Source organism: Zalophus californianus, chromosome 13 (genome assembly GCF_009762305.2).
Source record: "Zalophus californianus isolate mZalCal1 chromosome 13, mZalCal1.pri.v2, whole genome shotgun sequence".
NCBI classification, from domain to species: domain Eukaryota; kingdom Metazoa; phylum Chordata; class Mammalia; order Carnivora; family Otariidae; genus Zalophus; species Zalophus californianus.
In genome coordinates this window covers 90,385,962-90,674,319 of record NC_045607.1, presented here as the reverse complement: position 1 = coordinate 90,674,319, position 288,358 = coordinate 90,385,962, and the positions used below count along the sequence as shown (strand labels likewise).

Genomic DNA, 288,358 nt, shown 5'->3' with positions numbered 1-288,358 from the left:
GTTTAAGCTAGCCTGAACATTAAGACTTTGTCACATCTGGAAATATGTGTAATCTCATTTGAGGGCGTTACCACATTTTAAGGAAAAAAATTTAAGAAGTATAATTTTTACCAGAGGATAAAATAGAAATATTTTTAGATACCTGACTCATTTGTAAAAATCTTCACATAACTGTGAGCCTGTTTCCTTTAAAAATAAGACAAAGCTCACAAACCTGACACAGCTATTATGTGCGAAATAACATCCCAGCCCCCTGGGAAGTGAGAGTCCAGATTTTTGCTGGTTTATTTTATTCCTCCAGCCGACTTGCCACAAGCCTTTACCATGTTTCCAAAGTAAGGAAATCAGCCATCTTGAATTCAGATCTTGTCTCCAAAAAATATGACGTGGACATCCTTTGACTAGACATTAGTAAAACTCGACAAGATATGTTCTTTCATTGGAGGTTGGCGGCATTTTGCTTGTGCTTTCCTTTCTCTAAACTGTGGTTCGAACAAGCTAATGAAAACCTGTGGAGGGGAGAGTGTGCAGATCTACAGGTGGAATCTGTAATTCTTTTGCTCGGGGTCAAGGACCTAGCGAAAGGATAAACATTCATGAGCCTTTCCCCAGGCGGAGAGCCCCATGTGGGAAAATGCTGACAATGTCCCAGAGTCTGGGGTTCTCAGGCGGGCACAGCCTCATCCTGCACTGCAGTTTGCTAAGTGGTTTCAGATCCACTATGAAGGTCCTGTCACTGTGTGGCTGCTTGGCTCCTAAAGAGTGACTCTGAGGTGTCAAACTCTGTGTGGGACCTCTCAGAGAGGAGGCTCTGTGCGGGATTTCCCAGTGTTCCTCTCTGTGGGTGTTCTCTCAGTGTGGGGTCCTTGGATGTGAGGTCTCTCTGTGTGGATCTGTGAGATAGGTATTTCTGTGGGTCTCAGGGTGTGAGTCTCTATGGGAGGTCTTTGTGTAGGGTCTTGCTGTGGGTTCTCTTTGTGGGATCTCTGTATGGGGTCTGTGTGTGGGGTCATGGTGTAGGTCTCCGTGGGAGGTCTCTGTATGGGGTCTCTGTCAGAGGTCTCCATGTGGGTCTCTGTCAGAGCTCTCTGTGTGGGGTCTCTGTGTGGGTCTGTCAGAGGTCTCTGTGTGGGTCTGTCAGAGGTCTCTGTGTGAGGTCTCTGTGTGGGTCTGTCGGGGGTCTCTGTGTGGGGTCTCTGTGTGGGTCTGTCGGGGGTCTCCGCGCGGGTCTGTCGGGGGTCTCCGCGCGGGTCTGTCGGGGGTCTCCGCGCGGGTCTGTCGGGGTCTCTGCACCGTCTGGCAGGAGAGGGGCCGAGGGCCTTGCTCCTTCCTGTTTCTGGCTGTTCCACCAGCATCCTGTCCGTGGCTCCTCTCCCGGCAGGAGCGTGGGGTGCACGTCTGCTTCCCCACCTCCCGACCCCCCTGCTGCTGCCCCCGGGAGGACCTAGCAGCCGCCAGGCTCAGGGACCCGGCCTTGGGCCGCCCGCCCCGAGCTCCTGAGGGCCCCGCGCGCCCCCTGTCCTGGTCCCTCCTCCCCTGGGTCCTGTGCGCGGGGCCAGCGCTGGGCCCACCCTGGGGGCCTCGGGGCAGGACGGGGCTCCAGAGAGAAGCTGCGGCGGAGCAGGCCTGCGCCCGCTGCGCCCCGCCGCCCGGGTGCCCCCGCGCGCGTGGGGTCCTGAGGGCCTGCGGCAGGGCCGTGCCTGCTGCCGTCGGGTCGGGGTTCCTCCCGGAGCAGGACTCCCGCCCACGGGAGCGATGTGTGTGGGCCCCCGGAGGAGGCCGTCGGGCCGGGAACAGGGCCGGCAGGGGCCCCTCCGGGCCTGCGCCCGCCTCCTGGACAGGTCCGCTCCGGCCGGTGGGGGACGAGCCCCAGCCGATGAGCTCCTCCCCCTCCGGGCTCTGGGGAGATCGAGACCGGGATCCGGGCAGGACTGGCCCCCAGGGCCAGGGCCGTGGCCTTGAGCGCCCGCCAGTCCCCTGGGAGCTGTCCGCGGGCCGCACAGGTGAGTAAAGGTCACAGACTCCGAGTCTATTCCGAGGCCCCCGGTCCTGTGCAATCTTATCAAATGACGCAAAAATGAAGCTTCTCTGCCCGAAGGCCTTGCTGCCCCGGCCGCCCGACCCTCCGTGTGGGAGCCGCAGGGGGCTTCTTTCCACCTGGGCCCGGCCGCCGGACTGGGGGGGCACCCTGCGGGGACAGCCGCAGGGCCTCCTAACTTCTCTCCACCGGGCCTGGAGGTGGCAGTGGGACCCCGCGGGTCCTCGGTCGTCACACCAGGGAGGGGCACGCCATGTCGCTCTGCCTCCTGCCTGGAGTCCCCCCCCCCAGGTGCAGTGTCCCTCTGCCTCCCAGCCACACCCCTGCTCCATCCCCCAGAAGGGGAAGGGGTGGCTGGTGAGCAGCCCCGTCACTGGTCTGGGGTAGGGCAGACTGGGGCGCAGGGGCCTCTGTGCTCCCCACCTGCACACCCCCAGGGCCGTGAGCATGCTCCGCCCTTGCTGCTCCAGAGCATGGGGGGGGGGGTGACACTGAGCTAAGAGGGGCTCCCAGCCGATGTCAACCCAGCTTCATCGGGGAGGGAAGGGCTCCTGGGTGGCCGTCCCCTACTCCCCCAGGAGATGGGCAGCAGGATTTCCCCCTCCTCTGCACTCAGGGCCAACCTTGCACCTCCAAGCTCCACGCCCCGCTCTGACATAGGACTCTGTCTTCCACACGTCCTGGAGCCCGAGGGGGATTTCTGCCTCTGCAGACCCTCCCTACAGCCACCCAAGTTCAAGGTAGAGAGAAAGCAGGAGAGGACGGGCGGAGCCAGATGCTGGTCTTGGTCTCGTTCATCTTGTCATGGAAACCGAAGGCGTGTGAGGGAGGGGGTGGGGTGTACCCCACGGTCCCCCTCCCTCCAAGGCCCCATCCCTCTGGAAGCCAAAGCAGGCACTCGGGGAGAGCAGACCTTGATCCTTCCCTTCCCCCGAGCGGGGCACAGACAGGGGCCAGCATCTCTCATGAGACAAAAACATTTATTTTGGGGAAACAATAAAAACTGTGGTCCAGAGAAGCCATTAGCCCATAGAGGATGTGCTAACATGAGAATAAAAAGTTCTTCTCTGCACCGTTTGCGTTTTTTCTTGGAGAAAAGCTGTCCTACCAGGAAAGGCATGAGAAGCACACACTGACTGGCCAGATGAGACATATCTTTGAAGGAGGCAGTGCCTTGGGCAGTGGGGGTGCAGAGGGCGGCCCGAAGCTCCTGGCACCACGGACCCGTGCTGGCAGGGTCTGCCTGGGCACCCCGGCACCCTGGCTGGGAAGGCCCACCTATTGTCCCTGCTTCTGATCCACTCGGTCTTGTTGGCATAGCTGTGGCCCTTGGGGGTGCCTTGCTGATTGGCAGCTGTCTTTCTCATCACTCTCCTCTGCTCTTGATAGGAGAGGACTCTGTGGTAGCAGACATTGGGACCTGCTGAAGCCTGGAGATCCCTTTGGCACCAGCTGAACTCCGGGGCCCTAACCCCATGGTGAGGCACCATTTTCTCCTGTAGGATCTGTCCCACAGCTGTCATGAGCACCTGAGCCTTGGCAGTTGCACTGTCCACAGTTGATCTGCCTATGACTGGTCTCCGACGCCGGGATGATGAAGACTTGCCTTTTTGAAGGGACTCTTGCAGTCCTTTGCCTTTACTGGGAAAAAACCACTGTATGAAGTGCCTCATCCTTCTTCTGAAGTAGCTTTCTGGAGGAACCGTCTCCTTTTTCAGCAAGAGTTGACAGGCCTTGCTTCCTGAGGACTCCACTGCGTCCTTGTGCTGGGCAGTGTGGCTCATCTCCCTGTTGTGGCGGATCTTTAGTGCTGACAACTCTTTTTCAGGCTCTCTCCGGCTGGGCCTCCTGTAGTACTCTCTCTCAGCAGTGGGCACAGATGACTTGCTCCGGCTCTTATACTGGTCCCGCAGTCCCAGGGGCTCTGACTCCCTCTGGATTTTCTGTCCGCTTGATCTGAGGCCATACAGCACCTGGGAAGTTGGACCAGGTGCTTCACTGGGCCCACTCTGGAAGCCAGACAGAGAACCCTGAGAAGCCAAGATGTCTGCGGCGAGGAATACATCGGACTGACAGTCTTGAAGAAGGCTGTCGGTGGCACAGTCTTGAAGGAGGACACCAGTTTCACAGTCTTGAAGGAGCACGCTGGCGGCATTGTCTTGAGGCTGATTCTCTGACTTCATCAACTTCCGGAGCTCAAACTCTCTGAACTGTGCATCAAAGAATAGCTCTTCTGGGTCTTGGGTGAACAACTCTGTAGGTGGCGAGGGGCTGTCACTTTTCTCTGAAGACCCTGATCTTCTCAGATCCGCACGGATGGTTTGGTTGTTGGCCCACACACTGGGTTCCAAGGTGACTCCCCAAGCAGGGGCCTCCTCGACCTCCCCCGCCTCCCTGGACTCTTTGGCACTCAAATACTGGGACTCTAAGTTGAGCTCTAGCACTTTTATGCTATAGCAGGAGTCTTGTGAGGCCTGACCCCCACTCTCCCTTGGCTCACTCGTGGCCGTTGCTGGACTTGGACTTGACTCCAGGCTGCTATTCATAAGAGTCCCTGAGGCAGGTTCCCTGTGCCAGATTCTGCCCACAAAGCGGTATGGGAGGGTCTGAGAAGGTGACCTGGCCTCCTGTCCAGCCAGAGGGGCCTCCGAGGGCCCACGGCCATCACGTGGTGGGGTCCCTTGCAGGGCCTGCTGGGTTTCCTCACATGTAGGCTGGGGAGCAGGGAGAGGACGCCCCAAGCTGGGATAAGACTCTTCTACCGCCTCCTCTCCTTGATGGGGCCGAGGAGGTTTTCCCAAGAACTCGGTTTTGGGGCATGCCTTAGATACACAGGTGGCTAAGCGGGTAGTAGAGGACCGGGGAAAGAAGCTCTTTTTCAACTTAAAGAGATTTATAGGCTTGAGGACCTTGAGGGGTAGGCTCCACCTGTGCTTCACCCGAAACCTTGTAATATGTGCTTCCAGCATCCGTTGAGTGTACGGACTGAGGATGGAAAAATTGTGGGAGGTGGTCCTGTAGGGTTCCCAACCCTCGGAAAATGCTGGCTTTCCAGTTTTCCTGTGAGTGCTTGGCTTTCTGAGAAGGTCCAAGGCATGGTGGGCAGCGAGCCTGGAACGATGAACATCCGCAGGGATCTGACCTTCTCTGATCTGTCCCAACTTCCTGCCCAAATGGGCTCTTAGGACCTTCTCTGGGTGCTTCTTGTCTGCACTGCTTGTTGCAGGTTTCAAGTCTGTGTCTGACTCCTCAGAATTTATTCCTGGAGCCTTACCTGGAGAGCTCGCCGAGCCCCTGTGTAGATCTTTCCGGATCCTCCCTGCAGTAGAGCTTGAATCCTTGTCCAGGCTTTTCCTGGGCATGGTCCTTGCTGGGTACCTGGACCCAGTCCTCGGTGTAGCCTGGCAGCTTCCGTCTGTAGAGTCAGACTCAGACGCGGGCCTGTGCCGGCTGATTGCCTGTGGCACCTTCTGGAACTCTCTGTGAGGCTGTAACCGCTTCACAGATAGCTGGATCCTGCGGGACAGGCCACTTTGGTGCTTCATGAACTTCTTCCAAAGGTGCCACTCCAGTTGCTTCCGGAGCTCAGGGTTGATCAAGTCCCTGGGAAGGACAGAGACTGACCCATGGCCCTGGGGGTCCTGGCCATCCTGTGGAAGGTCGGGAGAACCTTGGCTAAAGACTTCCTGAGATCTTTTCACCACAGCAGGTAAGGTCCTGCCCCTTTCTAGTTGCTTCTTCAAAAAGTGACATTCCAGGTTTTGAATTGCATTTGAGGTGAAAGATGGTGTCTTCTGGGATTCAGGGCAAGATACCTCATAGGTCCCCATCTCAGGTGGAAGAGAAGATGGTCCGATTGGGACAGAGGGTGCAAAGTGGGCCTGGGGCTGGGGCTGATCCAGAGGCAGGCGCTGGGGCTGAGCCCGAGGGAGGGGCTGGGGCTGGGACTGATCCAGAAGCAGCTGCTGGGGCTGAGCCAGAGGCAGGTGCTGGGGCTGAGCCTGAGGGAGGGGCTGGGGCTGGGACTGATCCAGAAGCAGGTGCTGGGGCTGAGCCTGAGGGAGGGACTGGGGCTGGGGCTGATCCAGGGGCTGGGGCTTGGGCTGGGGCTGAGCCAGAGGCAGAGGTAGAGGCAGGTGCTGGGGCTGAGCCAGAGGCAGGGGCAGGTGCTGGGGCTGAGCCAGAGGCAGGGGCAGGTGCTGGGGCTGAGCCAGAGGCAGGTGCTGGGGCTGAGCCAGAGGCAGGGGCAGGGGCTGGAGCTGAGCCAGAGGCAGGGGCTGGGACTGGGACAAGCCCAGGGTGAAGGGTTGGGGCTGGGCCAAAGTGTCAGATAATGACTGGGTCAGTGAAAGATGTGGAGCTATGTTGTCCTGAATTTGGAGTGGCAAGGCATGAGAGAGTTCATTGAATTGGACAGACGGGAACTCCAGTGGGGAATCAGTCACGCCGACAGTGGCCACCAGGGACTCACTGTGCAGAAAGGGGAGACCCCAGAAGAGCTGGTTGCATTTCTGCTGTAAATTGTCCCCCGAAGTCTTGGGATGTGGGGGCTTCTCAGGACTGAGCGGCTGTTTTGGTTTGCCTCTCAAGCTCCAGAAGTGTTGGTCACCCATGGTGTCCTGCTTGTCACCTGGCGACTTGAACATTCTCCCAAAAGAGGTCAGGTGGCGGTCTGATTCTTCCTTCTCTTCCTTCTCCTTCTGGGTCTTCAGATCTGTTTTCTTGGCGATTAGTATCTCCAGAAGCTTCTGGATGTCAAGGTTGATGAAAGGGGGGATTCCAGTCTCTCCCTGTCTGTGTGCGGGGTCTCCCCAGAACAAGGCCTCTGGTAGGCGGTGGGCCAGAGGCTCTTGATGGGACTCCAAGCGTGTGGAGGTGGAGAGGGTCCAGGTTTTGGGAGCCGCCTGCCACCAGGACAGGGCTGAGATGGGACAGCTTGAGCGGCCCAGGCCCGAGATGGCTGGGACAGAAGAAGCTAACCAAGGGGTGTGTGGAGACGAGCTCTGTGGGACGGGGTGCAGTGGGGGTGCCGTTGAGTCACACTGAGGGAGAGTCAGAGGAGAGGCTGGCTGCTCCAGGGCCAAGGAGGCTGTCAGAGGCGGAGGGCAGGCTTCTGAAGGAGGGAGCCATGGTGGGGAAGGGGGAAGAGCAAGTGGCTGGTGTGAAAAGCCATCTGGGGGAAGGAAAGGCTCCGATGGCCAGGAAGTACTCAGGGAGGAGTGTGCATGAACAGAAACTGAGGAGGTCCGGGGTAGAGGGTGTCCCGTCAGAGGAGCGGGGGAAGGTGTTGGGGCCACGGTGGGAGCATCTTCCATAGGCTCCCTGCATGGCTGATGGGCTCCAGCAGGCACTCCTCTGCGCACCTGCCCAGGGGCCGCTCGATGTAAGAGCTGAAAGCGCCCCTGGTCAGAGACCCTCGCCAGGTGGCTGTGGAAGACAGGAGGTGTGAGCCGAAGCCAGGAGCAGGTGGGCCAGGAGGGTGGGCCCCACGGCCCTCCACGTCCCCACACCCACTTCACAATTCTCCTGCTGTCCCTCGTCCCAGGGCTTTAGCCACACTGTCCCCGTGGCTCCTCCCAGACCCCCAGAACAGCCCCAGGGTGCCTGCAGCCCTGGGCTCACACCATAGACTCTGGGAGGAGCACCCAGGAGAGAAGGGGGAAGGTTCTTTACCTTTGCAGAAGGGAAAACAGGTCCTGAACCTCTTCCAGTTCTTGCAGGCAATCTCTGCAAGCTGGAAACAGGAGACCGGGTCATAGAGCTGAAGGCGGGGGCCCAGGGGTCTTACAGGAGGCCGAGTACAATGTCCCTTTAGGGGAGACCTTTGAGGGATTGGACTCGGGAGCCCCAAACATCAGTGTCCAAGGCTGCGTGCCTGCACAGTGATAGCAAAGCCCATGATGGGGATTGCTTTGTCCTTTACAAAGTGCTTCCCCATTCATGACCTTGTTGGGGGAGAAAGGACCGGGTCGCCTCACAGAGAAATCTGAGCAAAGTTGGGCAATTTGTCCACAGTTGGAGCTGGAGGTCCCGCCTCCCAGTCCAGGCCCTGGGGCCCGTGCTGGGCGACACCCATTTCCAACCCCTCAGGGCTTTGTTCTGGCCCAGAATCTCGAAGCATCCGGGTTCCACTCTCCCTCCCAGGAGCCCCTCCCCCCCAGGAGCCCCTCCCCGTTCCTAGGAGCCCCTCCCCCTCCCAGGGCTCTGTTTCCTGAGTGATGGGCTCAGGCCCTGGTGTCCTGGAGATGGTGGGGCTGGGCCCTCAGAGCAGAGGGGGATGGTGTAACTGGGGTGCGCAGGGCTGAGTGGCAGATGCTCACCTTTCAGAGTCTGGTTTTTCTTCTTACTTCTGTTGTTCCTTCTCCATGGCTCTGCTTGATACTGAGATGAGAGAACACGGGGAGGCTGGGACCCCCACCCCCCGCAGCAGATGTTCGCTGCTCATGAACAATGTGACTTCCTACATTTAACTAAGGGGGGCTGTGGTTTTCTATCGTTTTACTCATTTCCTTTTCAAAATGGATAAAAATGTTTTCAGTTTTCCTTCTTTGAAGAATGTACAGGAGGATTTTCTGAGAAATTTGTCACTGTTCCTCTGCTCAAGAAACACACGTATTCCCAGACCTGTGGGTGCATCTGAGCTCCTTCACGTAGGACCCTGCTTCCCGAGGCCAGAGCCCCACTCCAGCCGCTACTCGGGGCCTCCTGGGCTCAGCACTGCCCTCGATCAGCGCCGACAGAGGAACATTCACCTGAGACACCTGCCCCAGGAAGGTGGCTGGTGAACCGGTGCCCAGGGGCCTGACCTCTGCTAGAGATGCAGCTCCTAGCCGCCGGTCCTTGGCCACTGGTCACTGTGTCTGGGACATTGTCCTGGAGCCCTCCACCACACCTGGACTCCTGGCCTGAGATCTTTGGGTAGAAATCCTTGTGCCCCTCTAACCCCTGCCTAGTCTGGTTTATGCCTGGATGAATGGTGTTCTATTCTTTCCTGAGAATACATGTTCTATTCTTTCCCATCTCTCCATTAATTCAGAAAAATGGAAATAGTAATAGAAAAGGAGATAGAATCATACTCTGCTGGGTCTGGGTCAAGGGTTCCTTACCTTCCTGATGTTTCTGTGTTTCTTGCGTGGTGGTAAGGACGGATTAGTCTGGAAGTAGGATAGTAATAGGAAGAAGAGCCCCAGTCCACACAGGAAGGCGAGGATGATGTTAAGTGCCCAGGAAGAGGCACTGGAGCTCAGCCAACCACCAGTAATGCATTTCTGAGGGAAGAGGTAATTCTGCATCTCTTTCCTCTGAAATTCATTAGTACCAGATTGCACTGCTGCCCTCAGGCAACTGAGCACTGCACGTGTACTTGCGGACACAAAACCCAGGCCCACATCACAGAGCTGTGGTCTGGTCACAAAGGGCTCTTGAGGGCAGGTAGGGGACACAAGTAGCTGGACCACAGCCCCTTCCCACCACCCAGCCCTGTAGCTCCATCATCCCTCCACCCTCCCAGGCCTGACACTCCTACCTTCTCACCCTGCTAGAGATAGACCTTTGTCAACTTGCTATACATCCTGCTTGGAACTCAGATAATACCTGGTTCCCTTGAGATCTCTACTTGCGCTCCATCAGTTTCATAGCTTTAAAAAATCTGGAGTTGTCCTTGGAATTTTGGTTAATTCCCAGGAACTTTTGCCCTCTGTCTGCAGCTTCAATCTCCCCACATAATATGTTTTTGCCTTGTATCACCCTAGTACAAAAGAAACTCAAATTTCTTTTGTGCTTTTTTAGCCATGGATATTTTGAAAACATCTTACGATGTTTTATTTCAGTTCATCTCCACTATCTTCAGCTAGAGGGACTGAGAAAATTAATGATTATTCAACATTTACTAAGCTAAATAAGTATAAAACAAATTGAAATAGTTAAACCTCCAAAGTATGTTTTTCCTATGTTTCTAGTATTTTTGCTTCTGAGATCTGTGGAGAGTAAATTGTAGAAACACTTTCAGAACATTCTGTATAGACACACATATACATGTTCACCCACATTCTTTAACAAATCCAGCATTTTTAAATCTAAGAATCAAGTTTTTGTTTTGTTTTGTTTTGTTTCATTTCAAAGGTTTCCTTTAGTAATTCTTATAAGTTTGTACATCTGGGAATATCTTTATTTTGCCTTCATTTTTGAAGGACAGACTTGCTGGGTATGGAATTCTGGGTTGACAATTTTTTTTAAAAGATTTATTTATTCATTTTAGAGAGAGAGAGCATGAGCAGGGGGAAGAGATGAGGGAGAGAGAGAAGCAGACCCCCCACTGAGCAGTGAGCCTGACACGGGGCTCAATCCCAGGACCCTGAGATCATGACTTGAGCCAAAATCAAGAGTTGGATGCTCAGCTGAGTGAGCCACCCAAGCACCTGAACAACTTTTTCTCTTTCAGCTTTTTGACTATTGTCATTTCAGGGCCTTTGCCCCACTGGTTCTGACTGGAAGTCGGTGGTTAATCTAATGTGGTCCTCTGGTGTATGAAGAGAAGTTTTTGTCTTGCAATTTCAAAATTTCTCCTTTGTTTTTCCATGGTTTGACTGTGATGTATCTAAAAGCAGATCTGCTTGTTTTTATTTTACTGCAGGTAAATACTGAATCTATAGACTAAGATTTTTCCATCAAATTTGGTAAGGTTTCAGCCATTATTTCTACAAATATTGTGTCTTTCTCCCCATTTCTCCTTTCTTTCTGAGAAGACTCCCTTAAGTAGATAAGAACTTCCAAATGATCCCACATTTCTCCCAGGCTTGCAGCGAACTGCTACCCAAGACCCCAAATTTCTCAATATTCACGTTGGTATCTAGAAAGTGGTTTCAGTTCTGAGAATGTCTTTGATACGGAGTGTTTTGCTGACATCATGGAAAGCTGCCTATGTAATGATGTCATGCCCGTGCACATGTGTTCTGACTGTGGTGGGGCTGTGAGTTAGAGCCATCGCTTTGGGAAATGCTTTATGATGACATGGTCCAGGCTGAAGAGAGAGGGCCTTTTGACAGAGTGATTCAACAACTAGAGCTAGAGAAACCCCGCCATTTTGTAATAGCAGAAAATGGGGACCAACCCAGTCCAATCGAGTGGAAGGTATGTGCTCAGCCATATGCTGGAGGATCGTGCTCAAGTTAAAATAAATGAACTACAGCAAAACATTGTAAAAGTAAATTATGTAGACACGCTACTGAGCAAGAAATAAAAGCGACTTGCAGAAAAATTGTACAGGATGACTCCCTTTGTTTTAGTTTCAACACAATACAAAATAAAATATGATTTAGCAATGCATTTACTTTGGTAAAAATATAAAGAAAACACTGAGAATAATGAACAGGATTGATGAACGGAGGGATGTACAGACGCTTCCAAAGATGTGGATGATCCTGCATTTCTTAGACAGGTTGGGATGTCTATGGCTGTTTTTCATTATTCCTTACATCTTTTATATAATTTATAAATGTCAACTTGTAACTTTTAAACACTAAGACACATGGTAATGTAAACAACTCCATTGGAAATAAAATCGAACATAGCAAAAATAAAATAGCCAACAGCCTCATCAGGAAGGGAGGAGAAAAACTGATTGTAAGGATGCTCTGTGCTCTAGAGCAGTCTTTGTTCTCAACACCTTAAAGATCCCCGTGTGACTTTCACTTTTGAGGCCGTGCATTGCTGGGGTCTCCCCACTGCCCTGTTTATGACAAGCTGGATTCAACTCAGATCACTTTCTGACAGTTTCCAAACCTAGAATAACAAAATACTGATCTGTGATTCTTAGTGGATGGCACTTGCTTCTTCTTGGCTGCAGATTTTCAGCAGTAAATGAAGGTATTGGGCTCTGGCTCTTATCCTGGCTACATTCTGACTGTGCCAGGCAGCAGGACCTGGGTCTGACTGGCCCACAATCCAGGCTCTTGGGGCAAAGTGACCGTGACTCGACAGAAAACAGATTCAGACCAGACCTCACACTTGTGGATGAGTTTATAGTAAAGCAAGGAAGAAGAGGTGCAAATGTATTTGAATTTAGGCCAGTGACTTTCAGGCTAACAAGCCCTGAGCTCGCCAAGTGACGGATAGAAAGGAACTTTTCTTAAATAAAACATGGGGAAAAGTAAACATTTGAGATATATAGCTGCTTTTGAAGAAACTTAGATAGGACTTTCATGTTTGGAGCATTTTGCTTGTTTAGTTATAAACACTGATCTAAATATTTATGTGTAATATGTATTTTTTATAAGAAAAAAACACAATGTTTCTATGTATTTACACTGGGCAGACATTTGAAATGCACTATTTTGGAGCTGGTGCAACATCCTGCTTCTTACATGCCTCGTAACGCCAATGACGGTCACGGAGGTGGAGTCCACCCTTGTTTTCCTCTTCCTTGTGCTTCATCTGATACATTATAAAATCTGTGCCGACAGAACACATGGTATACCATTTTACCTTTTCTGTGATGAACGCCAGGGTTTCATAAATGCTTTACCCGGGAGTGCTCACTCAATAGCCCAGGTTGTAACACTGAGCCCTTTTGTGCCTCTGTGTCATCTATTCAAATCCGGGAAGGTCAGTTGAGGACCTGCTCAAACTCCGGGTCAGAGAGACACAAGTCTCAGATTATAGAACATTCCCTGAAATAGACAAGAACTTCCAAATGACTCTGCATTTCTCCCAGGCTTTCAGTGAAATGTTGCCCAGGAAACTAACCTTCTTAATATTCATGTTAGTATCTAAGAGGGAAGTTTAGGTTCCAATATAAATATTTTTTGTAAATAAAGCCAGTGAGATGAGATCTGAAGGATGTTTGTTGTCCTTTTCACCACACAGAGGATGGTTTTGCTGCATATAATCTATATCCTTTTAGCTTGCTATGATTAATTAAGTTGCATTCACTTTGCCTTACTACCCAAGACTTCCATTGACAGATCAAACTGCACACATTGGAGGATATGGTAATGCGTTTTGAATCATCAGATTGGCTAAACTAAGAAATGATGCTGGAGAAGGGGCAGGATCACAGGTGCGCTCATATATGCTGGTGAGGTGTGAGTCATTGTCATCTACTCCAGCATATTTCAGGAGGAGCTATTAAATTTTAAAAATAGGCTTAGGTATATGTTTTTGGAGCACTGAAAAAGTATGGAGCACAGAAAAGGAAACCATCAACATGATGAAAAAAACCTACCAAATGGATCCCAGGAAGGACAACCAAATGACTATCAGGATCAAAATAGGATATGTGACGAAAGGTTCAACAATTTGGGCTATTTTAGTTTTTAATTGACAAAGTAAAGAAGTGACTGTCCCTCACTATATATGATATTGGGAGATTTTTTTTAAAGATTTTATTTTATTTATTTATTTGAGACAGAGAGAGATAGAGAGAGGGAGCACCAGCAGGGAGAAGAGGGAAAAGCAGACCCCTGTGAGCAGGGAGCCCGACATGGGCCTCGATCTCAGGACCCTGGGATCATGACCTGAGCTGAAGGCAGATGCTAAACTGACTGAGCCACCCAGGGGCCCCGAGATTTTTTTTAAAAGATTTTATTTATTCATTTGAGAGAGACAGAGAGAGCACAAGCAGGGGGAGAGGCAGAGGGAGAGGGAGAAGCAGACTCCTTGCTGAGCTGGGAGCTCGATGCAGGGCTGGATCCCAGGACCTGAAGATCATGACCTGAGCCGAAGGCAGATGCTTAACCACCTGAGCGGCATCCCCTCCCCTATTAGGAGATTTTTCTGAAATGGTACTAATCAGCTTCTTGGATCCTCAGAAGACCAAGCAAGTTGAAGTGGATCTGAAGGAGGTTTTACCAGTATATTGGAACATGCTGAATATCAAGTTGGTAAGACCCATTCTATTACACCAAGGCACTTACAGATTCTGATTCAGACATTTAAGAGAAAAGGAATGATGCCTGGATCTTCCTTGACAGTGAGATATTTACTTATATTTGTTTGACGCAGGAGCAGGAAGTCACCCAGGCTCCTCTCTCAGTTGATGCTTCCAGTATGATGTTTATGCTCCATTCCAGCAAGTTTCCTTTAAAATGCAGTTCCGTGGGCAGACTTGACTCAAACTAACTCACCTGGCTCCCGTGACCCCAGCTGCAGTTACCTGGCCAACTGGCTGGCTACATGTGTTTCCACCTGTGCAGTTGACTACATGAAAGTATGTGAATTTTCTGTGGTCATGCTTCATATGATCATAATGATAGTTTGTCCTTTTCTGGAGAACATAGAAGAGCGTGAATTTTCACAGGTCGGATGCGGAAATTGATAAATCAGTGCTGTTGCTACATTCTCTCTACCCCTTTTTAAAAACGGCCAATGTGAACCAGAAAGGGACTGAAACTAATTCCTAATCCAATTTCACTTAAAAAATTATTTTGAGCAAACGTGTGTTTCTGTGAAACTCCTAGAGGTTCTTGCAACTTTATTCGACAGCAGACACCCATGGATCATCCCCAGGGGTCCCACCGAAGCTTAAGTGCGGACTGTCCCTTCAAGTGGTACATAACATCAGAAATGGAAAATAGTATTTAAACTCTTCAAAGAAAGCTCTTTTGGATTATTGCTTTAATAAAAATGAACAATTTACTTAACAATTCTGAGCCCTGCCCCTCTCCCTAAATAGACCAGGGGAGGTAAGCCGTAGTCAGTGGCTCTGGCCCCTTAGCCGTGTCCGTAAGTGGACAGCACCCCACAGATACCATCACGACCACAGCCAGATTGACATTCAGGCCTGAAGCCAAGAAATCCTGAAGCACCAGACGTTGCCTTTGCAATGCATTCTCTGATGCCAGGTTGATCGCTCCTGCCCGTTTTCATATTCATGCTCTATGTAAATGCATTCATTATATACCCGTGCCATAAATATTCAGAATAAATCCAATGAGTGGGTAAGAGAAGATGTCCTTGAAAATACTTTCCAAGGGAACGTTTTTTAAAGGGGACAGTTTTGTTTTGTTTTTCCCAGTGTTTGGCATGTTTTAGAGGATGGGTTGTTCTCTACTTTCTTCATGATCATTTTGAAAACTCAGATGTCATGATGACTCACTGGCATTTCATTTTGTTTAATTGTGCAGCCTTTCTTATTCTTTTTTTAAAGAAGGTTTATTTATTTATTTAGGAGAGAGAGATAGAGAGCACGAGCGGGGAGAAGAGCAGAGGGAGAGAGAGAGAGAGAGAGAATCTCCAGCAGTCTCCCTGCTAAGCACTGGTTAGCCCTGCTAACCCTGAGATCATAACGTGAGCTGAAATCAAGACTCGGGCACTTAACCAACTGAGCCATCAGGTGCTCCATTGCTCTTTTATACATCAGCCAGCCATGAGTGTCCACATTTATTTCTTTGTTATGCAACTCTACTCTGCTCAATCTGACCCACTCATTACCCTGATAAGAGTGGTAGTCAGAACTCCCAATCCATCCCAGGAACAGCTGATCCCAGAGTCACGTGCCCTGTACCTGGCGTGAATTTCAACGTGATTCACCTTGCTTCTGAGCTTCCTAACCAGGCTTGTCTCTGTGAGATAATACTGTGCTAGCTTGGGGATGAGAGTCATTCTTAATAATCACAATTTTGGTTGATACTGCTATTCTTTATGCTCAGGCTTATGCTAAGTGTGTGATGGATGGTCTATCAACAATTCCCCAAAGGAAAGAAAACCACGGATGAGCTCTTTAGCTGGTAGCTCTCTGTGGGAAGATCAAACCCAGACCAGCTTGCTCAGCGTTTGGAGAAACCTAACATCCTGGCTCCATTAGCTCCAGGAGAAACAAATCACATTCTCGTATTTTGTTAATGTCTGGTTATACGTTCCTTCTTAGTTGCAATAGTGTATGTTTTTTATTTGATTAATTTTATTCTTATTATCACTTTTCCTATTTCATGTAGTTACTGGATTTTCATTTTGTTCTGTTTTTTTTTTCTTCTAGGTTTTAGTTTATAGCTTAGTCCTTTTCTGTACTTTCTTTAAAGGTGCATTATTATGAATTTACTAGAGAATTTTGTTAGAAATTTTATAATTAATAACCAAGGCACATACCAATAATTTCTGAGTAAATATGATGCCCATCTTCCATGCTTTATTCATCTTTTCTTAATTACAAATATTAAGTACTTTCTGTATTAAGGTTATAAGATACGTGTGTGTGTATTGAGAGAGAAAAAGAGAGATAGAGACAGAGACAGACACAGAAAGAGAGAAATTTATTTTAAAGAATTTGTTCACTGTGAAAGCTGGTAAGTTTGAATTCTGCAGGTTGGTGGCAGACCAGCAACCCAGGGAAGACCTGATGTGGCAGCTTGAGTCTAAACCCTGTCTGGAGGCAGAATTCCTTCTTACTTGGGAGACCTCAGTCTTTTCTCTTAAGGCCTTCAACTGATTAGATGAGGCCCATACACATTAGGGAGAATAATCTGCTTTTCTCAAAATTTAAGTGAAAATCACATATAAGAAAATACCTTCACAGCAACATCCAGACAAGTATTTAATCAGCTATCTGGGTACTCTGGCCTACGCAACTTGTCACATATAATTAACCATCACAATTAACCCTTGCCAATTTAGGACCCATACACATCTCTTTAATAACAAGGTTATACTTCTGTCTAACATGATACAATTATCCTACATACAACTTAAAATGCACTAATACATTCCCTAGCGGAGGATACAAAGTCCTTGGAGATGTTCCCTCTTCTCCCCGATCACCTGTAACTTCAATACTGTGGTGCAAACTCTATACATCTTATGTTCTATGATAAAGGACTAAGAGAAGGAAGAAAACAAACATACAGACAGACACACTCAAAAATATTCATAACAAAATAAGGAAGAAATATTCATAAGAATTAGAGTCCTGGAATGCCTGGGTGGCTGAATCGGTTAAGTATCTGATTCTTGGTTTTGGCCCAGGTCATGATCTCAGGGTCGTGGGATCGAGTCCCCACTGGGCTCCGTGCTCATCATGGAGTCTGCTGGAGATTCTCTCTCTGCCTCTGCCACTGCCCCCCCACTTGCACTCTGAATAAATAAATAAACAAATAAAATCTTAAGAAAAGAAGAATTAGAGTCCTTAGTTCTGTAACTGGTCCCATGGTCATAGCTGGTATTATAACTGATATAACTATATACTGGTATAACTATATACTTCTGCTGCTCATTCTATATTACATTTGCTGTGAGCAAGCACCTCAGCTGGCTGTGGTTCTTTATTTGGTGGAGTGACCCAACCCTTCATTCCTGAATTTTCTGGACGATCAGTAGTCCTGCCTGGATTGGGTTGTTGTAGGTTTTCACTGACTTTAATCACAGGGCTTGGTGGTACTAAGAGACGCTTATGGAATCTCCTGTACTGCAGACATACCCTGCCTTCCCTCCACGGTGGATTCACAGTCTCATTCTTCTGTGGAGTCAGGATCATTAAACACCTTAACTCTCATCTTTATGTGTTTACTCAAAGGCATGAAGAGCCCAAGGTGGCCGGGGAGCAGTCTTAACTTCCAGTTTAATGGAATCATGGCCGTGTCTCCTGATGGTAGCATCCCTCCCTTTGAACTAGGGTCTCGAGATCTGCAGGGCATGAGGTCACAGAAACAAGGAGCAAAGATTTCTTAGTGACATCACTAGGGTAATACAGGTGCCCCTCTCATTTCTAGCCCTAGCTTCCTTGATCGATGAATCCTGACTGTGGGAGAAACAGCATCATATTTGGATGCATTGATTTAGAGCATACTCAGCCTCCTGGAGAACACTGCCCCAGGACAAGTTTTGCCTGCAAGTTTTTGCCCCCCAGCCAGCGCTGTAACTGAGACTTCAAAAGGGCATTTCGTTGTTCTAGCAAGCTAGTTGCTTTAGAATGGTGGAGAACATGGTAAGACCGTGAATTCCACCATCACGGACCCAAGGCTGCACTTCATCTGCTATGAAATACATTCCTTGATCAGGCGCAACACTGTGTGAGATACCATGTCAATGGGTAAGGTGTTCCCTAAGTCCGAGGAGAGTAGATTTAGCAGAAGTACTGTTTGCAGGGAAGGCAAATACATATCCAGAGCAAGTGTCTATTACAGTAAGAACAAAACAAACACTTCCTCTTCCATGATGAAAGTGGTCCAATGTAATCAATCTGCCACCAGGTAGCTGGCTGGTCACCCTGGGGAATGGTGCCATATTGGACTCTGCTGCTGTCACTCAGCGGTGGTTCATAGTCTGGTTGGACCCGCTAAGTGGAAATACGTGTCGCTGAGCCCATGCATAATCTCTTCCACCATGGCCACTTTGTTCATGAGCCCTTTGAGCAATGACAGGGGTGGCTGGGGAGAGGAAATAGTATCCACAGAACAAGTCATCCTATGTACACGATTATTAAAATGCTCTTGTGCCGAGGTCACCCTTTGCTGAGCAGTCACATGAGATAAAAATATCTTCACATTTTTTTAGCCATTCAGAGAATTTCATCCATAGACCTTTTCCCCAATTTTCCTTGTCACTAATTTTCCAATCATGCTCAAGTCCTTAACCATCCAGCCAAACCATTGACTGCAGCCCCTGAATTGGTATAAAATTGCATGTCTTGCCACTTTTCCTTTCAAGCAAAGTGAATAACTAGGTGCACTGCTCCAAGTTCTGCCCACTGGGAATATTTTCCTTTGTGGAAGTCCCAGAGAGAGGCGTAGTAAGGCAGTTGTCCACTTTCAGGTGGTACCTGTATATATGCCAGAACCATCTATGATCCAGGTATGACTTTTCTCTTCTTCTGTCAGTTGATTATAGGTAACTCTCCATGAGGAGGCCGTAGCTGCATAATGGGAGAGAAGACAGCGTGTCAGGAGTTGGGGCCATGCACACTTGGACAACTTCTTTGTGTAACTTACATGCCCAGGACTGCCTGGCCCCAACCATGTATATATTGGTACCACTGGATGATGGGATGCTCCTTTAAATGTTCTACTTTGTGGCGTGGTGGGTCAGGTGACACCCACCTGATAGGTGGGTATCATGATGGGTCATGTTCAGGTCACATGTTAACTGGGTGGCCCAAGGTTAAGTAACTTTCCTACTGCCCTCTAATAGGTCATGAGCTGTTTCTCAAAAGGAGCAATTATCCAAAGAGGATGGTGGGGCTCAGTCCCCAAATCCTAAGGTCTTGCACTGCAAATCACCTATAAGAACCTGCTCCAAAGCAACCGAAAAGCTCCAAATAGCAACCCTATCTGCCACCGCCACTTCAAGCACCACTGAAACTACTGGATCACATGGACTGAGTGGCCAAGCAGCTCATACAGCAGCTTGGACCTGTTACAGAGCCTTCTGTTGTTCTGTGTCTCACTCAAAACTAGTAGCTTTTTGGGTCACTCAATAAATGGACTGGAGTAACACATGTAAATGAGGACTATTTTGCCTCCAAATGTCAAAGAGAGTCACTAGGCATCATGCTTCTTTCATGGTTGTAGGAGAGATCAGATGTAACAAGTTACCCAAGTTGGAAGGGACATCTCATCGTGCGCCACACTGTGGGACCCGAGAAATTTCACTGAAGTCAAAGACCTCTGAAATTTGTCTGATCTGTTTCCTACCCTCTAATGTACTAATGTCTTACCAATAACTCTACAGTGGTTGCTACTTTTTGCTCACTGTGTCCAATCATCAGTGTCACAGGCCAGCATGATCTCTTATGTGGAAGGGAAAGGCAGTCAAGATCCCTGTGAACTAAATCATAACACAGGGCTGGAGAGTTGATACACCCCTGAGGTAGGACAAGAGAGGGTATTTATTGTTGGCTTGGCCAGCTGAAAGGAAACTGCTTCTGATAATTTTTACTAACAGGTTGGAGGAGAAAGCATTTTTCAGGTCAATAGCTGTAGACTCGATTGCAGGGGATGTGTTAATTTGTCCAAGCAATGAAACTACGTCTGGTGCAGGAGCATAGAGTCACCATCTGGTTAAAGTTATGAGAATCCATAGTCATTATACAGGATCCATCTGTTTTCTGCACAGACTTAACAGGCGGGCTGAAGGAGGGAGGGATTGGCCTCAAGTTCTTGATGGTGGGGCTAATCCCTGCAATCCCTTTAGGAACGTGCCTTAACTATGGTTTTCTACTTCCCTACAGTAAAGGCCGTACTAGGGGCTTCCACTTGGCTTTCTCACCATAACAGTACTTACTCAATAGGCCACGGAATCAATGCAGGGATTCTGGTGGTTGCTGAGAATGTCTTTCCAATTATGCATTCCAGACCTGGGAAAATAACCACAGAATAAATTTAGGGACCCACTGGGCTGACTCTGAGATCAGCCTGAGAGAAATTCTATTGACTCTATGATTTCCATAAGCTTCTACTCTGAGTGGTAGACAACAGTGATGTTTTGGGTCTCCTGAAATTCATGTCAATTCAGAGCCAGGGTCCATAGTCTCTGAAAAATCTGATAGTTTTCTTTTTTTGCAATGCATAGTAACCCTGTAGAGGGCCAGAGTTTCCTTTGGGGAAGTCTGGGTGAAGGATTAACAGTAAAATTTTTGGCAGCGTAGCAGAGTCACCCCTCCTGGCCTTCCATCCATTCCAAGGGTTTTGGGTCTGTAAACTGGCTCAAGTCTGGGAATTGACTGAGAAGCCATGATTCTCTGTTTTCAGGACTCAAGTTAAGGTTTTTTCACTTGACCTAGTATTCTTATGCTCATACAGATCAAGTTTTGGACTTCCCATTTCTTTCATTTCTAGGAACACAGTGATCAAGTGGCCAATGCCATGCACCTCTGTGTCTCTATGTGGATTTCTGGGTTGACTTTGCTATCCACTACGGCTACCAAGTCCACATGGCTTTGGCTGTGGAGTGCCACCACCTGGCCCATGCCACCCCAGATCCAGTTAATTCTATTGTGTTTAGGTTTCCCAGTTATAACCACGGTTCCCACTGTAGGGTCTGGCCTACAGTGAAGAGAAATCACAGAACCCTTCAAGGATTTGGGGCTCCACTCACTAATAATTTATTTCTCACAGTCCTGATGAAAGGTCCGGGTTCTGGTCCTTCCCAGGGTGGGTCAGAATGTCTTCATTGACAACTACACTCTCACTTCCCCAGCCTGCCACAGCAGACTAAACCTTTATGTCCCCTAAAATCCATATGCTGAAATTCCAATCCTCGGTGTGATTGTCTTGGGAGGAGGTCCTTGCGGAGATGAATGAATCAGGAAGGGGGGACCCTCATGAACGGGATTAAGGCCCTTAGGAAAGAAACTCCAGAGATGTCTCTTCCTCCTTTTGCCATATGAGGTCACAGGGGGAGATTGGCAGTGTGCAACCTGGGAGCCAGCCCTCGCCAGAAGCCGAGCATGCTGGCAACCTGATCTCAGACTTCCAGACTCCAGCACTGTGAGAAATAAATGTCTGTTGTTGTTATGCACCCCCATCCATGGTGCTTTGTACAGCAGCCCAAGCGGGCTAAGAAACTCCCTAAGCTTTGAATCCCTGCCTTAGTAGGACACCAAGGCTGGTCGGGTGCTGTACCTTTATTTAGTGGAAGCCATCTTTTGGGTTATGTTTCTGCCAACCAAACTGTTCGAACCCATTCCAACCCAAAGCTGCAACATTAGATGCAGACTCTCTGCTTAGCAGGTCCGTCTCAACAAACGTGTCTTGCTCCACTTCTTCTTCCTTCTGTCCTCAACCCCCAGCCCTGAGGAGATAGAAATCAAGGCCTTATGGGATTGCCTCCTTCAGGGTCTAACTTTTGGAATAAACATTGGCTTTCTGTAATGTTACTTTTTAACGGGACTTAACGCAGGAGGTGATCCACAGATTCAGCCTGGTTCAGAGAAGTCTAGGCTATTTGCTAGTGAGATCGGTACTTGTTATACATCGCTAATTAGAATATGCCAAAAGACTTGACTAGGTTGGGTGATATTCAAATACAGCTTTGAGTTTGGACTAAATATTAATATTTATTCCCCTTTATCTCAAATATTGGTGTCAGACTTTAAATTCAGCTATGCTCGAAGATCTTCCCTTAAATCAGTAACCCAAAATGGATGTTGGTTTCACTTTAAAATCCAATAATCCATCTCCTCCACACCTCTGGCTTCACTTCACACCTATGAGCAGAACAATTGTGACAAACTCAGCCTCCACTTGGAAGCAGTGATTACTCGCCAGCCATGTTAGGAATCATCAAACACACCTCAATCCCACCACATTTGAAATTGAACCAGGATCTCACTCCCGGCATTACTGTTCCTGGATAGGCCAGCCCGAATCCCAACAGAATCCCTGACGTCTTTGTCTCTCGAGATCCAGTCACTCTGGTCTTCTCCTAAGGGTGGTTCAAATTCAGCCATTCTCCCCTGACGTCAGCCAAATCCAAGTTGCTTGTCCTCCTTGAGTTCTGCAGGAGACTCCTCAGTGACCCACCTGCACCCATGTTCGACTGATGTCATCTATTCTCCACATATAGTGAGAATAGTCTTTTCAAAACGTTTATCAAATTTGCCCATCCTCTTCTTAATACATTCTAATGGCTATCCGTTGTTCATGGTCTAAAGAGAAAGACCCTTAATGAAACCACAGTAAGTCTTCAGGGTAAGATATCAAACTCCACTTCTGGCAACATTCCCTAACATATATAAGTGTGTGTGTTTCTCTCTGTATATACACACACACCCACAAACATACATATAACAATGTATATATAAAACTATAATGTACATTATACATAATGTATATAATTATATACATAATGTAAAATTACATATAATTATATGTATAATGTATATTATAATTCTATAAATATATATATGATTGTAATTTTATAATTTATGTATAATATATGTTTAATGTATAAATATATTTAATATATTATGCATAATAACCACATATATCTATACCACAAAGAAGTATTAAACATTATTAATTATTAACCTAATAATGCATAGTCTAAAGCATTATTAAAATCCATTATTTGCTTCCTGGTCAAACTATGCATCCTAAAAACTTGAGATATATTCTGGTTCTTCTGCTGTAAACGATCACTCTGAGAGATGTGCTTCCCCCAGTTTTGGGGACTGAGACTAACTGTTTAGTAAACTGGGATTTATGACAATGTTATGTCCCTTCAGAGAGGAGTTATCTGCTCTTTTCCGTGATAACTGTGAAGATTATATTTTTATTAAAGTTCAGATAACATATAACTTACTCTTTTAAAGTCTACAATTTACTGGAATTTAGTTCAGTCACAATTTTGTGCAACTATTACCTTTGTGTAGATGCTAAACATTTTTACTGCCCTGCCCCAAAGGAGATCCCAAACCATTAGGCAGTTACTCCCTTTTCCTTCTCGCCCTTCCCCCTGGCAACCACGAATCTGCTTTCTGTCTCTGTGGATTCGTCTATTTTAAATATTTCATAGAAATGAAAACACATAATATGTGACCTTTTGTGTCCGCCGTCTTGTACTGACCATGACATGTTTGAGGCTCATCCACATTGTAGCATGTACTTTATTACTTTTTATGGCGAAATAGTAGTCCGTTGTGTGGATAGACCACATTTTGTTTATCCGTATCCTGAATATACTGTCTGTGGGATTTCTTGTGTTCACCTCACTCCCCTTAGGTACCAGTCTCTCCCGGGCTGGAGGGCATTTGCAAATTACTGCTTCCTAATTAAAAAAAAAAAAAAAATCAGTTACTTAAAGTAAGTTAGTCACCTTCCTCTGTACAGAGATTAATAGAACCACAGGTCCGCAAACACCCTCCTCACAGAATTTCCCACCCTCATCCAATAACGTCTCTGTTACCTTCTCCACAAAACACTCCTCTTAATATGTCCGGTGTGTGTCCGTAAGGATGCTGCAGCCTGGTAAGATGTGTGGTGGCTTGAACATGTGCTTTTCCTCTACGTGAACAGTTCCACGCTGGAAATCTCGTTCTCTATCTTCTTTCTTCCCCTGTGCACTCTCCACCTGCCTACGTTGCTATATGTACTTCTTTCAGCTTTGGGGTTTTTCCTCGTCAGAATGTTCCATAGCGTGCACCAGCTATAATTTCCCCATCAGTTCACCTAATAATATAAAGTAAGTTGTTTCTAATTCCCTGTCACAACACACCAAGCCCTCTTCTGTGTCTTCTTATGGATGAATTTAAGAATATCTCTCAGATATATGACCAGGCATGAGATAGCCGGTCACACGACACACTCTTTATGTCATTGAATGCTCCCCAGAGTCCTTTCCAGAATGCTCTGTGATTTACACTCCCACAGAAGGGCTCGAAAGTTTGTTTCCTCTTATCTTGGCCACCGCATATTATTACCCACCTTATGAGTCACTTTGATGGAGGTGAAGTGTATCTCATTGTTTCAACATACGTTTATCTGGCTTACTAGTGAATTGAGCATCTCTTCACCAAATGGATTTTTAGTGTCCTTCTCTGGAAATTGCCCATCCGTATCTCTTGTGGATTTTTAAAAATAGAAACCCCTTAGCTCTGTTGTTGCTGTCATCCTGGTAGCTCATTTGTAAGAATTTTTGGATATGCGGCGCCTGGGTGGCTCAGTCGGTTAAGCATCTGCCTTTGGCTCAGGTCATGATCTCAGGGTCCTGGGATCGAGTCCCACATCAGGTTCCTTGCTCAGCGGGGAGTCTGCTTCTCCCTTCCCTCTGCCCCTCCCCCTGCTTGTGCTCTCTCTCTCTCTCTCACTGTGTGATAAATAAATAAAATCTTTTTAAAAAAAGAATTTTTGGATATGCTGGACTTTGATATATTGTCTTTTAGATATGTTTCCAAAATATGCAGTATGCCGTGTGAGTGTGGTACCCTATATGTTGAAGTCTCTGTGGGTGTTTATTATTGATTAGAAATGCTTAATTGTCTTTAATGTTTTTGCTGGGTTTATATTTTCCTTATCCCTAGGTTAGCTTTATATTCTCTTCTTTCTTCTTTTGATCTTTGATCTGTTTGGAGTCCAACTCTGTATCCAACAGCTGAATTAATAAATAAACATGGGAGAAGGAGCAAATCACCCTTACAGAAAAATTTCAATTAATGAATGCAGACAGAATGAGGGAAACAGAAAATCATCATTAGAACATCACAGTGATATTGCTGCAGGCAATATCCATGGATGAATGCCAAATATTTATTAGTTACTATGATGGTTTTAACATATGTCCACAAATTATTTGATATTCCTCTTTCCAGGAGGTGAAGCTTAATTTCCCTTCTGTTGAGCGTGGGCTAGAATTAATGACTCATTTCTAATAAATAGTGAATAGAAAGGGAAAAATTGTAACTCTACAGTGAAGAAACCAGGCAGGCACCAAAGTGATGAAGGTTAATGTCACCAGTAATAAGTCATATGACTAATCTAATGTAATGACGCAGGCACATCACCTCTGTGGTATCCTTCCAAAAATCTACTCCTCCCCAGATCTTCCCAGAAATCCCACCTCATCATGGGAAAACACTAGACAAACCCAAACCAAAGGGCATTTTATGAAATACCTGACCTGGGCTCTTTGAAAGCATCAGGACCAACAAGGACACATTGATAAACTATCTCATCAGAGAAAACCCAAGGAAACGTAGTGACTAAATACAATGTGGGATCTTGGGACACCAGGGGAAAAAAAAAACTAGTTAAATTCCGATCAAGTCTGCAGCTTGGTTGATAATAATGTATCAATGTTAATTTCTTAGTATTGGTAAATGTACAATGATTATGTTAGATAACATTATGGGGAAACTGAGTGAAGGCTACGTGGGAACTCTGTGCTCTTTGCAACATTTCTGCCAAGCCAAATAAAAAGTAAAATTCATTCCCAAAATAAAAATTTTAAAAAAAGCACAAACACCTTACAAATAGTATAAAAAAACTGGAAGGAATAATTTTTCATAGCAATGTGGTGTGGAATGTATTTTTATCACTGACAAATTTGACTACATAATAATCTTTCAATAAAAATAGCAAGGCAGGAGCGCCTGGGTGGCTCAGTGGTTAAGCGTCTGCCTTCGGCTCAGGGTCATGATCCCAGGGTCCTGGGATCGAGCCCCGCATCGGGCTCCCTGCTCCGTGGGAAGCCTGCGTCTCCCTCTCCCACTCCCCCTGTTTGTGTTCCCTCTCTCGCTGTCTCTCTCTCTGTCAAATAAATAAAATCTTTAAAAAAACCCAGCCTGGCCAAAAATACACTGTAAAACTAACAGTTAAAGAACAAGCTGGGGGTCCTACAATGACACACATAGAAAGGGATCCTGGATGCACAGCATCCATAGGTAGAGAGGTACTTTCGGTGATCATGAAATAATTTTACTTCAAAGTCTGTTTTAGGTGTATCTCTGCTTTATGCTGCTCCTGGGTGCTGGGTGGGGTGTTCTTGGGTGCTGGGTGGGTGGGGTGCAAGTCTCTGAAATGTAAGGACATTCTTCAGGTGACATCTGGTCACAGCACCTGTTTACTGCTTCCTCGTTAATCCATTCCTTATAAATCCACATGAAATTCTTCTCTTCTTCTGCGCTCGGGCGGCCTCTGCCCCCATTCTTTAACGCATTATTGTTAGTTTCCTCAGTCCATCCAAAGCATTGCTAAACAAGCAAACAAACAAAAACAACTTTTTCCCCTACAACATGGCTTGATCAGCTTATTTCCCTGGTCTGAGCACTGCAGCGCTCCCTGCTGCAGATGAGGTTGTCCTCAATGCCTGTCCCCCGGGGTCCAGCCTGGTTTGCAAAGTCACCTATGGGGCCCACAGTGGGGAGGAAGTGGGCCACACTTATCTCAAACTTGTATGCAATTTTTAAAAACTCTTTTTTTTTTTTTTTAAATTCCTGAAGAAGGGTTTGAAAGGATTTTCTAAGGGGACCAGGTCCAAAGGAAATTAAGACTCCCCTGGCTGAGTCCACTCATTACTCCCATTAAAACTTGCGGGGGGATGGGTTAGCCTGGTGATGGGTATTAAGGAGGGCACGTACTGCATGGAGCACTGGGTGTTACATGCAAACAATGAATCATGGAACACTGCATCAAAAACTAATGATGTATTGTATGGTGATTAACATAACAAAATAAAATTTAAAAAAATAAAAGAAATAAAAATAAAATTCACTTTCTTCATCTAAAAAAAAAAACTTGCCTGTTAGGTATTACTTCAGACAGTTACAAGTGTGGGTGCCTGAGGGCAGGGAGGGCACCAGCAGAAGCCGGAGGGCTGCAGCATGAACCTGGGCTTGAGAAACTAGACGCGGACGGGAGGGTGTCTTGGGAATCCGGTGTCAGAGGGTAGATGAGGTCAGAACAGTTAGCAAAGAACTGGAACATGACAGTCCTTTTTTTTTTTAATTGTATTATGTTGTTAGTCACGTTACAATACATCACTAGTTTTTGATGTGTTCCATGATTCATTGTTTGCATATAACACCCAGTGCTCCATGCGATATGTGCCCTCCTTAATACCCATCACCGGGCTCACCCATCCCCCCACGCCCCTCCCCTCTAGAACCCTCAGTTTGTTTCTCAGAGTCCATCGTCTCTCATGGTTCGTCTCTCCCTCCGATTTCCCCCCCATCATGTTTCCCTTCCTTCTCCTAACGTCCTCCCTGCTGTTCCTTATGTTCCACAAATAAGTGAAACCATATGATAATTGACTTTCTCTGCTTGACTTATTTCACTGAGCATCATCTCCTCCAGTCCCATCCATGTGGATGTCAAAGTTGGGTATTCGTCCTTTCTGATGGCTGAGTAATATTCCAGTTTGGCTATCGTGGACATTGTTGCTCTGAACATTGGGGTGCATGTGGCCCTTCTTTTATACCACGCCCAATATCATAGACCTTCCCCGTGCGCTGGGAGTGTTATACAAGGAGAGTCGCTAAAATAGGGGCAGGGCAGAAAGTTCAGTGAAAAGCAGGCAATCCTGGGTCACCTCTATTTATGCATAACAAAGGCCACCGTGGTGACTGTGGGCAGAACACATTCTACCGCCCCTTCCTCTAACCCTTCTTGCTTCTCTACATTTCCCCTCAGTCAACGATTTTCAGATTGAATCCAATAGCCACTGGATCCCTAAGGTTTTCCTCGGGGTAGGGTGGGCATGGAGGTGATAGAGTGAAGGCTTGAGCAGAACCCCAACATTTCACCAGGGATTCAATTACAGAAACCCCCCGTTCATCTCTTGCTGTACTGAGCTTTGCTAAGAGTTGCACCCTAAAAGCAGAGATGGAATCCCCTTCCCAGGCTAGCCCCATCACTGTTCTCCCATTATACAGATGTGTGCTGACCCCAGGGGTGAAAAATAACACATCCCGCTGTAGAGAATGTTTTCTGATTCTTCTCTGGAATGGATTTCATTTAGGAATGAGACAAGAGTGCAAACCTGGAAGCAGGAGGTGAATGAAATGAAATGATTCTAGGGGTCTTCCCAACTTTATGAGTCTGCAGCTTAGTGGTGGCTTCGTGCTGAGTTGCTTTTCTTCCTGCACAAGTGAGTTGTTAAATCCCAGGAATGGAATTCTTTGGAATGGAAGGTAATGACCTCATTCTCCCAAGGAGCCGGTGCGATTATGTTATTCATTTATAACAGAGCAAGCGTCCTTTGTTAAAGTTCATGGTCCTTTTTGGTTACTGTCACCTCCTGGTTGATTTCCCCAGTTAACACGTATCCATGAAGAGTGAGCTTTAGTTAACCGCACACTTCATGGTGTGCAGCTCCATGGGTTTTGACAAAGGTGGACAGTCACATATCCACTAGCAAAGCCATGACACCCGATGGTTCCTTTATCGCAAAACTCCCATCATGCTTTGCTTCTGTCATGGAACGCTCCGGGCACCTGCCACCCTGGACAGTAACTGATCTGTGCTCCATCCCTATTGCTTTCCCCTTTTCAGAATGGAAATCAGAATGGAAATCTTTCCCTTTTACAGATGGAATCGAAGACTGGAGAGCCTTTTGGGTCTGGCTTTTTCACACCGTGAAATGCATTTCAGATTCGTTCACGTTGTTGCCTGAATCAGGAGTTCCTTCTGTTAGTGAGTCGTGTTCCACTGTATGGATGTACCACAGTTTGTGAATTCACTCTCCCGCTGAAGGACTTCTGGACTGCTTTCACTTTTTCATGACTACGAAAGAAGTTGGATTTATAACCCTGGACACTGGTAACCTTTATTAACTCACAAAATGAAACCAGCAAAGGAGTTTATTTATCCCCTATGCACCCCAATTTCCCAACTGGCCTTCCTGGTCACCAGCAGTCTTTGAAGGAAGGAAGATAAAGGGAAATGTGACTTGACCCTCCTTGCTTTCTTACCCCTGAAGGAAAGAGCAAATGGTTCTGGAAAGCCTGAGAGAGAGAGAGAGAGAGAGAGAGAGAGAGAGAGAGAGAGGAGATGGCAAAATCATTCCTTGCTCATGCGATGAAAGCCATAGCAAAATGTGAAGGTTGAATTCTCCTTAATGAAGGGAAGAAAAGTTGCTCAGAGCATAGAGACACATAGAAAATTCAGTCTTTGAGGTGATTGAATCAGCTGGACTTTGCTGTACTTCTCCCTTCTGGAACACCTGCCCTAAAAAAAAAAATATATATATATATATATATATATATATATATATATATATATATATATATTTCTCAACTCCTCAAATTGTCACAAGCTGTCGCACAAGTTAGCTCTGGTTAGATTTTCTTGAGTCGAGTGTAGATACAGGGTAATGAGAAATACAATGTTAAAGAAATAACATAGGTAAAGAAGCAATAATGTAAGACAACAGAGGATAATTGCATATAGGACCTTGAACTGGGAAAGTAATCTAAGTTCTTAACTCATTTATTCTGGTGTAATTTAATAAAGGGATGAGAAGTCTTCAGAATCTTATAGTGAACTGAGATGCTGCAAATTAAATATAAATTGGAAATGTTAGCACATTTATCTGCAGGATATTCCGCATTAAATGAGTAAATTCTGAGAGTGGATGTTTGATTTTGAAAATTAAAAAGACTGCTTCCTACCTAAACTGGACACTTGGCCTTCAGAAATACTCTTCCACATCCTGGGTGTGGCATCCACTCGCTGAAATCTTTGTGACCCAAATGAAATTTTCCCCAAATCTCCTCCTCCAGTGCTCCCGGCTGAGGCTACTGGCCCAGCCTCCCGGTTCCCTGCATTTAATCCCCAGGGCCGCCTTTGCCCTCTCTCCTCTGGGGGTCCTGCCTTACTGTCTCTTACACACATCCCGCCACACATCGGTTCTTATCACACTTGGCCAGGAGATGTGTGAGCCACGGTTCTATCGTGTCTCCATTTAGTTGGAAAACCTCCTCTGACTCCCTATTACCTAGACGATGGAGCCGAGTGTCTCTGACATGCAAGGCCTTCCCCATTGCAATCCCAGACACTCCCTGAAAGCCACGCGCCCCGCACTCCAGGCAAATCCTGCCACCAACACTCATCGGAAGTTGTCGAGAGTCACTACAAGCCCCTCTCTTTTCTGCCCCCCTTTCTGTGAGCAGGCAGACCGTCTGCCCAGAATGGCTTTTCCCGTCTGCCCATGTTCAACCCCTCTATAGCCGTCAAACCCTCTATATGCTTCGTGATAAAGGTCATTGCCTTAGACTTCAGGAAGGAAGGCTGAACAACGTGAATGAAAGCACATGCGCTCCCTGGGAGCCCTGCCCGCAGAGATTCAGACAGTGGACCTCTGTCTCCCTCAGTGACTCTGTGGGATCCTGCCTGCCCTGTGGGACCACGCTGCTGTTTGCAGGGCACTGGGTTAGAAACAAGGGGACACGGTGCACAGGTAGTTAATGAAACCTTACTCACATATAGAGATTGACCCCTTGGCCATACCGGCGACACAGTAACGGGCTCATTTAAATTGCGGTATAATGCCAGATTCCTTCCTGACGATCTCACGCAAGAGCACGTTCTGCATTTCAGGCTCAGCTGCCTTGGTCTCCTCTCCCTTCCTGTCCTCATTCTCCGTGAGGAGCGCTTACCACTTTCTGCACACATGCTTCATCGCCGCGCTAGATTGGAAGGCTCGTTAAGAACAGGAAGAGCATCTGCAGATCTACTTGTCTGAAATAAAGCATGGGCTGAGCGGTGTTCTGAGACAAAGTGTCCCAGCAGCTGGTGAGCTGCCATCCTCCCCTCCTCCCATCCTGATCAGACGACTGGGCCACCGTGGACTGGCCGCCTGTCTGGCATGCAGCCACCAGAGGTGACCCTTCCTCAACTGTCAGAGGATCTTCTGACACAAATGCATGGGCGTTTTCCGCAGCAATGACCCAGTCTCTGATTCTCTGACACCAACTGGGTGTTGAACAACTCAGATCAATTCTTGACGTGAACTAACCCTGACTTAGGGCAGATCCCACAGTCCCACGAGACCGTCTCCCACTTCAGAAACCAGTCGTTAAACCACAGGCCATTCATACTTTGGCCGGACCAGCTATAGATGGGGGATTCCATGACCTCCATGACCTCAAGTTTGATAATTTGCTGGAATGGCTCACAGAACTCAGGAAAGTGCTTTACTTACTATTGTCAATTTGTTATAAAGGCTACAACTCCAGAACAGCCAGACGGGCGAGAGGCACAGGGTGAGCCATGTAGAGAGAGACATGGTGCTCCCATGCTCTCTTGGGGTGCACCACCCTCCCAGCACCGCCATGTCTTCACTAACCTGGAAGCTCTCTGAGCCCCTTCAATTAGGAATTTTTAGGATGGTTTCATTACACAGGCACGATTGATTAGTTCATTGATCATAGGTGATTAACTGAACCTCTAGCCCCTCTCCCCTCCCTGGAAGTCAGGGAGGGGGGCTGAAAGTTCTAGTCCTCTAACCACATGGGTGGTCCCCCTGGCCGTCAGCCCCCATCCTGGAGCCACCAGCTATGTCATTGGAAAGCAAAAACTACTCCCATTACTCTGAAGATTCCAAGGGTCTTTGGAGCTGTGTGCCAGGAAACAAGGACAAAGGCCAAATATATATGTTCCCCATGTTATCATAGTTCCTCTGCTCCAACCCTGCCATGGTGCCCCATCCACTCGGAGTAAAAGCCGGAGTTGCCCAGTGACCTACAAGGTCCAGCATGACCCAGCTTGCCAGATCTCATGTCCCGCCATCTTCCCCAATATCACTCTTCAGCCCCCACCAGCTGCTGCTGCTCACACATAGCTGACATGGCCCTGCCTTAGGGCCTTTGCACCTGCTCTCCTCTCTGCCTGGAGCAAGCTTCCTAGGTGTGTGAGCGGCTGCCTCCCTCACCACCGCGGCATCTCCGCTCAAGCATCCCTTTGTTGAGGGCACTTCCTTGGCAGGAAATCGCAGCTTTCTCCCCGGCACCCCCTCCCTCCTCCTCTATGTTCCCCCCTACTGCTCGCCATTTCTGACACTCCGAGTCCCCTTGTTATTTATCGCCTGTCTCCCCTCTGCCCCCAGCACTGGAAGTGCTGAGAAGACCCCTCTCCTGGGCTCTGGGTCTCCCACGTGGTTCTTCCCCCCGAGGTTGGCCAGCCAGAGCACCCCTGCTGTTGGCTGGGTGAAAGTCTGCGCTGCAGAGGAGGCAGGGAGGGAAGGAGCGAGGCTGCCGGGGTGCAGCCCACCGTTGACTAGCTCCCCAAGTGCAAGCTGGCTGGTATCCAGAGATGTGGGGTGGGTCTGAGGGAGGAACCCCAGGTCTTCTGAGTCCCAGTCCCGTTCAGCGGACATGGCTTTAAAAGGCTTTCCTGAGTCAGTGTTCATATCCTGACCTAAATATGTTTTATTTATGGCAGGAAGAGACTTCACCATCACCCACCACGTGCAGGTGTCATGTCCGCAGGCATTTCTGAGCCACGAACAACAGACAGTCAGGTGCTGCTGGTGTTACACGAAGAATATAAAGGTGTAAGGGAATTATTCTGTATTGTTCGCACCGTGGGGAGACACAGCCCACCTTGCTGTTTGAAATCTCCTGTGTGTTTGCTGTGGCTGAACCACGACTCTGGCTCATTAGTGCCCTACTGCTGGTTCGATTTGTTCTGAACAGGGAACCATCCCAGCAGCTCACAGGCAGGGCTCCCACCTGCTGCCATTTTAAATAATGAACACTCATATGGTTTTGTCTTCCCGTTTGATAAAGCTTTTATAGTCTTTCTTACAGTAAATATAAAGACTCCTAATTTTTTTATACCTCAAAGCATAAAAATATGTCATTATGGAATAGACAGCAAGATATTGGTATTATTGATCCAAATTTCTGTTATTTGTGATATTTGCTTTTCAGTTGAGTCAAGTCGAATTAGTTTACTAACCAATGTCTATGGTACATGAAACATATAAACTATTTTTGGCCCGTATCATTTTTGCTAGCACTTTAATGGAGATGGTTGGAGTTGTGAGCATCTCATATTTTGCTCTTAACATCCTGCTTTCTCCCCCCTTAGATAATCTGATTTCTGGTTGTCCAGCACTTTAGAGAATGTCTGTCATCTTCCAGATCTATCTACAAGTGGCTACTAATCACGTTCTCTACCAACTAGGATTCTAACAGCCCCTGGTTAGTGGTCGTTGGAGCACTTAATCTAGGAGTGATCAATATTTGGTGTATCAATGAACAAACCAAAAGGGGACTGCTTCACCCAAAAGTGACTTCTGACTTATCCAAGATGTATTATTTTCTTTATACTTCAGTGTATGTATGACTTGGGATCTGTTCTTCGTTTAATCTGTCTATACACTTATAATTCATTAATCAGATGTTAAATTTTCTGACCCATTATTAGCCATGCACTGAACATTCATTCTCTGTAAAGTAAGAATACAAACATAATAAGCCAGATAAATTAAGGAGTTATTATTTTCCCATAAAACCATTCCTCTCTTTTGCTATGCAAATAAAGACAATTCTGCTTTGGGGCCTGGGTGGCTCAGTCGGCTGGGTGTTGGGCTCTTGGTTTCAGCTCAGGTCCTGATCTCAGGGTCGTGGGATTGAGCTCCACATCAGACTCCACGCTCAGTGTGGAGTTTGCTTGAGATTCTCTCTCCCTCCCCCTCTACTCCTCCCCCACTTGCTCTCTCTCAAATAAATAAATAAGATCTTAAAAAAAAAAAAAAAGCAATTCTGCTCCTCACACCTCATCGGAACATAATAACTTATTTTTGAAACCTCTCAAACCGAAAAGCTGAGAGGAAGCCTATGTGGGTGGACTGGCGAAATGATGTCTCTGTGCCTGGGAAGGTGTTGTCATTTGAGAAAAATATCAGAGGTCAAGAAAGTGAAACAAAACAAAATGGCACGTGGGCACTTAAAAAAAAAAAAGGAGGACATTGGTATAATCTGTGCTTTTGAAGAATTGGTTGCTACAAACTATGGAGAAATATAGATCGCTTACTTATCTATTTATTTTAATAAGAAAACAGACTCAGGGTTTTGTCCCAGAAGTGAAGCCTCAGGAAGTGATCCGGAATGAAGCTTCTGCCCTCCAGCACATCCCCATAGGCATGGCATCGTCCCCCATACAACAAAGGCATGCACCACAGATATTGTAGTTTGAATGGCATTGGAGGGCCATGGAAGCCATGAGGGCCGGGTGAAGTGCCATTCCCAACAGGGCATACCCATTCTGGGCACCCTGAGAGCCAACTGTCTCCCCACCCCTCCCCAGGGGTGTCTGCCAGCTCCGGGCACTGGCTGAGGAACAGGGGTTGGCCAAGGCCAACGACCACCTCTGGGGACAAGAGAAACCAGCAAAGCTCTGGTAGTCATGCAGAGTCAGACAATGGGAGTCTTCCCTGGCATTAGACACAGGGAGGTTTTCCTCAGAAGACATTTGCTGAATTTTGAGTGGAAGGTAACAGTGTGACGCCAAAGCCTATGAAAAACGGAGTAAGATCTCCTGTAGCCTCAGGGTCTTCAGGAAACAAAGACCTGCAGCAGTAGGTGCCTGAGATGAGACCTCTACAGGGAGCAGTGAGTTGACACTGAGGGTCTACCCTTGCTCCTGGCCTGAGGGTCTCTACTGCATTTGGTGGGAGGCCTCTGCTGGGGGCATTTGCGTGAGATTAGCGTGGCAGATTTAGAGACTTGGGGGGCCTGAAGCACACAGTGGTTTCTTCACTCAAGACATCTGCGAGATTTTGAAGCTGTTGTTTGGCTCAAGAGGAAGCTGAAAAAAAGAAAGGGATCTTCTACAACTCACTAGATCCACAACAGATTCTCAGTTGAGAGGACTAGAGGTGAACTGAAGGTAGACTGAATCTCAGTAAAACTTACCCAAACCGCCACCCAGTTCTGATCAAGTGTAACTCTGACTGGTGTAAGGCTAAATGCCCATCTGAAAAAAAAAAAAAGGAAATCTAAAATTTTCCCTGGTGCATAAGGGAAGGAGAACTGTGTCCTCCTAACGTCTCTATGTCATTTTGTTTAGGAAATTTGAGGTTGTAAGTGCTCTATCTGTCTCTATGAGATGTAGATAAATCTGTGTAAAAGCTAAATCAGACTCGTTGCATCCCAGGAATGCCTTTCTTGGAGATCTTGAAGATATCTCTTTGAAATACAAACACCAAGGAGTATGACACTCCAACTTTCCATCTTAGGGGGTTCAAGTTTAGACCCTTAGCTCCAAGTGGTAACTTCCTGCTTATGAAAAAGACACTACAAGTTCTAATTTTCTTTCTGATAGATAAAGACAATTTACAAGAATGCAATGGGTTGAGTGTCACTAGCTGTGGAAAAGGGTGGGATTCTACTCTGTCTTTGCAACCTCTTAGTGAATTATCTAATGGTTGGGCAATGCTGTCTAATTTAATGCTTATTCAATAAGAAAACTGTTTTCTTGCCTTTTTAAAAAAAAAAAAAACAAACCAAAAACCTTTGTGGAGATGTTTTCTGGGTTGGCAACAGGCTTTATTTTTAAGGGTTTTCCCAAAACTAGATGTGGGGAATCGGCCCCCACACGTCATCTGATGGAGAAGAATCCCCTCAATAGTGGGAGACATCACTGGGTCCTCTGAGGATGTACCTGGGACACTCTCAGAGTGCAGCCATGCCGAGAGGCACGACGATAGAGCTGGTAACCAACGGACAATAGAAACAGAATCACAGATGACCTAGCTATTAACAGCGGCAGACAAGGGCTTTAAAATAACTGATCGATGTATTCAAGAAACAGACGAAGAAGACCAAAAATGGAGGGTTTTATCAGAGGATTGGAATGTATGAAAGTCAAATAAGCATTCTAGAACTGAAACAATACAGTATCTTAAATTATGATATCAGTGGATGAACGTAAGAGCAGATTGGACAGGATTGTTGCACCCGAAGAAATATCAATAGAAAATATCCAAAATACATAGGAAAGAAAATAAGCATGGGGGAAAATAAAATCCTAAGAGACATGTAGAACATGCTCAAAATTTCTAAAGGATGTGCGATTGGAGTCTCAATAGGGGAGAAGAAACAGAATAAAGCAGCGGCAAAACTCATAGCCTTTAAAGAAATACTGGCCAAGAACTTTCCAGAACTGATGAAAAATATTAACCCAGAATTTTTGGTGAGCCAAAACAAAACAAAACAACACCAGATCTTGGTCCTTTTTAGTAAAACTGTTAAAAATCAACGACAAAGTGAGGCACCAGGCTGCCTCAGTCTGAAGACCAGGGTTGTGAGTTCAAGCCCTAGGTCAGATGTAGAGTTTACTTAAATAAATAAACTTTAAAAAACAATGACAAAGAAAAATCTTTAAGGCACCTAGACAAGAGTCAGAACATTGAAATATTCCTTTCATTTCTAATTACTTCATCAAACCATTTAAAATATAAATACAAATGGAACCACCACACTAAAGAACTCTCGATACTTTATTTGAAGGTCATAAATATATACTTTTAAAAGACTGTTCCTGATAAGTGGGATTTGTTATTAAATCTGTGAGTTTATTTTACTCCTATGAATATGCCACTGCAAGCAGGACCTACCAAAATGGTTCCTTTGAATGAGAAGACAAAATCATAAAGCAAAGACGTTGTCAGATGGAAAATCATAAATATCAACCTCCGAGTGGGAACACTCAGCAGAGAAATAAATCTGAGGGAAAAGCAGGAAGTGGAGGAAGAAGCCGGGACTCCAGACGAATCAGAGTTGGAACAAAGAACAGTTATGTTTCTAAATACACTCACAAGAAAACGTGTGCCGTGGGTTAAGGAAAAATGTGTCATGCTTGCCTGTCATCTGGACTTATGCAGATACAAGTATCCCGAAGTTCATTGACTAATCTCTTTCCTACATTACCCAGATGAAACAACACCACGATGTTTCACCTCCCTTTTAGTCCTTTTGTAATTCAGCATCAATATTAAAAAGAAAAAAAGCTCCACTGCATTACAGTTGTTTCAGAAAAAAACGGATTTGCTATGACTCAACTAAAAATCACTTTTTTGAGTCCTGTATATTCTGGCTAAGTCAGTCTGATATACATTTTTAAAAATCAATAGGGTCTACCAATTTAGCTAAAGCAGTATGAGAACTTGAGTCTTTGTGGTCAAATTCGACCTTCCTGATAAACACTGACCAAAAGGAATGAATACCCCGAGCTATTTCTCTTCTATCACAGGAGATAAGAAACCTTGCAACTTTCCTGGGTCTTGCCTACTTTTCCTGATAACTCTGTAATTTCTTTCTGAAAGAAGTTCATTTTCAGTACACTTACGATGGAGAAAAAAGCTCATTTTCTCTGATGCTAGCCAATGGGAGAGATGGCTATGTGGGAAATGGCGAGAATGACACGACGTGCGAATTGAGTGAAGGATTTGGATTCTGCCCAGCTGAGCCCACAGTTTGGAGACTGTGAAAGAGAAACGCTGAATTTAAAAGCAATACATAGAATCAAAAATACCTATAATGGATGTAAATAATATATCTTACTATAGGTGACCTTTGAAAAGTAATCGTAATAATCATTTCATTTGACTACAAAGATGTTATTTTTATGTCCATGGTAACCTGGTGCGGCAGAAAGAACATAGAATCAAATGGGAATTCAAAACCCAGTGCACTTCTTCCTGGGTGTGTTGTCTTTGGGAAGATGTTCAAGTCTTCCGAGTATTCATTTCTTGATAAGTAAAATTAAATGAGTAATATTTACATCAGACATTTGCTCTGAAGATGAGAGAGAGAACACAAGAAAGCTTTTAGCACAGCACCTGACACAAATGTCAGTCTCTGGTTCCCCCATCCTGCCTCAGTCATGCAGATAGATACACATAGAGAATCAAATCACCCATTGGAGAAAGGGATCATTAAGTAAATGGCCATATTTATGTTGCTAATTCACTAAGGGATCTTAGCGTTGTAGAGGTAAAACTCTCTCTGGGCATGTGTTTTATTCCTAAATCTTGTCATCTTGTCAGAAGACCCACTTGGATTTACGGCACAGGTAAAAAGAAAAATAACTAGAAAATATTAAAGGCAAGGTTGAGCTTTCACATTCAAATTTAGGCTTTCCTCCCCGCCCCCCCCCAAAAAAGGCCAAGTCATTAATGGCTACCATGCATTGACTATTTAATGTGTTCCAGTAACTGTGAGTTTAAATATATACTCATTAGCTCACTTAGTCTCCATGCAATTCTGAGAAATGGGTATTGTTCACTTCACTTTATAAGTGAAGAAACTGAAGCCAAGTGTGAGTAGATAAGTGTGTCAAAGTCAGATACCTGGGGTACCTGGGTGGCACAATCGGTTCGTTCGGCTGAGCGTCTGACCCTTGGTTTCCGCTCAGGTCATGATCTCAGGGTGGTGGGATCAAGCCCCACGTTGGGGTCTGTACTCATCACGGAGTCTGCTTGGGATTCTCTCTCTCCCTCTACCTCTGCCCCTCCTTCCACTCTCATGTGCATGTGCGTGCACACTCTCTCTCTCAAAAGAAACAAATAAAATCTTTAAAAAAAAAATCAAGTACCTACTCAATGGTAGAACTAGCATTTAACCCCAACCGTTTGAATTACAAAGCTTACATCCTTTATTTGTTATAGTGCATCTCTGGCAGTCTACACAAATATACCAGTATTTGTTCAGTGGTTTCATAGTGAAAATGTATAGTCAAGGGGACATTTGAAAGAAAGCAAGAAAAGAAAGAAAGAAAGAAGAAAGAAAGAAAGAAAGGGAGGGAGGGAGGGAGGGAGGAAGGAAGGGGGGTTGGTGTGTGCTCTCTAGGGCTTAGAATTTTTTTTGTTTTTGGTTTAATCATCTCCAATTTATAGACAATTCTTAGAGTCTCAAAAATATAGCGCAAGTACTTCTACTAAATCCAACACCAAATCAATATTATACTTAACTGAGCAATCAGTCTCCCGCACGGCAGGTCAAACAAATGCTGGAGTCTTGTCATTACTGCCAAGTAAGTGACACCTGTTCCACTCCCAGGGGAGGAGGCCCCTTGCTGGAGGGCCCTAAACACGAGAGCGGCAGTCCCAGGATGTCAGCCCCCGGCTGGGTTTGCACCCAACTGGGGCTGCCAGAAAAGGCACGACTCCCACAGGCACTGGATGGAACGATGCTTTACTCCCATAGGAAGAGCCAGGGCAAGGCCGGCTTCAGGAGTGTGAGCACGGTCTCCACGGGCAGCGGGTCGAAAGCCTCAACCCAAGCATGGCTATGGTCTGCATGCACCCCTCTCGGCTGCAGGCGAAGCGCCTCGTTTCCTCCCCAGTGGGAATAGGTAGAGCAGTGGGCTTGGCCAGGTGCCACAGGACACATACACACACTTAAGCAGAACAAAGAATTGCATGTCAAGCCTGGAACTAGAGAAGATATTCCCAAACAAGGTGATAACACAGCACAGGCTAGGAGGGCTCCTATTTCCGTGCAAGGAAGTGTTCCAAATCTGAGGCCACTCTCTTCATCAAGAGTTGGTAGACAGCACGTCATCTTTTCCAACAATTACTATTTCATGAAATTAGACTTCTGTTTTGCTGTTTTTAGGTCTGTAAAGGTTTTTTTTTTTTTTTCATCTGAAGAGAATATGTAGGGTAACATTTATCGAGCCAAATAATCATTTATGAACAGTTTGGAATATTTGTCATAAAAACATGATGCCAGTCACATCTAAAACTAACCAATTCATGGTGAGTTGTGCCGGTAGAAGAATTCAAGAAAAACTAGAATTGATACTAACGGTTGTAGTAAAAATACTATCAAGTCACGTAGTTCAATAATATTTTATTTATTTACTTTTTAAAGATTTTTATTTATTTGAGAGAGAGAGAGTACAGCGGGAGAGGGAGAAGCAGACTCCCCACAGAGCAGGGAGCCCCATGTGGGGCTTGCCCAGGGCCCTGAGATCATGACCTGGGCTGAAGGCGGATGCTTAACCCACTGAGCCACCCAGGCACCCCAGTTTGATAATACATACATTTTTGGATAATATTTTAAATAGCAATAATAAACATGCAAATTTTTATAATTGGTAGAAATCATTGACCTGAAATAGTATTGACAAGAGATCAAACTGCAAGTGGTGAAATAGTTTACTGGGTAAAAATTGACAAATCTTAAACTTTGAAGACTTCGGATAATTGTTAACTGATTGATCAAAGTAATGACCATATGTCAAAAAAGGCACCATGACAAAAACTAGACTTCGTGAAATAGTATATGATACTGTACAGGGCAGGACTGATGAATTAATAATAATTAATTTTATAAAATTAAGACAGAAAAGAACTGAAATTAGTGGACTGTAAATAATGATGTAAAAACTTCAAAGTATTTTACCTGTGCTGCAAAGCCTTTGATCAAAGAATTAGTAGGCTATAGACAATAGTTTTAATGGAAAAGAATCAATCGAGATCATGACAATTGCACATTTTATTTACAGCGTCCTCAGGGTGGAAATGACAAGGTCAAAGCCTGAATCGGATGAAACTGGCAGGACAAGACAAAAAACTAGACATCTTGTAACAGCGGGTTTCCTACCCCTGGCCTTACATTTCAGAGGCTTTCATGATTCACGGGTAAAGTAAACACACTTCAAAGAGACCAGAGCCCTTGACTTTCTGGGAGGAGGTGGAGATCGTGTTTGTTCCTACCAAACCCAACACACTTTACAATTTCTTCTCTCTTTAGATGAGTTTCCAATTTTGGCATCTTTTTAAGGATTTTTTTTTCCACGTTCAACTTGTGACCGCGAATTTTGGCTTCCATTCCCAACTCCTGTTTTGCAAAAACGTTTGCAGAAACCTAGACTTATAATGTGGCATTTTGTAACGGCAGTGGTGAGTCAGACTCGGCTGAATATCTAGCTCTATAACTGACTTACTATGCGGCTTGAACAAATTACTTATATTTCTCAAACCTCCATTTCTAAATCTCTAATAAGGAGATAACAACTCTCAATTTATGTATTCATGGTGAGGATAAAATGAGACAGTCCTTACAAAGTGCTTTACATGTAATTAATATTCAATAAAGTGAGCATTTGTCTGCCTTCCCGTAAGGTGAATCGTGAATCAGATTTTGTTTATTAATTCTTTCTTTAAACATACCTTCGTTCATCTTTGCACTCCAAATGGTTTACTGTACATTTTCAAGTTTCACTCTTTTGACTCACGCATCCCACTGTTAAATTCACGGGCTAACCCTTTGGATTGTGAAAACTCTCATTATTTCAATGGGTGTTTGATGTGGAGACATGTATGTGTCTTAATGGTAAGGCCAACAGATCAGAAGATGACTTCCATTGAAAAGAGAGTTTATTATACTCACAGGTCCGCACAGGAGGGGGCCTGCACCACGGGAGGCCACGTGAGAATCAGGAGAGTGAGGTGGAGAGGCAGAGGGGGTGAGGGGCAAATGTAGACAAGGACCTTTATTGTGGTTTCTGTGGGACAGAACAAGCGAGGCAGGGTAGGCAGGCTTCGGATTGGCTAGTTTGAACGATGTCAGTATGCTGTAGGGCAGAGAGGCTGTCCCGAGCTGCCTGGTACCTGGCCTGGGGCAGGGGCTAGAGGGCTGGAATCTGAGAGCCCACCACCCGAGGGAAATGGCTGGGTGTGGAGCTAACCAGCTGCTCAAGATGAGTAACTGGTGGGCCTCGAGTTGGAGCCTCAAAGCTGGGTCAAGACAAGTTAGAGAAAACTGTATCCCAGCATGTGGATGAGGAAGAAAAGACCCTCCTGCCGTGGGGAGTATAGCTCATCCCCTTGGAGGCTGGTTCTTAAGTCAGGGAACTCAGGAAACCCGACGTAGCTGGAGGCCTGGGGCCATCTCATCTTCGTTCCTTAGCTGGGGGAGCGGGCCACCATCGATAGCCACAGAGTCATATAATAAACTGTCAGACTCTTGGCTCACACCGTGTGCCAGAGAGTGGGCCAGCAAGTTGGAGAAGGTAAGATTTAATTGCAGAGGAAAATTTTTTAATTTCCTCCTGGGTCTTGGCATAAACCGGAACATGTAGAAGAGTGTGGGAGGCGGGAAATGGATTCGCGCACGTCTCTGGGAAAGTGTTTTCTGGTGAGGAAAGACCTGTGTGGGTGTGATGACTGTCTTTCCTGGGTGGGTGGCTGCTGGGTTTTGTCTGAGGACTGCCTCAAAGACAGCCGACATCAGCCAAACATCGCGTTACTAAGCAAACTCCTCATCAAGTCGAAGAGGCCATTTGCGGTGGCACATTCCAAAGCAGCTTGCAATAAACAGCACAGTTCCGTTGGAAATTCCAAGCCAGACCTAGGAAATTCAGTGTAAAGAGGAAGGAAACGAAGTCCAAACACTCAAGATGCATTTTTAGCTTTTTCATCCGGGACCTACTTATGCCTGAGGTACAGCAGGCTGACAAAAAGCCTTAACTTTGATTTCTTCTAAAATTATGAGGAAAAAAATGAATATAATAATAATGAATATATGAAACAATTGGGGCTGAATTATATTTGTCTTTATACTAATACAGTCTTATGATGTAATTTTTAATACTTTATAATGGAGGAAATAGTCCACAATACAAATATGCTCATTCTGTTGGTGAGAATAATGGCCCCAGAGTTGCCCACATCCTAATCTCTGGAACCTGCCTCTATGTTACCCCACGTGGACCAAAAAGACCTTGAACACTAAGGATTTTGAGACGGTCCTGGGGTACCCGATGTGATCTCCAGGGTCCTCCTAGGACAGAGCAGACGTGAGAGAGAGAGGGAGGAGGTGTGACCACAGAAGCAGGGGTTGGAGTGATGTGCTTCGAAGGTGGAGGATGTGGCCATGAGCCAAGCGATGTGGGCGACCTCCAGAAGCTGGAAAAGGAAGACAGTAATCTCTCCCCCGGAGCCTCCGGAAGGAAAGCAACCCCGCTGACTCCTGACTTCACTTCAGAAGACTCGCTTCGGATATCTGACCTTCAAAGCTGTATGACCACAAATTTCGGTTGCTTTAAAGCATGAAGTTTATGGATTTGTTAACAGCTGCTGTGAGAAACTAATACACCCGCGAAAGTCACAAACCAGTCCCGTCACCTTAGGCAAATCTCTGACATGCTCGGGCTTTAAGTGCTTCCTCTGTCCTGTAAGGGGATTGAAGCAGGTCTCATTTGCATGCTCAGATGATCTCAAAGCCAAGACAGGGAGCACAAACTGGTGACTCTAGACCCACGTTAGGAGAAGGAAGGGTGCCTGCAGCATACTGGTGTGGGCCTAGCCAAACAAAACACACTCACAGAAATGTGTGGCAAAGAGTTGCACAGAGTCCCTCTCAAAGCCCTTAGAGAATTTTTTTTTTTTTAGATTTTATTTATTTATTTGAGAGAGAGAGAGAGAGCACGAGCAGGGGATCAGGGGTGGGGAGTGGGGTGGGGCAGAGGGAGAGGGAGAAGCAGACTCCCCACTGAGCAGCAAGCCCCATGAGAGCCTTGGTGGCAGGCTCGATCCCAGGACCCCAAGATCATGACCTGAGCCAAAGGCAGATGCTTAACCCACTGAACCACCCAGGTGCCCCATCCTTGCCTACTTCTAAAGGAGACAGTTCAAACTTTTGAAACTGAAAATAAACTTGGAAAAATGTCACATCATATTAACTAGTAACATATACCAGCTCAAAATTTTACAGGTTCATTGTTATCTAGATATAGAAAATGGGTTCTGAGAGCTGGCAGAGTATTTGGCATAAAACGTGGCTTCCTGAAGAGCTTGCTTTGAAAAGAGAAGCACCTCTTTAGATTAAAGGTCCTGAATGATCACAAAATCAGACCTTCCCCCAGAGCACATGAAGCCCATCTAGACTGAGTTCCTAAATAGCAAGTGTGTGGTTACTTGTTTCTACACATGCTTGGAATCAACACATTTATCCCCCTTGAGGGAGGAAAAAGGATTCACTCAGCCCAATTTCCTCTATAATCTCCCTTCCTTCCTGGAATTAAGATTGCATCTAAGTTTTTATGTCTTGATAGGACCGAAATGACTTTGTCAGGATCAACAAGCTGGACCTCCTGCTAGACGAGCAGTCGGCACTGCAGACAGATGTCACTGCTGTGTTTCTCGTTTGAGTGCAGGACATTCTGATGAGTAATTCCAATGTCTCTTCATGCCAGTAAACCAATAAAATGCCTCATTGTTGCCTAAAAAAGACAATCCCCAAAGTCAAAATAATTCTGAAATTGTGTTCTTCACAGTTGTGGAAAAAAATTAATAAATTTTTGTTTTAAGGATTTCCCCCTCTTTCTTTAGGGAAAAAAAAAAAAAACATAATTGGATCCCAGAGCTAGAAGAGAGCAGATACAAGGGGCTTACTAAGTATTTGCAAAATGTTTTCTCACTAATTAAATTGTGTTATATGCCTAACGTTACATCCGTAGTCTCCTAACCTATTTGCAGTTAAATTTTAATAAGAGGAAGAATAGATCATTTTAAGCCAATGTGATTTCTTGGATGCCTACAAAAAGCCAATTACTCGTATGCATTCACAGCCAAAATTAAAGAGATATAAAGATAAGAAGATATTTTGTTCAGAGCAATAACATAATTAACTCAGAAAGTATCTTCTTAAATTTTAAAATTTCAATTACAAGTTTGTTTTTCATTGATTTGGAAGACTTTTTTTAAAGTTTTTATTTTAAATCCAGTTAGTTAACACACGGTGTTCTATTAGTTTCGGGGATACAGTCTAATGATTCAAGACTTGGAAATTTTTTCTTGTTAAGCCTCTCAGAACTGGGACTTTTTTTTTTTTTTAGAATCAGAAAAGAATGGAAAAAGGTATTATTAGTGTTTAATATCAAAATATCTTCAGGAAAAATGTAGTTCTGCCTCTAGCAAATTTATTTCCATGTTATTTAAAACTGAGTAACTGATGAGTGGAAAACCTAAAGAATCTAACATATAAAATTGGACTTTCACTTAAATATCATTACTGAACACAGACCCTAGGGGATCAGATGGCAGAAAATGAATAATAAACATATAACAAGTATTACTGTAGACCATAAATATGTTGATATTATAAATCTTACAATAGCGGGCATACATTGCTGCAATAATTGATAGATGCAGACTTCTCATCAGTGATCAAGCCAAAGAGCCATACTTAAACAGATATTAACCAAGTGTTCTGTCAACCAAAACACAAGGAATCCAGGGCTGAGCAAAAAATTAGAGTTCCTGTCCCCATGTGATTATCAACTACTGGGTAAGACGGCTTAGGAAAGCACGTTTTTTAAAAAAACCACAAAATACACAAACTGGTTATTTTAAATCACAAAACGATTTGAAGGTAAGAAACAGCATTTGAGAGAAAATTAGAGAATCACATTTACATAAGAAAAGGCAATATTTGAGCTCAGTGCTGAAAGCCAGTTGGAGCCAGTCAAGCCAGGCTGAGGAAGCCCATTGTAGGTAGAAGGAATAAAAACTGCGTGCAAAGAGCCAGGCTTGTTCTAGAAACTGGACAAGCCCCACTGTGAGTGTGGCAGAGTCAGTCCGGGGATGACAAGCAGCATAGGTGAGCGGAAACTAGGTAATGGAAGTTTATGAGCACAGGTCAGCATACTCATGTACAAACACTTCCCAAGGCGGGGGAAAGAACCACCTCAAAGTACCAGAAGGGGGGCACCTGGGTGGCTCAGTCCATTGAGCATCTGACTCTTGGTCTCGACTCAGGTCATGATCTCAGGGTTGTGAGATGGAGTCCTGCGTAGGGCTCCATGCTCAGTGCAGAGTCTGCTTGGAATTCTCTCTCCCTCTCCCTCCGCCCCTCTCCCTGTTCACACACACACTCTCTCTCTCCCTCTCTCACAAATTAAAAAAAAAAAAAATTCCCTGGGATTCACACAGGACCAAAAAAAAAATGCCTGGTCTTTCCAGCAAGAATGGGAAACCCTCAATACATGAGAACTCAGAACAGTACTCAGTCCTGAAAAGTGGGGAACACATTAACATAAACTACACGTTGGTTGGACCCCACCTAAAAAAGCTTAAAAGCAAGACCCAAAAGGACAAAATTATTTTCAAGTAATTTAACTATATCCCAAAACCAAATTCAAGAACGTTTATAGAAATACTAAAATATTCAGCACCAAAAGAGTAAAAATTACAATGACTGGCATCCATTAGACATTACTAGGCATGCCAAGAAGCAGGTCAATCAAACCACAGTAAGAAGGAAAAATAACCATGCATTAAAACTGATCCAGAAATGGAGAGATTAAAGCATTGGTAAACAAGGAAATTAAAACAGATATTATAACTATATTCCATATTTTCAAGAAATTACAGGAAGGATTGAACATGTGACATAGAGGCAAGGAAGGTATAAAAAAGATGCAAATCAAATTTCTAGAGATTAAAATTAAAATAGATCAGATAAAAGGTACACTGGATAAGATTAACTGCAGATTAGATATTGCAGAAAAAAATTACTGAACTTGAACAAAGAGCAAGAGATATTATCCCAAACAAACTCACAAGTTAAAATGTTAGAAACTTAGAAAAGAAATGAACACCAAGAGAATGAGAAGACAGGCCAGAGATAGGGAGAAAATATTTGTAAAGCACAAATCTTATAAAAATTCATATAAACATATACAAAGAACTCTTAAGGCTCAACACTAAAAAAAATTGAACAACCTGATTTAAAAATGGGCAAAAAACTTAGTAGACACACCAGCAAAGAAGATATAAACATGCCAGGTAAGCATATGCAAAGATGCTCAATATCATACACCTTTAAGGAATTATAAATTCAAACAACAATGAAATACCACAATGGTGACAACACCAAATGTTGGTGAGTATATGGAGCCACAGGAACTCTAATTACTGCTGAAGGGAATGCAAAATGGTATAGCCACTTGGGAGACAGTTTGGCAGTTTCTTAAAACACTAAATATATACCTAACATGCAATCTGTCAATCAAACTTCATGGTATACACTCAAATGAGTTGAAAACTTATATACATATAAAAGCCTACACATGAATGTCTGTAGAACTTTTATGCATAATTTCTAAAAATTGAAAGCAACCAACATGTCCTTCCTAAGTGGATGGACAAATGAACTGTGCTAATACCCACGTAATGGAATATTATTTAGTGATAAAAAGAAATGATCTCTCCAGCCATGAGAAGACATGGAAGAATGTTAAATGCGTATTCCTAAGTGAAAGAAAACAATCTAAAAGGGCCACATAGTGTGTGATTCCAACTCTAGGACACTTTGGAAGGCAAAACTATAGAGACAGTAAAAAGATCAGTGGTTGTCAAGGTTTGGGAGGAGAGAGGGGTGAGCAGGTGGAGCACAGAGGATTTTGGAGCAGAAACTAATTCTGTATGATATTATGATGGTGGATGCATGTTGTATTAGCCAGAGGTCTCCAAAGAAAAAGAACTTGCATGGTGTGTGTGTGTGTGTGTGTGTGTGTGTGTGTGTGTGATGGGGGAATTGACTCATACAATAATAGACGCTGAGAAATCCCACAATCTCCTGTCTGCAAACTGGAAACCCAAGAAAGCTGGTGTAACTTGGGCCGCACTCCAATGGCCCGGGATCCAGGAGAACCAGTGATGTACCTCCTAGTCTGAGGATCAGGAGAAGATGAGATGAGATGTCCCAGCTTAACAGTGAAAAGCAAGGGCAAACTCTTCCTTCCTCTGCCTCTTATTCTATTCAGGCCCTCAACAGATTAGGTGAGGCCCACCTGCTTTGAGAAGAGCAATCTACTTCTTGAGTCCACCAATTTCAATACGAATTTCATCTGGAACACCCTCACAGATACACCCAGAAATAATTTTTAATCTGGTCACTATGTGGCCAATCAGGTTGACACATAAAAATTAGCCATCACAAATAACAAACCCTGTGTCAATATGATACTTATATGAATCTCCTTAAACCATACTTAACCTCCAATAAAGACAATAAGAAGGTCATAATTCTACCTGATTCTAACATGATACAACAATCTTACATCCAACAGAAAATGCACTAACCCCATCCTCAGAAGGGGAGGTAGAGTCCTTGAGTAATATAGTTTAATGTAAAATCAATGATTCTTATGTACTGGGATATAAAATCAATACATCTTAATGTTATGTGATAAGAAGAGAGTAAAAACCATACACACACACACATTCATAACAAAAAAGGAGCAAATACTCCAGACAATTATAGTCCTCACTTCTGTAACTGGTCACATGATTGAGGCTGGTATTTGTACATTCTTCCCCTACCCATTCTGTATTCCCTTTATCTTGAGCAGGTACCTCAGCTGGTCATGGCTCTTCATCTGGTAGGGTGACCCACGTCTTCATTCCTGAATGGTCTGGGTCTTTGGCAGTCCTGCCTGGATTGGGTTGTTGTAAGTGTTCTATTGAACCTAATCCCAGAGCATTAGGCCTTAACAAGAGCTGCTTAAGGAACATCCTGTATTGCAGATACACTGTTCCTCACCTTCACTGTGGAATTGGTAGTTTGCAAGTAGTCCCCTTGGTAGTCAGGATCAATACAATTCATCTCTCTTCTTTGCCTGTTGATTCAAAGGCATGAGGAGGCCATAGTGGCTGAATGGCAGGCTTAATTCACATTTAAATGGAGTTGTTGTGTCTCCTGGTAGAAGCATTCATACTTTTAGAACTAAGACCAGCAGAGCATAAGGTCATGGGAACCAGAAGCAAAAATATTCTAAAGGCTCCCTAGGGTTAATAATGGTACTACTCCCATTTTGACCCCTTGATTCCTGCACCTATGAACCTTGGCTATGGAAGAAACAACACCACATATCAGATGGTGATTCAAATCACATTTGGCTCCCTGGAGAACCTTGTCCCAGGATAAGCTTTGCCTGCAAGTTATTGCCTCCCAGGCAACACTGTAACTGAGTTTTCAAATTTCATTGTTTTATTAAGCCAGTTGCTTCAGGATGGTGGGGAACATGGTAAGATCATGAATCCCACAGCTGTGGGCGCATGGCCACACTCCATCTGCTATGATATGAGTTTCTTGATCAGGAGCAATGCTGTGTGGAGTACCATGCCAATGGATAAGGCATTCTGTAGGTCCAGAGATAATAGTTTTGGCAGAAGTATTGCATGCAGGGAAGACAAATCTGTATCCTGAGCAAGTGTCCATTTCAGTAAGCACAAAATGTTGCCCCCTCCACAATGGAAGTTATCCAATGTTATCAATCTGCTACCAACTAGCTGGCTTATCACCCTGGGGAATGGGCCATATTGGAGACAGTGCTGGACTCCGCTGTTGGCCAATTAGGCACTCGGCGGTGAGCATAGCCAGGCTGGCCTTGGTGAATGGAAGTTCATGTTGCTGAGATCATGCATAACCTCCATTGTGCCACCATAAGCACTCTGTTGATAAGCTCATTGGGCAATGACAAGGGTGGCTGGGGAAAGAGGCTGACTTGTATCCATAGAACAAGTCATCCTTTGTACTTGAATATTAAAATCTTCCTCTGCTGAGGTTATCTATCCTTTGGTGAGAATTCACATGGAACACAAATATCTTCGCATTTTTGACCGATTCAGAGAAGTCTACCGATATGCCTCTTCCCCATATTTCCTTATGATCAATTTTCCAATCATGTGCCTTTCAGGTCCCTGACCATCCAGCCAAACCATTGGCCACAGCTCATGATTTGGTATAGAATCACACGTCTGGCCATTCCTCCTTCCAAGAATTTATCCTTCAACCCGGATGCCTGAAGTTCTGTCCACTGGGAGGATTTCTCTTCACCACAGTCCTGTAAGGATGTCTCACAGAAGGTCTACCGTGCTGTGGCAGTCCACTTTTGGCAAGGGCCTGTATAGTAAGCGGAACCATCTGTAAACCAGGACTGGGTCTTCTCTTCCTTTTTTACCTAATCATAGGGAACTCCTCGAGAGGCCCTATGTGTACACACAGAAAGCAGTGTAGCAGGAGTGGGGACCGTGGGTATTTGGGTCACATCTTTATGTCACTTATTTGTGCCTCCAGGACTGCTCTGTATGGATCATATATATACCACTCCCATTAGATAATGGGGCACTGCAGTGCAAGCCCAGCTTTATGGCTTTGTGGGTAAGGTAGCACTCAGTTCATGATGGACAGTTGAGGTCACCTGGTAACTTGGTGGTCATGGTTAAGTGTTTAGTCTCTTGGCCCAGTAGCAGGCAAAGAGCTCTTTCTCAAAAGGACAGTAGTTATCTAGAGATGATAGAGGGCCTTGCTCTAAAATCCGTAAAGCCTGTTCTTTGATTCACCTAAAAGGGCCCTCAAAAGACCCCAAACAGAAGCCCTATCTGCCACTGGCCCTTCAAGCACCATATGGCCCAAATGGAGCATCATATGGCCCGAGTGGCCGAGCAGCTTGTACGGCAGAGCCTTCTCCTGTTCTGGGTCTCACTCAAAACTAGCAGCTTTTTGGGCCGCTCAGAAAAACGGCTGGAGTCACATACTCAAATGAGGAACACGTAGCCTCTAAAATCCAAAGAGGGCCACCAGGCATCAAGCCTCTTTCATGGTTGCAGGAGGGGTCAGATATAAAACTTGTCCTTCATCTTAGAAGGGGTTTCTCATCATGCCCCACAACACTGGACCTCTAGACATGTCGCCGAAGTAAAAGGCCCCTGCATTTTGTCCATTTTATTTCTCCCCTCCGACACACAAATGTCTCACACAAATCTAGAGTAGTGAGTTACTACTTCTTCCTCACTGGGTTCAGTCAATGTAATGTCATCAACATAACGGACTAGTGTGATATCCTGTGGAAGGGAAAGGCTCTCAAGGCCCCTGCGAGCTCAGTTAGGCTGGAGAGTTGATACGCCCCTGAGGTAGGACCGTGAAGAGGCATCGCTGGCTTTGCCAGCTGAGAAAGCCGCATCTGGTGTGGGTCTGACGGACAGGCATGGAGGCAAAGACACTTGCCAGACACCAACCACACTACGTGCCAGAGGATGTGGGAAATTGCTCAAGCGATGAAGCCACATCTGCCACAGCAGCTGCCTTTGGAGTCGCTGGCTGGTTCGGCAGACAATAATCCACTGCCATTCTCCAAGCCACATAGAATGTGGTGGGAACCACCAACCCCTGCATCTTTCAAGTCCTTGATGAGTGCGCTGACCCCCGCGGTCCCTCCGGGGAGGTGGCGGTCCTCTCCCTTTTCTATTTTCCTAGGTAGATGCAATGGCTCTGATGACTCCTATTTGGCCTCTCCTGCAGCCGTAGCCATGACTCCACAAGTCAGGGAACAAAGGTAAGGATTCTGCCAGCTGCTAAGTTATGTCTATTCCAAATACTCATTCTAGAAGTGAGGAAATAACCACAGGACTTGTCTGGGGACCCACGAGGCCCACTGTGAGATGGAATTGATCACCTGACCTCCATAAGCCTTAATTCTGACTTTTGGGCCACTGTGATGTTTTGGGGTCTCTCGAAATAGTATCACTTCGGAGCCAGTGTCCAGTAGTCCTTTAAAGTTCTGCTCATATGCTTTTCCTCAAGTCGTGGTTACTCCGGTGAAAGGCCAGGGGTCTCTCTGGGGAAGACTGGGACAAAGATTAACAATGGAAACTTTCATTCGTGCGTTGGAGATCCAGCCTTCCCTTCATCCAAGAGCTTCGGGCTCATGTCTGGGAATTGATTGAGGAGCTGTGACTTTCTGTTTTATGATCTAATTTAGACTTTTGTTCACTTGATCTAAAACTTCTTTGCTTATGCAGATCACATAAGAATTTAGTAGGCTTTATATCCAATTCGCTTCTAGAAACACCATGATCAATTGGCCAGTGCTATAGGTCTGCCTGGGTGGGACTCTTCTGACTGCTGCTTTGACTCTGTAGCCACACTTTGCTTTTGGTGGTTGAATGCTGCCCCTTGGTGCCTTCTATCCCAGGACCCAATTACTCCATTGCATTTAGATGTGCTAATCCAGGGACGGCAGTTCCCACTATGAGGGCAGCCTCCAGAGAAAGAAATCACGGAGCTCTTCAAGGATACTGGAGCTCCCCTCACAAAGGTATTTCTCATAGTATTGGTGGACAGTATGTCTCCTGGATGCCCCCTGGTCGGGTGAGTAGGTTTTACACGAAAAATACACTCTAACATCCAATCTCTCTAAGACTTGAATTTCTCCCTTTACATTAAACCAAAGCATGTCTGGCACTTCCAGTGTACTCATGGTGGGCCACCTGTGGTCCATGTTTCAGTCAATCAACCAACCAGTTAGAGCCCTTTCTAATTCCCTGAGCTGCAGCATTAAATGCAGAAGCTCTGTTTATGGGTCTGCCCATAAGTGCAGATCCAACCTTAATAATGAGTTCCTTCTTCCAATATCTCACACCCTTAGTGTCCATTCCCACACATGTTGTTCCAGATTTTGTCTGTATACACCGTGAGACTGAGTTAGTTCTTTTGGAGTGTGGCACAGCTCCTTATGAGTCACATATTGTAGAGGCCACCTTTGCTGGGCCTGAGGAGGATAAGACTGCTGGTAAAAGAGCCTCACCACAATTTAGAGGCTTTTGCACAGCAACATTTTTTTTTAAAGATTTTTATTTATTTATTTGAGAGAGAGAGAATGAGAGATAGAGAGCACGAGAGGGAAGACGGTCAGAGGGAGAAGCAGACTCCCTGCTGAGCAGGGAGCCCTAGAGGCTTAATGCCCCCAGCTTCACCACAATCTTCCCACTAGTCCCCATCCCAACCTATAAGATCCTAGTGTTTCCCAGTCGATGCCCTCACTTTAACAGTGGACACCCTTCAAGGCTGGGAGTTCAACTTGCATTGTAACTCAACCAGTTGCATCATGAGGTTCTGTGCTTGATTGTCAGCCCTGTAGTAACAGGAGGCAATGGTCTCCTTTAGGACACACATAGACACTCTTTGGTCACTTATATGGCACTTGCACTGGGAATTCAAATCCCTAAGCTCATTCTTTTCTTTCAGCATCTTGTCCAATGATATTAGGAGCAATCAAACAAAACCATATACATTAGTTTTCCAAAAATGTTCAGAAGTATTATATACAGAGTCATTTAGCTCTTTATAATATTAAGAATACCCAGTGCAGATATTTTGCATATCTCCATAAACATTTCACACCATGGACTATCACTGCTCTCTTTACTACTAGAAATAGACACATTAACGTCTTAAAATCTAACCAGATTAGAGAACCAATTCCAGAAACTCTAGAAACAATTCAGAAAACTTATCCTTTTAACTCCATTTCTCTAGAACCCCTGTCAATACCAAAATCTGTGTTAATCAAGTTTCTCTAGAGAAATAAAACCAATAGTGTGTATATATGATTAAATTCACATATATATGAAAGGAAATTTTTTATGAGGGATTGACTCACATGATTCTGGAGGCTGTGAAGTTCCACAGTCTGTCATCTGTAAGCTGGAGACTCAGGAAATCTGGTGATGTAATTTAGTCCAAGTCCAAAACCCTCAGAACCAGGGGAGTTGCTGGTACAAGTCCCAGTCCAAGGGCAGGAGAAAATGAAATGAGATGTCCCAGCCTGAGCAATGAGACAGGAAAAAAAGGGCAAATTTCTCCTCCATCCATCTCTTGCTCTAGTCAAGCCCTCAATAGAGATGGACATTATAGAATGATAAAAGGGTCAATTCTACCAAAAAGACATAACAGTCCTAACTGTTTATGCACCAAACAACAGAGCTAAGAAGTAAAAACTGATATAACTGAAAGGAGAAATATATGAAGCAACAGTTACCGTTGGAGACCTCAACGTCCTTCTTTCAACATTTGATAGAAAAACTAGACAGAAAATCAGCAAGGATATAGAATGACTCAACAACACCATGAATCAATAGGATTTGATTGATTCTATAGACTACTCCACCTGTCAAGAGCAGAAAACACATTTTTGTCAGAACATAAACCAATATAGACCATATCCTAGGCAATAAAATGAACCTCGACAAATTTAAAAGAATTTAAACCATGTAAAATGTGTTCTTCAACCAAAATGGAATCAAACTGAAAATACAAAATAAAGATAACAGGAAAATTTCCACTTAGAAACTAAACAATACACTTCTAAGGAGAATTTCAAGGGAAATTATAAAATACATTAAACTGTATAAAAATATAACATATCAAACTTCGTGGAACAGAGGAAAAGCCTTTGTTGAGAAGGAAATTTATTTTTATAAAATTCATATAATTAGAAAAGAAGAAAAGTCTGAAACAAAAAAATCTAAGATATCATATCAAGAAACTAAAAGAATGGTTGCAAAATAAAACCAAAGCAAGTGGAAGGAAGGGAATAGTAAGAGCAGAAATGAATAAAATAGAAAAAAGTAGAGAAAATCAATGGAAATAGGCAGGTTCTTTGAAATGATCAGTAAAATTGACAATTTTCTAGTACTGACAAAAAAAAGAGAGAGAGAGAGAGAGAGAGAGAGAAAGAGAGATCTCAAATTACCCATATCTGGAATACGGAGCATCACTACAGACCCTGAAGACATGACAACAGTAATAAGAAAATACTGTGAACAATTCCACCCACATACATTTGATAATTTAGAGAAAATAGATCAATTCCACAATAAATCCGCCACATAAACCAGAAATTACGAATATGGGAAATCATCCAAAATGGGACACATCATTTTAAGAGCCTGAATCCTATTAAGGATATTGAATTCATAATTTAAAAAACTTCCAAAAGCAGAATCTCCAGGCCCAGATGTTTTCACTGGAAATTCTACCAAATGTTTGTAGAAGAATTAGCACCAATCTACAAAATCCTTTCCAGAAAGTTGGAAAGGGAATAATTCCCAATTCATCTTATAAAGTTAGTATTACCTTCAGGATTTTGATGGATTCCTGTCTCACACTGAGATCTTTCATCCATTTTGAGTTTATCTTTGTGTATGGTGTTAGAGAATGATCGAGTTTCATTCTTCTGTATATAGCTGTCCAATTTTCCCAGCACCATTTATTGAAAAGACTGTCTTTTTCTCCATTGCATATTTTTTCCTGCTTTGTCGAAGATTATTTAACCATAGAGTTGAGGGTCCATATCTGGGCTCTCTATTCTGTTCCATTGGTCTGTATGTCTGTTTTTGTGCCAGCACCATGCATGCTAACATAGGCAGCAACTTCTTTCAAGATACATCTCCAAAGGCAAGTGAAACAAAAGCAAAAATGAACTTTTGGGACTTCATCAAGATAAAAAGCTTCTGCACAGCAAAGGAAACAGTCAACAAAACAAAGAGGCAACCCGCAGCATGGGAGAAGATATTTGAAATGACACTAAAGACAAAGGGCTGATATCCAAGATCTATAAAGAACTTCTCAAACTCAACACCCAAAAAACAAATAATCAAAGACACATGAAAAAAATGTTCATCATCTTTAGCCATCAGGGAAATTCAAATCAAAACCACATTGAGATACCACCGTACACCAGTCAGAATGGCAAAAATTGACAATTCAAGAAACAACAAATGTTGGAGAGGTTGTGGAGAAAGGGGAACCCTCTTACACTGTTGGTGGGAATGCAAGTTGGTACAGCCACTTTGGAAAACAGTGTGGAAGTTCCTCAAAAAACTAAAAATAGAGCTACTCTATGACCCAGCAATTTCATTACTGGGTATTTACCCCAAAGACACAGATGTAGTGAAAAGAAGGGCCATATGCACCCCAATGTTCACAACAGCAATGTCCGCGATAGCCAAACTGTGGAAAGAGCGAGATGCCCTTCAACAGATGAATGAAGAAGATGTGGTCCATATATACAATGGAATATTACTCAGCCATCAGAAAGGATGAATACCCAACTTTTACATCAACATGGATGGGACTGGAGGAGATGATGCTCAGTGAAATAAGTCCAGCAGAGAAAGTCAATTATCACATAGTTTCACTTATTTGTGGAACATAAGGACTAACATGGAGGACATTAGGAGAAGGAAGAGAAAAATGAAGGGGGGGAGTCGGAGGGGGAGACGAACCATGAGAGACTACGGACTCTGAGAAACAAACTGAGGGTTCTAGAGGGGAGGGGGTGGGGGGATGGGTTAGCCTGGTGATGGGTATTAAGGAGGGCACGTACTGCATGGAGCACTGGGTGTTATACGAAAACAATGGATCGTGGATCACCGCATCAAAAACTAATGATGTATTGTATGGTGACTAACATAACATAATAAAATTAAATTCAATAAAAAAATAAAGCTAGTATTACCTTGATATGAAAACCAGACTCTTCACTCTAGAGAACACACTGATGGTCAGCAGAGGAGAGAGGATGGGGGGCGGTGGTGGAGGAAGCAGGGAAAGCGGATGAAGGAGGGCACTTGTGATGAGCACCAGTTGTATGGAAGTGTGTGAATCACTATATCGTACAGCTGAAAATAATATAACACTGCATGTTAACTAACTGGAATTTAAATAAAATCTTTTAAAAAAACTCAGACTGTACAAAAAAGGAAAACTGCAGATCAATAGCCCTCATAAACATAGATGTACAAATCCTTAACAAAACATTAGCAAATAGAATTTGACAATATATCAAAAGAATTATACACCATGTCCAAGAGGCGTTTACGCCAGTGTTTGCACTCCTAGGCATCTGTCCAAGTGAAATGAAAACTTAAGTCCATGCACATATCTGTACATGATTGTTTATATCAGCTTTATTTGTAATAGCTATAAACTGGAATCAACCAAATTTCCTAGAATAAGTGAATGCTTAAGCAAACCATAGTATATCGATACTGTGGACTATTATTCCACAACCAAATGGATCAACTATTGCTATGTGTAGTTACTCCAGTGGATCTCAAAGACATTATGCTGAATGAGAAAAACTAACCTTTGAGTTGGCTTTTGAAGGGCACATAGTGTATGAGTACATTTATATAGCATTCTTGAAATGACAAAATGTTGAAAAAGGAGAGAGGTAGGTGGTTGCCAGGTTGTAGGCATGGTGGAAGGGGGTAGGCTGGGGAGGAGGTGTGTGTGACCATGAAAGGGAGGCAGGCGGGAGATCTTTGTGCTGATGGGTCAGGGATGTATCCAGATTGTGGTGGTGGTTACACATGTCATAAAATAACACACATGTATTGTACCAATGTATCCTGGTTCTGATAGTGTTCTATTGTTACGTAAGATGTAACCAGTCGGGAAAACTGGATGAAGATTACATGGAGTCTCCTTGCCCTATTTTTGCAACTTTCTGGCAATCTCTAATTATTTCAAAACAAAACATTTTAAAAAGTAATGTGCTAAAATAAGAAAAAGTCTATATAGAAGTGTGGGTTTTTTTTTTTTTTTGAGAATGATCACTTGTTCAAGACATTTCAACTTTAAGGCAGTCATTTTATCATTGGTAACATAATAAGAGAAGCACAATTTTTATAAGGAGACTATATTTCAGGGAGAATGTAATGTAACTTTTGACACACTCTATTAGAAATATTACTCTGCCGAATAATATTAGCTCACTTTTGAGATAGGTTAACCATGAACAGATAAATCTGGTAATCAATGAATAATGTTAGGACAGAAAGGCAGTCTCTTAAGATACACGATATCATGCTATATGGAATTTTTCATTAATTTAAGCAATTTTGTAGCGCTCTGATGTCAAGATAACTGACAAGTCCAATGCTCCTGAGATTTAATGAAGAATATAGAAAGTTTACATAGTAAACTGTGGCAAATGGATTCAGTGATGGAAACAGTTGCAGAGCTGGTGGAGAAGAGAGCCTTCATGGTGAGACATTTTCTGAGAGATTCTGAAAAGATTTGGTGACATTTCCAATTTCACCCAGGACTGGGGACTGGACCAAGTCCAAGACTATTCGGCCCCTGACCCATGATCTTCCCTGAGAACCACCTTCTGTTCCTTTCCGCACGGTCCCCTGTGTCTTCATACACTGGCTTCATGCTGTGTGGTTGCTGCCAGGTTTGGGGCTATGGACAGCGTCCCCCACACACGTGCCTGACGGCAGACTGGCTCTGTGCTCTCTCTCAAGAATCATCCTTCAATGAGTCCCATTACAGCTAACGAGCTTCTCTGCAGCCTAAAATACTTTAGTCAGAAGAAAGAAAAACATTTTAGAAAGTGTCTAATTGGAGCTATCCCAATCACATATTTTTCATCATCAGCCTTTGTATTCCAAGCTTTTGTAAGCCCGGTTATTCTGAGACACATTTTTACGGAGAAAGGAAAAGGTTGTTTTTTTCCTACTTTAATTGTACCCCTTCGGTCCTCATAGTTGATATTACTGAGTGTATAAGACCAAAAGCATTCACATGTTCATATTTACATTTGGGAAGATTTACTTTAAAAATGCCATTTTAGGGACGCCTGGGTGGCTCAGTCAGTTAAGCATCTGCCTTCGGCTCAGGGTCCTGGGATCGAGCCCCGCATCGGGCTCCCTGCTCCGCGGGGAGTCTGCTTCTCCCTCTCCCACTCCCCCTGCTTGTGTTCCCTCTCTCGCTGTCTCTCTCTCTCTCTCTCTCTCTGTCAAATAAAGAAATAAAATCTTTTTTAAAAATGCTGTTTTAATGCACTCTCACTAAGAAAGTCATGAGAATACCTTCTGTAATAGGGCAAGAAATGTGACTGTTATTTCTCTGTAACATCAAATGTGATGCTGGGCAAGTGGTGGGCACTCGGTTAGTGTGGGCCTGAGACCACACCGGGGCACCAGGTCTGGGAAGAACCCCCGGGGCAGCCGGCCTCCGAGGCTGCGCCCGTCATCTGTGTCATCAGCGGCTTGGCCCAGAGCCCATTCAGCTCACACAAGCTATGATTCTGTCCCACTACTTAGTGGGGGGATAAAAATGACTTAGAAAGTAGCTTAAGAAGAAAACTCTGCCTGACCTAATACGGGGGAGGATTAGTCTTCCCTATTTTGAGTACTATCCCTAAAACACCTACCAGTGGTCGTCTGGCTATTAATGTGCTTTTCATGAGCACGAGCTCCATCCAGAGCTGCTGGCTCAGGGAGAGACACGGTGCGCTGCTTCCGTATGCTTTTTCTCTGCCAACTCTCAGAGAAGAAAACCCTGTAACGAGTCTGCTTTTGCAGCATGACCCGAATAACCAGAATGTGTGGTATTCGCAGGTTCTCAAGGTGTGATCTTAATTCCAGTTCTGCCGGGAAAGAACCATGTGAGCCCGTTGGAGTCTGTTTCATCCGCACTAAAAAGCAAATTGAGAGCACATGGCCGGAAGCTCTCGGAGGTCCCTACTTGCTTCTGTGAACCGTTTGGGAATCAGGAACGAACATGTGAACGGCAGGGTCAGCTGTTATATTCTGGAGTCATGACTTCATGCTGATAATGGATGAAGGGGACAGATTCTATCTTCTTGGTGTTTCTGACCGCCGGCTAGGAGGCCTAAGCCTTGGACTCAGCGGATGCGATCCTCCAACCCAAGACACAATCAGGAATACGTGGGGCAAAGATAAAGGAACATCTGGATTTTGTCGTGGTGATGGCAGCTCTTCTCCAGTAGCTACTGGAGCGTGCAGGGACAGCGGCCTCTCTGGCGGAATGGGGGCCGGGGCGGGGGGGCGCGGCGTGTGCAGGGCTAGCTAAGCTGGACCTGTCCGTGCCCCGGGTTGCATCCCGGCTGATTCCCCAGCATACTGTTTTGTAGGACCTGGTTATGACTTGAACTAGCAACCGCTTTCGCTTTCACTTATGAACCATGTGACGACCTGCTCACAAACACTTTTCTTCTTGCTACTCAGTTGGGGACCCTGGATTTAGACATTGTCAGACCCACAAGAAGGCTGCTTCCATCAGCAGGCACAACAGTGGTCCCACTGTCTGGAGGCTGAGACGGCTTCCTGGTATCCCAGTCTCTGCAAATCACTGGGTAAGTTGGTGGGGAAAGGGTCATGGAATGGGCAGAAGGAATCCTATCCCAATTACCAAGGGATCCTGTGTCTTGGCCTCCTTACATTCTATATCTTATTAAAACTAATGAAGCAGCAGCAATACCACCCTGGCCGGGCCAGGAAGGTCTCAATGTCCTCAGAAATGAAGGTCTGGGTTGGGTCACCGGGTAAAGAAGGCAATGAGCTAAGTGCCGCTTGAGGGCAAAGTGAGCATGGGACAGGGCGTGGCTCACAGCATCACGTCACGATGCCAGGACTGTTGCAGAAGCACATGCTGACTCATATTTCCTTCCTTGCTCCAGAACTAACTTCCCTTCCCCCTCCCCTTGCTTTGTGAAACCCATTTATAAGGACTACTTTGGGGATGGCTAAACTCACTGTTACTCTGTGGGTTTCAGAGGATGGAGATGTGTCTGTGACCATCTTGGAGGAGAGAACTGGGTGGTGCCCAGTGATGCTGGGACTGGGGCAGGAAGCAGAGATGCTGCAGTCTTTACTGCTTGAAAGATAACTGTACCGTGTTAATCATGAACATTTACAATTTCTGGAATTCCAAGTGTGTATAAGAATGTGTACGAATTTTGGGAAGCCATGCTTGTAATTGTTTTGACTGGCCAGTCCGCACCTGCCTCCCCCAATGTGATCTCCTATTGAGAAGCAAAGTGCTGCCTGCTATTATGAACAATGCTTCATTCCCCCTCCAGGTGTGCGTGTATGTGTGTGGGGGGGTGGCCCACACTCTGTGCCAGGCAGGGCTTTTTTTGTTTTGTTTTGTTTTTCCTCTCACCCTCTTTACTTTTTATCGTTATTTTGTGATAAGAGCACTGGGTGTTATCCACAACTAATGAATCGTTGAACACTACACCAAAAAGTAATGATGTACTATATGTTGGCTAACTGAACATAATAAATAAATAAATAAATAAATAAATAGAATTAGGGGAAAAAAGAACACTCGACATAAGATCTATCCCCTTAGCAAATTTTTAAATGCACAGCATTTTCAATTGTAGGCAGGAGGCCGTATAGCAGATCTCTAGTCTCCATTCATCCTGCATCACTGAACCTTGTACCCTTGACTAAATCCTCCCCCTTTTCCCTCCCCCAGCCTCTGGCATCCACCATTCCACCCTCTGCTTCCATCAGTCTGACCATTTTAGATTCCTCATGTAAGTGAGATCATGCAGTATTTGTCCCCCTGGGTGTGGCTTATTTCACTTAGCAGGATGTCCTTCAGGTTCACCCATGTTGTTGCAAATGGCAGAAGTTTTCCTTCTTGTGAATGCGGAATAACATGCCGTGATATACATACCCCGCATCTTGATCCATCCCTTCTGTGGATGGGCCTTTATGTTGCTTTCGTGTCTTCCCTATTGTGAATAGTGCTACAATCAACGTGGCGGTGCAGATATCTTTACGAGACTCTGATGTCTGATCCTCGGCTGTGCACTCAGAATTAGGGAAGACTCCTCAAATAATTAAAAACAGCTACGGTTGGTGCTAACTGGGCAAAGGTAAAGGGAGAGGCAGGTTCCCACTATAAGGCAAATATGATCCTTCTAACCCCTGTACCCACTCCAGCCCTGACTCAGGGGGTGCTTAGTTTCTACTAATCTCCCAAGCAAAGCCCTCCGGCCCCCCACTGATTCTGTGAGCTCACTGTATCCTTTAATAAATCCTCCTTTCATTAAGAAACATTGTCAAACTATGTTGTCCACAGCTAAGACCCCTTACTGCCACAAGGAATCGCGGCATTTATAGTCCGGGGTTTACTGCGGTTGGGATTTGGTGCCGGCCTTGCAGTTTCATTACTAAGGAAATCACGGTGTATGCCCTTACAGATCTGTAACTTAAAATAGAAGTTGAGTCAGATGATAATGGGAACAAAGAGGAGTTCTGTGGCTCTGGGGTTTTGATAAACCCCTCAAGAACCTGAAGGACAACAAAGTGCTTCGAAGAATTTCAATAATGTCCCAAGGACATTTTCATACACGGCCTTCCCTATCCTCAATTGGGAAATTTGTAATGCCGTTGTATTATTGATTTTCAGGAACCTTCTGAGCCTGAAATTCCATTTCCAGGGAATTCCAGCCTCTCTATGGAGCAAAAGTACCTCTCATCAAAAGCTGTGTGGGTGGGATCCTGAGATCCTGCTCCAGCAGGTGCCTTTGTGGGATTTGATCTCTTCCGTCTGTCCTTCATCGCTGGAGTAGGCTATAGCACGAAACTTCCAATGTTGAGTATGACTCTGGAACGCCCATGAGTTGAGTCAGGTGAGGATTTGGGGCAAAGATGAGTCTTTACACGCTTTCCAGCAGAGGGACCACCTCCTCAGGCATGAAATAGGCAGTTGTGCCAGAAGGCATGCATCTCCGTATCTTTAGAAATTCTAGAGAAACATAGCTTTAGAAGGAGCCGTGAGACAGAAGCAAGGGCTTGCTCTGTAGACTATGTTCTGAGCTAGAAAGATCCATGTGTACATCCAGGTGTAAATTCAGACTCCATTCCAAAGTGGCTGATGATTCAGACATTGAGGGAGTTTTGAGTGTTGGATCAAACCCTCAGGGAAACAAGGGTTCCACATTCTCCTAAGGAGGATGAGAAGAAAAAAGCATGCGGGTGCTTTCCAAATTTTAAAATTTTAACAGACTACACTTAAGTGAGAGAAGGAACTCCGAGTCTGTTCCAAGGGAGATGGGGGCTATTTCGAGGAGTCAAGAGGGTCACAATTGAGGGCTGAGGGTGGGGACGTTGACAAAAATGGTGGGTTGTAGGAAGCACCTGCTGTGGTCAGACGCCCTGAGTCCTTTACTCCTTGAATCCTCACGGCATCCCTATGAGTTCGATACATTATTACTCCCATTTTACAGATGAGGAGCTGACACACAGAGAGGTTAAATGACTCCTCCAAAGTTGCACACCTGCTGTGAAAAGTTAATGGTCAGAGTAAACATTTTAGTGCTATTTGACTTTTTTAACCTATGTGCCTGTATTATTTTTGTGACTAGGCCTAAAAGTTGCAAGAGTATGCTTGCAAAAGTTGATGCAAAATTCGATCCAAAGATATCATGCAATATTTTAAATTGGTGTTTATAGGATTGGGCACAAGCTTTTAGAAGTGACCTTCTTGTTAGCCAGAACTCCTTGAATTAAATTCTATTCAGGAATCTCAGCCTATTGTCTTAATGCATCTTTAAATAGAATTGCCAGAATGGCTGAGCTCACCTGTACTTGAAACATTATTTGTCTAATTGCTTCTACTTAATTAAGCAGTACATATCACAACAGATTTCAAATTGATTTTAAATTAAGTAAGATCTAGTAAAACAAGGACTAACATAAACTGGATTAACTTGGGTGTTGTTTTTGTTTTGTTTTGTTTCCTTTGAGGAATTTCTTATCTTTTTTTTTTTTCCAAAGGAAACCAGGAAACTATAAACATGTTAAATGAAGTTCTATCCGTATCGAAAGATCTGGACTTCAGATGAACAAGGCTTTATAAAGAATCTCTCTTTTTTGAGATATTTGTAATAATTCAGGTCATTCCTTCTGGTCAATTGTATCACCTAGATAAACAAATTTCCAATCTTTAGTGCGTATTTAGTACCTATGGAATGTTATGCAATGTAGTCCAATTTGTGGGATGAAACACGAATTTAAATAATTGAATATGGTTTATAATGCATCTTTATTTCTCCTACACAGATATGCATACATTTTAAGAGTTGAGCCTTATTGACTTTATATGGGCAAATCTTTTTGGAAGAGAAGTACTGAGTCTGATGAATAGAATAAAGTTTTAGAAATGGATTTTGGCTAACAAATACACTTACATATATACATATATTATGAAAATAATTTTATTCTATTCTCTAAAACATTATGTACATGCCTTTTCCCTGGAAATACGTCCTATGTGAGTCAGGGTTCTTCAAATATACACTAAGAGATAATGTTCAGTGTGTTACAAACATAATTTAGTTACTATCTTTTGAGTTTACCTTCCAGTGCCTCATTTCAATTTTTACAGATGATAAGATAGAAATCACACCTGTGAAGCGTACGTGCGAGGGGTGTTCAGCCTGGAAGAGGTTGACATTATTGCCAATGGCTATTTTAGTCTCTTAAATTCAAACAGGTAATTGATTGATGCTCCCAAACCATCTATGTATGACTCTTCAAGTTTAGATCAAGTCTCCCAGGACCTAAGGTTTAATCCCAACACGTGGGAGGGGGTGTCCTGTAGAGCTAAAGAGTACACTGAAATGTGATCTTCACTTGATGATATGGAGATGAGCTGGAGACTCGAAATATCAGCTGCTAAACATCCCTCTCAACAGATTCCCACGTGGTATTTAAAAATCATCAGCAACTAATCATATTATCAGTTTTAGGTCTCAAACCCTTTTTGTAAGATAGCTTCCATTTAAAATAATCATGCTAATTCAATTCTACTCATGTTGGAGTGAATCGCATGGAAAGCAGCTCAAATTGTCAGATACATGCCACAAAGTTAAACAGCCAGACACAATAATTGGGAGAATTCATTTTCCAAAACTTCTTCCTCTCTGTGGCTCTCACATTTCTTCTTTCTGGTGTCTAATCTCTTTTCTTGGCAAGCCCTCCAAGGAAGACAAAGCTTATTTTGTGAATCCCTGTAATCCGAACGTTCATCCCTTCTTTCGTTCTTCCCATTACTTCTGATGACAAAGCCACCACTGTGCCCGAGCTGATGGCAATACTGGGTATTTGTACTGTGCTCTGTCTTTTGTATTCCCTCTTTGAAGTGGCGTTCAGTTGAGCTGGTAGCTTCATGAAGGAGGATGTGCTCTTCTGCCTGCGTGTGTTGGTGGGGGGGGGGTGACTGTAATTGTTTTTATTCAAAAATAAACGCTCAAAACTTCAGCCCAAATTAACATTGTATACAGTTTCCGTGTAATTAATAATGGCACTTGAAAATCTTGCCAGAACAGTCCGTGGTCTGGAAAGAAAATGTTGTTAAGGGTCTCTTGCACCTGTGATTCTCCTAACCTTCACTGAAATCAGTAAAACACTGATGTTCACTCTGGAGTTTTATACTTTTAAACATTATTGACTTTCTGGTAAGAAGTCAGATGTTAAGACCTTAGAGCACGCACTCTGGTGAGAGACAAACTATGAAATACTATTGGTTTAACTTTGTAATACAAATCTAGGCCCTTTGATTTATTTCACCAGTTTTATTGAGATATAATTCACATATCACACAGTGCACAATCCAGTAGTTTCTAGTATATTCACAAAGAAGGTAATCATCCCCACAGTTAATTTCAGGACACTTTCATCACCCCAAAAAGGAATCCCATACCCTTGGGTGATGACCCCACATCTCCCCAAGCCCCCGAGCCTAAGTCACCACTAATTCACTTTGTTCAGGTCTCCAAAGCCTTCATGAGTCAACACTTTCATATAAATCTCCACCTCTCTCTGCCACTACTATTTGAATTTAAGAACTTTTTTTTGAGCGGTTTTGGGTTTATAGAAACACTGAGCAGAACGTATAGAGTTCCCATTCACTCCCCTCACCCTCACGACGCCCCCATCTCCTTTCCCCTATTACTAACATGTTGTATTAGTGGTACATTTGTTGCAGTTGATGGGCCAATACTGAAACATTGTTAATTAAAATTTACATTAAGGTTCACTCTTTGTGTTGTACATTCTAGCGCTTTTGACAAATGTATAATGTCGCGTGTCCAGCATCATAGTCCCCTACAGAGTTTCACTGCCCTAAAAATTCCTGCAATCCACCGATTCGTCATTCCCTCCCTTGTCCTTAGCTCCTGGCAACCACTGATCTTTTTACTATCCTCGTAGTTTTGCTTTTTTTTCCACAATGCCATATGGTTAGAATGATATAGTATGTAGCCTTTTCAGACACACTTCTTATACTTACCAGTATACTTTTAGGGTTCCTCTATGTCTTTGGTTTTGTTTTGCTTGATAGCTCTTTTATTTTTTATTGAGGAATACTATTCTGTTGTCTGGGTATATCACCTTGGTCTATCCATTCATCTACGGAAGGTAGATACAAAGGAGTGTGATTGCTGGGTCATATAATTGGAGTATGTTTAATCCTGTAAGAAACTGTCAACCTGTCTTCCAAAGTGACTGTACCATTTTGCATGCCCACCAGTCTGTGGTTTTGTAGCAGTTTCTTAATTTAGTGAAATCCAAATTATCAGTTTTTCCATTCAAGAAGTGTGCTTTTAGCGTTGTGTCTAAAAATCATTGCCCAACCCTGGGTGACCTAGATTTTTCTCCTCTGTTAAATAGCGTCGTGTTTTACATTTAGGTCTGCGATCCTTTTCAAGTTAATTTTTGGGAAAGGCAGCGTTGCCTCTGCTCTTTTGTCAAAGATCAGTTGACTGTATTTGTGTGGTTCTATTTCTAGGCTCTCTGTTCAGCTCCATTGATCTGTTTGTCTATTCTTTTGCCAATACCGCATGGTCTTAATTACTGTAATTCTATAGTAAGTGTTGATGTTGGGGGGTGGCATTCCTCCAACTTTGTTCTTCTCCTTCAATATTGCGTTGGCTATTCTGTTTTTTTATGAAATTTGGAATACGTTGGTCAATATCCAGAAAATAACTTGCTGGGGTTTTGATTTGGGCTCATTGGATCAAGAGATCAAGTTAGGGAGAACTGACATCTTAACAATTTTTGATCTTCCTATAAAAGGGAGATGAAATATCTCTCCATTTATTTAAATATCCTTTTTATCAGAGGTGTGTGGCTTTTAATCACGTATCTCTCATACCTATTTTGTTAGATTTATACCTAAGTATTTCATTCTTTTGGGGCTAATGTAAATGATATTGTGTTTTTAATTTAAAACCCAAGTGTACATTGTTGGTATATTGGAAAGCAATCAACTTTTATGTATGAAAATATACCCTGCGATCTTGCCATAATTATTTTTTGGTTACCAGAATTTTTTGTTGATTCTATAAGACTTTCTGCATAGACAATCATGTCGTCTGGGAAAGAAGGCAGTTTATTTCTTCTTTTCCAATCTGTATACTTTTTACGTCTTTGTCAAATGCTCTTTCTGCAGCTACTGCTATGATCATGCAGTTTTTCTTCCTTAGCCTGTTGAAATGGTGAATTTCACTAATCAATTTTCTAACATTGAACTAGTCTTGCACACCTGGAATAAATCCCTCTTGGTCCTGGTATATAATTCTTCTCATCTATTATTGGATTTGGTTTGCTAATATTTTATGGAGGATTTTGGTATCTGTACCCATGAAAGATATTTGTCTGAATGTTTCCTTTTTTAATAATATTTTCTATGTTTTTGATATTGGATAATGCTGACCTCATAGAATACATTTAGAAGTACTCACTGTGGTTCTATTTTTTGAAAAACTGGTATTTAGAATTAAATTTTTAGATGTGATATAAAAAGCTGTTCTTTGATTTGTTTTCACATGAGGCAGAAGCAGTGTTTTGGTTGTTTTTTTAATTAAAACTGTGTAGTTTGAAAATATTTTTTAGTCTTATTGGAGGTCAACCCAATTCCATATTAACTTTTATTCATTTCAGTAATAATGATTCCCAATGTAATACTTAGAGAGGCATGACTCATTCACATTTTTAAAAAAGATTTTATTTGTTTGAGAGAGAGAGAGCTGGGGGGGAGAAGCAGAGGAAGAGGGAGAAGCAGACTCCATACTGAGCATGGAACCTGACATGAGGCTCAATCCCAGGACCCTGAGACCATGACCTGAGCCAAAACCAAGAGTCAGACTCTTAACCGACTGAGCCACCCAGGTACCTGACCCATTCACATTTTCCAATATGAGCAAGGACTTTCCTTGGGACGAACCCCTTGTGACCACAGACTTTGCCACTGGATCTTAATCAACAACATAATTTATATTTATTAATAATCTATTGTTAACTGACTGGGTTATACCGTAGATACTGAAAGTATGATCAATAAGTTGGCTTCGGAAAGAAGAACAGTTTGAAAATAATGAAAAAAATCTATATTCTGGTCTTCGATATTCATACGATGCCGTGGACAAGTTTGAAGGTGTAACCTCTAAAATCTCACCCTCTTACGCTGACACACAACTCGTTTTATGGAGCTTAGCCTCACGTCCAGTAATGCAGGATTTCTTTGTAGGAAACCTGACACTGAAATTAAAACAGTTCTTTTTTATCATTATCCTTCTTTGGTTCTGAGAAGTCTATTATGACACAGAAGCAGCTTTTTCATTTACTCTTGATTTTTTTTTTTGGTTGTTTTGTGTGTTTTATGAGTGTGAAATAATGGAATAAGGACAAGCTGCAAACTTTTGAAATGGTGGATGTTACCTTCATCGTCGGCAAGTGTGGGTGGGAGGAAGCAGGAAGCCGCGTGGCCATGGGGTGCTGGGAGGATGGTGCCCCAGGAGGATGGGGTCCCAGGAGGATGGTGTCCCGGGAAGTTGCCGTGGGGTTGGTGGTGGCTCCTCTCACAGGCTCATCTTCTTTGGGGCCATCCAAAGCGAGTTGCTCAAAGACAAAGACTTTTGCGGTTCACCTAGCCTTACAGGATATGAGGTTCCCAGGTAAAAAGGCACACACTTTCTGTTATCCCTTTCCTTGTCTTGGAAGAAAGAATACTTAATTGAGAGTCCTTCCAGAGTTCTGGATTCTTAAATCTACTCAGCACCAACCGAGGGGCGTGTCTCTGAGCAACAGAAAAGCCATGCAAACTAAGATTTAATACAGGACACCTACAAAGCTAGGGAATTTATATTGGCTTACTTCAACTTCATACGAGCCATGTAAAAGAGGTATGTCTTTAAAACATTTCCTTTATTTATTTAGAGAGAGCAAGATCGTGAGAGCGAGTGTGTGTGCATGAGTGGGGGGAGGGGCAGAGGGAGAGGGAGAGAGGGAATCTCAAGTGGACTCCCCACTGAGCATGGAGCCTGATGCAAGACTCAATCTCAGGACCCTGAGGTCATGACCTGAGCCAAAAACCAAGATTTGGACATTTAACCCACCGAACCACAGCATTTGTTGTTTTCAACAACCTGCAGAGACAGGATGGATTTCTACCCAAAGTTGGGTATGGTTGCCAAAAATGATGACACCACACACACGCGCGCACACACACACACGCGCACACACACGCACGCACACACACACGCGCGCACACACACACGCACACACACATGCATACACACACGCGCACACACACACACACATGCCAAGAAGGTATGAAAAGCTTTATACTTATATATGAGACTTTCTGGGGAAAGCAAGGAAGGCTTCCCAAGCTGGTCCACACATGGCTCGGAGGTTTTATGAGGGTTAGGGCTTGGGGTTGGGGTTGAGATGAAGATCTTGGTGTGTGACCTGAATGTCCCACCTGTGCCAAAGGAGGGGACACTGGCATTTCTTATCAGCTTGTCCATATAGGGGCATGAAGGGAAGAGGAGTGAGGCTTGAAAGTCTCAAACATCAAACAGTGGGGTCAGACTCTTTGTTACACCCTTGATTCTTTTTGTTTTTAAGATTTTATTTATTTATTTGAGAGAGAGAGAGAGTGAATGAGAGAGAGAGGGTGAGAGAGCGAGCATGAGTCGGGGAGGGGCAGAGGGAGAGGAAGAAGCAGACTCCCTGTTAAGCAGGGAGCCCAACCTGGGACTCGATCCCAGGACCCAGGGATCATGACCTGAGCCGAAGGCAGATGCTTAACCGACTGAGCCCCCCAGGCGCCCCTAGACCCTTGATTCTTAACAATTCCTAGGTATGCAAGAAAAATGCAGAGATATAAAAGAACGTTTGTGATAATAAAAACCAATGAGATAACCCAAATGGCATGAATGAGAACATGGGTAATAAAATTGCAGATATCCTCACAATGGATACCTATACACGGCTGTGAAAATAAATGTACTACAGTTCTGCAGGACAAAGCAGAGAGATCCTAATAAAATCTTGTTGAGTAAAAAGAGTCAGATGATGTTCATTATAAAATCCTTTTTAGAAAGTTCAAGAACAAACAGAATCAGAGAATGAGTGTTGAGGAACATCATTGAAAAGATGTGCCTGCTGATTGACCTGTGAGCTGGACCCAGGCAATCGGGAACTCCTCACCCCCTCTCTGCCCTCAGAATGTGGGTTCTGCTTGCCTTTCCCGTCCCCAGATGCTGCTCCAAGGACATGGCCTTGACATAGCGATGTGGGGTGGAGACCATCTGGATGGTATACACAACTAAATCCAGTTAAGGCCTCTTTGTAAACATTTCAGATTTGGTGGGCAGGTGAGGGATCCATTCATCCCACTGCTGCTCAAGACAAGCCTCTTATGTGAGTTCCCTTTGCTTATTAAAACCACCACCTACCAACCTGGAGTGACTTGCCTCTTTCTTTGGTCTTCCTGGCCTCTGTGTACAGGAACCAGTTTCAGATTACACCAGCTCCCGGGAGAATTAGGAACCAACAATAAGTTATTTATTTTTATTATTTTTATTTTTATTTAAGTAGGTGCCATGCCCAGCGTGGAGCCCAGTGTGGGGCTCGAACTCATGACCCTGAGATCAAGACCTGCGTTGAGATGAAGAGTCATAGGCTTAACCGACTGAGCCACCTGGGCGCCCCAAGACAGGTGCTCATGTTGATAAAAGGGGGACATTATGAGAGAAAAATACATTGGCAACTATTTTACTTTTTGGGTTCTGGTTAACTTCACAAGTGTGTTATTTATATTATTTTTATATGAGTATTTTAATTCTCATTAAAATATTATTTAACAAATCCATTAAAATAGATAAAATTAGGTTAAAGTCAGGCCAACACATGAACCAATGATCACTGGGATTAGAGGTGGACACAAAGTATCCATTCAAACAAGGGAAAATCCAAATTGTTCCCGGTCCTTAAGATTCTTTTAATAAAAAGGAAGCTAAGTTTCCGAGAGCTTCACTTAACGATTGTGAGCAGCACAGGCAGAACTGGACTGGAGTCTGTAGGGCTCAGACCGGCTCTACATGACTCCTCCCTGCCCCAGGGGCCCTGGTGGCACCTGTGACCTCCTCTGCAAAGCCCTTTCCAATGTTGCGCCATATGTATGCATTTTACAATGTTTACTTTTATTTTAGGGAATACTGTGCACAGTTTACACCTCCTAGTTGCAGTCCGTTTACCTGTCATGATCCTGGTACTGTGACACACGATAGGTTCTCCAGGATCCCCTGGCAGCCGTCAGAATCCCCCAAACCCCTCCTGGAGGACAGGGGCACCACTCAGATTCAACAGCAAAGGAACATCCTTACAGAGGGCCAATCCACAATAGAGTATTGACGGCATGCTTTTTATTTACAATTTTCGTCTAATTCCTTATAAAGGACAGAGAAGAATGAATTAGCCAGGAATCTACAAAGATGGGGACAGGGGGGTCAGACACCTCCTGAGAATTAAATTGCCTTTCAGTGTCTAGAATTTGTGGATTTTTATTTGGTCCAATATAAACAACACCATGAGAATAGCTTTTGTTTTTGTAATTACACTGCGGCAGCCTGCCCCCCTTGGTGGGGGGCTTCCTTTGATTGAATGGATACGTTCGTAATTACCTCTACATCCTAAAATGGAATACAAGCTTAAAGTAAATCACATTTCCTTTTTGTCTGCTTCTGTTAATACGTCAGTAAGAAAGAATAAAATAAATAATAATATTTGATTATGGAGCCATTGTGTGCTCAGATTTTTTGTATAGGCGTCCGAAAAGTCATAATGAGACTTAAAATGCCCTTATTCGCTTATTTCAACAGATGTCAATTTACATTTTGGAATACACTTACTATACTCAGAATATGGCAGATATAATCACAAACACCAAGAATACTTTTGGAATTTTCCCAGAATAATTTATGGAAACATTAAATCGTGCTTTTGCTGCCCACATTTCCCCCTCTTCTCTCGTTTTATTCTGGTAACTCAGCTTTGTCAACCCTTGCCTGGGGCTCCCCACTGGGCTCCACACAAGGGAAGCCCGAGGTCAGTCTTCAGGAGCAATATTGGCTTGTCTGAGGGCAAAGGAGAGAGAGGAGCAATCGGGGTAGGGGACACCAGGGCCCAAGGAGGTGACAAGATCTCAAAAGGAATGTGGTGTGTATACCAGCACAGAGGCTCCAGGGATGGGGCTCACTGGAACTCGGCACGGGGTCAGCTGGAGCCTTGCTGGGACTCTGGAGCCTGGAGGGACGAGAGCGATGGCGGTTTCATCCTCTCCCGCACTGGAGTCTGGGGTCTCACCTAAGTGCATTTATAGAAAATTAAAAAAATAAAATAAGATGCTTTAACATTTCCTGCACACTGAGTTTTGGAAGTTGAGGCCAACCCCCGTCAGCCAGCCTGTGATACTCTTAACTACTCACGTGCGTATAGCCTCATTGCTTCCCTGCACTTGGATTTGCTCCCCTCCACCAGCTTCCTGCGTGTCACACCCTCGGAGCTGGGATCACCAGCACATTGTGTAGCGTTTCCAACGTCTCCTTATTCAATATTCCAAGTTTCAGTTGCGTTTTCTATCCTTCCAGCTCAATTGCTTCAGCATCCCTGCCTCAAGCCTCTCTATGTCCCTGGGAAGCCAGACTCTACACTTCATGCCTGGTTTCCAGCGATTCTTGCCTTGATTTTCCTGCTAGTTTAGGTGAGGCTCCACCACGCGACGGGCACTATGCTCTCTTCCCGGCACGTACCCTCCACAGTTTAGATCCTTTCTGCCTCCCTGTATTTGCTTCCCCCCTGGACCGCACCCCACCTATGGAAACCTTCCTATGAACAAAACAGTCGGAGCAAATCTAGCCACTGGGCTCACCAGACTCTCCTGAAGTTTTTGGTCCTTCACCAGACACATTTAACTGTGCTGTGGGATCCTACCACACTTTCCAGCGGGATCCTTGCTCCGTGTCTGTGACAGCTTCCCGCCAACGAGTCTCCATTTCCCCCCTAGCTAGTGGCTTTACCTTCTACTTCATTAAGAAAATAGAAGCATTTGGAAGAATTCTCTCTCCTCTCCGAGAGTCTTCCACTTACTGGCATCTACGTGCATCTTCTGCCATCCCTTTAAAGGATAAAGTTCCCTCCTCCCTCTTGCTCCTGCCCTGGGTCCCTTGCCCCCTTACAGCTTCGTGACGTCCCGTCTTCAACAAGTTGTGCTCTTTCCGGCATCACCGCAGTGCTCTCTAAACTGGATTATTCCCAACACAACATAGACATGTTCCGCAGTCTTTTTAAAACGTGGGTTGTAAAACCATCTATTTCCACTCTCTACTCTCCAAATTCTCTTTCTCTTCCTCTGGAAATTTTTTTTTTTTTTTACAAAGTCATCATCCATGTTTGCTGTGTCCACTTTCTCAACCCCTCTTAATTCTTCCCCTTACCCAGCGTCCTGGCGCTCCTGCAAAGTGACACGGCCACTGATGGCCTCCATATTACCAAGCACAAGGGACACATTGCTCCCTCATCTTACTCAGCCTGTGCACAGGGACGCACCCAGTTCAACACCCTTGCCTTCTGAAAACATTTGCCTACCGTGCTCGGAAGCAAATGAACACCAGCGAAATGAGGACAAGCTATTTATTCAGAGCTCGCTCTAGCAAGGGAGTCAGCCACCATCGCTTGGGTCTGGCGCAGACTCAAAGGCAGACGGGCGTGTGGGAGAACTTTCTGGTGGAGAGAAAGGAAGGTTCAGGTATGCCCCGAGCAGAAGCAGTGGTGTGGAGGGAAGCTGGAGGTGGCTAACTAGCAGGTGCCCATCCCGGGGGATTGGTGTTAGGGGAGCACAGCTGGCTTTCTCTGGTTGGTCCTAAGTTGGAAGTGGGACAACAAGGTAGGAGAGCTGCCAGTTATTAGTTAACTCTTGGCTATTTTGGCTTCACTGTTATGGAAGTTATTATTGGTCTTCCTGTATTATTTACAGAGTTACAAGTCTGACTTAGAGCAGGCTGCCTTACCGGGCCAGTTATAGAGAAGGGGTTGGCTTCCTTGGCAGGTCACTGAGGTTTTGAGTCAGAGTTTTATTTTTATATATGGTCTGGCCATGGTCCGTTTGGATATTCGGTCTCTCGGTGTCTTCCAGAGTCCTGTATTCTCCTGACTGCCTTCCCCAGCTGCCCTTCTCAACGGCCTTCCTGGCCCCTGCCCTTCTGCAGATAGCGAACTATCTTGTGGTAATCCAAACGTTTAATTGAGTTTAAGAGGTTGGCTTCCTGTAAACCTGTGTTCTCTGAGAGCGCCCAATTTTATTTCTGCAGCCTCTTCCTGGAGCTCCAGATCCAGATGTGCACCTGCCTACTCCACCTGCCCAAACTGCCTCATTTCACCTGGGAAACACCCAAGGTGATGGAGTCAGCTGTCAGACTCAGACTCTGAGCTGCCTCTTTTGGTTTTTAATCCTCAAGGTTCTCCCTGACCTTTGGAATTTTCATTATTTATGAAGATTAGTGATTTTGGAAGCAATTTGAGAAGATGAAAGAGAATGCCAAATATTCCACGTGTGCTTTTGAAAGGTGAGAGCCTCGGTGTATCCTCGGGGTCGCCCAGTTGCACCTCCTGCTCAGGCCCTGGTGGCTCCTGGGTGCTCCTGGGTGACATTTCTCGGGTAGCTGCAGGCGTGGGAAGAGGCTGGGAGGGGAGCCAAGTTTGCCTTGAAATCAGGGAAATCATTATTTTGCTGTGTATCTTTAAACAGGTGCACATTTGGAAATGCTCCTTTTAATCAAAATCACAAAGTGATACCATTTTTGAGTGAATCTCATTTAAATATAGCTTCAGACTCCTCTAAAAATTTTTTTTAGTGAAAATACGTTTTTTGAGTCATATCACATCTAAGTAATGACTGTCACTGAAGGTTACACTTTTAGGGGCACGGAAAAGAACCAGGTTCTTCATTCGTTGACACGCTGCTTCCCCACCTGGCTATCCTTTCTCCCTACTTCGATTTTGACTCCCCCCAATTTTAATCGATCACTAAAAGCCCAGCTAAAATTTCACACCCCTTGAAAGCCTTTCCAGATCCTCTAAGTCATGTGTTTCTCCCTCATTACGCCCTATTTCAGCTGGTTTGTACCTCTACAATATTTATGAACTCTATCTCCTATGTTCTGTGTAGGTATATGTCACCTCCGTTGCACTACGACCTTCTCGAGGATAGGTGGTTTGCCTTATTCATCTTTGGACCAAGTTCAACACTTGTTCCGGTTCAAAAATACTAAGTAGAATACATCCTTTGACTTGAATAACACTGAATCTTTGTTGATTTAAAATTCGTTTTCACAGGTCTACAGGTCCTAAGTGGTGTAGGGACACAATATTGTTTAGAAGTAAAAAATTAGTGAAGACATTTATGAAATCAGTCCCTTTCAGCTTTCCTTCACTCATAGTTGCAAATACCTCCAGGCCAGGTGTTTGATTCCTTCTTTTCGATAGTATCCACCAATCAGAGCAATTCTAATGAAATTGCTTGCAAGGGAAATAGCCCCTTTAAAGAAGGATGTTGGGACTTGGTGGAGAGCGGCTGTGGGGAGGGGGGAGAAGAAGTAGAGGTGTCCGAGCAGCCTCCCCAGGAGAGGGGGAAGACCAGAGGGAAGGAAGAGTGGTTCTCTTCTGGGAAAACAGTAGGAACACCCAGGGCTGGGAGGTGGTGCTGAGTGAGGATATGCCAGCATTCAGGAAGGATGGAGCTGTAGGTTCTAACTTTCTAGAACATATCTCAGCTTCAGATGAGAGCCTGTTATCAGACCCATGCACAGAGGGCTAGGCATTAACTATCCTATGAGAAACAGTAGTCCAAAATTACAATGGCATAGAACAAATGTGGGCCCAAGTGTTTTTAACAGAGAAGCATAACATATATACTAGATATTGTCAAATCTTATGAACCCAGATAACAGCAGGGGAAAGATTGCAGAGCTACTGTTTGAAAGCAACCAGTTTTCCTGTGTGTATATATCCGTGCAGGTGACCCTTACTTCATGCACCCATAGTTTATGGACTGGCTCATGCAGTATGATTCACACTTGCTCTTTGTTAAAGTATAATTTTCAAAAATTAAACCCATGACTCTCATGCAAATATAAAATGAGTATATGTCATAGATTTAATTAGCTCATTAATAAGAGAACCAGCTTGATGGTAATGCTGGTTGGAGAGAACAGGATGGAGTGGAAGCCTTTACAGTAGCTGGAAGAGAGAATTCTTACATAAGATCATTAAAATTTTAGGTAAAAAAAACACTTAATCAAAACCAAACCAAACCAAAACAAAACAAAACCACCTAATCTTCTGTAGGGAAAACCAGCTGAAATTCTAAATTTTGGGGGTTATCTTTTCTCTCAGACAGGAATCATTTGTACCCACTCGACCAAATTCATTTGTATCACTGTCTGACAAGAATCGTTTTTCTACAAGTTAGCATCAACCCTTTCGGAGTTATAACACACCATTATCAATATTAAATAGCAAGTCAAACAAAGAAACAAAAGTACATGCCTGGAGAGTCAAATAATCCTCAGGCAGACCTGATAATCAAGCTCCAGTTTGACCCCAAGAAACAGCAAGTTAAAATCTTTTAGCTTTTTTCCAGGTTTTTGGGTAATTTTTCTTAACACCAATTTACAAGGGTTTTTCTCTTTCTTATCTGACCAATAAATATCTAGGAGACTACATATTACTGGGGAGGGTATTCCCAGATGCATTATCCAGCTGCCCCGTTGTAACAGTGAATCTTGAAACTGTTCACATGATGAAAAAAGAAAAAAAACAACCCAGACTATGTGGAGTATAAATCTGAGTGAGAGCAGAAACTGCTCTTTGCAAGCATAGTATTGGTGAAATGTTACAAGTTCCAGGTAGCTGCATCATTGAGGAGAATGAAGCACCTGCAGATGCATTTTACTCACACTTGGCCAATACAAGGGAGTGCAGTGTTTTCTGTTTTCTGACAATCCTGAGGCGGTTATTAACACCATACCCGAAATCCATAGGCATGTTGCACTTTCTCGAGGGCCTGTTTTGTGTGCTGAGCTGACATCATGCTTAGGACATGAATTTAATGGTTTTACCTTGACCATGTTTAAAGGGAAGTATGGAAATAGTTTCTTAAATAATGTCTGTATATAGGACTCACATTGCAGAAAGCAGATAACATTCCTGGACACTGCAACTCTCCTGAGTATCATAAAAGGCAGAAGCAAGACAATGATACCAAGGAGGGTGCTCGGGATAGAAGACCCCGGTGACTGATGTGATGATTTGATCAACTCCAAAGTTTACCCTTATCTCATCACTAAAACACATTTTCTCCTTTATTGCTAATGTCAGAGAAGAAAATCTTCTCCTCTACCCTCTTAGGCTTTGTCCCAAAGGGTGTGCAAATTAAACTAACAAGATACAGATTAATTGGAGAAAAGACATACAATTTTTATTAATCTTTTATTATGTATGAGAGTCCACAGAAAGGGAGTGAAACCAGTTAGACACAGGGGCTTATATTCCATTTTCAACAAAAGAAAGGGGGTTTGGGCTTGGAAGGATGATACATTGCAGGAAAGTGACTAGGAAATGGATGAGGGAAACTAATGGGAGGTAAGAGTTATTTTGGTAAGGTTTGTTTATGTGGGCGCATCTCAGTGCCGATTTTATTTCTTCTGCCTGCTACGGGAGCAGATACACTTTCACAAGGGAAGGTAGTACTCTGATTTTAGGCAGAAAAGGGGAGGAAAGTTTCTTGCCGCATCTGTCGATTTTCAACTGCCTTTAGCTCAAAACAATCTTGACGTTAACAAGGCATATTTTGGGCTGGCATAGCCTGATCTCCTTCACTAATATTTCAGCTCCTTCAAGTACGTGGGGGAGGCCTTTCTGCCCTATGACAGGGAGGATCAATTTTGCTCCGTTGTCTGGAATCCTCTTTGAGTGTTTATTAGTGGAGTTAAATTATCTTCTTTAATTCCACCACTGGATTGCAAAAAGGACAGGTTCCTGGATGCTGCCCTGGTCTATCTCAACAGGTTTAATTCCAATGAGCTTCTTTTTATTTTATTGCTAGAATTCTGCAAGCTTTGTGCTTTAGTATGCTGGTTTGTTTTTCTGAGTGTAAGACACGCTTTCCACAGCAACTTTTCCATCAGCACACTGGGCTGGGGTGTTCAGGTGGTGCGGGAGAGGCTGAGCGTTCTTTACACCATTTTTGGGCTCTAGGTCTTTTTCATACTTTTAGTAGGTAGGTGTGTGTGTAGCGGTGGAGTAACATATGACATAAAGAATAAGTGGGGCGGGCGCCTGGGTGGCTCAGTCCTTAAGCTTCTGCCTTCGGCTCAGGTCATGATCCCAGGGTCCTGGGATCGAGCCCCGCATCGGGCTCCCTGCTCGGCAGGAAGCCTGCTTCTCCCTCTCCCACTCCCCCTGCCTGTGTTCCCACTCTCGCTGTGTCTCTCTCTGTCAAATCAATAAATAAAATCTTAAAAAAAGAGAGAAAAGAATAAGTGGGGTATGTTATCTGATCCCTTGAGTCTTAGGAGTTTTGTTTTTTTTGTTTTTTTGTTCTTTTCATACCAAAGAGGACAACTTGGAATGTTTCACTGAAAAAGTACCATTTAACCAAGTGCCTTTGGGAATTCCAACAGTAAAAATCATAATGCTCACTAGCTAATATTTTTACATTGTCTCTTTTTTTTGTAGGAATGTGTTCCTTTTTGAACCTCTTTAGTAAGGTATAATCGATATGAACTAACCTGCATATTTTGAAGTGTCTACTTTGACAAGTTTTGAGATATATATACACCCATGGCACCATCCATCTTCACGATCTAGAAAATGAAGGTATATCCATCTCCCCCAAAGATAGTTCTTGCTCCTTTATAAACTTTTCTGGTCACCTCTCTTTACCATCCTCATCAACTGACCACCGCTGACCTACTTTCTGCCACTGTAGATTGGTTTGTGTTGCATAGAGAATTTTACATAGAGTCACAAAGAATATATTATTTTTTGCCTGATTTCTTTTATGCTGCATGATTATTTTGTGATTCATCTATCTTCCTACAGTTATCTATAACACATTTATTTTTATTGTTGAGTATTCTACTGTATGGATATACCACAATTTGTGTACTGAGAGATATTTCACCTATTGATAGATATTTGTGTTGTTTCTGTTTGGGGCTATTACAAATAAAATGTTTGCTATCATCTGTCTTTTTAATTTTATCCATTCTAATCGGTATGTAGAATAATTCCATTATGAATTTTGTTTACATTTCCCTAATGGCTATGATGCAGAGCATCTTTTCCTGTGCTAATCTGCATTCTATACAACTTTGGTGAAGTGTCTATTCAAATTTTGACCACCTTTTAAAAAGTTGGGTTGTTTGTTATTTTTTTATTGAGGTATAACTGATATACTATGATATTATATTAGCTTCAGATGTATAATAGAATGATTCAATATTTGTATATATTGCAGAGTGATCATCATAGTAAGTCTAGTTAACATCTGTACCACACAGAGTTAACACAGTTTTTTTATGTGATAAGAACTTTTAAGATTTCCTTTTTTTTTTTTTTTAGATTTATTCATTTATTTTTCAGAAGACCTTTATCATGTTGTGGTACATCCCTTCTATACCCACTCTGTTGAGAGTGTTTATCATGAATGGATGTTGAACTCTGTCAAATGTTTTGTCTACATCTTTTGGATGATTGTATGATTTTTATCCATCATTTTGTTAATGTGGCATATCAGTGGATTGATTTGCAGATGCTGAACCCTCCTTGAATCCCTGGAATAAATTCCACTTGTCATGGCATCTGATCCTTTTAATGTATTGTTCAGTTTGGTTTGTTAATATTTTGTTGAGAATTTTTATGTCTATATTCATCAGAGATATTGACCTCTAATTTTTTTTTTGACATTCTTGTCTGGTTTTGGTATCAGGGAACTTTATTTTTTCTAAAATGAATTGAGAAGTGTTCTCTCCTTTTCTATTTTTTGAAGAGATTGATGATTGGTATTATTGTTCTTTGAATGTTTGGTGTAATTCACCAGTGAAGCTGTCTGGTCCTGGACTTTCTTTTTGTTGTTGTTGTTGGGATGTTTTTGTATACTAATTTAATCTCCTTACCAGAAATTGGTCTGTTCAGATTTTATTATTGAGTTTCAAGAGTTATTTATATATACACGTTTTTTTAAATCAAATCTGTTACTTGCAAATATTTTTGACCAGTTCATGATTTCTACTTTCTTAACTGAATGTTTCTTTCAAAGAGCAGACATTTTCATCTTGATAAAATCTAATTTATTGACTTTTCTTATATATTGTGATTTTGGCGTCATAGCTGAGAAATATTTGCCTAATCCAAGGTCACAAATATTTCCTCCTATATTTTCTTCTAGAAATTGTATTGTTTTAGGTTTTATATTTAGGTCTATGATCCATTTTGAGCTAATTTTTGTATAAAGTATGAAGTATAAATGAAAGTTTGTTTCTAAAAAAATGGATCAAATAAGGATCAAATTGCTCTAACACTATTTCTTGAAAATTCTACCCTTTCTCTGCTGAATTGCCTTTATGCCTCATAATGAGCCTCCAAATCATTACTCTTATGTCATAAGATTTTTCCAAGCTCCGCCAGATCCCCATCTAGAAAAATCCACCTTACTCTTATGTCATAAGATTTTCCCAAGCTCCGCCAGATCCCCATCTTGAAAAATCCACCTGAAACCATTTGAGTTCACACTCCAAACCCTATAAATACACTCCCACAACTCCTGCATTTGACTACGGCTAAGATTCTGTCAAGATGGTCTTCTTGCTTGCTGCTGGAGGTTTAATTAACTCAGGTGTGCTTCACTGAAAAACTACCAACTGACAAATTTCCAATCCCATCTGATAATTTCCCTATTCCACACTGAAGTAATTATTAAGGAATGTGTTTGTATGGGAGATGTTATGTTTAATTAGAGTTCTTTATGTCAGGTGTGACTTCTGCAAGGAATGTTTCTAGCACAACTTAAAATTTTCTGTTGTGAAAAGGTCCGATAGTGGCTTCTGAAAAGCACATTAGTCAAATTTTCACTTATAATTCTTTCATTTTTAAATTAGAATTGCTCACACTTTAATATTTAATATGCAATTCATAGGAATGTTTTTTTACTTTTACTTGTTTATTCATACAAAAAGTATGTCTAGAAACATCCATCTGTAACACTGCCACAAGAAACTATAGGACTATAGCACCAAAACCACTAACATTTCATCTTGGCATACCCTGGCCAACAGAAGGTAGATTCTAGATTAGAGACTATGGTAGGATAGGTTAAATCCTTGGGCTAGAAATGGGTGACCCAAAATGCACTAGGTTATTAAATATGTTCTTAGGAGATTCTTATAGTTATTTCTATTACTAATATTATGCATTTATCGAACTATCATTATGTTACTGGCCCTGGCCGTTTTCCATGAAGAGTTTTAATAAAATACATTGGATTTTATTTTCACAGTGGAAGTGTGCAGACTGAGGTTTATAGCACTCTGGCGAGGGCCAGAGCACCAGGGTGTCGTGTCCTGGCCTGTTGGACTCTGTACCATTCTTATCCCCAGAGCCCTGGGAACCTCAAGTCTACTGAAACTGACTTGGTCCTCTCTCCCCAGTGCCAACCAGCTGGTTTCTTTATTTCTTTTTTTCTCGTACACCATCTAGGTCATGGCCTGGAGGACTTGTATGCAGGGTTATTTGCCATACGTGTCAGGAAATCCCTTCATGTGTGTTTTTCAGTCTTCGGCCATGGTGCTGGCAGTGGTCTGGGTTCACTCCTTCACTGTCATTCCTTAGCTTTGCATCGGGGAATCCTGGCAGCTGATGTGCCGTCAGGCATAACAGTCTAGACTTGCTCCTCCTTTGTACACTTCATAATCTGAAAATTAAGTGCATACATTTCACAGGTAGGTTAGGAATAGAATTTTCTTCTCTGCACTTTTTATTTGCAAACTAGGTTTTCAAACCCTGAGTTGTGATGTGGACTTTATCTTGTTTCTGTCTGCCATCTGCATGTAGGGGGCGACTTTGGTCCCCAGACTTCACTCCTGTTATCCACTCACCAAGTGGCTTCAACCATGTGTTGGCTCTGAGGAATAAAATCCTACTTTCCAACTGCATGCTTCCTTCCAGCTATTCACTGGCACATTACAGACTTTGGAAGCCCAACTTTTCTTCTTACTGCTTGGAGATTAAGTCTACAATTCCTTCGTTCTTCCAGAACCATAGTTATCCACATGAGAATTAAACAATTGCTTCTTTAAGCCACTTTGAACCACATTGGGTAGGAAATGTTCTCCTGAAGATTGGAAGATCTAGTTGGTGGGTGGATTTGATTTCCCTGAATCTTCCATAATAGTCTCTGCTTCATTGTGCTGAGAAATAAGTTTTCCATGAGGCTGTCTGGAGTTCTGAAACACAAATGCTGACATGTATAAACATTTTTCAAAGCTCTGTTTTTCTTGAAGTAACTTTATTGTCTTATGTTTAATTCCAGTGAGTAAAATGATATCACTTATTTAATATCCTAACGTATTTTCAGCTTTAAAATTATGGGCATGCCTATGGAAAGGAACATTTCTTCAGAGATGAGAACGGCAAGTATTTAGGAGGGCAGCTGTCATTTCAGGAATTTACCTGGGACAAAAGTTTGGTTAACCTTTTCTGTAAAGGGTCAGATGGAAAATATTTTAGGCTCTAGGGGACATATTGTATCTGTTGCAACTACTGAACTCTGCAATTGTGGAGTGAGAGCAGTTCCAGACTGCACCCAATGACTGGGTGTGACTGTGTCTCAGTAAAACATTAGTTTTTGAAGATTTTATTTATTTATTTAGAGATAGAGCATGTTGCAAGCAGGAGGAGGAGCCGAGGAAGGAGAGGGAAAGAATCTCAAGCAGACTCCCCACTGAACAGGGAGCCCGATACGGGACTCGATCCCAGGACCCCAGGATCATGACCCGAGCTGAAGACAGACAGACGACGCTTCACCGACCCAGGCGCTCCTCAGTTAAACATTATTGAAACAGCTCAGGCCAGAGTTCGCTGACCTTTGCCTAGACACAACTGTGAAGTATCATGTTCATTTTTGATGCCCTCCGTGACCTCTTTTCTTCTAATCATCCCCCATCTCCGCCGTACACCCTGATGTAGAGTTGCCAGATTCGTGTGTAGTATACATATGTCCCCCAAACTATGTGTTTCTCTGAAATTCATGTTTATGTAGGTGTGCTGTATTTTATCCAGAAACCCTATTGCAGTGATCTTTTCTTTGCACATGTTACCCTTTCTTGGGGCTTGAAGTCCTTCCCCAGATCAAAGCCGAGGATCCGAGGAGGGACAATTTAAGGCAACGTTGCCTGTCTTACAATTAATGGCTTTTGTTACATGTTTGAAACAATAACGAGGAAAAGGAAACAAGGTTTTCGTCTTTTGCTAAATATTGGCGAGTCTATACTTAAACAAGAGAGATTTGGTAGGGGTCAGAAGTTCATTTCCATTCCCTGAAAACCTGCCCTGCTCTCAGGTACTGATTATTTCTATATAAGGTTAATCCTGATGGAGTCTACATGGAGGATGATATTTCAAAAGGAGAGGTCACAAAGGACATCTATAGAATTTTTTTTCAAGATTTTATTTATTTGACAGAGAGAGACACAGTGAGAGAGGGAGGACATCTATAGAATGTTTTAAACTTCAGTTGGCAGCATCACGGTACCCTACAGATGAGGGATGAGAGAACCTACGCAGCAGAGGGAAGTGCCTTAGTGCATTTTGCCCATTATTGCCCTCTCGTCTTTAACACCCCTATTATTTTTGTTAATTCAGTATAAAAAATTCAAAGAGACACTCTACTTGTCTACTCTGCCTTTGCTTGATTAGTAACTAAGCCCTTGTTGGAGAGAACATGTAGGAGAATGTAGAAGACAGTTTGCTGATTTCACAAGATTAAAGGATTTCATAACTCATCTTAGAGGACTTTTTGCTTTGTATTTGAGTTCAAATTTCATTCCGGGCTGGCTCTGAAAGGGACAGAATTGTTTTCCAGAAAATGTTGGCAAAGTTCTGCTCGGCTGTGCGAAGTCAGTTCTCATGTTCTCTGGCATGTGAGAGAACACTCTGTCTTTCCCCATAAACAGTAAGAGAAGGTAAATAGGCTCGGGGGGCTTCTGACGCTGAAGGTAATGAAAGGCGCCTTCATACCTCTGTTGTTCGGCACCATTAACCTTCCCGGTAATTGAAACACATGGAAGGGGGAGAGAAGAGAGAGCAGAGCCCTGGTCTATTTCCTGGCAAGTACGATTACTTAAGCCTCCAAATAATGGAGTGGCTTTAGATTCCTACTTTGAGCCACCACTTTTAAGTCACTCCTTACAAAATCAACTACAGCCACCACTTAAAAAAAAAAAAAAAACTCTAATGATATAATCATTTCTTTCCTCTGATTCTTGCCTGTGGATAAAAAGTATACCCCCTCATGTGCTCTCTCTCTCTCTCAAATGAATAAATAAAATCTTAAAAAAAAAAGTATACCCAACACTATATAGGTGGGCATTTGTTACATAATTCATGTAAGCGATACAGTCTGTCATGCAGAAAATGTAACAACAAAAAAGAATGTCTTAAAGGCGGGCCATGTGAGACCCATTTAGGATTCAAAGTCGTTTTAGACTGACAGGCAAAAATAAGATTTCATTTTCCACATATGAAGCCACTCTCTGGAAATAAAACGTGCAAACCCGGAACACGATGCAGAGTAATGTCACATTATAATTACAACACAAATAAAATGAATCTAGTCCTATAAATGAACATAAAGAAAGAGTTATCATCTGTTATATCAGTGACAAAGCACTTTTCATCCACAGGCAAGAGCAAGGGGAGTGTGTGTGTTTGTGTTTGTGTGTGTGTGTGTGTGTGTGTGTGTGTGTGTGTAGGGGGGGTCGTTATTAACATTTTCCTATTCCAATTATACTTGTGCATACAGGCATGCATTTTAGTGATAAGAGAAGAATATTTAGAAAAGCACTTTAAAAAGTAGTTTTCTTTGTAAAAGCTAAAATTTCCTATAATTAAAAGGCAAGTCATCAAGCTGGGTTCTCCGTAGTTTCGCCGAAAGCATCCTGGCCAAGAGCATTTTTGCAGCAAACACTTTTGGCACATTCCTAATTGGCCATAAGGCCATTTTGCCATAAAAGATAAAATCACGAAAAGTGAAAGAGAGACATTCATTAAAAAGGACCCAATGAAACATGAAAAATCAATGGAAAAATTAAAAAGACTTTATTGTGAAGTACAAAATATTTGAATACATTTAAAATGGGTGTAGATTCATGCCAACACTGCATATAACTGCTTTTATTTTCTGGATTGTACCTAAACACTTGTCTTTCAAGTCTTTGTTCATACTTTTGTTTTGTTTTGACTGTCAAGTTGTGTCCTCATTTTGCATTACACCTTTTTTTTCCACTAAAATTCCTTCCTTCATTAAGAGCAGTATCAGTTTCCAAATACTAGGATACATATTTGTAACTGAGTTTTGTAGCCTGTCGTGAAAGCCTTCCACACTGTTTTTTGTTCTTGGCATATTGCCAACATGTCCGTGGCTCGACGTGCCAAAGTTCTTCGGGCAATGTAGGTTCAGAACCGTGCCACTCTATGGACCACTAGGGGGGTTAAGATTTATATGCTATAAAAATGAGAGTAGCATGTCGATGGAGAAAAGAAACGAAACGAAACTGTCAAGCCAAACTGCCAACAGGCTATTTTTTTTATCTTTTTAAAATTTTTATGGCCAAATTCCTTCGCTGCTAGTTATGCAGCAAAAATGCTTGTGGTGAACACACCTGAGCAACAAAGATGTCTGCCACAAAGACACTTTAAGGGGAAGGTACCTGACACAGTCAAGGCTCATGGCACATACAGCATCGTCCAGTGGCATTTATGTCAGAGTTTGCTGTTGCAAACAGATTCTATTTGCTTTTGAATCTACCTGAATTATGCAGTCATTATTCAAGCTGAATTATAAAGATGTTAAATGTGGCTATTATTTAAATCAAGATTAAACGGAAATAAAGCAAGACATCTCAAAGTTCCTGATACAATTGTAAGTAGAAATGGGGAGAAAATAAAGGTGAAGCAGAATCTACTCTCCCGACCCTTGATTCTGAGTTAGGCTACGAGATTTGCTTTGGTCAGTGGAATGCTCGCCAAGGTGGTAGATGAAGGGCTTGGAACAGCCTTGCATTTTTTCCTATGTCTTCTCTTGCTTCTGTACCACCTTTATAAGAGGTGCTTGGGTTTGTTGGCTGCATGGTGAGACAGGATTTGAGTCATCCCAGATGGGGCCTTTCTAGATCAGCCAACGGCCAGTGTCCCCAAGACAGGTGAAGTGAGACCGAAGCACCTGCTGAGCCGACCGTGGCCCTGAGCCTGGGGAGCTCAGTATGGCAGTGTCTGCCACTGAGGTTTGAGGTTGTTGTCTGCATTATTAGGGCAGTAAATAACTGATAGAGCTGCTTATGGTTGTGAACTCTCCTTTGTCAGTTAAATTTCTATTTGGAATAGCTGTGGGCAAGTAGATGTTAATGGGTTCAATGTATTTCTAGAGTTCCTGTATTCTTTTTAAAAAATAGCTTTGAGATACCTACCATTTAATTCACCTCTTTAAAGTGTCCAACTCAATGGTTTTTAATATATTTAATGAGTTGCACATTCATTTCCACCATCCATTTTAGAGTATTTTTATAACTCCCCAAAGAAACCTTTCTCCCCTTAGCTGCTCTTGTTCTTCTATCTGCGCCGGCCCCCAAGCCCTAAGCAATAGCTAGTCTACTTTCTGTCTCTGTAGATTTGTCTTTTCTGAGAAATTCTTATTCTTATGGGCTCATATAATACATGGTCCTTATAGCTGACTTTCACTTAGCATGTTTTCAAGGTTCCTCCATGTTGGAGTATGCATCAATCCGTCGGTAGTATTTCTTCCCCAGTCAACATTTTAATATCTGAAATTAATCCAAATTAAGAACTGTAAGTCTATTAAAGTTACAACTTTTGTATCTATGAAGCTGTATTTTTGGGATTGTATATTATTGGGATACAATATACATAACATAAAGTTCACCATTTTAATCATTTTTAGGCATATAATTCAGGGGCATTACATTCACAATGTTGTGTAACCCTCACCACTCTACCTTCTAGAACTTTTTCATCTTCCCCAACTGAAACTCTGTATGCCTTGAACACTGTCTCCCCATCCTCCCTCCCCACAGCCTCTGGTGACCACTAATCTACTTTCTGTCTCTTCATTTGTCTCTGAAAGTTCCATTGTAGAAGTGGGATCATACCATGTTTTGTCTTTTGGGACTGGCTTATTTCACTCAGCATGATGTCTTGAAGGTTCTCCCATGTGGTAGTATACATCAGAATTTCCTTCCTTTTAAAGGCGAGAGAGTATTTAACAGTATGAATAGACCATATTTTGTTTATCCACTTACGTGTTGATGGACATCTGGGTTGTCTTCACCTTTTGGCTATTGTGAATCATGCTGCTCTAAACATTTGTGCTTAAGTTTGTGTGGGGGCATGGTTTCATTTCTCTTGCATATGTAGCTAGTAGTTGTACTGCTAGGTATTATGGCAACTCTATGTTTAACCACTTGAAGAACCCTCAGACTTTGTTCCAAAGCAGCTGTACCAGCTCACATTCCCACCACGGGTGTACAAGGACTTCTACTTTACATCTTCACCAATATTTATTATTACCTGTCCTTTATTATTATTATTATTATTATGATAGCCTTTTTTATGGGTGTGATCTCTTTGTGGTGAGTTTCAGTATTCTTAAATTCAACACAGTTTGGAGCAGCTTTATTGTCAAAATAAGGTTCAAATACAAATTTATCAAAAATGATAACATTTCTTTTTTTAAGATTTTATTTATTTATTTGAGAGAGAGAATGAGATAGAGAGAGAGAGAGAGCATGAGAGGGGGGAGGGTCAGAGGGAGAAACAGACTCCCTGCTGAGCAGGGAGCCCGAAGCAGGACTCGATCCCGGGACTCCAGGATCATGACCTGAGCCGAAGGCAGTCGCTTAACCAACTGAGCTACCCAGGCGCCCCACTGATAACATTTCTTTACCAGTGATTACAGCAACAAAAATTGCATTTATGAGCATCATTTCCTTATAGGACTTTAAGCCCTTTAACCAAAAAAAAAAAAAAAAGGACGATAGAATTAATACAATTCCTTATCCAAGTATTAACCTAAAAGGAGAAAAAAAATGCAACAGTGTTCATGCTTTTTGTCTTTCTGAAGAACAAACTTTATGTTTCTTGATGGCAGCATACAAAATATGGTGTTGATTCACTACCAGGGCCTTCTGGTAGATTTCACATTGAGACCACAGCCAATTTTATTCTCAACCAAATTTAGAAAGTATGTTTTATACCTGGAATTGGATGCTCAATTCCTTGTGTTACCCTGTAATAAAACCAAGACTTCACACTGACTACATTTGCTTTTCTCTTCTTTCTTCTTTTTTTTTTACATTTTCTTAACTTCTTCGAGGTGGTCATGATTTAGAGATTAAGTATGTGCTTCTTAAAAAGAGTTTCTTAACTTTTCACCATTAAGCCTAAAAATTTCAACAGCTAAATTCATAAAAATTTTTAACTCCCTTTCAGTTTCTGCTCAAACTCTCCTCAAACTGCAGTATATTAACTGGCATTTTGTTTTTGCCCTAAAAGCTCCACTGAGTAAACAAGATCTCTCAACCCAAATGGAGTCATTTATTTATTTATTTATTTATTCTTTCTATATTAAAAGGGGTACAATTTAGAGTCTGAATGTATAAAATCATATTTTAAAATTGTGCCCTTTCAAGTAGGAGGACTCTTAAAATTCTTATGTCAAGCTCAGATGCTGATTTTAATATTCAGTGAAAAAAGAAAAAAACAACCTTTTTAGATACACTCCATCCTGCCTCCTTCCTCCTAGCCCCAAAGAAGTGAGGAAAAAAATCAGAGGTAACCTTTCATGCCTTCCATAGAATTAGAAATTTGGTTCAAAAAGTACAAATAGATCTCTGTAATTTTTTTAAAAAGAAGAGAAATGTTTGTGGAAATTCATGTCGTTGATTCTGTGAATGTATCTGCCTGTGGGTTGTGATTGGAGGGAATCCTATCATCTTCCTTCTCTCCTCAAAGTTGTGTCATCTGTGGGCATGTGCAAGGATTGGTCCTGGAGAGGGCAGTGTTTGAATTCGGTGGAGGGCTGGCCACTTGAATCTGAGCGCCATCTTAATTTAAACTTCTCTGATTCTATCCAAGCCAGAACGTCAGGGAAAGTGTGTGTGACGATCTGGGAATAATCATGTGGAATGTTTCCTCACGCCCTTTGGGAAATACCATGCAGTATTGTTTTTATACTTCAGGTTCTTTGTTGTGACTTATTTTAGGTTGTCTTAGATACCCGTGGTCGTCACAAAAAGTCCTACTGGGTTGAAGCAGACTGAATTTGTAAGAAGTAGGGAGGTTGACTATTCTTGTAGCTGAGATTTATGTAATCAGATGCATAATCCTTTGGCTGTTAAAACCCCGGCTTCCCAAGGACTAATTATAGGGAACACAGCTCATCAGTGAGAACCTGGAAAGATGCTGTGCAGTGTGTCCTATATCACACATGTGACATTTATTCTCGCTGGAGTCTGTCTCTTGATAATTGTTCTTCAGGATTTGTTGCTCAGGGGCTTATGGGAAAAATTACTCCTAATAGAAATACTATTATATTTTATTCACAGTATTCTAACTTTCAGAGGATTTAATGACAAATCTGTTCCCATTATGGGAGTATAGTTAAATGTATTTCTAGATTTAAATAAAACATGCAGAAATAAGAATTTATAGGGAAAAATCACCGAATGAAGCGGGGAATTAATGGAATCATGTTTCAATCTGTGGAGAGCCTTCAGAAGAGTCTTCACTCTGGTCGGGCAAGTTGGTCCTTCCTCTGCTCAGGGACGGAGTGGACCCAGGTGTGCCGGGAAGACAGAGGACATTGATCAGGAAATGCTATGGGCTTGGTTTCACTTAGAATAGTTCTGTAGGCACCCTGTCTGCAGTGACATACATGAGTGTCCACACGTTTCTGAACATCAGCAGTGCATTTCTTGTCTTTAGTTTATGACTCATGCTGATATTAAGTTCTCTTTTGTGTTTTGTATAAACTCTGCAGCCACGCACACTGGGTTTGAATCATCAGCCATAGAAATGTGCAAGATTACGTCTCCACATTTGTTTCATCTTTCCTACTTAAAATAAAATAGCAAAGAGCTATGGAGAAGGGTCGGGGAATGGAGTGTGTTAGCTTCTGGTGGTTGGCAGCACCCAGGCTGCATCCTCTCTCCTCTGAGCCCAGAGCTCCAGCGTCATGCCCACCCGATCCAGTGCCCTTGCAACAAGCATGGCACTAAGCACTCAACATACATTTTCTCCTTTAATGCTTGGATCAGTCCTCTGTGGAGAGACTCCGATCACCTTAGCAAACAGACGAGGAAGCTGAGGCTCCCGGGTGCTGAGGAGCTGGTAGGGTCTCACGGCTGTGCCAGCTCCCCAGGCGGCTCTGCAGCTGGTGTGCTCTGCAGGCTCCAGCCTCCTGCGGGGGTTTCAAACCTGCAACTTTATAAAGGCTCTGTGACTGGCTATGATCCCCATTACACAAACAAACAAACAAAAAAACTGAAAAGCAAGCCACTAAGTCTCCTACTAAAGAGACAGCAGGAGAGGGATGAATGGACGAGCCATATGGACCGCCTGCTAGCAGGTCTCTGCTCCAATGTGATATCTCCAACCCTTCTCACCCAGGGCTCCCCTTGTCCTGGGAGGTCATGCCGTGACCCCAGTGCTGATGTCCAGTCCAGCATCTTTTATTTTTTAAAAGATTTTATTTATTTATTTGACAGAGAGAGAGAGAGAGAAAGAGAGCGCACAAGCAGGTGGAGCAACAGAGGGAGAGGGAGAAACAGGCTCCCTGCTGATCAGGGAGCCCAACTCAGGGCTGGATCCCAGGACCCCGGGATCATGACCTGAGCCGAAGACAGACGCTTAACCAACTGAGCCAGCCCTGGCCCAGCATCCTTTTAAAAAGAGAACCACAAGCCCAGACTTATGCTAGACCAAGCCCCTAAACCGGGGCTTAATGCCTAACCTAATTAAAGTTTCAACTTCTCCCAGAAATATAGTCTTAACTGATCAGTCAGGAGTTTTCTGATCAGCATCAATAAGGTAATAAGGTAAACCATCACATGGGCCCTCTCCAACCCCCAAAGGAAGATGAAGTAATCCACCTAATAAGACCCCTTTTCCCTAAAGGAAGCCGAGCCCACCCCAAATAATCCTTTTTTTCCTGCTTATGACTCCCTCGTCCTTTCTTTAAAAACTTTTCTTTCTAGAGCCCTTTGGAATTCCCCTCTGCTTGCTAGAGGGGATATTGCCGGATTCCTGAATCGATTAATAAAGTCAGATAGACTTTAAAATTTACTCATTTGGATTTTTGGTAACAGCTCAATGCTGTGCACTGCAGGGGGAAGCCCACCCAGGGGTCTCACTTCCTTCTGTTGCTGGGTCTCATCTGACTTGTAGAAACCCATTCTAATGCCTGCTCAAGTGATTTACCATCACTGCCCTTTTGGGTTTTATCGGCATCAGTTAGTGAGGTGCCTACTAATGCATTCCAAATGAGTTTCCTATGAACCACTGAGTACCATTTTCACAGGGTGACAACTTTTCCGTTGCAGAGACACTGTCTCTGTGAGAAGGTGTTTTCAGAGCTCAGTTAACCTGGCTTCCAATCCTGGTTTGCAGTGTGACTCTGGACGCATCCCTTACCCTCTCTGAGGTCCAGCTTATCAGTTAAATGGGCATAGTACTTACTTCAAAGGAAAGTTGTGAACATTTATTTAGACTAAGAATACACACACATGCACAGTGCTTGGTCTATAGGTTGTTTAAAAAATATATTAGACCATTAATGTATATCATTAATTTATATTTGCTTTACAAAATTAGAAATAAAATGTTCCAGTCCCAGGATTCCTGGCAGGCCCCGGAGAAGTGTCTGAACGAAGGTCATTGCCATACCTGTGGCTTTTTGCAAGGCTCCAAATACGCCTTCTGAACAGGTTTTGCCGTCACTGCCTTTTGCTGGGAGGCGGGGTGGGGGGCTGGGGGGGTGGGAAGTTTTCCCAATTCCCAAGGGCCCAAGTGGGGGTAGAGAAAAGTAAAGTTGGGATCAGAATCTCTGTATTTTGGTCTAATTCTCAGCATTTCTAGCTGTTAATACTATGACTTTGGCAAAGCTATTTAAATTTTCCACTTCTGGTTTGGTTCTCCCCCCCGCCCCCACCAGGCAAAATAACAACATAAAAACACTTTTCTGCATCCTTTGCTGTCAGGCAAGTGGGGCTTTGCTAAAGGTTAAAGTTCCTTTCATATTCCAGTCACTTTGGAAGGTACAAGAATGCCTGGAGCCTGTTTCCCAATCTCAGCACATTTGTCACCAGTCTGATGACAGTTTTAGGAGAGTATTGATCTGTGATGCCGTGCTCATAACTCCTGGATTTACATCTGCTGGGACCCCCTTCAGGGAGGAGAGAAGGCCACTAAGCTGGCAACTGAGTACCAGGTCATGGGTCTTGAAATCCTTCTCTCTCCATGGGCCTTTAGGTTTTTGTCTTTATGCTGTGAAATGACCCCCCCCCCCCCGCTTTTGGATATGCTTTTCCTTTAATATTCCATCATTTAAAAATATGTTCCTTTGGGGAACTGTTATGAAAGAATCTGAGTGGAAAGCAATACACATACAGTAGATATAAGTTGTTTCCAAAGCTTTCATTCTGCAATTAAATCTATTCAAGACACCTACTCGGTATAAGGTGACTTCTGCAGTGGTATTTGGAACAACATTCCTTCTGTCAGGGTGCCAGTTTATGGTTTTATCTGTCTGTTGGTCATAGCCCTCAAATCTCCGAGCAGGAATATCCATAGTAAAATGCTGACACCATAGCTCAAGTAGGGTAGGGTTTACAATTTATATATATAATATTTTAAAAATATATGTATATTTAAAAATTTTCCAGCCTTATTGAGCTATAAGTGGACATACATCACTGCAAAAGTTTAGAATGTTCAACGCGATCTGATACATGAATATGGAGTTCTTTAGGTGTTTTTACTATGAATCATTAAATGAGTTCAGAAAACAAGAAGTCTTCTTTACAATCGTTTACAATACATGTAAAGGTTTTCTTCCAACCCGATTAGTTATTTCTCTCCCAACTTCATCTTTTCCACTAAACACACACACACACACACACACAGACACACACACACACACACACACAGACACACACACCAAACCAAAAACCACAAAAGACACTTTTCCTGGCGTCAGTGCTAATGCTCAGTGCCTTGCGGATGCTCCAGCATCATCGCGTCGATGGCGCTAGCCACCTCAGACTGCGGTTCGTTGAACCGCGCGCCGTCGGGAGTGGGAGACCCGCAGATGAAGGAGCCGGGCTCCCGGAGGCGCGGCGACCCCCGCTCTCCCCGCGGGGCGCGCAGGTAGCAGGCCGGTCGCGGTCCGGGCGCACTTCCGCCCGCCGCCGCCAGGGGCGCCCGGGGCTGCGCGAGCCCGCAGCGCGGGCGCGGGGAGGGCGGGGGTGGGTGTGGCCGCAGGTGGGGCTCCCGCCCGCCCGCCGCGCGGGTCCGCAGAGCGCGGAGGAGGCAGCGCGACCCCGGCCGGGAGCGAGCGGCTAGGCCCGCGCGGAGCCGCTGCCGGACGCCTCGGGTCCTGGGGCGGGGGACCATGGACCCTGCCGCGGGAGCCTTCCTCGGGATGCTTTTTCTTTTGTCTGCTCGGCCCTGGAGCCCAGTAGTGGCAGGGAATACTTGTGAGTACAGCACATCTTTTAAAACTTGCATTGACAACTTAGAATTTGTGTTTTTATTAGTAACGAATATTTGCCGAAGGGAATCGCTGGCGTGTTTTTTTGAAAATAAGGCATTAAAAAAAAAAAACACATCCCCAAGTATCAGCGCCAAGATAGGATGGTTTATCATGCTTTTTCCTCCTGCCAAGTCTGAAATACAGCAAAACCTGTATTTGACTTTTTGTCTGTGAGCTGAATCTTCATTGAGAAAGCTCAAGTTCTAGTAAAGCCTAAAAATCAGCATGAGAATACGGAGACGCGGAGAGTCCAGCGAGAGAATAGCTTCCGATGAGGGGAGGCCAGCAGGCCGGCTGTGGTCATTTATCTCCTTCTGGTGTAAATGCGTTCTGTAGGAACCGTGTCAGTGGGAAGCGGTGGGTCCTGCATTAGCGCACGCGTTTGCAGTGGGCGCTCTGCGGAATCCGGGGCTGCAGCGCAGCCCACCCTGCCCTGGACGGTCCCCGCGACTCGGGAGAGCCGGACCCCTCACGCGGTAGAGGGAAAGCAGCCTGCCCTCCGCGCTGATTTTATGCCCATGCTTTGCATGTTGTGATGTGTGTGCTTCTGATTTTGTAGGTTCACCGGGGCTACATACATTAGCCTCTGGGTGCTGGGCTAGCTCGCGCTGAGTCCGATCTTAAAGATGCTATTACCTGCATGGACTCAGCCCACCTGAGTCTGAACATCAGAAAAAGTTTTCAGAGTGTTGTTCAGATTGAAATCTCCGTCTGGGGCTTTTCTTTCCTTGAGGGGTTTTAAGAAAGTCCCCCTTGTCCTCTCTCCCTGCCCCATTCCCTTTAAGGAAAAAAAAAATAAAAAAAAATCAGGTGTAGGGCTTAGGACAAGCTAGTGTGTGTTTCAAGAAAGGGCTAGCAGGCTTGTTCAGAAACTGACCATACTGTTGGGTATCCAGATTTGCCTCTTGGGGGTCCAACTCTGCCCTCACTGGGAAGTTTGCTAAAGTGAAAAAGCATTACACATAAAGTCACTCTCCCACTCATTCATCCATGGATGCTGCAGGGCTGTGATGATTTAGTGGTGTCATCATCTAGTATCAGCTCATTTAATGCCATATTGGGTATGAGTCACTGCCAAAAATGAGCCTTAATCTCCGTTAAGCAAATACTGCCCTGTGTTTCAGACACAATTTTAATTTAGCTTGGTGCGACAACTGCTCTGAATTAATTAAAATGGGCATTTACATAAAATCAAATCCTTAGATTCTGCAACAGAGCGCTTGTCATTTTGCTAAGAAATTAAAAATGACCACTACTAAATGATTTGTTGATACTAAGTTGTAGAATGATTCAACGTACTACTCTGAGGTACCATTAAAAAGTCACTGGAGGTCACTCCTACTTAAAGGAAACGTGGCTTCAAAAATCCTTCCCACGAGAGAAAGCAGAGTGCCCTGTTGCCTTTCTCGTCTCCTTAGTTGTGATTACAGCATATTGCCAAGATCAGTTGTTTTGGTATTTATTTATTTTCACTTAGTATTTTACTCCCCGAAATCCACGGAGGTATCAGGTTCTTTCACGTTGAACATCCTTCTTAGGAGTCACATGCTCTGGGATGCGCCGCGTCTGAATATCCATGCAGATACTAATGTCTGAAACCGGCTGTGTCTCCAAGCTCAGTCCCTCTGGGTCTCTGGCTGACTCTCCAGATGCTGATGCTAGTTTTCGCTTTTCATTCTCTGTTTGTTTAGGTGTATTTAGTACTCTTGCAAAAAGTTCAATAAATTAAAGAACCTATGTACATTTGCATTGCTAAGGACATTTTAGATACTAAAGTTAAAGTCCTTGATCAGATCACCACAAAGATGACACTCTTCAAGTGTCGAGTATATATTTAAATGACTTTGCAAATTTAAAGATTCATAGAGACCACACAGATTGCCTTTGATAATTTCTCAGTAATCTCATCTGGCCGCATCATTTGTAACAGTACAAGTAAATGGTGAATGAATCTCATGTCTGGATGAGCTAGTTTGACCAATTCAGTGTTTCTTTAACTCCTGCAGATTTGGGAAGTGTGTGTTATATGTGCGTACAAGCAAGGTACATCAACATGTATTTGCAATCTGTTATTACTAAGTCAGGGTAGAAGGGTCTTTTTTGTTCTGCCCCATCATTCGAGAAATTCTAGAGGAGTTTGCCAGCAGTGTGGGATTTAAGATACAAACAAGGAATCACGAACGTCAGTATTGCTCAAGATTTTTGTTGTATATTCTCCTACTCCGCCCCCGTTTTAGTGTTTTCAAAACTCAAATAATCCTTTCAGGCAGGACTTTAAAATGAACAAAAATGAAATATTCTTGAGCACTAATAAGAAATTAATGAGAGTTGCGTATGAGTAAAAAAAGACAAAGATCTCCCCAGACGGACCCAAAGACACAGTCACTCTCCTTAGAGCAGGTTCTCAGTAGTAAATCGGTCAGCCAGGGGTCAGCCCCAGGGGAGGTTCCAGCCTAAGAGATCCTCTGAAGGAACAGGACTGGCTCGAAAGACTTGACATCTCAGACATCACACATGTGTGCTACGAATCTTTTTAATCAGTGGGAAATTTTATATCAGGAAGATGATACACAGGAGGGAAATGTTTCTTAATGGCCGTGACCATGAGCTTGTTTTGTTGCTCTTTATTCTCTGTCTTTCTGAAGATAAAACAAGTTGCGTTCTCCAAAATATGGCTTAGGACCTGATATTTTTTTAAAAATGTGAACATCTCCCTGGTCTGCCTTCTAGAACTGTCTGTCCTGAGTCAAGAAGAGAGTGTTCTAATATGGATCTGTCCTCTTAAATAACTCGAGAGGGAAGTTAGAATATAGATTCCAAGTTAAAGCCCTGCTTTCTGGAAGTTGTTATGTAGGCTGTTGTTGGCTCCTTTACTTCCTAACAAGAGCCACAAATGGAAGAAGGTGATAGCTCTTCACTTTAGAATTATTCTCGTGAATCCACGATTCCTTTATGAATTCCAAGACCCTTTGGGAGGAAGAAGAGACATAACCTGCGTCTGAAAATGTCAACATTTTGATTGTGTATTTAATGTAAACCTGTTTCCAGGATTGTGCGTCACTCTGAGGGGTAATGTGTACCCCCTCCCCACTTGGGAACAACACAATTGACAGTTCATTCACAGCTGCATTATTGTCCCCATGTAAGTGAAATATAAGCTATAGCTGATAGTTGCTGCCCCCTTTCCATCTCTACCGAAAAAGGACCAAAGCGTATGTTAGAAATTTCAGGCATTGGTGGTGATTATTTGATATGAATGATGACATTTTTGCAAATCCAGGGATTCAGTTTAGTGAGTACGACTGACGTGTTTTCACTTTGTTAAAACTCAATACTTGTGATTTTCCCTAGAAGCTTCCTTGTGATTCCTTCCTGTCAAAAGTGCCCTTCTCATTGCAAGAAAGAAAGATGTATTTCTGGCCCACTGCAGGTGGGGTACACACTTTGAATTGCTGTTCTAGGAGTGAGCATCTGAACTTGTTTTTATATATTGGCACCTGCCCTTTTCCCCAGTAAATCCTACATACATAGGAGAGATGTCTGACCATGACTGGGGGTGTGGACCAAGCCCATTTTGCTGGCCGCCATGGGAAACCAGCGCATGATCTTCATGGACTACATAGGGCTTGACCTAAGCAATAAACATGCTAGCATCTCAGTTGGAAGATTTGTACCAGAGTTGCACCCTTCCTTCATTGGAACCTTGGCTTCTTCATGTGCTAAAGCCTTACTGTATCTTCTTTGATGAAAGTGCATTCATATAATCCTGTAATAGAAATATCATACAGTGTTATCCTTTTAAAATATAAATAACAGGCACAGTTTGATATAATAGTGAGGCTCTTGTAGTCTATGAATCATCCTAACCTGGTGATATGATTAGCCTTAATAATTTGGACTAAAAAATATGCATGCAGAGCTTAGTAACTGGACATAATGCTATAATTGCTAAGAAGTATAAAATCACAAGCATTTATTTATTTTTTTTAGAGAGAGTGCATGGGAACACGTGTGGGAGGGGCAGAGGGAGAGGCAAAGAATCTTAAGCAGACTCCCCACTCAGCACAGAGCCCCACGCGGGGCTCGATCCCATGACCCTGAGATCATGACCTCAGCCAAAATCAAGAGTTGGATTCTTAACTGACTGCGCCACCCGGGCACCCCACGAGCATTTATTTAAGTAAATGTATTTGTCATATGTCTCTTCTCGAGAGTTTTGTTTTTCATGAGTCTTGTTATTTCAGTGGACATGGATTCTTGTAATTAAGTTAAGTGTCATTAAAATTCTTTATTGCTAACTGAGCGTACTCAGTCTCCAGTAATGTCATGAGTGAAGAGGCTCTATATCGTCTGTAAAGAAATTTCACCTTGACTAATGTGGACTAAAGTCCTTCCAGTATTTTCACTGGTTCAGGCTTTTCTTTGCCTCAGTAGCCTGCTTTGTGTTTGTCTGGAGTGAGCCCAGTCTTCAGAGTTCATCAGCCTGGGGCAGGAAGGGAGCCTGTCAGAGGATGTGCCCAAGGAGCAGGTGAATAGGGGGTTCCATTCCTGATGCACTGAAATGTGTTGGGGAAAATGAGCACAGAAAAATGGATAGGTGTTTTAGCAAGCAGTGGAGCTCAGAACTTTTGGAAAGAACCTTCGACAAACCCGTATTTATAGTATTTGAATACAGTTCCCAGAAATACTGAGGTGGTGAGGATGCTTTTGGAAACACAGAGAAAACAAACAAAAAACTTACAAACTCCATGGTGACTCTCAACATAGAGTGATGGGCAAGAACCGAGCCAGCTTATACAATTTTGGGAGACTCTTTAAGCAAAAACAAACAAAATGCCCTGAGGATATGTCATCAGTGACCCTCCCACATCTGGAAGGATGTTTTGTGGAGAGGACTGGAGGTCATGAAAATCTGCTTTTTTGTGTTGATCTGGGGAAAAAAAAACCCCAAATCATTCAAAAGTAGTTCATAAAGGACCTATTCACTAATAGAAACATCTCAATGAACTGAGCAAATTTTAATTTGAATTCTCTCCCTTAAATCAAAATTGGACTTTGAATGTAAAAGTATAAAATAGTTCAAACAATTTGGAAGTAATAGATCCAAGGACCTCTCCCCATTAACTTTTTAGAGCCTTGGAAGGCTTAGCTTCAACATACAAAATTCTTCAGAGTAACTTCTGCAGGGTGCCCACCCCACCTGCCACCCCACTCTGGTGTTATTGCTTTAGGCATGGGTTGCTTGGTGTTGAATAACTTTTAAAAAACTGAATTATTTATGTCAGCCTATTTCTGAAAGGCATTAGACCAAATGTAATATGTTCCATCAAAATAGACATACTTGTTATTCCTCGTTTGAATTCTGTGGCTTAGGATCACATGCTTTAAAGATGTCTTTTATCATGTGTTAAGAAAAATTACACACAACTTGTAAATACTGCAAAAAGAGAGCATGACCGCATGACCTTTTTACCATTAGGCAGGGCATTGTTCAATAGGCCCACATGATTGTTTAATTATTCAGAATAATGCACCCATGGCTGACTTGGTCATTTACCGTTTGATCAGAGCTTAGACATTAAGATGTTACAAGTTAAATTGATTTTTTTTTCAGGTACAAATGTTAACTACAAAGCTTTTATTGCCCTGTAGCACAGTTGTAGGACAAAAAAATGGTGCAATGTATTTTATCTGGGCAGTGCCTTTTATTACTCTGTAGTACTCTGAATAAGATACTCATGGAGGGTGTGTTAGTTATAGCTAACTTGGGGAGGGACACATGAAAAAGTTTGCTTTTTGAACTGGCAAATGCAATTATTTTTGGATGTGTTAATTCAGGGAATATGATAAACAGTGTAAATTTATGTCTTCCTGAGTTTTATTGAGATGTGGCTTTTACATACTCTATCACTTGTGGTTACATCAGCTAATTTCACAGTTGTTGCCCCGGGAGAAGGAATTTCTAGGCCATGTGTTCATTGGGCCACTGGGAGACAGGGGCTGGCCCACCTTGTTTGGAATCTGTTAGGGGTTCAGTATCCTTGGGCAGCCCCTTGAGTGCTGTGGCTGAGACCCAGTGTCCCACATGCTCCTGCCACTGTCACCCCCTTGCTTGGGGTGTTCAAGACCCAGTGGAAGATTTCTCTAGAGCTTGTGAGCCAGCAGGCAAATTGCAAGCTTGGATGACAGCAGGAGTGACCTGTTCCCTCGAGACATTAAATTAGGCACTGCCTGCAGGACTCACGGTTCTAATGAGTTTTTTATTTTAACATACATAAATCCCCAGGCAACCAGAGAGCTTGATAAAGTTAAGCTGAGCACACTGTTTCTGGGAGTGGTGAATTGGCAGCAGGGGTGTGAGAATGACCACAGCGTGCATGGGCTGGTGTGTCCCGGGGAGGTGGGTGGGTAGAGAGGGCTGCGGAAGGGACTGGGAACCACCGTTGATCGTTAGGAGCCAGGCACGTGGTGGATTAGGTGGCAATCCCGTTATGCGGAATCGAGTTGTTTATTATTAACTGTTGTGTAAGGTGGATATTCTCCAGTTCGGATTGCTGAGCATGTGAGTGATTAAGAAATCCGACAGGCGCCCCGTCCCAGGTGAAAGTATTGCCTTCCCCAGCCAAGGTGCTGTTGCAGGTGTTGGTATGCAGCCGTCCCGAACCCGCCGCCCCTAATCCCATCGTCCTCCCCGGGACGCGTGTACTAAGGATGGCGGGTAGCGTTTTGATTTACAGGCCAGTAGATATACTAAAAAGAGCCCAATTAGCATTAGAAAATAATGCAATGATTTGATGCGGCTCAAAGAAAGTCATTGTGATCAAAACTTCTATTATGGAAGAAAATATTTAAAGAACCAGGATCTATTTTCGTGTCTCAGGTCTGGCAGACTTAAGAAAAATAATACGTGTCTATAGACATCTGTTCAAATATTTGGAGATTATCAAGATTAAGGTTTTATTATGTACCTTTACTTTTGTTGTGCTTTTGATGATTAAAACTTGCAAATAAGAGCACTGCGACACTAAGAGTATTACAACATGAAAAGAAAAATAAATAGCTGTGTGCTGTCATCAAGTGAGCTGCTGCATGTCTGTGAGTCTTAAGCTTCCTTACAATGTTGTGTTGATTCATGGAAGTTCTGATAAGAAACCCCATGATCTTGACCTTCCAAAGCACATCCTTTTTTTTTTTTAAGATTTTATTCATTTATTTAATAGAGAGAGCGAGAGAGGGAACACAAGCAGGGTGAGGGGCAGAGGGAGAAGCACGCTTCCTGCCGAGCAGGGAGCACGATGTGGGGCTTGATCCCAGGACCCTGGGATCATGACCTGAGCCGAAGGCAGTCGCTTAAGCGACCGAGCCACCCAGGCGCCCCTAATGCACATCCTTTTGTATGATGTGGCTGTGCAGGCATTGCTAAGAGTTAAAAAAAATTGGAGGACTCCAGGAAGGCGTGTTGATAGTTTAAGGTGTATTTCAGAGTTTAGAGGAGCAATCACCAAATTACTCTAAGCTTTCTTTTTTTTTTTTTTAACATTTATTTATTTGGGAGAGAGACAGAGTGTGCGGACGGTGGGGGGAGTGAGAGAGGGAAAGAGAATCTGAAGCAGACTCCACGCTCAGCGTGATCTTATAACCCCGACATCATGACCTGAGCCAAAACCAACAGTCGGTCACTTAACCGACTGAGACACGCAGGTGCCCCTACTCTAAGCTTTCTTAAAGTCTAAGGAAAACTCCTAATTTTTTTTTTTTTTTTTTTTTTTTTTTTTGCAGACGTAGAACACAGTAGAGTTGACAGATATCAGAGTCAGTTCCCTGCTAGGCAAAGTCAAATGATCTATTCTAAATTATAGCGCAAGTCTACGAAAACACAGTGTTGGTTTTCTAGATCATAAGAATAAAATTGTCATCCTAAGAATTTACTACTTTGTCATGATGAGCTACTGCTCTATTTTAGTAAACCCGAAAACCTGATCTTTGAGAAATTTACATCCCTACCGATGATTGATTTTACTCTCTCCTTGTTAAGTAATGGGATTCATTTGCTGGAGGACAGGTTCCATATTTGCCTAGAAAAAAGATCCTTTCCCTTGTGAGTATTGTTGGAAGGTGAGGCAGGAGGGAGTGGGAGGCTAGTGTGCTCTTTAACACGAAAAAGACACCTATGTCATTAATCGTGGACCCATTCTCCAGGGAGGAGGTTGGGCAGCCCCCCTGTGTCCCCGGCACCCTCATCTCCAGAGCCTCCATGAGCATCTTCCTCTTCTGTTGTCTTGGATGGACAGTGAGGCTGTATGGCCGCCTGGGTTGACTTGCGTGAATTGGGCTGGCCAGAGAGGTGTCCTTTGTCCTCCACTGCTGCCCGTGGGGTCAGGACTGAGTGCGAGGGGGCAGTGTCGCCTGCACAAGAACACTTCTCAGGACTCAGTGGTTGCTTGATTTTGTGTGTAGACTAATAAGAAATGGAGATGTCAGGATTAGGGTATTGGCAAGCATATTTCAGTTCCAAGTGGCAGAAAACCCCATCAAATGGACTTACACCAAGAAGGGAATTGTCGGCGCACGTCATTTCATTTTGGGCAAAGTTGGAGCCAATTGGTGAGGCTGTGCCGGGAGGCTTGGCCTCTCTCCCTCTTTCAGTGCCGGCTTCCCATGCTGGCCTGATGCTCTAGCAACATTCCGTTTGGCACATCCATGACCAAGGTCAAGCTGCCCAGCAACACTGCTCAAGAGAATGCTTTCCCTAGCTGGGACTTTGAAGCAGTGATCACTTACTTACTTATTCATTCCCTTGTTCCAAGCTCCAAGAAAGCAGGGACCTCTTGAGGAGACAGGGGGTAGTTCTGAGAGACAGTGGGCTCTCGAGTAAGTAGAAAGGTGAATGATTCACTTTCCCAAAACATCCAGCCAAATCCCCAGATCTGACTCATGTTGTCTCTGCTGTGTTGTGTGGCCATTCTTATCGGGGGACTGTTAACAGGAGGGTGGCCTTCTGATCGACCCGAGGTGGAGCCAGGAAGTGATTGCGACTCGGTCCTTGACCAGGTGCTTTGCCTGCATCATCCTGACAAGAAAGCAAAATGCACCATCCATTTAGGTAATTAGTTTAACATCTATTATGAAAGCACCAGCTTTCAGGCTCTTATCTGCTTTCATATAACAGATGGTTGGTTACGTGTATGCCTCCTTCATTAGATTTTAAAGTTCCTGCAAACAGAATCGCAGTTATTTGTCCCTACAGCTCTGCTGATGGCCCTCAGTAAGTATTTACCAAGAAAAGAAGAAATTAATATATTGAAAATACGCTGTTTTGAAAGTATACAGAAGAAATGGAGCGTCCTCATGTGTGTTTTATAATCATTTTGCAGGTAGCCTAATAAAAAATTAATTTTTACATGAGCATCCCTGAGCTCACCATTTGTCCATGGAAAGATCCACTGGCTGATTTTGAGTGTTTCCTTTTGTTTCGGTTGCAAAATGCATGACATAATTTCTGGCCTGAGGCTTTGATAAGCCTGGTGCGTATAATAAAAGCTACTGGGGACCCCGAGGGAGTGCTGAAAAGGCCAGGTGTCAGGGGCACTACCCAGGACCAATGAGCAGGAACGGTGTCAGGGGCGCTACCCAGGACCGATGAGCAGGAACGAGGAGGCCTCTGGGCAGGGGCCATTAGATGGGATGTCTGTTTCTAGGGAGATCCTAGATCAAGCCCGAGCCGGGCTCCATTTTCAGGCTCTGAAATAGAGGTGCCCGGCAGCAGTGTGTAACTGGAGGTCTCCAGAAGCCTGGTTCATCCACTAGATACTTGCAGCAGTGTGTCATCCAAGTGGGAAAGGTTGGCTGCACAAAGGGCAGAAGACAGGCAGGTGGACAGATGGCCATTGCACCTCTGCATGGGTGTCCAGTGCCAGGAGGCTGAGTTGATTGGAGCCACAGCTGTTTCTGGTGTGGCAGCCATGGACTCTGTGTCTAGGAACCTGCCACACCAAGAGCAAGCTCCCTTTGTGGTCTCAGACTTGACACCCCTGGTCTGGGCTGGGGGATTTTCTGAGTCAACAAAACCTGTTATTATTATTAAAAATTTTTATGACTAGCTGGCTCAAGGGCATGACGACCTCTAAAGAGTATCTCTATTTTCAAATGAAGATTGCTTCTAATTTTTTTTAAAGATTTTATTTATTTATTTGACAGAGAGAGACACAGTGAGAGAGGGAACACAAGCAGGGAGAGTGGGAGAGGGAGAAGCAGGCTTCCCACGGAGCAGGGAGCCCGATGCGGGGCTCGATCCCAGGACCCTAGGATCCTGACCTAAGCCAAAGGCAGATGCTTCACTGTCTGAGCCACCCAGGTGCCCCAAGACTGTTCCTATTCTTATTTTCAGAATGACATAGTGGGGGCACTGTGGAGGTATATAAGTGAGGACAATTCCAGCAATGTTCTTTCAAATAGCATAAAACAAAAATTCAACAAATGTACTAAAGTCGTGGACCACACTTTCAGATAGACGAGAGGGGGAGGTTAATTGACGTGTAGTTGGCATACATGTAACTTTAGATGTCCAGCATAGTGATTGGATGGTGATTGGATAATTCTCTACTTTATGCTATGCTTACAAGAAGTGTGGCTACCATCTGTCACCATACAACCCAACTACAATACCATTGACTACTCCCTAGGCTATACCTTTCATCCCATGACTTATTTGTTCTGGAACTGGAAGACTGTACCTCCCTTCACCCATTTTGCCCATCCCCTCTGGCAACCACCAATTTGTTCTTTGTATTCATGGGTCTTTTCTGCCTTTGTTCATTTCGTTTTTAGATTCCACCTATAAATGAAATAATAGTATTTGTCTTTTCTGTCTGACTTATTTCACTTAGCATAATACCTTCTAGGTTCATCCATATTGTCACAAATGGCAAAATCTCATTCTTTTTTATGGTTGAGTAATATTCCATTGTGTGTGTGTGTGTGTGTGTGTGTGTGTGTGTACATAATACATATATATGTATATACATATACATATATACACACATGTACCACATCTTCTTTATCCATTCATCTACTGATGGACAGTAGGGTTGCTTCCATATTTTGGCTATTGTAAATAATGCTGCAATAAACATGAAGGGTACATATATCTTTTTGAATTAGTGTTTTAATTTTCTTTGAGTAAATATCCAGTAATGGGATTACTGAATCATATGGTATTTCTATTTTTAATTTTTTAAGATTTATTTATTTTAGAGAAAGAGAGAAAGAGAACACGAATGGGGGGAGAGGCAGAGGGAGAGAATCTTTAAGCAGACTGACATGGGGCTCCATCTCAAGACCCATGAGATCACAACCTGAGCTGAAACTGAGTCAGACGCTTAACCAACTGAGCCACCCAGGCACCCCTATTTTTAATTTTTTTGAGGAACCCCTGTACTGTTTTCATAGCGGATGCACCAATTTTACATTCCCACAAGCAGTGCATGAGGGTTCTTTTTCTCCATATCCTCACCAAAACTTGTTATTTCTTCTCTTTTTGAGTTCACCCATTCTGATAGGTGTGAGGTGATATTTCACTGGGGTTTTGATTTGCATTTCCCCGATGGTTAGTGATGTTGAGCATCATTTCATGTGTCTGTTGGCCATCTGTATGTCTTCTTTGGAGAAATGTCTATTCAGGTCTTCTGCACATTTTAATCAGATTATTTATTTATTTAGTGTTGAGTTGTATAAGTTCTTTATATATTTTGGATATTAAGCCCTTATCAGGTATTTGCACATATTCTCTTTCATTCAATAAGTTGCCTTTTCATTTTGTTGATGGTTTCCTTCATTGTGCAAAGGCTTTTTATTTTGGTGTAGTCTCAACTGTTTTATTTTTGCTTGTATTTCCCTTGACTCAGGAGACATACCTAGAAAAATGTTGCTAAGTTCGATATCCAAGATTACTGCCTATGTTCTCTTCTAGGAGTTTTATGGTTTCAAGTCTCACATTTAGGTCTTTAATTAATTTTGAGTTTATTTTTGTGTATGGTGTGAAAAAGTGGTCCAGTTTCATTCTTTTGCATGTAGTTGTCCAGATTTCTCAACATCAAATATTGAAGAGACTCTTTTCCCCCTTGTATATTCTTGCCTCCTTTGTGGTAGATTAACTGACCATAATCATAGATTTATTTCTGGGCTCTCTGTTCTGTTGACTTACATGTCTGTCTTTGTGCCAGTACAATGCTGTTTTGATTACTACAGCTTTGTAGTATATTTTGAAAGGGACTGTTATACCTCCAGCTTTTTTCTTCTCTTTCAAGATTGCTTTGGTTATTTAGAGTTCTAGTTCTGTGAAAAATGCTATTGGCATTTTGATTGGAATTGCACTGAATTGGTAGACTTTTTTGAGTATATGACATTTTAACAATATTAATTTTTCCAATCAGTGAGCATGGGATATCTTTCTATTTTTTGTGTCTATCTTCAATTTCATTCATTAGTGTTTTATAGTTTTCAGAGTACAGATCTTTCACCTCCTTCGTTAAGTTTATTTCTTGGTATTTTATTCTTTTTGGTACAATTGAAAATGGAATTATTTTCTTAATTTCTCTTCTACTTTGTTATTTGTGTATAGAAATGTAACAGATTTTTGTATATGAATTTTGTATCCTGGAACTTTATTGAATTAATTTATTAGTTCTAATGTTTTTTTTTAATAGAGTCTTTAGGGCTTTCTATCTATTGTATCATGCCATCTACAAATAGTGGCAGTTTTACTTTTCCTTTGCCAATTTGGATGCCTTTTATTTTTTTTCCTTGTCTGATTGCTATGGCTAGCACTTCCAGTACTATGTTGAATAAAAGTGGTGAGAGTGGACATCTCTGTTTTATTTCTGATCTTAGTAGAAAAACTCAGTTTTTCACAATTGAGTATGATGTTAACTGGGGGTTTTTCAAGTATGCCCTTATTATGTTGAGGTATGTTCTCTCTAAACCCACTTTGTTGAGAATTTTTATCATGAATAGATGTTGAATTTTGTCAAGTGCTTTTTCTGCATCTGTTGAGGTGATCATATAATTAGGGGTGGGGTAATTTTGATAGGAATGCTTGGATGGGAATTCTGCTTCTATAAGTTAATGTCCATTGTGTGACCTTGGGTAATTTACTTATTCTCTCTGTATCTCAGTTTATGCATCTCTAAAAAATATAAGTAATAGTAGTCACCTACCTCATAGAGCTGCTGGAAAGATTGCATTAATTAATGTATGTAAATATTGCCTGGAACATAACAAATCCTGAGTAAAATTTAGCCACTATTATTGCTCCTGTAGACCTCAAGTATAAAATCAGAAATGTGACTTTAGTCCATGATCCTGGGTAGAATAATGACATAAGCAATATTTTAAGGAAAAACATTTGTCCTGGGTATTTCCTTTATCCAAAATATTATCACTGTGATGGAAGATTAAGATAATATTACCTAATAAGAATATTAAAAACAAGACTATGGTACAGAATCAGAAGCTTGTACAGTACATTGGTTAAGTTTTGGCTTTCTGTAATATCATACCTCTGTAAATAATAAAGTTCCTTAGATTTTGCCCTTTGGATTAACTTGTTAATCTTTAACGTCTTTCAATTTTATATGTTTTTCCATTGGTCAAGAAGGATTCCCCAGATCAAGATAACATGCTCCTGAAACTGACCCTACTTTTATCTGGCTATTTTTTTCTGAAGTCTTCTAGGATACATAGTATCTGGCCATCAACATAGGTTGTTCAGCCTTTATGATTGTTAAATGAGTGTTAGTCTCCAAGCCAAACATATTTGCATAGACATTGGGATGCAGGCTCAATTAAAATGGATATGAAGACATCTGTGTGGATCCTTAGAGAGGGAGCATTACTGCTTGATTCTGAAAGATTAGGTTTACCGCTCTCTCTTCAATTTGTCCCTGGTGCCTTTTCAATTATTCCAGCACTGACTTGTTCAAACCCTCCATATTTCTGGAATGTATGTTCTGTAATTGTCTCCGTGGTTTCCTTGTCACCAGCTTACATGTTCCTAATCCAGTTTATCCTACTGCCAGAGTCATATTTCTAAAGATGATCTTACTTTCCTTGGTAAAACTTTCATGTATTTTCTCATATCTCTCTCTCACACACACACTCTCTCTCTCACAGACACACACACACTCTCTCTCTCACACACACACTCTCTCACACACATACTCTCTCTCTCTCACAGACACACACACACACTCTCACACACACACACTCTCTCTCTCACAGACACACACTCTCACACACATTCTCTCTCACACATACTCTCTCACACACACACACACACTCTCTCACACTCTCACACTCTCACACACACACACTCTCTCACACTCACACACTTTCTCACACACATACTCTCTCACTCTCTCACACACACACTCTCTCACACTCACACACTCTCTCACACACACACTCTCTCTCTCACATACACACACACACACACACACACACACACACACACACTCTCTCTCTCTCTCTCTCTCTCCTTGAAAGGTCCCTTCTCTTCATTCACCGCTTTCATCCTCTCTGTTAACTGACCTTGAACTACAGCCACCTCACTGCACCAGCATTCTCACCAGGACTTTCATCCCCTCCCTCTGCCTCCGGTTCTGTCTCCTCATGTCTTGTCTTCCTGTTGAATGTGTTTTGCTTCTGCAATCATCTAGGCCCATGGGTCCATGTCCCGGAAACACATGCTCACAATAAAAATAAAAATATAAATATAAAGCACATAGAAGAAACAAAGTGCCATGAGGGAGAATCAGAAGAAATAAGAAACTGCACAATCAGATAAAAATAAATGTAGATATTGAGATCAATTTAGAATGTACAATTTGTTGTATATGTATAAGGAAATAAAAGATGGGGAGAATGGAAAGAATAACAGATGATCAAAATGGTCAAGAAGAATTGAAAAAGAACAGTGTTGAAATGAAATTCTTTATCACTGAGGTAAAGAATTCAGTGGCTGCTGACATCTAGTCTGCCACATTTAGTGGCAGATTAGACACAGGTGGAGAGAGACTTAGCAAATTAGAAGACAGTGGTGGAATGAATAACCAGCATGTTCCATAGGGAGACAGAGAGGTGGGAAATGTGAAAACCAGGCCAAAGGGCAGGGAGTAGATTGCAGCAAGATCTCTGTGTCTGATAGGAGTTCTGGGAGGAGGAGGTGTGGAAAGAAGAAATACTTAAGAGGTAATCTATAGAAATTACCCAGAATGGAAAAGTCACCAGTCTTTAGATTCAGGAAGCCCCTCAAATCCCTAGTAATACAAAGAAAAAGAAATTCCCACCCACAGCAGCACATTATGTTGGAACTGTTGAACACCAGAATCAAGAGAAGCTGATGAGAGTGGCCTGAGATAGGAATAACAAACAAACAATAAAAGCAGTCATGAACTCTTGAGTTTGTGAGATGGAATAACTTAACATAACATAATAAAATAAAATTAAAAAAAAGAATTGTAGACTTGTTGCTTTATGGTTCAAGAATGAAGATGAGATAAAGTTATTCATAGAAAAAATAAAATCCAAGAGTATTAAAGCCCAACAAACCTTCACTAAAAAATGTGGATGGATAAGTTTAGCAAGAAAGGAAATGATTACAGATGGCAGTATGAGAGATAAGAATCTGGTAGCTAGTGTGCAAATCTGATCACACATTTAAGCAACAGCAAAGTTATATGTACAACATCAGTGTGCAGTTGGTGGAATGAAAAGAAGGAAGACAAGATAAATCTATGTGAGCAATGGAAAATAAACATGGAAAGGGATGATCAGACGTAAAGCATTTTACAATCTTTGCATTATTCTGTGGAGAGAAATAAATCTGTTTAACTGTAGGCTTTGTTAAACTGTCAACCAAAACGCAGTGTAAAATTTTAAGGAGGCCTACAAGAAGAATAGTAATAGGAAATATACATTCCAAACGAATAGAATAAAAAAATGGACTAGGTGGGGGACAGATTTCAGTCTATTCAAAAGAAAGCAAGAAGAGAAGGGAAGAAAAAAAAAGTTTTGGATAAAATAGACAAATAAGTACATAAAATAAAATATAATGAAGTGATAAGGATATGGAGATATGAATAAATTATTTCCAGGTTTTATTTTATGGGTATAGATTATATTGGACAATATTATTCAGGCTTTCAACTATATATAGAATATTTACATTTTTACTTGACCAAAAAACCAGTTTTAATAAATTTCAAAGAATTATCAACATAAAAATAAAAGAAAATTTCTCAAAACTGAAAAGGAATAATGTATTTCCATTACAGGAGCTCATGTTGTGCTGAGTTAAATGGAGCACAATTGTCAAATGAAAATTGTGGAAATGGGAAAACCAGGGAAACATGGTCCCAGTTTTGGTCACCAAAGATGATGATATAAGCTAATTTGCTATAATGAAATGAGCTTGTTTGCCTTTATTGGAGCAGTAAGATCAGAAGCAAAAGGAAAAGCAGAAATAACTACAAATTTTGGGGGCGCCTGGGTGGCTCAGTCGTTAAGCATCTGCCTTCGGCTCAGGTCATGATCCCAGGGTCCTGGGATGGAGCCCCGCGTCGGGCTCCCTGCTCTGCACAAAGCCTGCTTCTCCCTCTCCCACTCCCCTTGCTTGTGTTCTGTCTCTCGATGTCTCTCCCTCTGTCAATAAAATAAATAAAATCTTAAAAAAGATAGAAATTTACAGTGATGAGTGGGGAGAATGACAAGGGAGAGTAAGCTCTTGCTAATATTCTTTGGGAAATAAGAAAAATTTTGCTCGAGGCATTGTTCAAAAATTGAGAGTAAGCGTTCTGTTAAAAATAGAAAGATAATCAGCAGAAAATGAATTAAATGTGATATTTTGCATGCTGTTCATCATGAAATTTTTTTCCTCTTTAGGAAAAAATCATGTTTTCTGTTTCATGTTTTAATATGACTGTATGTTGATTGATTTGTCTCTCATCAGATATTGAGAGTATTCTTTTTTTCTTTAAAATTTTTTATTGTTATGTTAATCACCATACATTACATCATTAGTTTTTGATGTAGTGTTCCATGATTCATTGTTTGTGCATAACACCCAGTGCTCCATGCAGAACGTGCCCTCTTTGATACCGATCACCAGGCTAACACATCCACCCACCTCCTCCCCTCTAGAACCCTCAGTTTGTTTTTCAGAGTCCATCGTCTCTCATGGTTCGTCTCCCCCTCTGATTCCCCCCCTTCATTCTTCCCCTCCTGCTATCTTCTTCTTTTTTTTTTCTTAACATATATTGCATTATTTGTTTCAGAGGTACAGATCTGTGATTCAACAGTCTTGCACAATTCACAGCGCTCACCATAGCACATACCCTCCCCAATGTCTATCACCCAGCCACTCCATCCCTCGCAGCCCACCCCACTCCAGCAATCCTCAGTTTGTTTCCTGAGATTGAGAATTCCTCATATCAGTGAGGTCATATGATACATGTCTTTCTCTGATTGACTTATTTCACTCAGGATAACACCCTCCAGTTCCATCCACGTCGTTGCAAAAGGCAAGATTTCATTCCTTTGGATGGCTGCATAATATTCCATTGTATATATATACCACCTCTTCTTTATCCATTCATCTGTCGATGGACAAATTGGCTCTTTCCAAAGTTTAGCTATTGTGGACATTGCTGCTATAAACATCGGGGTGCACATACCCCTTCAGATCCCTACATTTGTAACTTTGGGGTAAATACCCAGTAATGCGATTGCTGGATCGTATGGTAGCTCTATTTTCAACTGTTTGAGGAACCTCCATCCTGTTTTCCAGAGTGGTTGCACCAGCTTGCATTCCCACCAACAGTGTAGGAGGGTTCCCCTTTCTCCACATCCCCGCCAACATCTGTCGTTTCCTGACTTGTTAATTTTAGCCATTCTGACGGGTGTGAGGTGGTATCTCATGGAGGTTTTGATTTGGATTTCCCTGATGCCGAGCGATGTTGAGCACTTTTTCATGTGACTGTTGGCCGTTTGGATGTCTTCTTTGGAAAAATGTCTGTTCATGTCTTCTGCCCATTTCTTGATTGGATTATTTGTTCTTTGGGTGTTGAGTTTGATAAGTTCTTTATAGATTTTGGATACTAGCCCTTTATCAGATATGTCATTTGCAAATATTTTCTCCCAATCTGTCGGTTGTCTTTTGGTTTTGTGGACTGTTTCTTTCGCTGTGCAAAAGCTTTTTATCTTGATGAAATCCCAATAGTTCATTTTTCCCTTGCTTCCCTTACCTTTGGCGATGTTTCTAGGAAGAAGTTGTTGCGGCTGAGGTCGAAGAGGTTGTTGCCTGTGTTCTCCTTTAGGATTTTGATGGACTCCTGTCTCACGTTTAGGTCTTTCAACCATTTGGAGTCTATTTTTGTGTGTGGTGTAAGGAAATGGTCCAGTGTCATTCTTCTGCAGGTGGCTGTCCAATTTTCCCAACTCCTTTTGTTGAAGAGACTGTCTTTTTTCCATTGGACATTCTTTCCTGCTTTGTCAAAGATGAGTTGACCATAGAGTTGAGGGTCCATTTCTGGGCTCTCGATTCTGTTCCATTGATCTATGTGTCTGTTTTTGTGCCAGTACCATACTGTCTTGATGATGACAGCTTTGTAATAGAGCTGGAAGTCCGGAATTGTGATGCCGCCAGCTTTGCTTTTCTTTTTCAACATTCCTCTGGCTATTCAGGGTCTTTTCTGGTTCCATACAAATTTTAGGATTATTTGTTCCATTTCTTAGAAAAAAGTGGATGGTATTTGGATGGGGATTGCATAGAATGTGTAGATTGCTCTAGGTAGCATTGACATCTTCACAATATTTGTTCTTCCAATTCATGAGCATGGAACGTTTTTCCATTTCTTTGTGTCTTCCTCAATTTCTTTCATGAGTATTTTATAGTTTTCTGAGTACAGATCCTTTGCCTCTTTGGTTAAATTTATTCCTAGGTATCTTATGTTTTGTTTAATAACAAAAGCAAAGAAAGACATTGACAACAATACAATAATAGTCAGGGACTTTAACAACCCCCTGACTGAAATGGACAGATCATCTTAAGCAAAAGATCAACAAGGAAATAAAGACTTTAAATGACACAGTGGACCAAATGGACTTCACAGACATATTCAGAACATTCCATCCCAAAGCAACGGAATACACATTCTTCTCTAGTGCCCATGGAACATTCTCCAGAATAGATCACATCCTAGGTCACAAATCAGGTCTCAACCGGTACCAAAAGATTGGGATCATTCCGTGCATATTTTCAGACCACAATGCTTTGAAACTAGAACTTAATTGCAAGAGGAATGTCGGAAAGAACTCAAATACATGGAGGCTAAAGAGCATCCTACTAAAGAATGAATGGGTCAACCAGGAAATTAAAGAAGAATTTAAAAAATTCATGGAAAGAAATGAAAATGAAAACACAACTGTTCAAAATCTTTGGGATGCAGCAAAGGCTGTCCTAAGAGGAAAGTATATAGCTCTTCTCAAGCCTTTCTCAGGAAACAAGAACGGTCTCAAATACACAACCTAACCTACACCTAAAGGAGCTGGAGAAAGAACAGCAAATAAAGCCTAAACCCAGCAGGAGAAGAGAAATAATAAAGATCAGAGCAGAAATCAATGAAATAGAAACCCAAAGAACCATAGAACAGATCAATGAAAGTAGGAGCTGGTTCTTTGAAAGAATTAACAGGATTGATAAACCCCTGGCCAGACTTATCAAAAAGAAAAGAGAAATGACCCAAATCCACAAAACCATGAATGAAAGAGGAGAGATCACAACCAACACCAAAGAAATACAAACAATTATAAGAACATATTATGAACAACTCTATGCCAGCAAATTAGATAACCTGGAAGAAATGGATGCATTCCTAGAGATGTATCAACTACCAAAACTGAACCAGGAAGGAATAGAAAACCTGAACAGACCTATAACCACTAAGGAAATTGAAGCAGTCATCAAAAATCTCCCCAAAAACAAAAGCCCAGGGCCAGATGGCTTCCCAGGGGAATTCTACCAAACATTTAAAAGAGAATTAATACCTATTCTTCTGAAAGTGTTCCGAAAAATAGAAATGGAAGGAAAACTTCCAAAGTCGTTTTATGAGGCCACCATTACCTTGATCCCCAAACCAGACAAAGACCCCATCAAAAAGGAGAAGTACGGACCAATATCCTTGATGAACATGGATGCAAAAATTCTCACCAAAATACTAGCCAATGTCACCAACAGTACATTAAGAGGATTATTCATCGTGACCAAGTGGGATTTATCCCTGGGCTACAAGGTTGGTTCAACATCTGCAAATCGAGCAACGTAACACAATACATTAACAAAAGAAAGAACAAGAATCATATGATCCTCTCAATAGATGCAGAAAAAGCATTTGACAACGTACAGCATCCTTTCTGGATGCTGTATAGAGGGTAGCCCTTCAGAGTATAGGGATAGAGGGTACACACCTCAATATCATAGAAGCTATCTATGAAAAACCTACAGTGAATATCATTCTCAATGGCAAAAAACTGAGAGCTTTCCCCCTAAGGTCGGGAACGCGGCAGGGATGTCCACTCTCACCCCTGCTATTCAACATAGTATTAGAAGTCCTAGCCACAGCAATGAGACAACAAAAAGAAATAAAAAACATCCAAATTGGTAAAGAAGAAGTCAAACTCTCACTGTTTGCAGATGATATGATACTTTATGTGGAAAACCCAAAAGACTCCACCCCAAAACTGCTAGAACTCATACAGGAATTCAGTCAAGTGGCAGGATATAAAATCAATGCACAGAAATCAGTGGCATTCCTATACACCAACAACAAGACAGAAGAGAGAGAAATTAAGGAGTCGATACCATTTACAATTGCACCCAAACCCATAAGATACCTAGGAATAAATCTAACCAAAGAGAGTATTCTTGATTAAACAAAGAAAATGTGTTTATACTTGAAAACAGGTGGATGGGATCGTTTAAGTGTGTGGGGTTTTTCATCTAATCTCCTTTTCTTATGGACTGCTGTTAGAGTTACAGTGATAATTCCAAGTATGACAGTTGGCACCATGGGTGGATTTGGGTGACACAATTTAATTTGTGCTCATAACACTTTACTAGTACACTTATGAAGTTGTGAAGTTTCAACAATTATTGCTGATAAATTACTGAGACATTTTTTACGGGTGTCTGAAATCATGACCTATTTCTCATATTTTAAAACAGAACAAACTATTGGATTTTATCATGCATTTTTCTGTTAAAATCTGGAGTTCTCTGAGGTTAGGGGATTTGTATCTTTTATAAACTAATTTTAAGTTCTGTGGTCTTATATAATGCCTACATGGTGCAGATATAGAGTCAGGTTTATAAAAGAAAAGGCAGTAGCTATACATGGTGTATTTCAACACATGCTGTGAATTTTAAATCTCTACTTGCTGCCGAACATTTCAACATTTCCCCTTCTTTTTGACAGGAGTGGTATATGTCAGCATGGCTTGGAAGGTTAGTAGAGGAGTAAAAAAACCCACCCTCGTTGAGTGATCTTTTAAAAGAAAAGTTTAGTTGCACCCTGTGAAAATTGCATCAAAAAGCTATATTATCTTTGTAAATGTGTCTAATGAGATATCTGAAAATGTGCTGCTTTATTCAATGGTAATCTAAGTTTGCATTTACTTGATATACATGTACACGCACATGCACATGCACGCTTCCTAAAAATGATTGGATTTGCACTTGTGTAACAGCAGTGGCCTCTAGTTTTGAATAAACATGAACCATTAAACAAAATGATTGTTTTATGGAAATTTTTTGGGCAGAGACCCAAGTTTTCAGTGAACTGTTACTATTTAAATTTAAATAATTTCTAGGTAAACATTACATTAAACAACAATGCTGTAGTAGACTAGCACCTCAGTGGGTTGTGCCAGAAAAAAACCCAGTGGGTTGTAAGTGTGAGTGGATTGTATCGAAACTTTAAGAATCATCTAAATTCCATAATATATCAAATTCCATAATATAAAAACCTTCCTTTTCCCCCCCTGTATTTTGTATATATTCTTGGAACTCTACAAAGAAATTACTGCCCTGTGTTTTTCCCCTTCCTACAAAATGGGGAAGAACGATATTTTGTGGAAGGGTCATGTACAAATTCTCGTGCTTGAAGTGGATTGATTGTACTTGCTGCCACCACCTGCAGATCTGTTTTGAACAACTATCCCTTGTTGACTCTCTCAGAGGAAAGAAGGGAGGGAGGGAGGAAGACAAGGAAGAAGGAGAGGTTAGGCGGGAGGAGGGAGAGAGAACAAAAGGCAAGTGTGTCCAAATTACAAAACAAAGCTTGTGACCAGACTTTCATCTGCAGTCACAAAAGCTTTTTGAACCTCCCGGTTGATTATTTAAAGCACAAAATACATATTTCTTTGCAATGGTGTGTATTCTGTTTCTCATTCTTATAAAGCAGTGAGTCTTTAGCTTCGGGATATGTTAGTTATTTTGTTTTTATTGTTTTAAATTCTTTCCAATGAAAATGCCCAAATACCAAATACTCTTTCCAAGATAGTATAAAAAGTTTCTCATGTCACCTAAGTTTTGTCCTAAAAATTCAACCGTTGGTTATAATATTTATGGATCAAACATGATAGGACGTTGTTAGGTTTTTTGGTTAAAATTTTTAAGTCCTTTAAAGTCACATCGACTTTCAGGAGAAACATTCCTTACAATATAAATGAACATCTAAACCCTTTCATGTTTCATCGTAAGTTTTTAGAAACTTTGTGCTGTACTTTTCAATTGCTTTGCCATTATACAGTAGAGAGGGAATGAAGGAACTTTGTTTCCAAATTTTGGGTGGAGAAAATTGAGAAACTTAAAAAAAATTTGTGCCAAGTTTCAAAATAAATTATTTATTCACTCCAGAAATATTTATTAGCTATTGCTCCATGAAGCAGCCTATGGAGGAGCAACATTTACAGAATGAAGCTATGTGATTTTATGAGAATTACAGTATTTTGGTAATTCGTGCGAACACTGTATGAACAGAAAAATTAAGAACAGGCACACTTGGTTGCTCTGTGACCATTTTAACAATGTGAGTATAGTTTGTGGGCTATTAGACTTTGCCCCTTGAAATGGATATTTCAGATTTATGTGCCGGCAAGGCAGTTCTCCAGTTAATGAGCTATGGATAGTTAAAATCTTTTTTTTTTTTTTTAAACAAAACGTGTAGGGCAACATCAATACTAATATGAGTCAACAGCTGGCTTTCTCAAGTGCGTCCTTCTGGGTAGGAGCATGATAGGAGTTTCAGCTTTTTGCAGTCGTGTCTTTTACCCGCCAACTCGCCAATACTGGTTTAAATGCTACCCACAGAACATGGGTGGGTGCCGCGGCCGCTCACATGAAAACAGGTGGCCACGTTGAGCTGCTCTGCCCACAGTCGGGGTTTGCACGCACTGCACAGACAGTGTGCACTTTCTCCTCTGAAGAGCAGAATGTGTCTGTCTTGAGGTATTGTCCGTTGTATCTGAAATACTCTGGTTTGGTGGGGCTCAAGGTAAAACACACTCACTAAATTGGAATGGCGGTGGCGGAAGAATGCCAATATTTAAAATGCCCCAAGTGCTTTTTACTGGTGTTCAAGTTTGCTGACAGATGCTCACTGATGTTAGGGATTGGCAGGTCCTGCCTGGGGCCTGGGCAAGTCCTCAGCAGGTGCAGCATCAGGACCCCGTGCCACCCTTCAGCCAGAGCACCTCTGTGTCCTTCCGAGTCCTATGGGGAAGCCACATAATTTCATGGGTGAAGAAAGGTCTCTTGAGCATCAGTGTCCAAGAAACTCTTGCTATGCCTGTTTCCCCCTGAATTTGTATGGCACAGAATTGTACAATCTTGACACATCTAGAGATGTTACTTTCTTCTCATGCAGAGGTGTTGTATTCTTTCCGTTTGTGAATTCTTTCTGAAAAATATCCGAGTGTGGTGGGTTGTTGACTTTTACTGATATGTGAAGGCAGGAGCAAGAATATCTCCTGAAACTATCCCCTCGTGCTGGTGTGGACCCCCCTTCTCTACCCGTGTTCGCATGTGTCTCGCTGTCACACACCTGCCCCGCCCCCGGCCCAGAAATGAAGACGGCATGCTTTTCCTATCAGGATGAATTTGGCTGTTTCGATGGTGTAAGCTCAATATGTGTCAAGATGAAATATAACTTAGATATGGAGATTTAAGAAAGTTGTTCTCCAACTTGTGGCAATTTAATTCAGCATACATTTATCAGATGCCTACCGTGTGCCAGACACGGCGCTAGAAGCTGAGGAAATAAAGATAAATATTGGTTCTTTACAAAACCCGCTGATCCTATACGAGAAGCAGGATGATTCATTAAAATGGCACCAGTTGTAATTCTGGAATCACAGTCACCATTGGGTATCCATGCCTTTTGCTGAATATAAGTTTTGGGGGGACCTTAGTGGATAATAATTGGAATTTTTAAAATTTTGCCTTTCAAACAGGTGCGAATCCTTGCTCCTTAGGGTGCGGAAGGAGGGCAACCCGTGAGAAAACTGGAACAGTTCTCCCCCAAGGCTGTGATTCCTCTGAGGTTTGGAAGTCACTCAGCTTTGCATGATTTTAAAACCAGGAAGGAACAGACTTGAGGTTTTTGGCCAAGTGCTAGAGCTAAATTTCACAAAGAGGCTTCTTGACATATAGCTGGAGTAAAATCAATGTAAAGATTAAGTGTTTATGTCGTAGGGAAGTTATTTGAATCACAGCCTTTATTCTTAGGTAAATTCTCAGTTCTTGATAAAAAGAAAGACTTTGTTTTTTAATAGGCATTATTTTTAGAGCAGTTTTAGGTTCTCAGTGAAATTAAGCAAAGTATAGGGATTTCCCATATTCCCCCATTCCCCACCAATCCACGGCTTCCCCTATTAACAGCAATCACTCCCAGAGTGCTTCATTTGTTCAAACTGATGAACCTACATTGACACATCATTATCACTCAGAGTTCATGATTTATGTTAGGGGTCACTCTCGGTGTTGTATATTCTATGGGATTTGCCAAATGTATAAAGACATGTATCCACCATGACAGGATCCTACAGAGTAGCTTCACTGCCCCCAAATCCCCTGCGCTCCGCCTATTCATTTCTGTCTACCTCTTAAACACTGACAGCTACTGATCTTTTTACTGTCTCTATAATTTTGCTTTTTCCAAAATGTCATATAGTTGGAATCAAACAGTATGTAGCCTCTTCAAATTGGCTTCTTTCACTTAGTAATATGCATTTAAGGTTCCTTCATGTTTTTTCATGGCTTGATAGCTCATTTCTTTTTAGTGCTGAAAAGATTCCATTGTCTGGTTGTGCCACAGTTTCTTTATCCATTCACCTACTAAAGGACACTTTGTTTGATTTCAGGTTTTCGCAATTAACAAGTAAAGCTGCTATAAACAGTGCGTGCATGTTTCTGTGTGGACATAAGTTTTCAACTCCTTTGGGTAAATACCAAGGAGTGCAATTGTTGGAATGCATGGTAGGAGTATATTTAGTTTTCTAAGAACCTGCCAAATTGTCTTCCAAAAAGACCATACCATTTTGCATTCCCACCAGCAATGAATGAGAGTTCCTTTTGCCCTCCATCTTTGCCAGCATTTCATGTTGGTACTGTTCCAGGTGTTGGCCATGCTAATAGGTATGTGGTAGTATATCATTGTTTTCATTTCCATTTCCCTGATGACATATGATGTTGAGCCTCTTGTCATATGCTTATCTGATATCTGCATATCTTCTTTGTTGAGGTGCCTGGAAGTATTTGGACCAATTTTTAAATGGAGTTTTTTTTTTTTAATTGTTGAGTTTAAGAGTTCTTTTTATATTTTGGTGAACAGTTCTTTGTCAGATGTATCTTTTGCAAATATTTTCTCCCAGCCTGTGACTTGTCTTTTCATTTTCTTGACAGTGACTTTTGCAGAGGAGAAAATTTGAACTTTCATGAAGACCAGCTGGTCAATTCTTTCCTAGACCATGCTTTTGGTGTTGTATCTAAGAAGTCCTTGCCAAACACAGGTCATCTGGATTTTCTCCTGTGCTGTCTTTTGGGAGTTTTATCATTTTGTATTTTACAGTTAGGTCTGTGATCGATTTGAGCTAATGTTTGTGAAAGGTGAAAGGTCTCTGTCTAGACCCATGACTTTGCATGTGGGCGTCCCATTGTTCCCGGACCATTTGTGAACAGACTGTCTTTCCTCCTTTGTCAAAGATTAGTCTACTCTATTGTGTGGGCCCACTTCTGGGTTTTGTTCTGTTCCATTGATCTATTTGTCAGTTCTTTTGCCAATACTACATTGTCTTGACTGCCATAGCTTTGTAGTTAAGTCTGGAAGCTAGGTGGTGTCAAACCTCCAACTTTAATATTCTGTTGGCTATTCTGGGTAGTTTTTCCTTGCCACATAAACTTTAGAATTGGTTTGTTGATATCCATAAAATAACTTGCAGGGATGTTGATTGATATTGCCTTGAATTATAGACCAAATTGGAAGCACTGACATCTTGACAGTGTTGAATCTTCCTATCCTTGAATGTGGATTATCTCTCCATTTATTTAGTTCTTTGATTTTATGCATCAGCATTTTGTAGCTCTCCTTGTATAGATTGGGTACATATTTTGTTAGATGAATGCCCAAGTACTTCATATTTGTGGATGCTTATGTAAATCGTGTTGTGTTTTTAATTTCAAGTTCAACCTGTTCATTACTGGTATACAAGAAAGCAATTGACTTTTGTATGTTAACCTTATATCCTGTGGGCTTGCTATAATTGCTTATTAGGTCCAGGTTTTTGTTTTTGTTTGTCAATTCTTTTGGATTTTCTACATACGTGATCATGTCAGTTGTGAACAAAGATTTCTTCCTTCCCAGTCTATATCCCTTTTATTTCATCTTCTTGTCTAATTGCATTAATTAAGACTTCCAGTAGGATGTGGAAAAGGAATGGGGAGAGGGAACATTCTTGTCTTGTTCCTGATCTTAGTGGGAAAGGTTCAAGTTCTTACCATTAAGTATGATTTAACTTTAGGTTTTCAGTAGATGTTCCTTTTCAAGATGAGGAAGTTCCCCTCTATTCCTAGTTTAAGAGTTTTTATGATAAATAGGTGTTGGATTCTGTCAAATACTTTTTTTCTGCATCTATTTATATGATTGTGTGATTTTTCTTCTATAGCTTATTGATGTGGTGGATTACATTAATTGCTTTTTGAATGTTGAATCAGCCTTGCATACCTGGGTTAAATTACACCTGTTCATGGTGTGTAATTCTCTTTATACATTGTTGGATTCAATTTGCTAATATTTTGTTGAGGATTTTGCTTCTATGTGTATGAGAGATATTGGTCTCTAGGTTTCTTGTAATATCTATGACTGGTTTTGGTATTAGGGTAATTCAGTTGTCATAAAATGAATTAGAAAGTATTCCTTCGGCTTCTAGCTTCTGAAAGAATTTGTAGAGAATTGGTAAAGTTTCTTCCTTAAATATTTGGTAGAACTGACCACTGAAGCCATCTGGACATGGTGCTTTCTGTTTTGGAAAGTTATTAATTATAGATTCAAATTCTTTAATAGATATAGGCCTATACAGATTGTCTTCTTTCTTGTGTGAATTTGGCAGATTGTATCATTTAGGGATTAGTTCATGTAATCTAGATTATCAAATATGTGGGTATAGAGTTGTCCATATTATTTCTTTATTATCCATCTTAATGTCCGGAGGATCTGTAGTGATGTTCTTTCTTTCATTTCTTATATCAGTAATTTGTGACCTCTCTTTTTTTTTAAGCTAGCCTGGCTAGAATCTTTTACTGACCTTTTCAAAGAGCCAGCTTTTGATTTTGTCCATTGATTTCCTATTTTCAATTTTATTGATTTGTGCTCTAACAAGAAGACTTTTTCAAAAGTGATTTTGTGCTTTTGAGTTGCAGATTTTCTGGAACTTCAAAGCCAGATCATTAGGCAGGAAGCTCTTTTTATTAACAAATATTTGCCCAGTTACATCTTCTCTACCATTTGGATTCAGCATTTAGAATATACTATTTTGTAATTGAAAAATTTCTCAAAAATATGTAAGACATTTTACAAATGCTTTGATCTAAAAAAGGAAACACTACCAGTATGAATTCACTCAGCTGGAGGGAATATGAGGTATAATTTAATTATAAGAACAATAATTATTTCAAATTTATACTTAATAATAGTTGCAATTAATGAGTATTAGTTTGCTATATCACACCACTAAAATTAATGGCAAATTGTTTTTGTAGTGTTACCATTTGACTTACAATAAAAAGTGAGGAATAATTTTACAGGCAACATCTGGATCTAGATCTATTCATTAAATAGCTCTGATTTAATACAGTGAACAGTATTACTAAACCAAACCTTTGAAATAATTCATGACATAGGTTATGATAGGAAAGGAAGCCTAGAAGTAAAAACAAGAGTGCTTAACTTTGGACTGTGCTAACGGGTAAGCTTGCACTCTCTGCACGGGTGAAATAAATAAATTAGCCAGGAACTTGGAGTAATTTGCCCTTTCTGACTTTGTTCTCACAGAGATTTAACTACATTCTATTAATGGCATCATAACTTATTGCAACAGACAAGAAATCTGAAATCACCTCTGCTTTCCTCCACCTGAATTCCTAACAGGCTGGGCTTTGAGGATCATGAAACTAAGCAACTCAGACTCGCAGTTGTTGAGACTCATGGGATGCCCAATTGGTGCCAAGTATAGACCCATGTGGGATAATTGCAGATCTGAACACAGGGCAGCACACATTTTCAGGGGCAAGCGAGGGTGGGGGTGGGTGAGATGGAGTTGGAGAATTATGCAAGGGTCACTAGAGCATCCTGCATGCCATGCTTACAAACTTGAAATGTCCTGTAGATTCTAGGGGGCATTACCTCCTCTCCACTCTGTGTGTACCGGAGGGTTGGAAACTGGCCAGTGCCCCCAAAGACTTGGCCAAGTTCAGCACTGTGGTCCGAAGTGCGGAATACGTGGATCGGGAATCTGTATGGATTGGGATTCCGTAAGCACACACCTCGGGAAGGGTGGGGAGGGGGCCCCAGATGTTCACAAAGTTCTCAGAGGCCTTGATGGGCCACCAGGAATGGTGGATATTGGAGCAGCAAGCGAGCTCTGGGCCTCGTTCCTCCTGAGAGAGAAAAATTCCCAGGTATCTTCAGGTTCTTCTGAGTTCAGATGTTCTTGCTGGTCCAGTGGCCAAGGGGCACCACTGTATGGGTCTGGGCCTTGATTCGAGCAGCCCACGTGGGAGAGCAAGTAGGGCCAGAAGTCGAGGGGAGTTTGTGTCATACTCTCTGTTCCATTCCAGGGACTGAAGTCCATTATGATATGTTGAAGGATGAAGAACAAGCAACAAACAAACATGAATTTTCTGTGTTGAGGAATTTTTAATCTCATCCAGAAGATAATGCATCCTGAAAAGATAACAATCGAGTATAAACTGAATTTGAAGTGCCAAAGAAGCCCGAGCAAATGTATTACCAACGGGCTGTGGTTAACTAAGGGAGTCTGTCTGGAGTTGTTTTCTGTTTGTGGGGAGGGGTAGATTTAAGTAGTTTAGAAGGAGATCAAGAGCCTGGAAAACCCTCAGACCAGCTCACTTAGATTGGGAGGACTAAGCCAGTTATATTTTCCCCAGTTGTGGGAAGTTCCAAATTTCTAAGATTTTACCTGGAAAAATATATAATTTTCAAAAACAGAAGCTGAAATACTGTTTTATGATCTCAGTCTAAGGCTGTTCTGTAGGTAAGACATACAATAGGCTTTTGATTAAAATGCCATTGTAACAGGTGCAACTAGTGAGAAAAGTTTTGAGTATTTCATAAATATGAATTTATTATATCAGAACGCACACAAGGATGTCCCTAGTACTCTGATCTGAGTCATACATAAGTCATGAACAATTGTGGTGTGTTTGTTTTCTCTCTAAAACACATGACAATGGACCATCACTTTTCCTTTACCATTCTTAAGCTTCTCCGAGAACCTCACTTTGAGTACATTTGAACCCCCACTGAAGGATGAGTGCATTTCAAAATTAAGATTATTCCATAGAATCACTCTCATTAATATGAGTGGTTATTTTAAAGGGAAATAAAATTGTTTTAGCTTACTTAACTGTAATATTCTCTATTTTCATATGTTAATTCTCATTAGCTTATTATTTGTACTCAACTTGCTTTTCCCTCTAAGTGATAAATAGTGGTTCTTTAAAATTGTTTTGCCATCTCACTTGTTAAAAACTATAATTTGTGAATAATTCTTGTAGCTTTGAAACATTTCAGGAATCATCTATTTTTTTGGATAGAAATAGTATTTATCAGATTATTCATAAGAATGATGCTCATTTAGAGGGATTCAAATGTTTTATAACGATGCCAGGGAAAAGAAAATTAAGTTGGGTCTTGACAACTTTTGCTTCAGGAATCTTAATAGAAAATATAGATATTTCAAGTTGAAAACAAAGTTAATGGAGGTTTGGGATGGCTCCTGAGCCTTCACCTCACATAGATTAAATTTCATTAGAAACACACTGAATACATGAAAAACACTGTCCAAATCCAGAGTAGCTCCTCTCTAGGTTCCCTGTGAGGATGTGACCACTTTGTTTTTGACCACACATATTCTCAACTTGTACTATGTTGGAGTAAATTGGAACACTGTTTTTGAAGACTCTAAGTTAGGGTTATAAAGAAAATTGTCATTTTAAAATAAACTTTATGAATTGTTCTTCCGAAGAAAGATTACAGCACAAAAGCTATTACTTTTTTTTTTTTAAGACTAAGCTTCATATGCCTTCTTTGAAGAAAAAATAAAAAATGACAATATGGTTTGAAACTTTGAACACTGCCTTTTACATCTCTATATGGGGAAAATGTCCTTATAGCATCTTTTTTTTTTTTTAAAGATTTTATTTATTTATTTGACACAGACAGAGACAGCGAGAGCAGGAACACGAGCAGGGGCAGTGGGAGAGGGAGCAGCAGGCTTCCCGCCGAGCAGGGAGCCCGACGCGGGGCTCGACCCCAGGACCCCGGGATCATGACCTGAGCCGAAGGCAGTTGCTCAACGACTTAGCCACCCACCCAGGCGCCCTGTTCGAGCATCATTTGAAGGAACTTAAAAAGGGTGTCTTACCATAGAATAATAAGAGCAAATACTTTTAATCCTCAGCAATCCTCTCAGTGTGTGAGTCCCCATTGTACTCCCTGCCATATTGCTGTGTGACTTCCATTGTATAGTTGTGTAACTCCCCACTCTACAGTTGTGGGGGTTGACTCCCCATTGTATAATTATGGGATATCATCATTGTCCAGTTGTGTGATTCCCCATTGTACAGTTGTGTCTCTTCACGGTCCAGTTGTGTGACCCCCTATTGTCCAGTTGTGTGTCTCTTCATTATCCTGTTGTGTGATTTCCCATTGTCCAGTTGTGTGTCTCTTCATTATCCTGTTGTGTGATTTCCCATTGTCCGGTTGTGTGTCTCTTCATTATCCTGTTGTGTGATTTCCCATTGTCCAGTTGTGTGTCTCTTCACTGTCTAGTTGTGTGTCTCTTCATTATCCTGTTGTGTGATTTCCCATTGTCCGGTTGTGTGTCTCTTCATTATCCTGTTGTGTGATTTCCTATTGAACTGAGGAGAGAACCAAGGCTTAGAGAAGGGTGAGTGACACTCCCAAGAGTAGGCAAACCTGGTAAATGCCAACCCCACCCAAGTCCGGTTCCAAAATCTATGCTAGCTTCCCATTCAGTTTCCAACTTCAGGAGAGACCATAAATGGTGAGACGACAATAGTGTGAGCAGAGGGGACAAAGAGGGTTGGCATCAGGATACATCCCTAAAGGAAACTGTGTGGGGCCAGGGCTGGGAAGAGAGAAGGCTTCCTGAGACACATAGTTAATGGGAATAATCCTCTCTTGCCCTCAGTCTGCTATGTGACTTCAAGGTGGTGGTGAGGTCTCCAGGACCCCTCTGCATACAGGGAGAATAATGCAGGTCTGGTCTGCTCAACATGCTGCTACCCTAAGAGAGTTCTAGGCTAATACTCAAGTTAGCTCAGTTGACTGTGAACTGTAGATAACCCTCCTCATCTGGAGTTTTCTGAAGTACGAATAACACCCCAGTAATAACTCAACACTTGGTGCTTCCAGTGCACACACCATCACAGGGACTTCTGAGGCCTTCTTGTGCCACAGGCCCCTTTGGTGCTTTGTTGAAATCTGTGTCCCTTTCTCAGAGCAATGGTCGTAAATGTAAAACATATATATATATATATATATATATATATATATATATATATATATAGTGAATTATAGTGAAGCGCTGATATCAATAAATTAGAAATTGTAATATAATAAGTCTCCTTAGTTATTAGCACATTAAATAACAAGATCTAGTGGTGAGTACAATAAATACGATTATTTTGAAGTAAGGAGGAACATGAATGATATTTCTAGATATCCGTGACAATGATTGCTATAAGAAAATCTATAACTCATGATGGTAACAAACAAAAAAGCATGGGCACTGCTGAAAATGCTGTGGTTTGTCTACGCTCATGACTAAAGAAAATGCTGAATTTCAGCTCGAGGTTTAATGAAAATAAAGATGTAGTTTTTCTCTGTCTTCACAGGCTCCTTAAATCATATCTGTACCCCATGTTATGAACTCCTGAGTCATGGTTCCCCAATTCAGTCTCTATGAAAAAGCCTCTTGGGCTTTTGACTGGACTCCTAATGAATCTTTAGATCAAACTGGGGACGACTGAGACTTAAGAAATACTGTCTTCTGGAAAATACTGTCTTCTGGAAAATACTGTCTTCTGGAAAATACTGTCTTCTGGAAAATACTGTCTTCTGGTTGTGATCGCTGGAGTCTGTATTTTATGCAGTTTTGTTTTAATGTCTTTCAATACAGTTTCTACAATAATCCCCATAAATGTTTTTCACAGTTTTGTAAGATTCATTCTTAGATACTTTATGTGTTTTGTTATTAGTTGCTATTCTATTTATCATCTAACCCCAGCTAGAGTTTAAAATGAAATCAGTTTTGGGATATTGAGCTATTAAGCCAGTCAGTTACTTACTTTTGGATTTTCTACCTCTACAGTCGTATCATCTGGAAGTGAGGACAGTTGCTTTTTTTTTTTTTCCCCCAATTCTGTGTTTTTAGTTTTTAAATGTTCTCTTCTGTACTGATAGGACTTTGAGAGCAGCTTTCAACAGAAGCAGTGGTGCCTATTAAAGTCTTCTTCCTGATTTTAAAGGAAATTCTTCTAATAATTATCCATTGAGGGGCAGTGGGCTGGAACCAACCTTTAGTTAGCTAGCAAGAGCCAATCGTTAACCTTTTCATGAATTTTGTAAGCCAGTTGTTAAAACACAGTCATTATTAAAGATTAAGTTATATAAAGTTACAATTAAGTAAATCATATTAAAAACAAAGGTAAATTCTCCAAACTCACCACTTATTACTCTATTTCATGGCATCTTACTATTACCTATGCTCTTGAGGTTATTTCGGTCTCTTGGATCTGCATGGTGGAAATACTATAGAATGACGTGACATGTGTGAATCTCTTTCCAGTTCCATGGTTGGTGACATCACGCTGACAGCTTGGAATTGCCCATGGTGGGAGTATTTGCACCATGGAAGATGGCAAATGCTACCAATCAGGGCTTTAAGAGCCTATTGCTAAACATTTACTAACACACCTCTGATGGAGACTGATGTTTGCCACAGGTTCTAGCACTTTCTTAGCCTGTTAACTAAAAAGGAAGGGAAGAAGGAAGGAGAGGAGGGAGAGTAGGAAGGAAGCAGGAAAGGAGGGAGGGAAGAAGATGGGAAAGCCTGGAGCAGGGGGTTCATCTGAATTTGGTATTTTCCACACAGATAACTGTGATGTTCCGCTGGCGTCCACCTTGCCACGAGAGTCCTTCAGCAGTTCGTCGGAGCTGTCCAGCAGCCACGGCCCGGGGTTTGCAAGTCTTAATCGCAGAGATGGTGAGTCCGATACCGTCTTGTTGTTAATCCATCATGATTCTTTCTCAGAGAGAACAATGATCATTCTTACTTAATATTCGTTCTCATGGTTCAAAAAGTAATTATACTGCAGTTTAATGAAGATGAAGCAGCAGGTTCAACATTTTATCATTTGCTAGCTTCCTTCGTCTTTAGTATTCATCTTTTTTGTTTGTTCTGACATTTCCCTTGCCTGTTGATGGTCTGCAAATGATCATAAATGAGATGCAGATCAGAAGGGAATTATTGGAGGCTCTGGAATATTTCCTATTTTATCATCCTTTTTTAGTTTTAGAGCACTCTATGGACGGGTGACTAGTCAAGTGCGCTTATTGTGGGTAACTAAAACAACAAACGAATGAGCCAATGTCACAGGCACTGGGGAACACCAGCAAGCCACTGGCTGGCATCAGTGAGATGTGAAGCTGCCCATGGGATAGTGATGGGGAGACAGCTCCATCCCAGGACCTGGCCTGGGAGGAGCCTGGGCAAAGGCTCTTGTTGAAAATGGATTCTCTTCATATCTGTGGGAAGAGAGCTTACTTTTTGAAGAGGTATTCATTCATTCTTGCTCCTTGAGTGTCATGGACTAAGTTACTTTCCCTTTTGCACGAATAATAGTTCAGTGGGTTGAATAAGCTAATACATACGCTGAAAAGTTAAATGTTTTACTGCCTTTGAAAGGGAAGGATTAACTCTTTTGGTGAATGATTCATTCACAAGTAAAATTTTAAATTGACTGTGTCCCATGTAAATGTAAATTCTTAAGATATTACTATGTAATGGAGCATTCCCCCTCCCTTTATTTGGTATTTCTAAGATTACAGTTTAAGTATAGCTTGAGTTTTATTGTGTCCTCAAAAATCAAATGCAGGAACCCCACAAATGATCAAATAGACTGGTAGGGCAGAGTAAGGACACAGTGAAGGATTTTGATGAGTTTAGGTGGGGAGAGCATGCCCACCGATGACCACCTTCATGGCCTTTTACTATGAAGAAGCGTTTCTGGCCAGATATTTACTCCTCCAGATATTTATGAAGCATCGGTCATGATAACATTCAGTACCCCAGTGAAAATATCTTCTCATTGAAGCCAGTTTTCAATTCATAACTAAATGATCAAATTTACTATTTTTGGTCTGGTGGTTACTCTAATACCAGCTTAACATCTAAACTTTCCAGTGGTTGCCCAAAGACTGTAAAAACTAAGTAAGCACCATACTTAATTAGTTTAAAGGATCCCAAGGGGTCTGTGTACTGTGTTTCTGATTTACGTACACAGAATATCTTTATGATTCAGGCCTCTGGTCCTGTAAGTGTGGAGGCACTGGAAAGTTTATAAGCATCGGAAGGGAAAATCCCAATGTTTAAGATGAATTTATTTCCATTACATTTAATTAAAAAATAAATAACTTAGAATATGAAAAGCAGCCATTGTAAAATGGTAAGTATAAAATGTATTTACTATATTCAGATCTCTCTTTGCAGACTTAAATTAATTTTTTTAAGAACATGGTAATCAGGGGCGCCTGGGTGGTTCAGTTGTTAAGCATCTGCCTTCGGCTCAGGTCATGATCCCGGGGTCCTGGGATCGAGCCCCACATCGGGGTCCCTGCTCCGCGGGAAGCCTGCTTCTCCCTCTCCCACTCCCCCTGCTTGTGTTTCTGCTCTCGCTGTGTCTTTCTCTGTCAGATAAATAAATAAAATCTCAAAAAAAAGAAAAAAGAGCATGGCAATCAACCGACAAGTTTCTTTCTTGTGGTTGTTGCTACTCTGATTGTGTACAATACACATTTCACTAAATATTCCTTCATTTTACCATCTGATTTCATACCCATTCCTAAGGCAAGATTCAGACAGCACAGTTTATCAGTATTCCTTCTGAAGGATTATCTATGAATATTTTCTGTTAAAAGCCAGCATCCCAGGGGCACCTGGGTGGCTCAGTGGGTTGAGCATCTGCCTTCGGCTCAGGTCATGATCCTGGGGTCCTGGGATTGAGCCCTGCATTGGGCTTCCTGCTCAGGGGAGAGCCTGCTTCTCCCTCTGCCCCTCACCCTGCTTGTGTGTTCTCTGTCTCTCTCTCTCAAATAAATAAATAAAATCTTAAAAAATATAAAAGCCAGCATCCCAGATTCTTTCCTGGCATTTCTTTTGCCCTTGTAAATGCTGGAGAACAGATTAGTTCATTTCAGTTTAGGATATTATGATGTAAAATGTGGACTGTATAAAATGTGGATGATTATAATAATGATGATGATGATTCTTCATATGTAGTAGTTTTAACTTTTTTGAAAATTCAGTGCATGACCTGGTGGTGATGGAAATCATGTTAGACTACCTGATTATATGGTTAAAATATCCTTGGTCTATGTACCAGATACATAGACGTATGGTACCTGGAGGTTGTAAAGAAGGTGGTCTGTCTTACCTCCCTAGTTTCTTATTTTGCCCAGCAGTCTTTGAGCTTTCAAATATTTTTATGGAAAAATAGAAATATCTGAACTATCATGGCTCCTGCCAGGGATTTTATAGGTAGCTGATCACTGCATCTACCTGATATATAGGGTAGTAAGAGAATAATCAGTATATAATTTTATTTTATTTTTATTATTTGAAAGATTTTATTTACTGAATTTAGAGAGAGAGAGCGAGAATGAGAGTGAGGGGAGCAGCAGAGGGAGAGCGACTAGCAGACTCCACGCTGAGTGCAAAGCCGGACACGGGGCTCCATGTCACGCCCCTGGGATCATGACTTGAGTGGAAATCAACAGCTGAGAATTTACTGAGGAATAAGGGCTGTGATTCAAATAACTTCCCTAAGGAAAGACAAAAACACTTAATCTTTACATTGATTTTCCATCCAGTCACGTTCAACTGCATTGCCCCTTCTAGGAATTTCCTTTTTTTTCTGCCCAGGATTCCTGGCAAATGAGGCACCAGCTAAGGTGACCTTCATGTCTGCCAAAGTGGTAAGGTCCAGTTAGCCATCTTTGACGAGGCACCTGGGATCCCCAATGGTACATAGGTGCCATATTGAAATCAACACGGGAGTCCTGAACTGCATGTTTCACGTGTGACCATAGCCAAGGGCAAAGGCTACTGGCACCTCTCCGTGGGCCCTGCGGTCACCTGCCCTGCTACCATGAACGTGGAGGGAGACCTGCCTGGACTAGGGGCTGCCGGGGAGCTGGTGATCCAGGGGCTCCCTCTTCGCTCCTTCCTGTGATCCCTGCAGCCTGACTGTTGTTTCGCAGCCATGCTTCCTCTAACAGAAATCAGGTGGAGTGGGCTTTGCTCTGACACATTCAAGTGCCATCCCTTGAACGCCCCCACCCCGAGTGCTGCTTGTCAGCAGCATTCACATTTTGCCATGCTCAAGCCTCACCCTTTTTGCATTCATTACGATATTCTATTTTGTATAGCAGGTAATTGGTACGCAACTCTTTTCATCGGAGGCTCTCACGGCGTGCTTACAAATTGTTATGAATTAAGCCGTACAACATCCTTAAAGAAAATGCAAGTTTTACCATCGGTGGAATTTTTTTTTTTTTTTTTCCAGAGGCATTTGGCTGACAAGCAGTCACAAATGGGTGGATAATTTAGTTGTCATGGTTTTATTTCTGAGCATCTCACCCTTGCATTTCCTGACATGATCCTCCTCCGTATTTAATTTTTTAAAAAAGGAGACATTGCCTTGAGAGCAAGCAGCGGAGCATCCGTGGGGAGCGCTGGGGGTGGTGGAGCTGCCCATGCTGGCCTGGCCTCCTGACCTTCCAGGCGGCCTGGACTCCCCACTGGTCTGCATGCAGCAGAGGGAGGTGCCGCTGTTCAGACTGGCCTCAGGGATGATCGAATATCCTGTCTGTTCTGCATAACTCAGAGGGCCGGTGAGATGATGCTTTCATAGAATTAGGACACATCCCAGAGCCACGCTCCTTGTAAACATAGAGATTTCACGGGACATGAATAAGCTCAGTCACACATTTTATTCGGTCGTAAATGAGGGATTTATGACTTGTTTGGATTCTTATAGGCTTGCTGGGCAATTCTTGTTCTGTTTCTAAGGTGAGAAATTAGCAGAATCCTATTATGGTTTTGTCAGTGCAGAACTTCAAACGAATCAGAGCTGGAGAACCTCGGATCAGCTCAGATCTCAGTGGCTCTCTACTGTATGTTCCTTTAAAACGTGATCAGGAATCGATGTGAGAACAGCAAAACAAAACACACAGGACTGACAGATTTCTGTTTATTTTATGCAGAAAGAACCTCAGTCGGGAATGCTCGGTGCCTAAGGGCTCGGAAAGCTGTCCCTGGGGAGGGTGCACACGTGAATGCTTAGGGGGTGTTTTCTTTTCCTCAGGATCACTGGCATTTAATACAAATCTCAGATTGACTGGCGAACACATATTTTTATTTAACTTTTGAAGGGTCTGTTTACAGGGCCATTTTAGGGTATCTTCACATTGCACGTAGGAATGTGGTTTACAATGAGACAGCTGCGGCTGACTTTTCCCTTCTGGATGCATTTTGTGGGAAATGTCCTGTCCTCCCCAATCAGGCTTCTAGCAGAGTGCAGGAAGCCACAGAAAGGGAAGCAGAGCACACTAGGCAAGCCCAGAGGCAGGGTTTCTGGGCTTACTCCATCCCGATAGCTAGAAATGCTACCAGGAGGTAGCTGGAATTGCATCCGAAGGAATCAGAACTGCAGCAAATGCTTTAATCCCCCCAGTAACATTGGCAGGGTCTGACCCAGGCTTCAGGGTGTGCAGCCCGAGGATCTCTGAGTGGGGAGGTCAGGGGGGCACCCACCCACGGAGCCCGTCTGCCTGCCGGCCCCCTTTTCCTGGGGACGTTGGTCATCTCCCTGGGGAAGGCAGCGAGGGGTTTCTGCTTCTCTCCTGCTCTTCCCTCGCACACTCGGCCCCGCCTGGAACTCAGAGTAAGTCTTCTGTGGACTGAGATGCGTGTAAGTGAGGAAAGAGCACCCATCGCTGGATGAGATCCCATTTGGGACAATGGAGTAATGATTGTGGGGGGAGACTTCCCTTGGCAACAACTGCAGCTTAGCCATTTATCTGCTCCGCATATAGATGCCCTGAAGATGAGTAGGTCTGTTCACTTCAAATTAACCCACTTGACTTTTGTTTCCGTGTATATCTTTTTTTTTTTTTTTTTTTTTTCCAAATTCAGGTTAGTTAACATATAGTGTAGTATTAGTTTCAGGGGTAGAATTTAGTGATTCATCAGTTGCATACAATACCCTGTGCTCATTCCATCTATGTGCCCATCTCCCAGGGACCCCATCCCCTCACCACCCTCCCCTCCAGCAACCCTCAGTTTGTTCCCTAGAGTTAAGAGTCCCTCACAGTTTGCTGCTCTGGTATTCGTTGAAGGTTGAAGAAGGCATAAGCTTTGGCTTTTCGCCCCCGGGTAATGTTCTTCTCTGCCTAAAGCCAACAGTTTGTGAGAGCGCATGCCCTGTGACCACCAGGAGCCGTGGTCACTGTCATCGTGATCAGTGGGCAGAGTAACTGAGGCCCGCTGAGAGTTTCTTATTCAACCTTTCCTCTCCCCGAGGACTCGTCCCTGCCTGTGTCTGAGCCAACCAAAGGCGGGGGAAGCAGTCACACAGGATTAGCTAGAGACAGAAACCTTGCGACAGATCGATATAAAATACAGTCCGGCTGGTGGTCAGCAAACAATACTGAGTAACTGATAAACCGCAGGGAGATGTTCTTAGATGGGGTGGAGCATGAAAGGGGGCCAAGCTTTAATTAAATGCTCTCACAGGAACCTAAAATGATGTGTCTTCCTCATCAGTGGAGCAGAGACTGTTACGCCGGTCCCACTTGCTGGGGGTGTGTGGGGTTGTGAGGTCACACGTGGGGCCTCGGGCGAGGTCTTAGCACATCACGCACGCACGACAAGTCTTCTCTTTCTTCATGGTCTTACCCCTATCTGGTATGAAGTGGCAGGCAACAGACCCTTTAGTAATAAGGTGACTGGAAAGCTCAGCGCCTGGGCTGTGGCCCCTCATTCACCTAGAAGCCACGGTGGTGACAGCCTCTTGCCTTCAGTGCACGGCAGCCAATGGGAGGGAAAACACGGGGTGCTTAACACATCCTCCTGCCGCATCTCCTTACAGCACCAACACACCACACTTTCCCGAGGAGTGAGAAGGATGTTTCGTGTGGGGTGACCTCCCAGGCACTGGGACTTTGTTCTGTGCAAGTGGGGCCCCCTGGATAGATTTTCCTTTGTACATATTTTGACACTTTATTCAGGAAGGGGTGGAGGTTGGAGAGAGGCAGGTGGTGGTGGGAACGCACAGTCCGCCGTGCACACGGGAGGGAATGCCCAGCACCCAGCAACGATCTGGGGATCGTGGGGTACAGTGTTATCCCGCTAAAGCGAATTGCCCCCTGGCATAGGGGATTCCGATGTTCCATCCCTTTATCACAGTCCCTAGGTAATCGAAGAGCTTAATTTGTGTACCAGTAGCACCTCCTCACTGCAGGTAAGGAATAGGAGATGTTCAGGGTCTTAGCTGTGTGTGTGGAAGCCTGATTGGCAGGTGGGCTGCCGCACCTGTGGGAGAGGCTGGTCCCGGGGCAACATGCTGGAGACGTCATGATGTGTTTACTGAACGGTGCTTCTCCACACCGGTGGTGCCATGCTGATGATACTTCCTGGCTTCAAGAGAGATTACAATTGACAGGGAAGGATGGTGAAATGCAGGCAAGTGTATCATCAGTAACTTCTATAGAACTTTACTACCAACTAGGATGAGCTAGGATACAGGACTTTGAGTAGTTCCTCAGAGATTTAAACCGATCCATAGAAAATTTCAAATGTGGAATCTCCACGTTAAAACGATCAGCTAAATGCCAACGCCTAACTTTTAAGTTTATTTTTGTGACTATTATAAAATCACACCCAGCTGCAGAGTAACGTCCCTCAGACTGTTAGTTAGCTCTCAGATAGAATACAGAAGGACTTCCATTTATCAACTGTTAGTGGGACCCTCGGACAAAACAGTGGAACCAATCCTGTCATGAGAGGTGGGGAAAGACTGCAAAACTGTCACGGGTTGGAGGACACAGAGGAGACTCAATGTCAAAACAGGATCCTGCTGCTGAAAAACGGAGTTAGTGGGAACACTGGGGATATCAGAATAAAGTCTATCATTTCATTAATATTGTACCCGTGTAAATATCTTAGTCTTGATACAAGTCCCATGATGATGTAAGATGTTAACTGTGGGGGAAACTGGGTACAAAGTGGACAGGAATCCCCTAAACCATGTTTGCAGCTCTTCAGAATAAAAAGTTTAAAAATGCATTACAGAACAACCAAAACTGCAGCATATTTGGGATTCTGGGTCAAAGGAAAAGGCATTGTGCTCGCGGTACAGTTGAGAGGAAAATTTGGAATATTTGAACAAAGATTCAGTGCGGGAAACCAGGGTAGAAAGAAATGAGAAAGAATCTGGGTTCTAGAGAACTTGTAAGCTTTAGACTTTCCTGAAGCTTGTGCGTGAACACGTTGTGTGACTAATGGAGGTCGCGGTCAAGAAATGTATGTGCCCGCCTCCTGGGGATGCCCCGCACCCTAATGCAAGTGCCCCACTTCCGTGTCCCTCCCAGCCATCCTGTGACCGTGTCACACACCTCCTGACATACACTCAGCCCTACCGGTGTTAGCAAACCAAGTGTGGATATCAATAAGAGCTCCTCCCCAGAAGATGGTCAATGTTGTCTAATGCATTAGACCTCATTATGAGAACCTCAAGGGAGGTGTCAGAACAGTGTCGGAAAAATTGTTTTAAAGACTCCCTTTGTCATATTAGGCATTATTTACATTACTTGTGTTTTCTAGACACAGATAATTAGCAAAACATCGGTTCCAGAATGTGTTTCAAGCTTATTTTCCAGTTTTTTATTGCTTATTAATTTAAAATCAGAAAATTCAATGTCACATCGAAATCCAAATTCAAAACTCATGTTTCTGTGACACCAGAAGAACAAAATATGTCAACAACACATCCTCGGGGAGCTCTAACTTTTCTGTTTCTCATCTGTTTCTCACCGGACCAGACAAAGCATCGTGATTTCTGCTCTGCGGCTGTTCTCTCCAATCCCTGAGAACGTCCTTCTTACTCACTCGCTCTGGGTTCTCCCTCAGCCTCCCTGTGGCCTCTCAGAGCTCTCCCTCCCTGCGCAGAAAAACCTTCACCTCCATCCCTGTCACACTGCATTTCAGATCGCTCTTTGAAATGCCTGTTTTTGGCATGAATCTGTAAGCATATCGAGTGTGGGGTTTGGCCATCACCACTGTTCTCATCCCAGCATTCAATACGGTACTTCCTCGTGTTGGAATTCCAGAATTAAGCTTTTCTAGTTCTACCATGGTCTGAATATTTTCCTTTAGGTCCAGCCAAAAGTAAGTCATACATACAGGCCAGTAGAGACACTCGTTTCAAGCTGATGTGGCAACATGGTGTTTGGTTGTCCACCTGTTGCCTGGGACCACTAGACACCGGAGAGTCAGGGGTTATGAGCTAAAAACCAAAGCCATTAATGATGAATGTAGGATTCATCTGTTTACTTAACCCATGGTTTTGAGTGCATGTGTGTGTGTGTGTAATCATGGAGGGTTATATGTTCCAGAATTTGAAACTATGATTTTCATAAATTTTATTTATGATCCCATTCTTACAGGATAATATAGCTCTTAAAGATTTCTTTCCCTTTACTTTTTTTTCCTGTTTCTGTTTCCACTCAAAGGGGCTGGTGGCTGGTCTCCACTTGTGTCAGATAAATACCAGTGGCTGCAGATTGACCTTGGGGAGAGAATGGAGGTCACAGCTGTGGCCACCCAGGGCGGCTACGGGAGCTCCGACTGGGTGACCAGCTACGTCCTCATGTTCAGTGACGGCGGGAGGAACTGGAAGCAGTATCGACAGGAAGAAAGCATCTCGGTATGTTCCTTCACTGAGAGCCCTCTCTCAGAGTATGAATTACCCCAATTACTCCATGTTGCCGCAAATCTGTCAGATCAAATATAGAGATGGAGCCTCCTAAAGTACTTGAAAATGTTTTCAAATGAATATAAGACACGTGTGGCATTTTAAAATACATTGCCCATGTATAATTTATGAAATAAGTAAAAGTAAAATAATTCTGTACTGTAGTGAAATATGGAAAAACGTCTTCCCATTATTCCTTAACATAGTGTGAAATCGAAGGAATGAAGTCACATACAACCTACTGTATTTTTTGTTCCATAATCCAGTAGCTGATATCACCTTGCTGTTGTTCAGTTAAGGAAATTCATTTTTCTGAGTCCTCTAATGATTAAGTGAGATTTCTGAAGGACCCCAAACATTTGAAAATACACATAATGGGCGGTCTCCCTATGGATGATGGTGTGTTGAGGGACAAAGGTCCAGCTCCAGCAGGAACTTGGGCGCTTGTGTGGCCCCTTGTAATTCATGGGGGATAGATCTCTGGGATTCTTTGGAATCATAACTACTTTAAATTATCTTACAGAACTGACGTAGTTTCTGCTTCTGATGACATACAGTTGCTTCTTTGAGAAGAATTAAATTTTGCTTGCCTGACTTTTTGAATATTAAAATATATGAAGTTTATTACATATTCAGCATTTGGAGTCTTCAAATCATAGTCTGCCCTGAAGGAGGAGCTCTGAGAGTAGAGTGTGGTAAAGATTGGCCTCGTTTGCAGTTGGTTGATGGGGCAACGGATGGAGGGGTGTGGCCCGAAGAAGATTTGTCAGGTGGCGAAGGAATTACTTTCTTCTTATTATTAAAAATACACTTGGGGCACCTGGGTGGCCCAGTCGGTTGAGCTTCTGACTTTTGGTTTCAGCTCAGGTCATGATCTCAGGGTCCTGGGATTGAGCCCCGCATCGGGCTCCACGTTCAGTGGGGAATCTGCTTGAGATTCTCTTTCTCCCTCTCCCTCTGGCTCCCCCTCTTCCCCACTCACATGCACTCTCTCTCATGAATAAATAAATCTTTAAAAAAATACACTTTAACTGGTTGCCAGGGGCTTGGGGAAGGGAGGAATGGAGAATTACTGTTGAATGGGGACAGAGTTTCAGTTTAGAAGATGAGAAAGTTCTGGAGATGCATGGGGGTGATGGTTGCCCAGCAGTGTGATTGTTAATGGTATACAACTGCACGCTTACAAGTGGCCAAAGCGGTAAATTTTATATTATGACTATTTACCCACAATAAAAAATATACAGTTTAGCTTCCATTTAATTTAGGCTAAGGATATTATGTAACTCTTAAAAAATTTTCTTGTCATGGTAAGAGGAAAAGTAGCAGGGAAAAAGCCATTACTTGTTAGCTCATAGCTTATCTATAACACTAACAAGCAACAAAATTTTAGTGCTCGTTTGGTAACAAATTGGCCTCATTTGAACTTCCTTAGAACTCTTGTTACTTAGTACAACTTCATAGATTATGGTCTATTTAATTTTTTATCTCTGGACCTCTTTATAGTTCATCAATAAATGTTGATTTCAATTGAATTTAGAAGTAGTCAGTTGTCTAATATTAGGTAAAAGAACAAAATAGGAGAGAATTTGTGTTTGGGGGGCTGGCTGACCTAAATACCCTAAACACGCGTTTGCCAAGTGTGTGATCAGAAGTAGATATTGATGTTGAGCTGATTCTAAGAACACCAGGTCTAAACCAGGGTTAAGATCAACATTAGTTAAGAATGAATAACAGTTAAAGCTTAATGAAGCATCGATGTATATGGAGAACATTTGTTTCAAATTAAGTCTTGTTTTTCCGAAATCAGGTGTTAATGCATGCTTATTCTTAGTTGTATTAATCAAGGTTCATATTTTTACCCCCATCCCACCCCAATACATGGTTGCAAAATTGTGACAATTCCTGTTTTTCAGCTTAGCAGCTTGGGGTGAACCATATATCCAAGCACCACCATCTGGCACCTTGTTTAAAGGAGCCCAGGGGAAGTAAGGGTCAAGAACAGTGGCATTATTGATCCTAGACCACGCAGGTGAGGATGTATGCTTGGACCCGTCAGTCCTACGGGCCATCACTCAGTCAAGACTGGTGTCCCACACCTGGGGAGCTCGCTTACAGAGACCCACCTTCTCCCTCTGTGTCCCGAGCACTTCACGGTGCCTGGGCCTGAGCAGAAAGTTGGTAAATGTTTACTAGATGAATGCACGAGTGGAATCTACCTTTTGACAGGACGCTTCTCTTGAGCTCCCTGCTCTGCCTGGCTTTGAAGCCCTTTGTCTCAGCTCAGGGGTTCTTGAAGCTCCAGTGCGGGCATTCCTTCTGCATTTTGATCTCCTCTAGGAAAGGGACTCATCCTTGCATTTCCTTCAGCCATCCCCACAGCTTAAGTGAATTAATCTCTCTGCCCCTGACTCCGTATATGGCTCACTCTGACCACAGTGAGTTGCACTAGTTGATACTTATGCGATTATACCTACAGTTTCTGGAAGAAGATCAGGCTGATTTGGCTGCTCTCTGGCCCCTCTCACACAGAGTACCTGCCCTTAATCCTAAAGCACATACCCTCCCAGAGGCTCTACCCATTCTTCAGGTGCTTGTTTTTAACCTATGTATTGCTGCCATTAATTTGAGAGTGAATTTCGTATAACACCCAGTGCTCCATGCGATACGGGCCCTCCTTAATACCCATCACCGGGCTAACCCAACCCCCCACCCCCCCAAAACCCTCAGTTAGTTTCTCAGAGTCCTTAGTCTCTCATGGTTCGTCTCTCCCTCCGATTTCCCTCCCTTCATTTTTCCCTTCCTTCTCCTAATGTCCTCCATGCTATTCCTGATGTTTCATAAATAAGTGAAACCATATGATAATTGACTTTCTCTGCTTGACTTATTTGGTTGGTAACAAATTGGCCTCATTTGAACTTCATATAATGTTGCCATTATATCAGAGTGAATTTAAGATTCTAAAAAATTTCCTTGAAATATTTACACTCTTTATTAGCAAAAGTATTATAGTCATTTTCTTAATTTTTGTGCTACTACTCTAAAACATTACCAGGCACTTGGTGGCCCAACACAAGACAGAGCCATTATGTAGGTCTAAAGTCCAGTACGCCTGGCTGGGTCCTCTGGGTAAGGTGTTGGCAGAGCTGCATTTTTTTCTCCTCCAAGGTGTCTGGAGATCCCCAGGATCTCCAGGTTCTGTGATTCACGGGGGGACTCACAGGACCAGTGTGTGGTCATAAAACTATGATTTATACAGGATAAAAAGCAAAATGAGTAAAGGAAAAAGGAGCATGTGGTGAAGTCCATAGGAAACCAGGATAAGCTTCCATGAATCCTCTCCAAGTGGGGACGCGTGGAATGTGCTGAATTCACTCCAAAACAAGTTATAGCAATCCATGTGAGGTGTTGTCAACCAGGGAGGAGGCTCATTAGAGACTCAGCATCCAGGGTATTTACTGGGGGCTGGTCACATAGGCACCCTCCTTGCAAGACCCCTTGGAAGATGGGTATTAAGTATAAACTGCACTGTTTGCATAAACATTAGGCACAGTGAGCCACTGTCATTATTAGGGTCTTGGGAGTGGGCCAGCCTTGAGATCTGAATCAGTCTAGGTGATTTGGGAGTCCAACCACACTGTGAAGAGGATGATCCAAGTGGTCTCTGGCTCAGCTGTACCTAAGAGGGAGCCCTGCCCCTGCCTCCCCTCCACCTTCCATGGGTTAGCTACTGGCATGTATTTCCCTATATAGAAGGATGGGTTCAGAAGTCTGGGGAAGCCTTCTGACTTGCCTGGCTCCGGCTGAGGGACCATCTGAAAACTCACATCTGTGGTTGTTGGAAGAGTCCATGTCACCTGGTGGCTGCCTCTACCCCACCCTACGCACTGAAGCTCCTGAGCTCTGGGTGGAGCCACGTAAGGACCTAGTGACCACCCTGATGGGCTGACATGGGCTTAGAAGGGAGGGATGCTGGGAGGGCCATATTTTCAAATTTCCTATTCTTCATCTCTCTTTATGATCCTGTGCTTTCTTTTATATTTCTCCGCTTTCCTCTGCATGTACATCACATCTTTCTACTCCTATCCTCCCCTTCTCTCCAAAAGAGAGGACATGGATTATCATGGGCCCTACAACTCAACAGGTGGCCCACAGTCCATTAGCATCACCTGGGATCTTGACAGAAATATGGAATTTCAGCCCCCACCCTGGCCTACTGGATCCAGATCTGCATTTTAACAAGATTCCCAGAGGATCCCAGAAGTGCTGACTGAAATGACCCAAGTCCCATCTGTGGGAGAGATTGTTCTGTTCCTTAACTAACCATACCTGCCTGGATCACAGGAGATCGCGCCTCTGCTGGAGGACACAGCTTGTCCCACGCACATGTTACCCTGAGCACATGATCCTTCCTGTAACGGGACCTCACTCCATAGTCCTTTGGCTGCAGAACACCCTCTTTCTCCCCAGTAGCCTCTAACCTAGTGGAACAAAGCCCAGAGTGTCTTCTCGTTGTGCTTAAAGTGCTTAAAGTTAGTACCATCTTTGAGAACTGTATTATTTCCTGGATCTGTACATTTTGCATTAATTAGGGTTTTATTCTTTCCATTATAAACTCATCAGAACTCAAATTCAAACACTATATCTCTCAGGAATTCAAGATGGGGCTGTTACTCAGAACGCACTGACAAGTTAGAATTTAAGTGGATTTTCCTTCCTATGCAGGATGTTTGTGTGAGAAAGGCATTCATCTAAGAACAGACTGATAAAATGTATTTGAAAAAAAAAAGAAAAGAAATTATTTGAAGTAAACATAGGATCGAGTATAAATAATTCTATTGAATAATTTTTTTTTGCCTTGAAAAAAATGTGTTATCAGTAGGTCCTTGGGTGAAAATAAAAGAGAAATAGCAAACCATTTGAAACTTTATTCTCCTTTGGATAGTTTACAACCTAAACCAAGTAGAAAATGTCGACTAATTAGTGAGGCTAATTAATATTGTTTTGAAAGACACAACAACCTTTTAGTGCTCTCCAAGAGCAACAAAGGTGACTCCAAAGATTTAGGGTAGAAGAAATGACAAGAAAATATTGGAAACAAGACAGATGGGTTGGGGGGGTGTTTGTTACGTCTGCAGTGGTTTATTTATTTGAGAGAAGGAGCTGATGCAACTATAGCAAAATATTCGCCTTGTTAAATCCAGATCACAGGTATGCGTGTGTTTGCTTTTTAAGATATGTTTGAAACGTGGCATAACCAAAAAAAACCCCCAAATATTGAATTCAGGTTTAAAAGAACCATGGTTACTTGGTATAAATAGAAAAATCCTGAGACCCATACATGATTTCAAAATAAAGAGGAGTAAGAACTGTGTCCAATCGTGATAAGAGCAACTTGAATCAGAAATAAGGAAGAGTGTTTGTGTGCAAGGAAGTAGGCACTCTGCTAAGTAGGAAGCTTTGCTGGGAGCTGAAGTGGAAATTCACCTGACACAGGTTCATATTAGTTCAGTCATTTAAATCCGTGTTGGTTAATTTCAGGTCTAGGTGCATACATTTATTATTGAGTAGACGACCCAACAGAGCCAAGCCCCACTTCACATGGGTGGTTGCAGAAAGGGTCTGTAGGGTCTGCAAGGTCAGACATGGGGCTTGTGCCAACGCCAGGCTCACCAGTTCCAAGTTCAGCTCTGAGACCGATTGGTTTATAGCAGAACGGGAGCAACACTTCAACGATTCTGTTATCAGTCACTTCTGTTTACTCAGCCTCGTTGGGGGCATGTGTGTCTCCCTTTTAACCATCCAGCGCATCACACACAGCATATTGATCACAGCGACTCTACCGTACTTTGTTGATTGCGCTTACCATTGTGGACTGCGATTGGATTTTCTATACGTGTGTTCCCTTCCTGGGCTCTGAGAGCCATTAGGTCAGCAATTGATCTCCCCGGAGGCCCAGGCTTATTACAGTTTCTCAATAAAGGGCTGTTGGATTGAATTAAGGGAAAGTTGCTGTTGTCAGATAGACCTCAACCAGATAGGTAGTTAAGGATATGGAAACCTTAGCCAACCATGGGACACTGTTTACACAGTGGGAGGCTTTTGGTGCCAAATCTGAGAGTGAGAAGAAGTTTAACACTGCTTCCCCACAAAGCTGTACAAGGATGATGCCCTATTGAGCCTAAGGTGGTCCCATGTGCCTTTAACTGCAGGTCTCAGTGACAATAGAGATAAATGCTGGATTCCATCCATGGAAAACTCTCAGAGCACCTGGAAAGGTTGAGGCAGAGAAGTGCATGAGCCATCTGAGCTGCAACCACAAAGTAACCAGGGGCTCCCCAGAGGCAGGGTGTCCTGTAACAACTGCTTTTGTCAGTGCTCCCTGCTTTAAGTGCAGAACTAACTAACTTCTTCCCTTCCTTCCTTCCTTCCTTCCTTCCTTCCTTCCTTCCTTCCTTCCTTCCTTCCTTCCTTCCTTCCTTCCTTCCTTCCTTCCTTCCTTCTTTGTCAGTGATAACCCTCCCCAACCCGAAAAGCTTCACTCTGTACTGAAATTGCTTAGACACTCCCCTTTTCTCATTTCTCACACACTACTCTCTTTTACTCCATTCATTCATCTCGTGCCCATTTCACCTCTGTTCTGGAGGCAGGGACTCTGACTTGTTTCTCTCTCTATCCTTTGTACCTACTTCATTAAAAGTAGGATTTTTTTTATTCATTGAAAGAGCACAAAAATAAAAACGCTTTTTGTGTTAAGCAAGAAAAGCGAATGATGGAAAAATTAAATTCTTACCAAAAAATTTCTCCAGCAGCACAGTCATTGAAAGGAAATGCCGCTGAGCTGAGTCTCAGGGAGGTGGAAGGCAGGGAAGCTCAGGGAGCATCTCCAGCAGGATCTCCTAGAAATTCTTCCTGCCTTTTGCAACTCAGGCAGCTCAGCTTAGAGGATGTTGTACTAATAGTTGGTCTCAGATGGAGTGACAATCAACTCTACAATTTCTACAACTTGCACAGATACTGTAAATACACAGAATGCATTAGGGTGGTGTGTACTTCGGGCTCTCTGTGGAGGATTTCCTGGGCCTTTCATTTTGACATAAGAAATTCAAAAGTGGCTTGGTGCCAGACTGGTTGGGGTCTTGAGGAGATGGCCGCTGCGTGAGGGGTAGTGGTTGAGACCACTGTTGTGTTCACATCTCCTGATAACTCCTTTGATTTTTTTTTTAAGATTTTATTTATTTATTTGACAAAGAGAGACACAGTGAGAGAGAGAGCACAAGCAGGGGGAGTGGGAGAGGGAGAAGCAGGCTTCCTGCTGAGCAGGGAGCCCAATGCGGGGCTCCATCCCAGGACCCTGGGATCATGACCTGAGCCGAAGGAAGACGCTTAATGACTGAGCCACCCAGGAAGGAAGGAAGGAAGGAAGGAAGGAAGGAAGGAAGGAAAGAGGTTTGTTAGTTCTGCACTTAAAGCAGGGAGCACTGACCCATAACTCCTTTGGTTTTATGCCCACCTGCAGTAAGAACAATTTTCTGCCTTTGATGCAGAAATTTTATGCATTTGTATAGACAAAGGCAGCAATGAAATAAATAATAATATTTTGCAAAAGAGGATGTCAGGTTATGAGTACTTAAAAAAATGTTAATGTTGCCAGTCTTAAAACTCTGAGATGATGAGGATTTCTGATTAGCAATCCTCAAACTTTCCAAGCAGTAAGGTCGGGGCATCAGTTCAGAAGCTGGATGTCATCTAAATATTCCCTCAGACTGAGAGAGATATTGGTGTAGACCAGGGGTCGGCCAACTTTTTCTGTAAAGGGACAGATAACAAATATTTTCAGTTTTGTAGACCATACATTCTCTGTTGTGACTATTTAACTCTTCCATTGTGTGAAAGCAGCCACAGGCGTTATGTAGATGAACAAGTGTGGCTGTTTTCTAATAAAACTTTATTTACAAAAACATGCAGCCAGCTGCATTTGGCTCTGGGCTACAGGTTGCTTGATCCCTGGTTTAGTCCATTTTGTATCTATTTGAGGTGTGAGGTAGGGATCCGGGTTTATTGATTTTTTCCAGATGGCTACCTAGTTGTTCTAGTATCATTTATTGAGCAGTATTAAGCAGGGAATAGTATTAACACTGATGTAAAATAGAGCCTGTTCACCAATCTGAAATAGATCAGTGCTTCTCAACATTTCTGTCATGAAGGTCCTATGGGTGAGTTGTCTTCATAAATGGGTTGTGTTACTTAGGTAAAAAGTAGTCTTTCCCCTTATTTTTTGTTCATCTTCGGATTAAGTTTTAGACTTCTACTTCTGCCTTATTTCAGAACTTGTCTCAGAGAGAATCAATTTGGAGTTTCCCTTACTTTTGAGAACATGGAGGGCTTTTTAAAAGCACTTATTTCACGTGACCTTAAAAGATGAATGTGTTAAGCCCTCCTCTCTAAGTCTCTATCCTTACATTCTCAAGTTATTAAGTGCATTCTGATAGAAGAGGAAATAATATAAGAGGCGTAAAAATTAGAAATGAGGATAAATTATCATTATATGCTCTTTGAGAATATAAGAAACTCTCCTGAGAAATAATTTAAAAAAATAAAATAACTCAGCAATGTACCTCCTTATGAAAGTAATTTCCAAAATTAATTAATTTCTCTTTGTACCTAGAAGTAATTAGCTAAAAGATAAAGGAACCGTGGACCTCATTTATAATAGAATCACAAACAATAAAATTGACAAGAAATATGCTCCAATAAATATTTAAGACACCATTAAGGGGCATAAAAGAAAAGTGGGATTAATCCCTGTCCTCGGGTATCAAGACTTGATAGTGTAATGATGTATGCTCATCCTAAACTAACCCCGAAATAAAATAAGGTCTTTCTAAATTTCTTTTTTCCTTAAAGATTTTATTTATTTATTTGAGAGAGAGAATGAGAGATAGAGAGAGCATGAGAGGGGGGAGGGTCAGAGGGAGAAGCAGACTCCCTGCTGAGCAGGGAGCCCAACCCGGGACTCGATCCCGGGACTCCAGGATCATGACCTGAGCCTAAGGCAGTCGCCCAACCAACTGAGCCACCCAGGCGCCCCAAGGTCTTTCTAAATTTCATCTTAAACTGTTTTCATGCAGAAATATCCACAGCAATTGGTAAAAAGAATAGTATGAAAGGGAATTATTCCTGTTAAGTTAGTAAAATGCCTTACAAAGTTTAAATCTAGCTGTTTGAAACTACTTAATATTAATATTGTTTATATTAGCATATTAATGCAAAGATTAGTGAAGAAACACAATAGGATTGTTAATTAATTATATATTTATTAATAAATATATTTATAGAATTAGCAAATAATAAATGTGGCATTTCAAATCAGTGACAAAAAATGGATTATTCAATAAATGATACTGGACAACCTGGAAAAAATAAATAAAGGTTGATCCCTATTTTATACCTTAAATAGATACAATTTAAAATAAATCAGCCACAGAGAAAGGACTAGATACAGTTAGAAAATGTTTTGTATGGATAATTGGAGAGAGCATGCTAAGCAAAATGGGAGACCCAGATGCTATAAAAGAAAAGACTGATAAATCAGATTAATTTGAAAATGATGTGTGGAAAAAAAATGCCATGAGAAGACACCAAACATAAATTGGGGAAAATTTAAATATATATGACAAAGAGCGAGTTTTCTTCATTTATAAAGCATTCTTATAAATAAATGGGTAAGATTTAAAAAATCATTTAAAAATGGGTAAAGATAGGAGGTGGGCTGGCTCAGGAAAGCAGAGGCAGCGGGGGAAGATGGCGGCGGCTGTACCACAGCGGGCGTGGACCGTGGAGCAGCTGTGCAGGGAGCAGCTATCCAAGAAGGACATTATCAAGTGTCTACAGGACCACGGTTCAGATTCATTTCTTGCAGAACATAAGTTATTAGGAAACATTAAAAATGTGGCCAAGACAGCTAACAAGGACCATTTGGTTACAGCCTACAACCATCTTTTTGAAAGTAAACGTTTCAAGCGTACTGAAAGTATAAGTAAAGTGTCTGAGCAGGTGAAAAATGTGAAGCTTAATGAAGATAAACCCAAAGAAACCAAGTCTGAAGAGACTCTGGATGAGGGTCCACCAAAATATATAAAATCTGTTCTTAAAAAAGGAGATAAAACCAACTTTCCCAGAAAGGGAGATGTTGTTCACTGCTGGTATACAGGAACACTACAGGATGGGACTGTTTTTGATACTAATATTCAAACGAGTTCAAAGAAGAAGAAAAATGCCAAGCCTTTAAGTTTTAAGGTTGGAATAGGCAAAGTTATCAGAGGATGGGATGAAGCACTCTTAACTATGAGTAAAGGAGAAAAGGCTCACCTAGAGATTGAACCAGAATGGGCTTATGGAAAGAAAGAACAGTCTGATGCCAAAATTCCACCAAATGCAAAACTCATTTTTGAAGTGGAGTTAGCGGATATTGACTGAAATAGCAATGCTTCGGATATAAAGACATCAGCAACAATAAAGCATGGCCTTGAAGAAACTTATATAACTAATTAGAGCTGGTTACTCTTGTAAGGGAAAAGTCAACTGGAAAATTCAGGAACTCCGATATTGTTTACCCAATCCCCAACTTTTAATATATGTAATCCATTATAATTCCCTAAAGTTTGAAATATTTTACTACAGCTGTGTAAAATATTGGTTAAGGAGAAATGACTTTCCTTTTACCTCCCCTTGTAAACTAAAAGGCTCAATAAAAACATATTCAATGTCAAAAAAATGGGTAAAGGTAGAAATAGGCAGTAAACAAAAATGAAACAGAAGTTTATAAATGCGTGAAAAGTTGTTCACTCTCACAAACCCTTGGAGGGTGATTTCCATAAAATTAAATAAAAGTGTCCCAAACACCTGCTGTTTAGCTCTGAAGATGACAATCCCAAAGGAGCAGCACCTTAAGTCCCCTCAAGATACCGTCTACACCGAGTAGAAATTCTGGTTCTGGGAATGAGTCCCACGGGGACATGTGAGCTGCACAGAAAGTGCTTATGAGAACGGTGCTCACGTCCTTGTTTCTGGTCACGATCCGGTTCTCTGCCAGTAGATGAGCACATAGATAAAGTATGATACCTCCATTTTATGGAAAGGTATAGCATTACATAGAATGCATTCCTTTGAAAAGAGGGAGGTAAATCTATTTATTGACAAAGAGCTTTAGGAAACATTATTTTAAAGCAAGGAAAAGTGATGTGTACGTACACTGTTCTCCCATTCGAAGTTCCCGAGATGAACAAATACATACATATGCATGCAAACATATGGAATAATTCTGGAAAGATACACAACAAATTAGAAATAGCATTTCTCACTATGGGGAAAGGGCTAGAGGCTAAAAATACACAGTAATTGTTATTTTTAAACTAGAGGTATATATTGCTGTTCAATTAAGTACTAGGTGTTGAAAGGATTTAAAAAAACAAAGAAAATACAAAATAGTTTTTTTTTATTGTGGTAAAAAACAAAACATTAAATTTACTATCTTAACCGGTTTTGGGTGTTCTGTAGTGTTAAGTATATTCATATTGTTGTGCATTGCATCTCTAGAAGTTTCTCATCTTGTAAAACAAAAGGTCTGAACACACCGAACACAAATTTCCCCTTCCTCCTCTCCCCAGCCTTTGGAAACTACTTTTTTACTAACTGTTTCTATGATTTTGACTGCTTTAAATGCTTCATGTAAGTGGAATCATATAGTATGTGTCCTTTTGTGACTGGCTTATTTCATTCAGCATAATGTCTTTGAGATTCATCCATGTTGTAGCATGTGACAGGATCTCTTTCTTTTTAATGGCTGCATAATATTCCATTGTATTGATGTACCACATTTTGTTTATCTATTGCTATGATCTGAATGTTTGTGTCCCACCCAAATTCATCCACTGTAACCCAAACCCCCAATGGTGATGATGGTATTAGTAGGTGGGACCTTTGGGAGGTGTTTAGGTCATGAGAGTGGAACTCTCTTGAAAATGATAGTGCCTTATAAAAGAGGCTCAGAGAAATCTCTACCCCGTTCTGCCCTGTGAGGACATAGTGAAAGTGTGCAGCCCAGAAGAGGGCCCTCACCTGACCATGTTGGCACACCAGCCTCAGACTTCCAGCCTCCAGAACTGTGAATGGTAAATTTCTGTTGTTTAGAAGGCACCCTGTCTCTGGTATTTTGTTCTCCTAGCCTGAACGGACCAAGATATCAATTCCTCCATCAATGGCCACTTGAATTGCTTCTACCTCTTGGCCATTGTGAATAACACTGCATTGAACATGGGTGTGCACCTGTCTCTTGGAGATACTGCTTTGAATTTTTTTGGATGTATACCTAGAAGTGTAATTGCTGAATATGGTGATTCCATTTTAAGTTTTTGAGGAAGCTCCAAAACTGTTTTCCACAGCGGCTGCACCACTTTGCATTCCCACCAACAGCATGCAAGGGCTCTACTTTTTCTGCATCCTCGTCTACACAGTGGGTTTATATGGTTCTCTTACCCTTGAGATTTGTAGGGAGAGGCAATCCCCCATGGACCCTGAGCGGTCCTAATGTCCTTGCTGGATGTGCCAAGAGCTCAAGACCCTGGCTGTGGTTTATGCAGGCTCTATTCAGAGTATATCAGAATAGCAATCCTGAGAGATGAGGGGCTGCCTCCACCAGACTAAGTCCAGGTTTGCTTCTGCTCACTCTAAGTGGATCCCCCCAAGCTCCGTGCTCTTGTCCTCTAAAGCAGTAGGACCCTTTGCATCTCTGTGGTACTCAGGAAGGCATGATGAGCTGACCCCTTATTCACAAAGCCATGTCTTCTCTGTCAAGTGCATGGCTTCCAAAATGGTGTCATTTCCCAGCTATTTTCCTGGATGACCATGACTGACATGATGCCCAGTGTCTCCCTGATGGCATTTGGAAACTTTCAGTTACTGACTTTTCTCTTTCATGGTGCTTCTATGCTGGCCTTTCCCCCCAGATTATACCCTTGACATACATTGTGTCAAATCTAAGATCTATAGGCTCGTGGCTAAAAGTCATATCATTCATGCTGTCTTTTTATTACACATAAAAAAATTAAAAATATGCTCGCTACTTATTTGAGATTGTCAGCTGAAATGAGGATTTAGGCTTGAGTGTCCTTCGTGTAAATAGAATCTTAAGTCATCTCCACTGTGAATATATTCCTATTATAGGCTTTTTGATGATACAGATAAGAATAAATACTATTCCAATTTAAGGAAAACTTTTTTAGGTGACTTTCTGCTTGCATATAAAAGGGCAAGCTGCCTCTGGAATTACGGTACAGAGATCTGCTTGGAGATGAGCATGTTTGTTTGTCCTGTGTCATTCATCAGGTGAGCTTCACACCTGAGACACCCGCTCCCCTGCCAGTCATTTTCCCAGTTAACGCTGTGCTGTGCTCAAAACTCTCTGTTTACTTTCTTATTGGCATAATCGTCTTTTTCCTGATGCCCTTGAGGAGAAATCAGTTAAAACTCTCAAAGAGCCCAGTTTTGAAAAAGAGTCCAAGGTCAGAGCCCTTTTACACAAGGAGCTGTGAGCAAGAAAGGAGAAGGGCAGGCAGCGGAAGTCCCAGAACTTCGCCTCGCATTACGTCTCTGACCAAGAGAGAGAAGTTTAAAATAAATCCCATTTGATGTGCATTAGGCAAATGCACTTTATTTGGATTTGAAGTCCCATCTTCTATTGTGTATGTTTTAATGGTCTTAATCATTCAAACCTGAGTGGCTTATCTTCCTTTCAGAGCTTTGAACATTGTAACGATTCAATAGCCTTCTTTCTTAAAAGAGAGAAGAGAAAATTTACAGGAGCAGCGGAAAGAGACCCCCGGGGAGCTTGCATGCATGCTGCAGCAAAAGCTTTATTAGCCAAAGTTCCCACTGAGGGAAAATTCAGACACAGGAAAAGCTTGCAGAAAAGTGTCCTGAAAATGGAATGCAAAGTTACTGTGGCAATGCTTTTTCGCTTGTACACCCCCAAATAATAATAAGTGAAATGCTCAATGCATTCATTACATTGATAATAGATTTTCTACCCTTAAATTTAATAAATCCATTCATTGATTATTTAAGGAAGCACACAGTGATCTCCTGGCTCTCTTGGAAAACCTGCCTCTTAGATGCTCCCGGGCACATTTAGGGGGAAAGGAATTAAGGCTATCCCTGTAAGATTTTTCCTAGGTACTGTTGACTAAGTACCTAGGGCTTAAAACAACAGAAATTTATTCTTGCACAATTCTGGAGGCTAGAAGTCTGAACTCAATCTGTTGACAGGGCCACGCTTCTCCTGAATGGTCTAGGGGAGAATCTTCCATGTCCTTCTCATAGTTTATGATGTTGTTGGCGATTCTTGGGGCCCCTGGCTTGCAGATGCATCATTCCGATGTCTGCCTCTGTCATCACGTGGCATCTTCCTGTGTCTTCATGTCATCTCCCCTTCTCCTCTTGTCTTTCCTCTTCTTATAAAGACCCAGTCATATTGGATTAGGGCCCATCCCAATGACCTCATCTTAACTTGACAATTGCAAAGACCAGATTTTCCAAATAAGGTCACATTCACAGGTCCCAGAGTTAGGATTCCAACATATCTCAATGTGACAATGGCTAGGAAGGACAAAGGTGGCTGTAGTCACACGATATTTATGGGACAGGAGGAGAGATACTTTCTCATATTGATGGTTGTGACCATTTTTTATAAGGGAGGAAGAACGGGTGCCTGGGTGGCTCAGATGGTTAAGTGTCTGCCTTCGGCTCAGGTCATGGTCCCGGAGTCCTGGGATCAAGTCCCACGTCGGGCTCCCTGCTTCTTGGGAGCCTGCTTCTCCCTCTGCCTCTCTCTCTCTCGCTCTCTCTCCCTCCCTCTCTCTGTCTCTCATGAATAAATAAATAAAATCTTTAAAAAAAAAAAATAAGGGAGGAAGAACAATCGTCTGGAATTGACAGGAAATTGAAAAAAAAAATGCTTTTGGACTCCCTGGCAAGTAGAACATGGGAAAATGAGCAAACAGCACCCCCAAGTGCTACATGGAGTAGGACTCAGAAAGGGAAGCTGGTGTGTGAGTCAAGGTGATGCATGGTGGCTGGCATCTAACATTTGCTGAGTGTTTATTGTGAGCCAGGCATAGTTTCAGACATTCAAGGTGCATTATATCATTTCATCTTGTTCAACAAGTGTCTTCATGTTACAAAACAAGAAACTGAAGCTCAGAGTTACACAATGGTCAGTTTTGTTGCTACCCTTGCATATTGTTGGATATGATCAATGCAGTCCTTTATTTTCCTTTTCGTTATTGTTCTTCTTGTCACCTGCTCAGGAGACACCAGAGGATGGTTGTGCTCTTGGTGAGGTAGAGGCAGATCTGGGTCACCCAAGGCATAGGTTTTGCAGGTGAAGGTGCACCCAAGGACAGTGGTCAGGAGATGTCTGGGGACTTGCTGCCCTCAGGATCCTCAGTGGCATTCCAAAATGATGTGTTTGGGCTACCGTCCCCGCCCAGCCTGTGCCATCTTGTTCAGAGTTCTCACACGGTGCCTCTGCTGATTCTTTCTCTCCGGTGGGAGTGAGATGTAGAGCAGGCATGGCGGTTGCCTCCAGGTTTGGGACCCAGCAAAGAGAGCCGCTCAGCATTGGGAAAACGCGTTGCCTGCCTCATCCAGGGCTGTGGACTCGCTCAGCATCTTGGTTCGGGGAAATGCAAGACAGTGAAGTCTGCTATACTAGACTTGCCTCTGGTTTTCTGTGGCTCTTGTTTGGACACAGCGTCTTGGAGCTCGGTTCTCTCTCTGCCTTCCTGGCTTTCATATCCTTTCTCTCTGAAGCGTAATAGGAGAACCCTCCTCTGCAGCCCTTACACATCTTGGTCTCTGGATCACTCCAAACCCAGGGCCTGGTCCTGGGGAACCACTGCAGGCCAAGAATGAACCCGGAAGATTCGAGAAATCAGGCAAGGGGACGCAGGTGAGAGGCGGCCGGGAGGTCCTGGCACCACCCGCACGTGCAGAGCCTGAGACTGACGGCTTGACTGTGCCAGCCTCCCTCCATCCACCCCTGGCTGGGGGCTGGACAGCGCCCCAGATCCAGTGCTCTCCATTCAGCAGTTGTGTCATTTTCAAATCTCATTTTAAGTTTCCTTTCTCGCTCACACTTTGCAGCTGAACATGCTTCAGTTTTGCTTTCTGCTTTTTTCTCCTGATTTTAGCATTATGACTTCCAAGTTATACTTTTTTTTTTTTTTTTCCATTTGCTGCTTTCCTCTTAGACATTTTATGTTGTTTGCCAAGGGCTGATTTTGTTACCTCAGTCCTGCTTAGCCTATTTGGCAGCCTCTTGAGATGATCCCTCTCCTGCTTTGTGTTCCCCAAGAAGCGGAGTGGGGACAGGCTCACAGACAACCTTCTGGGAGAGGCTGCTACCCATTCTCAGGGCGGAGGCAGTTTCGGTCAGACCTGGCTGCTCAGCCATACGCACCACACCCAGGAAAATCATAAGAGGATGGGAGGTGGAGTCTTTGCTTTTATCCTGATGGAATCATGGGATTGTAACTTCCTGTATTTCAGTGTTTTATTTAGATTCATGATTCATTAACCTGAAGATGTAAAGGTGTTGGTGCTGAAAACACCTAGATTAAGAGTGGGCATTTTGGGTGCCTGGGTGGCTCAGTCTGTTAAGCGTCTGCCTTTGGCTCGGGTCATGATCCCAGGATCCTGGGATTGAGTCCCGTGTTGGGCTCCCTGCTCAGCGGGGAACCTGCTACTCCCTCTGCCCCTCCCCCTGCTTGTGTTCTCTCTCTCTCTCTCAAATAAATAAATAAAATCTTAAAAAAAAATGAGCATTTTGAGACCTTCACTGTGTGAAGTTGGTGGGTATATTCCCACTGTGTGAGTACAGGTGAGAAATTGTGTCACGTGTTCTGCCACTCTATGACTCTAAACGAGGTGCGATGGCAGATGGGTCCCGTGTCACTGATGTGAAGTCGGGGATGGGCACAGTGGCAGATGCCCAGGGCGACCAGGAGATCTGCGCTGGGGTGCTGGAGTGGGTGGGGTTCCCCATCACCCCAGGGAGTGGGTTTCATGTGCAGGAATTGGGTTTCTCACTGGATCACAAATCAGGCTGGGTCTCCTTCACACGAATGAAAGCACACCTTTTGTTTAAATATTTTTTACTGTGGTAAAATATACATAACATAAAAGTTACCTTTGTAACTGTTTTTAAGTAGATGGGTCAATGGCGTTAAGCGTATTCACCTTGTGCATCACTGTTACCACCATCCATCTCCAGAATGCTCTCCATCTTCCCAAACGGAAACTCACTCCCCTTTAGATACTAATTCCCCATTCCTACTTTTCTCCAGACCCCGGCACCCACCATTCCATTTTCTGTCTCTATGAATTTGACTCATCTAGCTACCTCATCTAAGTAGCATCATACAACTTTTGTCCTTTTGTGACCGGATAGCTTACGTAGCATATTGTCCTCAAGGGTCATCCATGCTGTGGCGTGTGTCGAATTTCCTTCATGTTAAGGCTGAAGAATGTTCTACTGCATGTATATGCCACAGTTGGGCTATCCACTCATCTGTTGGTAGATACTTGGGACTGTTTCCACCTTTTGGCTGTAGTGAATAATGTTGCTGTGAATTTTGGTGAACAAATACCTCTTTGAGACCTTGCTTTCAGTTCTTTTGGGTATATACCAGGAAGTGGAATTGCTGGATCATATGGTAATTCTATTTTTAATTTTTTGAAGAACGGTCTGCTTTGCTGCACTGTGTTACATTCCCACCAGCGCACACGGGTTCCAGCTCATCCTCATCAACACATCTATTTCCCATTAAAAAAAAATAGCCAAAGGGTGTGAAGTGGTATCTCACTCTAGTTTTGATTTGCATTTCCCTAATGACTACTGATACTGAGCATTTTTTCATGTGCTTATTGGGCATTTGTATATCTTCTTTGGATGAATGTCTGTTGAAGTACTTTATGCATTTTAAAATCGAGTTGTTTGATTTTTTTGTTGTTGTTGGGATGTATGAAGTTTTTTATATATTCCGGATATGAACCCCTAATCAGATATATGATTTGCAAATATTTTCTGTCATTCATGGGTTGCCTTTTCACTCTGTTGATAGCATTCTTTGATGCACAAAAGTTTTAATTTTGATGTATTTGAATTTATCTATTTATCTTATGGTGTCTGTGCTTTTAGTGTCATGTCCAAGAAATCATCACCAAATTTAGTGTGATAAAGCTTTTGTCCTGTTTTCCTTCCCTAAGAGTTTTTATAGCCTTAGGTCTTATGCTGAGGACTTTGATTCATTTTGATGCTTTTGTATATAGTATAAGGTGAAGGTGCATTCTTACTCCTTTGCATACTAATATCCAATTTTCCCAACATCAGTTGTTGGAAAAACTGTCCTTTCCCTGTTGAATAGTCCTGGCACCCATGTTGAAAATTATTTGTAGATCACTTTGGGAAGCATTGACATCTTAAAAGTATCAAGTTTTCCCAAACCTGAGCATGGTGTGATTTTCCGTTTATATGTGTCTTCTTTCATTTATTTCAGCAACATTTTGTAGTTTACAGTGTACAAATACACTGCCTCTTGGCTAAGATTATTCCAGTGTATTTTATTCTTTTTGATGCTGTTGTGAATGGAATTGTTTTCTTAGTTTCCTTTTTAAATTATTCATTGCTAGTGTATTGAATTGCAACAGATTTTTGTATGTTGGTTTTGATCAACTATCCCTGATTAGTTCTAAAAGTGTTGTTGTTTTCCTGGAATCTTTAGGGTTTTCTACATATAAGATCATGCCGTCTGCAAACAGAGATAATTTTACTTATTTCTTTCCAATTTAGATCCCTTTCATGCCTAATGGTTCTGGCTCGTACTTCCAGTATTATGTTAAGTAGAAGTGACAAAATCTGGCATCCCTGTCTTGTTCCTGATCTTAGAGGAGAAGCTTTTAACCTTTCACTGTGGAGTGTGATGCTCACTGCGGGTTTTTTCATATATGTCTCTTATTATGTTGACGTAGTTTCTTCTATTCCTAGTCTGTTGAGTGCTTTTATCATGAAAGTGTGCTGAATGTTGTCAAATGCTTTTTCTGCCTCAATCGAGATGATCATGTGGCTTTCCTTTCCTTTTGTAATGTGGCGTATGACACTAATTGTTTCTCGTATATTGAATCATTCTTGCATTCCAGGAATTAATCCCACTTGGTAATGGTGAATAATCCTTTTCATATGCTGCCAAATTCAATTTGCTAATATTTTGTGGACGATTCTTGCACTGGTCTTAATAAGGGATGTTGGTCAGTAGTTGTCTTTTCTTGTAGTATCTCTGGATTATGGAGTAATGCTGGCCTCATTGAATGCGTTAGGGAGTTCTCTCTCCTCTTCATATCTTTGGAAAAGTTTGAGAGGATTGGTGTTAGTTCTTCTTTAACTTTTGGTAGAAATCACCAGTGAAGCCATCAAGTCCAACGCTTTTCTTTGTAAGGAGACTTGATGACTGATTCGGTAGCCTTACTTGTTATAGGTCTGTTCATATTTTCTCTTTCTTTTTGCATTAGTCTTGGTGAAGTTTCATGTTTCTAGGAATTTATCCATTTCATCTCGATTATTCAATTTGTTACCTTACAGGGTTCACAGTACTCTCTTATAACCCTTCCCTATCTGTAAACTCTGTACTTATGATCTACTTTCATTGCTGTCTTTAGCTGTTTGAGTCTTCTCTCTTTTTTTATTAGTCAGCATAGCTAATGGTTTGTCAATTTTTGATTTTTGAAGAATCAACTCTTGGTTTTGTGGATTTTCTCTGTTTCTATTATCTATTCTGCTTATCTTGTTTTGCTTATCTTATTTTTATTCTCTATTTTGCTATCTCCCTTTTGCTGATCTTTATTATTTTCTTCCTTCTGTTAGCTTTTGATTTAATTTGTTCTTCTTTTTCTAGTTTCTTATGGTATAAAGTTAGGTTGCTGATTTTGAGATATATCTTCTTTTTCAGTATAAGCATTGATAGTTATAAATTTCCCTATGCTGCATCCCATAAGCTTTAGTAGGTTGTGGTTTCATTCCCATTTGTTTCAATACATTTTCACATTTCCTTTGTGATTTATTCCTTGACTCATTTGTTGTTTAAGGTGGTGCTGTTCAATTTCCACATATTTGTAGATTTTACAGTTTTCCTTCTGATACTGATTTCTGGTTTCATTTCATTTTGATCAGAAAAGATACTTTGCATGATCCCCATCTTTCTAAATTTTTTAAGACTTGTTGTATGGGCTAACATCTGGTCTATATTGGAGAATGTTCCATGCCTTTTTGAGAAAGATGTGTATTCTACTGTTGTTGGATGGAACGTTTTGTAGATCTCTGTTGTGACCAATTGGCTTATAGTGTTGTTCAGGTCCCCTAATTCTTTACTGATCTTCTGTCTGATTGTTCTGTCTGTTATTGAAAATGTGGTATTGACGTCTCCTTCCGTTATTCTAGATCAATCTATTTCTCCCTTCAGTTCTGTCAGTGGTTTGATATGTTGGTGCTCTGATGTCGGTTTGCACCTATATTTATAATTCTTATATCCTTTTGGTGAATTGACCTTTTATCATTGTATAATGTTCTTCTTTGTTGCTTGAAATGCTTTTTGCCTTATTCTGTTTTGTCTGATATTGGTATACCCATCCCTGCCCTTTTGGTTACTAATTGCATGGAGTAGCTTTTTCTACCCTTTTTACTTCCAAACATATGCTGTGTCCTTAGATCTAAAATGAATATCTTACCGATAGCATAAATTTGGATCCTGGGTTTTTTTGTTTTTATTTTTGGTTTTGGTTTTTTGGTATCCTTCTGCCGATTTATGTCTTTTGATTGGGGAGCTTAATTCACTTATATTTAAAGTGATTACTGGTAGGGATGGCCTACTATTGCCATTTTGCTAATTGTCTTCATGTCTTAAATGTTTCGTTCCTCCTTTATTGTCTTCTTCTGTATTTAATTTTTTTACTCATTTTGATTTCTACATTTTGATTTAATTCTCATTTCCTTTTCTGTAAATTCTGTAAATATTTTCTTTGTGATTTCTATGGGGATTACAAATAATATCCTAAAGTTATAATAATCTTTATTTGATAAAGATTATTATAATCTTTATATGATATATAATCTTTATATGATACTTAACTTTATTGCATACAAAAACCCTTTGTTTAGCTCTTCCACCCACAGTTTATTATTTATTTATTATATATTTACTTATTCACCCACACTTTATCTTATTGATGTCACAAATTACATCTTTATATATTTTGTACTTATTAACATAGATTTATAATTATATATATATATTTATAGCTATTTGTTGTAAATCTTGTAGAAGAATAAAAAGTAGAATTACAATATATGTCAATAATTTCTTAATAAAAGTGAAAAAGAGTAACAAGCCAAAATTACAATAATACTGTGCTAATTTTTATGTTTGTCCATGTATTTGTCTCTCCTGGAGAATTTGATATTTTCATATGGCTTTGAGTTGCCATCTTGCATCCTTCATTCCAACTTGATAGACTCTCTTTAGCATTTCCTGTAGGGCAGGCCTAGTGGTAATGGTCACTCTGTTTCTGTTGATCTGGGAATGTCTTTATTTCTCCCTCATTTTTGCATGACATTTGCCTTATATAGAATTCTGCCTGGCCTGCATTTTTGCCTGAGGAATCCACTGATAATTTTACAGAGGATCCCTTGTATGTGATGAGTCACTCTTCTCTTGGTGTGGGTCTCTTTGTGTTAATCCTACTTGCTATTTGTTAAGCTTCTATTTCTATATCCATGTCTTTCCTCAGATTTGTGAAATGCTTGGCCGTTATGTCTTTCAGTAACTTCTCTGCCTTTTTCTCTGTCTTTTCCCCCTCTGCAACTCCCATAGCGTCAGTATTGGTCGGCTTGATGTTCTCCCATCATAAATCTCTCAGGCTCTGTTCACTGTTCTTCCTTTTCTCATTTTGCTCTTCAGTCTCAATAGTTTCAAATGACCTGTCTTCAAGTTTGCAGATTCTTTCTTTTTGTTTGTGTCTGCTAATGAACCCCTCAAATGACTTTTTTCAATTCAGTTTTGTATTTTTCATCCCCAGAATTACCATTTGATTGTTTCTAATAATTCCAAATTCTTCATAGATATTCTCATTTTGTTCATATATTTTCTTGATTTCCTTTAGTTCTTTTGTCCATGTTTTCTTTTAGCCTCTAGAGCATATTTAAGGCAGTTGTTTTAAAGCCTTTCTCTAGTAAGTCCAAAGCCAATGTTTCCTTAGGGATGGTTTCTGGAGATGCATTTTGTTCATTTGAGCTATGTTTTACTGCTTCTTTGTATGCCTTATGATCTTTTGTTGAAAACTGGGTATTTTAAAAAACAGGCCCCTCTCCCAGTCTTTGCATGCTGGCTTCATGTAGCGGAAGACCCTCACTAATCAGTCTGGCATGCACTCTTTACGCCTTCTCAGGCCTGTGTTGTCCCTAGATCTGCATGTGCTTTCTTCCCATTGATGTGGCTGCTTTTAAATGTCTTACTTTCTGTAAGGCTCACAGTCTTGCTCATTCTAGGGCACTTAGCTGTTCTAGTGTATTCCTCAATCGGTAATCTCTTACACCAGATATCTGTGTCTGTATTTACCTTTAGGATGGTTTTAACAAGTTGTATCTGCTGCTTCCAGTGATTTCCCCTATTTTGAGATGTGAGCCACTTTTGGTTGTCTGAACTCTGAATTGGGGGTCACAAGACCAATCCCTCGAGCATCTCCCAAACAAGTTAGAAATTAGAGGGTTACAAATGAATGTACTCTGCTCTCTGGTTTGCAGAGGGGAATAGCATGTAGCAACCACTTTGCTTAAGCTGTGTTGCCTGCACTTTCATGGAATTTCCTACCCTGCTGCATGTGGCTTGTTCTTGATTGGGCGCCCACTTGGTTTTGGTTTTTTGGTATCATTCTGCCGGTTTGACCTTTCCCATAGTTCCCATAATGTTATTTTGGCCAGTCTCTGGTTGTATATTTGATGTTTCTGTTGGGGGAACACGTCTGGAGTTTTCTTGTCTGTCATCTTACTGACATCACTCTCCTGAATTTTTAAATTAAGTTTTTAAACTATCCAGTCTATTTCAAAATGTGCTGATGCACACATGTTAGTGTTCTGTTATTTTAGTCTGCCTTTTCCCATATTTTTAAAATGAAAACACAAATGTGAACAGATTCTAGTCACTTCTAGAAGAAGAGGTCGTTACTCTGCCAACCTGATATGTGTGATGCTTAAGAGGACCTTTTGAACTGCAACATGGATTCTGTCACTTTTTACAGAGAACCAAGTGACCATGTATAATTGGACATGCTTCTGCTTTTTTAAAAAAAATTATTTTATTTTATTGTGTTATGTTAGTCACCATACAATACATCATTAGTTTTTGATGTAGTGATCCATGATTCATTGTTTTTCTCCTTAAACACAGATCTGCTTCCTACACTGAGGGGTGGTGGTCTTTTCCAGGTACTGCTGGAAACACCACCACATGCCTGGACACCCACAAGATTTAGAGGGTACTGACAATGCTCCGGGTCCCAATGATCATCCTGTTCGTGCTCAGGAAGTGACAGCAGTATTATAATGTAATAGCGTGCCAGTTACCAAAGCAGCCTTCACTCCTCAGGGGAGGTTTGTGGCCAGCATGTGACACTGAGAGGAAGTTGGAACCACAGCTGGGACGCAGCACTCAGAGCAGGCTCCTCACATGTCCCTATGGACCTCCAGGCCATGTCCTGTGTGTCTCTGTCCCTGGCTCTGCAAACCCCCTCGGCCCTTCCCCCCTCCAGCACCTCCTCCTTCAGGCCCATTTTCAGGGGCCCACATTGATTTCCCATGGGACGTTTCCCGAGGTCCATTAGATGGGACCCTCACCCGTGCCAAGCAGTGCCATCTCGAGGACTCCCTAAATGACCATTCTGTGGGGCACATCCTCACAGCCCAGGGATCCTAACAAGCACTAGCAGGGAGGCCGCTGTCAAAGAAGGGGCAGGTCCTCAGGGCCCCTCTCAGGGCCTCAGCCCAGGGCACACCCTCCAGAGGAAGGAGGGACAGCCCACCTCTCCGACCCCAGGCTGGGGAGGCACGAGGACTCGGGATCTATGCAAGTCTCCCAGCTGCCGGCCCTCCTCCCGGGGAGCCCTGGATGAGCCGCGTCCACACAAGGAGATGGGGACCCTGCTTACTGCGGCCCCCACCCACGCAGAGTTAGCTACGGGAACTCAGTGCGACCCTGATTTCACTGTAGCTGGTTAGAAAAGAAGGGAAACCCAACAACAACAAAAGCAAGCCTGACTGTGCACCAGGAGATAAACCAACTTGCAACCTTCCAAGAACCGGTCTCATTCCAGATGAGATGGTCTCTATTTTAACTCACTCCTGATCACTAATTAGCTTCATTTCAGATAGTTTGTAAAAAACAGATTCCTGGTCCAGGTTCAGAAGCAACCCCGACCCCAATCCCCTGCTCCAGGCTCTGTGGGGTCGCCCCACCAGAGCAGGTGGGCGTCCGTGCCCCCAAACCTCCCCGGGTGCCCCTTGCCTGGGGACCGCGGTCGCCCTTCCTGGCTTGGACACTCAGGGCCCCTCACAGTGCGGCGTCCTGACCAGGCTTCTGGGCTCATCTCCTGGCCAACCCGTTTCCTAAATGTCTGTGCGGTTCCCGGGGGCATCCTGCCCGTCCTGCCCGCAGCCTCCTTCCAGCTCAGCGCCTTCCCTGCTGGTGCACTCTGCCCCAGACGCCCCTCCTCTTGTGGACTTAGTCTAAACTCCCTGCTGTGAAAGCCCCGCATCCACCCCCTCCTCCTCCAGGGAGCCTTGCCTGACTTCCGTGAACGCACCTGCTGCGTTTCCCTGCAGACCGGAGGGGGCTCCCGAACCATGTGGTGCTGGTTCCTGGCCCACAGCACCAGCCTATGCAGGCCTAAGAGCCTGGCTTCAGCCCCTTGTGTTCGATGCCTGGTGTGTTTTCTCATCTGTCAGTCATCAGAATCCTGTAAGGGAAGTATTTACTGCATTTCTAGGTGTAAGCAACTGTCATCTCATAGAATATAACCTTTTTAAATGATTCACTGTCTATAGAGCATATCATAGTTTAATAATAGGTGGGTGAGCAGGGCTGATGTAAAATATTTTACAGTATTCCTAGTGCCAAATCACCAGGGTGATGATGAAAGGCAAGGGCAGCTATGACAACTTTTGCAGAATAATTTTGAATTCACAAATCCCATTCATTCTAAGACTGAAGAGTCAGGTGTGACATAAGCATATGGTAAATAATACATCCACAAGCACTTTGTTACGGTCCCTGAGGGCCCAGTGATGCACTTAGATCCTCTCTGAGCAGGTTAGCATTTAAGCTGCATTGATGACTTCTGAATTGCTGATGCTACGATATCCCATAGCTTTATGGTTCATCTAATTTAGTAAAAAGAGACCTAAAAATCACACTCGAATACATATTGAGCAAAGGTCAAACTGACTCTTTTCATAATAATAAAAAGATAATATTGGGAAGTGTGATTGTCCTTTTCATAAAGCATTCCAAAATTATGTAAGTTAAATTACATTTACTTAGCACACAATGTCTTTTGAAAATAAATTGTAGATGGTGAATGATCTGAGGGATGCACCTGCACAGATTGAGTTGCATATCCACCTATGCTGGATGATATCCCTGACATCTCCTAATTCATCTTTTAAAAAATTACTTAGTGTTTTAAAAGAATATGGTGGAAGTATGACTTCTGCCTACCTAAATCACTTGTTGTGCAAGGTCCTCATTCTAGTGCATTTTACACAATAGGAAGTTACTAGTCATAAACATGGCTGAGGAGCATGAGAACAAGGTTAGTCAGTCGTGAGCAGAGAGTCAAGGAAGGGGGCAGAGAGAAACTCAGCTGGTGTGATCTACTGCCCAGGAAACGGGTTCTATGAGTTTATCAGGTATCTAGGACACAGTGAGACCTTCTAGAAGTGTGGGTTAATAAATCACTTAGCTTTCCCGGACCGCATGTATTTGTAATAAAAATTCTGTTTTCTACCAGTATCACTGTGTTGTGAGTGAGGGAGTTCAGTTCCCCTTGTGGGGTCTTTAAGGAGCATTCCAACGCGGTTGTGGAAATCACACTCAGGAAAGCTAAGGAATGACAGCATTTGTTACAGTCACAGGTGCTAGGGTGGGAGGCACAGCCGGCCCTCCTTGCTGGTGGCTGCTTGGCAGGCGTGCCCAGAAGGTGGCCCTACCCAGCAGGTGCGGAGCTGTGCTGGTGAGAACCCCTGGGCAGGTACCCGTATTCGGGGTCGGGATGGAAAACAAAGCCTTGAGGGTTTTCACTGGTGTTGGACATCCCTGGGTCACAGACAGGGGAAGGCGAGAGGGGGAATTTGGGACAGGAGCCAGCCTGACCACCCTGATGCACCCGGGCGCGGGGCTCACAGCCTCTGCGTGGGGGTGTTGGGTCATCTGGGAAAGAAGTGTTAACAATTTATGAAGTGTTAACAATTTACAATCCAGTCGCCTTCACTCTTTCTTCTCATTTTCAACCTTATTTTCCTTCTCCAGGTAAGAGAACCAAGACTCTGATACCACCCCATGTAGTTCCAAAATATATAAACAGTCTTTTGTCACCTGAAACTGACGGAGAGGAAACATGTTCCGTTAGTTAGTGGTGATGGGGAACTGGGATTTGTGACATTCTGCTCAGGCTCAGGTGTCTTTGGTGTCCGCCGGGCTCTGGACCCCGGCTCCTGGCACCTTTCAGACTCCTCAGTGCATTTATTATTGTCTGAAGGAAAAATAACACCTCGTCTTTCTGTTTTATTTCTTTCTTCCTACCTGGCATCATTCCACAAATCACCGGCCATGGAATTCGTGTGCTTTCGCTCAGTCTCTAAATCATGAACACATCTTCCCTCCTCCGTGCTGGGGGCTAGCCAGGGCAATCACTGTCGCCTTGATTTTGCATAGAAAGAATGGAAGTTCAAGAATATTAAAAGATTTACGCACAAGATGCTGCATGACAGTGAGGAGCTCTGAATTAGATCTACTTAACAAATATTATTTTCTTCACCAATCCATCACTGCCTCCCTCACTAAGATTATATGTATGTCAAATGTGGGCAGAAGTTTCTTAGAGCCCTAGTTTTTGGGCATCCACCACTGCGTCCTGGGAGTGGGTGGCCAGGAGCTGAGGTGGGGTGCTGTCCTGGGGTCGGTGGGAGGCAGGGGGGGTGAAGAGGGAACCCAGGGGCAGCAGTGCTGAGCGTTCTCACTGCCCTTGATCTGCCCTGTTACTCTCCTGGGCCGTGGTGGGACTCTGTGGGCAGACCGTGTGGTCTTCAGGGCTCTCCCAGTGGGTCCAGCTTAGAAGCCAGGATCTCAGAACACAGAACCGAGCGGTCCCGTAACCTGTTGGTGGCACAAAGTACAGCGGGCAGTTTCAGTGATGGGACAGAGCCCACGCAGAAGCCGCGGAAGATGTCAGCTGGTCCTCTGTGCTTAACTGAACCTTCGAGAAGTAGGCATCGAATGGAAAAATACCACCCTTTTATCAGGACACCTAGCGCATTTACGTCACTTTCAATACACAGCGTACTCAAAAACACAAACTAAAAACTTCGAGGCACGAGAATGGGAGAATTTTATCTTTTAATATTTCTACAATATTTGAAGTGGGTATTTAAAATGAAAAAAAAAACTAGTCAAAGTATTTTTTCTAAATCACTGCTTAAGCAGCTATGAACATTTTTAAGGGAAATAGGCCAGAACAGACATATAATAGAGATTGCACACATTCGTGAATCTATCTGACTCCTAACAAGCTCAGCTTGGGAGGCCTGGAGCATTTTCTATGTTAGAAGCTTAATTATAAATCGTTAAAATACCCACTTGATCACACTACAGAACACTTTTATGGCTTCACTTGAATGCTCACTTAAGAATTTTCTCTGAAAAGTACCCAGAGCAGAGACAGTTAAACAATAGAAGTGAGGTATTGTAAGGCCATAATACTAACTTAGAAATAGTTGGTGTAGAAACCACTTGCCCTGGCTCAGCCTTTCTACATGTTTTGTTTGTTTGCTTTTCCGGGTGGGAAGTCTCGAATGAAGGAAGGATGGTATGTGGCTGCTTACAGGAAGGAGTACCAGAATTCTCTCCCTTCCTTTCTGTATGAAGCAGGCCTGTGAGGGGCTAAGCTGTACCTTTCTCCCCAGATGTCCCTGGCTTCTTCTGATGCAGCATCTTGACCCTCTCTGTTGTCCTTTAAACTCTTGGGAATTGGTAAAATCTTGTCATGGGTCTTTCTTTTAGCCGGAGCGGATGGGGCTTCTGAGCCCATCCGTCCAAACCCTCAGGGTGCGGAAGGGGAGGTTGAAGGCATGAGAAAGATGAAGGATTGACTGAAGACAAACAGTAACTCAGCATTCTACTCTTGAGGTTTCTTTCTTGGAGTTTTTCCTGGAGAATTCCTACTTACCGTTTCCGTCACACTAGAAGTATGTGTAGATAAAACCTCCTGTCAGTAAGTGGATTCCTCCCAGCCTGCACCCTGGTGTGTTGTACGTTATTGCAAAAAGCTCCCACCCTCAGTCTCGGAGGGGGGCTGATCCCTTGCTCCACCGTTTGCTGTAAAGCTTGGCAAAGACACTTTTCTGATCTGAGCCTCTCCTCTTCTTTCTTTCTGTAAAAAACAGCCTGATATATCCTAACACCCAGGGTTCTGGTACGGATTTATTGAGATCCTGCTTCTGAAAAAGATCACATTTAGTGTCCTGGAAAGAGATCTTAGCACAGGTGATCCCCTTTTCTTCAGATGGATGTCTGTCTGGTTCAAGCCAGCAAAGAGGCGACGTGGGATCCTCTTCCAGGCTCCCTGACAACCCTGGATGAGAAGTTGGCTGGGGCAGAAGCTGTGGGGATGAAGACAGAGACCATGAGGGCAAGGACAGAGGCAGGGGTGCCCTGGCTGGAGGCTCAGTACCTGCACGTTACGTATTTTCCCATGTTTTATGTTCTGTCCACAGAACGAGCCTGAGGCAAGACAGTGAGGCAGGCAAAGAAAGTGTTCTGTGATTTTCCCCTCCTGCCTGCTCAGAGATGAGCATTCCCTCCACTCCAACCTCGTCTGTGTGCTCACTCGCAGGTAGGAGTAGAAGACAGTGAACGTAAGGTGGATGTAAGCTCTCCTAAGCTCTCCATGCTGCTTCTGTCTCCCATCCTCTGCAGAGCCTGACACAGCACCTGCCCGCAACGGTGGTTCAGTAAATACTGTTGGATTGATAAACGAATGCGAGAACCTGACTTAAAAGAATGGCACAAAAGGGTAGTTCTATTTCAGAAAGAGACTTCTCCAGATTGAAAAGCTTTCAAGACTCACAGTAAATCACAAGTTCGAGACCACAGCGGCCCCTCAGACTGTGGGAAAGAATAGGAGGGATGTTTTGAAAGACAGTGACCATTTCTAGTATTTTTCAAATCGTACATCACAGTTTGCCCGGTGATTATGAAGTCGATGTTGCTTACGTGTATTGTCCTTCTTTATAGTTGACCTGCTGTAGATCTTTGCTTATCTGTTGTCATTCAGGTGTTAGGCTTCAGTCATTAATTCTACTATCTTGCTTTTTTAGCATTTACATGAGTGAGATAAATCTTTGCTTTTATTTATTTATAGAAAACATTATATATTATATTAGCGTTTCTGAAATATTTGTAGCTAAGGTTTGTGAGAAAACATGGGAGGATCCACTCTTCTATGCAAGGGAGAATTGTCTTCTGAAACTTTGTCTAATGTCTGTGAAATAATCCAGAAGAGAGATAATAACGAGCAACTTTGCTTTACAAACCAGACAACAGCAACAAACTCTTTATTGCACTTCATCCAGTTAGATGGATTGATTCATGTGTAGGTGGGAGTTGTTAGGTTGTGACAAGTAAGCGAGGTGATCAAAGCAAAGTTCCTGGCTCAGGGCTTCATTCATAGGAAGCACTCCACAAACACAGAACATCATCATCATTATCATTTTGTGAATAATTTGGTAACATATTTTCTCCTCTCTTGGATTCTCCTCTCTTGCATACTTCTAAAGCTAGTTCAAAAATTTCAGTTAAGGGCGCCTGGCTAGCTCAATTGATTAAGGGACCAACTCTTGGTTTCAGCTCAGGTCATGATCACAGCGTCAGGCTCCCGGCTCAGTGGGGAGTCTGCTTCTCCCTCTCCCTCCCCCTTTGCACCTCCCCCTCTGCCCCTCCCACACAATCTCTCTCTCTCTCTCTCTCTCTCAAATAAATAAATAAAGTTTAAGAAACAAAATTTTCATTTAATGCAAATTTCATGAAATTTTGGAAACTGATGGTCTTCTGTTGCCCAGTGTCAGAATACCATCAGAAATTGACTTGGGATGATGCACAACAAAGTTCCTCCATCATAGGGGGAAAACGTGATCACGTAGTGGTGGGTGCACAAACTTCAGGTAGCAATACTATTCGTAGGAATCTGTATTTCAGAATTCCTCAAATCATGGCACTCTCCCTACTCCCCCAGATGCACTAAGGTGTTCATGGTCACTGCAGCCTGGGTTTGTAACAGCCAAATATCAACAACTACCTAGATGTCTATCCATATGGGATGGGTGGATCATGTGAAGTCAATATTTAGTTTCTGAATATTTTATGAGAACACCTTGATGTCTACAAAATAAATGATAATAAGTAAATAAGAAAATGATAAGCAGATACTTAGTACTTCCTAAGTGCTGGGCACTGTTCCCCACAGCAAGCTTTTGAAGTGAGTACTATTATCATTTTACAGGCACAAATGGGCTGAGGAAATTGTCCGAGATCTCACAGTTAGTGGTTGGCAGTGAGGTAAATAAATTTATTGAATAACACAAGGAGGGCTGGATCTAGATGTGTTCTGAGATCTCTCGAGTGTTTGGAACAGCCCTGGCTTTGGGGTCAGACAGCCCTGGTAAGAACCCAGCACTGCCACTGGCCATCTGGCCCCTGGGGCTGACGACCGAGTACCTCAGAGCCAGTTTTCTCATCTGTGCAAAGTAAAGAGCAGGCATGGTCTCAGGAGGATACAGGTGGGGGAGCCAATGGTGAAGACCCAGGGGGAGGAGCTCCTAGTGGGGGGACCCACTCTGAACCTCAGAATTGGCATGAAGATTATTTTAAACTGAAGGCATTGGGGAATGAACAGCTGCAGAATGCGGCCTTCCTGGCACTAATCTGACTAAAAGCAGCCACTTCTGAGAGGTGAAGCTGCCGTGAAGCCCCTGCTCTAGGCAGGTCCACTCTCAGGAAAGAGACCGAGATAACCTACCATAAATAGTCTCCACAGAGGTTCATGGCACAGAAAAAGAAAGACCACTCTCACCTGTATAAACCACTATTATCACAGACTTCCCCATCTCTGGTTCATTCTCCCTAAAACCCATTTGTCTTTCCTAAAGAAACTACTTTGTTCTTTCCTTAGAAGCCCTGTCTCTTCCCTCTTTCCCTGCTAAATGAGGTCTAATAAGCCTCCAACTTTAGCCGGGCGCTAGCTTCTTCTCTTGTTAACTCCCGTTTATAGGAACACACTTTTTCTCCTGTTAATCTGCTTCTCGTCGGTTTATACTAGGGCTCTCTAAAAGAGCCGAGGTCTTTCCTCCCTGACACTAGCAAGTGCTCAATGCATAATATCATCATCACCTGTGACTCTGAAATCTCAGGATTCTAGTTTAATCTGCATATTTAAAGAGCCCAAAACATACCCTGAGATCATCAAGCATACTGAAATACAGAGGTAAACATTTTGCAATGGAAAAGATCTGGATTGTACGCAGAACATAACGTAGATTTCTTCCAATTCTGTAAAATTTTATGTAGGTGGAAATGTCACTGCAGAGACAAACTGTGGAGAAAAATTACACGAGTAGACTCTAGCATAGCAAAACTTATCGGTGAGCAAATGCGATGTATAGTTAATGAGATGCATGCTTTTTTATTATGCCACATGTTGATTAAAAATGAATGGTAAGCAGTTCACAAAAGTGACTTCAGTTGATCCGGCTTCTAAGTGGTTAAACCAAACACGAGCTCCTGATCTGCCTTTCCAAAGATTGGGAGCTGGGCAGATCTTTCCTACCTGCTTCCCTTTCGGAGGAGAAGGGAAGAGGGGTGTCTCCAGGTGACAGGGACTGGTGTCTTGTGGATCCAGCACGCTTCCCTGCTGGGGGGAGGGATGAGGCAGTATTTGCTAATATTTTCCCCAGTGCCTGGGATGTCGGCTGGACCTTCTCTAGAACGTTGTTAATGATGGGAAGGATCCTGTGGCAGGGGGATGGCACCTGCTGTGCCTAAGCCGGGGACCTCATGTCTGCCTGTCTCTAATCACGGGGATCCCTACTAGAAAATCTGGAGGAAAAAAAAGGACTGGTGGGAAGCAGTAAATGCAGAAGAAAATTACAATAAACCATAAACAATGGCTAACTGGGGACGGGGGAAAGAGTGGCTTCTGCATGTTACTTTTCTGTACTATTTGACTTTTCTAGCCAAAGCTATCTATGTTTATCATTTATTTTCCATGTCAACTGGGGTTTTCTTGCTGGTGAGAACACAGACCACATTTTGTTTTTTCTTGGTATTTTTTAAGAAACAGTGTTAACATGTAGCATTTAAAAAATAAATTAAAAAAATAATTTGTAACCATCCATTAATAAAAGCAAACAAAAGAGCATAGCATAACAGACCAATATATTAAAATATATAAATGTTTGCATAGCGGCTTGAATTAAATAGATTATTTAGTCCTACGCCTTTTCCTACACGTTCTCTGAGACGTCTGCAGGGAGATGAACTTTAAACTTTCCTTTTAGAACTCTGAGGTGTCTGAGCTTTTGCTCTATTTGCAACAAGTTAGCCTGCTTGTTTCCTGGATGCTGGGAGAAGACAGGAGACTCCTGGGTCAGAGACAGGGGAGTGTGTGACTGACTCGGTTATTCAGAAAGCCTGGCAGGCAGCATCACGTCCCGGCCTTGGTTCTCCTTGACCCTACGTCACACGTGTGCCATGTTTATAGGCCCAGATGGTTGCCTGCACATGCAGGGGGCTACGTTACAAGAGCTTAGGGAACCTGAATCTTTTGTGCAGGAAGCATGCCTGCCCTTCGCCTGGAAGAAAAAAAAATGATCTTACAAGGCTGCTTTCTACATAAATGTCCTTGGAAGACAGTTCAGAATAAAAGATAGTCAGGGCTTCTTTTTGTAAGATGTGCAGAAATGTGAGAAACCCATGGAGAATTGTCTTACCTCTGCTCTGGCCCCCACAGCCTTCTATCATCCTTAGGAAAAGGCAAGTATATGTGGTAAAGGACTTACATCATATGTATTTCAACTTACTTTTCAGAGATGTATTTCTTTTATCCCGTTCTAAACATAATTCTTGTGTCAGAATTAATTTTGAACTCATAGTGACCCTAATCATTTTGGTTTAACAGTATTGCTCACTCAAATTTAAAATGCTGAGAAAGAACAGGTTTTTTTTGGGGGGGGGGTGGTTACTAAAACGACCAAAACAACTTTAGATAGACAATTAGTTGAAACACAGCTATTTGATCATGATACAATTTTAAGCTTCTTTGCCTAAATTCTATGTAAGTTAATACTTCCTTTGAGTGCAGAATTGTGACTACCGCTCAGAAATGACTCTTATTTTTTAATATATATGACAGCAAAATCTTGGGATGGTAAGTATGTTTCCCTTATTAAACAGAGTGTAGGAGAAATCTAAATACCTGATTGGAGAAGAAAATTTAGAATGGGACACATTTTCATTCCACTACTGCAGGATCGTTTGCTTGTTCCCCTATAATAAAATGGACAGTTAGCCTCTTTCTTAAAAATATGTATTTGTTTAAAGTTTATTTATTTATTGAAGTAATCTCTCCACCCCACTTGGGGCTCGAACTCAAGACCCTGAGCTCAAGAGTCGCATGCTCCTCTGACTGAGCCGGCCAGGCACCCTGGCAGTTAGCCTCTTGAAAGAAATTAAAATCCACATAGAAGGTTTTAGAAGTATTCATTTAGCTGCTCAGTGGTATTCACTGTCCCTCAGAAACTATTTAAAAATGGAGTTTTTGTTCAAGATGTCTAACACCAGTGCCAAGTTTTTCTCCCCCAGTTTATTGTGCTGTAATGGCGCATAACATCTTGCTGAGTCTTCACGTGGTCCTCCCTCCATGTGCACGTTCCCTACGGTCTCTCTGTGCATCCGGATTTCCTCTTGGAACAACCCAGTTACATTGGATTAGGACTCACCCTAATGGCCTCGTTTTACCTTGATCACCTCTTTATAGACCCTGTCTCCAAACACAGTCACATTCTGAAGTACTGGGGGTTCAGGCTTCCACATATGGATTTTGGGGGGACACAGTTCAGCCCACCACAATAAGTTAGATGAGTTCCCTACTTTATGAAGTATTTTAATGTTGACTTAAATACATATGGTATCACTTCAAGTCACTGGTACTTCTTGATGAGAAATCTTCCTAAATTTTGTACAAATAACCTGTTTGACATATCACTGTTTTGAACATATACAGGAGGCTGACAGGGTAGTGTTATCCTACCAATAATCTGAATTGTTAAAGAATGCCCTCAAAACTATGCCTAGAGTCAAGTTTAAATATTATATTTAATTCTTTTCATTCAGTTAACTTATTTAATTTCTTCAAGCTGCTGATAGGAGATGCACACTATTAAACACTCATTTGAGGCATTTCTTATAACACTAGCAATACTTCATTTTGCTCTTTTGTGTCACTCTTCAAATACTGAGAGCTAATTCAGTTTTCAAAAAATAAGCTCGTGCCATGTATCAAACCACACATATTTTTTTGCGATGCTCTGGGATTGTTTTCAAGAACCATATATTGTTTTTAATGTATGCTCTTGTTGCTATTGGAAATATCTTTTTCTGGCTTTTTCTCTACTTTCAACCTCTTTGCCAACACTAATGGGCTTTTCAGATACCTTGTAAAATGTATTTCTCCTGATCACTTAGGAAGACGGGGAAGGGAGGAGTATTGAGAAACCCAAACGAGTTTTTCTGCACAGTCAAGGAAACTGGGTTCATATTTCAAGCAGAAGGTAACACTAAGCAGTAAAAGCCTACAACTTAGCAATGTGTTTTAAAAATACTCTATTTCAATAATATTTTGGTAATGCTTACGTTACCCTTCTTTATACAGCACAGATAACAAAAGCATGTCGATGAAGAGCAGCATTTGGGACCCTGTTTCTTGCATCTGCATTAGCCCTGGGATGTGGATCAGTCCAGGACCAGGCACAATGGGTTTCTGTGTGGTGCAGCTGTGTGGGACGGGTTCCCTCTCAAAGTAGGGGAAGGTGCTGGGGCACAGAGAAGTGACTGTCTCTTTTTGCTCAGTCACTGGTTTGACTTTGTGACTTGCTTCCACCAAGAGTCCAAAAAAGAACCCAGGAAATACTTCTTAAGTGCATACTTTTTCCAACACATTGAGATTTTCACATCAGAAGATATTACATACATGCCTGTAATGTACATATTCTGTGCATTAATTCATACATATTAGACACAAGCAGATCTTTTAAGTATACTTCAGGTACACGTTTGCTTGTTTTAAGTGAGAAGAGAGATTATTCATTCACTTTCTAGAACACTGTTGAAGTAAACTCGTCCGCACAAGTTAAAACTTGAGCATTCACCTGGCACAAAGCACCCAGGTTAACTGAGACCTCAAGGGGTGAGCCACTCCCTTCAGATCATACATTTGACATCCCAACCCGGTTCACTCAATAAAACAAAGGAGAAGGATACTTTCCTTGATTTATTTATGTATAAATGTTATATTACTTTCTCGTTCACTCAAATATTAAAAATCATTTATAACAAGAGCATTTACTTTAAAGCAACTGACTACAAATTTTATATGGTCTAAAACTACAGGAAATAATTTTAGTACATCCTTTCATGGTCCGTGAGCCTCCGGAAATAACAGGGACAAAAATATTACTTTTAATAATAACAATATAATTATTATTATTCCCCCATTACTCATGAAGAAGCTGAGACGTGGGGAGATTTAAGCATCTTGTCCAAGACCATCACGGCCCCATAATTAAAATGGCCAGAATTAGAGCTCGGGGATTCCTGCACACTCTCTTAATCCCAGCAACATGCTCCCTCCTACCTCAGAGGTCTTAAAATAAAATGAATACATGAGTGAATAATGAAGCTCGGATTTCCTAGGGGCCCACAGTAGAGGCTTAATATTTATTTATTTTTTAAAATCACTGAGACCTATTTCATCACTTGTATTTTGAAATAAGGTATTGCTATAAAAGCCCACCTTAGGACACAGATATTTCAAACCTAAAATGACAAATACATAATAGGCATCTTGAAGGTCATTTGTTGACTTTAACGCAGAATTGTGAGGACTCACATTACACTAGAGACCGTGGCTCCGCATGAGCCTCCTAACGATCCTTTCTCATGATTTAGAGCCTACTGATGTGACTGCTAACTAAACTCAATGCAGAGTTGGCAGCTTTTCAGAAATGTCATCGATTCCTGAAACAAATTATTTTGGAAACACACTTATAGCACATGAATGGAGCCCAAGCCATGGAATTGGGTTACCTTCAGCATAGCTAATATGGAAACTGAAGACTTCATCAGACATTGTTCCTAATAGTGGATGAAACATTCAATCGTGATGCCTTTAAAGTGATTGAATATTGAGTCTATGTCCAACTAAAGTGTTCCTGGTGATCAGTAGTGGGGAGGGTTTTCTCGGTTTGTTTCTTAATGCTAGGCGAGCCAAGGGGGATGCCAGAAAGACAAGCCCACGAGACTGCTTACACTGACTCATCAAAATTGTAAGAGAGGTTTTCTTGTTCTTAATTTACACACGAAAATGCTGGCTTCCCTGAGTTCACTCCTGTAACGGGAGATGGGGAAGTTGGGGTCTTCATCTTCCCGCTTGTTAGAACAGAGAGCGGGCCTGCCAGTCTGTGTGGCCTGTGCCTCCAGGTCTGTTCTGGAAACACCAAAGCAAAAGTACATAAGGCAAAGAATAGATTATACCATCTCTTAAGAGATAAACATTAGCTTCACAAAAATATATGGGATCATTTCAGTAATGAGCCCCAAAAGTGAGAGTGACATGCTAGTAAGGATCCCTCGTGTGCCAAACTCATTTCGTTTAATTTCTCTATCTTTAAAGAAATGTATTATTGATGTGTACCCAAAGGGACTGTTGCAGTTCTACCTAGGACAAGAATAATGTAATTCCTTAAAATTAGAATGAATAAAGATAATTGCATAGGTGTACACACATACATACATTCCAAGTATTTGAATATAATTAAAATTGTACGTGACGAATGTTTTGTTTTGTATGCAGATTCTCAGAAGTTGTAAAAAGTGCTTTCTGAATCTCCTCTTTTCATAGACTGTTAAGACATTATTGCCACTTGAAATATTTCTTAAATAGTATTCTGTCTAAATTCCATTAAAACAGAACTAGAAATTCCTTTTGCTATATGGCATTGTCATCACAATCTGAAGTACGGTGTTCAGAATTTTTATTCAATAAACAAAGTACTTCAGAAGGAAATAATGATAGCCAAGGAAAAGAAAATAATTTGTCAAAGTATCCTTCCTAGGAAATCATTTCATTATATGGTTTATACTGACATTTAGAATTTTTGTCAGTTACACTCAAATAAATATTGACTTCAGTTCTTAGGTTGAATTATAATTTTGGCTTCACAGTGGATATAGGAGCCGATGTCCCTCTCTTGAATGTTGATCTGCACGTCTTGGGTATTGAACCTGAGGTAGAATGTAAGTAATAAGATGCAGGGTTTGACAGATGAGCCGCCTCTGCCTAATGTGCCCACAGTAACCAAAATGGCAGCCATGGCCACGGCCACAGTGGCCAGCCCTTGTGGACCAACTACCTCCAGGCAGGAGTGGGAACATGACTTTTCAGATAGTATCTCACTTAATAGCACCTCAACCTTTAGAGTTAGGTTTGACCAAGCTGGTTTTGTAGATGAAGGAAGTGTGGCTGGCAGCCTATAATAATAGCTAAGATCATGTGCTGGAATGTGGTGGCGTTGGTACAATGCAGGTCCTATGCATGCCAGCCTGTGGTTCCAGCAGGAAGGTGGGGGTGGGGAGTGCACATTCCTGACTTCCCATTTGGAGCATGGTGGCAATGGAAAGGACTTACCTGATCTTGGCGTAACAATTGCTAACCCTTGAAAAATGATATTGGGCGAAGATTATGCTTTCACTGAGCAAGAGAGAAATGACTGAGGGCCTCCCAGTTGATGTTTCATTTACTAGCCAAGAGGAAGTAGTACAGTGTCTGAGACGGGGACTGCCATCACATTTGGGTTTTCTATATTCCTAGTTCCCTCTGTTCATACCACCTTCTCATGGCTTACAACCCTGAGTAGTGATTGGGTTTGGTTTGGTTGGGTTTGGTTGTTAAGCCAGGTCTGGTGTTTCACTAAGCAAAATGACTAGGCAGGCAGCCTTCTTGGCTGAACTAAGAGCTTTGGCCCTGTGCTGCATGGTTATATCTGACTGTTTTACCTGCAGGTGGGTAACGGAGTCTGTCTTCTAGTGCAAGTGAGCATAAGAAAGGGTCAAGTCCTTTGTCCCCTAATTTTATTACTATCACAGGAAGGAATATTACGAGAATGTCTTTGACCCTCTGGATGATAAAACTTGGAGAGATCAAAGAGTGCAGAACTTGAACTTTTGATGGTGGGTTCCAAAAAACTGATAGCGTTTAGATAGATTTAACATTTGACATAGATTTTAAGAGACACACCATAGCTGGGGCTCTAACGGGTTGTCTTCAGAGCATAAACTGGCAAGGTCCTTGGATGGGGCAGCATTTTCTATTAAGATGCTGTGTTACTATTAGGAAAACCTTAGGTCGTTAGGCTTTGCTATTGCATAGGCCATCTGGGAAAACTGATGAAGAATCTGATGAAAAATTGATGGAATCAATTTTAAAAAGGGACATAAAGCTTCAGGGGCAGACTCTAAAATATTCAGAGCGGAAAGAGCCCGTTGAAATCCTGGTCTGAAGGAGGCGAGAGGAGGTTCTGGGGCTCAGGTGGCGGGACAGAGGAGCCCAGCATTTCAGTGGACTTCGCAGGCACAGGTGAATTATTTACACATGAGTTGTGATCTTCTGATGCATCCTATGGCCTGAATACTGATGTGTGGGCGTTAATGCTTACTTACTGAGGTAGGCAAGACCGTAGGGGTGAGCAGGAGTGGATTCGCTGATGGCTGAATGGATGATAACTAAATCCATGTTATCTGAAACCCACCCAACTTTTTCCACCCCCTGAATAAAAGTACGGAACACTTCAGTCAACACTGTTAAAGAGAGGTTGCCAGGACAGGGTGGAGAGGCTGCATGGGAATGCACATCCTGTGTGTTGGAGTCTGTGCTGTGTTTTGTAAATTTTCTTGCCTGTATGTGTTACCTTTAAAAAATTGATTAACTCGTTAGTAACATATCTATGATTAATGTGTATATATACAGAAGCGTCACCCTTTTTTTGGGTTTCCCTATATGCATGCTGATATTTACATGAAAAACAATGCCATGAGAAACGAGTCACACATTCCCTATAACAACATCCTGTGCTCTCAGGTTGGCGCCTTCTAGCTTGAGGCCGGGTGCCCATGTTTGAGCTAGCGCACCCTTCCGTCTTGTGGGTCTCCCGGGTGCTCCCGAAGTGCAGCTAACTTGGGGCAACGTGAACACACACAAAGAACATTGGGATTGACATCCAAAGCCCCAGAATCTAGTCTTGGTCATGCTGGATAATAGCTCTCCTACTGCTGCAGAATCTTCCTACTTTCTTTGACTTTGGTTTTGCATTTATAAATGGAGGGTTTTGAACTAGAACCCTGTCTAGGTCCCTTCTGCCTCTCAAATCCCCCAGTTAAGTGTTCTTACTGCACAAACTGCAAGTTATCCCTGTGCTTGATTGCCTTGGATGTGGGGCTGCATGTGGGCGTTTTAACTGCTTAGAGATTAGGGAAATGCTTTAGGGGAAGAGCACCTTTCCAAAAGCAAGCCTTCAAGGGTAGCAGGTTTATAGCCAGCTTAATGGTGCCACTGAAATTTAAATCACCCTGCAAATAAGGAAAATTTAGAACAATGGTGACTAATCCAGGCCCTGAAGAAAGGTTGTCACATCCCTCTTAAACGTTAGCAGCATTTCCATAAAGCAGGCAGCCTTTTGCATATTAACAGGATGAAGCCTCCATCCCTCTTGGGCAAGAGAAGTGAAGTTGTGAACTCCGTGTTCTGCAGATACATTGATCCCTTTCTCCCTTCTCAACCAGGGTTTTCCAGGAAACACAAACGCGGACAGTGTGGTGCATTACCGACTCCAGCCTCCCTTCGAAGCCAGGTTCCTGCGCTTCCTCCCCTTAGCCTGGAACCCTAAGGGCAGAATCGGGATGCGGATAGAAGTGTACGGATGCGCATACCGTAAGTGGCGTTTATTCCTCCCAGCCCCCCCACTCCAAGATCAGTGACAGAGGGACATGCTCCAAAGGCCAGGCTGAAAACCGAGCTGGACTTTTTTCAGCCTTTTAAATATCCCTGTATGTAAAACTGTTTTTTATGGAAAGCCTGGATATTGCTGTCTTTAGTTATTTTCTAGTTGAATGTAGAGGTGCGCCCCAACTAAGCCTCAGAATCCTAAATTCCCAGAGGAGAGCAGGGTCCCCGTTTTAGAGCAGGTGCATCGTAAAAATAACGAGGTTCCAGTCACCAACAGTAATCCACTGTGGCGGATGGTGCTGTTCTCCGACACTGAGGTGACCCTGGTGTGGGGACACAGGTGACAGCAGGTGATCTTGTTCTCCCCGTAATCCACAATGACTCTGTGCTTCTCCCATATTCACTGCTTGAATCCCCACTTTCCTTGATGTGAACCTTCATTTGAACATCATCTGTGAGTTGTGTCTTCCGTCTTTTCCCCACTAATGAGAAGAGTGACAAAATTGGCAGCCAACGTGAGCATGAACGCAAGCAGAAACACATTCAATGACATCTGTGGGGGAATCGACTCTACAGTTGCCATTTTGATGATCTGGAATATACTGGAATTTCTTAAATGAGTCCAAAAGAAAAAAATTATTTAAAAAAATCTAGAAAACTGGAGAATAACCCAAAAAGTATGTTGGATGGGAACATCTTGGGAGGTTTTTGTCACACTTCATTTCATACCTGATCAGAGCATTAGCTTTGCAGAAAAGTGTCAGTAAGATCTATCATAGGCAGAATGTGTAATGTGTCAGATCCTACCTTACAGACATTTTCTCATTCAACTCCCACAACAGCCAAATGGATCCGGTAGAGTAATAAGCTTTCTGCATCGGAGGAGGAAGAATCGTCAACTTGGAGAAATGGAGATTATATACTGGATCTAGGATTTAAAAACTACGTCTTTTCCCCCAAATTTGGTTCTCATAACTACTATATTATTCAGGCTTTCATTTCTTTATTCCCTTACATGCCATATGAGAATTTTTTTTAAATTTTTTATTGTTATGTTAATCACCATACATTACATCATTAGTTCTTGATGTAGTGTTCCATGATTCATTGTTTGTGCGTAACAATCAGTGCTCCATGCAGAATGTGCCCTCTTTAATACCCATCACCAGCCTAACCCATCCCCCCATGCTCCTCCCCTCTAGAACGCTCAGTTTGTTTTTCAGAGTCCATCGTCTCTCATGGTCCGTCTCCCCCTCCGACTTACTCCCCTTCATTCTTCCCCTCCTGCTATCTTCTTTTCTTTTTTCTTCACATATGTTGCATTATTTGTTTCAGAGGTACAGATCTGTGATTCAACAGTCTTGCACACTTCACAGCACTCACCATAGCACATACCCTCCCCAATGTCAATCACCCAGCCACCCCATCCCTCCCACACCCCACCACTCCAGCAATCCTCAGTTTGTTTCCTGAGATTAAGAATTCCTCATATCAGTGAGGTCATATGATACATGTCTTTCTCTGATTGACTTATTTCACTTAGCATAACACCCTCCAGTTCCATCCACGTCGTTGCAAATGGCAAGATCTCATTCCTTTTGATGGCTGCATAATATTCCATTGTGTATATATACCACCTCTTCTTTATCCATTCATCTGTCGATGGACATCTTGGCTCTTTCCACAGTTCGGCTATTGTGGACATTGCTGCTATAAACATCGGGGTGCACATACCCCTTCAGATCCCTACATTTGTAACTTTGGGGTAAATACCCAGTAGTGCAATTGCTGGATCGAATGGTAGCTCTATTTTCAACTGTTTGAGGAACCTCCATACTGTTTTCCAGAGTGGTTGCACCAGCTTGCATTCCCACCAACAGTGTAGGAGGGTTCCCCTTTCTCCACATCCCCGCCAACATCTGTCGTTTCCTGACTTGTTCATTTTAGCCATTCTGACGGGTGTGAGGTGGTATCTCATTGAGGTTTTGATTTGGATTTCCCTGATGCCCAGCGATGTTGAGCACTTTTTCATGTGCCTGTTGGCCATTTGGATGTCTTCTTTGGAAAAATGTCTGTTCATGTCTTCTGCCCATTTCTTGATTGGATTATTTGTTCTTTGGGTGTTGAGTTTGATAAGTTCTTTATAGATTTTGGATACTAGCCCTTTATCTGATATGTCATTTGCAAATATTTTCTCCCATTCTGTCGGTTGTCTTTTGGTTTTGTGGACTGTTTCTTTTGCTGTGCAAAAGCTTTTTATCTTGATGAAATCCCAATAGTTCATTTTTGCCCTGGCTTCCCATGCCTTTGGTGATGTTTCTAGGAAGAAGTTGCTGCGGCTGAGGTCGAAGAGGTTGCTACCTGTGTTCTCCTTTAGGATTTTGATGGACTCCTGTCTCACGTTTAGGTCTTTCAACCATTTGGAGTCTATTTTTGTGTGTGGTGTAAGGAAATGGTCCAGTTTCATTCTTCTGCATGTGACTGTCCAATTTTCCCAACACCATTTGTTGAAGAGACTGTCTTTTTTCCATTGGACATTCTTTCCTGCTTTGTCAAAGATGAGTTGACCATAGAGTTGAGGGTCCATTTCTGGGCTCTCGATTCTGTTCCATTGATCTAGGTGTCTGTTTTTGTGCCAGTACCATACTGTCTTGATGATGACAGCTTTGTAATAGAGCTGGAAGTCCGGAATTGTGATGCCGCCAGCTTTGCTTTTCTTTCTCAAGATTCCTCTGGCTATTCGGGGTCTCTTCTGGTTCCATACAAATTTAGGATTATTTGTTCCATTTCTTTGAAAAAAGTGGATGGTATTTGGATGGGGATTGCATTGAATGTGTAGATTGCTCTAGGTAGCATTGACATCTTCACAATGTTGGGTCTTCCAATCCATGAGCATGGAACATTTTTTCATTTCTTTATGTCTTCTTCAATTTCTTTCATGAGAATTTTATAGTTTTCTGAGTATAGATCCTTTGCCTCTTTGGTTAAATTTATTCCTAGGTATCTTATGGTTTTGGGTGCAATAGTAAATGGGATCGACTCCTTGATTTGTCTCTCTTCTGTCTTGTTATTGGTGTATAGGAATGCCACTGATTTCTGTGCATTGATTTTTATATCCTGCCACTTTACTGAATTCCTGTATGAGTTCTAGCAGCTTTGTGGTGTAGTCTTTTGGGTTTTCCACATACAGTGTCATATGATCGGCAAAGAGTGAGAGTTTGACTTCCTCTTTGCCAATTTGGATGCCTTTGATTTTTTTTTTGTTGTCTGATTGCTGTGGACAGGACTTCTAATACTATGTTGAATAGCAGTGGTGATAGTGGACATCCCTGCCGCGTTCCCGACCTTAGGGGAAAAGCTCTCAGCTTTTCCCCATTGAGAATGATATTTGCTGTAGGTTTTCCATAGACGGCTTTTACGATATTGAAGTATATACCCTCTATCCCTATACTCTGAAGAGTTTTGATCAAGAAAGGATGCTGTACTTTGTCAAATGCTTTTTCTGCATCTATTGAGGGGATCATATGATTCTTGTTCTTTTTTTTGTTAATGTATTGTAGCACGTTGATTGATTTGCGGATGTTGAACCAGACTTGCAGCCCAGGGATAAATCCCACTTGGTCATGGTGAATAATCCTTTTAATGTACTGTTGGATCCTATTGGCTAGTATTTTGGTGAGAATTTTTGCATCCATGTTCATCAAGGATATTGGTCTGTAATTCTCCTTTTTGATGGGATCTTTGTCTGGTTTTGGCATCAAGGTAATGGTGGCCTCCTAAAATGAGTTTGGAAGTTTTCCTTTCATTTCTATTTTTTGGAACAGTTTCAGGAGAATAGGTAGTAATTCTTCTTGAAATGTCTGATAGAATTCCCCTGGGAAGCCATCTGGCCCTGGGCTTTTGTTTGTTGGGAGATTTTTGATGACTGCTTCAATTTCCTTAGTGGTTATAAGTCTGTTCAAGTTTTCTATTTCTTCCTGGTTCAATTTTGGTAGTTGATACATCTCTAGGAATGCATCCATTTCTTCCAGCTTATCTTTTGCTGGCATAGAGTTCCTTATAATATGTTCTTATAATTGTTTGTATTTCTTTGGTGTTGGTTGTGATCTCTCCTCTTTCATTCATGATTTTGTTGATTTGGGTCATTTCTCTTTTCTTTTTGATAAGTCTGGCCAGGGGTTTATCAATCCTGTTAATTCTTTCAAAGAACCAGCTCCTAGTTTTGTTGATCTGTTCTACTGTTCTTTTGGTTTCTAGTTCATTGATTTCTGCTCTGATCTTTATTATTTCTCTTCTCCTGCTGGGTTTAGGCTTTATTTGCTGTTCTTTCTCCAGCTCCTTTAGGTGTAGGGTTAGGTTGTATTTTTGAGACCTTTCTTGTTTCTTGAGAAAGGCTTGTATTGCTATATACTTTCCTCTCAGGACTGCCTTTGCTGTATCCCAGAGATTTTGAACAGTTGTGATTTCATTTTCATTGGTTTCCATGAATTTTTTTAATTCTTCTTTATTTTCCTGGTTGACCCATTCATTCTTTAGTAGGATGCTCTTTAGCCTCCATGTATTTAAGTTCTTTCCGACTTTCCTCTTGTGATTGAGTTCTAGTTTCAAAGCATTGTGGTCTGAAAACATGCAGGGAATAATCCCAATCTTTTGGTACTGGTTGAGACCTGATTTGTGACCTAGGATGTGATCTATTCTGGAGAATGTTCCATGGGCACTAGAGAAGAATGTGTATACTGTTGCTTTGGGATGGAATGTTCTGAACATGCCTGTGAAGTCCATTTGGTCCAGTGTGTCATTGAAAGTCTTTATTTCCTTGTTGATCTTTTGCTTAGATGATCTGTCCATTTCAGTCAGGGGGTGTTAAAGTCCCCCACTATTATTATATTGTTGTCAATGTGTTTCTTCGTTTTTGTTATTAATTGCCTTATATAATTGGCTGCTCCCATGTTAGGGGCATAGATATTTACAATTGTTAGATCTTCATGTTGGATAGACGCTTTAACTGGGATATAGTGTCCTTCTTCATCTCTTATTACAGTCTTTGTTTTAAAATCTAATTTGTCTGATATAAGGATTGCCACCCCAGCTTTCTTTTGGTGTCCATTAGCATGGTAAATGGTTTTCCACCCCCTCACTTTCAATCTGGGGATGTCTTTGGGCTAAAATGTGTCTCTTGCAGACAGCATATGGATGGGTCTTGTTTTTTAACCAATCTGATAGCCTGTGTCTTTTGATTGGGGCATTTAGCCCATTTACATTCAGGGTAACTATTGACAGGTATGAATTTAGTGACATTGTATTGCCTGTAAGGTGACTGTTACTGTATATTTTCTCTGTTCCTTTCTGATCTGTGCTGCTTTTAGACTCTCTCTTTGCTTAGAGGACCCCTTTCAATATTTCTTGGAGGGCTGGTTTCGTGTTTGCAAATTCCTTTAGTTTTTGTTTGTCCTGGAAGCTATTTATCTCTCCTTCAATTTTCAATGAGAGTCTAGCTGGATATAATATTCTTGGCTGCATACTTTTCTCGTTTAGTGCTCTGAAGATATCATGCCAGTCCTTTCTCGCCTGCCAGGTCTCTGTGGATAGGTCTGTTGCCAATCTAATGTTTCTACCATTGCAGGTTACGTATCTCTTCTCCCGAGCTGCTTTCCGGATTTTCTCTTTGTCTCTGAGACTCGTAAGTTTTACTATACGATGTTGGGGTGTTGACCTATTTTTATTGATTTTGAGAGGGGTTTTCTGTGCCTCCTGGATTTTGATGCCTGTTTCCTTCCTCTCATTAGGGAAGTTCTCTGCTATTATTTGCTCCAATATACCTTCTGCCACTCTCTCTCTTTCTTCTTCTGGGATCCCAATTATTCTAATGTTGTTTCGTCTTAGCATATCACTTATCTCTCGAATTCTGCCCTCGTGATCCTGTAGTTCTTTCTCTCTCTTTTTCTCAGCCTCTTTATTTTCCATCATTTGGTCTTCTATATCGCTGATTCTCTCTTCTGCCTCATTTATCCTAGCAGTTATTGCCCCCGTTTTTGATTGCATCTCATTAATAGCCTTTTTGATTTCGACTTGGTTAGATTTTAGTTCTTTTATTACTCCAGAAAGTGTTTCTCTAATAACCTCCACACTTTTTTCAAGCCCAGCTAGTATCTTTAAAGTCATGATTCTGAACTCTAGGTCGGACATCGTACTAATGTCCGTATTGACTAGGTCCCTGGCTGACGGTACTATCTCTTGTTCTTTTTGCTGAGGTGATTTTTTTCGTCTTGTCATTTTGTCCAGAGGAGAATAGATGAATGAGAGAACAAAATGCTAACAGATTAACTACGTCCCCAGCAAATATACTCTATACAAATCAGAAAAGACCTGAAAGCAGGGGAAAAGAAAGGGAAAGAAAGAAAAAAGAAAGAGAAAAGAAAGAAAGAAAAACAAAAAAAGAGATAAAAACAAAAACAGAACAATACAAAAAAAAACAGAATATGATCAAATATGATCAGGCTAGTGCATAGATCAGTGCCACACATTAGATTTTGGGCGTATTTTGGTCTGTTAGAAGAAAGTGCCTCCTAAAATTTTAAAGGAAGAAAGACTTATATATGTACAAAATAAGGGTTGATACAATGAAGGGATGGAAGATCACTGTAAAGATGAAAATTATAAAAGATTTTATAAGAGGAATTGATAAGATAAGAAGTTGTTTGAAAAAAGAAAAGATTTAAAAAAAAAAAAGGGAGAGAATGTGATCACGCAGGAGACTAGAACAAAGCCATACACTAGTGATTTAGGTATATTTTGATCTGTTAGAAGAAATTTTATCTCAAAATTTTAAAGAGAGAACAACTTATATATATATATATATATATATATATATATATGCCAAAAATAAGGGTAACTACTATGAAGGGATAAAATATGACTCTAAAATGAAAAATAAAAAATGTTTTTTTTTAAAAAAGGGATTGATAAGATGTTGGTTGAAAAAGGGAAAAAGAAAAATTAAAAAAACATTTAAAAAAATTAACTTTGAAAAACTAATGAATCATGGTAAAAAAAGCCATGAATTCTATGTGCAGTATTCCCCTAGCGCTGGAGTTCTCCCGTTCTCCTTGATCGGTAAACTTGGTCTTGGCTTGCTGGCTGTTTGTGCTGATCTTCTGGGGGAGGGGCCTGTTGCCGTGGTTCCCAAATGTCTTTGCCGGAGGCGGAATTGCCCCGCCCTTGTCGGTCCAGGCTAAGCAAGCTGCTCGGGTTTGCTCTCAGGAGCTTTTGTTCCCTGCAAGCTCTCGGTACAGCTTTGGAGGACCAGGGTGAATATGGCGGCCTCCCAATCTCAGCCCAGAGGAGCCGAGAACTCGGGGCCCCGCTCCTCAGTGCGCCCCCAGAGAAAAGCAGTCCCTCCCGTCTCCCCGGTCTCCGGCCGCACTCCGTGCTCCCCCGGCCTGTGACCGAGCGTTTCTATCTCTGGCACCCGACCCCGTGTGGAGTCTCCAAACCCAGCAGATCCCTGCGGTGCGCTCCCGCACCGCTCCTCCCGGGGGAGGAAGGGGAGTCTCCCCGGCTCTGCCGCTTGTTGGGTCCCTGCTGCAGGAGCAGTGGCCCGACTGGGCCGCGGATCACAGTTTACGGCCACCCCGAGCTGAGAGCCCGCGCCTCGGCTCCGTCTCTGCAGCCGGCTTCCCCGCTCCGATCCCTGGGAGCTCTGCTGCACTCAGGCTCCCCCGGTCTTTCTGTGACCCCGAGGGTCCTGAGACCACACTGTCCTGCGAGGGTTCCACCCCCAGCTTAGCCGCTGGAGTGACGTCCCTCAGCGGAGCCGACTTCTAAACGTTCTGATTTTGTGCTCCACGACTCTAGCACTTGCCAGAATCGGCCGACGGAGGCCCCCTCCCCCGCCGTCTATCCTCCCGAATATCGCCTCAGATTCACTTCTCTGCACGTCCTACCTTCCACTAAGTGGTTGCTTCTCTGTTCAGAGTGTTGTTGCTACTCTCTTCTTCGATCTCCTCTTGAGATCGTAGGTGTTCAGAATAGTTTGATCCCTATTCAGCTGAGTTCCTGAGACCAGACGAAATCCAGGTCTCCTACTCCTCCGCCATCTTGCTCCGCCTCCTATATAATCGCCATATAAGAATTTATCGGACCCTTGCTATTTGCAAAGAACTGTGTTTGGGAATGGAGGTGGGGGCCCTTCTAAAGTGATTGCTTTTCTTTGTCAAGATTTTATGAGAAGCCATAAAATTGCACAAAACAAATGTGAAATATTGGAACACGAACCTGGGGCCTAGGGAGTAAAGCAGTCAGTCAGTTTTCCAACGTGAAGGGCTTGGGAGGTGAGCTGGGGGTAGGGAAGGGCTTCTAGGAAGGTGGAAGGAAGGAGCATGCGCACAGTGGCTGCAGGAATCTCGGCTTCTGGTTTCTCAGGGATCCGGGAGGGTGTGGGCACTGTGGGGCACAGGGAGCGGCTGCATAGCAACCATCGCCCCTTTTTTAACCCCCCACACAATGAGACCTTTGGAGTTGAGGCTCACCATCCCAGAAGCAACCCCATCCTAGATTCAAGGATCCCCTTCGGCCTCAGGTCCATCTGTCTTCCCGAGGAGAAGCTCCGCTGTCACTCCGTTTCCAAACCCTGTCCCTGGGTTGGCATTTCCATGCAACATTCAGCGGAGATGGTGTTGCAATGCTGTCAGCCTTTTTTCCCTCTTTCCATTGGCCATCTCCTTCCCTCCTTTTGTTTCTGAGATCCATGAACGTGCTCGCTGCTGCAAGCGGCTGGGACACCTGATATTCTGTCTTCTCTTTGATCACATAAAATTAGCTTCTCCTTTCTCCCATTACTCTGGAAACAACTTCAGGTTTACGGACTTCAAAGCAGAACATGCTTTGATGGCAATTTGCCATTAGCTTGATGTTCTTCGTGAGGAGATATTTCTCCAGTTCCTTGGGTTAGAGGTCAGTACCAGGGAGATCAAAGCTGCCGGCCTGGTCCCCAGAAGGGCCTGCCTGCCTCCTAAATTCAGCAAACACGAGCTGTCGGGCTCGGGGTCTCCTGGCATAAAACTGTAGACTGATAATAATCATCACGACTTGTAAAACTAGACAGAGTACATTGCTTAAGAGTGGGGACTCTGTATTGTCTTCATTTTTATTATTAATAAGAATAATTGTTCAAGCATAAAGCTTCATACTTTTATTTTTGACAGTAATTGAATATGATATGGTTTATAGCCCAAAGTGCTAATTATTGTCTTTTTTCACCCCATTTCTATTTTCACTGCTCTGTTGATATTGAGAAAATGTCCGATCGCTTATCTTGGCATATAATGTCTCTTAGATGCAACTTCTCTTTTTGGTTTCATTATTTTAAACTCCAATTACAGTGATGTTCGCTATTCCTATAAACACCAGGCATTTTTCATCGCTTCCTGGCTTGGCACACACATGTTCTCTACCTGAAAATCCCTTCCTTTCCCTGACTCCGAGAGTGGACGTGGAGTATGTGGGGTCTTCTTAGAGTCCCTCGTTCCTTCCAGCAGCCCCGCGTGCCCAGTGCCATATTCCCCATGGACTTGTTCTAGGCTTTGTATGCCACTCTAAAAAGAGCTCCATTTGGGTGTCCTCCACTTTCTTAAATTTTTAGTAACAGTTACACACTCTGATCAATTCCACGTTGACATCCTCAACGCAGGTCTTTGAAGCCACAGACACTGACACTGGCCCCAGGTCCACCTTCATTTCTTTCTCGATTGTTTTTCTTCTTTGGGGGGGTCTTCTCTTCCTTTTTTTCTACTTTGACTACCCATGTTCATGGTCGGTGTCTTCTCAAGCATTCCCTTGAGCTTGTATCGTTCCCATGATATGGTGGTGTGCTCTCATAATGTAATCTTATGTTCATTTGTGTGTTGATTGTTTGAATAAGGGAAGGGAGAAGGAAGGAGGGGAGGACAGAAGGAGAGAAAAGAGGAAGGAAAGGAGTGCACGAATCCTTAGGAATATGGAATACGTAGGCACAGAATGGCCAACACCATGGGGGTCTACCAGTCATCCACGTGACACTCTAGTCCTGTGTCAAATCAGGCATTGAAAATAAAATGGGTACGCAGGGAAGAGAATAAGGGAATAAAACATGTAATTGGCCATTTTAAAATATTGAGTTTATTTGGGGCACCTGGGTGGCTCAGTCAGTTAAGCGTCCAACTCTTGATCTCAGTTCAGGTCTCTATCTCAGGGTCGTGAGTTCCAGTCCCACGTTGGGCTCCACCCTGGGCATGGAGCCTGCCTAAAAAAAATTAAAATATTGTGTTTATTTAAAAAATGTATTGGCTGTTGCAGCAAAAATTTATAGGTTTTATTTAGCAACCTCAGGAAGTGTCAATATTTATAAGCCTGCCATTAACATTCTATTTTATATGCAATATAAGAGTTTGTGTTTTATATACAATGAGATAAACGCATTCATTGACCCATGTAAATTCTGATGTTCTTTCTTCCTTTGTATTGATCCATATTTCCACATATCATTTTCCTTCCCCCTCAAAGACTTCATTTAACGTTTTCTTGCAGCATAGATCTGCTGGTGAGGCATTTTTCACTTTTTGTATGTCTGAAGAAAGTTGGTATTTCACCTTCATTTTTGAATGTTACTTTAACTCAGTGTAGACTTCTAGGGTAACCTTTCTTTGTTCATCACGTTTAAGATGGTGCTCTTCTGTTTCCACACTTGTATCCTCTCCACTGAGAAATCTGCCGCCATCTGTATTATGTTTCTCTGGATGTGACATTCCCTTTTTTCTCTAGCTGCTTTTAAGATTTTGAGAAATTTGTTTCTGGTCTGATTCTGTTTTGTTTTATTCTGTTTCTTGTGTTTGGAGCTCATTGGGTTATTTGGAATTGTGGGTTTATAGTTTTCATCAGCTTTGGAAAGTTTCAGCCATTGTTTCTTCAAATATTTTTTTCTAAATTTTCTCTTCACTCTTTTCCTTAAGGGACCCAGTTATCATCAAATAAAACATGTATTAGGCTGTTTGACTTTGTTTTCTTACATGACTTCACTGATGTCCTTTTTTTTTTTTGTTTTAATTATTATCTTTTTCCTCTGTTTCACTTGAAAATATTGCTATTGTTGTGTCTTCAAGTTCACTGGTCTATTTTTCTGCAATGTTTAATCTGCCAGTAATCCCATTCAGTGTATTTTTCAACTCAGACATTGTAATTTTCACTTTTTTTTTAAGTATCTTTCGTGAGGTGCCTGGGTGGCTCAGTTGCTTAAGCATCTGCCTTCGGCTCATGTCATGATCTCAGGGTCTTGGGATCGAGTCCTGCACAGGCTCCCTGCTCTGCAGGGAGCCTGCTTCTCCCTCTGTCCCCCTCTCTCTCTGTCTCTCATGAATAAGTAAATAAAATCTTAAAAAAAAAAGTATCTTCTGTTTATCTTCTTGACTTTTTGAACATATGGATGACGGTTATAACAACTACCTTAATGTCTTTCTTTGCTAATTATAATATTGGTGTCAGTTCTGTTTTGATTGATTTTTTTTTCCTCATTGTGGGTCATACCTTCCAGCTTCCTTGTATGCCTGGAAATTTTTGAGTAGATGCCAGACATTTTGATTGTTACCTTGTTGATGATGGATATTTTTGCTTTCTTATAGCTTGAGCTTTCTTCAAGGATACACTGAATTGAAAGGATTTGGTCCTTTTAGGTTTTGCTTTTAAAATTTGTTAGTGCACACCAGAGCAGTGTTTGATCTAGGGTAATTATTCTCACCACTGAGGTAAGACCCTGCACCCAATGGCAAAGACTGGTGAGGTTTCCAGACTGGATGATACAGTGGGTACTGCTCCTAATGCTGTGTTCATGCCAGCACTCCTTCCCATTCATCCTTTTAGATGGTTCATTTCCTGGTCTTGATGAGCTTCATCACTTGCATGCACTGATCGGTACTTTGCTGAATGCTAATCACCATTGTTCTCACTGTTTATCCTTCTCTGCTCCATGCTCTGCCTGTGGACTCCAGGTGTTTTGTTCCCATTAGACCCCTGACCCTTTCTCCTCTTCTCAGGGCATCTGCTGGGATCTGCCCCAGTTTCTCCTTCCTACCCTGTGACCTGGAAACTCTCTTAAGGCAGTGCCCCAAGTGGTGTTCCAGGGCTCATCTTGTATGTCTCTCATCTCTTGGGCATCATGAAGACCATTGTTTTATGTGCCACCCCCTATCTCTCCCCCCACACACTACTTTTTTCTGGCTTCAAGTGAGAGAGTAAATCTGGTTACTCCATCTTGGTCAGGAGGTGGAAGTCATAAACACGGCTCTCACTCTTGTAGCACTTGGTTTTCTTCACCCAGTGCTCTAACATAATAAGGTAGCCAACACCTGTTTTTCAGGCACTGTTGCACACACTGTCTGGATGTTGACTTAGCTAATACTCCATATCAATGCTGTGTGGGAAAGGCCTCTTCATCCCCTGCAGATGAGGAAACGGGCACAGATGGGTTAAGGCTTTCCGCAATTGAATCAGGATTTGGACCCTCACAGGGCAACTCCAGCCCTTTCTCTGAGCTACTGCTCTGTGTTGTTCTGAAACGCTGTTTGTGGAACCAGATCCAGAAGCTATGAATCTATCAGTACAAATTTAGTCTCACTACTGGTAAAATGGATTTCTTTCCCTAAACGGCTAGTATGTGTGGGCCTTTTTTTTTTTTTCATGATATTGTTAGTGATAGTCATCAAATATAAATATGTATGTAATATAAATATATATAATATAAATATAAATTTATATATGTAATATAAATATATGTAATACAAATATATGTAACATAAATATAATAAAATTTTAAATGCCCATAATTAATACAAATAATCAACTCTAACATTTTTATTTGAATAAAAACACCAAAATAATGCATTAAATTACTGCTTAGCATCACACTTAACTTTGACGAGAAGGCTTCATGAAAAATGTCTTTGTATGTAATTCAACTAATTAAATAATTGGGGTACTTGAAATAGAGGTCACTTATTATGAATTAGAATGGGAAGCAATGGTTTCATCTATTATAAGAGTACAGAACCTGCATTCCAAAATAGAAAATGTGATACTTAATTGAAAATAGGAAGTGTTTTTCTAATTTTATATGATTTTAATTTATAATTATTAGTTTTATTAACTGAAATTATAATTTGATGACTGTCACTAACATGTGGCATAAAGGTGAGGGGAACCTCTACTTAGTGGAGATTATGCTCAAGGGGACCTGCCTGCCTGGGGCTGTCCCCCATCTGCACTTGGAGAGCTAGCTGCTGCGAACTCACTGGGCTAAGTATTCTCTGTCTCACAATATGATGTTTTGGTTTAATTTTTAAAAATCTATTACCTTTAAAAATTGTGTATGATTGATACATGTTTAAAAATGTTATTTTATATTTAGTGACTTGTCAGTTTGTTTTCAGATATTCAGATTGATTTATGCACGTTTATTAGTAAACAACATTTTATAGAATTGATTCTCTTTGACAAGGCCTATAATTGAGTTTCCAATCTAAATATTCCTGTTGTAAGTCATCTTTGTGATAATGTGTACTCTTATTTATCATGTGGGCTTCACACCAGGGCTTCTTGATCAATAGTAAGCCCACTGTTTGAACCATGTGGGCTACTTTCAGGTGCCTATCTGTAAATTGCATGTGATAGGAACCATATGATTGCTAAGGTCTTACATTCTTTCTTTCCAGACACTTCCCCAGAGAAGAGCCCCCTTGCTCCTACTTCCTCCATCCTGACTGTGGGCTTCCTTGTCTCTAGTTTCCTTAGCAACCCACAGTAAGACTAGGATATTCCTGGAGAAATGCGTTCTTTTCATGATAGCAGAAGTGAGAAGATGAGGGAAGCACTGTCGGCTCTGGGAAGGCCAGGTCACGTCTGTCGCCTTGGGTTTCATCCCAGCATCCCTGCACCTAGTGGGCGCTACACCCATGTTAAATGAAAATGGAGGGCGCCTGGGTGGCTCAGTCGGTTAAGCGTCTACCTTCAGCTCAGGTCATGATCCCAGGGTCCTGGGATCGAGCTCTGCATTGGGTTCCCTGCTCAGTGGGAAGTCTGCTCCCTCTCCCTCTGCCCCTCTTCTCATGCTCTCTCTCTATCTCTCTCTCAAATAAATAAATAAAATCTTAAAAAAAATAAATGAAAATGGAGCTGTACTTGGGGAACAAATGGAAATTAAGTCAGGGCAGTGTGGTGGGGGAGGGAGGAAAAGTGGGGGAAAATGTTTTTTTCTTAACAAAACTGTATTTGCCAAAGCAAAATCCCTGCCAAAGCAGAATCTGAAGCTATGGAAGACTGTCCATATAAAACCAATCTTTTATATTACTACACAGGAGCCAAAATATTTACCTATTTTTGACCTCATAAATATATATTCAGGAATAGCCACAAATGAAGTGTATTGAATTATGCAACAGGCAGATCAACAAAAATAATTAAATTTGTGATTTCCCATCTAAAATAGGGTTTTTAATTTTTAAATCGAAGAAGGATCGCAACATGTCTGGCCATGAGCTGGCTCTTATCACGGCCACCTGGAAGCAGTCAGGAATCCGGCACAAAAAGCATCACTGTTTGATGCCGCAGAGTGTGGGATGACAGGCGTCTGTAAAGGGCCAGACAGTGCACATTTTTGGCTTTGTGGGCACCTGTGATTTCCACCATGATTTTTTTTTTTTTAAAGAACCTTTAAAAATTAGCTCGTGGGGCCATACAACACCGCAGAGTGATGTGGGTCATTTCAGATGAAGAGAAGGAGCAACCTCACATTCCAGATTTCTGAAAGCAATTCCTGAATTTTATCTGTGCTGTGTTTATCCTCTATACTGAGCTTACATTTGTTATCATTTAAAATTTTAGTGAAACTACCAGGACTACTACAAGATATATTGTTTGAAGTGGTTTTGTTTTATTCAGTTGATGACATATCTAGATTATAATTCAGACCCCTTAGAGGCTTAGCGAACCTGTCAAAATACATGTTAAATGTGCCTCATAAGATATAATGTGATGATTAACATGTGGTTGATTGTTCTAGGTACAAGGTTAGTGATCTCACTGGAGAGAAAAGGAAAACATGAGAACAAAAGGGTTTCAAGGCCATTCTTTTGTGTTTCTACAAATCCAATAAATTTTCACTACTCCATTTTGCCTGAGGGAATGTCCAGGAAATATAATTTAGGTTCTTTAGAGCAGTGGTTTTCATATGTAGTCACCAGACCGGCAGCATCAACATCACTAGGAGACACGTTAGAAATGCAGATTCTCGGATCCTGCCCCAGGCCAGCAGAGTCACAACTCTGGGATGGAGCCCAGGATTCTGTGCTTAGCCAACACGCCAGGACATCCTCATCCCTAGAAGACCAGTGTTACTCTTAGCAAGCCATAGTGGCAACAAGGAAGCTGGGGACAGACATGATCTGATCAAAATAAGCCTGACAAAATCACTCATGGAACAAACATTTCTTCTTCACTAACCACAGAAATGAGTCTTAATTATTACTATTGCCTTTCAGTGGCGTCCAGGCAGATAAACTATACTAGTAAAATGTGAAAACATTTAAATCCTTCATTATAAAATTCTCATTACTTTATTGTCATCTGACACGCTAAAGGACATCATTTAAATTTGACAAAGGGTTATGTTTTTATCAGACATTCATTTAACTATGCAATGAAGAGTAATTGCTTGTTTCCATGATTTTTAGACACACTACCGTGTTTATGTGTTTTCCACCATGTATAGAAATCAAAATCAAACTCCTGAATTTTCAAAAGGTGGCCACATGAAATAAATTCCTTAGAGTTACAAACATAAAGGGCTTACTGTAAATATTTTGGTTCATCTGGATGAAATGCAGGCCCCAGTGCACATTAGCCATAGGCTTCTGTGAAGTTAAAAAACAACATCGTATCATTGGCTCAAAAGACATCAGCTTCCTGTTTCACTGGGTTTCTCTTGCACCTTCATCTATTACACATACACATTTTTAAAAATTTTCTTTTTAAAAATTTTATTTGAGTGCAGTGTACACACAATGTTACATTAGTGTCAGGTGTACAACATAGTGATTTGATGACTTTATAGGTTATATACAATGCTCCCCGCAAGTGTAGCTGCCGCGTGTCCCCATACAACTCGATTACAATATAGTTGACTATATTTCCTAACTGTACCTTTCATACCGTGACTTATATTCATTCATTCCATAACTGGAAGCCCATACCTGCCACGCCCCTTCACCCATTTTACCCATCCCCCCACCCTGTCCCTTTGATAGCCACCAGTTTGTTCTCTGCATTTATAGGTCTGATTCTGCTTTCTGTTTGTTTATTCATTTCTTTTGTTTTTAGATTCCACATATGAGTAAAATCACATGGTTTTTGTCTTTTTAAGGCACAATAATGTCTTGTCTTTTTACTTGTGAAATATGAAAAATATGAGATATTTTTCTGGGCAATATGAATCCCTTTGTGGATCTCTTGTTCTGTCTTCAATTGCTTTGACCAGTGTTCTTTTTATGTTAATGATAAAAATATAACTTTTTATAAAGGGAATGCAAGTGATCTTGATAGTTGGAAAAATAAGACTATCAGAAAGCTGAGGGACAATGGCAGCTTCATAGCCATGATGTGACGTGGCAGGAAGTGACTTCAACTTCTTTACCGATCTTCATTGTTTACAGGATGAGAAGTGGCCAATGCAAAGGCAGAAGCAATTGGGCTTAGTCGACAGAAGTATTTCTAGCTGATACATGTTAGGGAAAATGTCAGAAAAGGCAAAGAGTGGAGTTTAGGGATCTCAACTACTGGTATCAAGGGAAAATTGGCGGCACCGTTTTTTCCCTCTGTACTAAAGAAACCAGAGATATATTATGTCTGCGTGTGTTTGTCGACTTGCTCATTTCCGTGCATGAGTAAAGATGTATTATACTTAGATTACTTTTTAATGTCTCCTACTGTAGGATCTGAGATGGTTAATTTTGATGGAAAAAGCTCCTTGCTATACACATTTAATCAGAAATCCGTGAGTCCAACAAAAGATGTTATTTCTTTGAAATTTAAAACCAGGCAGAGTGATGGGATTCTACTCCACAGAGAAGGACAAAATGGCAAACACATCACCCTGGAGTTAGTTAAAGGAACACTCATCTTATCCTTTAATTCAGGTAAAAAACTATAAGTGGGTGTTTTCGAAAATATGCTTATTTAGATGAAAGTATCTTTTTATACTTAGTTTTTCACAGTTAAGTAGTTAATTTATCCTGAACAGAACACTTTTGAGAAAGAAAGAAGACCCTATAAATAATTACTCTGAAGCAATAGGTGTAAACCAGAACGGTGTAGGCAAATGGAACCATGGTTGCTCCACAGTTGAGGCATACTATGGACAACATGTGTGTATCCTGAATATACTTTACTGTAAAAAGTTTTATAGCTTGATAATTGTGTAAGACATGTAAATAACCTGGTAATATTGTAAATAACCTGGTAATGTTCAGTGAATAACCTGGTTCAGTAAATAACCCGGTAATATTGTAAAGTTCAGTACATAACCTGGTAATACTGTAAATAACCTGGTAATGTTCAGTGAATAACCTGGTTCAGTAAGTAACCCGGTAATACTATGAAGTTCAGCACATAACCTGGTAATATTGTAAAGACAAGTGTGGGTCACTGAATTTATGAGGTAGTACTGAACATGAGGCTCTAGGAAGAAGATATAGTCAAGAAAAATGAAAATGCAATAATTAGTAATAATAAAAACACAAAACACAGAAGAAATCATTCACAAATGAGAGAAGGTCATATATAAGGCTAAGATAAAAGCAGCTGACCAGTTCTTGGGATAGAAGGATGTAAGGAAAGTAATGGGGAGAAGTGCTGACCTCCCACATGGCAGCCATGTTGAGTTGGATGGAGTGGTTCATTTGCTTCTCCTATCCTTCTAGGCCATGCTACCCTGCCCTCCCCTCACACCCGTGCGACCCTCACCCTGGGCAGCCTGCTGGACGACCAGCACTGGCATTCAGTCCTCATCGAGCTCCTGAATACACACGTCAACTTCACCGTGGACAGGCACACTCAGCATTTCCAGGCAACGGGCGAGTCTGGCTATTTGGATCTTGATTATGAGGTGTGAACATGACTTTTTAAGTATTACAGATTTTATTATTTAAATGCACCGTAACCTTCTAAGAAAATACCGCGACGCAGAGACATTCCCTTTGCTAGTAATTTGGAACGTTTTTTAGAAATGTTTCCCATGGGTGACGTCGGCATGGTGGGAGATACACACGTGCACTGTTGAAATGGTGTAGCACTCATAGGTATTAGTTTTCACATGAGAGGAAGTAGTCACTAAATCTGGGAGATGTGTAGATGAAGAGCTATCAGTAGGATGGGTGGCATGTGAAAACACCTTTGTTCGGACAGTTCTTCTGTGTTACATCTGGTGTTGGCTGTGAACCTTTCCCTCGGAGATTTCTTTGTGTTTTAGGGCAATCCTAAACAGAATTAGCATTCTAGGGTGCTTTGGAGAAGTGATCAACATATATTCCAACCTGCTTTTTCAAGGAACAAGCGAGCCAAAGGCACGCGATTCAAAATACTGTTTCTCGGGATACTTACAGGCTCAACATATTCACGGCACGTTGCCTACTCATATCTAACTTGCATTGAAGTGCACCTTTTGTTCTGCCAGTTCTGCTCAGCACATCTATCAGATCAAATGGGAGGATTTCAATGTCCATTTAGTATAAGTGGCCTCAGCAGAGGAGGCCAGCTGGAGAGCCTGGTCCTAAATGAGATTATCAATGGCTTCATTATTCTAACCTATCAGCAGCATCATGGCAAAGACCAGGACCTTGAAGTCTGGGTTCTAGAAAGGTTTATAAAGCAGAATGTCATCACAGTCAGCTGCATTGTCACCCAGATCAAGACTGACCGTGGAAATGAACGTACAATATACCCCGTCAACTGAAGTGACATAGCCATTTGAGTAGCAAATTGCAAGAAGGGGTATTTAACCTACTTATCTAAATATAATAAAGAAAGCATTGGTACAACTACATCTGAAACATCGCTTGAAATTAACATGATAATGTTCAAATAATGCCAGATAGATTTGAGGCAATTATCTTGTACCTGCTAAGCATAAATGTTTTAGGCAGATAATCAGAAAATCATTAAACAATATTATTTATGTCATTTTTTTTCTTTCTAAGATCAGCTTTGGAGGGATTCCTGGACACGGAAAATCAGTGGCATTCCCACATAAAAACTTTCACGGCTGCTTTGAAAATCTCTACTATAATGGAGTGGATATCATTGATTTGTCCAAGAAACACAAACCACAGATCCTCATCATGGTAAGAAAGTGTATATGCAAGGTCTAGAGAAAAGGGAACTGCAACTTGTCTGATTGATCCAGTCTTAGAATATGTTTCTTCTGAAAGCAGGGGATGTGTCAATCATATATACCTTTTGGTTCATATTTGACTTAATTAACTAAAATTAATTTAATTTTTAAATTTAATTTTTTAAAATTTTAGTTCCAGTTAGTTATCATACAACATAAAATATTAGTTTCAAGAGTACAATTTAGGGATTCAACACTTCCATACATCACCCGGTGCTCATCACAAGTGCCCTCCTTCATCCCCATCAGGTTTCTCAATTTTTACATGTGTATGGAAACAGATGCATGCTTTTGGCAAATATGTCACAGCGTGTTCGAATAAAGACTTTTCAGTGCAGGGTCTCTGTTTGTGATTGATTTCCTCTTGCTTCTTTCTCCTGTTACTGATCTCCAAGTTCAGCTGCCTGTCACTCGCTTGAAGGGCCAATACTCCAGAGATGAATTTTGATTGGAAAAGAATTTGAGCTTAATTTAATTTGAGGCGAGCAACCTGGAGAGAAGGTGGGCTCTTGTTCAAAAGTCAAGTGCAAGGTTTCTGCCAGGGGTTTTTAGAGGGGGTTAGGAGTTTGTCAATAAAGGGAGTGCGGTGGTCTGCAGCATCTCTTGGTCACGAGCAGACTCCATTATGCTGGCCACAAACCTTATCTCAGGGCTCAGGGGCTCTCCGGTTCCTATTTTGTGATGTGCAGGAATGCTCCATTGTTTTGGCGAAGGGAGGCAAAGCCCACAGATACACAAAGGGAGGTTAGTAAAATCATTCGTGTGACCTAAAATAGAAAAACATTTTGCCAGAAAAGTTGCTGGCTATTCAGAAGTTGGATGTGGCTTCAAGCAGGCAGCTGGGAAAGTTTGGGTCCTTCTATCCTCAAGGCCAGGGGTCTGTCTGCTATGGGTCCGGGAACTTAGGTCAGCAAGTAAGGAGCGTGTTATCTTGAAGCACCCCTGCCGGAGTGTTGTCACATTTCCATCACTCCACATGGCTGCAGGCCCTCCACCCAGGCCGCATGTTACTGAGCTTGCATCTGTCCTTCCATGTTTGGTTCATTATAACTGAATTCTCTACGGATCAGTACCCTCAGCTTCACACACATAATTGTGAATATCAGTGCCTCCATATCTAGTATCGTTTACAGAAATGGGATTGTTTTATGTAAGCTTTTCTCCATCTCGATTTTCTAACTCAGCTAAACCTTGTGTAAATACTTTTTATAAAAAAAGATTTACTTATTTTAGAGAGAGAGAGTGAGAGCATGAAGGGTGAGGGGCAGAGGCAGAGGAAGAGAGAGGATCTCAAGCAGATTCCACACTGAGTGCAGAGTCGATCACAGGGCTGGATCCAGGACACTGAGATCATGACCTGAGCCAAAATCAAGAGACAGACGCTCAACTGACTGAGCCACCCAGGCACCCCTAAACCTTGTAGAAGTTCTTTCCAGCCATCAGCTGCAGTTCTCTGTTGTAATGGCTGCTCAGGGTTCCATTAGGAAAATTATTTCCTAATCAAGACGTTTGCTTTATTTCTGCTTCTATTTTACCACAAACAGGTAATCACACCTGTTTTCAGATACTGGGTCTTTTATTCTGATGGCAAAGGTTTCAGGTGTAGAATTTCCCAGTTGAAAGTTTTATATAGCTTTTGATTTTAATAAATGTTGTTGGGTTGTTTTCCAAAAAAAACCTGTAACATGACATTTGTCACCAGCAATGTACGACAGAGCCCTCCCCTCACATTTCAGGCAGCCACATGTTGTTAGACATCTCTCGGGCTCTTGCCAGCTCAGTGGACATGAGCTCATACCTGATTGTTACTTCATGTTTATCTAACTACTGATGAATGAAATAATATCTTGTCTGTTTAGATTTGCTTTTCTGGTGATTGTTGATTCTTATTCTTTTGCCATTTTTAATTTTATTAATTTTTTTTCTTGTCAATTTATGAGAGTTTTTTTTAAAGATTTTATTTATTTAGTTAGTTAGTTATTTATTTAGAGAGAGAGAGCATGAGTAGGGGAGGGGCAGAGGGAGAGGAACAGAGATTTCAGGACCCTGAGATCATGATCTGAGCCGAAATCAAGAGTCGGTCACTCAACCGACTGAGCCACCCAGGTGCCCCAATTTATAAGAGAGCTTTATGTTTGATAGGTTACCCTTTTTCATTCATGATCCAAATATTTTTTCAGATTAATCAATTTTATATTAAGTATAAGATCATGTTATAATTATATATTATATATTGTATCTTTTATATTAAGTGTGATACGCTATGTTGAGTATATAAATGTTTTTATTTATATGTGGTCAATGTGTCTATGTATTTTTTTTATAGCTTTGTAGTATTTGGTCTTGCTTTGAAATGGTTCTGAAAAAACCCTAGACTCTAGATATAGTCTCATGGATTTTCCCGGAAAAAGTTTTAAGTTGGTTTTACTTATTTTAAAATTGAAAAAAAATTAAGTCTTTGATTGTCTAGGATTTATCCTTTATGTGGATCAGTTGTAATTTTATGCCATATAAGTACCCATTTGTGCCTGCACTATTTAGTAACTAGGCCCAACCTTTGTTCACAGGGTTGAAGCATACCTTTCATTACATATTGGCTGTACGTATATTCTCAGGTCTTTCTGTGGGTTAGTTATTGGGCTCTGCTGCTATGTTTATTCCTACACCAATACCATATTGACTTGATTACCGTGCTTTTATCGTATGTATGCTTTGGTGTCTGCTAAGTTAAGTCCCATCTTACTGTATTTCTTTGCATAATATATTTTGGAGAGGAAGGGCAATGTTTGGGCCTATGTTCCTCTGGAATTTATGAAAATTTATCCAATCTCAGGAAAAATTCTTGTGGAGATCTTTTTTTTTTTTTAAAGATTTTATTTATTTACTTGAGAGAGAGAGAGAGAGAGAGAGAGAGCACAAGCAGGGGGAGAGGGAGGGGGAGAAGCAGACTCCCTGCTGAGCAGGGACCCTGATGTGGGACTTGATCTCAGGACCCTGGGATCATGACCTGAGCTGAAGGCAGACACTTAACCAACTGAGCCACCCAGGCGCCCCACTTGTAGAGATCTTAACTGGAGTTACTTTAAGAACTTAAGTTCCTTCTTTCCAAGCACTATGATTAAAAATAAGTTTGCTCCTGGAGCAATAGACATAATCTAAAGATAAAAGATGTGTTTTTTTTTGTAAAATAGAATGAAATAAAAATAACAACAGCCTGCCAGGCAGGTCAGACAGTAGGCTGGGTGAACACACTGGCTGACACGGCCCGTGCGAGCTTCAGAGAGGCAGCCAGCCAGTCCTTGGGATGGCCAGGCCGGCCACACCCTTTCTTTCAGATGGGTCAAAGCTCGCCGCCCACCTAAGTCAGATGTACATGTCACCTGAGTGACAGACCTGTAAGCACGTTTACACAACCAAGGAGAGTGCAGGAAAGTTCTCGGAGTATGTGGTCCTTGGTGCTGAGCTTCATACTGGATATGAATGTCTAATACCTCGAGGGGAGATATGTCTCCTCTGTTGTATCCCATGCCCAGCATGAGGACGGGGAAAGAGATTCCTTTGCCAATGTCCAGAAATGGAGGAGACACAGCTTCTCTAAAAGACTCAGAAATACGTTTGCCCAGTTCGGGCAGTGCTGTGGTTTGAGAGACCTGTCAGATAAATCTGGATTTAAGTTGGATGGGGAGCCTAGTTCTTAAGTCCTAGTTTGCTAGAAGGTTGATAGGAAACTGCAAATCTTGGAAAGCCCGTTGTTCATAAAGTAAAGTTGTCCCTCCTGCCTCTTCCACTGTATCCACAGGGAAATGTGTCCTTCTCATGCTCACACCCTCAAATTGTGCCCTTGACTTTTCTGAGCCCCAGGAGTTACTTGGCTCTGCCGGGCACCACCGGGGAGGACAAAGTGTCCGTCGCTTTCCAGTTTCGAACGTGGAACAGGGCAGGGCTGCTGCTGACCTCTCAGTTTCAACACAAGCCGGGGGCTCTCATCCTCATGCTTAATGATGGAAAACTCAAGCTGAGTCTCTCCCAGCCCGGACATCCGGCGAGGGACGTCACAGCAGGTAGTAGGCGTTTGCCATGACTGCACTGTCCTTCCATCATCTCTGCAATAAATGAGCAACTGAATCAATAAGATATTCGTAATCCTTCTAGAAGGAACTAGATTTCTTTTACCTTTGAACTAGGTATCTCCAGGCTGTTGGTGTGTGAGTCAGTGTGACACAAAGTTGGCTACACCACACATACCTATTAAAAAGTTTAAAAAATAACTTATTTATAAACTGATGGTTAGTAATTGGCAGTCAACTTAAAATACTGGAACACAGTAGCCTAAGCCTGAATCCTCTTGAGAAAATAGGTTTCTTATAATTGTCTTTTGAACCTATACGCACTCCAGTTTTCATAATATTTGAAGTTACGATTTTTCCCTTTTTTGTGAGCACTCCTGCTTGCTTTGGGAATCACCGTTTTGGATAAGTTTCTTAGAACTATGGGTGAATGTTCTGCTCGTCTTCCAAGAAGGACCCACGTTTCTAAACTGACTTCCAGAGTCATGTTATCTTTGGACTCTGGGGACTCTTTTGCATTTGAGTGCTGATGAAAATTTAAACCCAGGCAGATGTCATTCCACGAAGGTTGAATATGGAAGGAACATCTTGCCTGACCCAGGGTTACCAGGTCGGGATTGAAAGCCAGGAATGAAATTCAGCTTTCTGTTTCTCTTTATAAATGAAAAAATCTGACCACCAGTGTTCAGAGTTTCCTTGTGGACCTCAACAAATGAACAGAGCCAAGAGTGTCAAGTCTGATTTAGGAAATTGCTTCAATCTTGCTTTGTATAGATTTACAAGCCACATGTCGCATTAACTAAAAGAGATAGTTTTACTGTTGCTTCACGTGAGTACACACTGTTCTCCCTTCCAACACACAGGTATGAGTTATTTAACTTTTTTTTGAAGGCCGGCACTGAAATATTACACAAATGTTTTATTGCCTTGATTTTTAAGCTTTTACAGCGCAATGTGTTAATTTCCGAAAGCAAACCAGAGGTGAATTTTTCTTGCTGCTTTTTTTCAGAAGCATTTGAGGGGTGATATTTTTTACATTTGAAATACAGGCATGCCTCAGAGATATTTGGGTTTGGCCCCAGACCAAATATTGCAATAAAGCGAATCAAATGAATTTTTTTGGTTTCCCTGCACATATAAAAGTTACGTCTACAATATACTGCAGTGTATTAAATGTGCAGTAGCTTTATGTCCGGAAAAACAATATATGTACCTTAATTTAAAAATATTTTATTGCTAAAAAGTGCTGTTACCTGAGCTTTTAGTGAGTTGTAATCACTGATCACAGATCACCGTCACAAATGTCCTAGTAATGAAAAAGTTTGAAAGATTCGTGACACAGAGACACAGAGTGGGCAGATGCTATTGGAAAAATGTTCCCAAGAGGACACGCTCCGGGCAGGTTGCCACGAACCTTCAGTTTGTAAAAGGTGTGATCTCTGCAAAGCACATAAAAGCACAGTAAAACGAGGTGCAGCAGTACGTGGAAAACGAGACAGATTGCAGTTGGTTTTTCATTTCAAACCTTGTATGAAGTATGAAAGCACCTACCAAACCGAGAACCACATTTTAAATTACGTTTAAATTTTAATTTTAAACGTAAATCTCATTAAATGCATTTTTTCCAGCTTTTAGATCCTTCTTCCTAGTAGTTAACCTCAATATGTTTCTGAAGGGATCTAGAAAGGTGCAAAGGTGTATAATCTAGTGTGTGTGTTTTTATGGAGCTGGGCCTGCGGAGAGTGGTGGGAACAGAAGGGCAGTGGAGGAGGGGGGAAGCGTGCATTCCCTTTCTGCAGGAAAAGACACAATTCCACCCTTTTCCGAAGGGCCTCGACTGCCCAGGCATTATTCTCTGTCATCAGGATAGATCTGACACAAGCCAGTGGGGGTGGTGAGTGAGAGGACTCGCCTCCCAGGCTCATTTCCAGACCTGCCTCTGCTGCTGGAGCTGATGGGCTCCATGAGCGGCACCTGTGTTCTCCGCCAGCCTCGGGTCCTCGTCTTTGAAGTGACACCAGTGTGACCGATGGTAGAAGCGATGATGCTGTGCCTACGAACCGTCGGCCCAGTGCCTGCTAGTCAGCAACCACTCCGTAACTTTTAGTTCTCATTATTCCAAAACTAATCCTGCGACCATCACCCCGCCCTGAAACCTTTTCGGGGCGGGGCAGGAGCACAAATCAAAAACAGTCTATCCTTCCTTCTCCATCCATCTTTTAACTGTAGTGCTGCCTGGGAGACATGCCATCCTTCCATCAGAAGTGGGGAGGGTAGAACATACACAAAGGAAACACAAAGGGTGAGAATTATAATGGGCAGAAACAGAGAATGAACATGAGTGCAGGCATTTCACTTTTAAATGAGAATGTCGAATTTTACTAAAAACAGTCTTTTATTATAGAGGCAAACGGCATCTATTACCCATTCAAGGAGATATTTTGGAGTGTTTTCTGCAAGTTCTCCCATGAAATAACTCTATGTCCTAGACAGGTGGGTAGGTAGAGAGGGGGGGGAGGGAGCAGGAGGGAGTATTTCACACACCAAATTAAATACTAGGTTTTAATATCAGATTTTAAACGGGTGTGGTCACCATGCTGACAGATAATGCTATGTAAGCTTTAAAAAAGAAGGCACGTACTGCACGGAGCACTGGGTGTGATACAGAAACAATGAATCATGGAACACTGCATCAAAAATTAATGATGTAATGTATGGTGATTAACATAACGATAAAAAAGTAAAAAAAAAATAGTTTTGGCTTCACAAATATGACACAGCAAGTGAGAGTCTGGCATTTTTATTGTACTGAATGTGTGTACACAGCAAAGAGCTGAAGTGACTTTTAGTGACTTTAAGACTGTCCCCTCCCTGAAAGTGTGTGCTGGGAAGTAGCATCGCTCATATTTCACAGTCTGAGAAGAACAAAGGTGTCGCTAATTTTAAGTAGGGTCTATGACCTTCAGGGTCAGGTCAGAAACATATTTCCCACGCACGCGAATCTCGAGTCCATGTCAACGTCACTGATGAGAGATCAGGCAAAACCAAAAAAGATGTATTTTAATTTTAATTTCTAATTGCAGTATAGTTGACATTGAAGAGCATTTGAGGGACATGGATTTACGTGGTTGATTGGGTTACTTGGGCCAAACTCTGATATTAAATTAAATATGACTGGTTAACTTTCTACCGGAAACATGGCCATATTTTCTTTGGGGCCAATACCCCCCTGGGCTATAAAATAACTTCTTATTCTTGCAGGTTGACTTCCAAACTTAGATGGCTCTAAGCAGTCTGTAACTTTATCATTTGTAAGAGGTATAGGCTGATATATTGGGACAATTCCCTAAGATGATCAGATTAGAGTCAAGCAGGCTCATGAGCATGCTCAGGCATGACATCAAAGAAATCAAATGATTATCACTTTGTTGTTTTTAGATGAGCTAAAGTGTTTCTTTATGACCTCCTACCCTGGTGGCCAAGACAATTTCTATAGATGCTAATTGTTCACTCTGCTCCTTCAGAGCAACAGGTATCTCTGTGGGCGTGGAAGTGGCCGTAACCTCCCGTGGAGGGGAGGAACCCCTTACCTTTGAACGAATGACATCCACCACATCTGAGCAGAAACCGTAGCAAGAGTCTGCCAAGTACTGTTGCGTCTCACCCAACCCCAGAAATGGGGCCATGCAGTAGACTCAGTCCTGTGTGAATAAATACTGGGGGCACAGAGAGCGGAGCCCCAGCTGGCCTAGGACCAGAGCCGACACCTAAACCCTTAATCGTTCCTCACTGAAACTCAGGGATTATTTGCTTTGACAAAATAATCTAGTAGATACTAAGTGACAGACTCTGGGGTACCTGCTATTTACTGATTTGTCTTCTGCATGACACAGCATCGGATTTCCATTAAGACCTGGTGAGGAAGTGTGCAGGAGATGCTAAAGTCACATGCAGTTGTTCCCCGCCGGGCAGTGGTTCAAACACATGTCCAGCCCTAACTCCATCACTTTCAGAAAAAAAATAGATATTTTGCCTCATGGATTCAAAAGACAATGGCTGCTTTAGCAGGGACTAATATCAGTTTTTCAGAATAATAACATAGCAATAGCTGGAATGTGCAGTAACAAATTTGGGAAAACAGAAAATGGAAAAATGACATAAAATGAAAGCAAACACAATTCCCTCACCCAAAAGTTAACGTTAATATTTAAGAATATTTCCTACCAGTCTTTGTCCATCTTTAGACAGTGATTTTAGGCAGTGATTGAGTACGCATACGCATATGCTTTAATGTGATACTATTTTAACTTTACATTTTGTTCAGTGAATTTTCATGTTTCATTAATACTTAAGTTGCTGATACATTTTTCTAAAGAGTTATATTGATATATGATATATTTTTCTAAATAGTCTACCAAGGTTATATATAGTAATAATACAGCTAAATAACCTGGTGGGTTTCAGGTGAATTTGTGGTGGTCTTTGGTGGGTGGTCTTAGATCTTCATCATATTGTTTTCAAGCATGGCTCTGTTTAGAAACATCTATAGGGTTTTTAGGAATCTCTTTTACCTGATTTTGTTTACCTCCAGGTGCTGGATTAAGTGATGGGCAGTGGCATTCGGTGTCCTTATCATTGAAAGGAAATCATCTGAGTGTGATGGTGGATGGTGAGGCAGCCTCTGTGGCTCATTCCCTGCGTGGGCAGATTGATTCAGGGGACATCTATTATTTGGGCGGTAAGTGAAAGGAACTGGCTTTGTTGGCAATCAAACCATCCTTGTCTGCCCAGCTCCTGTCTTCTAAGAAAACCAACAAGTTTAAATGAAGATTAATACTGAGGAATGATCTTTCTCTTTCAGTTATAGTCAACGAGAGTGTTGAGGGAAGACAATCTATTTTTTTAAAGATTTATTTATTTGTTTTAGAGAGAGAGAGAGAGAGCACGAGTGGGAGGGACAGAGGGAGAGGGAGAGAGAACCCCAGGCAGGCTCCCCACCGAGTGCGGAGCGCAACAGGGGGCTTGATCATGACCTGAGCCAAAACCAAGAGTAGGTTGCTTAACCCACTGTACCACCCAGGCGCCCCGGACAAAGGCAATAAATTATGGCCTAAAATGAAAGCCTATGGGTGGGCTTGTTTAGATGTACATTTGCTATGATTGGTTTTAAATTTAGCACTTGTTTTCCCTGAAGTCACCTGGAAAGCTTCCACAATGCTAGTGCCTGGCTCCATCCCCAGAGATCCTGATTTCTCTGGATCTGAAGCCTGGGGAGCATGCTCTCCAGGTGACTCTGTATGCAGGCAGCTTTGAGGGTCCTTGTTCTCTGTTTCTTACCTTTTGTACCTTGCTGTAGAGTATTTTACTAAGGCCAAATGACCCTTAGAACCTTTTCTTCAGGTTTTTATGTGACAGTTTTCTTGCTGCATGGGGGTGGTCTTCTTAGTGTCAGCCACTCTGCTCCCCGAGGAGCCCAGGTCCTCCAGTGTGGCCCGGGAACCAGCAGTGGCAACACCACCTGCAAGCTTGTCACAGATGCAGACGTAGCCCCCCTGACTTCCTGAACCAGAATGTGCATCTCCCCAAGATCCCCAGCTGGTCTGTTGCCCTAAAGTTTAGGAAGCATTCTGTTGCCCACTGTCTATACAGAAGGGCACCATTACATACCACAGAGCAAGAAATGAATTTAATGGCTACTGATGTTCACCCACTACTTTGTGATGAACTTTTACCAAGACAGCACCAGCCCATCTGTCCGGACTGTAGGAGATGGAGTGTTTGCCTGTTCAGTAGACATTTGACTGAGTCTGTCCAGGATCCATTCAGCCAGGGAGGGGGAGCTTCTGAGGGTAATGAATCTCCATTCCTGAGGCATTCAAGTGAAAAATCCCGAGCCACCAGAAGCTTAGGCCTGTCAATTGTAAGACTTATTTCTAATCTTGACTTGAAGCCGTCCTTGATATTATTCCTGTTTTGCATTTTATAGTTGTTTCTTTCCAAAATAAGTTTGGAATCATGGTGGGAAACTTGATAGCCCAACAAGAAAGTATAAAATCTTCCCTAAGAATTGACAATAAGCACACAAACCGTGCATCAGGGTGTTTAATCTTTCAAGCCCCCTAAAGCAAGCATCACTGTGAACATGGAGTAGTGCCAGGAGCATTAAAAGATCGGATTGCTTGCTTTCCTTGCCTGCTAAATATGGTGCATTTCTGACCCAGATAGGTTTTTAAGCCTTTATGCTTATGATGGATTTTATAGCTCTGCAGAGGAGCAGATTCCTTCAAAACTAAATAAAGAATTTATCCAGGAGCTATAAATTTAAAGGTAAAAGATTTTGAAGCACTAAAAGGGATAGGAAGAAAAATCCTTGCTGTATTGTTTAATGATGCAAAATAGAATACTTGTTATTTTGTATTAAAAAGTAAAGAAAAATACTTTCCAAAACCACAGAATCTTCTCTCATATTTGAGCATTCTCCATGTTCCAAATGTACAATGCACAGCTACCTGAGAATAGGTACTTTCCATAAATATTTACATGTTGATATGATATGAATCAGTTGTTACTATGTAATATATGTATATATTTTAAAATACTATTCCTGTTTCTTGAAAGAATATTTATGGCCTTACCCCCTAGTGTACACAATTTAATACTACAATGCTTTTAAAGCTTCCCTTGCTCCTCTAGATTCTCATTCCCCCAGTTAAGTATTACCCTACCCCGCCTTTTTACTAATCTTTGTTTGCCTTTTTATTTTTCAATTCAGATATAATCAACATATAACATCATGTCAGCTTCAGATGTACAGCATAATGACTCAATGTTTGTCTATACTGAGAAATGATCCCACAATAACTCTAATTAATATCTATCACCATACATAGTTACAATTTTTTCTTGTGATGAAAACTTTTAAGATCTACTCTCTTAGCAACTTTTAAACATACAGTAAGGTATTATTAACTGTAGTCACCATGCTGTACATTGCATCCCCACGACTTATTTTACAACTGAAAGTTTGTAATTTTTAATGTGTTGCTTTTCTTTATAACCTATTATCCATGTAGGTGAATTTAAACAATAGTGTTTTGTGTTCCCTTGCTTTTAACTTTACAAATAGGGCACTAATATATGCATTCTTCTGTGTTCTTTTTATTATTATTGCTATCATTGTAGTTCTATATTAGTTTTTGAGATCCAAACCTGTGAATATTTATAGGTAAAGTTAATTAATTTTTACTGCCCTGTGGTTTTTGATGTATATTATACCATGTTTTACTTATTAAATCCACCATCCCATTTTACTGTTGAGCAACAATTTGATTGTGTCCCATTTTTTTTGCTATTATAAAAAATGTGATAAATATTCTACAGCTGCCAAGAATCATCTTGCCACTGATTTTAAAAATTTCCTTATGTACAAACTATCAAGCTTTCCTAATATGCATAGTCCACTTAATGAAACAAACTTTTGGTTGTTTCCAGCTTTTGGTCTATGGAAGGACCCTAGAGATTTGGAGGCAATGTGTTGAAAAAAAAGCATAATAGACTTTTCTTATGTATTTTCATAGAATTGTGTTGATGTGCAGAAAAACTGTCTCATTAGTATAGTTTCCGATAATAAATAGTGTTTCTAAGATGAGCAGAATCACAAAGTTTAAACATCCCATGAGAGAGTATAATAACTTTTTTTCATTACCACTTTGCTATTTTTTTGGTTGTAATTATAATTTGTAATTATAATTTGGCACTGAGTGGCAAAAATAGTGTAAGATCTTGCAATCACAGCACATTATCTGTAACTAACGTATAAATTCAGAATGACCTCTACTCAACTGAGCTGTAAATACCCAGTTGATTCCTACAGAACAATTCCAGGCACTGATTCAAACTAACTGAGTCAACTGTACATTTTATACCAACATAACAGCATGTTTACTTCCTAGAGGAAGAATATACATTATCTAAACAACTCAACTAATGCCCTCACCAGGCTGCAACAAACACACAAAACCAAAACACACCAACTTACTGATGTTAAATAAAAAGATGAGTATTATTTGTTGTCAAGGAAAAGCAGGAGAGGCAGGTCTGGAACCAGTGAGCATGGGGTCCTGATTCTCAAGAGATGTACTCTATTCACAAGTTTTATGCCCAGGTAATGACTCCCTTGTTCAGAGCCCCTTGTCTCTGTGGTCCATTGGACTTCCCAGCTCTGTTCTGGGGAAAGGGGGGGGCAGGTCAGTTTCAAATTGAGTGGAAACTTTGGGACCCAAAGACATTAATGTCAGAGTTATTTTATCTAATCCCAAGAGTGGTGTATGCCAGTGTCTCTTTAATTATCTTCTTAATTAATGTCCACCAGAACCAGAATATGCATCTTGTTAACAATGAAATTCATTTTATCCAATTCATGCTTAGCAATATTTGGTATTCACGGAAATCAATACCCCATGTTCTGAGACACTTCCCTAACCGGTTCTCCTTCCTCTTTCTGTTTCACCTGATGGAGGTTCAATTGCAAGTTCCCACTCACCATATGGTCGGTCACACTTTGTTGCAGTGTTTTCCCATAAAGGCAGACTAGTATGTCTTCCTATTACAGTTAGGATGGCCATATAATTTGTTGTCCAAACCAGGATGCTTTAGCGAATGAAGATGATCTCAATAATGATGCTAGGACGGCAAGCATAGAGCAGGGCTCTGTGGCTTTCTTTCCATGATGGGGGGTCGTCTCGCAGATTAGCGGCCCTTTTTATATGTCCCATCAGGGCTATGTGATGCAGGTTTCCCTTTTTCCTTTTCCATTTCTTCTCAGTGAGAGCTTTGTTTGTAAATTGTTCTTCCAACAACAGTTTCACTCTACTGTATCGTACAGAGTTTTGGTGCCTGCCAGGGAGGGTAGTGGAAAGATGCCCTCTTTTGGATTCTTTTTGTGGAGTCTTTGTACTATTCAATAGCACACTTGCACTGCAGAGTTGGGGAGTATTAAATTATGTTCCAAATCTCTCAAGTGTCCCTGTGTGCGCGACCCATTAGCAGACCAGGGAACGAATGACGGCTGTAATGAGGTCTCACCTCATGAGACCATTCTGGTGTCATGACATAAAGTGACAATTTCTCCATCATCCTCAGAGGTACTTCAATTTCTGACTCCTTCTGTAGTGATGGACATGTTCCATTAACTCAGCAATAAATATCCCCTGTCCACTTTCACCGTCCATCCTGAATCAGGTCATCGAGGAATGACCCTCTGCTATTTTACGGTCAGGGCTTCAGGCAATGTTCTGCATGGATGAGAGGATGACTCATGGTCTAGGCACATCTTGGGCCATGGCACCCCTTGCCTCTTGACCTCCATCTCATAACTGGAACAATGAATTACTTGAGGGTTTGACCTTTCCTTCTTAAAGTTCCACTTTGAGAAAGATTTCCTTGTGACCACTGGATTCCGTTGAGGTTTGTTCTTTACAGGAATACTTAGGTACTGCATTTATTTTAAAAAAATTTATTTATTTATTAAAAATTTTTTTTTAGAGAAAGAGAGCACGTGTGAGTGGGGATGGGTGGGGAGTGGCAGAGGGAGAGAGAGAATCTTAAGCAGACTCCACGCCCAGTGTGGAGCCCGACATGGGGCTCGATCTCACGACTCTTGAGTTCATGACCTGAGTGCAAATCAAGAGTTGGATGCCCAACTGACTGAGCCACCCAGGTGCCCCATTTTAGATGAGTTTGAAGGTTTTGATCTGGAGTAAAGAAAGGTCTATTGATTTAATGTCTCTGATCCTTTATCCTAATGTTCTCAGTTCCTAAGCACTGTGAGTAGAAGTCACCTTTAAAGATACAAAGATACACCAGGTGTCATCCAAATATATCCAACCTTTCACAAATTCTTTTACAAACTGAAATGTGCATATTTTCACATAAAACAAGGAAAAGGTAAAGGGAAACTGGAGAGTTAAGCGGTTCTTTATGACGTAACATTACACTGGAAGTGTCAGAGTCTCTATGAGAATAATTTGTGGGTTTCCACTGTGCCCAACAGTGGGTTTAACCTGAGAGCAGGCCTTGGCTGGTTTTGGTTTATATTTGTCAGGAATACAAAGCATCAAAGCCTCAGTCACTGAGAGCAGAAGAAAGATAGACTACGTGCATTTTGTGGAAATTCTTAGGCAGCAAGCTAGCAGGTGTTGGGCAAGAACAAGAGGAGGCTCTGTCTTCAGTCCCCACCCTTTGAAGGTGCACCAGTGAGCCTCACAACAGAAGTTCAAAGAGAAGGGAATGAAAAACACGTAAGTATAACGGGTAAAATCTTTATGAAATTACTGATTCCAGGGGCTCCTGCGTGGCTTAGTTAAGCATCTGTTTCTTGATTTCAGCTCAGGTCATGATCTCAGGGTCCTGGAATCAAGCCCTGCATCGGGCTCCGTGCTTGAGTTCCTCTCCCTCTGCCCCTCCTCCCCTCATGCTGTCACTGTCTCTCTCTCTCTCTCTCTTTCTCTCACATAAATAAATAAATCTTTTTCAAAAAAAAGAAATTACTGATTCCATTTCATTTAAAAAAATCAGAGCCTTATAAAATAACCTCAAACCCCAGGCTGTAAATATTAACAAAAACTTCCTTAATATTTAAATGATTGGAAAATGATTTTTTAATGATTTTTTTTAAGATGACTAGTTATGACTTTGTATCTAACAAGTTAGAAGAAGACATTTTCCTGGAAATGATGTCAATGAGACGTAATTCTATAAGGCAAAGAGTAAGTAAAATAGGTAACCTGTTTCCCTAGGAAGCATAAAATTTACTTCACATTTTCTTGGAATTAAAATAATATTAATTATTTAAAAATGCTGTGCATTTTCATGTTTGCATGTGAAAATAAAATACTCAATTAAGTGAATGCTTTGTGATTTTACCCCACATTGCTGCAGGTAGGTTCCCCAGGAAGCTAGTTCTCTGCTTGGGAGATTTGTGTACCGTGGCTTAGTGAGGTTAGTTCCCAGAAAAAAACCCCGGGGGGCGAGAGAGCAGCTGAGATGAATAGAGACAAGGTGAGGTGTGATGCAGTTGCAACAGAAGCCTCAGAAGATCCCACGCAGGCTCTGAAGGAGCTTTGCCCCTCAGGGACGTCCCAGTTGAGGATGTGGGTCATTGACCACCCCATTGCATCCATGGGCACCGGTCGTACCACCCTGCGAGACTCAGCTCCCCACAGCCAGGGCAATTCCTGGGGAGAACCTCAGCCTCAGGCCCAAAAATGAGGGGCGTGTGTGTAATGGAGACTAGGCTGTGTCTACAGATTTCCTCCAATTGTGGCCTTTTACCAAAGCATTTACAGTGACAGTGTTCTCTTTCTGGAGCGTTTACTTTCCTCCTGTACAGTGGGAATCTTGCCGTGCTCAAATCGAAGAACCTGTGATTGCTTCAGAGGGCAACTCAGTGGAGGGTGGGAGAGCACACTCCACCCTGCCGGCCCCACACGTGGGGAAGGAGGTGGTTCTGAACCCAATCGGCTTTGGCTTTGATTTCAAAGTTGTGTCCTTGCTCATCATTGTTACAATAGGATGGTCTTCTTGGGAAACCCAGGGGAATAAAATAAAACCACTGTCCAGGAATTGTGGTTTTAATGGTAAAAGATAACCTGAGGCGTATTAAAATTTTTAAGGGTATATTTGAGCAAATATTGATTCAAATCACACAACACCAAAGTAGAAGTGGTTCGGGGTGCTCCGTGGACGGGAGCCAGGGGAAGGACTTATATAGAGAAGGAAATTATTGATTCGCTGTAGCTTAAAGCCTGGTTGGCTGTCTGGGATTGGCTGTCCTTAGGTTCTGATTTCAGAACCTTGAGGCATTTACAGGCTCACACTCTGGTTTGCTCTCCTAGGCCACGGAAGCTTTTGGTGAGTCACCTCGGTCTGATGGCTTCTTTCCTTAATTTAACAGTAATTTACAGCAAGCCAATTAGTGAATGCAGCAGAACTTGTAAAAATTTAACTCCTATTATTGAAAACAATCAAAGCCCATTTCTTTTTGCATGGAATAGTCCGTATGCTAATTTTCCTCCATTATTTTCAGTGCCATATCATTGAGATACTTGTTAATTTTGTGTGCGTGTTAATGTTAAAAGGCATTTGACTAAAATGCCTCATTCAGAAACAATTGGAAATGTACGTATAAATTGCTCTTAGAAGTCTTTGACCATTTTTAATCAAACATTGTTCTAACTATGCTCCTGCATGCACACACACGCACAGAGTAGAAATTTCACATACATAATTACTTCTCAAGCATTTTAAATTTCACAAGTCCTATTAGGCCTGTGATTTTTTTTTTTCCTGATTCTATTGTCCCATGGCCTTTAGTTCACATAGTTTAATATCATGCTAAAAGGAGTGATTTCTTCTGGGCGCTTTCAAAAAAGAAATCAAATTTCTGCTTAAATTAAATGGGCCTTGACTCTACTGGTAAGATTTTACATCCTACCTTTGGCTCATCTGTCCATAAGCCTGGCTCTAGTTGTTATTTCCGTGCTTTACCAAAACCAGTAACGTCTGTCCTCAGCCGTCCACCGCCCCTTCCATGGGGAGTGTGAGCCTTCCGACGCGTGTAGGAAGCCTAATAATCCTCAGGCGTCTGCAAACAGCCGGAGGCAGCAAACTTGCATGTACGAAATCTGTGCACTATTTTGGTCCCGACTGTTGACTTTCTCCTTTGTGTGTCTCTATGTTCATTCAGGCTGTCCCAACAGCAGCTCTGGCCCTGGATGTGGAGGTCCCCTGGCCGGGTTTCAGGGCTGCCTGAGGCTCATCTCCATTGGCGACAAGGCGGTGGACCCCATCACAGTACAGCAGGGGGCGCTGGGGACTTTCCGTGACCTCCAGATAGACACCTGCGGCCTCACCGACAGGTAAAGCCATCCCATGTCATTTTAGCATTACTGATTTCAATTTTTTGATAGTAGGTTAAAAACAAATGAACCGCTGAGAGAGAGCACCTCCTTGTAGCCCCTTCTTTCTTCCTGATAGCCAATCCGTATGGAAAAGTTATAATTAATTGAAAACAAGAAAATGGCAATCTTGAATTTTAAACAATTGCTCCTTTCAAATGATATTTTCTTAGAAGACTCACTGTCATGAATTTTCCTTGTATATGTCCCCAGCCTACTTAGTTTTTACAGGACCCTATTCGTGGTGCTATAATTATTGATGGGTGTGAATACTATGAGTATAAATACATTTAAAAATTCTTCTACTGCACAAAACAGATTAGAATGTTCTAAAGAGATGATGAATCATCTCGATGACCAGTAAGTTAAAAGTTACATGTGGTCATCGGGATGCACCCATGCTCCCTTATCTACGTGGAAAATGAAAAGTAACTCTTCCTCCTGGAAAGGTTCAGCCTTTGGGGATTTCTAGTCATGTAAACACAACAAAGAATGGAAGGAACCCAGTTACCATATACTGAGCACTGTACCAGTTCAGGGAAGGAGGTAATGGATGAACAAAAGACACAAACTTCCAGTTATGAAATAAGTAAGTCGTGGGGATGTAATGTACAGCATAACGACTTTAGTTAATACTGTTTTTCGTATTTGAAAGTTGCTAAGAGAGTAGATCTTGAAAGTCCTCATCACAAGAAAAAAAATTTTTGTGACTACGTGTGGTGCTGGATGTTAGCTAGACTTACTGTGGTGATCATATCACAGTATATACAGCTATGGAATCATTCTCTTGTGCACCTGAAACTAATATAATAAGTCAATTATACCTCAAAAAAAAAAAGAAGCTTTGAAACAGTAGCATGTTAAAATCCCTCAACACTGCAACTTTATTCAAACTGTCTTGTTTGTCATGCTATCTGACTTTCAGTTTTTCTGGCTAAAAGGGATGGCTTAGCTTTAACACATCAAATTTTTTTCTGTGCCCGCTATGTTTGACCTTCCTGAAGTGGGACTGCCTTACATTCCTGTTGAATAAACGAACACGCTCCAGACATCCTCCCCCGTCCGTGCGTGGTCACCCTCTTCAAAGTTCATGCTTTGCAAAGTGCTTTGCGCAGTAAATCTATTCCCGGTTTAACACTAATTGGAATTCCATGTCATGTCCAATAAACTACAAGTTGCTTTGCAATTTGGCAGTGTGTTAGAAAACCATAAATTCCAGTACTTAAATTATTAACTCGTAAGAACTTGGGATTTCTTTAATGCAGATGTTCATGTGTATAGTTTACATTCTATTCATTTGTAGGGGAGAAAAGAGATTCAAAGAATTAGGCAAAAACTCTGAATCCTAATTTTCAGATTTTGAAATGTAGGCTGGCATAGAAACTGGCTTCATCTGTAAGTTATAACTTCAGCCAGCTCTGGAGTCCTGAATCTTGGTATTGGGAGGGGGTTCAAAAATATTTGCTTGGAGGTAGGGTACAGGCCTCACCCATGGGAATGGCCATCAGTGGCTCAGGAGAGTCAGGGGTCAGGGGTCAGGGGTCAGGTTGTCAGTTCAGTGGTGAAGCTCACAGGAAGTTACTTAAGTGCCCAGGGAATTTCCTCACAAAATATGATATAACCACAATATTTCTCTTACATAAGAAATGCATGTTGCCTCTTTGTGCATAAAGGTCTTTTAGCCAAAAACAAAACAAAACAAAACGAAAACCCAACAACAAAGTATGCGTATGTGTGTATATACATATATGATATATATCACCAAAATAGAAGGGTTTTCCATATCACACCTAAAAATGGTTTTTAGAAATATCTACCAGCAATGGATGGAGACCTCTGGGATCCAGGGTATTCAGTTACCTTCTCTGCTCAAAGCAGAAATTGAGGTTCATGGCAATGCTGTAAGTGGGTATGAAAAGAGCTATCGGCACTTTGGCTGATATAGTCAATAATTGTAATTTTTTGTAGTTTCTATGGCTTCACATCTGAAAACATGTCCTTATTCTCCACTACTAGAAATGTTCATTCTTCCTTAGTGCTTCAGGCCATACCTACCACCTCCATGTTCAAATGCACCAGGAAAGAGATTCATGTGAAAAATAATGACAAAGTAACCATCCATGCCCAGGCTCTTGCTGGCTGCTCTGTGCTGAGCCCAGCCATCCACCAGCCTGTCCAGGGCAAGTCATGGTGTGCTCAGGTGAACCTTAGATTATTAAAATGCAGGTGATTTTGTAACTCTTATCCATCAGACATAGGAGTTAATAATTCATGGTGCATAATAGTATTTCTGGCCCAACGGCACAGCACGTTATGAAAAGATGTTTGAAATCTGCCGGGGATATAGGAGACCTTCCTGAGCCACACAAGGACGCATGTACATGGTGCTCTGTCCTCCCGAGGCTCCCATGACATGGGGAAAGTGGTGGGTTCTTGGGACAAGGCTTCAAGGACGAGGTTCCTGTGAGGAGGGATCGAGTCTTACACCAGTTGTGTTTTGGACATTAGGATTTCATGTCATATAACCAGGTTACACGGTCCTTTCCAGGTTTCTTTTAGGATCACAGGAATGCTATCTTGAACATCTCTAGGCATGGACTATACCGATGGGGCCACTTTTCCCACTTCCGTGGACTTTGGCCAGCATTAATCTTCTAGATGCTAAATGCAACATCATGCACTATACGTATTGGTTTTTAGAGATTAGTAGACTGAAGCGAAGTGGAAGTTGTGGGGGGTTGTGGAGACATGTGGGAGGGGCGCCTAATTTGTGCCGGGATGAGGCAGGCTGTCAGAGAGGAGGGAGAGACACCTACACTGGGGTGGAAGGTGGATCCGTCAGTCAAGTGAGAGAGGCTGGACATCCAGTGAGGCAGAGGCTACACCATAGAGGCCTGGTGGCCAACTCAAAATCTGGACATTGATCTAAGGTTCCCTGGGAAGTCACTGAGGGCTTTGTGCTGGGAAGCCACTTGCACAGTTAAGCAGTACTGCCCACGGGGGAAGATGATTTGAGTGTGGACCGCAGAGAGAGGGTGTGTGACCGGGAGGCCAGGTAAGGGGCTGCCTACCCATGTGAGAAAGGATGATTGACTGAAGTAGGGAAGAGAAAAACATAGATGATGTACACGGTGTTTGGTGGACAGAATCACAAGCTGAAGAGCTGTGTGGCTCTGGGGGGATGGAGAGGGACGTGTCAGGATGACCCTCAGGTTCTGGCTTGGACGGCTGGTTAAAGGGTGGGTCACCACTCAGTGGAGTAGTGATGGAGGGGAAGCACGATTTTGGCAGGCACAGAGTCAAGAGGTTTAGTTATTAAATCTGAAGATATTTTGAGAATCATAGAGGTACAAAATCCTCAAGTTGAGAAGAATCTTGAAGGTGACATCTATTGAAGTCTCCATCTCAAAGCAGGGATCTCTTTCTCACTGTAGAGAAGAGGATCCTGCTTCTGTTCCATCTTTCAGGAACGAGACCCTTGCCCATTCACCAAATGCATCATCAGGGTCCTCTGTCCCACCCCAGATTTCCACCATGAGTCTTCATCTTTCCTGCTCCAAGTCCAGGCACCCTTTACCCCCAGAGTCTGACAAGTACCCAGTGAATTTCCTGAATTGGCTCTCCTCTAGGCTAAAATCTGTTCTCTTTGCAATTTTTTAGAGGCCAGGGTGTTAAGCACTATTTCAATCCTGATTGGCCTCCTCTGCATCAACTCTGGCCAGCATCTTCCCTAAATCTGGAAGGGACCTGGTCCATGCACAGTGTGTAGGATTCATAACCTCCTTTCCCAAAGAAACTGGTACAGACTAAGCTCACCTCATCTGCGTGTAAGCATAGCCAGCATGCTGGACTTGTGGTTCCCACCAGCCCCAGGTCTTTGACAGTGGAGCAGTATTCAAGACAGGTTAAGATATGCGCTGGTGTGCCTGCACACTCACACACGTGGGTGGGAGTGTGCTGCCATTTTAGTTTTCTTACTACAGCTGGTACCTCTCTCTGGTCTTCCTTGTGCATGCTGAGTCCTGCCAGGAAAGCAGGAGGTTTGGGGTAAGAAAGCCGACCTCAGGTGTGTAGTCAAGGAAACTGTCCTAAATAGGCCAAGGACATGGGACAACAGTCACTAAGGGAAGGGCCTGGATGCAGACTGATCTGCCCTCTAATCTTTGGAGGTGAAGAGACATCCTTCTATTTTCCCAAGAAGCGCACCTTCTAGTTCTTGGCACAGAATCAGGTGTCTTCCACTCAAATGCCAGAAGACCTAGCAGGACAGTGTTTATGTGTGTCCTTTGAAAGAAATTGGGCTCATTTCCAGCATCTTTCTCCCAAACAGCAAAGGAGTGCTAACTATGTATAGAGTAGAAGTAACCCAAAGTTACCCCCATTCCTTTGACTCCTTGAGAGAAATAGGCATTGAGCTCCAGAGGATAATGAGTAGTTACATAGCTCCTGTAATTGTATGAGGCTTTTGGGGGACTATATTGAGAGCTTTAACTATATAGCATATATAGCATGGATCATACGTTATTGCTATTTTTACTTTTTGGGGAGCTTCCATACTGTTTCCGTAGTTGATACACCAATTTACGTTCCCACCAACAATGCACAAGGGTTTCCTTTTCACCACATTCTCCCTAACACTTGTTATTCCTTGTCATTTTGATTCTAGCCATTCTGAGTGGAGTGAGATAATATCTCATTGTGGTTTTGATCTGCATTTCCCTGATGCTGAGTGATGAACATCTTTTCGTGGGTCTGTTGGCCATCTGGATGTCTTCTTGGGCAAACGTCTGTTCAGATTCAGTGCTCATTTTTTAATTTGTTATCTGTTTTTCTGATGTTGAGTTGTATCAATTCTTTATATATTTTGGTTAGTAAGCTCTTATCAGATATATCATTGGCAAATATCCTCTCCCATTCAAAAGGTTGCCTTTTTGTTTTGTTGATGGTTTCCTTCACTGTGAAAAAGTTTCTTAGTTTGATAATCCAAGGAGTTTATTTTTGCTTTTGTCTCCCTTGCCTGAGGAGACTTATCTAGGAAGGATATTGCTAAGGCTGATGTGCAAGGGTTTGCTGCCTATGTTTGCTTCTAGGAGTTTTATGGTTTTAGGTCTCACATTTAGATCTTTAATCCATTTTGAGTTTATTTTTGTGTATGGTATAAGAAAGTGGTCCAGTTTCATTCTTTTGCATGTGGCTGTCCAGCTTTTCCGACATTTATTGAGGAGACTGTCTTTTCACCATTGTAGATTTTTGCCTCCTTTGCCATAGATTAATTGATCATATGACTGTGGGTTTATTTCTGCACTCTCATTTCTATTCCATTGATCTTTGTGTCTGGTTTTGTGCCAGTACCATACTGTTTTGGTTACTATAGCTTTGTAGTATAGTTTGAAATCTAGACTTACACCTCCAGCTTTGTTCTTCTTTCTCAAGATCGTTTTGACTATTCAGGGTCTTTTGTGGTTCCGTACAAATTTTAGGATGTTTTTGTTTTAATTCTGTGAAAAGTACTACTGGCATTTTGATAGGGACTGCATTCAACAGGTAGATTGCTTTGGGTAGGATGGACATTGTAACAATACTAATTCTTCCAATCCGTGAGCATAGCATGTCTTCCTATTGGTTTGTGTCATCTCTAGTTTCTCTCTCATCAATATATTATCGTTTTCTGGGTATAGGTCTTTCACTTCCCAAACACTCTTCTAGCCTCTGATGTATCAGTTTGCTAATGCCCCATTTGTCAGAGCAGGTCCCATGCCCAACCCAGGTTGAAGTAAGCTATGCCTCTCGGTGGAAGGATCTGCAGGTCCCATGGCAAGGACACGGAGGCAGGGAGGGGAAGTGGTGTGGCTGGCCGCCTGTGGCCATTGCTAGCACTTCGTCTCTCTGATCATGGATGAAACCAATCTTGCCTTATTTGTGAAAAAGCAAACACATTTTTTGATATAATGCAATGTGTAGAAAATTTATCTGCTGCCAATACAGGATAATTGGTAGCATCTAGTGGGTTTCTTAGTCTGTGGTGGGTATTGCATTAGGAAACCTTCTTGACAGACCCAGCAAGTTTTGTTCATGGTCTCATTTTTCTCCTGAAAGCACTGTCAGTACCATGGTTCAGTGTAGCAGGTTAGCACTAAGATACACATTTTCTCCTGACCGAATGTGGGAAATAGCAGGTGTTATCTGTTTTGTTGTAGGTGTTTGCCCAGCTACTGTGAACATGGGGGCGAATGTTCCCAGTCTTGGGACACCTTCTCCTGTGACTGCGTGCACACTGGCTACACGGGTGCGACCTGCCATTCCTGTAAGCCTCACACCTCACTGTTCGGATTTCCATGCAGTTCTATTTTCTCTTTCGTGATTTGGTACATATGTGTCTGTATCTGTGCAACTGTGTGCTAGAAAGCAACAACAAAAACCAGTAGGTATTTTAGAGACTAATTTTTGTCTGGTTTGTTTATTTATTTATTTTAGAGGTGGGGAGGGGCCAGGGGAGAGGGAGAGAGAGAATCCCAGCCCAATGTGGAACCCGACATGGGGCTCGATCTCACGATGCTGAGATCATGACCTGAGCCAAAATCGGGAGTCTGACGCTTAAGTAGTTGAGCCACCCAGGTGCCCTTGTCTGGTTTATTTTTAATCAATTTTATTTCCTAGTGATGTTAAGGCGGCTTGCAGAAATCCATAGTACCAAATAGGACGGAAAAAAAAAAAAAAAGAAAGTAGCAGGCAAAGAAAAATAAGTATAGGAAGATAAAATATAACAAAAAGTGAAAAAACAAGCAAACAAACAACGCCCCCCCCCCCCCATACCAAAAGCAATCTAGATGACAGGATGGTGTTACTTGTTCTGTTCCTTGAGTTGGACCCAACTTTGGTTCTCAAGTCCTGTCTGCCAAAGTAAAGAGGACAAATTACTGACTGTCAGTGTTTATAAAATCAAATGAGGAGAGTCTCCAGAGGAGCACAAGTAAATGTTCAGGTCCCTGGCAATCTTGATGCCCTTTGATGATGGTGGTGGTTAACACACTGGGAACTTGGCACGTGCCTGTGGGATCCTAGTTCCCTCTAGTTCTGCATGTTTCAACTCCTTTAATCCTCAAAACTGCCCTAGAAGGTAAGTGCTTTATTTTCCACATCGTACACTTGAGGAAAAAGAGGGGTCAGCTCCTTCGACCGTGGTGACACGCTGCCAGCCAGAGCTCTCGACCACCTCTCCATCCCTTTTCTTCCACCTTGAACACCAGTCTCTTTCCTGAAGAATTACTTTCTCAATTTCACACCTAGCCAAACTTTATTGACCCCTAATTCATTACCTACTAGAAGCTTATGACAGAGCCCCAAGATTCTCATTGCTCTCTAATCATTGGCTTTTGTGGTTTATGTTTTTATTCTACTTTTTCCTTTTTTGTGTATCACTGCCAACATTTCTTTTTTAAAAAGTTTATTTATTTTTATTCCAATTCAATTAATTAACATATACTGTATTATTAGTCTCAGAGGTGGAGGTCAGTGAATCGTCAGTCTCATGTAACACCCAGTGCTCGTTACATCACGTGCCCTCCCCAGTGTCCATCACCCAGTTACCCCATCCCCCGGCCCCCTCCCCTCCAGCAACCCTCAGTTTGTTTCCTATGATCAAGAGTCTCTAAAGGTTTATCTCCCTCTCTGATTTTGTCTTGTTTTATTTTTCCCTCCCTCGCCCTATGCTCCTGTTTTGTTTCTTAAATTCCAATTTTGAGTGAAATCATATGATAGTTGTCTTTCTCTGATTGACTTATTTCACTTGGCAAATACCCTCTAGTTCCATCCATGTTGTTGCAAATAGCAAGTTGTCATTCTTTTTGATGGCTGAGTAATATTCCATCGTGTATATGTACCACATCTTCTTTATCCATTCATCTGTTGATGGACAACTGGGCTCTTTACACAGTTTGGCTATTGTGGACATTGCTGCTATAAACATTGGGGTCTAGGTGCCCCTTTGGATCACTACATTTGTATCTTTGGGATAAATACCAAGTAGTGCAATTGCTGGGTCATAGGGTAGCTCTATTTTCAACTTTTTGAGGAAACCTCCAGACTGTTTTCCAGAGTGACTGCCGACATTTCTGAGTCCCTTCTTTTGTAGCACATCTCCTCTCTCTGGGTCTTTAGAGAGATTAGCATGAACATGAAAATTCACTGAGCAAAGAATGGATTGTCATGTATCCAACCTTATGTGAACTGAACCCCAGGGAAGCAGGCATCAGTGTTGGGATGAGAAGACCTGGTCCCCAGCTCAGGGGGTTCCACAGAGGAGCCAGGAGGTTCTTTCAGGCAAAGGGAGGTGACTCACCCCCCCCCAAATCGCATAAGTTCACCCAGAGCAATTCTACCTGCATCTCTATTTACTATTATGGTGCCAGGTAAGAACTTGCCAAGATAACTCTATCTGGAAGGAGCTGGACTTCTGGGAAGTCTGAGGCTGAGTGACTGGTCCAGAGTTGCAGCTAAGAATGGGGGTGGCCTCCTACTTACAGTGTCTCCCCATCATATCTAACAAGTTGTCTTACACAGAGCAGATACCTACTGAATATTAATGACTAAGGAATGATTGCTAAAGTGTTATCATTAACTCTGATTTAAACATCATTCCAAACAACTCTGATTTAAAAATTCACAGGTGTTATATAAAGGGTCTTTCACTTGTGGCCTTAATAATTTGATTTGGTCTAATAACTGAATGGACTTTATTGTGATTCTCTAACTGTATACCAAAGTGAAGGTGAGATATTTCCAAATCCACAGTAAGGGATCAGAGACCATTAGTTTTTGGTGTAAGTGCCCAAAGAATGAGTCCGCATTCACATGTAGAGCAAGTGTCTTGCTAGTGTTTCCTTCCTAGTGTTTCCTCTTCTACCCTTGGTCCCCAGGCAGGTCCAGCCCCAACCCAAACGTAACCACTGTTATCACTTTGTGTCTGTCCCTCTGGACACTCTTCTAGGCGGTTACGAGCATATTTATGTATTTGTAGAAATATAAACACGAGTGGACAAAATACCAGCATGTCTGGGAGAGCAATCCATATTGCCTCTGTGGCCATCAGAGTAGACGGTGCTAGGTGTGCTATTGATGGGGGCCACTCTAATTTGACACACTTGACACTTGGCCATATTTTATCAAAGAATGTTGTATTTTGCAAAATCCCTGGGCAAGTGAACATTACTTTGATCTTCTTCTTCTGTGAGAAGGGAGAAAAATCCCTCTGCCCTGCCCCACCCCCTCTCCAGGATTTTCTTCATTCTTCGAAATAGGCAGAGTTTTAAAGGGCAGACAATCCAGGGAGTATAGAATGGTACCAGTTCTCCGCCCATGCTCTGCCCCCTCTGTCCCTACTAGGATCACTCTGCTCTGTGGCTCTTGCCTGGCGACTTGCTGGGACTGTGTTCATGGATGCCAGGTCTCATCCTTAGGGTGGCTGAGAGATCCAGTCTGCACTGTGCCAGAACCATTACTGTACTTCTTTCCTGGCTGCCATTAGCTACTTTTCAGGTTTTCAAAGGGTCTTTCCTGTCAAGGAAATGGGAAGGATGCACATGGAAGGTATTACTCAGTTGATTAGTCATTTAAACTTATTCTGAACATTAATTAAGTCCATCAACTGCAGATGTTAATCACTTGCCTTGTGGTAGCAAAACATTTATTGCGCATATAAAAAAATTCAACTAAAAATCAGGATACGTTGAAATTACCAAGAGACATTTCATGTATATATATATATATATATATATTTGACTTTCAATTTGCTTGAGTAATCATTTGCAAAGCATTTAAGGAAATTTCTTTTAAAACACACCTTATAAATGGAATGAAGAAGAGTTGCTGATTGATAAAACTCATCTGGTAAACAATGCATTGCACCTGTAGATTGTTCTAAGTAAACAGAGGGTATGATTACTGAGTAATTTTATACATCGACATGGTTATTAGATAATAACAGATCACTTAGGGAGATGAAGCCAGTTCACTTCAGATGCTTAGATATTATGAGGCGGAATAGAAATAGATAGCGTGAGTCCAGTTACCATGGTTTTGGGAAGAATCTTGTTTCTAGAGCAGGCAGTGTTCAGATCCACACGGTGATACCTCTTAAAATCTTTCGCTCCAAGCTTCAGAGTCTTCATGCTGCCTGACTGACACGGGACCGACCACTCCCCTAGAGAAAATGTCCCCAAGAGCAAGGCAGAATGAGTATCACTGGAGAAAGTATCCCATCACTAATGACAGGGAGGAATCTTCCCCATTGCAGCCCCTGCCTGAGATCCCTGTCCTTTGCAGCTTTGTACGAGCAGTCCTGTGAAGCCCACAAGCACAGAGGAAACTCCTCAGGGCTCTACTATATCGATTCAGATGGAAGTGGCCCGCTTGGACCTGCTCTCGTATATTGCAACATGACAGGTATGCTAATAAGCTTTATCGTGCCAGTTAAGCTTGTGTAATTGGTTGCTGTGTGCAAAACCACGAGGTTTTACTTCGTAGAGCAACGTGTTCTTGTGCAACTATGTATAAGCAATGTTTCATTTCCCCTAGAAACCCAGTTATAGGTGGTGGATGGATACAGGTGTGTCGTAAACAAGTTCTGCAGAGGACCAGTGCATCCACTGTAGTGAATGACAGCTGTCCATGGAATTGATGCAAATTCTAACGCCTCTTTTACACGTGTGTGTGTGTGTGTGTGTGTGTGTGTGTGTGTGTGTCCACAGCCACATTTTCTCCTGCGCTCACATCACATTTCACCAACAGAAGGGAAACCACCCTCCTTTACAAAACTTCCCGTGCTACTCTAGTCTAAGTGTGGACCTAGCAGGCACTTCGACAACCGTAGAGTTTGCCCCTGCAAAGTCTGAGACACTGGTCAGGAAAGAGTCAGCCGTAAATGGTTCTCAGGTAACCATGACTTGGCTATTTCTTGTCACCCGGAGGGGGTTGCAATTTCTAGGTGGAAGGAGTTATTTGTGGGGGAATTTATGATGGCGGTTTGTGACGAGCTGAAAGTTCTGGCACAGTTTTTATACCTCCTATCACCTCATACATAAAATCTGAGCATTTTGGCAGTGGTGAATCAAATGGTTTGATCTGAATTGGATCAATTATATCCTCCAGCCCCAAAACTATCCCCAACTTTACACTGGATGCACATATGGTTGTTTGGGGCAAGCATTTTATCATCGATACTGACCAAAACATTGCAGTGTGATGATAAGAGATAAATATATTGACTTACCTTTACTGAAGGATGTGTGATCTATAAAGTATGTGAGGAAACGACCAAAGGGATCTTTCTAGATATTCTCAGCTCCAGTGGTTATAACAGGCCTTCAACTTACTCAATTTCTGCTTTGTTTTGCTGGCATTATCATGGCTCAAGTGAATGCCAAGAACAGAGAAAGCTAAATAAAGATGCTGGCATCCCCATAATACATTCTACTTCTATCGGTCACGTGCTTAATTATCATAGAAGTCTAGGACACATTAAAATTTTCATATATTTTGTCCTATAAGGAAAGTTCCTTATACATTGAAAAATTTCAAGACCCATAGAAAAGTGAAAATGATCCTAGCTGGCACATTGCAAAAATGAGTAATGTTTCGATGACTGAAGCTGTTTTCTTGATAATTAAATGTTGGCAAGGTTGGTAAGGCTGAGGTCGCGTTTATTAAAAAAAAAAAAAGACACTTGCTGCCAAAAGGAATAACAGACAGCTAATTGCCTGATTGTCTGCAGTGTATGGTGATAATAAAAGAAAAATATTTTAATCATCCCAAGTGGACACGTGGTCCAGGCTTCACCAGGAAGCTTTTGTTGTGCATATTTATAAAGCGCCTTTGGAATGTACCACTGGTTCAAAGACATTTGTTTTAATAGTGATTTCATAACATAACTGATGTGTTTTGATGGCCTGTCATTGCTGCTACCTTTTCAGAGTGAACCCACTACCAGAGGGAAGAGTAGTTATCGTCAAAGTGCAAAGAGAAAGTAAGAAAAGATGCTCAGCTTTTAATTTTAGTTAACATAGGAACTATCTGATGATATATAAGCCGGGTTTTGTTTTGTTTTTTTCTTTTAATCCTCGAGGCAAGAAGGAGCCTCTAAATACAGGAAGGAAAAGGTAAAATCTTCTGGTTAACCCTCCTGATCAACCCTCCTGGTCAATTTTATATACAAGATGAAGGCCCTGCAAACTGCTGAGGATGTGAATCATTTTCCTCCCCCGAGTGACTTGAAGAAATGCCCAAGTAAAGGCACAAAACTGAAGGGGTGAAAAAAAAAAGTGCCTAACAGCATTGAACACCTCTGTCCTCGGTACCCACTCTGCGTGGGGCCCGGCGGTAACCGCGGCAGCGAGCGGAGTAGAACATACCCCTCCCCCAGCGCGGTGCGCATGTCTGTGTGGGGAACCAGACTTCGTAGGGCCGCTAATGGAGCAGGTGGTCTGGTGCAGGGCGGCAGGTGCTGTGACGTGAATACAGAGGGGGCGGGGGGGCACAGACCGTGGAAGGGGGGGGTCACAATTTTAAATAGACGGGTCAGGAAAGTGCTCAGTTTGAAAGTTACTTTTGAGCCAACCACATAAAAGCAGCAGCTTTGAGAAAACCTGAGCAAGCCTTCAGGGGGAGGGCATGCGATCCAGGGAGTCTGGTGTGTTGGACAAACGCGGGGGGAGGGACTGGAGGGTGGCCCTCGAGTCACGAAGCTGGGAAGGGACAGGTCCAGGACTCAAACAGCAGAGCAGTTTGGGCCTTCAACCACCACGCTGTGCCAAGAGGGAGCAAGGAGACCAGTTAGCCGGACCCTCCAGTAGTGGAGCCAAGACGGTGGTGGCACCGAGCAGGTGGGAGCGGAGGAGGGGAGGAAGTCGGAGTCCGAATCCGTGGGCCGGTGTGGCTGGAGAAAGACAGGCATCCGGAAAGTCTTCCATGCTTGGATCCGAGCCCTGGAAGGAAGATGCAGATACTATCAGCAGAGAAGCAGCAGCTCTGAAAAGGAATACCAGGATTCCGGCAGTGAATACCTGAAGTTTGGGTTGCCTGCTGTTCGTCTAGTTAGTGAGGCCCTGTTGGTCATAAAAACAAGAGTAATGTGTCATCCGAAAGCCCGCTGGGTGGTTATAACATCCTTGGCAACACAAACTTCTAAAAATATATTTTGGAGCCTGACTTTATACATTAATTGAACAGACCAGCAGGCTCCCTTTTGCTTTGCGGTGGCTGGTGGACACTGTCCAGCATCCCACAGCAACGTGGGGCATCTCTGGGTCCCCACAGCCTTGTCCACTGTCCACTGAAGGGCAGCTCTGCTCTCGGAAGGCACAGATTCTGAGGCAGCATCCCGGGAGAAGCTGTGCTTCATGAAGCTTCCCAAGAAATTCTGATGTACACACAGATTTAGAAGCCACTGCCACGAGGCTGAGGATCTTTGGTTTTACTGTGTACAGCCCGCTGTGTCTCCACCAAAATTAAAATGGAAAGAGAGCAAAGGGCATCCCAGAATGGAGAAGTAGAACTAACGCAGATGTAAAATTCTGGTGCCACTATTCATCTTTCTGTCCAGGCGGTTGTCCTGTTCTTCCAGTTTGTATAGGTGGCTGTGGATGAAATTTAATGATCCACCACTGCATCCACAAAGGCAACAAGAATCGTTCACATACATTAAGATAATATCTAAGGCATTGATTCTGTAAATTAAACATCTTCCAAAGTCTCTAATTTAATCTTGGAAAGTCTTAGAGTTTTAAAGCACGCATACACGTGTGTGTGTGTATATGTGTAGGAATTCATGAAAATTAGGGATAATAATTTAATGATTGATATTGCTATATGTTTTTATTATCAAATAATACTTAATGACTATGTAGGTCTTCATATTACTTTGCAAATGACCAAGCAATAAGTACAGATCATTGTATCACAAGACCTTTTGGGTAATTAAGATTTTTAGAGAAGTTTATAGCTGTCTTTCTTAAAAAAAACCTCCTAACGTTAGTATATTCTTATTCTATGTAATGAGATAAATGTTATAAAGTTCCATGAATCAGGATTGAGTTGGAACATGGAACACACACACACACACACACACACACACACACACATCCTGCTTTGTTAAAAATACTGCAAGAGGATTTCCAAATAATGTTAAATACCGAGGGTTTTTTGTTTTAAAGATTTTATTTATTTATTTGACAGAGAGATAGAGAGCACAAGTAGGCAGAGAGGCAGGCAGAGGGAGAGGGAGAAGCAGGCCTCCTGCGGAGCAGGGAGCCCGATGTGGGACTCGATCCCAGGACCCCGGGATCGTGACCTGAGCCGAAGGCAGACGCTTAACCGACTGAGCCCCCCAGGAGCCCCAAATAGCAAGGGTTTTTATGAAACTCAAAGCCATAAGGAAAACACCGTGCTAAAGACCAAGAAATGCAGAGGCCAATCCAAAGACAACAGATATTTCCAGAAGCTACACTGCAAAGTATTTAATCAAAAGTTTAAAAAATCCAAGGTGATCCCGGGGAAAATACAGGAATGAACCAGAGTTACAGCTGAATGGGATCCCATGAAGTGCCCTCTGACAAACCTCGTTGTTGACAGTGGAAGAACTAAGATCCTGGCCTTCTTCTGCTAGCCTGGAAATAGTTCCGCTGTGAGGTTCGCCTTCTCCATGAAGCTACCATGCCTGTGGACAATTAAATATTCTTTAATTATTACAAACAAATACACTTGGAGAAACATGCAAAAGCCAAAATTCCAAACCAATGGTTAAAATTATATCCTTGGTAATAGCCTTCAAAAATGTAATGCCGAGATATGCTCTGCATAAATTTTAGTACCTTTCGTATAAAAACAACCAAAACAAAACAAAAAAGATAAACTATTTTGAAGGGACTGTTGCAATTTGTTAACGGATCAATCCCCTTTCTAAGCAGAAGAGACAGAACGTAACTTCGTTGATGGCGGGATGAGAGATGTGAGCTCTCTGGCTCTCCCCACTGGGGGGAGTGGGGCCGTCTGTGCCCACCTGAAACCCCGCACAGTTGTCCTTTGCTGTGTTCAGAGTTGTGCTCCAGATACTGGTTCCCAGACATGGCACCATGGAAACACTTGGCCCAGGGAGGAGATGGCATGCGGTCCGAGCGATGACTCATGAACATCAGGTTCATACGAATCAACAGGGGGCTTGAGGAACAAGCCGAGGACTCAGTCTGTTGCACACCTGCCCACTCCCCCCGTCAGATCCCGATTCATCGACTCAGCGTGTCAAATAACCTAGCACTTCTTACTCATTGTTGCCATGGACTCTGTCACGGTTATGCAAACCGTGCCACTGTGTTTCTTAAAACAGCCTTCTTCCAGTGACAGAAATTTCAGCTGGCCTCCAGCCGGCATCGTGGTATAACAGAGGACACTCAGCCCAGTTGCTTTACATACAGCTCACGTTAATTAAAAAAAAAAAATACTCTACGGAATGGGCACCGGTCAAGCCATCCTGCTATGCTTTTTATGTGTGTGTATTTGTATAGATTTTCTGCTTCTTTCACCTCTGTCTTCCTGCAGCAGTTCCTGTCTCAGCACAATCAAACACCTCCCTTTCCAGTCAGACATTCAATTCAGGCATTCATTCACTCATCCTCCACACTTGACCGCTGAGCCATGGAGCTCACCTGGAAGCACGCAGGTGCCACATCGCATTAGAGTAAGAAGAGGGAATGAACTTCTCTCATAGACCTTCAGACCTTCAGACTAGGGAGAAAGACATGTAACTCAGCTAACTAAACATATTATGAATATTATAAGTTTGCATTTGCTATTATAAATACGGGCATACCTCATTTTATTGTGCTTTGCTTTACCGAACTTGGCAGATTTGCTTTTTTTCTTTTCTTTTTTTTTAAACAAATTAAAGGTTTGTGGCTACCCTGGGTGGAACAAGTCTACCGGCACCATTTTCCAACAGCACTGCTCACTTTGTGTCTCTGTGGCACATTTTGGTAATGCTCACAATATTTCTAACATTTTTGTTACAATTATATTTGTTATGATGATCTGTGATCAGTGATCTTTGGTGTTACTATTGTAGTTGTTTTCAGGCACCATGAACTATGTGCATCTAAGACCGCGAACTTCATTGGTAAATGTTGCATGTGTTCTGACCGCTATACAAACTGGCCATTTCCACACCTAGATCCCTCTCTGTCCTTGGGCTCCCTATCCCCAAGACACAGCAGTATTGAAATTAGGCCAATTAATAACCCTACGGTAGTCTCTAAGTGTTCACCTGAAAGGAAGAGCCACGCGCCTCTCACTTTCGATCAAAAGCTAGACACGGTTAAAGCTTAGTGAGGAAAGCATGTGGAAAGCTGAGGCCTCTTGTGCCAGTTAGCCAAGTTGTGAATGCGAAGGAAAAGCTCCTGAAGGAAATTAAAAGGGCCACCCCGGTGAACACACGAATGATAAGAAAGTGAAACAGCTTTATTGCTGACGTGGAGAACGTTTGGTGGATAAAAGGTCAAGCCAGCCATGACATTCCCTTCAGCCAAAGCCTAACCCAGAGCGAGGCCCTGACTCTCTTCAATTCCGTGAAGGAAGAGGGGAGGAAGCTGCAGAAGCAAAGTCTGAAGCTAGCAGAGATCGGTTCCTGAGGTTTAAGGAAGGAAGCCGTGTCCGGGGCGTAAACGTGCAAGGCGAAGCAGGAGGTGCTGATGGAGGAGCTGTGGCAAGTGATCCAGAAGATGGAGCCGAGGTCATTACCGAAGGCGGCTCCACCGACCCACAGATTTTCAGTGTGGGTGCGAGAGCCTCCCACAGGAAGAAGATGCCATCTAGGACTTTCCTGGCTAGAGAGGAGAAGTCAGTGCCTGCCTTCCAAGCTTCCAAGGACAGGCTGATCGCCTTGTCGGGGCCAGTGCAGTTGGCGACTTCTAACTTGTAGCAGGTGCTTCTTTATCATTTCTCAAATCCTAGGGCCCTTAGGAGTTATGGTAAATCTACTCAGCCTGTGCTCTGTAAATGGAACAGCAGAGCCTGGAGGACAGCACATCTGTTTCCAGCATGGTTTACTGAATGTTTTAAGCCCGCTGTTGAGACCCGCTGAGGAAGGGAAAAAAAGTAGATTCCTTTCACACTATCATCACTTATTGACTCTGCACCTGATCGTCGCACAAGAGTTCTGATGGAGTCGGGACAATGAGATTTATGTTGTTTTTATGTCTGCTAACACAACATCCATTCTTCAGCCCATGGATCAAGGAGTCATTTCAACTTGCAAGTCTTTTCAAAATTTTTAAACTAATTATATTTTTTATTGGCGTATAACTTACAGTGTCATCCTGGTTTCAAGTGTACAGGGGTACAGTATGACGACTGAACGGTTCCATGCATGACTCGGTGCTTATCATGTTAAGTGTGCTCTTGATTCCCTTGATCTCTTTCACCCATCCCTCCCACCCACCTCCCCTCTGGCAGTCTCCATTTGGTTCTCTGTATTTAAGAGTCTTTGTCTCTTTTTTCTTTGTTTCATTTCTTATTCAAGTCTTCTTATTTAAGAAGTACGTTTCATAGGACTCTACTTGCCGTACATAGTGATTCCTCTGATGGATCTGGGCAAAGTCAATTGAAAACCTTCTGGGAAGGATTCACCATCCTAGATGCCATGAAGAATATTCATGATTCGTGGGGCGAGATCAACATATCAACGTTGTTAGGAATTTGGAAGGAGTAGATTCCAGTCTTCATGGATGACTTTGAGGGGTTCAAGACTTCAGAGGAAGAGGTCACTGCAGAAGTGGTGGAAATAGCAAGAGAACCAGAATTAGAAGTGGAGCCTGAAGATGGGAAGGAACTGCTGCCGTCTCAGGATACAGCTGGAACGGATGAAGAGTTGCTGCTGAGGCATGAGCAAAGAAAGTGGTTTCTTGAGGTGGGATCTACTCCTGGTGAAGACGGTTGAAAAAACAAAGGATTTAGAATATTACATCAACTTAATTGATAGTTTGAAAGAAATTCTTCTGTGGGTAAAATGCTCTCAAACAGCATCCCGTGCTACAGAGATATCATTCATGAAAGGAAGAGTCAATCAATGTTACAAACTTCATTGTTGTCTTATTTTAAGAAACGGCCACAGCCGTCCTGACCTTCAGCAATCACCACTCTGATCAGTCAGCAGCCATCAACATCAAGGTGAGACCTTCCAGCAGCAAAGCAGATTGCACCTTGCTAAGAGCTCAGATTAATGGTTAACATTGTTTAGCAATAAAGTATTTTTAATTAAGGCATGTACATTTTTTAGACCTAATGCTATTGCACACTTAATATTGACTCCAGTATGGTGGAAACAGAACTTTTATATGCAGTGGAAACCAAAAGGTTCTTCTGATTCACTATCTTGCAGTATATGTTTTATTGTGGTGGTCTGGAACCGGACCTGCAATATCTCTGAGGTATCCCTGTACGTATGAACACTTGTTGGAAATTTGTAAAAAAAAAAAAAAGGCTCTGAGTGTGGGTTGGAGAGTTTATTTCATGAACACATGCACAGCTGCTGCAGTATATATTTTTCTTTGCTTGGAAAGATTCGTGATTTCATTGTTCTCTGCTTTGCTCTTGAAAACTGAGATTGACAGTAAGCATGGCATCATCATATGTCATGCGTGGCAAGTTTTGTTTGAAAGTAGTATCTCTTACAGAAAATTCTATTGTGTTGAAGTGTTAGAATTTCTAAGAAGAAAGCAAAGAGAGAAAGAGAAAAGCTGCTCTTTGATGATTGTCATGCACCATGACCCTGTACCTTTTTATATTGGCTTTTGCCTGGAAAGAATCCTTCCTGCTCCCACTGAGGGGACATCTTTCTGGCTGATCTCCTGCAGCTCCTAAAGGGAGTTCCCAAAGTAGGCATGCCCAGGGTGCATGGGGACGCACAACTTCCAGAGCAGGTCCTGTCACTGCTCCCAACGGGGGAGAAAAGACACATGTTTTGGGAAATTTCGTTTTCCTGCTCTCATCACCATGGCCCTGCCTGCGGATGGACAGGCAAATGGTCTTGGGGAACAATAAAAATACAACACTCAGATTGCTGCTCAGCCAGCAGCATGCCCAGTTAATTGCCTTGGCATTTGAAGATGGCCAGAACAATAGTTTTCAGTCTTTCGATGCCACCTGGTTCACTGTCCCCATTTACCAAGTATGGCATTGAAGGCTTAGAGAATTTTTTGACTTTTCCAAGAGCACAGATTATAACCCATATTCTCTCATTGACCATGACACAGTTCTCCATCCATATCTAATTTTCTAAGTGTATACATAATGTTCTCCCCAAGGAAATTATTCTGCTCTCTTGCTGTGTGGTGGGCTGAAATGCAAGGGGAGACACTAATGACATTTCATGGTAATTGAGCATTTGGGAGGTGCCCGGTGCGGGGCCACGCACGTGTATCTCTTGCCTCAAGAGACTGTGAGTCGTGTTGAAGAAGTGTCCTTCCATGTTAAATAGCAGGTGCCTACACTAATGAATGAGCAGACACATAAAGCTGCATTTTGTGTGACCTATTAAGTGAAAAGATCATTCTCTGAAATCCCAAGAGAAGGCTGTGAAGTAGCTACATTCTCTTGGGGGTTAGTAATGTCTTAGAGCATTTTCTTGTGTGCAAAACATTATAGTAAATCATGCAAAGCTCAAGGCTTCAGAACTGTTGACAAGAACGGCAGCCCTTATAAGGGCCCTAATGCAAATATTGACTGGGAGGGACACAAAGGCTTGGGGCTGAGACAGGACCACCTCTGGGCCTCTCCCAGGACCTGGAGGCTGCCTGCTTGGAGGAGTCATCCCTTCCCTCAGTGAAACACAAACATCCAATCCTCCAAGGCTCTGGTAGACAGACACCACGGCAGGGCCAGGGCCTCCAAGACCTAGGGCAGGGGCAGATCGGAGCCCCCCATTGTCTTCGTCGGGGCCCCCGCTGGACGTGCACAGCAGCCGCTTGGCCATCACCAGCCCCGTGTGCACACATGTGCACATCAAGGCCCGTGATCTAGTTCTATTCCCCCCAGGAGTGTTTTCCTTTGAAAAACAGGAGAAGGCTCAGGTGCATGAGGCGCTCCGGAAAGGTCACGGACCTCAGCTGTCTTTGAGAACTTGACCTACTCAGAAAGCCCGGTGGCACAATGGGTTGCTTAGAAATGCGTGGTGAAGTTGCAGGGTTTCCTGAAGTTGAGCAAGTGGGTGTCCCTAAGGCTTCCCTTCGTGTTCTGTGCGGCAGGAGACCTGAGCCGAGTAACAGATGGCGGCCACCTGCTGTGGTGTTTTCCTCCGGAGAGCAATGCAGTGGAGTTCTGAGAAGCTTTGGGGCTGTACCTCTCAGGACGCGGTGTGCACGCCATCTTGGTGACTCCCGGGTCGCCTGCTAGTCATTGCATCTGTCCGCCGTCCTATGTCCCTGTGAGCGCCCCTTCTCCACTGGTTCCTCATCTGCACATGGGAGGTGACGGGTCCAATTGCCTTGCACGTTGCCTTCCTCCTCGCCTTTGAACTCGAGCACCCCTTTCCATCGGAAGAGATGCAGGCAGCTGGCTTCCTTCCCAAAGAGGTGGTGTTGGACCCAACTCGGACTTCATTTCAGGCATCTGTCAGAAAGGGGATTTTTGCCTTCCCTTTCCTCGAGATTACTTTCCCGCTCCTGAGTGACAGGCTGACCACCTAGACAGGCATCAAGTTTTTTGTGATGAAGTCTTTTTTTTTTTCCTCTTTTTTCTCAGGGAGATGAAAATGAGCATAGCTGATATGCTTTGGAGTCCTGTTTACCTGACTGTTAAAAATAAAGATGTGTTTCTTTTCCCCGTTCGACCACCTGTTTTCCCCTAAAAGCCTCCTTGTATAGTTCAGAGATACGTTATACAGTGTAAGAAGGATTGCAAATCGCAAAGTGGATATAATTTGGCAAAATAAAGAGAAACTAGGGGGTGTCATATGATATGGTGAGTCAGTGTTATTTTTTTATATCCTGCTTACCAAACCAAACCGTCAAATTAATTTAGGTTGATTTGCCTAAGTGAATGGTGGGCTGGAAGCACGGACGGCCTCCCTGCTTGTGTGCAGATGAAAGGCTCCACTGAGCTGGATGAACACGACATGATGTGGTTTAATGCAACAGTTCAAAAATCCTGTTTAAATTTTTCCCTCATTACATTCATTTCCTCAGATCTCGTTTGTGCTTCATACTACAGTGAATAACAGCGAAGTATTTTTCCAGCACGCTGCTCACTTAAATTCCTTGGTCTGTCTCCTCATCCTTTAGAGGTTAGGTTATATTGCATCTCAAAGGTGCTTTCCCAGTTACAGTTCGGAAATCTATGAAAGTCCTACGTTGTGGCACATCAGGGAAACCTAACCTGCCCTCGTTGGGGTCTTGGAAATGATATATCCAGAAAGGGCAATCATTGAAATTTCTCTGTTTTCTCAAAAGGCAGCTTTGAGATTCTGTTCATGCTCTGCCTTCCCTCCACTTGAAAAAGATTTTTCTGATTACATTTTAACCATGCAAGACCGTGAATCCATCATAGTGACCACTAGCCTGTTTGAGCCACTCAAGTACAGCATTTTTCTTTGTACCATAAACCATGAAAATAAATGACACACCAGCATTAGAACTGATGAACTCCCAAGCAGAGCACATGGCTTCTCCATGGCTACTCTTACCCCATTTCATCTGATGGAAGAAACCCTGACCGTGAATGTGAGTAGGTAATTGCAAAAAATAACACCAGGTCCATTTAAGTAATTTTCTGGGAAAATATTGAAATATAAAATGTCTGGTGAAAACATGATTGGGGGTGGGGAACCTGTGGGATTCAAGTTGCTATAGGGACACTCACAGCCCCTTCATTTGAGCAGAGAGAGGGGATGATCTATTAAGCCTTTTTTCCTAACTGACTATATGACTGCATTAGTCATGCTGACTCACAGTCTCTTCCTGTTCCTGATAGATTTTGCATATTTGGTGATGTTTTCCATAGGCTTTGAGCTAGAGTTCTTTCCATGGCCCTTGGGGTTCTCTTCCCTGGATCTCTGGATGTATTTGATGCACATGGGGTCTGTGAGCGCCAGTGTGGCTGTTAGATTTTTCCCGGGGCAGGACAGGGGAGGGGCTGGTGGGGAGCGCTCTGAGGGTTCCTGGTAGCATCGTTTTGATTTTTTAACCTTGTTTAGGTATTAGCCATTAAAAGTGGTAAGAACAAACCTCACGCGACTGTTTCCAGCCCCTATAATTTGGAAATATGTAGACTGATCATGTATGCACCAGATGCGTGTTACAGAGGAAGTTATGTGACTTGATGTTGGTAAATGTAGTTGAGTTAGGACAACTTGAAGCCAGCCTTTTAGCCACTGAATCGTGGGCCTTTTACACTGTGGGAGGAGTTATATTTGGGGAAAGGTAAAAGAAGGCTAGATATGTCTCTTCTTGTTTTAAACATTGTGGAGTGCTCTTTCATTGTTTTTAAATCTCTTTTTAAAAATACAGGTAATCAATATAACAGAAATATATCAGACATTTGTGTAGCTGTGGTTCCTGCCGGGAGTGGTTATATCAGCTACTCCAAGGGGCTGCATTATTTAGTGCTGGCCACTGGATGAGTTGCTGACACACGATCAATTTTTGTCAAAAATACTTATTTCCTATCATTTTGCATGATCACGTGAGCTGCTTATTCCTCCCATGTGTCTCTTATGTATTTCTTTGATTACCAGAGGAAAAGATGCTCAGTCCGATGAGGAATATACATTAAAAAAAGTATATGTGTGTGTGTGTGTGTGTGTGTGTGTGTGTGTGTGTATACATACGTACACACACACACACACACACACAATAAAAACTTAGCTTTCTTTTTACGGTAACGGAAAGAAATAAATTAAGGGACAAAAAGTTTTATTTATAACTTTGAGTATTATAACACAGAATTTTAAGAATTGGCCCCCCTGAAATTGTTGGCTGCATTCAGGGTAAAACAAATTCCAATAAAGAGAGTCCCCATTATTAACAGTTTAACAGTGTCCCTTATGTTGATTCCAATGTCAAAGAGACCTGATAGCTACAAACATAAAAACCTTAATTCAGATAAAAGTAGCTTCCGACTTTCACATTTATTTTTAATCGCTCCAACCTAGTCACAGTCTCTTTCTCTCCCTGCTCCCCCCAACCCCGTTTCTGCCCAGAAGACACCACCTGGACCTCAGTGCAGCACAATGGCTCCCACTTGGCCAGGGTCAAAAGCTCGAATGGAGAAAGCCCCCACCCCGTGTTTCTCAAGTACACAGCCAGCATGGACCAGCTCCAAGCCCTCATTGACCGTGCGGACCACTGCCAACAAGAGCTGGCCTTCCACTGCAAGAAGTCAAGGCTTTCAACTGGCCACGGTGAGTAGTGGGAGTCATCAGCCATCGTGGGCTGCCATGCCCGCGGGTGGCAGGGGCCTGCCACAGGTGCATGAGGACTCGTGGCCATAATGCCCATGTCACAATCTGGAAGTTACAGAGATGCTTTTCCTTGGAGCGAAGAGCAAGGTCAATATGTGTTGCTCCTTGTCCAAAGCTGTGAATGATCTGTGAAGTCTCTTCCCAGATTCAAGTGGGCAACCGATCAGTGAAAGCCTCCTTACGAGCATGAATGCTCAGGGCTCATGCACCATGAGCCTCAAGAATGTTTTATCTTAGAAAAGATGGCTGACATCACGCATGGCTTAGTTATCTGTAGGTGATTATTCCATGACATTCTTTTCATGGACTGAATGTAATTAGTCTCTTGGGTAATTATTAACCAGGGAACAATGTTGGTATCATGAAGCTCCTCTCACACAACATACCTGCTAGTGGCTCATTTTTCATACCTATTCTATTCTTGAAAATTCTGTTTTTGGTTTTGTATTTTCTTCCTTTGGAATACCTCATTTTGTCAGAACGTGCAACCCCGCTGCCCTCATGACACTCCTTGGTTTTTGGGAGGCTGATCAGACATCTGGGGAGCGGAGTGAGTGGAGGGCAGTAGTTAGGGTCCTCTGAGTTCAGGTTCCAAGGCTGTTACTCAGCGGCCCTGGGATTCATCCCTCAGAGTCTTTAGCACTCAGACACTAACCTTGCCAGAACCTACTTGCACAACATCGATAAAATGCATGAAGCAAACACTACTTATTTGCCTCTCTCCGATGTATTGAATGCATAGTTAGTGCTAGAGGGTTTAGTGCTTACTGTGAGTTATTTCTGCCAAATAGATGACTGAGCTAAACTGGTACGTTCCCGGAGGAAGGAGAAAGCAGCCTCCAGGGGAGGAACTCAGTGCTATGGAAAAATGCCGGGTTGGGCTGTCGGACCAGGGAAAGGAGGCGAAGGCGGAGCGGTGTTCACACCAGCCGCTAGTGGGGTCAGAGAGCAAAACCACCCAGTGACTCCGGGAACAAACTCGTGCACGCTGGCGTGTGGTCTGTCCCACAGCCTGGACATACCGTATGGGTCAGTAAAGAATCCCCACACGGAAGGCCAGTGTCTCCCTAATTGATTTGCAAGTGATTCCTTGATTGTCCTCCTGCCCATAGCAATATGTAAAGCAGCAACAGAAGCAACAAAACCAAGTCTTTAGCTGGGGTTGGGGTAAAGATGGAATGAGGAAAGGCTTTTAAACTTGTTAAACAGCCACTAAAGAGACAAAACGAGGGACTTCATTATCTATATACTGCTCGAGGTGGCTGCATTTCTTATATTCTGCTACTGGAGAATTTGTAGTACAAACCTCATTTAGACAGACTCAGTACAGATCTGTATAATTCCAGAAGCTCTTAATTAGGGTGCAGATGAGGTAGGCCTAAAATAGTGTAGCCTAATAGACCTTAAAATGGTTGCACTAATTCGCCGTGCATCATCAATAGACAGGAATGGGCGAGCGCAGCATGATGCTACCCTTGAGTGGGAGGAGTGGTAACAAGGAGCCTCCACCGGGAGCCTTCAGTAGAAATGTCGCAGTGTGAAACCACACCAGGTGGCTGCCGCATGCGGAGCAGGGAGCTTACGAGTGTCATAGAGAGGATTGGGAATGGGAATCTCCATCGAAATCCACTTTTTCCCCAAGAATTCCCTCGTGTTCAAATTCTCAGACGTTATCAGGAATCCAGGGTTAATCGTGAGAGGAGAGAATGCAGGGCTGGGGCCTCAGTGTCACAGGCCCTGGGTTGCGTGGTTTCCCAGGAGGGCTGCTGGGGAGCAGTGGGGTCCGGCCGCCTTTTTCCTGCCACAGCTGTTAGGTCTCTATGCTGTAGATGGTTTCAGGGGGATGTGGTTCTGGGGGGCTAAAGAGGGAGCTCAAGGACAGCAAAGGTTGATTCCAGGAGACTGTTCAGTCTCCATACTGTGAGCGCTAAGGTCCCTGAGGATTGTCATTGTGGCCAGAGTGAAGGACAGCCAACCAGGGGCTGAGGTGTTGGAGGCCGGGGAGCCCTGTTCTCTTTCCTTCCAGGCCCTTCTTCTTCTTTGTGTTGTTCTTAATGATTCCTTCTGCAAATTCTCTAGATCTCTCAGAGAAACCTTGAAAGGAGCCAAATGCATTCTGCACCTTTAACAACACTTGCTGGTTCTTACTCTATAGAGAAAACGAAAAATTCGGATGTAAACAAACAGTTGTGCATCTGTGTGCAATGATTTCTTCGCTCCTCCATCTATGAAAAGAATGAGTGTTGAATAATCACATGTTTAAAATGGTGTTTTGAAAAATATCCGTTTAAGTTGAAAAGATCTTCCACCCCCTAGAGATAAGTTTTCAACACACTGAGAAAAAAAAAAAAAAAAGATTGCAGACATTGATTTCTTGGCGCACATCTCACCCAGCGGGCCTGCAGTGGGCGGTAATGAATATGGCCCGTTGTGTTTCCCGGCTGGGAGGCTGTCAGCAGAAGGTGAAGTCTCATCAAACAGGGAGTGGTGGCCTGGAAGTTAGGGAGAAGGTGGGATGTGTTCCAGATTCCCGGTGGGTGCCTGGGAGGGGGGGACACCCTGAGGGTTTGAAGGAGAGAGCATGCGGAAATGGACGGGCATCTTTACAGGCCGATTGATGCCTCCATTTCTCCTCCTGCTCTGATTCTCTGTTTATGAGGCACTGTTTCCCTCCACCCTCCGGAGGGCCCTCCTTGCTAATCATTCTCACCCAGGTGCCCTGCACATCTGCCCTGGGGCATCAGCAGTGGCCACTGCCCTGCAGAGCTGAGGCGGCCTCCGGCCCTGTCAGTTAATTGTGGGTTGCCCTGAGGAGGAGGTTGTGCTGAAGCATCCAGCTATACTGGCCTCAGTTGTCCTGAGCCCAGGACCCACCTCGGGCATGAAGGAGGCTTGTCCGCACCATGTCTGTGGTTTCCAAATACAAAGCCAACCCATTCAGTACAGGAAGAAGCACATTCTTCTTCCATGAGACTTTTAAGACATGACAGGATAGCACCAGTGTTTTCAGCTAATAGATATGAAATCTGTATTTTGCCTCATAATATTACATTCTTTGAGTGGCATTTTAGACTCTCGAACAGATTTTGGATTCAGGGTATAAATTTCTCTGGTTTTCTTTTTTTTTAAATGACAGTTCTTTGTTATGTTATGTCCAGATAAATGATGTGATTGGAGTCCTCAAGAGAAATATGTAAATATCATGCCTGAATGAGGTAGGGACAACTTGCTCATTTTCTAATAAAAGTAAAACATATGGTAAGAACGTAAGTCTTGATATGGAAATATTTTTTAAACAGTTGGAAGTCCTCTTAGAAATGATCCTGTTGCGGAGTTAACATCTGCTCACGTCTAAAATAGTCTCTATGTTTCAAATAGAGGGGAGTAAAGGACTATACTGGGGAGGCAGGCAGTGGGGGGCAAAGTAGGTGTCATCTTTCTCATACTTGTCTTTCAGATGGAACCCCAGTGAGCTGGTGGGTTGGAAGAACCAATGAAACACACACTTACTGGGGAGGTTCTCTGCCTGATGCTCAAAAATGTGCTTGTGGATTACAGGGGAACTGCCTTGATTCTCAGTATTACTGCAACTGTGATGCTGACCGGAATGAATGGTGATTTCCATATAATTTCCCTGTGCAAACTGTTAATTTGTTATTGCTTAAACTATGTGACTTAGGCAGACATTGGACGAGACAGTTCTATAAAGAGAAGAGATTAAAGTATTCCCTAGCCAGTTCAAGGTATAAGCTTTGATGTGTACAATGTAATTAATCCAAAGCCTGAAGTGTTAAGGTAGCTATTTCTGTTTACTTGTGAATAACTAATCATGTCCATTTTATTTTTTTTCTAATAAGACAAAATAGGAATACCAGATTAATGTTTCCCATTCACTGAAAGTACAATTACCAGGCTTTCCTACAGTTAAGTTTAACCCAATTGATAAGATGACTGCCCCATAGCTGACCCAGGCTTGCTTGCTCACCTCCTTCCACTGCTAGCTGCATTTTTAAATGGCCACATAGGGGAAATCAAACAAAGCCCGGAGTGCACAAAAGGGGATTATGGAACACAAACCTCTCCCTATTGCTGGAGGTCTCAGAAGGCTTCCAAACCCACAAAGAAGGTGGAAAGGGACAAATCTTCCAGCTAGCACTCCAGGTAGCAAGAAATAACTCCCTGAAAACTCATGAGACCTGCCCTCATACAGATTTGGAGTTCAAATTTACATGGTCCTTGAATTAAGTTAGTGTGGCCACAGGTTGGCAGCACTGATGGATCATCATAGAATTACAGGACATTCTTGCTGGAGGCCCGCCCTCCCCTAGGATTCCCGCAGATAAGATGCCACCAAACATGAGCTCACAATCAGTGCTACACAGCCCCGGGGGGCAGAAGTGGGAGGCAGAAGAATCCACAGAGTAAACTGATGCCTAAAAATCCCAGATCATGGATACCTTAAGAACATAAGGTAAAATAAATACGTGAGCTGTTGGAAAAGTAAGGCCTGGGATTGGAAACGTGAGAAAGCAATGAAATATGGTCGACAAAGGTGATCACGATTTCCAAAAGAACCAAACGGATGTTTAGAAATGAAAATCTTATCATTGAAATTTAAGACTTGTCGGATCAGATATTAGACACAAGTGATCAGAACGCTGGTGAAATGGAAAATGTGTACAGATAAGTGGCAGGGACTGTAGCACAGAGAGACTCTCATGGGGGGAAGGAAAGCAGGGCGGGGAGGGGTGGTGTGGAGAAGGCTGAACAGGTGTCTGAGTCAAGTTTCAAAAGAGGAGATTGGCGATAATTAAAGGTGATAATCAAATAGCTAAGAAATGACCAGATTTGAGAAAATACCGGGATGCCCAACAGGATAAATAAAAGTAAATCCATCTGTAGACACATCATGCTGAAACCAAGGAAGATTAAAGAGAATGAGAAAGGGGGCAGAGGTGACCAAAAGAGGCCAAAGCAAGGACCCCGGGAGCCAGCCGAGCTCAGCCCCGCGGGCACTCCGCGGCTGTGCAGGAGTACACTAACTGTCCGACTCCAGGTGTGTCCCCAGCCGAGATACAGTGAACACCCAGACAGACAGACACAGAAGAAATATACCACCCGCGGACTCCACAAGAGGAAGTTTCAAGAATGGTTTTCAGAATGAAAGTAGGTGAACTTGTAAGGAGAGTCTCAGATGCAAGAAAAAATATTGAGGAAAGAAATGTGTAAACTCAGAGGTTAAAAAAAAATAAAAGAGGCAAATACCAGATACCAGTCACGTATCCCGGCATATGTGGAATTGAAACAGGAGGGGGCAATCCGATCCTGTTAACAAAATGATTGTGATTGACAAAGGAACTAAAGCCATGTTTAGAAATAAAAACATGATTGAACTTTAAAACTTGTTTCATAGAAATTTGTCAGCCTTAAATTGCTTACAGCGCATATATTAAAATTTTAAGTATAGCTGCTAAAGAATAGCAACTACCCAATATTCAAATCAACAGAGGGAAGGAAGGAAAAAAAATGGGATTTTGAAAACTTAATTAATTCAAAAGAAGGTAGGAAATAAAATTTTAAAAAGAAGAGGAAACAACGAGCAACAAAATAATGTAAGAATGTATGAGTAATCATGAACAATAAATGTGACAAAAATAGCCATTTAAATCCAGATAGATCATTTTGAATTAAAAATAATTATATCTTGTTTGTATGCCTAGAAATGTTGAAAGCAAAATGCTAGATACAACTTACCAAGCAAATATGCACAGAAGTAAGTAAAATTTTAAAGTCTTTTTTTTAAAGATTTTTCGACAGAGAGAAAGCCCGCACGAGCACATAAGTGGGAGGAAGGGCAGCGCACGTAAGTAGGAGAAGGGCACAGGGAGAGGGCTGCCGAGCAGCGAGCCCAGCAACTTGGGGCTCATCAGAGGACCCTGAGATCATGACCTGAGCCAAAGTCAGATGCTTAACCAGCTGAGCCACCCAGGCGCCCCAGAATTTTAATGTCTTCATATGGACAACAGTTCCTATCACCATATCATGATGCTTTTTAATTTCATCAGAAAACCCCTAATAATCCTAAACTTGTATGTTTCTAATAAAAATGACTCAAAATGTATATAGAAAATAATTGGCTGAACTGAAAGAAGGAGTATATGAGTCGAACATTATAGGCAGAGGTCCAAGCACATATCTGTTAGCGCTTGGTAAGTCAGGAGGACAAGAACTATTAGGGATACGGAACATTTTTAAATGAAATCAACCCCTTGATTTGGTAGGCACTGAAAATTACAGAGTATATAATATTCTCAAGCACAAATGGCACATTTTTGCAAACTGATTCTCCTAATATTTCATAAAGCAAAACCCAGAAAATTTTGTCGTAGTTGTTATCATATGGACAATTTCTCTGATTACAGTGCATTTAGGTCAGAAATGAATAGCAGAGGGACAAAAAAATATAGGAGGCATTTCAAAGCCACAAATGATTAGAAACAAGGAAAGGAAGATTACATTATTCGTAGAAAATATGGTTGCCTACCAGGAAAACCCAAGAGGATATGCAGAAATATTATTGAAATTAATGAGAATTTAGTAAGGCTACTTACTGAATCTTAGAATAACTGTGAATTCTTATGAAGAGCTTGTTACCATAAGAAAATATTCTAAAAACCTCTTGCAAAATCAACACTAAGACTGTAGTGCCTTGGAATAAAGATAACAAAAATATGAAAAATTTTGTGGAAAAGACATCCTAAAACTTCATTATGAGAGTCTAAGAAGACGTATCTAAGTGGAGACATGACATGACTGCCATGAGTGGGTAAAATGAGTATTTTCTTGATTCCATTTAATTCCAATGCCAAACATTTGTTTAGTGTCTGGGACAGTGACACACTGTTTAAGATGTACGTGGAAAAGCAATGGCCGATAACAGTTCTGAAGGCGGAAGCCCGCGGTGGAGCCTGGCCATACTGGACACGGAGTGTCGCGGGACTGCAGTAACCGAACACAGGGCGTTTGCCGAAGGGGTGAGCAAATGGACAGAGAGCCTGGGAGCTTTCAAAATGGGGAACTCCGGATGGGAGTCATTGGATTGTCCCCAGTGTAGCTTTCCCCTGAACAATTATGAAATGCGAAAGCTGACCCGATATTTGTTCCCTGTAGCTTTTCCCACGACTCAGAAGTCGTGATGGCTCTGTTATACCTCAAAAAAAGTCTGCTGCAGAACAGCCAGTGGTAAGAAGAATCTCTAGAGCACTCAGAACTGAAGACAAAAAGGATGCGGCTTTGGAAGTGCTCTCACTGAACGTTTGAAACCGATTGTGAGAAATCATCATGCCCAGATGGGCAATGCGCCCAACTTTTGGAACAAAAAAATAGAGAAGCAAGAAAAAAAAAAACTGAGATATAACTAAATTCTGGCAATTTTGAATGAGTCTGGGGACCATGGCAATGAATATTGTCCTACATGAAGCATGGGCATTTGGGAATGACCTGCGCTGATAAAGAATTTTCAAATCAGAGTTTTTTAAAATTTCCTCAGATTCGGGAAGTTACTTTGCAAACAACAGAATGAAAAAAAGAACTTATTATAATATCTGCTTTAATACACACAATTACCCATTCTGATTTTCCTTAAGTTTTTTTGCAGGGCTCTGTGTGCTTTGTCATTGCTAGAAACAATTAAAGTGTAGCTTTTCACTACATTATAAATGTAGCTTTTAAATGGTTCTTTAAAATTCAGGAATACTCAATGAATAACTAATGCACTTACATTTTCCCTCTAGATGTTCTACCAAAAGAGCAATGACAGGAATTAAAATGTTTATTTGTAACGTTTACTGATACTTAACACCAGGAATTAATTGGGTGCGTTAGCCCCACATTTATAACAAATATATTTTCAGACTGACTCCCCCCACAATCCATGACACCTTCTAGCTTGTGACCGACCGCCTGTCCCGTGCCCAACAAAGCCAGGTATTGGGTGTCTGGGATGACCAGCCTGTGTGCTTCCATGCACAGAAATTGCAGGGCCTCACCCAGATAAAGCCCTGGGGTTTTAGTTCGTCTGATTTTTGGAAACTATCTGATTCAAAAAATATTATTTCTGAACTTTCAGAATATTTAGTTCAAATTTTTCATATCTTACTAATATGTACTGACATTTTGTTACATTTTTTAAGCAAAATAAAAATGTTAATAATTTTAAAATTTCTACCTCAAAAGAATATTTTTGATGCCTCAACAGAACGATTATTAAGTGATGCAGATTTTTTTCGAAGCAAAGCTATTAGGCTGAACCATTCGAAATTGCTGATTGTCTTGACTTGCAAAAATGTCAGTTTCAGATGCTTCCATTTGTATATATCAGAGTGAGGGGGGCCTTTGTAATTGTTAGAAATTAAAACTTCCTAGGTTCTACACAGACACAGGGCACCTGAACAATACATTAGACAAACTATTATTTGTTCCTAAATCCAAAGTACATATGTAATTGAAGTATGCAACAAAAATATGAACAACTTTCAAGGTGCAGAAAAATCTTCTTTCTTTGCCCAGAGAGGTGGTTGGTGGTACAGCCAGCTGACTGCCCAGGACTTCTGGCTCTATTCTAGTTTTTGTTGTATTGGAACCATTGACATTAACGCTGTCCTAAATATTCACTTACATGATTTTATTAAATTACAATTACATTTTTGTTATTATTTATAATATCCACTAGGTTTCCTGGGGACATCGATGGTGGTTTTTATGCCCATGTCCCCGACACACAGGGCCTGGCAAGGAAACACTGTGCACTAAATGTTGGTCGAATGAACGGACGGTGACAGTCATGGACAGAGCACTTCCCATGCATTACCTCATTTATTAATTTTAAGAGCACATTGTGTCATACTTTCAGTTTGGTTTTGGATCAATCTTTTCTTTATTTTTTTTAATGGATGGCATCAATAAGTAAGGGAATGCCTAGTACCCACGATAGGAATTTTGAAAATTTTAGTAAAAGAAAAAAAAATCTGGGAATTGAAAACCTAAATCTTTTCAGTCAGGTGTTTTTGTTTTTTTGTTTTTAAATGAAGCCAGGCAGATCTTGCACATGTAAGTTCTGCATTTAAATCTTACACGGTGGCTAGATTGGCAAGTGCAGTGAGCTACTTCATTGCAGTGAAAACATAATCTCATGCCCACACTGATGGTTATGATTTCGGACCTGCCTGCTATTTTCTCTGTGGTCACGTAGACAAACAAGGATCTCTGATCCTCAAATGACCTTATTTAATACGTTACTATGTAAGAGTTCATATGAGCCGTTTGATTTCCTTACTGTTATGTATTTACAAATTTAGCTTAATCTTAATGCAGTAAGAGACTATTTATTACTTCTCTGGATGTCATTCAGAATAACGTTAAGGTGGCCGTATTTGTTTTGTAGGACCAGCGACACAGTAATCCTTTCTCATAAGGAGCACCTGCCAGTCACTCAGGTTGTGATGAGCACCACAGGCCGACCACATTCAGAAGCGGCTTATGCTCTGGGGCCTCTGCTCTGCTGGGGGGACAGTAAGTAGTGGCAGCAAGAGGAACTGTCTTGGCCCTGGAAAATACATGTCAATGTTTTAGAAGACATGTAGCTGCCTGAGTTCATAAAAACACCATCTATCCTAATAATCTGCATTTCATTAGGAATGTGTTAACTTATAAAAGGAGTGTATATTGGCATTGTACTTGAGAAAAAAAAATGAGAAATGTTATATTACCTTTGGAGTATGAGTCCTCTATGTAGTATTTAAATCAGACTATTGCTGTGAATGTTCATGGAATGATCTGAAATATTGTATCACCCGGTCAGCAAACATCTAATATCTGCCTACTCAGTATAAGTATTGGATGAGTGCTGAGATGCCTAAAACTGGTAAGATAATGAGAAATGGGGTGACAGAAACCATCAAGGGTACCTCTTCATTAATACCCTCTGACAGTTTTGCAAACCTCGGTGGTCCCAACTCTCCTTACCCCTCCAACTGCGTCTGGATTTCTTTTGTATCCTTCCCTCTCCCAAACTAACTGAAATAAAATATGTCCACTCTACCTTTAATTTACCTCTTTCTAATCCCTTTTGAATATACTCTCTTTAGGCCTTCTCCTCCATCACTCCCTAAACGCTGCTTTTTCCAGCTCATCAGTGAGACCCCGACATTGCTGTATCCAAGTTTTACTCTCAGGTGTCATCTGAGTTGACCTGTCAGCCACTTTGGTGTCCTCTCCTGATTCACTCTTTGATTCAGGTCTTTATTTGGCTGCCAGCTTACCCACAAAATTCTGGGTTTTCCCTCCTTTTTCCTTCCCCATGCCAGTGGCATCCTTTGGGGTGTCCCAGCCCTGCATCCTCAGCCCTCCTTCCCTCTGCTCTCCAGTGGTGAGCTGTTTCCAACAGAATCGTGGCCTTAAATAGCACATTGATGTCAATGAACCCATCATCTATTTACCTCAAGCCCAGTTTCCCTGAACTCCCACCTCTGGCATTCAACTGATTATTCTGTACCGAAAATAAAAATGTTTCCACAGCAACCTTCCCCAACTCAGTGCATGGCAACTTCATTCTTCCTTTTGCTTAGACTGAAAACATGACAGTCACTCATAACTTCTTTCCTCCCTTAAAACACATCTGACTCATCCACAAATACAGATCATATTGCTTCACACTTCAAAAACACTTCCAGAATCCACTTCCATGGCTGCCAGCACCTGGATTGTTGCCGTGGCTTAACTGGCCTGCCCACTGGCCACCTTCCCCACTTACCTGAGACTCCACATAATGGCCAGAAGGCTAAGTCAGGGCACGTCAGTCCTCTGGCCCAGACTCTCCAGGGGCACGCGTCTCAGAGGAGAGGCCAAAGTACAAAGTCCACCAAGGCTGCCGTGGCCATGCTGCCCTCGGAGCCCGCGGAGCCACAACCCTCCGTGGCGGCCCGTAGGAAATGTTGCCATGTGAGGAAATCCTGGCATTTCTGAAACTTGCTGTTGAGAAAAAGTAAGTTTCCTACTTCAGATGACAAAAATATTGAGAGGTGGATCATCAAAATGTAATGAACATATTGATGTGCCTTGACCGATGATAGTACAAAGAATTGTTTTTCCCACTCATGACCTTAAACTGCAGACGACAGCTCTGTGTCCGGATAAGACGAATGAAGCACACCCACCTCATCTCTCCCACCGAGTCTCCCCATAAAACCTGGGCAAGAAGGCCGGAAACAGTTATCTCAGGACCCTGGGAAGCAAACGGCAGCAAGGAAGAGAAACCAGAAGGCACCACTTGCTTTTTCCTCCAGCATCTGTCGGCCAAGCCAGACGTGGGCACTGGGTCACAAAGAGGTCCCGGGAGAAGCCATCTAGCCCTGGCTGGAGGAGGGAACAGAGAAGTCCTAACTCTCGGGGAATGCAGGAATTCCATTTCCCTCTTTTTCTATCCAGGCAGACCCATGGCAATAGCAGCAGAAGTTGTCCTGAGAATGCATAAGAGCCAGGACCTTGGAAGGGGACTTTCGCTCTGAATAGGGCAGCTGTGGCTCAGAGATGGTGGGAAGACTCCTCTTATTTTTGTTCTCTTTCTCCACTCACCCATTACTTGGCAATGGACTTGGTACAGTTGCACAGGAGAGCACTATAGAGCAGTCTCAATAGAGCCCATTTTCTGGTTCTGTGACTGAAAAGGGAGACCAGGGAACCAGAAAGTTCCTGGAAGAGCAGAGGGAGGTGACAGTTCAGGAAAGCATGTTGTATGTTGTTTATGAAGTCCTGGGCTCACCTCAGAGTGACACATGCATGGATCCGATCCTAACTGTAGACCCAAGAAGTTGAGAACCGAGCCGAGAGTCTCAGACCCAAGACCCAGGCTGGCCACTGGATGGTGCATGAGACGGGGAGAGCTGAGTCATGCTGCAAAGACTTTGAAAACTGGACTGCCATTAGAGACAGCCCACAGAAGCCAGGTGGGAATGTGTGGCCAGATCTTAATGAGGCCAACTGCCAGCAAAAAAACCCTAAATAAATTAAAAAGAAAAAATAAAATGTGTACATATATATATATATATATATATAAAATCAACATGTTCCACAACATTTAAACAAAGCCCAGAGTTTATTAATATAATATTTAAAATGTCTAGGAAATAATCCAAAATTACTTAGCACAAAGAACCAGGAAAATGTAAGCTGGCTTGGGAAAATATAATCAACAGATACTAATGCAGATATGACACAGAGGTTAGAATTAACTGATAAAGAGTTTAAAACAGCTATTACATAAGAACTCTAAAAAGTAATCATAAACACTTTTGCAGCAAAGAGAAAAAGAACATTTCACCAAAGAAATAGGATATACAAAGAGCTAAATGAAAACTTTAGAACTGAAAAATATGGAACTGAAATAAAAGATGCCCTGGGTGGGCCAAATAGTGGATCTGAGATGAGACAGTCATTGGCCTTAATGACAGGAATGACTCATCTGACCAAAAGAAAGAAAAAAATCTAAAAATGAACAGGGCCTCAGGGAACTGTAAGTCAACAACAAAAGATCTGACATTCATATAATTGAACATCCAGAAGCAAACGGAAGTGTGGTGCTGAAAAAAAAATTTTTTTTTGAAAAAAAAATGGCTGAAAAATGTCCAAGTTTGCCAAAAAAAGACTTGAGAAGTTGAATGAACTTGAAACAGGATAAACTCAAAGAAAGTCACCTCCAGACACATCATTATCAAACTGCTGAAAACAAAGGCAATGAGGGATGTTTTGCTATCAGCCAGAGAGAAGAATGATACATTCACCTACTCAAATGGCAGTGACTTTCTCATTAAAAATATGGAAGCCAGGAAGGAAGTGGCAAAACATTTGTCAAGTGCTAATCGTAAAGAATTGTCAGTCTGGAATTCTGTATTCAGCAAAAGTCTCCTTCAGGGATAAAGATAAAATAAAGAAATTCTAAGGTGAAGGAAAGCTAAAAGCATTCCTTACTAGAAGATACTTTAAAAGACTTTCTAAAGCAAGATTCGAGTCAGAAGGGAAATGATATCAGAAGGAAATTTGGGACATCAGGGGTGGAAAATCAGCATTAGAAATGGTAAACATCGGGGTACATATAATAGACTGTTCTCCTGTAGAGTTATTTTAAGTATATTTGTGGGTTGAAAGCAAAAAATACAACGTTATTTCATAGAGCTTTTAATTTGTACAGATGAAATACATTTGGCAACAACAAATAAAGGGACTCAGTAAAGTGACAGAATCGTTGGTGAGGTTTTGACATATGAGTCCAAGCGGTTAAAATGTAGATTCTGAGCAGACTCTGAAAAGGTAAGTGTATATATATATATTGTCATTCCTAAAATAACCAATCAAGGAACTGCTACAGACAAACAAAAGTAGAATACTAAAAAATGTTTAACCCAAAAGGAGATAGAAAAGGGGAAACAGAGGAACAAAAACGTATAACAAATAGGAAAAAATAATAAAATGATAGAACTAAATTAAACTTGTCAACATTTGTATTTAATATGACTGGTCTAAACAAACCAATTAAAGGACAGATTGTTATGACTCAACTATGTACTGTGTACAAGAAACTCACTTCAAATATAATGACATCGCAAGTTTAAAAAGAGGGACAGGAAAAGATATACTACACAAACACTAATGACAAGAAAGCTGGAGTTTCTGTATTAAAGTTTTTGTTTGAAAGCATAGAAAATTAATAGATACAAAAAGAGATTAAGAATACATGAGAATCCTAAATGGGTTATACTAGTAACTGAGCTTCAAAATACATAACAACTGACAGGATGGAAAGGGGAAGTAGACAAATTCATAATTATAATTAGAGAATCCAATACTCCTCTCTCGATAACCTTTGGAACTAATAGGGGAAAACAAGCAAAGTGTACATAAAACCTGAATGTCACCACAAACCAACAGAATTTGACTGACATTTATGGAACACCGTAGCAACAGTAAAATACATATTCTTTTCAAATGCACATGGATACACCATATTCTGTGTCACAAAACAAACTTGAGCACATATCAAATAAATCATACAAAATACATTCTCTGGCATAAATGAATTAAACTAGAAACAAAGAACAAAGAGACTGAGAAAGTCTCCAAACACTTAGAAATTAAACACCAAACTGCTAAATAATAAATGAGTCAAGGAGGTCTCAACAGACATTATAAAATAAATTGATCTGAATGAAAAAGAAAATACAACATATCAAAAATGGTGGGAGGCAGTTATGGCAGTACTTAGAGGGATATTAATAGCATTAAGTGCTTATAGTATGAAAGAAAAAGGTCTCAATAATTTAAGCTTTTACCATAAGAATTTAGAAAAAGAAGAAAAAAATTTCAAAATAGCAGAAGGAAGGAAATAAGATAAGAGAAATCAATTAAAAGCAGAGATCTATAAAAACAAAACATTTTTTATAATATCAATAAAATAGATAAATCTCTAGCAAAACTAGGGAAGAGAAATATTACCAGTATGAGGAGTAAAATCTAGAGTATCACTACAGACCCTACAGACATTATTAGTATAATAATGACATACTACAAACAACTCTACACACATAAATTCTCCAACATAGATAAAATAGACCAATTCTTTGAAAACCACTAACTACTAAAACTCACTCAAGATGAAATAAACAACTGGAATAGACCTAAAAGTATCGATGGAATTGAATCCAGTCTGAGATGACTTCTCACTGGTGAGTTCCACCAAAGAAGAAATAACATCATATTTATACAATCTCTTTTGGAAAATAGAAGAGGAAATTCTTTCCAACATTTTATGAGGGCCAGCATTGCCCCAATCCCCAAACTAGACAAAGAAATGCAAAAAAAACAAAAATTAAAAAATAGATAACTATGGACAACATCATCACAGACCTATATGCAAAAATCCTCAACAACATTAGCACTTAACCCAGGAATATTTAAAAGAATAATATACTATCGCCAACTGGGGTTTACTGCAGGATATAAGGCTGATTCAGTGCAGCTGACCCTGGAACAACATGGGTTTGAACTGGGCAGGTCCACTTATGTACAGATTTTTTTTCTATAAATACAGTACAGTCCTGTAAATGTACTTTCTCTTCCTTGTGATTTTCTTAATAATATTTTGTTTTCCCCAGCTCACTTTATTATCAGAATATGGTATATAATATATGTAACATACAAAGTGTGTGTTAATCAAATGTTGATGTTACTGGTAAGGCATCCAGTCAACCGTAGTCTATTAATAGTTAAGTTTTTGGAGGGTCAGAAGTTACATGTGGATGTTCAACTGTGCGAAGGTCAGTGCCCCGACCCCCTTGTTGTTCAAGGGTCGACCATATTTGGAGGTCAATCAATGTCATCTACCATATTAACAGTTTAAAGAAGAAAAATCACACCACATGCTTTTTCTACATCAACGGATATGAACACCATCATTTGAATTATTATGATTATATTATGAATTAGCATGATAAATTTATATCAGATAGCATTCACAATAAAATTCTTAGCAAACTACGAATAAAAGGGAGCTTCTTCATCCTAATAAAAGGTATCTATATATGGAACAGCTAGCATCATAATTACTGGTGAAAAACTGAATTCTTTCCCCCTAAGAGTGGGAACAAGATAAGGATATTCAGTCTCATCACTTCTGTTCTATAACTTCAATTGTACTGGAAGTCCTAGCCAGTGCAGTAACGTAAGGAAGTAAGTAAGTGCATCCAGGTTGGAAAGCAAGAAAGAAAACTATTCACAAATACATGTGTGATCGGCACAAGTGTTTATAGCAGCTCTGTTTGTGAATGACCAAATCTGGAAACCACCCTGACATTCTCAAATGTGGACAAAGAAACGGTGGCCCCATCCACATGATGAAATACTATAGAGCAGCAATAACTTGTGGCAACCTGAATGAATCTCAAAGGCTTTACACTGAGTGAAAGAAGCCAATCTCAAAAGGTTACCTACTGCATGACTCCATTTATATGACACTTGGAAAAGGCACAACTGTAGATCATGATCAGCAGGGCTTAGGGGCGTGAGAAGGGCGTGACTATACGGGAATAGCAAGAGGGAGTTTTGGGGGAAGATGGAATTGTCCTTTATCCTGATTTTGGTGGTGGTTATACAAATGTACGCATGTATTAAACTTCATCTAACTGTGCATCCCCCAAAAGTCAATTTTACTCAATGGTAATTTTTAAATAATATTGTTTTCTAAAAAAACGGGACATTTCTAGTGATTATCTCTCCAGTCAGTTGCAGCCTTGTCCATCTTAATCCTTGAAAGAGTCAGTATTTGGATATTCACATTGTGACTGTATGTTCAGACGAACCCCCAAATGAACGCTTGCATAGATAATGAATGCACTTAATGGTAAAAAAAAAAAAAATGCTAGAAATACAAAATGTGGTTGCTATTCTGTTTCATTGCTATTGTCACTATCTTTTTTTTTTTTCTTTTTGGAAACAGATTCATTTTGGAATTCCGCTTCCTTCAATACCGAGACTTCATACCTTCACTTCCCTACGTTCCGTGGAGAGCTCAGTGCTGATGTGTCTTTCTTTTTTAAGACGACAGCTCCTTCTGGGGTGTTTGTAGAGAACCTGGGGATCACAGACTTCATCAGGCTAGAGCTGCATGGTGAGTCGCCCCCTGGGCAAAGCCACCAGGCACTCAGTACTTAGCAATAACCCCTTTGGAACCTAATTCCCAATGTATTGCCATGCTTTCTTTGTCACTTGTATTTCTTTAGTACATAATAAAGTTCTATTACCTTTTTATAAGATTTATTTATTTGAGAGAAAGAGAGCAGGGTTGTCGGGGGAAGAGAGAGAGATAGAGTCTTAAGCAGACTCTGCGATGAGCGTGGAGCCCAGTGCAGGGCTTGATCTCATGACCCTGAGATCACAACCTGAGCCCACACCAAGAGTCGATGCTTAACCAACTGAGCCACCCAGGAGCACCTAAAATTCTATTATTTTAAATCCTTATTTTTAATAGAGAGTAAAAGAGTGATTCACAAAACACACAGCAGTCTGTCCAATTTTGTGCTGCCCTAACTCTGTGTGCAATCAGGATATTTTAAACCAAACTGGTCCGATAACTACTCACTAAATTGCAGAATCATGTCATGTAATTGACTCCTCACATTGTTTATGCATGTACACAAGGCTCAATTCCTTACTTCAAAATTTCATGTAGGGCTTTTTAAGTAAAGTATATGAAGATTTAAATTTAAATAAATTCACTGATATATACGAAGGCAGATCACAGGTTAGTTTTCTTCCCATAGGGAAAGATCTCTACTCCTCCGGGTTTAGCAAGATGCAGAGTGTGCTCTGAAGAGGAATATGATAAAATGGTTTTGTTTTTCTTCCTCCAGGATACAAATTTATTTTGCCCTCCTAGCCAGCTCAGAGTGACATTTGTCTGCATCAATGTCACCATCTGCCTTCATAAGGAGCGTGTCATGCAGCTTCCCTCCTATCTCTCAAGACTGAATTTCCTCCCCTGTGAATGAACCAAGCTATCTGTATTTGCAGCTCCTGCAGAAGTGACCTTTTCCTTTGATGTGGGGAATGGGCATTGTGAGGTCACAGTGCGGTCTCCCACTCCCTTTAACGACAACCGGTGGCACCACGTGAGGGCAGAGAGGAACGTGAAGGAGGCATCGCTTCAAGTGGATCAGCTCCCCAGCAGGACTCAACCTGCACCCCCTGATGGGCATACCCGCCTACAGCTCAACAGCCAGCTCTTTGTGGGTGAGTGTGGTTGCTCTCTAGCTGAACTGTGCTGCCGGAGACAGACCCGAAGATGCTGACCATACAGCGGTGATGGTCACGAGTGCACATTGCTTCTGTCTGCACCATGTACCAAGAGCTCATGCAAGAGTCAGCCTCTCTTTCCATAGATTGTTGTTAATACAGTTTCCACAGAACGTTGTTAGTGATTATTGTTTCCATAGATTTCCTAGTTCACAGATGAGATAATGAGGTTTCAGAGAGATCAAGTGACTGAGTCTAGAAACTCAAATAGAAGAGAAATCCAATCCCTGGTGGATGGATTCCCAGGCTTGCACTCAATAGCATCGATGACTTGCATTTGTTTTAGTTACTTCTTATCAATACTGTTTCTAAAACAATTAGCAATTTTCATCCAATACTCCCGCTTCACTTCTCAGTGAAGTTGGGGAACCTGCCATGTGACTATGACAGAATTCTCCAGTGTCCCTCCCCCCACCCAAACACAGACCGCAGGAGGACTCATGTGGCTGTGCCCCACGGGACGAGCGCCGCCCTCCTCTGCTGCTCAGGCCTTGCAAATGCCGGGTTCAAACCCAGGCTGGCTCCATTCTCACTGCCACTTTTCAGCGATTAAAGCTCTGGGTAGTGGAAGTCTTCCTTTTCATTTACTTGCTTATTTTTTTCATACTTTTTTTCTCAAAGGGAAGGATAATTTTCGCTACATTACTTTTCAGACAACTCTATTCTAATTTGGAAACCAAGCAGATCAATGAGGTAGCTCTTACTTGGTCATTTCTCATGTATTTTCAAGTAAATAAGGATGCAGTCTAATTAAAAACTGATATAAATCACAGATTAGCGTGCAGTCTGCTTTGCCAGAGGACATCTACAGCATCTGGGGGCTAGTGCTAGGCAGGGAGTTGTCTGTGTGTGTGTGTGTGTGTGTGTGTACGACCCATGGCACATAAAACTCTACTTCAAGGCTTCGCATCAAATCATGAAACTGTGAATCAAATTAAACAATTTTATTTTCTGATTTGTAATCCTGAGGATCAATTAATGGAATTTCTAGGAAAAAAGTGTGCATGAACACCTACCTAGAATTGACATCCCCGCTGAAATAATGTTTCTAGAGCTTGAGAAGCTAGCAGAAAATTCTGATCTGGTGTATGTACCCCAGGCCCACCGAGTCAGAATCCCTAGGAATGAACCCCAACTCTGTTTAAGCAAGCACTCCAGGTGATCCCTGGGCTCCCAGATTTGAAATTAGGCTCACATGAGACATGATAGAAAGACAGAGAGCTATACAGTGTTCAGTGACCTCAGAGCTCGCAGGCTGGAGCGAGGCAGGCCTGAGGGCCTGGGTTTTAATATCACCCCTCTGCCTTCGCTTTCTTTGACCACTCCTCAATTCCTTTTCACAGCGTTGTTAATGGGAGTACTTCTAAGAAGGGATGATATTACATATACAATTTTTATCTATATAATAAATATGTAACAAAATATATATATATAACAAATGCATATACAAATTATAATGTATATCATATATTAAATATATACACTATATATAAACTTGTGTATTACAAATTTGTAATATATATTACATTGCAAAGATTTTCAACTATCTAATTTTATTGTGCATATCACAGTTTATCTACTTAAACTCTAAAAAGGATAGATGGGTCTTTTTTTTTTTTATGAAGGAACCGATATAAAAGTGTACAAATCTTTCTAAGTATCACTTGAAGAAGTATTTTTAGAATAAATATTTACGAAGGTCATCTTCAAAAATATTTTTGTCAATGGTTTATTCGATATCATTTGATGGATCTTAATATGTGATCAGCCTATGTTTTCAAACTTGTCTGTGTTCGTAAAACTTTCGGCGGGTCGCTCTTTTGACATTATCGGTACGGCCTCAGTTGGACGTGGAGTCGAAATGCCACCAAGACACCCAGGAGCACGTTTGCAGTTGCAGTGTTTCCCTTGTAGGTGGGACGGCCACCAGACAGAGAGGCTTCCTGGGGTGCATTCGGTCGCTGCGGTTGAATGGGCTGGCCCTGGACCTGGAAGAAAGGGCCACAATGACACCAGGCGTGGAGCCAGGGTGCCCAGGACACTGCAGCAGCTATGGACACCTGTGTCGCAACGGAGGGAGATGTAGAGAGAGACCCAGGGGCATCACTTGCGACTGTGCCTTCTCTGCATATGACGGGCCATTCTGCGAGAGCGGTGAGTGTGCCCCACGAGCAGGACGGGGAGACGGAGGCACCTCATTTGGCTGTTTGCCTTGTGTTTCTGGCATTTGACCCTGTAAAGGAAGGATAAGGCAGTTCTCTGTGATTGGCTAAAGTAGAGCTGTTTCTCTCCCAAATTCGTCCCTTTATGATTCTATTCTTGAGAAGCTCGTGAGGACTTCTGTTGGATCCAGCATCATCGATGCAACACTGAGAAGAACAATAACTCTAAGTATATATTTACACTCGGCATTTAATGCTCTGTAAATCTGAGATGAAGCATTTTGTGGGCCATAATAAAATATTGTTACTCAGTTCTACGTCATGCGAATATGCATGGGGATAAGTTATCTTTTTATCCATATTTTATTATTTTTTTAACCTGAAATATTTTTAAAATTTAAAAACACCCAGTAAAGCATGACATTCTTGTTTTCTCTCTTGAGATATTTAAGGGTTAGAGATACTGTGTAAATACACGTAGAGAAGAGCCTTGCATTCACGTAGTGCTAACATAACAAAAATGAGTGTCATTCCAGAGATTTCTGCGTATTTTGGAACTGGCTCATCAGTTATCTACAACTTTCAAGAACATTCTAATTACACCTCCAGTAAGAACTCCAGCTCCTTTGCAGCTTTATTTCATGAGGATCTGACGCTGGCCGGCGAAATGACCACACTGAGCTTCCGGACCACAGGGACACCCAGCTTACTCCTCTATGTGAGCTCCTTCTATGAGGAGTACCTGTCCGTTATCCTTGCCCCCAATGGTGAGTGTCGAGACTGTAAGAACAAGGAGACTGAATTAGAAAATTAGGCACACAATGAGGGGGACCCTTTAGGTGTTAAACTACACAGAGGAAACACAATTTCATGGCTTGCAATTCTCGTTCTATCAGGGGTGGTTTATTTTTCATGATAACCTCAAGTGTTTATCACTAAAGTTAACATTTCCATGATTACATTTCAGATACATCTCTCCCATGAAAGTCTGATCGTTTTAGGTATTTGATGTGCAGCTATGCTTCTTGCTATTCTGGGAAGTCTTTCCTTCTGTACATGAATAAATTAGTTTTGCAACTGACTTTGAAACAAGATATCTCGTTTTGTACATGGAAAATATTCCCTCCTCCTTCTGAGTGAAGTAAAGAAGTATATTAAACTATCTAAAATCCACTATTCCTAAGGATCAGATGAATATGATTGTTCTTCACTCATTAGTGATTGAAAAATCATTCATGTCATATCTACGTACAAAGAAAAGTGGGATAAGAGCTACCCAACCCATGGCCACCAAGTCTTTCCAAGACTGTTCGAGATGGAGAATTAAACCAAGCTATAACCTTGCTTCACAGGGGCGAAGGGCAGAGACTTACGTTCCGGAGGACCTATTACGGGCAGTATGGGAGTTATGGGGTAGTGGGCATATCTGTGAAGGACATCAGGAAATTTAGATATTGTAGCAAATCTTTTGTCTTTCCTCTGTTTCTTGATTATGGCAGAAAAATTAGGAGAAAAATTCTGGTTGTGCACAAAAAAAAAATTCATTATGCAAATGTCAGCAATACATTAAAATGCATTAAAATAAGTCACATTAAAAGAAGTGATGCTTATAGAAACTGAATGTTAATGCAATATTGCTTGAGGTTTTACCATTTAATACTATGAATACCACATGAATAATTAACTTCGAGCCTAGCTCCGAGTTCTCATATGCTTAACTTAGAGTTTTTCCTTTAGTTAAAGAAAATGGAAGAACTTGGAAAAAGACCATTTGGTCTTGACTTTTTAAATAGCATAATTGGATTCTGAATTTGGCCCTGGAATAGCACACAAATGATCACTCTTCCAGGAACAGGGATTATTGGTGTCCTTAAGCAAGTGCTCAATAAATTCAAATTATATGAAACAAATAAAAACAAAATGTGCTTTAAAACCTGCATTGACATTTTTAATGAAATTCCTTTTTAGTTAAAAGTGTCATTTTTTGTCTTCTTTAGGAACTTTGCAGATCAGGTATAAGCTGGACAGGCACCAGGAACCTGATGTTTTTAACTTTGGTTTTAAAAACCTTGCCGATGGGCAGCTTCACCAGGTGAAGATTCACAGAGAAGCGGCTGTGGTCTCTGTAGAGGTAAGGGGTAGATTCACAAAGGCAACAGTAACCAAACCTGTGACACTCAGTGTGTGACCTCCAGCAAGACTTTGATAATAAATCCTAGTAAAAGAAATACATATTCAGCACAGTCTTCCCATAAAGTCCTGGGGACAGAAAACGTAGCTAAAGTGTTTTATTTAGCAATGTTGTTTGTTTGTTTAGCAAGAGGCTGACAAGGTTCTTATTATTATTTGACCACTTGAAATACCAGGCTGTCCTTATCGGTAGGGCAATGTTGTCTAGTTTCTCCCAGTGATTACTGGAGATGGGAGAATGGGAACCTGTTCCCATCTGACTACAAAAAAAAGCAAGGCCTGCGGAAGTGTAAACACAAGGGGAAAAGCAAGATTTTGCTTAAAGTGGGAATACATTTTTTAAAAGCATCAGTGTTTAAATTATTCATTGTCACTGGGTTTTGAAGAATAACCTTTATATATTGAATCTGTGTGAATAATACCTTTTGTTGCTCGTGTTACTAATTTCTATTTGAAATAAGTAAAAGTTTAAGGTTTGAAATAGCTTATTGCATCCCTTTGTGGATTGTACCAATTACAGATCCTTAAACCATGAAGACAAATAAAGGGAAAAGAATAGGCAGTGGGGGGGGGTGGTGGTGTGGAATCTGAGGTATTATAAAAATTGTTATGAAACCATTTTCTCCTTTAACCTTTGTGATAGCTCGAATGTATGGCTCATTTTTACCATTTTTCTTGGTCTCCCTCTGATTCTCATTCTCTTATCATCAAAATTGCTCTCCATTTTGATGTTTGCTTCTTGTGGAATATTTAATAGGTTAACCAGAATGCAAGGAGACAAGTCATCCTGTCATCAGGGACAGAATTCAATGCTGTCAAATCCCTTATGTTGGGGACAATTTTAGGTAAGTGTCAGAAAGAGCGTCGTCCCCCCCCTCCCCCAACCCCATGACATGGATCAGAAGTGTTAGGTTGCAAACACAGGAAGCGTTCATCATGCTGAAAGAAGCTCCTTGTCATATTCATGGTTTCCCAGTGAGCGACAATCACGGTAGAAGCCGCTCTTTTGTCTGAGTGTGCCTGTAATCACCAGTAAGGGCTGTCTGTAGGTGAGCCAGAGTGATCCCTGAGAAGTTCCTCCACACTTACCCTCTCCCTTGGCAATCAAGCAGAATGAAACTTGGTATTTTTCTAACAATTGAGGAAAGGCGAAATCAAAGCAGGTATCACGTTCACAAATTATATATTAATCAGGGGTCAAATGCAGAATCATTCAATGATAAATATAGATTTACATTTACAAAAAGAAGAGAAAAGACTTAATTTTATTTTAGCAAGTGAATACGTGTTGGGCAGTAGACCGGGCCCTGTTCTGAGATGTGTTCAATGCTCCCAACTACTCTTCGAAAGTCGGGACCTGAAGATCCCACACACACTCTTTATGGCTGTGAGTTATTCTCCATTAAAGTAGGAGAGTAAAAGCATACTATACTACTTAGGCATCAAATTATTTATGCCTTTATTTTTACCCTTGAATTAAGTTGAAATAAAAATAAATTTTGAAAGGTATCTTTTCTTTTTGATCTTTTATATGTAAACTGTATGTGCTATCAATATTTAAAGTTATTCGGGAGAAATCTTGTGGTATTGTGTATTATTCCTGCTCTGGTACGTGACACCCATCTGGCTCTGTTTAGTCCTAGATAATTCATGGAATCTTTATTACCTTCTCAGCCATTTGCACATTGGTTCTTTGATAATTTCTTCTGCCCCCCCCCATATATAACATCTTACAAAACTGGGGAGATTTAGAGACAGCACATGGGCGGATATTCAAAATACGGTGAGAAGCACAGTAACTATTAAAATGACCACAGTTTTCAAAAAGATGATGGGCAATAAAATGGTGAGTTCTTATTTTTCAGAGGAAATGTGACAAATCCCAGCGTGCCCCTTGTAAAGGGTAAAAACAAATGCGCATCGTTTAGATGACCAGAAGCTCCGTGTTGGTCGTGCGCAGTTACAGGTGCAGGTTAAGCCAGTTAAGGAGGGTCCCGGAGTTCTTTGCTGTGAAAATACAGTTTTAGCACCATATGATGAATAGCAACTTCAGGCTGTAGTGGTGGTCCTGCTTTCTAATCACGCCTTAAGGTGGATAAAGAATTGGCCTCCACGATGTGTTGGCAGAAAAGCAGCTTGCGCTGCTGGTGCTTTGGTGTGGTTCGCTGTTCCTGTCCCTTCTGCACGTGCAGAATAGTCATCGAGAAGTTAGCGCAAAGATACAAATGAGAGCAGTTGTTTCCCCCTTGAGCGTTGGAAGAAGTTTCTAGCTATTGCAGCCCATCAGAGAGGGTCAGAAATGTGTCATTTCTGGACATCCATGTTTTTGTGTATTAGTAGATTTTTTATTCTATTTTTTCAAGTTTTTACTTAAATTCTAGTTAGTTGACATACAGTGCAATATTAATTTCAGGTGTAGAATTTAGTGATCCATCACTTACATAGAACACCCAGTAGATTTTTTATTCTTTTTAAAACAGTGGCATAGTATAGAAAACCACAAAAACTGGGAGAACATTGGAAAGAAATAAGCTCCTCCTCTGGCTTTCACCCGTGAGAATAACAGTATACATTTAGCTAGAGGATATTATGAAGTTCCTAAAAATTCAAAGCTTTGAGTTTCACACAACAGTGGGATGGAACCCCGTCCTTGGCTGTCAGGTGAATAGGATAATTGTTTTTAACACCCAAGCAGAAAAGAATTTGCTCCCTTTTTATCTGATGCTGAGCTCCAGTCTCTGGCCGGATGGAGAGTTACTATCCTTGGTTTGAACAGAGCGAGGAATTGATCATCTTAGGGGTGTGCAAGCCTCAGCGCCGGGCTCCCCTACAGGGGAGGTCTGTGAGTGGAGAGATGTCCCCGTCTGCCGCCAGCAGCGTCATCCCCCCTTCCTTGTGGGAGCGGGTGTCTGTGTGCATTCTTTTCCCAGCCATGAGGACAGATAGGGTCAAGGAACAAAAGGAACACACCCCACACAACTGCTTGTCCTCAGTGACTCCAGCCTCTGACAGGAGCGATGAGGCAGGTTCAGAAGTGTTTGTGACTCAAGGTAGAAAAGTTGCCATCAGGAAGTGTGAAATTGACAAAGAAATACTTTTAAAGACAATTTAGCTTTGAATTTATTATCTGTAAATAGATACGCCATAGATTATGGAAATTGATTTAATAACTAACCTGCCTTATATAAAGGAAATCATTTTAATTAAAAAAGGAGAATAATACATTTTATCATATAAATTTTTATTTTCCTACAAGTTAATATATAGAGGGCAATAGCATGGAATCGAAGATGTTAATGTTTCAAGAATGGTATGGTCAAGGGCACCTGGGTGGCTCGGATGGTTAAGCGTCTGCCTTCGGCTCAGGTCATGATCCCGGGTTCCTGGGATCGAGCCCCGCATCGGGCTCCTTGCTCAGCGGGAAGCCTGCTTCTCCCTCTCCTTCTACTGCTCCCCCAGCTTGTGCTCTCTCGCTCTCTCTGTCAAATAAATAAATAAAATCTTAAAAAAAAAAGAATCTAATGCTATACATTAAAAAAAAAAAGAATGGTCAAAACATCTCTCTCAGGCTATAAAAATTAAAGTTGAAATTCAGCAATGAAGTTTATTGCCTGAAGAAATTGAATCTAATAAAATTATAAATATTCATTTCATCTATACGTAGAGGTACTCATCTTGATCAAAGGCTAATAAAACTTTTCATGTTTTGGATAACTTTATTTCAGGATAGCTTCCAGTTACCAGTTAGTAACTATGAGTAGACTACTATGTTTTGTTCAGATTTGGAAAATGTAAACTGAGCTTCCTTTCATAAACTGATAGTAAAATAGACCAACAGATTGGCTAATAAAAGAGGCATTAATTTTTCCAAAGAAAGTTGTTGTCTCAAACCATGGCAAGATATCCAGTACTTATTTTTAGTTAGCTACTTTGACTTAAAGAGCTATCCATTCATTAAAAATGCTTTGTTGGTCCCTGATGTGCACTTGTATTTCCCTGGACCTTTTGAATGCTTAGCAACAAGACATACTATACCTGCCCTCAAGGCACTTGCAATATAATAGGGAATATAAAAGATAAAATAATGTTCATGATGAATCTAATTTATCATTATTATTATTTACCCTAATGTGCTTTGGGAAAAATGGTTCAGGATCATCTTCTAAATTAGCAGGCTGCTCTTGTTCTTCCCATTCTTCAGTGGTCTTATTAATGATGACCACTCAGGTTAAGTGTTCCCAGTTACTATAAAATAATTTTAGTAAAATCTTAGTTAAAATGCAAATCATTAGATTTCTAATTTTCTGTCTAGTCTTGACTTGGATGTGGCCTGTAATCCTAAAGTATGAGTGCTTTAAAATACAACCCAGTGAGGTGCCCTAACATTTTTACCAAGTTTTAGTTCTCTGAAGACTTTTGTATAAATGGTATTCTGTTGATTTTGTCTTTTGTGCATTAAAAAACAACAAAAGCAAAGATCCCCAAAATATCAAAACAAAAAATCTGTGCTGAAGTGTGCAGAATAAAGATGTGCCATTCTATTTCCTCCTGGGAAAGAATACATAGGTTGCATTTAGTTCAAATCAATATAGTCATGCAGATAAATCATAGTGGGTCAATTTTTAGTGTGGGGAAAGAAAATCCACCGAAGGATCATATGTTGAAATGGAACTCCATATATGAGAATTGGGTAATACATAATTTGTGGAAATTACCTACTGATACCTTCATGGACAGACAACAGTTTAGATATTAAAAACTCCATTGACTTATGTGACGTGTGTTTGTCTTTGCTATGGTCTGCCTAAGAATTTATCTCATTTAGGAGGAAAGTCATGGAGTGGAAGATACAAAAAGTTTATAAAATTTCAGCAATATGAATAGAAATGCAAAGGTCCTCAACAAAATATTAGCAAATTTAATCCAGTAACATAGAAAAATTGTTATACACTATGACCAGGTAAGATTTATCCTAGGAATTTAAGGTTGGCTCAACAGATAAAGAGCAATCAATGTAATACTCCATATTAATAGAATAAAGGACAAAAACCACATGGATACCTCAGTAGGCACAGAAAAAGTATTTGAAAAAAACCCACTGTGCTTTCATAATGAAAAACAAACTAGGTTGTATTTCTATATACTAGGAATGAATAATACAGAAATGAAATGAAGACTGAAATGTAAATTCCATTTAAAATAGCATCAAAAAGAATAAAATACCTTGGAATAACTGACAAAAGGGGTGTAAGACACATACACTGGAAACTATGAAAGATTGCTGGAAAGAATTATGGAAGATTTACATAAATAGAAAGACATCAGTGTTCATGGATTGGAAGTCTTAATATTGCTAATATGGCAGTACTCCCCAAATTGATCTACAGGTTCAACAAAATTCCTATCAAAATCCAAATGGCAGGTTAATCCCAAAATGCATATATAAATGCAAGGGACTCCAAATAGCCAAAACAATCTTGAAAAGAAGAATGAAGTTGGAGGTCTCACCCTTGATTTTAAAATTTGGTACAAAGCCATGGATATCAAAACTGTGTGGTATCGACATAAGGATAAACATATTGACCAATGGAATAGATTGAGAGTCAAGAAATAAAACTATTTATCGTCAATTGACATTTGATATTGGTGCCAGGCCCATTCAATGGAGGAAGAATAGTCTCTTAAACAAATGGTACTGAGCCAACCAGATATACACAGGTTAAAAAAGCAATGTTGACCCTATCTCACACCATTTAGAAAAATTAACTCAAAATGGATGATACTCCTAAATGTGTGTGTGGGGGGGGGGCGGGGGGCTACAGTTATAAAACTCTTAGACCAAACTATGGTTGTGCATTTTTGTGATGTTGGGTTAGGCAATGGTTTCTCAGGTAAGGCTTCTCAAAAGCCTTGGGTTAGATCATGGTTTCTCACAAGCAGCAAGAGGAAAATAGATAAATCAGACTTAATCAAAATTAAAACCTTGGTGATTCAAAAGACACTACCAAGAACGTAAAAAGGCAACCCACAAAATGAGGAAAACCATTTGCAAGTCATGTCTCTCGTAAGAAATTTTTGCAGAGTATATAAAGAGCTTTTACAACTAAACGAAAAGACAAATAACCCCATTTAAAAATGGTCAAGGATTTTGACCTCTGGTCAGAGGTCAAAATCAAAGACATTTCTTCGAAGAAGATATACCAATGACCAATATGAAAAGACGCTCAAAATCATTAGCCGTCAAGGAAATGCAAATCAAAACCACAAGATATCACTAAAAGACAGGAACAAGTGTTGTGGAGGATGTGGAGAAATTTGAATGCTTGTGCATTGGTGATGGGAATGTAAAATGGTGCAGCCACTGTGGAAAAATAGTTTGGCAGTTTATTTGAAAGTTAAACACAGAGTTACCATATGACCACTCCTAGGTATGAACCCAAGAGAATTGAAAACGTATGTCCGGACACAAAAGGTGTACAGAAATCCTCAAAGCAGTATTCTCCACTAATAACCCAAAGTGGGAATAACCCCAGTGGCCATCGACTAAGTGGTATAATGTTACTTTTTATGGCCAGTATTTTGTTGGTATACAATGAAATATTGGCCATAAAAAGTAATAAAGTACCAACACATGACACAACATGGATGAGTCTTGAAAACATTATGCTAAGTGAAAAGAGATAAACACAGAAAGTCACATACTGTATGATTTATTTTGTATGAAATGTCCAGAATAGGCAAATCTGTAGAAACAGAAAGTTTAGGTTTGCCCAGGGCTAGAGAAGGGTAGGAATGGGACATGGAATCTAACGTGTACTGGGGTCCTTTTGGAGTGATAGAAAGATTCTGCAAGTGGATACCGGTAATGGTTTTACAACTTTGTAAATATACAAAACCTCCCTGAATTGTGTACTTTAAAAGGGTCAGTCTTATGTGACCCTTGTATGATACAATGTGAATTGTATCTCAATAATAATAAAAAAAACTATTAGAGATTTATTTCTTTTGCCAGAGCCCTTCTGCACATGCAGCAGGGAGAGGTGAGTGATGAGCCATAACTGGACGTTTATTCTGACGTGTGAATGAGTTTGTTCGAGAACAGGGTGTGATGGGAGATGGGGGGAGAGGACTGGAAGGGCCCAGGGTTCAGGACTGCTGAGACGGAGCAGGGCCACATCGGGAGGGGCTGCACAATTTTTGAAAAGGACTAAGGAACTAAGAGCAGCAATTGTGTAGAGTTCTGACGGTATCACCTTGTCGAGTAAAAGAGTGGCGGAGACAGCTCACATGTCATTACATGAAGAGTTGGTATTATTTACTAAAGACTAGTCTTCCAGTAAGTACCTACTGGCATTGCTTGTTCAAAGCACCTAGGGTCCCAAAGTATCCCTGATTTCTTTTCAGGTGTTAGCTGCAGGTGCTGGGAGAGTTTGGTGCGTGGTGGGCGTGTGTTTCGGGGAGGAAGGACTAATTCATTCACTTCTTTCCAACTCTGAAAATCAGGTCCCTGCAGCTCTGAATTGTTGGAAAGACAGACTGGAAGTCTGTCTACTACTCATTTTCTTTTCTTTTTTTTTTTTTTTAAGATTTTATTTATTTATTTGACAGAGAGAGACACAGCGAGAGAGGGAACACCAGCAGGGGGAGTGGGAGAGGGAGAAGCAGGCTCCCCGCCGAGCAGGGAGCCCGATGTGAGGCTCGATCCCGGGACCCTGGGACCATGACCCGAGCCGAAGGCAGACGCTTTACGACTGAGCCACCCAGGCTCCCCTCTACTACTCATTTTCTAATTGTGTCATTTATCTAGAATTTAAAGAAGTTTGATCTCCAAAGGGAAAGTCAACACCGCTCAGCATGGTTGTGCCCATCCTCAGTGCCCCTTGTGGAGCGGAGGATGCACTGAATGATTGGAACACACTCCTTCTACCGTGGGGAGGGTGAGGGAGAAAGACAGCTTCCCACACTTCGGGGTTAGAGGATCAGCCTGCGGGTCCGCTGCTGGGTATGGGGCAGAAAAGTTGCAGCCTCCCCCTTGCCAGGAGCCCCCTATCCTATAAGATCCCCAACCGTGAAGTCCTCATTAGCAGACCAATCAATAAACAAGTAAAAAGATAACATCACCCCTAAGGAAAGGGAGAGAAGGATTAAAGGCAACAAATACAATTCCCACATCAAAATAGAGCTGTTAAAGAAGACAGGACCAACTAGGATGAAACTTGGCACTCAAGGAAATTTGAAAAAAGTCACACATGCACCCACCAGCTCTGGGGGTTAAAGTAAATACGGCTTTTCAAGATTTCACTTGGTCATCTGAAGGTGATAACCATCACTGGTTATCCTCACATACTGGCCTGTAATATTATAGAGCGAAACGATCTCAAACTGCAGAGAAAAAAGATTAAGAGAGAGAAATTAGGAGGGAGAATAAGAGAGAACCTAACAGGAATAATTAGAGATCCAGAAACAGAATTGGAAGCAAAGACAGTAATTATGCATTAAAAAAATTTTTCTCTGAGCTAAAGGAAAACCTGAGTTGCAGATTGAAAGAATGCTGATGAGAAATTCTCATCAATTCTGATGAGAAAAGACATACAACTGGGAAAATTTCCGAATTGCAAAACCCACAGAGAAAAATCTTCCAAACTTTCTAGACAGAAGTTACCACAATGAAAAAAATAATGATTTTGGCATCAGCATCCAACTTCTCATTTGTTACAGTGGGATAAAAAAAATGATGTGGATTATGGTTAACATTGCTGAGGAATGAGACACAATGCAAGCATCTAATATATAATGTATTTGACAAGGTTAAGAAAAGATATTTTGGATAACAAGGAAGGATGGAGAGTAAATATTGACCGTGCATCCCATCTGAGGAAAATACTAGAGAATTATTCCGGTCAAAAAGTGAATCACAATCATGACCTAAGGATGGAAAATCTGAAGGCAAGAGGCAACAGTGAGCAGTCAACCCTTCGATGTATATCGATACCCAACAAGCATACAAATCATGGCCACAGCTCCGTGGTTAATAGGCTAGGTGGGCAGAAAAGCCCACCCACACATGTCCATACCCCCAACCCATATATAGGTATAAATGTCAAGTACAAATTCTTGACTGCAATATAATGTTCTACTGATGTTTCTTTCTTGAGTAATAGCACTGCCTATAGAAATTTTTAAATTTATCTTTAAAAAATAAATTTGACAAAATTAGTCCAATTAATAATTAAGACAAATGTCTGCCCAGGATTTGTTCTGTGACCCTAGCCTGGTAGCGCTCACGTCAGACTTTGACCAGGAGAGTGAGTGTTGTCCAGTCCCTCTTTTTGCTCAGCGGCTGAGACTTTTAATTGGCCTGTACTGTTTTGTTTTTTAGTATTTTCGCATTGTAAAAGTCCTACATTACTATTACAGTGTTTTCCCCTTTCAGTTCTTCTTGACATTCTCTCAAGTATATTCAAGCAAGGTTGCCTTTCTTTACGGAATATCTATAGTCTGAATGCAAAAAAAAAAGTTAAGTGATTTTTAAAGAACTCTTTATTTTTTTATTTTTTAAGATTATTTGAGAGAGAGAGCACAAGCTGGGGGGGGGCGGGAGGGGCAGATAGAGAGGGAGAAGCTGACTCCCCACTGAGCAGGGAGCCCCATGCAGGGCTCAACCCCAGGATCCCGAGAGCATGACCTGAGCCAAAGGCAGACCCTTAACTGACTGAGCCACCCAGGAGCCCCAAAAGAACTCTTTAATATAATCATTTAATTGAGTTGTCTCAAGCTCGCTTTTACTTCACTATAAGAATGTAGCTGAAATTCATCATACATAAAGCTCCTTGATGCCTCATATAATCAACCTGCCCAAGATAGCTCTAGGTTTCAGAGAGTTGTGTATTAGGATTATGACAATGTAAACATGCCCCTAACTTTAGTTGCTTTTAGAGGTCTTTTACATAGTGCTTACAGTACCCCTGAAAAACTCAAACTCAAAGGAAACATTGTCCCCTAAGAGTTTAACTACAACATTAAGATACACTGGATCACAGCTGAGATTCTTAGGGTGAACTTAAAGACCAGCTATTATGCCAATCAAAAAAACACTTCTAGAGTCTATACATATATTCTATGGATGGTGTATGCATTCATTAAAGTAGAAATGATCCCCCTTTACCTATCCCTTAATGTGAGCAATTATGAATACGTTTAAAGATACCGACAGAATAAAAGAGATAATATCCTGTTGAAAAGGGGGTTACTATAGCCAGCCTGGATCCAGGTCGCCCCACGTGAAAGACCTTGGTTTTCTAAAATCTAATGTTAACCAGCTTCCAGTAGGAATAAAAGCACTCATGGTGTTATGCTGTGAGCAGTTCTCACCTCTGGCGAAGACCTCACACAGTGCCCAGCCTGTGGAAACCACTGGATAAATTCTTGGTTGCTGTTTACGGTTGGTAGGAAAAGATGTCGTTGACCAGCTAGTGTACACACCGAAGCAGGGAGGAAGTCTGACAGCAGATTCCAAGTGTCCCCACATTGAGGTGGCTTCCCTGAGCATCCATGAAACATTCGCAGCCTGCACTTAACTGCCCCTGGTCAGATTTGGGGCGCACTGAGCAAGTGCACTGCAGGAACTACTCATCATCGAAGTGAAGGAATGGATGTTCTGCTCTCCTGGGTCCACCGCTGCTCTTCTTTAGCTATACAACCTCGGTCAGATCCAAGTGAGGGCAGGGGCCACGAAAGGGAGCGAGCCTAGACTTACGGAGAGGGGACAGAGACCACCCTTGTGAAGGGGGAAAGGCAGCGGGAGGTGGGGGTCCTCCCTGACACCTGTGGTTAGGGAGGGGCCTCTGTGGGGCTGAGAACAGTGAGCCAGACCAAAGTGTAAATGGCGAGATTAGAACTGCGGTAGGGGTTCCCAGAGCACTGTTGTCCCCGAGCTCAGGAGACATTTCACTGTAACCACCTAGATTATTGGCCACAAATCCTGTTACAAAATGTTGTAATGATCATTTGAAAAGCGCACTGGCAGAGGATTTAATTCCTTTGTACGGCGTGACTGCATCCAGGGAAGCTTCGGTTTGCCCACACGCAGAGTTAGCACCTGCGGGTCACTGGCCCAGGCCGCAGGTACCGGCCCTGGCCGTCTCCTCTTAAGGAAGGAAGGACAGAGGATTCGGAGGGAGGGTCGGTTCGTCGCTCCGGTGCAGACGCGGGCCAGGCCTGCGCCCCCGCGCCCTGACGTGTGCCCCCTTCTCTGCCCACAGAGACCGCCGGCGCGGACCCGGACACGCTGCGGGCCGGCGCGCGCGGCTTCACCGGCTGCCTCTCGGCCGTGCGCTTCGGCCCCGCCGCTCCGCTCAAGGCTGCGCTGCGCCCCGGCGGCCCTGCCCCGGTCACCGTGCGCGGACGCGTGACCGCCGCGTCCCGCTGCGCGGAGGGGGCGGGACCCGGAGCCCCGGCGCAGGAGGCCACCCGCCCGCTTGCAGGTGGCGCAGGTGCGTGCCCCGCCGCCCGCGGTCGCGCTCGCCGCCCGCGGTCCTCCACCCCGGGCTCCATCCCGGAGCTTTCCAAAGCCCTCTGTTGGTTCGCCTGGCCGTGCTCTGGTCTTGGTTTCATGTTCATTTCTACCAGCGCAATGCTCTGCTCTTCTGTGCAATGTTTGTGAATGTCTCCAAAGTCCTCCTTCCCTCTCGCCTCTGTCATTCTCCCTTTTTCTACTATAGGTGGTTCTGGACCAACAGATGGGGGAGAACCCTTAGTTAATGCTGACAGAAGTGACTCTGCTGTCATCGGAGGTAACAGGGCTGTGAATGACCCGGTCCTTGGCGTTGTTGTCACTGTTGGCATAAACCAAAAAATGTCTGAGAATCCGCGCTGATGTGCGAGGTCAATGGCAGGCCACACACATTTGCTGATGTTCTTGATGGGATTGCACCCAAGTCAGCATCTGCAGGCGCTTAGTGGAAGGAACCCGTGGTTCCACGGGGAGGCTTTTAAAAGGATAGTTGCCAAGCTACGGAATAATAAGGTTTTTCATTTGAAAATGCCCATTCATAGGTTCAGGATATATGTGTGTGTGTGTGTATATGACATATTCACCTTTACTTCTTCGATTCAAAATAGCCATGGACCTCCCAGTCCATTAGCCCAAAACTTTTAAAAATAATATTAAAATAAAAAAAATATTAAAATGAAACATTAGGTGAGAGAAGTACCTAAACTATGCAAATTGTCATTTTCGTAAATATAAAGATAGAAAACTTAAAGATTTCTCTAAACATAAATATACAAAACTGTTTCTGGTGTCAGTCTTATCTTAGATTTATATATATCTTTTATATTTATAAATATAATTATTCATGTATGTTTGTATAATATATATACTTTTAGTGTCATATGTATTCTATATATGTGACATTAAAACTGGATATACTGTAAATCTTTAAAGCAAAGTCCTATAGTTAAACTATAGCTGTATTTAAATATATATTCATATATAATATATATTTATATTTTCTATCTACTTATATATATTTGAAGAGGTAAAAATAATTGCATCTTAAATATCTCCCAATGTATTCTCTGAAACTATTTATTTGGGTCTGATTTAAGGAATGAATATTCAAGTTTCCTCCTTATGATTCAGAGGGCATTTACATTTATTTACTTAGATTATTGAAATGTGTCAGTTGTAAACTCTGCTAAGGAGGAAGTGAACTGCTCTCCATTCCATTGCTATTCCAAATAAGGGAATTAGTCCTCGAGCTGGGGGATGCAAGTGGGTGTCCACTCTTCAGGCAGGCTGTGCACCAGGTCAGATTGGATCTGCTCATTTCACTTCTGTTCACCAAGACGCCAATTTTCTCCAGACTGTTAGGAAGGTATTCAGACATTTTCAAGCCCTGACCAAATCTATGTAAGAATGTTAACATGTCCATCCCTAGCTCAACTACTTCTATTTTTGTAATGAATGAAGTATATGATCCCCTGATTTCACAAACTCCAAGAACAGAAAACATATATGTTATTTATAATGTATATCTAAAAGGAATACTTTTGTGTTAAAATATAAATCAAATCTTATACCTGAACCATTCTCATTTATTTTTAATGAGAAGACTTTGCTATAAAACAAAAGCTGACTTAAAATAAATCGACTTAAATGTGATTAATATTTTCAAAATAGGAATCAAAGTCCCCAAATTCAAAATGTCGTGGTTGGTGCCATTTTTAGAGAGAGCAACAATGATAGGTTGGTGATAGAACAGAAGATGTGGTCTTTGGGGCCTTATTGCGTTTGGTTAGATATCACTGGCAAGTTGTACAAGGTAAATAAGTTGCACCAATATTATTCCCCTGAGAAATCCTACTTGGCTCCTGATAGACGGGATGGAGAATCAGAGCATGTGGGCTGTTAGGGTGGTAACAACAACCCCGCAATTCACTTGGATCTGCCTTCTATCTGTGCGGTGGCCGTTTGCCATGTGGTTTGTCGGCTGCCAAGTATATCGACCCACAGCGTAGAATTCTGGGTAGAATTCGCAGCCCTTTGTCGAAGTGATCACAGACTGCACCCACATGTAAAGTACTTGATCTGTTTAAAGGATTACTCCAAAAGATGGATATCTGTATGTTTTGCACTGTATCACCTTCTCCTCTTGCAAGCCAAGGGGACAATATAGGAAAGGAGAATTCACCTAAATAACATCCACACCCAGTAAACCAGGCATCACAGGGTTTTCTTGCCAAGAGATCCATCATGTAGATGGACAGATAGAGAAAGAGACAGATGTGTAGGTAGATGCAGAGGCAGGCAGACCTTAGTGCTTGTCACAAACACATTTACACTGGAATTGTTGAAAGGGAGGTTATGGAAGGCATCTGATGCATTATTCAAATTATCTCCATCTCTTCAGATAGTGGATGAAGACAGAAGTTATTCTAGGACCCTACCAAACCTCACAAAACAAACCAGCTAGTAATCAATTACATACTTAATAACATCCTGGATGTTTGAGGATAATGGTGACGGTTAATTGTATAATCAAGTGTCCTGATCTGCTGTTATTGAGTTACTGTCCCTGACACTAAGATTGGATATGGTGTAGCTCTTTAAAGCAAAGTCCTATAACGAAACATAAAAGTAATTAAGCAACTCTACTGTTTGTTCTCAAGTGAGATGCAAAATATGTTGAAAGTGATGATTATTCTACCTATTAATAGTTAGGAATCTTTCAAAACGTTCTTGAGCACCTGCTCAGGAATCCCTGTGACCAAATACACCCAAGCAAACTTCGAGTTTGTTGGGCTCCATTAGCTTATGTCTGTCCCAGAGTATAGTGAAGAATCTTCATTTTATAAACACAAATTTTGATTCCCGTCATGAAACAGTAATGTGTTTTCTAACATTTGCTAATTGGAATATTAATGCCTGTGTCAGTCATCTTAAACGTATATTGACTAGTGGTTGCTTTTTTTGGTACCTCCTTGTTTTGGTATGGATTAAACATTCATTCTTTATGAATACGATAGCTTGAGCAAACACTTCTGGGCCTCATTTGACTGTCCCAAACCTGACAGTGTTTTAAAAAAAATCTGAGGAACTTTTAAAACAATACTGCTGTCCAAGCCTCCCACTCAAAGATTCTGAGTTATCGTTTGCTGTGCAAAGTTGGGAACCACTGGCATAGGTAATGCATTCGGTACTTACAGCGTTACCCACAGGAGATGTCAAATAATCTACTTTCCCTATAGCTGAATGTTATCTATATTTTTACAATTTCTAATATGATGGTATATCGGTTACCTATTGCTCCTGACAAATTACCACCCACTTAGAGCTTAACCCAACCCACTTTTATTGTGTCCCAGTTTCTGTGGGTCAGGAGTCTGGGCACAGCTTAGTTGGGTCCTCTGCTCAGGGTCCCAAGAGCCTGCAGGGAAGGTATCAGCCAGGGCTGAGGTCTCATCTGGAGATTCCTCTGGGGAAGGATCCACCTCCTCACCTGCATGGGTGTTGGCAGCATTCAGCCTTGTAGCTGTAGGACCGAGAGCTTCTGGATTTTTGCTGGCTGCCTTTAGCACCTAGAGGCCGCCTGCAGCTCCTTGCCATGTAGGGATTCCCATATGGATTCCCACCGTGACTGCTTGCCTCCTTACAGACACCAGGAAGAGGGGCAGTCCCATAAGACAGGTGCTACAGTCTTATGTAATATAATCACATAACCCGGTAGAGCTTATCACCGTTGTTGTATTTCGTTGGTTAAAAACAAGTCACAGGCCCTGTGCACAAGCAACTGAAGGGGCTCGCACATAAGGCATAGCCCCCCAGCAGCAGAGATCCCTTAAGACTCTTTTAGCCTCATAGAAACAAGTGGTATACTCACTGCAGAACTGGTAAGTCAGCAGAACATCAGCGTCAGATTTTTGTTAACAGACTTATACGTAAGTGTTTACTCTACGACAGGGCTGTACACTCTGTCTTTTTAAAATAATGAAAACATGCTTGTTCATTAGCATGCAGTGTGGGCATGACCTAAGAGGCCACGCTGCGGTTCTGAATTTAAGCATGAGGGCATTAACTGAAAGCCAAGCTGATAGAGCTTTAGCAAAAAGGCATAAAACTGCTGTATGTAACGGATGTGCGGACTTAGAAGCACACTCAGTGTTTTGATACCACCTAGTTTCCAATTTCCTGGTGATGTAAATATGATGTAAACAAAGCTTTATAACATCTATATTCTATCTATCATCCACAAAGTTTGCCTTCTGATTACATTTTTCCCTTCTCTTCTCCCACCAGGTGTGATAGCGGTTGTGATATTTATCTTGCTCAGCATCACTGCCGTAGCTATACGGATTTATCAACAAAGATGGTTATACCAAAAAAATGAGTCAAATATTCCCCAAACTGGAGACAACGCTGAGACTGCTCTGAAAAGTGAGGTCAACATGCAAAGTACAATTAGTGAAAGCCAGAAAGAATATTTCTTCTGAGGGGCAGCGGTGGCTTACTTAGGGCTCTGGTGATGTGATGAGTTTCTCGCTAAGCCAGGGGCTCCCAGTGGATGAAGCCCAACCCCTCCCGGCCCCCCGGGACAGGTGATGGCTGTGTAGCACCATCAGCTTGCTCGAGTGTGGTCCTGGGAGGCGCTGCTCCGTGCTGCTTCATGATCTATTTAAGTAGAAGTGACTTAGGCGTGCTCATTAATCCCTGTGCGGCAGTTTCTGACTGTTCTGGCCCGGTCGTCGAAAATTCAAATGTATTTTGCATAACGACTTGGGGTTTTAAGTGAAACCAAGGATTTGAGCTGTGGCCCTACTCTCTTAAAAACGAGACACGGAAGTTTATAAAAGTCAAAGTTGGACTCTAGTGTTTTGTGTTGCGTGGAAATCTGTGTTTTACTTCCTTTATCGATCACCTACTGACATTTGAAAGCCGGGAAGTGCTTCTCGGATGGTCTTCGAGTACGTTTCCATCTTCCTGTGAAACAGAGCCCACTGGCCAAAAATGCACTAGAAACCTAGAAAAACCCATTTTTTTTGGCCAATTGTTTTTTTATTTGTCTCTTTTAAGTTAGTTTGCATACATTTTTAGTGATGAAATGAGTACTGAATGTCAGCTATGAAATTGTAGTATTCTGTTCATTTATGGAACAGAAAAATTCATAAGTAGCAGAGCGTGGAAAGCATTCCAGTCTGCAATACTTCACTTATTTTTCTTTGTAATTTGTCATTTTAATCTTTGTAAATTATGATAAAGATCATCTGATGATCTCCCCAAAATGTATATTTTCTAACTGAAGTTGTGCCCAGGTATAAACTGTATACTTAACACTGCAAATGTACCCTTCCTCCATTTCATTGGAAAGAAATATAATCCTCAACTTGTTTCCCTCAAATGTGGCGTGATTAGGTCACTATTCTTTGCAGTCCTGTGGTTCTCCTGTTCTGAAGGTTATCACAACAATTTGATTTCTTGCGACTGTCTTTTCATTTACTTGGGAAAAGTCACATTTTGAACGAAAGCTCTCCATTCCTTTTTCTAAATTTTGAACCGATCTAGGCAAACCATCCCCTGAAATACCATCTCAGTCTAGTAACCATTTGGAGTATCAGTGGAAGGATGCTTACGCTGAGGGAAAATGCAGGTTGTAGGATCTGAACTAAATCTGTCATTCTGGTCACGAATCTAGGATCTTGGAGTCAGCTTCCATCCAGTGTACCCAAAATCAACCAGTTCATTTCATATTCGGGGATATTTGCAGAGTAGAGGAGCAAAGAATTTGTATTAACCGTGGGAATTGTTCCAGTAACTACTCATGTGGCAGGGGTCATAAGATACTTGCATGGAGCCCACCGTTTGCACTAACTAGCCAGTTATAAATAAAATGTGCTACACTCTTGATATGCCTGCCAGGAATTAGATTGCTTCCTTTGACCACAACAGGACCACCCAGAACTCCATACACTTAGCCTTGCTGTGACCTTCGAGTCTTTGAGTGTATACCTATTTTTCTGTGACTTTTTTAAACAACAGAAAAAGATATCCTCTATACTAAGTCTTTTCTCAAAAAAATACCTTCTTTCTTATGGTTTCGTATTAGTTTTCTATGAGGTTTAACAAATTACCACAATTTAGTGGCTTAATGCAACGCCCATATATTATCTCACAGTTTCTGTGGATCAGGAGCTGGGCATGGGTTTACTGAGTTTTCTGCAAGGCTGCAGTGAAGTGTCAGCCAGGACCGTGTCCTCCTCTGGAGACTCAGGTGGTGAATCCTTGGTCTTATGGTTATTGGCAGCATTCAGGTCCTTACTGCTGGAAGATTCATGGAAGCCTGCTTCTGTTCAAAGCCAGCAAGAGAGAGAGAGAAAGAGAGAAAGAGAGAGACTCAAGAGCAAGTCTGCTAATAAGAGGGAGTTTCCTATAATGTAATGTGGTGATGGGAGTGACAGCCCAACCCCTTTGCCAAATTCAGTTGTTTAGAAGCAAGTCTTAAGTCCTGCCCACACTCAACAGGAGGGGATTACATAAGGATTTGAACCAGCAGGCTGAGATCAAAGTTAATCTACCACAGTACTATACCTTTATTGAAGTTTCTTTAAGTGAATAATGAAGGATTTTCAGGGTCTCAACATACTAATATATGAAGAACCTACCCTGAGGAATAATATACATACTTTTTTTTTCAAAAAGTCCTATGCAGAGTGGAGAAGGATCCAAGACAAAAATGATAGGTTCTAGTTAATGCATAGCTGAATTTTAACATCCTGAAGTCACTGCAACTTTAACAAATGATCATATTAAGTTCCGGAAATGTTAATCACTTTGATAGCTGGCGTTTTGCAGATTTATAGATAGTGAAATTCATGGTATTCTGCTCTCTTTTTAAAAGAGAAAACAAAATATTTGTACCAAATTGCAGTGATGTTTCACCCACTTTACTGATTTGTAAACTTAACCTGCTTATTTGTTAATAAAATAACCTTTTTGAATTAAATTAGGAAAATATTTTTAAGAGAAATTGAAATTTGAATTATGAAATTATATTGTTTTTCCCCTAAAATATTAAAAAATGTGCAAATGTATATATTCTGTTGTGGTGTGTGTACTACTTTATCTCTACTGTATATAGAGAGAATACTGTGCTCTGTTAATATTATTTGTGATGGTATTTAAATTATCAAACACAAAGTAAAACATAAAGTACCTAATATGTACTGAGTATTACAAGTTAAGATATCTATGAATGTAGATATTTAAACCTTTACCAGAGAACAATAATTTAACAATCAGTAAGTTATTTGTTGAATGTTTACTATATACTCACAACTGGTTGCACAAGATTTCCCCCCAGAGTTCGGTTTCTTGAGCACTATAAATATACCATTCCAGTTTGCAAATAACATCCTTCTATGAAATAAATGTTAAAAGATAATAATTCCCCAAGTTTTATTTTCAAATAGAAAAGGAAAATAGTACATAATTAACGCTTATTATTGGGACTAGAACTTCAGAACCCCTGCTTACTCCATGTTGAAGTAAAGCCCCCCTTCACTACCTCCCCAGTATTATGTAGCAATGTAGAAAAACATATTGGGGCATTCTGTGTGTCTAGAATAATCACTACTTCCGGAATTTTTTCGTTTTCTTTCCTTACAGAACATCTGATACATAATTGTTTTCAGTGGATTTTTTAAGAATAAAATATGAAGTTCATGGTTCTTGCCTTGAAGGAAGACAAATATGATTGGAGTGTTTTCTGTAGAGAGTATAAGTTAGCTCTGATGATGCAGCTGGAATGTTGAAATAGTCTTCCAACAAGGGGGATGCGGTTGACCCATAGTAAATGAAAACACGTTTATTGGGTTGCTTAATCTATTGTTTTGCAATCCATGTAACTAACATGTTTAAAGAGTCCCTCGGTGCCTTCAATGGATCTTGGCTGTCTCCTTCTACCCCAGCCTGGCTCATCATGAGTGGCAACATGGAAGGAAGAATTAGAAAGATAGTAATAAACATGAAGTGGTTTGCACTCCAAAGGGTGGAGAAATGGCTACCCTGGAGCCCATGGGCACATTTTCAAGCTCTAGGGCATTAACAGATTCTGCACACGTTGAAAATACTTACTACAGCTGAATAAAAATATTATTAGTGATAGATCTTTGGGCTACTTAAACCTGCATATGAGTATTACAACTTTTTGGTGGGATGAAAGTGTTCATAAGCACTGGTTTAGCAAATTTAAGTCCAGAGAGAGTTCAAGTTTTTATAAACAACAACAACAACAACAACAACACAAAACAATTCTCATTATTCTCAGGATCATAGAGAGTTCCTGTTAGCAGGGACATTAACTACCTTGCCATGCAATCTTCATTTCCCCCTCTACATAGGCCCTCAAAGCAAGTCCAGGTTGCTTTTTCCAAGGAAACACTGTTTATTCGGAGTGAAGTCAGGTTGCAAGAGCCTTGTTTTTCTCTACAGGTTCTGCTGGGTATAGCTCCGGCTGCAGTAACTGCTGAGCATTTTGTTGGAGCATCAGCCATAATACGTGGTGTAACTTCATTATAAGTACAGATTGTGTTTTAGTAAGACTGGTCTGTGTGGCTAGGATGTGTGGCAGGATTCATCATATATAAAGCACACGGCTGGGAAAGTAAGCTCAGGACCTACTTCCTAGGAAAGCTTCCGCTTCAGAATTACTAATAATGTAAGACATTTGCCATCCTTTGTGACCAAAAAATGATATATATTCATTTTATTGTATCATTATATATGTTAAAATGATGTCTGGGGTCCTAGCTGACACTCTGGACTCAGTTTATCACGTTCTTTGTGAATATGCCTCTTTCTCAGGTCTACACTTGCCTTTAGACTTGGAAAATGAGATTTTTATAATGTATTTAATATTGAAGACATTTCTTAAGATAGAACCTTTGTAGCTGCATCTGGTGCTTTATGTCCCTAACAGATCTGTTACCTACTTGGTCATTTTCTGTGATTCTCAGAACCAACTTAACCCTCTTTTTCTTTTTCCACATTTTGAGGGGCAGGACTTACTTTTTCTAAAACTCATCATAGTTCCATTTATCCAGCTTTTCCTACTTTGACGCATGAACCTGTAGGAGCTCCTTAGAAACAAAGATGAGCTAAATTGTTTAAGCAGAAAATCCATTTATTGGCAATCTAATTCTAATCAAAATTACTTCCAAAATAAGTTTGGATAACAGCTACCTTTATCTCCTTTATATTAAGTTTTTACTTTATGCCTCTTTACAGTCTCAGCTTGTTCCAAATACCTATCATTATCATGATAATTAGTATTCGCTCTTGTCTCTCAGATTGGTATCCCCTGACTCCATTGTTCTTCCAGAATTATTCCCAGACATTAAAAAATAATAATAAAGCAAACATTGTTTTCGGTCAGCAACATGATGTTCCATAACCTCTCTCATTTCTCTGTCCTGAAACACGGAATTAGTTGCCCTCAAGGAGCGTTCTTTCCATCTATTAAAATATAGGAGCACAAGGGTATGTATAAAAATGTTTCCCATGCATCCTGTTGGAAGGGAGGGCTGTGTCATTGCTGGGCCACTTTAAAGACAAGGTTGGAAACATTTTAAGATAATGAATTCAAAGTACTATTTCTGGTTTAAAGCTAATTGTGTTCATTTATTTTCCTAATACAAAGTGAACTAACCCATGGGAAGGGCTTAGCACAGCCCTTAACCCACAGTGAGTGCTATTATAATTTACTGCTCTGTTGAGTCAGTTGATGCTTTGGAGATCTTATATATATATATATATATATATATAAACTGAAATGGAAAGTAAAATGATTATTTGGCTATTTTTTTTCAATATAAACAGTTGATTCAGATATCTCAGACCCCATGGGAAAAATTCATTAGCTGAAAGTAACTGGTTAATTGCCCTTTCACATCCATCTGAAGACATTGGAGCCACTTTATCCATGGTTATAGGGAAGTCACGGGAGCAGCAGATGTGGTCCTCCACATCAGGGGATGTTCACAGTTAGAGGAGCAGGAATCAGTGGGGCTGGACCCCAATTTCCAGCCTCATTTTGGGACTGCACACAGGGATCAGATTTAAGGAGAAGGATCCTGACCTTGGGTTTTTAAGCCGCGATTATAGAAGCACCGCCCTTCCCTTGTTATATGCAAATGCAGGCATTCAACCCAGAATCCTACAGTCCTGAGAAGATTTGTGAAAAGGGAGTGCAAAATGAAGACACTTTGGATAACAAAAAGTGAGTAAGTCTGCCCCATAAAAATCTTCATCAATGGAATTTTTTAAAGCAACACAGCTCAGTAGAAATTTCTACGAGGATAGAAAAGTAGCCACCATATGATTATCATACGGTTTCACCTATTTATGGAACCTAAGGAACAGTATGGAGGACATTAGGAGAAGGAAGGGAAAACTGAAGGGGGGGGGCGGAATCGGAGGGAGAGATGAACCATGAGAGACTACGGACTCTGAGAAACAAACAAGGTTCTAGAGGGGAGGGGGGTGGGGGGATGGGGTAGCCTGGTGATGGGTATTAAGGAGGGCACGCACTGCATGGAGCACTGGGTGTTATATGCAAACAATGAATCGTGGATCAGTACATCAAAAACTAATGATGTATTGTATGGTGACTAACATAACATAATAAAATAAAATTAAAAAAAAAAAGTAGCCACCAGCCACGTGTGGTTATTAATAAGCAGGTGAAATGTGGCTACTCTGACAGGGAGAAAATCATCTAGGAGATTCTGGGCTGAGCCCTTTGTGTTTGGTGCAGACAGCTAGCCACTGACACCTCTGATGACCCAGCAACCCATTCCTCTACGGGGCTCAAGGTCTCAGGGAACAGAGTCATGCGAAGGCTATCCTCTGGGTCAGTTTCTTCCTCACAACCTGAGCAGTGGGTTGTGTGGAGCATATTGGACTGGGTGGCCCTTTCCTCTTTAGAGGAAGAGTCCCAGCTAGGACCCAGACATCAATAGTCAAAACTCTTCTCACAAAGTCTAAGTCCTGGCGGGCTCAAGTTCTACCCTTACTCAAGGAGTAAGTACTTCCAATGTAATGACAAATATTTCAGGGTAAAAAAAGCATATTGTTGATAACAAAGCCAGGCAAAGGTAATTAAAAAAACAAAACAGGTTTTGAAGGTTGCTGGTCCAAGGCTGTACACCAAGAACAGATTTCGAATCTTGTCAAATGCCTTTTCTGCACCAACTGGGGTGATCGTGTGGTTTTGATCTTCATTCTGATAATGTGGTGTGTTACACTGATTGACTTTCATATGTTGAATCATGCTTGTATTCCAGGAATAAACCCCACTTGGTTATGGTGTATAATCCTTTTAACATGCTGTTGAATTCAGTTCACTTGTATTTGTTGAGGGCTTTTGTATCAATATTGGTCAGAGATACTGGGCTGTAATTTTGTAGTTTCTTTGTCTGGCTTTGGTATCAAGGTAATACTGACCTCCATGGGATGAACTTCAAAGTGTTCCCTCCTCTTCAATTTTTTGGAAGAGTTTCAAGGGAGTTGGTGTCAATTCTTCTTTAATTGTTTGGTAGAATTCTCCGCTGAAGCCATCTGGTCCTGGGCTTTTCTTTGTCGAAAGGTTTTTGATCATAGATTCAATCTCCTCACTAGTTATTGGTCTGTCCAGATTTTCCAATTCATGATTCAGCCCTGGTAGATTGGGAGTTTCCAGGAAGTCTTCCATTTCTTTTCATTACCCAATTTGTTGGCATATAATTTTTCATAGTATGCTCTTACAACTCTTTTTATTTCTGTGGCATTGGTTATAATGCCCCCTCTTTCTTTTTCCTTTCTGATTTTACTTATTTGAGTGTCCTCTGTTTTTTTTCTTACTTAATCTAGCTAAGGATTTGTCAAATTTGTTGATCTTTTCAAAAAACAACTCTTAATTTTGTTGAAAAATCCTGTTGTATGGTACAACATGAATGCACCATGAGGACATTATGTTAATTGATAAAATAGAAATAATATATAATTCCATTTATATGAGGAACCTAGAGTAATCAAATTCATAGAAACAGACACTAGGAATTATGATTACCATGACATGGGGGGCAAGGGGAATTATTTAATGAGTATAGAATTTCAGTTTGCAAAATGGAAAAGTTCTGGAGATCTGTTTCATAACAAGGTGCATATACTTAACACTACTGAATCTGCATGGTACTCTTAAAAATGGTTACAATAGAAAATGTTATGTTGTATGTTTTCTTTATCACAATTAAAACACACACACACACACATACACACACACACACACACACACACACACACACACACACACACACACCCCGCAACGAAAGCTTGCTTTCTCTCTAACCAAAGGAACTGGGAAGGGGCAGCCTATCAGGAAAGAAAACTTTTAGGGTAACTGTTCTACTCTTTTTTTTTTTTTTTTTTTTTAGTACCTGGCTGGCTCATTGGTGGAGCAAGCAATTCTTTTTTTTTTTTTAAGATTTTATTTATTTATTTGAGAGAGAGAGAGAGAAAAACAGCATGAGAGGGGAGAGGGTCAGAGGGAGAAGCAGGCTCCCCGCTGAGCAGGGAACCTGATGTGGGACTCGATCCCAGGACTCCGGGATCATGACCTGAGCCGAAGGCGGTCGCTTAACCAACTGAACCACCCAGGCGCCCTAACTGTTCTACTCTTGATAACACCACAGAAAAACCTGTAGTCCCACTCTCAACATGCCAACAAAGGTCAAGTACAGATCCTAGACTTCTTCCCTCATGAGGCAATAACAAATTACCCCAAAGCATGCTCTTTACCAGGGTAATGTTGAAGAAGGCCTGCAAAGCAGTCAGGATTTCCCCATCCCCCAAAGACCTGTTGCAGAAAGCACGTGGGAGGCTGGATTCCCTCCCCCACCCAGCAGTAGCAAGGGCTCCCCACCGGGGGGGCTGGTGAATGGTCAGGATTTTCCCTAGCTGCCTGTGATAACAAGGCCAACCCCCCTCCCGGCCATATCGTTGGAAGCCACAGGGGAAGGATTCACAAGACCCCACTACCTATCTCAGCCAGGGAGGTATCATACAGGCCCCCATGTGGAGTCAAACCCCCACCCGTGCCTGAAAGTAATGAGGACCCCTCACGGAATGGGGGCTCAAGGTGGCCAAATAAGTAATTTGCACTTCTACCCGCACCTGGCAGAGCTAAGTTGGCATTCCCCACTTCCTCTACTGACTAGTGTCAAAATAAGCTAGCTAAAACAGTAGGTTTAAATAAGATCCAGATTTGGGGCACCTGGGTGGTTCAGTCGTTAAGCGTCTGCCTCCAGCTCAGGTCATGATCCCAGGGTCCTGGGATCAAGCCCTGCATTGGGCTCCCTGCTCCGTGGGAAGCCTGCTTCTCCCTCTCCTGCTCCCCCTGCTTGTGTTCCATCTCACATTCTTGCTGTCTCTCTGTCAAATAAATAAATAAAGTCTTTTAAAAAAATAAGATCCAGATTCTTATAACATAATGCCCAAGATATTCAGGTTTCAGAAGAAAATCATGCATCATGCTGAGAATGAGGGGAGGTCTCTGAATGAGGAAAGATCGATAGATGTCAAGACCAAGGTGACAAAGATGTTAGAATTATCCAACAGATGTTAAGTCAGCTATCATAAGAGAACTTCAATAAGCAATTATGAGCCCCCTTGAAACAAGATAGAAGATAGTCAAGTCTCATAGTTAAGTCTCGGCAAAGAAATAGATCATTTATAGAAGAACCAAATGAAACACTTAGAAGTGAAAAATATAACAACCAAAATAAAAAAACTCAATGGGTGGGCACAACAACAGAGGTGAGAATGAATGAATAGGAAGATAGACAAATAGAAACTAGCCAGTTTGAACAGGAGACTGATAGGAGTCTGAAAAAGATGGATGGAGCTTCAGGGTCCAGTGGGATGATAACATAAGCTATAGTGTATGTGCGGTCGGTCTCAGGATGAGAGAAGGATGTCGGGCTGAAAAAGAATTCATGAGGGGGAAAAGTACAGCATAGGGAATATATTCAGTAATTCTGTAATCACTTTGTGTGGTGACAGATGGTGACAGCACTCCTCCTGGCGAGCACTTTGTAATGTATGCAATTGTTGAATCACTATGTTGTACACCCGAAGCTAATATAATATTATGTGTCAACTTACTTCAACAAGAAAAAAGAAACACTGACTTGCAGAAAACTTCCCAAATTTGGCAAAAGACATAAACTTGTAGAGACAAGATTGCCAGTGAAACCCAAAGAATTCTAAACCACCACGCATTGTAGTCAATCTTCCAAACACAGAAGACAAAACATATGGAAAGCAGCAAGAGAGAAGCAATACCTCACCTGCAGAGCATAACCGTTCCAGATGGCAGGGGATTTCTTATCGGCAACCATGGGGTCCAGAAGGAAGTCACATAGTATTGTTCAGGTACTGAAAGAAAAGACTTGTCAACTCAGAATCTTATATCCAGCCAAAACGTCCTTCAGGGGTGAAGGGGAAATCAGGACATTCTCAGATGGAGAAAAAGCAGGACTGTCTTTCAGCAGCAGAATTAGCCTAAAGGAATGGCAGAAGAAAGTTCGCTACACAGAGAAGAAATCACAAAAAAAGAAATCTTGAAACACCAGGAAGGGTAAAAAAGGACACGCTAAACAGAAATATGGACAGATCAAGGGATTTTCATTCTCCCCCTTGAACTATCTAAATCGTGTTGGATGGTGAAAGTAAAAATCGCAACACAGTGCGATGAATTTCTGAATGCATGAGTAGGAAACGTCTGAGACAACCATAGATGGAATGGGTAAAGGGACTTCATTTTAAAAACAGACCCTGGTCGTTTATGTATATATAGTGTAACCCCTAGAGCAACCACTAAAAAGCTATGCAAGAAGACACACTCAAAATACTAGAGATAAATAAAAATGGAATTCTAAAAAAATGTTCAAGAAACCCACAGGAAGGCAGGAGAAAGGATAAAAAAAACAAAAAACAAACAACACCTAAAATCAGAAAGAAAAAACAGGACACAAAAATTAAATGATGGACTTAAGCCCTGACAAAAATAATTATTTTTATATAACTGGTCAAAATAAACCAATGAAAATACCCAATGCCAAAAAGACAGGCAGAATGGAATAAAGATCTTGACTCAGAAACATGTTGTCAATAAGAAATTCATCTTAAATATAATAATATAGGCCGGTTGAGAGTAAAAGGATGAAGAAAGTTGTATCATCCACATAGTAATCAAAAGAAAGCTATCTATTATCAGATAAAATAGACTTCGGGGCAAAGACAATATTTTTTATACATGTATATAAATATACACATATAATATGGGTATGTATATAAATGTATAGAAACATTTATATGTATAGTGGATTCTCTTTATTTCTGGTACTTATGTTCTATAAAGTCATAGTGAACACTGAATTAGTGAATACTGAAACATTTCTCCTAGGAAAACTTGTGTATGCGTGCACGCGTGCACACACACATGCACCCCTCACATAGATTAAAACCTTACATCCTAAAAACAACTCATCAATTTTCTTTATTTTACAAAAGAGAAAGAAATGTTCAGAAGTGTTAACGAGTTGCTTGAGGCCACACCACGAGCAGGTGTCAGTGGAAGCTGCTTGCTTTACAATGTGCTTTCTCTGCTGTCTGCATCTTCTGTCCATCTCTCTATGAAAGCCAAGACCATGCTCCATTGTCACTCAGCTGGGAGCATGTGTGCTAGGGGACAAAGTTTTCACCACCCTGAGCGTGTCTGTGAATGGCTGTGAAAGCAGTGTTTAAATATTGACTTTGGGGGACAAATCACTTTTAGTGAATGGATAAATTTTAAATATAGAATCTGTGAATTACATGCTTTTTCATATAGAGATATAATTCAAGTGCCATGAACTTCACCTGTTTCAAGTGTACCATTCTTTAGTTTTCAGTGTATACACAAAGTTGTGCACCCATCACCACTAAGTCCAGACCATTCCATCACCCCCCCCCAACAAAGAAACCATGGGCACATTAGCAGTCACTCCCCATATGCCCCCTACCCCTCAGCCCCTGGCAACGACTAATTTACTGCCTTTCTCTATGGGTTTGCCTTTCCGGGACATTTCATATAAGCTGGCAGTCCTACAATATGTGGCTTTTGGCATCCGGCTTCTTTCACTTAGCATCGCGCTTTCAGGGTCAAATCCATGTTGTAGCA

The 288,358-nt window shown here is 42.1% G+C and overlaps 3 protein-coding genes across 5 annotated transcripts; 2 read left to right on the top strand and 1 right to left on the bottom strand.

Annotated features, from left to right (window-relative positions):
- Positions 1 to 1,137: 1,137 nt before the first annotated feature.
- On the bottom strand, positions 1,138 to 8,159 carry LOC113934038 (spermatogenesis-associated protein 31A6-like). Its single transcript, XM_035723485.1, has 4 exons — positions 8,017 to 8,159; positions 6,484 to 7,465; positions 3,317 to 6,093; positions 1,138 to 2,188 (listed from the first exon to the last, which is right to left on the bottom strand). The coding sequence occupies exons 1-4, from the start codon at positions 8,157 to 8,159 to the stop codon at positions 1,138 to 1,140; spliced, it is 4,953 nt and encodes a 1,650-aa protein (XP_035579378.1).
- Positions 8,160 to 94,266: 86,107 nt separating this feature from the next.
- On the top strand, positions 94,267 to 279,421 carry LOC113935012 (contactin-associated protein-like 3). 3 transcript variants are annotated; one of them, XM_027616720.2, is made up of 24 exons: positions 94,267 to 94,428; positions 128,511 to 128,621; positions 137,429 to 137,622; positions 178,209 to 178,356; positions 195,381 to 195,584; positions 196,368 to 196,552; positions 197,643 to 197,786; positions 201,636 to 201,897; positions 206,495 to 206,641; positions 214,649 to 214,820; positions 221,057 to 221,163; positions 225,180 to 225,299; positions 238,096 to 238,293; positions 241,811 to 241,967; positions 247,796 to 247,923; positions 254,897 to 255,067; positions 255,970 to 256,188; positions 258,166 to 258,405; positions 258,950 to 259,180; positions 260,411 to 260,544; positions 261,361 to 261,448; positions 271,865 to 272,095; positions 272,324 to 272,395; positions 276,403 to 279,421. In XM_027616720.2, the coding sequence occupies exons 1-24, from the start codon at positions 94,344 to 94,346 to the stop codon at positions 276,594 to 276,596; spliced, it is 3,942 nt and encodes a 1,313-aa protein (XP_027472521.1). In that variant the 5' UTR covers positions 94,267 to 94,343; the 3' UTR covers positions 276,597 to 279,421. The 3 variants fall into 3 exon arrangements, with proteins under 3 accessions (XP_027472521.1, XP_027472520.1, XP_027472522.1); XM_027616719.2 differs by having other exon boundaries at positions 238,093 to 238,293; XM_027616721.2 differs by lacking the exon at positions 272,324 to 272,395 and having other exon boundaries at positions 238,093 to 238,293.
- On the top strand, positions 147,437 to 148,146 carry LOC113935013 (peptidyl-prolyl cis-trans isomerase FKBP3-like). Its single transcript, XM_035723786.1, has one exon. It carries the CDS (start codon positions 147,472 to 147,474, stop codon positions 148,144 to 148,146), a length of 675 nt encoding a protein of 224 aa, XP_035579679.1. The 5' UTR covers positions 147,437 to 147,471.
- Positions 279,422 to 288,358: the final 8,937 nt, after the last annotated feature.

Bases quoted from the DNA above. Each gene is read 5' to 3' on its own strand.
- LOC113934038 (XM_035723485.1), bottom strand. From the start codon at position 8,159: ATGCTTCGAGATTCTGGGCCAGAACAAAGCCCTGAGGGGTTGGAAATG. The intron at 7,466-8,016 runs GTGAGGCGACCC...TGTCTTCCACAG, and splicing joins AACTTTGCTCAGATTTCTCT to CCACCTGGCGAGGGTCTCTG. The intron at 2,189-3,316 runs GTGGGCCTTCCC...CTGTCCCCGCAG, and splicing joins ATCAGAAGCAGGGACAATAG to GGTGCCCCCCCAGTCCGGCG.
- LOC113935012 (XM_027616719.2), top strand. From the start codon at position 94,344: ATGGACCCTGCCGCGGGAGCCTTCCTCGGGATGCTTTTTCTTTTGTCT. The intron at 201,898-206,494 runs GTAGTAGGCGTT...GTTTACCTCCAG, and splicing joins GGCGAGGGACGTCACAGCAG to GTGCTGGATTAAGTGATGGG. The intron at 256,189-258,165 runs GTGAGTGTGGTT...TTTCCCTTGTAG, and splicing joins CAACAGCCAGCTCTTTGTGG to GTGGGACGGCCACCAGACAG.
- LOC113935013 (XM_035723786.1), top strand. From the start codon at position 147,472: ATGGCGGCGGCTGTACCACAGCGGGCGTGGACCGTGGAGCAGCTGTGC.